A 273,041-nucleotide genomic window follows, 5' to 3' on the forward strand; every position below is an offset into this window, starting at 1 on the left:
TTTTCCATCCATCCATCCATCCATCCATCCATCTTCCAACTAGCTATCCACTACAGGTTTGCCGATTCTATGCCTTTCATTAACAGGGCCTGCTTATCTAAAGATGATGCTTTAGAGTGGGAAATGGAAAGCAGCTTTGATTCCCTGCTTATTTGGTTTTTAGAAAAAAAAATCACTGCTGATTATGCAATCACTTGTACACACAAAAATTAAATAACTACATTTAGCTGGGCCAGGTAACCGGACTCCCAATTTTTGTTTTGTTTAATACATTGATGCTGGCATCCACTGTTTGACTAAGCAGTTAACCAACTGTACAGCTGTCTCAGAACATTTACTGTACTAACCAGTTGCCTAAGTGAACTGCAGAAATTTGTAAACGTATAATGCCCATTTCCTGACATTATAAATAGCCTCTTAAAATAAAAAGTGACCATTTTTTCTACCTAAAAGTCCAAATGGACACATTCCCTGAATAGGCAGCCCGGTTTCAGCAAAGGTGCAGCTTAGCCATCTCAAAATAGAGCAAGAAGCCACTCTACAAAAAAAAAAAAAAATGTTCGATTCTTTTTTACAACACTGCCTTTATTTTGACAAGGCCGGGAGAAATGGGTATTTATATCTATGGCTGTGCGCTGCGGTCTGTCCCCAATTACAGACTGTGGTTCCTGAGGAGTTTGGGGAGGGAGGGGTGCCACGAGACTCAGGAAGGGATTCAGGAGGCCCGTTTTAACATCCGAAGATCAGGCGTCCTACAGCAGCTCGCCATAACCCAGGCTTTTATTTTTAAATGAGCAACAATACTGGACAAGGCAGCGTCCCTGAGAAAAACAGCGAGAAAACAGCCAAGGTGCACGACTCTGCCTTGAAATTGAATAACGAATAAAATGCCCTGTGCTGTCAGCCATGCTCTCAGTCAGTTGCGCCTCCACCTCCTGTAAAACCCCAAGAAACCTGCCAGCCGCAGTGCTTAGGGATCACGTTTGTGTGAGCTACTCCTGTATGGTTTAAGCTTGTGGCTCCATCGCTGCCATACACGCTGCCTTGGGCGAAATCCCCGAATCCCCACAACAAAGCAGTGTCTTGTTTGCCTTGCATACGGAGCTCTGACAGATGGAGCTGCAACAATCGTAATTACTTAGTAGTCTCCGCTCTTCCAAGCTCATGTGAAATTAGCCTGTGAATTTGAACAGCACATAACAGCAAAACGGCAACAGAAGAATATGTTTTGTTGTGCACTGTACCTTCATATGCCTCCATACTGAACTGTGACAATGTGTCACTACACAAACATGTCCGTACACAACAGAAAGAGCAAGGACCTTATTATATTTTCGTGTAAGCATCATTTCACCTTGTACTTGCTCACCTAAAACTTTCTATTATAAACATAAAATTAACATATTTTTAAAAGTGACACATAATTCTGTTTTGCTGCCTGTGCAAAAAGAAAGTCTGTGTTTTGTTTGTGTTGTTAGTAACTTAGGTTACCACACTATGTAGTGAAATGATGGAAAATATTCACATGCACCTACAATGTGCTAAAACAGGTACTTTCTGTACCAAAATACCTGTGAGCAGGAGTTTGTATAATCATTGGATAATGCATTCTGCGAATGATCCTGCAGTCTATGGATCAGCATAATCTTCTGGGCTCCGTTTGAAGTTGAGTGGTTTTACAGCAGATGGATATGAGGGTGATGTTTTCCTTAGAATCTGGCTCCTCTACTGCGAGGTCTTGTTTGCTTCTGAAGTGTAATTATACCCTTGTAGCTCTGTGTAAACTGAAAACTTTGAAGTCTTCTCTCTCTCTTCTTTCTCACTAAATTCATCTAAAGATGCTGCTTTAGACTGGGAAATGGATGCTTTTGGTATTAGTTGCTTTGGTAGCCAACCCCTCGAATGAGCAGTTATATTTTATATTCATATTTGTTAAAAAAAAAAATCTGTTTAAAAGCTGAAAGTTCATCACATTCTAATTATCATTGTAAACCTGTACCTTGGGCAGCAGGATAGCCCACAAATTCTGTTCTAAACAGTTGATTTGCTGGTGGAGACTAAGGCCGACCATTCATGGGAAGGAAAGGAAACATTGAATCGTCTGCGTGAGACAGGGATCTGTCAGGAGGGGAGCAGTGCTGGAATTATAACTGAGAATTTCTCCAACCATCAGCCACCCCCCCCCAAAAGGGGGTGCCCAGGAAGACCATCTGTGGAGAACACACCTTTTTTCTATCTTCATTACATACATTAAATAATTGATCATGACAATTGAAAGACATAAAACTGCCCCTGGGCACATCCCTTGAAACAAAGCATTTTTTATCTGTGTTTCAGTCACTTATTCTTCTGGAATACTATATGTTTCAAAGCACAGTAATTAATGACTGATCTAGCTAGCAACAGTCCTCAATGGTGCTCTGTTGTAAAGCACTTTGTGATCTTGTCCATGAAAGGTGCTATATGAATAAATTTTTGCTTTGCTTTTAATGTTACTTTCGGGGGAGGGGGGGGGGCAGTAAAGAGGACAGAGGATGGTTGCCCTTACAGGATGGTCAACATGGATTGGAGGCATTCAGCCAATCAGCACGTAGCTTTCACTTGACAATGTTATGCTGATGTGTGAAAATGAGTAATGGCAACATGAGAACAGCTTAGCCATGGTCATTGTTGTTCAGGCGTGTATTTTCATGAGACAGTCGTGACTTTCTAAAATGTATCAGAATTGGAAACAGATCACAAATGTATATGCTTTTTTTCTGGCAGTTGATGTCCTTGGAAACATCTGTGTTGAGATATAACGTTGTGTTTCTGGTTTACTAAGAATAGTCAAATTCATTTTGACATGTTCATTGAACCATTGGGCCACACATGTTAATATGTAGCTGAATCACAGAAATAACTTGTATGTGGTATGCTTGGCTGTGACACAGTAATCTCAATCTCAGAGCCTTGAATCATGTTTTTAAACAATCTAGATACCTGTGCTAAGGTAATAACCCAAGGTAGAGTGGGGGAGGGCCGATTCATTCCGGAGCCGATCGTCATGTCCTTTGTGTCTTCTGCAACGTTCCTTTCTGGTTCCCGGTTCCATTCCCAGCAGCCTGTCTGTCGCCAGTGCTGTGCTCCACCTAAGTTCTGTTACGGCAGCGGTGGAGGCTGTCTGGGGCTGCCAGGAGAGTGGCGTGCAAAGCAACAAGAAATACAAGCCGGCCTCGTTTACAGGCACAGTGTGTGATGCAATGCTGCATGCGCTGGGAGGACTGGCGGCGCAGGAGAAAAGCCTTTTAACCGTCTCATTGCCACGGCTCTAGTGGGTCATTCTGCCCATTCCATTCGCACAGGCTGCCCTGAGGAGCTTTGACTGGCCCCTTAGTATTGGGGATGGATCTCTACGTCAAACAGTATGTCATCAGTGCTGTTCCCTCATGTGGATTTGGGCTGATGTTAATTCTGCTTTTAAGAAGCATTAGTGTACTTTTCAGAGGAAAGAGGAAACATTTATATGTTGGGATCAGATGAATAGCTCATTTACAGTTTTTCTCTGTTTAAGTACAAAAGGCTTGCTTTTAATATTTACATTAATGTGGAACGACAAAGACCATTATAAGACTTGTAAGGCAGAAATATTCCTGGGCAGTTATGTAGGGCTGAGTATGAACTTCAAGATCTGTTCCTCAACACATCTGGCACTAGTTCTGTTTCCACTCCTCCATCATGCTCATGGTCTTCATTCTATAAGGTGTATAAACCAAATAAACCAGCAAAAGCACCGCGACCAACTACTAGCATCCATAGTATCCAGAATATGTTCAATGATTGGCCTTCACGCTCGTTTGTTATTTAAAATACTTCCCAAGAGAACAGCTTTCATGCTAAGAATTCAGACCAGATACAAACTTCTTTTAGTGCAGCTCCTATCACTACCACTGCATCTCTAGCCCTCCTTTACAGCAGTTCTGTCATCACCAGTCCTCCCACGGCTGAGCCTGCCAATGTTAGCAGACACAAAGTCGCCATAGTATGAGAACAAACCGTACAATCGAATTTGCTAGTATAGCTTATTCCTGGTAAAGGTAGCACAGATTATACAGTACATGGATCTGGTAAGACATAAATTTCACATTAATTTCTGTTCCGAATACCAACAATAAATGCTCGCTTCATACTTCGGGACAGGGTTCCAGCTCAGGGAACTTCCTGTTCCGTAGCATTCTATCTGAGCCGTTCATCCAGCATCAAAAACAAAAACAACGCTGCGTATTTGTCTGTGAGTCATAAGCGTAAACATGTGGCTTAAGGATTATAGTCGATTTCTTCATGAGTATGTGACAGAGTGACCATAAGCCATAGTTCAGTCAAAGGGTATTTCTCCTGGAAGCTTCAGAGCATATGGAGACACACTGAGGAACCTGGGCCGTGTGTTTTTTTGTTTTTTTTTCCCAGGGTGCCATAAAGACAACATGCACTGGGTGTTGCTTACAAAACCTCCCATCTCTTGCCTTACTTTGGCGCCGATCGTCTGTCTCCCTCTTTCCTCTCCTTCTCTCTGCACTTGATGCAGATCAAATACCTGCTGTCCCTGTCACCTGCCGCAGGAATTCACCAGTGCCCTGATCCGTCAGCAAAGCCCCTCGACACAAGAACGAGAGGAGCTCAGTGCCGCCCAGCCCTGAAGGCAGCCAGATGATTGATAGGTGGCATTTTTGCTTGCCGGTAAAGGTGTGTGTTTGGAGGGTGGATGGGATAGAGGGGGCAGGAGCTGGGGCAGCAGAAAGAGGGCGGAACCAGAGGATCAAACAAGTCTCAGTTTGCTCTGTTGGTTTCCTGACGTCTGCGGTTTAGACAGGGTGTTTCACAGTGTTTACCAGAATAAAAAAGAAATAGAAGGATTTGGCATGTTTCAACTTGCCGACTTGCAGGTAACCTGGGAGATCTGTCTCGAAGGCACATCCTGACTCCTACCAATAAAGCAGGCAGGCCTTCCAGCGAAGCTGCAGAGATGTATGGGTGTAGGCCGGGCCCACTGTGGTATCAGTCATCAGCCATATTATTTGAACTTTTTTCATAAAGCAAATCCAAGCTGACGTGTTTATTAAATATAGTTCCAAATAAGAACTAACTAAGAATTTATTATTAAGTATCTCAGTAATAGTTACATCCAGTGCAGCTGCCAGACCTGTGGGGTTTTCTGTGGAAGTCTACCAAGATAAAACAATCAAAAATCAGGAAGATTAGTGAAAGACAATATAAAGGAATCTATGCGTGTCTACAGTACATGTTATATATTAACCACTGTAGAGAAGGTTAGAACTACTGTAAAGAAAATAAACCATAAAACAAGTGGTCTCAAGTTTTTATATAATCCAGTATTTGAACTGGTTTCCAACCACGTTACTGTTAATTATGCCATACACTAACCATATTATTTAACAAAGAGAAACTCCAAACAGGGATCTCCATTATTTCTGGAGATACTGCATAGTCATGCAAAGAAAAACCACAAGCTATTATGTGTCAATTTCATTCAATTATTGTACGGTTCACTTATCGTTAAAGCCATTATCTTTTCAACAAGACATAAGTGCGGGATTCAATATGTAAACAATTTAAGAAAACTAACAACCTGCTCAAAACATTTGGAACATTTGAAAACTGAACATTAAATACGTTGCCATAATGATCATTAAAACCCACGGCGGGTACTCTGGATGTTTTCATCGCGACCAGAGGATCGCACCCCTTTTATCATACTTCCGTTCAAAGTTTTGGGTTTAATGGTGTTTCCATCTGAGTCGAAGGAGGGAGCGAGGGCGCCACTTTGAACTGGCTGCAGATTGACGCGTGAGGGGAATGCTCTGGGCTAGCTGTCAGGAAGCCTGGGGGTTAAACATGAAAGGGACGCCTGCCCAAGACGTGCTAAGAGGTGAGGGACTCTTCCCTCATTCCCGTGCCGCGGCTCGACCTCCCGTCCATGACACGTCTATCCAGTGTGGAGATTCAAACACACAATGAAAGACAGAATAATTAAAAAGGGAAATGGAATGAGAGGGGAGAAGAATAACGATTATTAGTTTGAGGATATAGGCTGTGCTTGTCGGCTGTGTCATTCGCCTCACAAAAGCAGCAATTATGAACCTCGCATTGTAATTGTCTGCCTGCAATATGTCAGTAATTTACATTAGTGTTGCGCCCTGCGTACCTGGCTGTAAGTGAACCATTAATTAAGGTAAAGCCTAACCTAGGCGATCAGATAATCCTGCCGTGAATCCTGGTAAGACTGTTGATTTAATAAGGCAGTGACATCGAGGACCCTGACGACTATGTGAGACGGGGTTATCGCTATCAGTGACACTGCAATTGTACTTAACACCTACTAGTGCTAAAACAGAGCATTTCTTATTTAGAACTCACAACCTCCAGTCGGTCCTTCAGCCCACAGCCCTGAAAAACTTGGATCTGGCAAATGCTGCTTATTTAATAAGATTGAAATGGGGCTTAGGGGAGTTCATAGGGCTCGGGGGACCGCTGGCCAGGGTCTTCCACATGGCTAGGTTATATTGGGTTCCTAATGCACACCTGCTGGGTAGTGATGGTATATTGTGTCAGACACAAGGATGTGCAAGGATAGCTAGCTAACAATGCCCCCCCCCCCCACACACACACACACACACATACACACAGTTGTGTAATCATATCTTTTTGGAGACCGCTCATTCATTTCTATGGGAAAAATGCTAACGCTAACCATGACAACCTTAACCCCTACCCTGCCCTAACCATAACCATAAATAACCGAACAAAATACAAGAGTTTTTGCATTTTTAGTTTTTTCATTGCAGTCACAGATTTTTATTAAATAGAGTTTTCCCATATGGGGACCAGGAACCTGGTTCCCATAAGGTAAAAAAAACAGGCATTCATCACGTTGTGGGGATATTTGGTCCCCACAAGGTAAGGTATACCTGGACCACACACACACAACACCAAGCACATGATGCTTTATGTCCAGACTGAGGGACAGTGCACTTATGCATCCTTTAGGATCAACTCGACTGGAGCACTTTCTTCATTGATGTCACTGCTTACTGATGCCATGTAGACTTTTCATACTGTAACAACATGGCATCAGTTATCACTTAAACCCAAGAACCCAGTCATCCTCATTTCAAAGTACTTAATTAGGAATTTCTTTGGAGTGAAGCATTTGCAAACAAACGGACCACAGATGCTCTCTGGGTTTGATTCCTGTGTGGATATTCCGAAGGACTCATACTAAGCGAGCTGAAGAATGTTCTTGGGCGGAAGCTGATGCACGCCGGAGATGGGGATCTTAAGACTGAGGTCCCCCACTTGCTGAATGATCCGAAAGCACTTTTGATAAATTAATGTATATGTTTGGCTACCAAGGTTATGTGTTGAAGTATGGTAAACGAAAGCAAGGTCCTTAATCTGACCTGCCCTTACAGAAATACCCAGCTGTGCACATGTGTGAAGCATAAAAGCATGACTCTTGAATAAACGCCAATCAATCATAAAGAACTACAATATCCAATTACTGCAGCATACATTAGGTAAGGGGCCTCAAACCATCATCCCCACCTAACCCCAGGAGGCTCTTTAAACTGACCTCTACTCAGTTTATTGGGGCGTTCCTGCTGCTGTAAGGTTTTTTGAAAGCATAGGTTTGACCCATTTTGTCAGAATCCTATTCCAGTGGTACTGGGGTATCCTACTGGTGATTCATCTAGTTTGAGCATTGGGACCAACATAAAGGCAGCATTGCAGGCCGGTACTCTGTGACATAAAACCCCCACATCCATAACGCTGGAGGGTAAGGAACTGCATGCAGTACTGAAACATATGCGTGTGGGCCCAGGTTTTAGGGCCGTAACCAGTTCGGCGCAAGGAATAATAAGAAGAAATCAAGTCTCTGTTTTTTGACAGGCCTGTTTCTGGAGGTTTGAGTTTTAGTAGTTATTTTTGGATACCACACTCCAGCTGTTTTTGCCACCCTGTGCCGCTGAGCTCCTGATTTTGTATTTATAACCTTCTGAAGACTCTTCTTACTCCAAAGTCTCCGTACTTCCTGACCACCCTCAACCGTGAAAACAGTCCGAAAATACTTGGGAATTCGGAAGGCTCTACTAACGCAATCTGACTGCATTTTCCCGGACGGCTCTGCTTTCCATGGTGTCTTTGCTCCACATTGTCTCCTCCCATGCAATGAGGTGCGTTAGCCTACGTTTCGGATCAGCTGGCAAAGGCGGCATCTTAACAGAAGGGCACACATCAGAAGAATCTTCTATGAACAAACCTGAGCCACACCTAAATGCCCTTTGCATTATTCATTAAACCCGCGCTTGCTTGCACGCCCGCCTGTCAGGGGAGCGGAAAGCTGATGCCCTGGGCATTCCATGCCAGTGCAGGGTTTCTTGAATAACGACACACAATGTGCGCAGGGCCAGGCGGCTAAGGTTGCCATCTTGATGCACAATGCATTGTGGGTCGGTAGCTGGCGGAGAGAGAAAGACCGGCGTCCTTGTGTATGTGCCTGACAAAGGACCACCGGAGGGTGGGACAGAGAAGGAGGGTGGGCCAGGTGCCTTGTAGGCTCTACCCCTTGAATGACAAGAGGGAGAGGGAAGCAGTTAAGAGGAACAAAAGAAGAGGGTGAAAGCAAGGAGCAGGCAAGGGGTTATAGAGAGCTACACTGAGAGGGAGTGTCACCACAATTTGCATTTCTATTGACAGATCATTTCTGGCAAATGTAAGAATGGGATTTCGAAGTGAGATGGGGAGGGGGAAAAAACAGGAAGCCAGAGCTTTTATATTATTTTACCATTGTAGTTCTCTTTTGTAATTTTCTGACAGGACCTGTTGCAGGAAGGTAGTTCTTCTGGGTATCAAGTGGCAGGTGAAATGCTGCTGTTTCACTCCTTTCTGCCAGCGAGTTCCACCTTGGTCAACAGTTCACCCCGCTTCCCTGGCACTGCGCTGACAGCGTGTTTTATGTCATGCCAGCTCTGCAGCTTTGAAATTTAAATTAAAAAAGGGAGAAGAGAGGAGGATGTGTCATGGAGAGATGATGGGTGCAGGCACGACGTATCGATGAAGATTGGGTTTCCCGCCATCAGGGCGGTGTGGGTGTCCGCCCAGGTTTCTGTTGCACATTTGAAAGAAATCCAACACCCCACTCGCATGCAGCACGCAGCCGGAGGAAAGCAGCTGCGTCTGCTCCGGCTGCACAGTTGGATGAAACTTGTGCCTCAATTATTAAGCCTGTCTACAATAGTTGGGTTTCTCCTCGATGATCGACTGCTATGTTGGCTCCCGTCTCTTCAACCACTAATTACACCCCTGTCGTACGTCCTATCCCACTTATGAAAGTCCATAATGGCTTTGTAACTATTACGATAATAGGGTAAAACCATGCACTAAGTAATCGCTTCAGCTTCGTTTGAACATAAATGTTTTGCTCAAATAAACATGAGGTCATACTTTGAAAGAATCCTTTACAAACAAGTTTGCCTAGTTTAACTGGATTTCAGGTTCTGAATGCCATGCATATACGATGAAGAAAGTATAAGCATGTTTTTAACTAAACATCAAAGGGCAAAAATAAAGATAACTTGCTAAAACATCCCTCAATGAGAAAGAATTAATACTACAGTAACAAATGGCACTAACCATATAGATTTTTTTTTCAAGAGAATGAGTAAAATCTTACCCAAAGTTTTCTATAGTCTATACTTAGTCTATAGACTATATGCTACTACGATCTTGATAATGACTATGGAGATTCCCTGTAATTTCATTGTCTTTCATGTAGATCTGATGGGATTTGGGAGGTGGATGTCATCTTCAACAATTTCATATTGTTACAGCGCCAGCTTGCTCAGAACATGGAATTTCAGTGATGAAGCATCAGAGATCTCGCTTCTAGAAGGTGGAGGTTCCTGCTGGTCTGGTCAGTGCAGACTTTAGCAGGGAGGCGTGAGAGCTGCAGCTGACCATCAGAACCACAGCAACACATCAACTGCTGGGGTCAGAGCCTCCTCTGTCTGATTTATTTAAAAGACTTATGTTACTGGCGTCTTTAAAGCAGGAATACAAAACCCACTCCTCCTTTAATTAATTAGAAGCCTGGCATGAACACCAGCATGCCCTGCAGCCAGAGAGAGCGGAGGTGTGACAATCCTGTGTAATTTGCCGGAGGAGCTCGTACCCTGCTGGTATGGCTGCCGTGTTTCATGTTTAACGGCGGGATTTCTGGACAGACCTGGTGCCCGGCTCTTGCTGCGTGAAGCAATTAATACACCAAGGATGCGGAAATGGCTAGCGTGTTTTCCCCTCTTAATATTTTAATTAACAATCCGGCAGGCTGTTTAGCCTTTCAGATTGTTGTAAAACGCAGTCGCGGTGTGGCGTCAGTACCACAGACTGTGCCTCAGTGATGAATGGGGTAATTCTCTGCCTCCCACTTTGAATACGATACGAAAATTTGGTACATATTCCAATAGTTATATCAATAAAAGCAGTGCTTGAAAGATGGGTGGGTGGATGGATGGATGGATGGATGTTAATGAAAGCCTTCGAATTTTCCATAGGCTTCGATACGGATTTTCCTCATTCTCCTGCACTGATGACGTCTGCCGTCCGGTGCTGGTGTCTTGGGAACGTCAATGAGCCACAGTGCAGAACCAAACAGCACCCAACATGCTATCAAACCCCTGCGTCTCTCTTTCTCAATGTCACCAAGCTGAACAGTTATTGTTCTTATATTTCAGACCCACCCCCCCGCCATCAGCACCATTGCCTGCATTTCAAACACCTCCCACCACCAACATAACCAAGAGCCTTCTCCAGATACCGGGTCAGCTGGTTACAGATGTTAACGCTCATTCCTCCTAGAATTTATCCAGTCCATTAAACACCCCTTTGTAGCGCTGTGTGCCCCCTTGTTTGGGAGGACATTGCTATTGAAACTCAATAAAAAATAATAGGTGGTTAGTCATTTTGGGGCAGGACCATCACCTCACTGCATGGGTGGGCAAACCCTTGCCCCCAGCCCCCAGCCCCCAGCCCCCAGCCCAAACCTCTGTACTCAGGTGGAATGGACCAACATTTGGTTTCAGACACATTCAGTTGCTCAAACTTCTGCTTGAATGTGAAAAAATCTGAAATTGTATGACTACCTGAAAATACAATAATACTCTAAGTATAGTTGGTATACTGATGAATAAACAATTAAGATTTTTGGTATGCCACCAACCATGAGCCTGCCCAGGAAGTTGTGTGAATATGACATGAGACTGCATATTAATTTAAATATATAAACTCCTAAAAACAACACAATTGCAGATACTGACATTTGAATTTCTCTCATTGCAGCTGTTATTACTGGTCACCTTGCTATAGAATTCATAGTATATTTAACCATCTTGATCTCCTAGTTAGCAGCACCACACAAACGTAATACTCACCTCAAACTCATCCTCGAGCAGGAAAACTCCCTGGATAGTCTCTAGAAGCAACTCTAACTATTTACATGCACGTTCAATGTGAGGGATCGAATTGCATGAGTGATTGAGTTAAATGCAGTATTCCTCAAATTTTCCTTAATATCTTATTTTTAAAAAGCACATTTTGCAATAAACTCTGAATCTGTGGATTGGGTACAAGGAAATTTTGATTTTCCGCACTCAGGAAAAATGATCTGAAATACATCACAGTGAAAGATCTATAATAGTCTAAAATGATCTGGCAGAAGGAAACAAATGGTTTCTGAAATGGTTTTCAAGAGGGCAAAATGGAAAATCCAACCCGGAGAATTTCCCTTGCAGTGAGATCACCCACATCTACATTTTCACTCGTTCCACTAGGCCACAAATCCGTTTACAGGTCTTTTTTTGCAACATCACTAGATGTCACTGTTAAGCCAGTGTAGCCTTAAAGCCAAGATTACTGCACAAAAATGTTTCCAGTCCCCATGTACTGTAAATCCATCCACTGGTCTGACATAACTGCTTATACTGCAGGGGTGTCAGAGGGAAAAAGAGGACACCCTGGATGGGATGCCAGCCCTCTGCAGGACACACTCACGCTACGAGACGCCTGTTCACATAACTGAATCTTTTTGGACTGGCCAGGGAACCCGGAGTTCCCTCACCGAATGGGGAGAACATGGGGACTTCACACACACAGAGCTGGAGGTAGGAATCAGACGCCCAGCCTCAGAGGTGCGAGTGTGCGATGCCACACACCCGAAAGCCACCAAGTAACCTCAGTTTCCTAAATGCAGACGCCTCGTTGCTTTGATGTTATTCTCCTCTGAAATAACTTCATTCTATTAGGCAAAAGAACTTGAATATTGTAAACTATGGTTTTATTATTTTACTTTGTCCCACTACTAATAGACCACACTATAGTGTTGACTTTCTGTACGAATTTTTAATTACTTTCCTATAATAATGCTACAATACACTATTTTATTGCATGCACACACATGCACACATTTGTCGGAATTTCATTGTGGGAATTCCACTGTAACACTTTATCGATTCCACCTATGTACCTTGAAAAACATAAACATTAACTATTAGACACCTTCAGCAAAAAAAAAAAAAAGCTAAAAATGTTTTTAAAAATTTCCACCTTGTTACACATGAGCAAATGGACTATATTTTAAATGCTTAAAGTTCCTGTGGAGATGTTTTAATCAATAATGTTAGGAAAATATGTTCAACGTCATACAAAAAAAACAAACAAAATCAAATCATTGAGCACAGTGCATATCCTCCACCAGCAGGTCCTCAGGCGTAAACTGGAGCACGGTATTCCTGCTGCCTGACTTCCTGGCTCAGTGCCTGCTTTGTTCTTGCCAGCTGACCAGTAAACACAGGCTGTACTGTCCTGGATGTTGTAGCCAGAGGAGTCACCTGTCACCAGCCCCTGATTCAGACCATATCTCCACTCCATCCGTGGTGGAGCTTCTCATGAGCGACGTTTTGGAGAGGGGTTAGAACTTCTAGGCCTAATCTTGCCCTAAATCTCCTGTGTTGAAGGCTGATGTCATCATTCTGTCAAGCACGGATGACACATATCTCACTCTTGCCTAACGTTTGTATTCTAGAACGGCCAGTGAAATCCACCCCATGTAAATGGCAGCCATACTTATTTTATTTATTTTTCTATTCATGAAGAGTAATGCCTTTATTTGCTTTCATTGCAGTATAATTATAGAACAATATAAAGCTGTCTTAAGATTAGTCACTGCACACTTTCTGAAATCTGTTTGAATTGTACATGCTGTCTTTGGTCCAGAAACACAACACAAGAATCGTGGCACCTGAGCTGTACAGGTCTGCTAACCACAGCTCTCCTTAGTGACAATATTTGCACTAATCGTGTAAAAAATACCCAAGGGTAAACTTTATGTGTACTCGGGCTACAAGCACTCTCACCAAAGTTATGTCTAAGTCTAATATTTATGTGAATCACTGCCATATTTTCAATCTGGCATTTTCATAAATCACCCTTTTAAATCATCATTAAAGCAGCAGGTATAAGAGAGGCATCAGGCAATTCCAATATGCATGATTCAGAATTAAATCATTTGTCTAAAAAGCTATTGTGTGTCACTTATTTAAAGGAAACTGTATTAAACATACCACAAGCAGGGAACTGCGAGATCTGCTATTGAGAGACATTTTTTTCCTGATATTTAGGGGATCATCAGTATTTTGCAATTCCATAAATTATCAAAACAAGTGACTCTGGTTATATTTATGCTATAGCAGAGGTTCTGGCCTGGTAGATGATGGTAAAATTCTGTTTAAAACCTGCCGTTTACTGGGCCAGAGACACCAGAGACAAAAGGAACACAGGAAAATGCTCATTTTCTTGAGAAAAAAATTGTTAATTGGGGTAAATTCCATGGACAGTAACATGACAAAGCATCCCTCTTGCTGCTGCTTATCCGGTACAGGCCCATGGGGACTGGCAAACAGCACGTGGGGTCATTTACAGTAGGATTATATTTTATCGTGGTCCTGACCAGCTGACTCCCAGTCCTCTGTGGCTACTGAGCCCTCAGTGCTCATTCCCCTGCTTCAAGTGGCCTCTTTGTTCCACCTGCAATACCGGGGGTCAGAGGTCACCTTCACCTGAGGCCAGTTGCTAGAACAAAGCCTCCGACTCACATTTTATTGCATTTTATTTATTGGCAAGAGTTGGGGGTGTCTGGGGGGGTGGGGGGGTGGGGGACAGGGTAACAATGTGTTGACACATCAAGTGGCCTTGTGCTCTGATCAGACCCTTCTCATCTCAGAAGAAGGAGCCACTTGTGAGCGTCTCCCATCACTAGGACCTTATCTGGGGCGGCCATGCATGAGTGACCGGCTAACAACGGACGGTGCTGTAATTCCCTCTGTTTCTGGAACCAGTTAGCAAGGATACGCAAAGAATTCTCCAGAAGTATATGATTTGAAGCAGGCTAAGGCCTCCTGATTTGCAATCCAGTTTTGCGACTGGACTGCATTCCCATTCCTGTGCACAATACCATCTGAAGTACTACTCGCAGTCATTTTGCATAACACTTGCCATCATTGTGTCTGTACATGCGTTATATACATAGCATTTCTGTATGTACAAGAAAAGTCTCAAAAAATATAATTCATCTTAAAACTATAGTTCATCTTACATAACTGTGCAAGAAAAATAAAAAATCACCCTTCATTTGTCTTCTCCCCCCACACCTACTGTCCCAGCTTAAGATTTATTGAGTTTAACACCCTGGGAGCTGTAATGTAGGTGAGGCCTTTTTAGTTCGACAGTCAGGTGTTTGTGTCAACTGTCTGCAAAAATTCATCCTTGAGTTGTCATGTATAGCCCAGCTCTGCTTAAAGGGGATTCTGCAGGCAGCCAGAGCGGGTTTTCAGCTCAGACTGCGGTGTTTGAAGCACGCTCACAGGACCTTGCATGTTCTTTATCATTCAGCAGCTCGTGGAAAAAGTGCATCCTGTTGGGAAACAGTCACCCTATAGCTGACGCGCTGGGAAAATGATCGATTTATCCCTTTGCTGAAATGAATACAGTGACTCAGGGATTATTTTTGGCTGAGGGGGGGCAGCTAGTGTTTTTTTTTTTTGAATATGGAGAGGTATGGGGAGGATATCTGAAAAAACACAGCGACCTGGTTCATTAGATATAGCTGTTTATTAATGTGAAAAGCCGGGTCCTTCAAACGGCAAATCATGTGGCAGCAGCTGAATATAAACATCACACAGAGAGGGTCAAGAAGATCTGTTACTGTTTAGCTAAGCATTAAAACAAGTATGATTCCTCATCCGAGTGATTTTGAATGTGCTGTGATTGTTGGTGCCAGACGTAGGGGTCCTAGTGTCTCAGAAGCAGTTACCACCCAGGATTCTCACATACATCCAATCAGCAGCAGTCAATGGGCTAAAATCCAGAGGAGAACAGCCAGAATGATTGAGGTGGACAAGAAGACCCAAGTGCAAAAATAGCAACTCAGTACAACAGTGGTGTAGAGAAAGACCCCCGAACACGTGCCTCGTCTACCCTTCTGGGAGCAAAAGTGGGTCGTATCAGAAGAACACAATAGAGTCTGACACAGCTTCTATCCTTTTCTGCTTCCTTCCATATTAGCATTTTCCCTCTAATTTTAGTAGTCATTTGGTAACACTTTACTTGTCGGGGCACAAATGATACAGTATTATACTATTACTTATGTATTAATTAACCACAAACTGTCTTAGTTACATACTGATCTCATGTTCATTCATCATTAATGAATTATGATGCATCTTTCATTCCAAGCAGGTACTATATTTGTTACTATGTCTGTTAATTCTGTAAACCTTTGTGAACTGCTGAAGGAACTACTGAAGGAACAGGTCATGAATAACACAAGTTAAATACTGATCTCATGTTTGTTCATCATTAATGAATCACGATGCATCTTTTAGCTCAAGTAGCAAATATATTTGTTCAGGATTTGTTCATGATTTGTACTTCAGTAGTAGCAGAGTTCATTATTTAAACTAAGTATTTGTGCCCGATCAAGTAAAGCATTACCATCATTCTTATGATTATTACACACCCATTCACGTATAATTGCATGTGTATCCTGCAGTGGTCGGGCTCACCGTCCAGCGTTCCCCTCCTGGTGCTCTTTACTTCCTGGCATCGTCGCCCAACTCATCAAATCTCTGTAATGGCTACGCAATATTGAAAGATGTGGCGTACGCATTTACAGAGCTTACTCCAAAGCAAAATAAAGTTATTGGAGTGACTCTGGTTATGTTCACTATGCTGCTAAGCAAACCATAAGATCACCAAGTTAGGGGGCAGTTTGAAGAAAACAGACGTGGGGTCAGTGATCCCATACATACAGCCCATGCTGTACATACAGCCCATGCATACAGCCCATACATACAGCCCATACATACAGCCCATGCTGTACATACAGCCCATACATACAGCCCATGCATACAGCCCATACATACAGCCCATACATACAGCCCATGCATACAGCCCATACATACAGCCCATGCATACAGCCCATACATACAGCCCATACATACAGCCCATGCTGTACATACAGCCCATACATACAGCCCATGCATACAGCCCATACATACAGCCCATGCATACAGCCCATGCATACAGCCCATACATACAGCCCATGCATACAGCCCATACATACAGCCCATACATACAGCCCATGCATACAGCCCATACATACAGCCCATGCATACAGCCCATACATACAGCCCATACATACAGCCCATGCATACAGCCCATGCATACAGCCCATACATACAGCCCATGCATACAGCCCATACATACAATCCATACATACAGCCCATGCATACAGCCCATACATACAGCCCATACAAACAGTCCATACATACAGCCCATACATACAGTCCATACATACAGCCCACGCATACAGCCCATACATACAGCCCATACATACAGCCCATACATACAGTCCATACATACGGCCCATGCATAGCAGCACTGACTTACACTAGTGGCCAAAACTGTGGCAACTGCCACAGCATTTTTAGCATTATGCTTTAAAAATTATTACACAAATAGTGGTGGTTATGTTTATTAACGTCAGTGAACATCATACAAATATCATACATTGGGAAATTTTGAATTTCGAAAGTTGAATGAAGTTCTGCAATTACGAAAAATTGGAAGTTTTTTGCAATTTTGCCCACTAGTGTACATCCCTTGGCCATTTGATTGACTCGCTGTTGTTTTGTAGAGAGCCCTTTACATACATTCCGGTTGCCTAGGTCCCCTTCCCACCTCTCCCCTGATTAACAGCTTCTACTCTTTAATAGATTGCCCCTGGATCTGAGATTGTCTCCAGCATTGAACATACTAGGTTATATTGTGCTCAGTATAACCTTTTTCGTCTTTTTCCTTTTGTTGGTAAGTATGGAGCTGTTCTTTGGACGGAATTTGTTCTTTGAAGGTGTGACGTTATCCTGACTAAATCCCTTACGGTCACTGAGCAGTAATTACAGATCTGCTTAAGAACAAGTCTGATTCTGCATTATGAAAGGGCTAACTCGCCGTAGGAACTGGCCCTGACCGCTCTCCGCGCGGCGCCACGTCGTCAGCCCAGGCATACAGCGGGGGGCCGGCTGGCCTGGCATGGAGCGGCATCCTCTCCGGAGGTGCCGTGGCGTAATGGAAGCCAGGTGAGGAGCAAAGGTGTTACGCAAGCTTGGAAAAGGTGTTAAAAGTTACGCCGAGTGAGGCGGCAGATTTATGGGCTTGCGCTCTTGGCGGGGACTCGAGTCCCTCCAAGGTGGAGCTTTCCCTCTCGCCAGCTCATGCTGGTTGCCAGTTCTTCCTGGCACCTGGTCAAGCCCCGGCAGATGGCATCCTTTGTGCAGGCTGTCTCTGCAGGTGACATACCGTTCGGCTGACGGAAGGTGCTGCTTTTACTCACAACCTGGCCAGCTGGGTACGGTTGGGCTTACCTTTCCATCCCCCCATGAAACCCCCCCCCCCCCACACACACACACACAATCACCCTCCACACACAATCAGCCAACAGACACTTACTTGTCCAGGCACGAGCTGAACGAGTGAGGTCTGTCCCACTGGCTCAGCTGGGAATGTGACCGGCTCCCCGGCTGCCCCCCCCCCAATCACCACCCCTACACCTGTTACACAATAACCTCGAATCTGCTCTGTGCTGTGGCACTAGCATGGCTCCCCCCCCCCCCCCCGCCCCATCCATGCCCGAGACAGCTATTTGCAGCCCTTTCAATTTGCCCCCTCCTGTTGTTTCAGTGCCAGCCGGTTACCTGCCCTCTCAGGGGACACAGACCATGCTCTATTCCACCCCCCAGCCAAGCTTAAACCCAGGTGGGGCTGTAGCTTCACTACGGGGGCTGGCTGGGGTCCAGTTGCTGGGTTGGGGGAGGTGTAAGGGGTGAGACTTGAGTCTAATTAAAACAGAACTTCTGCTCTGGCAACCAGCACTTCTCACTGGAAATTTCCGTCTCTCAAAACTGCCAGGGTCTTTACCTCCCAGACCACGAGAAATTTCACTGTGACGTTGTGATTTACCGGATTTGAGTTTCAGCATGTCAAGCTTTTGGACCTGTGTTTATTTATACTGCTAAATTAACCGGAATGATGCTGCATCCCAAAGCGTGGACCCATTTTTCTGAGCGTTTCTTTCCTTATGTTGAAAAACTCTTGACATATTTCATTTATTAAAATACATATAGAGCCATCATATATACACTGCACTCTGTACATAATCTTTGATATAGTAAAAGTACTGTGCATTGAATAGGAAAGAAGAAATAGTAGCAATTATTGCGCGTGGCTTTCCTCTGTAGGAAAGGGTGCAAGATTTCTGTTCTAATGCCACTTGCTTATTTATTGACTTGGCAGTTTTGATTGATCATAGTGCTTGGAAGTTGCTGCTCAGCTGACCTCAGAACAGTCGCTCCCTCTGGTTGTGCCAAGGACAAGAGACGCCGACTTGCTTGCGCAGGGTGGCACCCAGCCTATAGCTGAGGTCGGTGACCAGCAAGTGCCACCATACACAGGGGGTGGTGACCACAAAGAAACAGTCTGTGCCCGGAGCCATTCCTACGAAAAGGCAGGGAAAAAACTGGCCACTGGCCACAGAAATATGGACTTTGGTGGCTAGTTAGAGCAGAAATGATCCTGTACAAATTACAGCTTACTATATTAGCAACTCACCAGCTACTAACTGTAGTTAACTGATGCGCAGCACTGTCTGACTGTGTCATACTCGTTTCTTTAAGGGAAGAATAAGCTTAGAGTTGTGCAATCGTGGAATCCTTTCAGCTACAACGAAAAGATGCAGTGTGCATATGTGTGGAAAGCAGATAGAGAAATATGCCATGCTGGGCATATACAGAACGTTACATCATAAGGGGGGGGGGGGGGGCGCGGGGGGGTTACAAATCACGGGCAGAAGGACAGAAGGAGAAATGGTCTGAAGATCTGAAAAGCAGTCAGTTAGACACTTATGAAATATCCTTCATGTGAAGCATGAGACGGAAATCCGCAGTTTCAGGTCTGATAAGGTACGATAAACAAACATACAGAAACAACCTAGTTGCCGCAAGGGTTCTGAGTGAAAGCCTTAAAGTATCTGTTTGATTTGTGTTTTGATTTCCCCTGTGTGCCTCAGTGTTTGCATGCAAGTTATGCATGTTGGCCCAGCGGCTACAAAAAAAAAACAAGCTACAGGCAATTAACAAAAGGCCCACTGATGTAGGTTATGTCTACAGCTACCACACAGCAGAGGGACCGGGAACTCTGGTCTGACTGCAGCCTCCTCAAAACATTTTATGACTGTTCACCCCCCCCCACTGCCAACACCAAACTCACAGTGGGGGTTTGAGGTGTTCAGAATCTGGGGCCCAGCGGCCTCCAATCAGAGGCCGGTCTCCTTGTGCCTGCGGCGTGAGTCAGCGTCACATGATGTTTCCACATAGAGGCCATTAATGTGCTGACTCACCCCTGTCAACAGCGTGTTTCTGCTGACAGGTGTCAAGGCATAGAATCACGCACAGTTAGAAGGAGGGCTCTGGGGGGATGGGCTGCCATCTTTGGGTTTCAGTGTGACACGTGTTAGTTATTTTCACCTCCGAACAATCCCTGAAAAGCAGGGACAGACATTTTAAACTTCCCAGACATTAAAAGCATTACAAAGGGTTACAATTTAAAAGTGATGTATCTGATTTTACATAAACCTCTGCCATCATCTGCAGTAAGGATGCAAAAACCTTTGACTTTAATATTGTATGTTTTTTTATTTTAAATCTATACATTTATTTGTAAATTATATATTATGTGGTATTGTATTATTTACGATAATATTAAATTGTAATTAACAGAAGTAGCGCATGAATGATTTATTTTAACTAGATTTGGTAGTTTAAGAAATTGTGACACCATGAAGAAGAGTTAATTTAAAGGTCTGTCTATATAAATTGCTTTTCAAATTATTTGTTTGTTTATTTGTATATTGTTTTCAATATTTGTGTATTATTTCAATACCAAGGGAAAAAAGATGCCGCCCCCCCCCAACCTACTTCAGTCTCCGCTGTGGTTTTGGTTCTTAGCCAGCAGGTGTCAGTCATGTCAGAAAAGAAGGTCGGAATTTATTTCCCGATTCCGCATTACAGGCTAGTGTCGTTTGAACACAAATCGTCGCGTGTGTTCTTAAGTATTACAGTTGGTGGTATTTGTAATTTTGGCCAGACAGCTCCTGTATTAAACTCTGAAAACTACAAAAAGGAAAGAAAGGTGCTGGAAAATTGCATATTAGATGAAACAAAGGACTTGCTAGAAAGTTAGCAACTACCGACACAATTTCGTTATTGTGATTTATACGAATGCCCGACTAGTGTCTACTCTATGGGCTGAAACTTCCCTCCTTAAATAGGCACTAACATAAATATTTAATATTCCCCTCAAGATTTTTGATTCATGGACAAATCACATGGACTGACTGGGGTCATCACCAGTTAGGCAACAAAAAAAACCAACGGCGAAGAAGCTGATCTCTACCTGCGTCTGACGCTGTACCTCGGATGAACATGGGCGCCTTTACAGGACTCGATCGGGCAGGTAGCGCTCAGGCCCCCGGTACTTGGACCCAGATGGAACTCAAAGAGACTAAGCACTTGTGCAAAGGCAGTTGTGAGCTATTTTAATGTTATCGCCTTGTGTCTTATGCATATACACAAGTCTCAATCTTCTGTTGTGGTCTTGTGTGTTATAATCATTCTTCAAGTTGGCACATTCTAAATAATGAATTATATGATGATTTTATGATATCTAATTCTTTTTATATATTTATTTATCGTGATAGATTTGTTAAATATACATATTGTCTTCCCTGTCTAAACCATTTTTAACCTGTCTTTTCCGTTTACTGTAGCAGTATATAATTACTACATTTAGCTAGGTTTCTACATGAGCTGCGTGAGAGGACATATTCTCTTTCAGCGAACACGCCATCGCATTTTTCTGAGCAGTTAGTAGCCCGCGATAATGATGCAAGAAAAACGGAGCGATGACAATGGAACGGTATCCTCCAGCGGAATCTCATTGCCTTTCATAATCTCCCATAATCTCCTTCCGTTGTCAAGCGGCTTGCCAGACCTTGCTGGATGCTCCTTGGTTTTGTGTGCTGCACTTGGGCTCGGTCTCTAACAGAATTCTCTCTTGGGTGATATTTGTATGAATACCATTAATGGTGTGAGGCGTGAGCAGTGTTGGTGCGGCATTTATTTAGAAACAATCTTGAATTTAGTTCTGGTCTATCATTGCAAGGTCAGCCTAGCAGCAATGTACCTAAATTAGCTCCATGACTTATGTACTATCTACCTCAATACATGCGTATATAAATAATTACATACATGTATACACACATACATGCAGTACTGTGCAAAAGCCTGAGGCAGTCAGAAAATGTCTCAAGCTATTTACCTGGGTTGTAAGTGTATATTTGCTCAGGGGAAAAAAACAATTTGACATTATAACATATGCAAATGAAGAGTAACATAATACAAACTAACAAGAAATTCTTCTGTTCTCCAAAAAGTCACTGATATCTAGTTGGATGGCTAGATGAACAGCGCTTCAGTTCCCAGACCTCTCCTCTGAGGCACCTCAGCCGTTCCATGATTTTGTTCAATTTCACCAGCGGATCATTTAATTATTTAATTGAGTTTGTTTTAAAAAGTCCGCGAGGTATTGATTAGCCATATGAGGTGAGGTAGTGGTCAAGTCAGAAAATACATGGCCTTACAGATGGTGGCTGCCAGGGGCTTCATTAGCTCTATTTTAGCTGGGCTTTGGCCCCCCCCAAATAAACGTGTATTTATTGGCTTAAGTCATGAATAGTTTGCCATCAGCCCCCCTAGTAAAGACTCAGCCCCCCCCCCCCCCATCCATTCATCTTTAACTACTCCCCAGGTTGCTGCAATTAATGGGACACTTTGACAAGTACAATATCATAGTTTTATACCAGGATGAAGATCATTTAGGCATCATTTTCTCCTTAGACTTTTGCACAGTACTGTACATGCATGTGTAAATGCATGCATACATACCTGTACATGCATGTATGAATGCATACATACAGACATACCTGCAGACGACATTTCTGCATGGCAACTTTCCCAGTTGCAGTTTTAATATATCACTGGGTCAGCATGAGAAATGAAATGGGAATTTTTTGGGAGTTTTGCAAAAGCCGCAGATGACACGTGAAGGCCAGCAGATGACACACAAGAAGGTTAGTAACTCATAAATGCGTAAAATATATGTACAGTACTGGTCTGGAGGACGCCAAGCGCGGCAACATCTCATGTGATGTCAGGCAGTGATCTCTCAGTGATCTTTGTATCTCACGTTTCTTGTATCTTTTCGCTTCACTCCACTCGCATGCTTGCTTTGCTTGCCAAGGGGCCCAGAAAATTTTACGCAGGTTTTCCAGATCGCAGGGGCCCTGCACCTCTAACCCCTGTGATGTAGGAGGGTCAATTGTACACACACACACACACATACTGTATTTAGGTGTAATTTTTTGGGGCCGGGAACCAATTAATTGGTTTTCCATTATTTGTTATGGGGAAAATTCGATCAGATCTCGAACTGTATTAGGATTCGATCCGAAGTTCTGGACGGATTAAGTTCGAGTTCCGAGGTACCACTGTATTATAATGTTACATTGTTTTTTTCTTGAGCAAATACACACTTACTAGCCAGATAAATAGCTTTAAACATTTTCCTTGACTGCATAAGACTTTTGCACAGTACTGTACATACATGCATACATACATACATTGCTTTGCATAAGAGCATCTGGCAAATAAGTAAATGTAAGTGATCGCTGTGCAGGGACCCACAGAGTCCCTGAGACTGTCACAGAGGAAGAACCTGTAGCTTATTATGTTATTGGGAGTTACTCTGCCATTTCAGGCATAAACAGTAAATGTACCTGCGCAGGACAAATTCAGGGAATGACATCACATGACCCTGACATGCTGCTACCCGGGTCCCCCCCCCCCCCAACACAAAAGGCCACAGAGCCAGGGGGCTGTGGGTGACGGTGCCTGGGGGGTGGGTTGCCTTATGTAGGCAAAAGGTGAATTCTACAAGACTATTACTTCAGTTATGATTTTGCAGAGGAATTTACTTGTAATTCACTTGCAGAAGCTTGTACAATGATCTTTACCACTGTCTGTCTCTATTCCCCAGTGTCGCTGCTCAGAGTGACACGCAATCCGTGGTTCGCCATGTGTGTTCCACGGAGATGTGCTCTTCCAGTGACCGCACCACGCTGTTTACTTATCTTATCACCTCCCGACATCTATTAAGTTGGAGGAGCTCGAACCCGCCTAGACTGGCCTCCCGGATCCCCTTCGCCACCCTGCCACAGTGCCATAGTTCACGTACAGTGTGCAGGAAGTTATTAACTGTAAGAGATCAAAGGCAGCGGACAGGATAAACATTGCTTCCTGGGACTGGCTCCTCCAGGCATCGACCCACTTCCTTTTTGTGCAGACTTCCACCAGTGCACACATTGTCACCACATGACCCAGGACAGGGCTGTTTGTGGAGACAGAGGCAGAGGTGGGGGGGATTTCTGGGCTGGCGGTGGGGCAGGGGGTGCTAGTTCACCCCAAGGGGTACACTACATCACATCATAGACAGCTAATCCATTCACCTTTATCAATCCATATTCTATGTTCTTGGAAACTGCTGCTGTCACTGAGGAAGTAGTAGGAAGCCAAATCTGAGGATATTTTCATGTAGGGATTTTAAAGAGATCAGAAAACGGCAAGAACAGGGCTTATGGAAAATGCTACAGAAAATTCCGTACATATGAAGGCTAGAAGATAAAATTATTGAAATTCATTTGGCATGTTTCATGTGTCAGACTCCATTTGTGTGTCATTTCGCTGTCTGATTTCATAGTACATAAGGGAATAAAGGCGTCTTAATTGTTGATCTTTAACAATGCCCTTTAGAAATCTCTTCCAAAATGCAGAAAGATCTGCCGAAAAATGTTTAGCACAATCCCCTGAAAAAACATTCTGAATCTTTTACTTTAAATGCTGTTCGTGTATCAGATGTTTAAACAAAATGTTAAGTTTACTAGTAAAAGACGTATACTGGGTCCAGGGGTATGTCACTGATTTGAGCCATTTTAATAAGTGACATCATGGCAGGGAAATTGGGTAGAAGAGGTGGGAGGAACAGAAATACAGCTGGGGTACGGGGTGGGGGGCAGTACCCCAGCCTGTATGTGTGCTCCACCCCATCCTGGCTCTCTCTCCCGCTCAGAGCAGCCCCTGTGATTAACTGGAGTCGTAAGTGCCGGGCCTGATCAAATAATGAAAGAGCATGTAGCATGCTAATTTCACACATGGCGCTCCTATTGCGATGCAGCTGGACGGTTAAGTCGGCACCATTAGGAGTTTATTATGTGGCCAGCTGCGGCTCCTTTTGCGGGGAGGAAGTGCGGGGAGGGCACCCTCGACATGCGGATGATGTCAAACAGATTGGATGTAAATGGCGTGGCCGGCCTTTCCCACATAATGCAGTGGTGCAGGTGTGCGCGTGTGTGAGAATGCGTGGCAGTGTTCGTGGCACTGCGCAGGAGGTTATCGCTGACTCCCACCCGGGCAGGAGAGCTCCTGGGGGCTCCAGGGAGCATGGGGGAACAAGGTCAAAGCCAGGGAGAAACTGCAGGTGTTTGGGGGGGGGGGGCAGATGACTGTGTCTGTAACTGCAGCAGCCGCAGGGGGATATTTGTGGGGTGTCCCTGTCCTTGCTCCCCACACACCCACTTGGGGAACCGACAACTGGGAGTAATCTCAAAGTGAGCAATGCAGACCCCTCGACCTCAGCATCCGCTCCATCGCTCGACTGCACTGGAGCCACACGGGAACCTGACAAAGGGGTCGACAAGCGTAGTTGGTTTGTTACCCAGAAGCCCCTCATCCTGCCAATGACAACAGAGGCTGTGGTCATTTTATATTGCTACTGTAGCTGAAGAGAGGCGCACAACAGGGCAGGCGTTCAGGCCCTGAGCAGCTGGTTACGCATTAAAATACAGATTAAGTAGGAGACACAGAAATTATTGTAGCATTATTTTTATTGCTTTCACCGTCTCCTACAGTTACTTAAGCACCTTCTTATTAAATCCCCATTAAACCTGTAAATCCCCCCCCCCCCCCCCAACAAGGAGAAGACCTCCGTGTGACGACATCATCATCCTCCTGGTTTCCCAGCGCTGCCACCCCTCAAACCCCCTATGAAAAGCTCCACCTAAGCATTTGGTTACAGTGTTTTCAGAGAAGAGGCTCGATATGCGCCCCCCCCCCCCCCCCCGATTCTCTTACATTTCTTCTGGGGAGCAGAGGTGATATAAACATTAATTTGCAACAGAACAGGCAGGCGATTAGATCTAACCCTTTAACCTCTTAGAGAGCTCTCATTGCTGTCCAGGGATATCCAGCACCATACCTGCAGTGAAACAATTGACCTTTTGTTCCCTGAAATGTTTCACCAGCTACTGTACAAAGGTTTCAGATTTTAATTCCTTTCCATTTAACCGTAGAGACTGGGAAACAGGCAGTAGAGCATATAGCATCGATCTGAGATCTGTTTCAACTGACCTGTACATGTAACTGTAACTATTCTATCACTCTTAGTATCACTGCAATTCGAAAATACATAAAAACAATATGTAGGGAATCCTGTGGTTAAATTGTGGTTAAAGTATAGCTCATACTAGCTCAAGATGTGGCAAATGCATCAGTAATAATGCATAAAAGCATAAAACAAGGTGCAAAGATGCCACTCTAGGTGTTGGTGTTTGACAAAACTAGAATGACGCTTGACAGTACAGGCTTTGTAGTATTACTAAAGACAGCCTGCTAAGTTAAAGACTGCAGTGCTTTAAACTGGGCACATCAGATCAAAGTGCGGTTTGATTTTTTTTTTCTCCTCTTTGTTTTTGTTAATTAAACTGTAGCAGAAGAGAAAAAAAACCCCCTTGGAACAAAGACTCAGTGGATGGGAGATCACACAGGTCCAAGCCCTGAAAGAGACAATTACCCACAATTGGAGCCTGTCGGGATGAACAAACGTTTAATAAGCAGGATGAGGCTCCAGTTGCCCCGGAGAGGCATGGCTCTTGTCCGTGAGCAAGGGGTGCGGTTGAGTGACGAGGTCAGCCCTTGGCTGGGACGCTGATGCCCCCCGATAATGGAGACAGGGCTGGGTGATCACAGCAGGAGGTTGGCGGGACCAGGTAAGAAAAGACCCCACCTAGCCCCCCCCCCTGCCCTCCACTTTTTAATTAAAGGCCATCAAACAGTGCCTGGCCCTTCTGCAGTGCCACAGTATGCTGTAAGAACAGCGCTTGACCTTGTCTGCACTTTAAAGATTCATTGAGACCCCCTGGTGCTTCTTGCACGGTGATGGGTTCAAGTGACTCTGTCGGGTGTTTATATCTGAGAGTGAGTTTGCCGTCAATGCCTGCCACCTTTCTGTTCGTATGTTGGATTACCAGTGAATGATTTACAGATAATGCATGCTTTTTAGATCAAAGTACAAATATCCTTTTATAGTGTTGTGGGTGCCATGCTAGTAGTGAAAATGGAAGCAAGGTGTGCATGTGTTCCCGGTAAATAATGTCGGAAGTTAAAATAAAGGCTCCCTGTTTTGGCAATTTAAGATTTGCCGTCTGTGTATTATCTCCTGTAATCTAGAGGTTTTTTAATTGAGCTGCACATGATTCTTTGCGTGTAATTCGAACATTTTCGTGAAACTGGCTGATTTATGGTTTGCCCAACTGTAAGCCACTCAGGATGATCTTTTTCATAAATATGATCCTTTTATTAAAACAATTTTAGCACGATTTCTGTTTCAATTTCCCTTTTTCAGTTTCTCAGCTATATTTATAATTTAATGTAAAATGCTGTCTTAGTGTCCCCAAGGGGTGTCGTGAGCTACTGGAATACCTTTATTGACTGATTAATAAAACATTAATAAGTACTGTCCTATAAACGGCAGCAAGTCGCAGAGCTGCTGTATGAAGGATGGTGAGAGTTATTAAGTTCAGCTAGAAGTGCAGCTGAGGAATGTTCTCACACTGCACATGAGTCAGGGTTGACATTGAGGTTGTGGTACAAATTCTGGAGGGACGTGACTGTCCCTCTGGGGTGACTGAGCACCTTGAGTCACCAAAAATGACTTGAAGAAAATAACAGAGGGTGGAGTACTGTGACACGAGATACTGGCCAAGGAGCGGCCCGCCCATTTGGGGTTCAGATAAGACGTGTGAGCATCAGTGATGTGCGAGAGCAAGAGAAGATGCAGTCAATCATCTTTAAAGTCTCATCAACACAAAAGGCGATGAGTATATCTGAGGATAAGAGCTGTTCTGGAAACAGTCCATCTATTTCTCAGCGCACCGTCCTAGCATTGCAAGAGATATACCGTTAGTGAGCAATTTTCCAGGTAACATCTAGAAACAAGCAGTCAGGCCTGCTGGCCCTTAACTGTACATGGGCTGCAACGCAACATCACACACATGGATCCCTGGTAGAAAAAGAAGAAGAGTTCCTTTAACAACATAATAACAACTGTGTCCTCCCCATAAAAAAGTTGTAGGTCTGTATATAATATACTCAGCCCATTTTGCAGTGATTAATAACAGGCCTCTGTAATGGTTATATTACTACATGTATAAACACAGTAACAGGGACACACACACACTGCTAAAATGCCTTCAGATGTATCAATGTGTAAGACAATATATAAATCAATTGGAGAAGATTAGTTTGAAAATTAATTGCTTGAAATAAAATTGTATAGTTTTAGCAAATAGTACATAACTCAAGCATGTAACAGATATACAGGGGTGTAGGAACCGGGGGGGGGGGGGGGAATTCGCATGTGTCCCCAACCCCCATTATTTAATTTGGCTTCATTCTTCCTGCTCAATAAAAAGATCTTTGCACTTAAATTAAGTCGCGCCCCCTCCCCCCATATCAAACGGTCTCCTATGGTTTTGTGTGTGTATAAGAAGTACGCTGTCTTTGTGGGGACTCTCCATTCATTTCTAAGGGGAAACGCCCAGCGTGGCGACCTTACCCCCCACCCAGCCCTCAACTTAACCTTAAGTAACCAAATGAAATACGAGACTTTTGGCATTTTTAGTTTTTTTATTGCATTCACAGATCTTTGTGGGAACCTGAAAAATGAAATAACAGATTTTGATCACATTTTGGGAGACATTTGGTCCCCACAATCATGGGTGTAAATTACGGGGGGGTAGCCCCCCCCAATAAATCAAAACCAGCTAATACAACCCCCCCCCTCCAATAATCATGTTTCCCCCGTAATGGGTGGAGACCTCAACCCCCCCCCCCCCCCCCAATGTTCCAGCCAAAGTTACGCCTTTGCCCACAATGTAATATAAACACAATCCACATACTGTGTGTGTGTGTGTGTGTGTGTGTGTGTGTGTGTGCGTGTGCGTGTGTGTGTGTGTGTGTGAAACCTGGTATGGGTATATTGTAGCACATAGCAGTATATTACATGATGGGGTGCTGAGTTCTGTAGCTATGCCAGTTTTTGTTAGAGATGATATCTGCAACCCCACAGCAGATTCAATATTCATCAATCCATTAACAGGAAAGGGAACAACAATGCATTATATCAATAAGTAAAGAGGCTTAAAATACATCAGAACACCAGCAAAATAATTTGCATGACCTGAATTGCTAATAGTCATCAAAATAAAAATCCTTCATTGCCTCAGTCTGCATATCCTGCATATGTTTGTATGCCCATAATTTAATTATGTCCCATAATTTAAACCCCGTCCTTCCCAAAACTAATGCAGAAACTCCAACTTATTAATTAACAAGTTATTTAATATTGTGAGTGGGTGAGTGGGTGGATGGATGGATGGAAGGATGGATGAATGGATGGATAATAAGCCAGGTTCTATATCTTTCATAATTTCATAAGAAATTATTTTGTACTGTTATACGTTCACGTGGAAAATTATGGGAACATAGCTCACTCAGGAAGACCCCTCATCCAGTTCAACCTGCAACAATTCTATCATGACTTTTCTATCTGCTGCTTAAGACACTTTTTATTATAACAGATAGACTTGTCCATCTTTGAAACAGAGGGAAGGCACCCATTCATTCATTCATTCATTCATCATTAATTCATGCATTTAGTGTTAAATTCAACAGCATTTAACAGTTGGAATCCAACATTTTGTAATCTGCAGGTAAACTTCCTTGTACAGCTGTTTACATTTCCTTTATGGCTTAGTAATGTTTGTACTGTGTCTTTGTCGCACTTCATCTGAACACAGTTTGTTATCCCAGGAAGGCAGAAGAGGTGGATGAACCCAGAGAAATGTATTGATATGGCCATGCTTTGTAATGTGGAGTGTTTGGTGCAACAAACAACAGTGCTTCCACGTGGACGTCTGCTGGAGCTGAACAGTTCCATTCACAGACTGGTTACAAATTAGACTCATTTGGAATGATTATCAGAGAAATCCACATATGGTTTCCAGCAAGGTCCAGAGTTACTTTCCCTGCATGCCATTAAAAAACATTTAATCTGATAGAATCATTTGTCTTTGTGTCTGAGTCCAGCAAAGTCAAGGGCAGATCCCAGCTCTCTGATTGGCTGAGAACTATACTGACATCATCAGGGGTGAGAGGTCAGGCCAGGGCAGCCCTTGCAGGTTCCATAGTGGATGCCAAGTTTTGTCTTGAGAGTTGCCAGGTGTGAAAGGGTCTCCTTGTTGTTCTTGGGCTTGTTTGAGACTGAACATCTGCACTGGACGATTAGCCAGCTCCCTGGAATGGATTCAAGCTGAATCTGGTTCTAAATTCCTTTTAAACAAGAGAGTAATTTTGTGAGCAAATGAAAACAAGGGCCCAGAATTCTAGTCTTAAATCTATTAGTCAAATAGTAACTTTAGCATAGAGTCACATTGTCTAGAAACTGTGACTAACTTAAACTTGCTGTTTTTGAAGGGAGAATCTCAAATCTGTCAATCTTACACCTGTGCCTATTTTTTTTTTGCATACAATAGTAAATTTGGCCATAAATGTATTGGTTTTCATCCATCCATCCATCCATCCATCAATTCATCCATCCATCCATCCATCCATCCATCTTCCAACCACTTATCTAGTTCAGGGTCAATGGAGATTTATTTTTCTTTTCTTGGTTATTTTATGTAGAATTTACATAATGATTATAATACACTTTACCATATAAAACAGATGTTTAATCTTGTTGTTGAAAATCACATTTTTGAGCTGATAATTGTATGTACTGCTCCTTATGTGACAATAAGGTCCCCAGCAAAATAATCTTCATTAAGTTCTGATCGAGACATCATTAAAGGACAATAAAAGTTCTTCTGTGTTGATTGGATCTTTCCAGGTGCTGTGGGGGGTGGGGGGCGGAGGTGCTGGATGCAGGTGGCCCCATGCTTGTAGCACTGTGACCCTGTGCCCCCTGACCCCTGCTTAAATGGGGGGCAGCTTCCTTTGGGGCTATTGCAGAGGATGGAGCCAACCACTATTTTTAGGGTGGCAGCCATCGGGGACACCCCAGAGAGCTGTGGCCAAGGTCAGAGGTCATGCTCCAAAAATGACAGCCCCCATGACCACCCCTTAATTGGACATTTATTTTTAGTCTAAACAAGGCAACTTGAGCTATTTAAGGAAACATGAAGAGGTTGTCTGCTAATTACAGTGAAGCAGACTGACCCCCCCCCCCCACCAATTGCAGCCATATGCTCACAAACAAGGGGGCTGCTCCATCACCTTGTGCAACTAGTGTCCCTCGCACAAGTATCCTGCTCATCTACTTGTGCATGCGTGTTTGTTGTAGTCAGCCCCATCAGTGACCAAGTATCAACACAGCTTGATACATAGTCCACACTCCATGCTTCACTACCTGTGTGTCAGCTTGTTCCAGTGACATTCAGTGTTCTCGACCACACGAGTGTTTCCTCACGGATGACAGGAGCTCCTGTTCGTCTCCATGTGTGTGTGGCCAGAGACAAAGATCTCACTGGAGATACCCCAGCCATGTACATGTATGATCTGCTTCAGGACGTCACGCATCATTTACGCCAGGCCTCAGGCGGTGAAACTAACTCTCCAGATGTCATCACGAGAGGGTTTCTTTTCTTCTCTTATAACGTTCAGCAGGCCATGCTCAAGTCACCTCTGCGACAGACATGTCAGGTACAGGAGGGTCTTGAAATATTAATCAAAACACCAAAAGCAGGCGGCGTGGTGGTCAGTGAGTAACTCTGAGGCCTGGCATATCTTGTGTTCGGGGTTTGATTTCCAGTTTGAGTTTGCATGTCTTCTTCCCTTCCAGGGTCTCCGTTTCTCCTTGGGTTCGGCTTATGGCTCTCTGCACCCCTGACCAAGTGATTATGAAAGATGGATCATTAATAAATTTCATTCACTGAATATTATGTATTATACACCAGTGGCCAAAATTGTGGAAACACCAAGCATTTTTGGAATTATGCTTTAAAAATTATTACACAAATTTTGACGGTAATGATTATAAACAATCAAACATCGTTTCAAATATCATACATTGGACGATTAAATAAGTAACTGGAACAACAGTTGAATAGACTTCTGTAATCTCTAAAAATTGGAAGTGTCTCCACAATTTTGGCCACTTACCTTGTTTCTTTTTTCCCGTTGCCAGCAACCACTAGTTGAAGTCTAGATAACTTGAACATGCTAAGACATTGATAAGGGTATAGGTTTGGTTTCAACATCGGTATGGATCGAATCAGCTCTGAACCCAAACACACACGGTACTCCCAGAGTCTTGGTGGAGACATGTCCTTACCATCCATACCCAAATCTACACCCTTGATAACAGAACATGAATGGTACAGTTTTTAAATGGAGGCATGTCCTGGAAAGAGCTTCCCTGGTATTAATATGGCTGTAGTTAAAAGGCCACCCAACAGAAACGTGCTTTTTCAGGATGGCTCTCTGGTCCTGTGGGAGAGGTCAGCCTGGCCATCTCTCCTGATCAGCTCAGGAAGCCCCGGGGCCTGCTGAAGCACCTCACTGGAGATGAGACTCAAGTCACCAAAGAAACAGTGTTTTATAGGTAAGTATTTGCACTCGGTGCATTATTTCTCTCCTGAGTGTCCTCTGAAGCCACTTTAAATGCTTCTCGGGAACCCATGTACATCAAGGGTTGTAATTAATTTATTGAGCTCCACCCAGACCCAAAAAGAGCAAAAAAAAAAAAAAAAACCCAAATCACTGGAACCACCTCTGGGGAATTTCACAGAACTGGGTTAAAACGTTTAGGAATCGGTAAGTAATTGGGCTGATTTGGGCTTGTTTGTGGTCAGAGGCGAAGGCAGCTTGAGATAAAGCAGCACTTTGGGTATGTTTGTGCAGTTTACAGGTTTTTGATTGCTGCAGGAAGCAGGCCTGGGATTAATGGACGGGGGCTGCATCACGTCGCTCTGTTTACTGCCACGGTTGGGCTTTTGTGGCCACCTGACCACACCGTCTGAGGAGCTGCACTTGTTGCCCTGGACGTGCTCCATGGGTTCTGTGTTTCCCAAATGGTTTTGTTTATGAGTAATAAGTAATTGCACACGATCCATGCTGCAGGAGAGCGTTTAATGCTGAGGGGGCACTAAAACATTTTAATAGAGGGATGAATGAATCCAAATTAAATATTGGGGGGGAGCACAATCCAAAATGGACTTGCCAGTCTTTGTGCAGCATCTCGTGTCGTGGGACCCTGCCATGTCACCCCCCCGTGGGACCCTGCCCCCATCCCCTATGCCATGTCACCCCCCCCCCTCCCCTATGCCATGTCACCCCCCCATCCCCTATGCCATGTCACCCCCCCATCCCATTGCCATGTCACCCCCCCCATCCCCTATGCCATGTCACCCCCCCCCATCCCCTATGCCATGTCACCCCCCCCTCCCCTATGCCATGTCACCCCCCATCCCCTATGCCCCTGTATACAATCACACAGCTTTGCAGGTGCCACTGGTTTAAGTTCGCTATGCACACATACGCGTGGTGTGTGTGTGTGTCTGTGTGTGTGTGTGTCTGTGTGTGTACAGTGTGTTATGCTGAGTGAGCTTCAGCATTCACTCAGCATCCCAGTCTCGATAACTCCCTCTTCATATTGTAGGTCCTGCTGGAAACTGATCCATTAGGCAGTGAAAGGCCATGTGTGTTGGGCCTGTGACCCACCTCCCCTCAGTACTCCAAGCGGCTCTGGCTATTGTCAGCCCCGCTGCCCAGAGGGTCCCCCGGCCCACCCTCCTCGCACCGGCCTCATGAATTACGTTTCCCTCTCTTCCCTTCCATAACTGAGGAGAAATGCTGGCCCCTTCTCCACGAACTTCCGTAACAGGCGCCCCGTTTCTGTCACGCTTCTCAAAATGGCGCCCTGAGCCGATTACAGTCCAATCTACTATTAGACCTGCATTTTTATTTAAGGCCAGAGACGGCAACCGGGTGGCATGTACCTCCTTTCTAGTGTTCTTAAAATGATTACTTGTCGTTTTGTCGTAATTAAATGGGCTTGTTCCCGCTGCGTGCAGCACAGCTTGCACCCAACGACACAGACAGCCTGCAGTGCGGCATGTGAAGGCAACTTCACCTTACATCACAGCACAAGACGCTCACAGTCTGTGTAACGGTATACAGGTGCAGCTTTCCACCCGCTGAAAGGAGATACGGGAGGGTGCAGGGTGTTAACGCCCCTGGCTTTTCAAGACCTCAAACAAACACTGAATAATGCAGAGCTGTAGTTTTTCCGGTGTGGCGGCCATTAATAATTGAAAATATTTCAGTTCTGGGGATTGATATGATCGCAGCACCCAAAAAGCGCTCAGGAATTCATGGCGAGGCACAAGTCGGCGCGGAACCCCGGGCGTTCGAGCAGACGAGGTGAGGTGGGGACGGCTTGTGCATGTCAAACAGCATCAGGGCTCCGTTACTAGCTTCCTGCTTACTGTAACAGAGAGGCCATATCAAGCCGCTCTGACAGGCCTGGAGCCACACTCAGTGCCGCTGTTTTGATCACTCCTTCTTGATTTTAAAGAGTGTGCTCTGCAGAGGGAGAGAATGAAAGCCAGTGGGAAAGACACTAATGATAGTCATCCATGAGGTAAACAGCTCTGGAGGAAGAGCAGGGAGCCCACGACCAGCCCCTTCTCCGCTGCCATTTTTCCTGCTCAGCCTCCCTCTGTCTGTCCCTCTTTCTCTCTCCCACACTCACAGAAACACTTTATGATCTCTCCAAGCTGAGTTCATTCATTAACCCCTCTCCTGACAGCTTAATAAAGGTGCTTTGAGATGCCCCCCTTTGATTTGGGGGCTGAAGGCCTGTTATTACCTTGTCGCAGGCTGCACTACCATCCAACTGTCAGTCAGAGTGAGAGAACACAGATCCCCCCCCCCCGCCACCCACCCATGCACCCCGACCAATCACATGTGACCCCTTCCAACCTTCTATGACCAAGTGCGCCCCATCTGGGCACAGACCCCAAGCTGTGGGCCCCCAGAAGTCCGTGGTTTGGAGGACATGCTATATTTATCTGGGCTGAGACTGGATCAGAATCATCTGTAATTAAACACACTTCCTTTAAGTAATTCTCAAGCATCGCCCATCATTGCCCATCATGAACATCTTCTGCACTCTGCTAGTCTAAGGCCATGACTTTCACCTCCAACATAGACAATCTGTCGTACCCTTAGAGGACCATGGGCGAAGTGAAAAAGGCAAGGCAGAGGCCCAGCCACTCCACGGGAATAATCGTCGAGAAGGCAGCCAAAAGCACTGCTTGGATCTGTTTACAGTATAAACAAATCTCTGATAAATAAATCCAGGGATTATACCTACCAAGCCTTTAAATGTGTGTGGCTTACATCCTGATCGAGGAGATTTTCAGAACCACCAAGCCTTGCACGTCTGCGGACAGTGAGGTGTTGCATCGGGACTGGATCGGTTTCTTCAGCACAGCACATGAACTGTATTGCGCCCCCCTCTGCTGTCTTGCCTTGCCTTTGATTAACATGGCACATGTGTTCAGAAGCCAGTCCAATCCCTTATAATCAAAAACACTGCCTTGGAATCAGCAGGTTGCCTGTCCTATTTCCAAGCTTTGTGCTACTCCATTATGAGACAATAAAAATGTCATCATGTCGTAATTAAAATTCACACTCAGGCACCATTTTCCCTCCTTTGTCTCGGATCCACGAAAGCAACATTTTGTTTTTTTTTTTTTTTTGGCTTGCTTTCCTGCTCTCTTTTTATTGGCTGTCCACTTCCAAGTCACGCTTAAAAAATGTCAGTTCTTTCCATCTTTGTGTTGGTATTGTGCTTGTCTCTGCTCTTAATTTGTATAATCTCACCCCAGATGCTGCATGATGTGTCTTAAAGGGAATTAATGAACACTCTATGCCTGGGATAGGGTCCAACCACCCACCCCCCCCCCTCTTCCTACAGCAACCCTGTACTAGATAAGCAGTTGGAAAATGGATGGATGGGTAGATGCTGAAACAGCTACATTATTTTTAGGATTAACTAAACATTTCCTCTTTTTAATTTTGCCTTCCTACCCATAAATTCCCATTGATGAGATGATGTCTTAGATTGAGTCAGAGGGGAGCACAGCATCAGTTTTCAGCCACGGAGGTGGAGAAAATGAAGACGGTGGAAGGTGGTATAATCAGTGTTTTCGCTTCAGCCCCACATAACTTATTTTGTACCCCGAAAATGTGGGAGTCAGATGGTGAAACGTGATCTGCCCACAGTCAGACTGCCCAGTCTGGCCCGATGTCAGAGAGATCGCAATTTTGCTGCGCCACTGAATGAACCAGCCGATTCACGTCTACTATTGGTACAATTTCAGGATTAGGATTAAATGGTTTCAATCCAAAGTGTGCCAGAACCACTGCCTGAAATCATTTATGAAGCCCTCAGAAAATGGATCTGTTGCAGACCTTAGTGTCAGAAGAGGTTTCTCATTTTTTGCCGGACGTGTGTATGTTGGGGGGTGGGGGTGGGGGGGGGCAGGGGGGGTGGTTTCAGGGCGGGGGGCAGTGGAACGATATGAAATGAAAGTGAGGCAAATAAAAATAATATCCTCTGAGTATTTCTGTATATTGTGGATCAATGTGGATTAACTGCTTGGAGTAATACACGGTGTATACAATTTTGTTATTTTAATTCAGCATAGATAGAAGAAAAAATAAACTGAGATACAGATAACCTCTACCACTAGACCTTGCTATTAAAGCATCTGGTAACACTTCAAAATAATTGCTCTTAAACCTTGACGATCAGAAGTGGAATTCCAAAGGTTTTTTTTCCATCTATGTTTTCTTTTTTCTGGAATTTCTTGCGATTTTCGTTCCTGACACATTATCAGATCACTTCACTTCCTTTGAACATTTATGGAGGGTGGAATGGATGAAAATAGTGAGTTTACATAAGAAGTATGCTGTTGGTTTGAAGAAAATGCACACACACATACACACACACACAGGTTTGTAATTATGTCTTTGTGGGGACTCTCCATCCAGTTCTATGACCTTAACCCCTACCCAGCCATAACCTTAACCATATGTAACCAAACAAAATACAAGACTTTTGGCATTTAAATTTTTTTGATTGCATTCACAGATTAAAAATGGTTCCCACAGCATCAAAATAACAGGTTTTTATTACGTTTGGTCCCCACAATGTAATAGAAATATAATCACACACATACACAGACACACACACACACACACATTGAATTAAATAATTAAATAATTCAGTAAACCTTCAGTCTGACTGTTATAGGTGCTGCAGCCCATCAATGGCCGCCTGTAGTTATGTACCCTGTGATAGAGGACACTGGAAAATCCAGGGCTGCAAGTAAACATCTTTCAAAGATAAGGACTGGTAGCCAATAATGTACTTTTGTATCGGAAAAACAAGCAGATTATTCTCTCTCTAGAAATGAAAAATACTGCAAAACTACTGTAAAATTATTGCTGAATAAGGTAGCAAAAACAAAAGCAATAAGAACAACAGACTGTCAGTTGCCTTGCTGTCCTATTTCTTCAAAATTACATGTTGCACTTCCCACGTAAAAAAAAAACCCTTTGAATGAGCGGTCCTCATTCTGCAGACTGTGTGTAAACTCCCAGAGCGGCGAGGGATGTGAGGGGCTATTATGGCTGAGTCTGTGGACACTAGAAACCTTCGCAAAATAAATAAGTGCACTCATGCAAATAAACAGACAAATATAATAATAAATGTTAATTATTTTACAGTCTTTTGCAAAGTTGCAATTTCAAGCTCGGGAATGTGAAAGAGAATTACTGGTCACGTCCGAAAATCACTTTTAAACCATCAAGATGAAAAGACTATGTTTATTCTAAATAAAGTGTTCTTTTGTTTCTGGTGCATGTGAATCATTAATATGAATAGGTCAATTTCTTGGGCTTTCGACAGCTTCTAATGATGTAAACTGGCCCGAAGCATTATAGGCCCTGCCTCCAATTACTAACAAAGAATTATTTTTTCACCCTTCTTCCTCACACATGTGTAATTTGTCTTTTCCTTCTCCTTCTATTGCAGCTCTGCAGATGAAAGTTCTGAAAGGTTATGAAAGACACTGCCAGATCCAACCGGGCTTTCGCCGTTGTCTTTGGAGCAGCGGCTGCAGTTTCGGGCCGTTTATTTTCCTGTTTGCTTTTGCGGCCGTTCGCCGTCGCAGCCGCTGCTGTTGTTGTCCTCCTCTCCTTTTGTCTCCTTTCGTTGTGCTGCGCTGCCAGTCTGAGTAGTGCGTATTACTCCCATATGCGTCATGCGCGTGTGCTCGCATCATTTCACTCGAGGCCCTGAAGTGCGCTTGCACCATTTTCTGGCAAAAAATTCCCTCCACGCCAGGGCGCTCATGCCCCAGCCACTTTTTCAGTAGCCAGATAAAATATCAAACAGGCACCGAGAAACTGGCAGGGCAGTGAAGCGTATCGAAACCCTCTTTCTGCTTGCCACTTTTGGGAGAACAAAGTACTTCAGTTATATTTGGTCAGTACTTTATATAAATTTGGCTACGCATTCCATGAGGTTGGAGGGAAACTTAAGTATTCCCCAAACCTTTCTAGGCCATTATAGCATTTTGCACGGTAAACAATGTATTAAATATTTAGCGTATTCTTGAAGCACAATGTATGAAAAGAAAATTTAGCAGCAAAGAACTGCATTGGAAATATTGAAGCCGACCACAGCTACAGAATATGAGAGTTTTTTCGTGTATTTATTTGACTGTATGTATAATTTAGCTCAAGACTCATTCCTTTACTTTCTCTTTTGCTTTGTTTCTGAAGAGGTTAAACTGGTCTGCGATAACCATCTTATTTTTCCCAGAATCCTGCGATAAAAACTGTTCCAGCCTATTCCGAAACTATTTGCTTTTCCTCCTAGAGGCAAAAGAAAATGATCTTTTGTTACTGCAGAGATGGGAATTATTAATTGAATTAAACTAATATTTGATACCAAATGCACGTGTGCATGTTCCCCATGAGGGTTGAACTTTGTATTCCAGATCAGTGCAACTGTAATTTGTTTGTCAGAATTAATAAGAATGATGATATGGGCAAAAACACGGAGTAACATCTGTACCGTCACCGGAGTCTCGATTGTTGAACTGAGCAGCGTCCTTGTAGAGTGCATGCTGGCATCATCACGAAGCACCTGGACTGTGGGTGAAGGAGACCGCAGGGGCACCCAGCAGGGGAGACACCCCACAGAGCAGCGGCACCCAGACTCCCACAATGCCGAGCGTCAGCACAGCGCCTAATTAACCACAGCCAGCCTGCTCCTTCTTTCTTACATCTATAATTTCTTAACCCTCACCACTTGCTGGCTCCACACAACAGAAGGAGTCCCGGAGGGGGTGCGCCGGGGCCTCGGACCACCTGGACGCGCGGCACAGCGGGCCCGACCTCAGGGGTAAACAGCGAGCGCGGGTGGGCAGGGGCAGCGAGGCAGGCACAGGAAGGATCACGCGGAGATCTCGCTTCGTTCGCGGGCCGTCGGGAGGAGACGGCACCCGGAGTCAAACGGCCGCACAGTCGGAGCAGTGCGGACCTGGTTACTGGTTACTAAGTCATTCTCCACCATATTTATGGAGAAAAATACTGAAATGACTAAGTAGTTGCTGTAGTCAAGTATAACACATTTAATCCTACATTCAGTTGCATTCCAAGATTATTTTTCATGTACGTACATGTATGACAAAATCCAAGTAAAAGTCCCTAAAACGCTCCGGTGTTAGGCAAAAAAACAAAAACAAAAACAGTTGACTTCTCATCAGTCAGCTAATATTTTATAGCTTTTTATTATTATTATTCTGATTTTAATGATTTACATAAGTATTGTTTCTTCCGCTCACTGTAAATCTCCCATAAAGCTGTCACTGTCCACTCCACCCATTCTATGGACATGACAATTTAATTAGCTGTCTGTTAACGGCAGCTCTTAAATCTCCACTGCATGCCAGCTGACAGGGACATGGCTGGCTGCTCCGTTAGCCTAAAGCTTGGGTCCTGCTCACTGTCTCTCATTGGGTGGGGTGTTTGCGCAGGGGACTCTGTGGTTGAGAAATCTCTTCCGTCTTAACCCACCCCGGAGGTGCCGCCATCCCGAGATGGAGCCGATTACGGGGCAGGGCGGCAAACAATCAAGAAGAAATTGTATTTTTTTTTTTTGCTTTTTCTGCTTCTTTGCATTTTGTTGGCTGCGGGAAATAGAGAAGGGTGGGGAACGGAAATCCAGGCTCCTGCCACGATTGGGAGCCTCAGCACTGTGGATTTGTGCCCTGTTATTTCAGGACAATGCCGGCTTTGTACACAATTGACAGAGTTATTCCCCTAGTCATTAATCGATGCATGACATTTACATTTTCGAATGACACATCAAATGATTAGATGTTCGAATGTTCAAAGGGATTCTGTCACTGGAACATTCTTGGAGCTAATCAGTTGCTTGCAGTACTACAGGTCATGCTTATGGAGAGGTTAGTCCGACTTCTGCACAACTTGACCGTTGTAATCTGCTGCTGTGAATTTCCCGCCTTGCCATACTGTCCGTATGATTGATTGCTTGTTTGCACCGATAAATTCTTTAAATTATCTTTATTATTGCACATTTTTGAGCGACATTATTAAGAAGATGATTTAAAGTGATTCACCAGAGGAATCAGAAGACAAAAAAAAAGTAAAAATTGCTAATTATCCCCTTAATCCCTTGACGAAAGGCAGCAGGATACTCCTGTGTATACAAAAGTACACATGACAGAAAACTGTGAGCATCATACAAAAAATGGTGTGATGCCAGATGACAGCAAATGGAGATGAGTCATCATGATCAGGTGATCAAGCTGCCGGAGGCTGGTGGCAAAGAGGGAGCCAATGACAGCTGCAGCATTACCCTAGAATGTGCCGACATATGGATCCATTCTTTTATGCAACCTGGATGTTTGGATCCAGCTGCTAGTCTCTTAGCCCAAGGCTAAACAGTTACATCATACAGAAGTAGCATTAACCAATAGCTATTTAGTAGTCCTGCGTAGGCCAGGTGAACCCTGAGCAGCATAATAAAGCAATGTTATCATGGCAGCATAATAAAGTGATGTGAGGCAATAATACTGAGGGTGATCTGAGACTGTCAACATCTAGTCGTAGCATGAGTAATGTTACCATGACGACACTGACTGCTTGGCTCCCAGAAGTCTCTGTGATCAGGACCCGTTTAGTTCTTGATGCATTTGACTATAGAACAGACTGTATAGTCAGGTTTCCTATGCTGTGTTATATCAATTGGCTGAGCAAATGCCATGCATACCTGACATCAGCCAAAAATAATCCTAACGGTGACACCAAACTTATCAATAACTGCTTCCACTGTACCTGTGTTACACTCTGACACGTTGGCTACTGTATCCAGGATGGTTGACATAGGATTGGCCATAATTTAGGGATACAAGCATAATGAGAGCAAACAATTGGCCAAAGCTGGTCAGCATCGTACCTAAGTAAAAACATTCCTATACAGCTAAAATGTATTTTACAAATGGCCCCCCAGTTGCTTTTTACCACATTATACAGTAACATTCATTTCTGAATATGCATGCATGCTCTGCCTAAGATATTTGGGTGTTTGTACACAGGACCTGCTTGAAAACGCATTGCATCTAATGATTTGCATCTTGGCGCAGTTTCCTCAGCCTGTGTGTGTTATTGTACATCAGAGAAGCCTTTAAAGTCTGGCTTGGTCAGACCCCACAACAAAGCCCATCCTGGAACAGATACAAGCCCCGTTGTCTGCTGTCTTTGGTGAAACCCGAAGGACCACCCTGTTTGTTTCCAACGTGCACCAGCAGATACCGAACTGATAGTACCACTGTGTCCTCCATGCCTTGGCAAAGCTGATCAGTACTCTGCTTTCTGCAGTTTCTGACGCCTCATTAGATCTACCAATAACAATACTAATAATATACTATACTAATAAGCATGGTATCTTTGTGTGGTAGTGTCTTTGTTATGATTGACATGAAACAGCACTTAAAATATATTTTGTCTGCCATAGCACCAGTGGTCATTCTTCTAAAAGTTTTAACAAACAGTTTGTTGTGTTTGTAAATGTGTATAAGCACAGGGCACAAAGCAGGGGACATGCAATGTGGGTCAATCATGGTAATTTCGCAGTAATTATACAATGGTCTTATTGCAGTAGTGTAACTTCTCTTAGCCAAGAAGTAGGATAAGGTAGAAATTACGTACGATTTTATTAATAGAATTTTTAAGTATCTCTTTTGCACTACATTTCTCATTCTAATTTTTGAAATGTTTTTGAAAATATCTAAAATATAGGCTGAGAAGAATATGTTAGATTCTTATCTTGTTAGATACTGATACTGATCTCCATTGACAGCCCATTTTTTCTTATGAAGAATGATGGAACAATTATGTCCTGGTGTCCAGTTATCTGTTGTAGTAAAGCACTTAATCACGTCCCCAGAAGGTTGCAGTGTTGTCTGCATTGTGCTAAAGTGCAGAGATTCAAGTGGGATTTAAAAAGAGGGGTGAATAATTGACATGGCAGGTAGAGCAGGATCTTCCGCGGCAGGATTCCTGTCTCCTGCTCTGTGTCCGGATAGCAGGAGAAGGCAAGCGGACTTCTGGTCTTTTAAAAACTGGAAAAGTCCATGAGCTAGCTTGACAGTTTGGGCTTTCACATGGGTTTCGTATGAGGATTTCTTGTGTAATCCCAACCAACCGCGGTTATTCATATTATGTGCTGTCAAGTTCATATTGACTCTCCCTCCAGAATGTCCAGTCTCTTGTCTGGGGCTCAGGCTTCCCAAAAGGCATGTTTATTGTTGTGAAGATTAAGTCCATCCACCTTGTTTCTGGTCATTCCTATCCTCTTCTTCCTTCAATTCACCCAAGTATTATTTACAGTGCCCTGGATCTTCCTATGCTCCAGCTGAGAGTGGTTATGTCACATAGTTAAGCAGAAGGCTGACTGAAGCTTTGCATTGCTCCCAGAATCCTCTCTGCTGTTTTGAAATGTGAAATATGAAAACCACACTTACACAAACAATATTTCAATTCCTTATCATTGGAATTGCCTGGTATAGAATAATATAAGTATATGAGCAACTCTACTAATAGAGCCTCTCCAACAATGACAGATTTATATACTGATGTCAAAATCACAGCAACACACTGAATAATAAGAAGCAGATATGAGACTTTGCTGATCCCAGCAGTGCACAGTGTCCTGTGATGAGCTCCTTGATATGGGCTTATGTAAGAATGCAGTCGGAGGGGGTCAAAAACGTGCCTGTTTGCACACTGTCCCCGACAGGCAGGAAAACTCCGCTGCACTACAGCGTCTCACCGCTAAAGGCTGCCCGGCAGACTGTACCAGGTTGCCCTGGGGTCCCGGCCCATATGCCACATGGGAACCAAGCCAGACGCTGTATATCCTCTTGTTTACCCGTCGCCACGACAATGGCAACCCAAAAATGTCTTGCTCAGCAGAGCAGTGCAGCCCCTTTTCACAGCTGAGAGCCAGACAGCAGAAGCCATCTTCCATATCGTTCCTTTTACTCAGCGACTCTCCGCCACATATTCCCTCTGCTAGCTCTTGTCATCAAGAGCTCTAGGTTGAGGGAAATAAGATCTGCTTCTCATACCTGTACTTACTACTTTAGGTCTAAATTACAGCTGTGGATTGCAACATAAAACAGCCCTCATGTGCATCTCTGCTGCTCTTGATAGGGGTTTTCATTTGTTCGAAGACCACAGAACTCATGGTGAGAACTTTGATTGATGGTCTGGCTCCCTGGGGGTTTTTTTTATGTATAAAAGCTTACGCTGCATTTTATTTACCTGGGAAGTCAGAGCTGAGAAGGACGTCACACCCGAGTAAACCGTGTTCCAGTACAACGAGTCGGAACGCCGTTGGGCAATACCAGATCTAGCCACGTTCATTGTTAGCGATTGTTAACAATACCAGTTCATAACAACATATTACACGGTATTTTGCACATACAAACACCGTAGCAACATGTCCACAGATAGCAGTTGGACAGTGCTGTGTGTACGACTGATTTAATGAGACACAAATTAGACCTAAGTGCTATTAAACAGTATATAACTATAGCTGGCACTTCTGTTGATGAAGGGCGCAGCCATCTTGAATTCTGAGGTTGGGGTTGTGTAGATTCGGAATTCCGATTTCAGGGGGCGTTCCAGTATTCCAGAAATCCCAGTTCCAGAATTTCCGACATCTGATTTCAAATGGGACGCACCATTAGGTGCCAGGATTTTCTTTTTTTGATGTCAGCGATGGCTGAATGAGATACAACACCTGGTCTTTAAACAAAGATCTGGCTCTGTGACGTTGAGGGTTTGCCCAGGAAGAGCCAATCCTCCTTTAGCTCTGCTGAGCTGCATTCCCTTCTCATCTGACACCTGGGACATTAACACTCTGCTGAAGCCCATTTCGCTGTAAGAGACTGTATGTTACATACATCGGTAGGTATGTCCTGTGATAACCTGCAACCCCTTGAAACCACAAAAGGGACCACAGGTCTAATTTATGCCCATCAAATTAACACCTAACATCCTGTTTAAATCCACCGACACACAACCATAAGCAATTTCTTCTTTTGTGGTTTAACTGATACATAATTGCTTTATTTATTAATTACAATTTTTGCATTACATTTACATTAATTCAGAAAGTCCATTATGTAAAAGTACAATTTCAAGACACCTTGCAGTTGTGGTTGCAGGTCTGTCATCAAATCACTCTGCTACCTGTTGCTCTGCTGTTACAGTCATCTACTAATCTGATAATGGTACTCCTGAGTCAAGCCATTATGGAGAATAACACTGATGGTATTTCCCAGAGTCAGACCTGGCTTTACTCTACTTCATTCTGGTTTTTTTTAACCTCAGGGGATCTCTAATGCAGTACTTATGAGATATTCTTTACTGGCTGTCCTGATTTTCTTCGTAACTAACAGAACTAATGGAACTGCTGGGTAGTTTCTGGCCTGGGCACCAACTGCGAGTATCACAGCGGTTCACGATCCAGGCTCTTGGTTTGGTTCAGTCTCCAAAGCAGGGTCCTTAATTCTGAACCACTAATCCCTGAAGTGTCAAACTGCATACATGGATGAACTGTAAAATATGTAAGTATGTAAGAAAACATTCACTTAGCTGTTACAGAATACTCCCTCTAATAACAATATCAGTAAGGGTAATTGCTTTGGGCCTGCACACTGGCATAAAAAATGAAACACAACCAAAAAAACTGGCTGAGGTACCAGGGCTGGGATTTTAGGAACAGAAAATTTGCAGTACATTATAAGCATTGACTGGGGCTATTTAACCCCTCTTTCCCTGGGCTGATTGCCATGGGCTTTTGAAAATAAGGGGCCCAAATAACCTTGCTGAATAAAATTTTAAACCCCTCCCTGGTCAACAACTACAACATCCTAGAAAATAGTGGGGGAAGGGGGTCTGACCATGTTAATGTGCCTGTGAGCACTAGGTGATTAGTACTTGGAAACGGACTTACGTCAAACATTCTGTATTTATCAGTAGTTAAAGAAGAACAAGAGCCTGTGCAGACAACTGATTGGCGACAGGGAGCACATGACTAGTGGACATCTTGGCCATTGGTCATTGTACCTCAACTTACTAAAGAGCCAGGATACAACAGGATACTGGAGGATAGATGTGCTCTTTGTGTGTGTCACCATGTTCAGATTAAAGCCTGAAATACACTTCATGTGGAGACAAAGTTCACAGGGTCTGGGTGAAGTTATGCATGACTTCTGTAAACAGAGTTTCCAGACACACTGTGTGTGTGTGTGTGTGTGTGTTACTCAACTAATTAGATTAAGTGTTTTTTGCGTGTTGCTTTTTTATTACAAATACAGTGATGGAAATCATGAAAAGAACAAAGCTACCATTTGGCTGAGATGGATTTTCAGTCTTGTCCTTCTCCTTCCTGCTGCTTGTCAAGGAAAGAAACCACATTCTTAAAGATAAAAGCCAACGAGGGTTTGAATCCTGACAGACTGCAAACCAAACGTGAAATTGCAGCACATCAGGGCTTCCCACTCGTTATGTAAATCACTCACATGGCATTTGCACGCCGTGGTTGTCCCCGTTTTCCTACCTCGGTGGCAACTCTTTGTATGACCAGCAAATTACTTCAGTTTCATTTCATAATGTAATCTCCAGCCTTGAGGTAAACTCCTGTATTCACTGCAAGTGCCCGTTTCTACATGACGCTTTCGCATAAGGCGGCTTGCAACTCATTGGCTGCCGCATCAGTCACACTTGTTATTATGCATGGTGTGTGGGTTGGTGTATGGAATAGAACATAAAATTAAGATGTGTAATCCCAGTCACCACTGTGACACAAAAAAACAAGCATCTCTCAAGTAACAGCCACCCAACTTCAGGGGTCAGAGACTGGTGATGGTGCACACAGCTCACTGCAATGGTATGGTCTAGATCAGGGATGGGGAACCTGATCCATGGAGAGCCGCTGGGGGTGCAGGTTTTTAGAGATGACCTCTCAGTCAGCCAATAATAAAGCAGCGCTTCTCAACTCCAGTCCTGGTAGCTGATTGAGAGGACATCCCAACAATTCGCACCCACAGCTGCTGTCCATGGATCAGCTTCATCACCCCTGGTCTAGACATCACAGATCATTAATTTCCAGCCAGGTGTATGAAAATGCTGTATCTTACGTTTACTAGTAGAAATAACCCATGAATATATTTTAAAATGAATTTTTCAAAATCTAATGCATCTTCCAGCACAAACAAAAGGTTGGTTACTTAAGGAATAATGACTTCTTAGTTTAGAGTGGCAGCATACATCATTGATATACATACATCTGCTTCAAGTTCCCGGGAGGTCCTTGTGTAGCCTTTTGTAGTTTTCAGAATGTCACTTAACATAAATCACTCCTGTATAACATCCAGCTGCAGTCGAATTGTTTCCCTGCATAAAAACCATCAGCCAAGCAACTCTAATCTAAATGTTTATTGCACTGGAGGTTCAATGTTATTTGTGTCTGGGGTGGCGCTGTAGAGCAAAGATGCTCATAAATCTCCATTATGAGGTGTCATATGGACATTGTACTTATGTTGTACTTACAGCATGCAAGGATTTAGACAGGTATATGGAGTTGCTGTTACAAATATGTATTTTATTTTGGTTCACAGCCATCTGGCAATCTTTGTAATCCCATAGTGAAGAATCATCAGCCAGCCTTTCTTCAAAGCCACTCATCATATTTATGTTTGTATGATCAGAGAGTTTAGAAAAGGTGCTTATGCACAATCTTTGGACCGACCTCCCAACTTTCAGCAACTGTTCCCCTGGCTAATGGACTACCAAGGTGCATTGCATCACCAATCGGACCATCCATGTTGTTTCGATTTTCAAGCGGTACACGCCCTAGCACACAGCCCCTAGCACACGTCATCTTTGCACCCAAATTCTGTGATGAAAATTACATCACTATAGCCACACCTGCAATAAGGACAAATTAGCCTTAAGGACATACATCTAGGTTAATTACATTTCATTCATTTATCTGACACTTTTGTCCAAAGTGACTTGCAACAAAGGGAGGGACTACAATTTACAGTAAAACCGCGGATTGCGAGCATAATTCGTTCCGGAAACGTGCTTGTAATCCAAAGCGGTCGTATATCAAAGCGAATTTTCCCATTAGAAATCATGAAAACTAAGATGATTCGTTCCACAACCAAAAAATATTCATAAAAAACGATTAATACAAAACATAAAGTAAAAATACATCAAACAAATTAACCTGCACTTTTCCTTTGAAAAGAATCGTGGATGGTGTGAGAGAGACGAGAGAGAGGAGAAGAGGAGGGTTATTTTGTGGGACGACTTTCACTATAACTAACGGAATCACTGCTATCTGTTGGCTCACTGGAATCTTTTTCTTTTTGTGTGACTTTAACAAGGAACCTATCCAATGACAGCTGCTTCTGCCTCCTTTTTGATTTCGTGGAAATGTGACATTGCATTGTCGTTAAACAGATTCATCGTGTGCACTGCTACGGCCTTATTCAGGTGGTGCTTTTCTACTAAATTTTGACTATACGAATGAGGGACGCTGACTGAGACCGAGCATGGGAGACGATTACCCACAATCCTGCAGCAAGAGAGAGAGGGAGAGAGAGAGAGAGAGAGAAGAACCATCGGCTCAGTTGTGATCACGTGACGCTAGGCAGACAAAGCTTATATGTAATACTCATATTGCAAGACTTTGCTCATTTATCAAGTAAAAATGTACTTTAAAATTCGTCTTGCAAAACACTCGCAAACCAAGTTGCTCACAATATATGCACTCCCTGGGATTTGAATCCTCAACTTTCACATTGGGTGGGGGGGGGGGGGGGGTAACACACTACTTCTTGAGTTAAAGGAGCAGAAGCTCACATCTCTGAACTGCCCTTAGGATGCATGCATATACTCTGTGATGTAATTGCCTGTGAGAATGCACCCCAGTACATTAGCTCAGTAAGCTGGAGTAATATTTATGCAGAATTAACTGTAATCTGTTTGCCAGTTTGTGTTTAAAATGAATCTGTTCATTCTCTAGTGAACCTGACAGCTACATGGGTTTGTGCTAGAGGGCCTCTGGGTGTTCATTCTCTGGCCAATTTGTAATTTCATCCGCTGCTGGAGTCATACCTGGTGCGATCACTAGAGTAACACGGCATTAAGCAGCCAGATGCAGAGGTGATGCCAGGATGCAGTCAACACACATAGTGGTGCTCAGAGTCCAGCGTTCATTACCATTCATGAACATTGAGCGATGTTACCTTAAGCTGTTTCTGCTATACCAGAAAGTCACCTGAAGTATGATCATTTCAGAACCTCACACTCATGTTTGGTTCCAAACAGCAGATACGTTTTGCGAGCCGGTGCTGAGAAGGAACAGAAGAACATGGTCATTTAATGTCTCGGTAATTCTGCAGTTTATAGACACACAAGTAGTCTTGACCTTGCAATCAACCAAGCTATTCAGGCTTTGTCAAAAGCTGGATAGTTAAACACTATGCTGTTGTGTTGGATTATAGAGAAGATTGTTTTGCATGCCGTTGTGTATAAATCCATTTTCAGATCACTAGTTTTCTATAAATTTCGTAAAAAGCAAAATGCATTTTCGTGTATACAGGTCAAGGTAATTACCTCTGTTTCAATGAATTCCCCACTGGAATCTACAGCCAGTGATTGACCTCAGCACTCTACAGCTGTTATCCTTTGCCTTGGTAACTATAATATAATATGCAATATAATTATCAAATAAAAAATCCAGGACTTTCCAGCTGGGGATTGCCCAGAGAATGAGACAGACAGGCTACTTTAAACTCAGGTGAAATATAGCTGCAGTCTGCATATTGTCTTTAACTAAGGTTGCTAGTTTACTTCTATTTGCTGTTTTTTATCTGACAGTTTTTCTTTTCAGTCTAGTAGCGTGGGATGAGTTAGCAATGCAGAAATGAATCATTTTAATTAATGACTAAGGTCTTTCTGCATTGTCAGCACCTGTTGGTCAATGTCCCAGTCGAGGCTCCTGGTTGCAATAGAAAAACAACTAAATCCAACCCAGTCCGTCCTCATACAGCCTCATTCTTGTTTGGCATGATGGTTCATCCAAACACCACCCGAGGCACTAGATACTTTAAATGACTACAGTAGGCCACCTGCGCATAGCTAAATTGGAGTGACCTTCTGTGGTGTGACAGTGACTCAGACAGGAGGCCCTGAAACCATGTCCCATTCATGGGTGGTTTAAGGCGTCTTTCCTCTGTCCCCAGGGTAGGCAGCCATCTGTGTGCTGTTGGGCCTGTATTGTTTCGCCCCACCCTGAAGAAGAGATTGACGGCTGATGAGAGCCGCAGACCCTCCTCGGTTGGTCACCCACCTGCTCCTTCTCCACCCGGCTGCTTGGGGCTTTTCCGAGAATCCTGAAATACGTGCAACCTGATTTTGCAAAGTCAACGGACTGTGGTGGTCCTCTTCAGGACAAAAAAAAAATATTCTGATTGCAGTTCACAGCCCTGAGGAATACAAGGGAACATGGAGCTGAATCTGAATATATAGGCAGATGCTGCAGAGCTAATTGGTATCTCACTTTGATGTTTTCTCCTATCTCTGGGGAATCACTCATTATTCACACATGATAAAGGAATATCAAATGCCAGTTTGCACTGAAAGGTGGAGGAGAGCTCTGAGCATGTAAAGTCATAAACTTGTTATTTTTAAAATCATGTTATGGTTGTTTTTTTATCATATGGCCTTTTAAGCCCATAGTTTCAGCATGTGGATGCATGGAGAGGTCACTATTGGTTAAACCCTGACAATGTCCGAGTTAATTAAATATGTAGAATCACATCAATAAGAAAACTTAAGTCTTTAATAAACCAATTGTGCTGAGACATAATGAGACATACCAGAAGGTGGCTGGATTGTGTTCATCTGTGGCGCCTTTGGTTGGCTAGCAGTTATTCATCATTTCATCATACACCCTGTGGCAGTACAGTATTTACCTGTCCTGACTGTTTCTGCTTGGTTGGAAAAGAAAACAAAGCTCTCCCTTATACACACCATGCCTCCCGTTTAAGGGTATAATCCTCCTGAGAACTTCGGGAATCCAAATGCCCTGAGGCTGGAAAAAAGGTCACCAATCACCTATATGTCTGAGCCTAAGTAAGGTTAGGCAATGGGGGTTAAGAGGATAGGCTGCAAGGGGGAGAGAGTCAGATGGAGGAGGGCAGGACCATTGTCTATGGGAAGGTGGGAGCTGGGCTGGGCCTGACCTGGCCCAGGTTGCTGTGTTGGTTGCCATTGTCAACCCAAGCAATACTGACTCCCCCCCACTGCCTCCCCAGAGGCAAAGGGGTATTGTATGAGAGGTGGGGCAGGTCGGACACAGGGTGAAGAAAGCAGTTGGGGGATTTACAGACCGGTGAGGACAATGGCAGTTAACCTGCTGAGCTTCACACCTCCAGGGCCTGAAGCCAAGTATGATGGTGGCAGTGATCAGGGGACCAGCATACCAAGTCCTAGTTACAGGCCATGGGAATGAAAAAACTCTCAGGTTAAAAGACATGCAGTTAAATTACTGTCATTGTTTTTTTGTGAAACCTGGTGCATATTTTCAGCGATGATATTGTCATTTGCAACATAATCTTTAACATTTGAACATGGCCCACCTGCTGAAAGAAGAGTGAAGAAGGTTTACAGCCTCAGCTGGCGGGTGAGATGCAGTGAGCCCAAGCTGACACTCAGTAGATCTGTCCGCCATCAGTGACTACACTTACACACAAATGAAAACTGTAAATGAAATGAAATGCAGTTACTACTTATCCAAACATGCGAAATCTTTCCTGGGGAAAAGGCCGGGCTTAATCATACTTAAACATACTCTCACATATATGTTCATCTGTAAAACACCTGCTTGTATTACAGGGCAGGTCTGGAATAACATGAACAAGAGAACGACAGACAGAAAACTGAACCTCTAGAACTCTGAGGGAGCAATTCTGCCTGTCATAGTCCCCCCCCCCCTCCGGACATCATTGGGCCAGCAGGGCAACCCACGTGCTGGATAAGTGTCTGGATAAATACTCCCCCCTGGTTCATTAGGACGACTTGCTTGTTCATACAAATATATAATCAAGCATGTGGCAGCAACTTAAGGAGTAAAATCATGCAAACAATGGTCAGGAGCTTCAATTAATCAGGTCAGACAATAGCATTGGGAATCATGTGATCTGCGTGATTGTGACTATGAGCATTGGCAGACTAGCTGATCTTCTGAGATTTTCACTCACAGGAATCTCTATAGTTTATACAGAAAGGGTGTGTAAAATAACATCCACTAAGTGGCAATTCTGTGGGCTAAAATAGAGCAGAATGGCTAGACTGACAGGAATGATACAGTAACTCAAATTACCACTATTTACAACATTGGTGAGCAGAAAGCATTTCAGAATGCGCAACATGTCAAACCTCGAGGCAGATGTGCTATAGCAACAGAAAACCACAGAGAGCTCCTTATATGCCGCATGCCATCAGAGGATTGTTGCTGGCCATGTGCATCCCTTTATAGCCACCATTTCTAAAGCATTGTTTCCCAATCCGGTCCTCAGGGACCCACAGTAGGTTCCTGTTTTTGCTCCCTCTGAGCTCCATACCAGATAGGCTACGTTTTTGCTCCCTCCAAGCAAAAACGCGGACTGTCTGAGGGTCATCGAAGGCCAGGTTGGGAAACATTGTTCTAAAGGCTATATCACAAAGCACAAGTCATCTCAAACTAGTTTCATGAGCATGACAATGAGTTTAGTGTTCTTCAATGGCCTTCCCAGTTAGTGGATTGGAATTCAACACAACACCTTTGGGGTGTGTGGATGAGGAGATTCAGGGCATGAATGTGCAGCAGAGTAATCTGCAGGAAATTATGTGACACAACCATAAGAACATGGACCAGAATCTCTAACAATACTCATTGAGTTCATGCTGCAAAGAATTCGTGATGTTCTGAGAACAAAGGGGGTCCTCCCCAGTATTATAATGGTGTTTCCATTGGGCAGTGGGCAGTCAGTGGAGACACATATTCAAAAGCAGGTCAAAATTGATTAAACTAAGACTGAGCAGAGTCAATGAAGAAATTGCCCATCACCCATGATTTGTATAAAATGGTTCCACTTAGATGTGCTTGTCTTCCAAATGCACACTTCACAATATCATTATGTTCTGGCAAGATTTCTAATACCAAATAGTACAGTGTCATCGCAAGTAATGTCATTTTAGCTAAGTGCATGCATAATTGCATGTAGTTGACTTTAAATAAGCCTCTTCAGTTATATAAAAAATCTGAGCAAATAAATCACTTAAACAAACATAATCATAAAAAACACCATCATTATGTGAACCACTAAGAGCTTTTGAGGGAATGTTTAGTTAAGACTACAAATTAATCGTGAGGCCAAAATCTATGTGAAGCCTGCATTACAAGTATTGTTTGTTTAAGCTTACAGTATTTGTGTGTGGGAATGACAGCAATGTGTCAAACATTCCATGTGAATTGTTTGTTTTCACCTGCTTTTACACCAGCTACCTGAGACCCATCCTAACTCCAGTTTTCACTGTGCTTCTAACGCCGCTTAATTAAAATGCCTTTTTCTGCAATCCTAAAAGCCTCTTTCTTTGTATCTGATTTTTTTTGTTCAAGGACCAGTTGAGAGCTTATAAGCTCAGAAGCTACACCTGAGCTGAGCATCACCTGAGGAGATAAGGTCACCTGGCCGGCCAGTGTAGAATACCATGGAGTATATGACTGTAGCCATGTGGTCAACATTGTGGGGGGACCAAGGCCTTAATTATAATATATATTTGGGGTGGGCATTGTGAACACATCTGAATATTAAAAACATGGCCTCACCTCTAAGCATCTCTCCATTGAGATGAAATGATTCACAAAGTGTGTCTCCTGAGTCCTGCTGTCAGTGAATACCAATGTGTGTGTGGTTTACTACTGCTGGAAGCATATGATTGCAGAACAAGGTCTTAAAAGAGATTATGGCATTCATTTTTCCTCCTCCCTGGACATGAATTTATTGAAAGCGTAAATGGTAAATTACATTAAGACAGATGCAATGATTTATATTAGTCTATTCTATTGCTGCTTTTCTTCAGTTCTTGAATTACTCATATGCTTCTTCAGGTTAAGGATAATGAACCTGTTTCATGGTCTTATGTGGCATCAGAGGGTCTGGAAAAGGCCTCAGTAGACTGAACTCTACATTTGCTAATAGTTAAAAGGGCAATGCAGTGTCATTATGTACCATCAAAAGATTTAGATTTGATGAATGTCAGATTTCACGCCATAGCTGATGTGTAGTGTAAACTCCTTGAGGATTGGGGGGGGGGGGTAAAATGGCAGTCAGAAATATTATGCGATTATCTAATGCATGGAGATAGCACATTCACGAAGGAGAATACAGAAGTGAAGATCTGGAGAAAGATTTCATTTCTAGCTTTAGCATAGAAATAACAAGCATGTGAAACTGCTTTGTGTTCCAGGTGAGTTAAACTTTGACTCAGCCAGTATTTCAATAAAATGTCTGTTACTCATAGGCTTTTCCTTGACTAGCACAAATTCCATTTCCCACCTTTTGAAGCTTGAAATTAATTCAATGAAGTTTTAACAAGGCTTATTAGTTGAGAACTCTTCTGGGACAAAGAGTTTAAACAAACTGTTAAGTTATTATGTATTCGCATACACTCAGATCAGATTTTTGGATCAAGCTATTAGGTGTGATTTTATACAAGCACATAGCTAAAATAAACCATTAATTATAACCTGCAATGACAATTTTAAAGGGGTTGATCCAAGGGTACACAGCAGAAAGATCACATTCAAACGTCAAACTCAAGATCTTCTGTCTTCTCATACACATTGGCAAAGAGGTTCCTGCTTGGTTCTGGATCTGTGAGCATTGATATTAAAATATTAAAAGCAAATCCACATTCCTCATGCTTTTAAAAATCACATCCATGCTATAAGTAGGACAGCAAGCTCTCCATAGCAACAGAAAGCTGTGACTATATCGTTCCAAAGCCTTTTCGCTTTAGGCCTGGGATCAGCTCTGTTTTTCTTTTTCATGTTGATTTGAGGTTGATTGCTTTAATCCATGGCATGTATTTCCCTGGAGCTTCTGCCAGTACAAGATGGATGTGCTTAATGCGCTAGTCACTACATGGGCCCGTGCTGGTGGAACATGCCAGGGACAAAAGCGGAATCAGTCAGCTTGCCAGTGTTATCAGCCCCGGCCCGTCACGGCTGCCAGATCTCAGCCGCATTCCTCCGCCTTGATCTCTATCACGCCGAGAGCAGCTACAGGAGACAAGGCCCTCAAGCTGCAGGCATGGGTAGCTGTGAGCTGTACTCTGGGTATGAGTCAGATCAGTGAATGTTATCAATACTTGGAGTTCAGCTGCATCAGCCTCTTTAGTTTGTTGGCTTGGGAACAGTAGATCATACAGGACCTCTGTGTTGATCATCCCTGACAGATGAATGACAGAATTTTAATTAACACTGGGGAATTTTTTAATTATTTTTTTTTAACAAATGCTTTGTAGCAAACAAATATTTCAGTCAAGATATTTGTGGCATGTAAAGGGCAAATGATCAAATATTCTTTTATTAATAAAGAGATTAATTAAGCATAGGTCCCAAAGCACCCAAAGGCTGAGTGACATTGCTTTGTACGTTTGCTGGCTTACACTACGGCTTAGGTGCCTGCTAACGTGGATGATTGTCCATCCCCGCTGCCAGGAGATCCACATGGCCTCCAACCAGACACCTGGTAAGGATTTGGTGTTAGCCCCCCACCCCGCCTAGACTGTTCCCTCATTGTCACCTTTCACAATTGCACTGGTGGGGGCTGGGACTTAGACATGCCAGACTGGTGCAATACTACTGCATGCAGAAAGAGCGGCCTTTGGATGCCTTAGTCAGCCTGATTCCTGGAGGGATGCATTCTGGCACTTTCTTGGGTTGTCTTTGTATCATAAACAGGCTCGTAATTGCCATGTTTGAAAGGTTATCTGAAGCCAAGTCCCTCAGTTTTTCTTCGACAGATTGACAGAAGGAACACAATATCGAACATAAATCTGAGATGTTACTCTTTGAACTGTTGTGTAAATAAAATAGTAAATTGTTTTCTTTGATAGAGAATGGGAGACAATAAATCACATGTAAACTGTGGACTCAAAATAGTAGTGGAGTGGTATAATACTTTAATCACTTGTAATTATAAAGCTCAGCTCAGCACTGCACAGCAGAAATGAATGAATGTGAATATGCTTATTCAAAGGAGAAAAAAGACTGTTTTACTTGCCTTTTTAATCCTGGACAAATTGAGATACTGAGGTTGATAGCAGACACTGCTGGAATTCAACTTACCATCAGTAAGATATTTTACCAGAGGATTTAAAAATGGCTTGAGTCTTAGAATAAAAATAAACCTATTTTGATCAGATAAGATTTTTCTCTCTTTTTTGCCTGTGGTGGAGCATGCAGAACTTTTCTCAGAGCAATTTGCAGTTGCTAGACCCCTTGTTTGAAGTCTGACTCTGGGGAGCAGATTATGACTAATGGAGAATGCTAACGTGACCGGGAGGAGCAGCTGCCTGGGCTGACGAGCCTCACGGGCGGGTCAGCAGTTTATCGTGCCATCGCCCATGAGCCAGACTGGAGGACGGGCCCACAGGAAGCACATCATAACTGACCCCAGTTGCGTTTGCCTTTGATGGGTGCCAACATATAAGGGATGGATTAAACAGGGCAACATCACCACCAAAGCGGTTCACAAATGTCTTTATTGACAATACCATTAATGGTGCACAGCAAGACAAACTATCTATAGTATAGATTTTCCACAAAAAATGATTTATTTTTATATCCCTTATAATTGGGGCTGTCTGCCCGGATTTTTAAAGTAAACTCAGAGTCCCCTGGGTGTCTCTCAGCATTATCTTGTTTGTTCTGTTCCATATTTGTCCTTAAAGCATACATAAACTCTGTGTGTGTGTGTGTGGATTATGTCTATATTACATTGTGGGGACTGAATGTCCCCCACGATGTGATAAAAACCTGTTATTTTGATGTTGTGGAAACTATTTTTCAGGTCCCCACAAAGAACTGTGAATGTATTCAAAAAAACTAAAAATGCCAAAAGTTTTGTTTGGTTACTTATAGTTAAGGTTAGGGCTGGGTAGGGGATAAGGTTCTCATGTTAGGATTAGAGTTTTCCCCATAGAAACTAATGGAGAGACCCCACAAAGATATAATTACAAACGTGTGTGTGTGTGTTTTGTGTGTGTGTGTGTGTTTTATTGTGTGTCAAATTAGGCACTGGTTGACAACAGCCAGAGCAGTAATTCAATATTTAAACGGGTTAAACCTGTAGGGACAGTTTAAAAAGGCAGCATGCTGCTTGAAGGGAAGATGGTAGGAGGGGAAAAGCATAAGCAGTAGACAGATACACAGAGGAGAAGCGACCATGTCAGTTTTACTGAGGAGTCCAGGGTTACGGGGGGGGGGGGAACATGGTATGGCACTGATGTATTGCAGTACATGAGAGACTTTCTCAATTCTTAGAATTCTTTCGTTTAAATATTGCATCCTTCCATGTATCCATCCAATGTCAAACTCCATATCATAGGCAGGGTCACAGGATTGAAATGGATACTTCAAATATAGCAACTTCACTGTCTGTATTCATTAAAGTTTGCCAGTTCTTGCCAATTAGTAGAAGGACTTATCACCTGTCCTCAGGGCCAATGTTGCCCTGTTATTTGCCAACAGGGTGTTTTAATGTTCCATGTTCCGTGTCATGGCAGCACTGCATTCTTTATGCACCTGTCACACAGAGTCGGCAGTTAAGGGGCCTTTATTAATATGGCAGAAAATCTAATGTAGGTTTTGCTCTGTTAAATACTGTACCTGTATGCACCACACATTGAACTGACTCTTCCTGTTGTTAGGAAAAAGTAGAACATGTGCTCTGACTTGTTTGGAGAATGACAGAAAACAGGGGATTGTTTTTATCATTGGTAGGATGGCTACAAGTGGAAGAAGGACTTATCACCTGTCCTCTTGCTGTATGTATTTTGTCAACATGTACATATTTCCTCAACTTGTTTTGGATGGATCAGTACGGCACAGGAATTTCTTCACATTGTGCAAACTGTGCAGAACTGAAAAATGGCTACCAGGCTGACTGGTTGGCTGAGTGATAAAAATAAGGGCTGTCTTCGTCATCATTTATGAGAGCTACATCAGTCATTGCAGTTATAAATAGTCCTGAGGGCTGTAAGAACCATTCCTTCCATTGAAGCACTAGTGCATGAACTACACAGTTGTACAACACACTGGGCACACATTCAAACTACTTGTTTTGGTTGCTGTGCTGTTGACACTGGGTCTTGTTCCTGCATTAACTTTTGGTGATTTTCAGAAAGATGTGCTTTTCACACTGATGCTGGCTACTAATCAGCCATGGCCTGCTGGGCAAAAGTGGTACGATCAGGTGGAGTAGGCGCTTGGGATCTGTGGGGACAGCTGTTGTTGGCAAATAAAAAAAATATATTTGGCCCTTGGAGAAAACAATTACATTTCTCCCCAAAGACAGTGGAAATTGCAAGCTGTGGTTTTGTTGCATGATGCTATTCTTTCACTAATGACCATAACATTGGTGTGGGGTGTAAGTGCTAAAGGGAAATCAGGATCAGGAAATCAGGATATCTAAAGAAAAGTGCCAAGATCTTTAGATTTACAGTGGATGTTCTGCTATCCTACTGACCAATTTGGGTAGTTTTTACATATAAATCTCAGTATTTTAATGAAATTCTGATACTCTTGCTTAAACTGATGAAATGACAAAATGAAACACTGAAATTAAATGATGAAATGAAACACTGAAACAAAATGATGAAATGCAATCATGAAATGAAACACTGAAATAAAATGATGAAATGAAATACTGAAATGAAATGATGAAATGAAATACTGAAATGAAATGATGAAATGAAATCATGTCATGTAAATTTGTAGTTATATAATAACAAGTCAACCCACAATGAGAAGGAGAGTACAGCAGTCAGTAGGGGAGCCTGACAACAAAAGGTGTTTTGAAAACAGAATTAAGCAGGTTTTGTGTTTTTCTCCAGTTTGCAGTCAGCTTGGTAGACCACAAACCGGTGGAGATTTATGGTTCTACGCATCCCAGACCCAATGAGGTTTGAAACAATTAGAACACAACTTGTCCTGACTTTGCAATGAAGTTATGACCTCCTCTGAGACAGAATGAACCCGTCCTCATATGAAAACTCTTCATGTCCTTCATTTGAATACAACAGGTTGTCACCATGATGGGCCCGTTGTGAATGGAAGCCACTATTGATCAAAGCCTTACGCTTATGAGAATGTCTTGAGAGACCTCTGAGTCATACTGTAAGTATGCGCTTGGTGTTTGTTTTTGCGCAGTTCAGAACTAGTGTCTCACCACAACTTCCTTCACTAGATGCCTCACAATTTGAAGCCATTTATGGTGGGATCCAATGTAAACAAGGGTGATCCTACAGATTTCTCAAATAATATTGTGGTGGAGATTTCATGGCAGTAGGATTCGTTTGGGTAATGAAAAAATTCTAATGCGTCAAACCTGCATCCCCCACCCAACAATGCTCTATGCATAAAATACACTTTCATACTTCCTCAGCACTGGGAAGGGATCTTGTCATTCCCCCAGTAATTCAATTGGGATGACTGAATGTTATCACCACTGTGGGAATGCAAGACTATTATATTCTGATGCAAAATGCACATGACTGAAAAAGTGAAATGGCTGTAGATGTGGTGTATAGTAACTCATTACTGTGTTATATGGAAGATGTAGAGGACAGAAAGAACAATGGAAATTTGTTTATAAAAATAAAAGGACAGAGTCACAATGGATTCTTTGGATACCATAACAAATATATAGACAAATGCCTTCAAAACTATTCACAGTGAGAAAAAATGTATATAAACTTTAGCTAATCCAGCCATCCGTCTTCCTTAACTTCTTAATGAATACAGGGTTGCTGTGAATTGCATAGATTAATAAAATGTATATTCTGAAGTTCTTTCCTACACATTAAAAATAACAAACGTTTTATTTAATTACTTGCGGAACTTGTGTAGCCCTAAAAACTTTCTAACACTGTCTACATCACACTCTGCGTTATACCTCTGGACAGCCCTGACAGTTCATTAGCAGCTGGGGTGAATGTGGACTCCCAAACAGTTTGAAACAAGTCATAGACATAAACAAGTCAACAGGATGAATGAAACAGGACATTGAGGCCCAGGTGAAGAGCAGCCCCATCAGCCAGGACCCCCTCTACTCCCCGCCAACAGCAGCTCTGTTTATTCCCAGCACCCTAGCTGGTAATTTTTGCTTCAGTAAAGCAGGGAGGCTATGTTTCCCCAGCTAAGAAAGCTCAGATGAATTGTTGATGCGCGTCTCCTGAGATGGAGTCCTGCAGCCTGCTGTCTTTGTTTTCCCTTCTCTTCCTGGCCTTGTGTGTCTAACGGCCCTTGTTAATGTGTCAGCAGGCTCCTCTCTGTAATTAGGCCTACTGTGCGCAGCCATGTCCCAATCTTTGTCTCATTGTTTCTTCTCTGCTCTGACAGGGATTTCTTAGGGTGATTTCTGTGAATCCTCCCATTGGGTGAGTAATTAAGACCCATTAAAACGCAGGGAAGCGGGCATAACTTTTCTCGCTCTCGAGCTTCATTGTTCTTGCTCCACTGGGTTGGCCTGGTGCTATCAGTCGATGTCATTTTACCCTGCTGTAGATGTTCTACACAGATTTCACAAGTTGTGTTTTTTTTTCCCCCGCAGTCTTTTTTTTCTATCATAAAAGGTGACTTTTGTACAGCCGTGTCTTTGTTGCCATCATTTGCCATTGGCTGGGGCCACGAAACTCCACCAAGAGGAAGTTATTTGTTGAAAGTCACAAAAGCAAAATGATTAGAAACTGGTACTTAGCCAATATTCAGTGTGAAATGCATGAGGCTCCTGGGTCATCACGACAGGGATTGTAAGGTTCTTCACATTTGTTTCATTTGTATCACAGACCCAAGCAGTTTACATGTAGAAATTGTGTAGTTTGCCTTATGATGAGTTGGATGACATCCAGAGGTTAATTTTACACCGACCCCCTCCCACCCAAATGCAAAAACCCCAAAAGACTGAGTGCTCCCTGCTAATTACTATCCCAAGCTACCTCCCACATCTATCATAGAATGTTGTTCACAAACAAAAACAGAACACAGTACCCAGACGCCAAGATCATCTAATAACACGCTCAGGCCCACAACCCCAAGATAATTTAGTTACACATCTCGTCAGCAGAGAACACAATGGGCCATTCTGGGGTCCCATGGAGACCTACGCAGGTGTTGGAATGATCTGGGCAGGTCCCAGGTTACAGTGTCTCCATTCTCAGCCACCGGAATAGCTGGCGCTTGGCTCCAGAGGTGGTTGAGCCAGGCGATTATTGTTTCAGAACACAGTGGCTGCACAGGTGTCAACCCAGAGCCGACATGGGAGAAGTACGTTAAGAGGCAGCAATCCCACAGGGGAGGCCTTTATCACACAGACCTCGCCTGTTGTTTTCTCAATGTCGATTTTCTCATGAACTACTTTCCTCCTTGAAGAGCACTTTCTCCCCTTGGATTTACCGAAGCGCCCGTGACCTCAGATGTGTTTGCCACATCCCCCCGCTCGAAGTACCTAACCTCTCAGAATGCAGATGATTGCTATCACAATTGGCCCATCCTCAGTCCATACATTTATTGGAATTGGCTTTAGTGGGATGGTTTATGTGTTTTTTCATGCCAGTGAGTGTTTTTTTTCTCACATGCTTGCGGAGGTATTATGTAATGTTTTTCTGGACAGATCTAAGCCGTCATTTACAAAAGACGTGTCCAGATTTGTCCTTCTAAGGGCTTTCATTTCATGAGCCCCCATGGGAGGTTCCCAGGCCTTACAAATCAACGGGGACAACCGATGTCCTTAAGAGAAGCCTTCTGACCCCCCTCCATGCCCCACAGTGTCCAGGTGTACTGCAAGTCCTTATGGCAAACAGGCTTCTCTCTCACCTCGGGCCTTCAAAGGATCCACGCTCTGGGGAGGGGCCGGTGCTGGGTGGGGGGGGGGGGGGGGCATACACCCTGTGAGCTCTCTTTCCCAGGCTCTGCTGGGTGTCATGGAAGATTGAACCTAAGATGAATAGCCCCTACCCCCACCCAGCCCTTGGGACAAGTCTGAGACCATTGGTCACAAGCTAGACAGGAGACAGGTTGGTGTCTACACTGTACTGATTAGATGACAAGGACAGACAGGCTGGTGCCGGTTCTGGACTGAGACACTCTCACCCCTGAGCTGATCTGAGGACTGCCATCGTCGGCACTGATTTCCAGAGGGTAGCTCAGCAAGATACATCTTGCATACTTTGTTCTCTGTATATACTCATAAACATCCCAGTGGGCTTTATGGCTATGAAATGAATCATGGGAAGGGATACACTACCCTCCAGCCAAATCTCTCTCATTCTCAGAACTGGAGGTTTCAAATTCCTTACCCCTTTCACAAAATTAGCAGAGGCATCCAAAACACGTTCATCTGAATTAGTGGACATTGATGGGGTACGATGTGAACGGAGAGGTGTAAAATGTGCCAGCGTTTTGGCAGGTGAGTGCCAGTGTGAAAAAGCACAGAGCTCTGCAGTGCATCACAGTGCCCACGCAGTGACCGGGCCAGCTGCATGCTCCCAGCCCTGCTTCTCTTCTCCCGCAAGGTTGTCAGGGGCAGCTGTTGTTATGTTGTTCTCGCTAACCAGTGAATCCAGCTCAGCTGAAATGTAAGCTCATGGGAGGAGACAGCTGCGCATCTATATACAAACTTCTGTACCGATGTGAATATGCGCCTGCCTGAATATTTAACCTGCATCCACCTCCCACACAGAGCAGGTCTGCAGCACCTAAGTGTAGAGTTACTCTATAATAACCTCACTTAGGGGTTAGGGTTACTGAAGTCCTATGCTCATTGGTCGTGGGACAATGCGCTGCAATGCAGCATAACTGCGTAAGTGGGTCGGTGTGACTGCATCTGCACGACGTAGCCTGCGCAGCTGTAGCACTCGCCGACAAATTAAAAAGATCAATTTGCAAAATGCCCTCATTGGTTTGACAGTCATTTTGCACCTCGGAAATGTTCCTAAAAGTGATCGTAATAGTACGGTAAAGTACTGCGTATTTGTTGCGTGATTTCTGTTTCCGTTTGCGCTCTTACCTGCGCCCCCTTGGCCCCCGGATTCCCCTGATCATACCGCGGTCACTGCTCTGCTCTGGTGGCACTGACTGTTATTGACAGCACACAATAGCCCCATTAAGCAGATTCCCGTGGCCCTTCAGAGGGTCCAGGGCTGTCGCCGGAGTGGTGGCTCCAGGAGGGGGGGGGGTGGGGGGGCGTGAACAGGAGCATCCACTCCCTGGGTTTATGAAGTCTCCATGACTGCAGACATCCCTCATCACTCCGTTCAGAGTGCAGCCAGCAGGAAAAACACAAGATAACATCACTGATAATTATATATAGGTGTGTGTGTGTGTGTGTGTGTCTGGATTAGGTCTATATTACATTGTGGGGACCGAATGCTTGCCACAGTGTAATAAAAACCTGTCTCTTTGATGTTGTGGGGACCATTTTTCGGGTCCTCACAAAGATCTGTGAATGCAATCAAAAAAGTAAAAATAGCTATTATTTTGTTTGGTTACTTATGATTAAGGTTAGATCTGGGTAGGGGTTAAGGTCATCATTTTCGGAATTGCGAGTTTTCCCCATATAAATGAAATCCCCACAAATATATAATTACAAACCAGTGTGTGTGTGTGTGTGTGCGCATTACTATGAGTGTGTATGCATTTTTGCATGTGTGTGGGTGTCTGTGATTGTGTGTGTGCATCTCTGCTTTTGTGTGTGTGTGTGTGTGTGTGTGTATTTCTGCAAGTGTGTGTGGGTGTCTTTGTGAGTGTGTGTGTGTGTGTTTATATGCATGCAATTTTGCTGAGACTATTTTTTATCCAGCCCTGTAAGGAGAAAGTGTGTGATCCTTAACAATTCAAGCCTGCTTTTCAGTATTCGAGTGAGATGCACTTGTGAGCCACAACGAGTCAGCCTATGTTTGTGACTGTTAAGTGCGCATGCATGATTTTTTCCATTATCTATTTTAAACCAGGACAACATGCAAATGCATGCATGTGGACTTCTTTACGACACCTAAAAAAAAATCAAGCAAAGCCAAATGTTATACAAATCAGGTCATTAATTCTGTGTGTGTGTGTGTGTGTGTGTGTGTGTGTATACTTGTATATGCAGAAATACACAGGACTCTTGCTAGCATTGCTTGAGTCAGACAAGGCGTGTTCCGCAGCTCCATGCCAATGGAAACCATGTTATTCCCCAGATTGGCGTCAGAGTGACGGCCATCTATCACGTTTAGTGGAATACCTGAGCTCTGCACATGCTACAAAGCACTCCTTTGAACTGCTGCCCCGCCCAGAGCCTCTTGTCTCCCAGCACCCAGCGACGCCTCGCTAATCCATTGTAAGACCAGCTAGGAGTCTCTTCCAGCTAATCAAAGCGGCAGCACTTTGCGCTGGGAAACTCAAAACTGGGGTCCCGGGCCACCTTTGAAACACCCACTTGCCCTCAGGGACAGTGGGCTGGTATTTAGGATGAGTCAAAATAGTCCGTGCCACAGCAGAATGCAAAAACACCAATCCCAGCCCTGCCCCAGCCCCGCCCCTTCCTCTCCTCCCTCGGGCTGTTAGTGTTATGACATACATCTTTTCTTCTCTAGCCTTAACATGCAGAGTGAGCAAATGTATGACTCTCCATGCCTCCTGATTTGAGGAACACTTACTGGGTTTTCTGAGAGCACTCAAGTAAGCCGGCTTGAATCAAAATGCAAATATTCGTTGCACATATTTTGCTCTCAATCAGTATTCCTGCGAGTCTGTACAGCAGCTATTAGGAATTGAATTCTTTTCCACTCTGGATTGTTGCGCCTCTTGTGATTAACCTCTGAATGTTGTAGTGGAGGTGTTATTTGTTTATTTGCTGATTGGCTCCATCGTAATCCTTTGTTTGTCCTCAAGTGCTCAAGGAGAATCACCAAGGGAACCCAAAAGGCAATTGCTCCACTTAAGCAATGCTGCGGAGAGGAAAGTGAGGTTAAGTGACCTGTTACAGGAGACGATCACTCGGAGACGTCTGCGAACACTTCTTATCTTCACAGTCGTCCCGGCTCTGGGGCTGCCATGCTTTCGGGCCAGTCGCTAAGGCTGTGCATGGACGCCTGCAGACCCATGTGACGTAGGCATCCAGTATCTCGGGTTTCCGTGCCTCATGCACATTCCCTACTTACAGCGCATTCCTTCTGTTTCCTCTTCCTGTACCCTTGTCTATAAAGAACGGTCAGTGACAAGCACTAAAAGCACACATGCTAAAGTTAGTGCTACACTTTGTTGAAAGTGCACCCCCCCCCCATCCACCCACCAGCTGCTTCAGCCAAACAGTCAGATGTGTTCACTAACCCCCCCCCCCCCTCCAAACAGTCAGGTGTGTTCACTAACCCCCCCCCCCCCCAAGTCAGTTTATTGGGTTGTTTCTCATTGTATGTCGAATTTTCTTTGTCACTCACGTCCACAAGTCCTGTTCAACAGCGTTTCTCCCATCTCTGATATCCCCCCCTGCCCGTGCACCATTTCTGTTTTGACACTCGTGCTTAATCTCACACGCACGTGATTGATTGCCAAGATTTAGCAGACTGAATAGGTGGTGCTCATTCTCCTGTCAGATGGGTTTGGGGTCCGATCTCAGCAAGAGTGAAGGGGGAAAACGGATACCTGCTCAGTCTGCAGATTAGGTTCTCAGCACCTGCAAATTAGGGTACAGCCCCCCCCCCCCCATTCGTGTCCCTCTGAGGCCATGCAGCACAGGTGTAAGGAAGGATCCACATCCCTTTGTGTGCACTAATCCCACCTCATTGTACACCCAGGACTCGCCGCCTCCATTCCTACATGGCTTCTTTGTCACGTGAAGCAGGTGGCTATTGCTGAGCAAACTCGTCTATTTTCAAATTGTGATTTTGCTAATTGAGCCTGGAGTGGAGATCTGCAGTGAATTCTTCCACCAGATTTTCTATTGACAGCATTTTTTAGATTTCGCTTGGACTCCAAGCAGTGCTGCAGATTTCAGCACTCTGCCAGAGTTATACGTGTTCACGGTTTCATATTACAGGGCTGAAGTTAAATAAATTGGAAAATCCTCTTTTTCTCATGTACTGCTTCCAGTTCCTTAGGAAGGTAACATCTGTTTATGTTCTGGTCAGTTCTGTAAACCGCTCATTGAAATTCCAATGAGCCCACTTTGCCCTGACCACAAAAGCTAAGAGAGTCATGAAGAATGATTTTTAAAAAGTGCTATTAAACAAACCATTTCTCTTAGACACCCAGGAAGTACAAATGAGCACATTCACTGGAAGTGTCTCTATTAGGAGTCACATGATCATATATTTATTGACGGGGTTTGAGAAGTGTTTTTATTTTCTAGTTTATGTTGATGTTTCAGTTCACAGATTGAACATCTTGTGATAGAAGTAAAAGACAATCCAGAACAAGTATTACAAAGTTTGAAACAGAAGCTAGAAAGGTTAGGAAATAGCTTTCATTTATTTGATCTCCTAGATGGAGCGGAGGAACATCTGGGGATCTCCTAAGCAGGGTCTGGCTTGGCTATGGGGACAATCTCTCAGCTCTTCCTCCTTGGGGCTAAGACAGATTTAACCCCAATCTTCTCCATCTGCACTGCACACATGGTCACCACAGCTGCAGCTCCTACTCTATTGATCTGTGGGGCAACAGGGAGATAAATTGGAGGGGAAATGATTTAAATGACTTGACTCTCACTGCTGGAATGTAAATGGCAGTTGAAACTCCAAACATGCCGACTCCATTTTGCCGTTGTTGTCGTCGTCGTCGAAGTTGTCGGTGTTGTTTTTATAGGAACGAACAAACTTAACGGGGCAGTTTTGCATCTGGGTGTCCACTTGAATTCCAGGCGAGAAAATAAACTGTATAGATGGAGCAACAAACTTGTTTTTTGTTGTTGTTTTTTTTTTTTATCACATTGGCGTGTCTTTGACCATAAGGCATTTTATCATTTCACCCCAAATTCACTACTATGATTATTTCTATGATTTTGAACTTTTTTTTTTTTTTTTTGCAGTACCGCTTTATACCACATGGGAAACATCTGCGTTCAGAGCTGAACTGGGAGGAGTGAACATGGAGAAAGAGAGAGAGAGAGAGAGAGAGAGCATAACCGTACCAGTAGAGGTCAGCTAACACCAATGGGGTCAGCCAGGTAAACAGGCAGAGGCTGCGCCGCGGTGAGGTGTTCGCAGATGAAAGGGGTAACGCTGGGAAAGAAACACACCCACCCTAACAGGCTTTGATCTTCTCCTCGGGTAGCTGGCCTGCACCTATCGGTCATAAGGGAGACTTTTAAGTGCCCTAATCCAAGGCCGGGCCCGGGTTCGGCTCTGGAATGGCAGCGTCTGCCCTCCTCCAGGGGACCGGGGCGCTCGCACAGCCCGGCCAAGCCAAATAAAGAAAGGTGGCCGTGAGATACCTCACTGTTTGTTACACTCTCTCCCACCCCCCCACCCCCCCACGCTTCAAGTGATTAATTACCCCTTTAACCATGCAATTTAAGTCCAGTGACTTAAAAATAACAATAATAAAAAGAGACATAATTGCCCCCATTAATCATTCTTTTGGTGTCAAGGTTCATTTTTGCTACAAGCAAATACGTTGTTTTACATGAGTCTTCAGTTTTCATTCTCCTTTAACCTGTACCAGTGTACATTTACACTGTAACCAGATGCCCGCCCCCCGTAGATGCTTGCAGGCCATTCTGATGAAAAGTGTCCCGTCTGTTCTCACATTTTCCCCCCCCCCTTTCTTTTCAAAAGCCTGGCAGATGTGTGAGACTTACCTCATGGCATCATCGACTACGCTCGGCCAGCGTTTAACGGACAGCGTGCCAAGCGGAGAGGCGCTCGTGCTCATTTGATAAACGAGTGTCTGTCTTTCATGGCTGGGAAGAAGAGGTTTCTCACTGCACATCTCAGCTTGTGATACATAAACATGAAGCCCTACACTGACACCTTATTGACGCATATCAATGACACACCTTGCTATTGTACCAAAGCTGCAGATAAACATGATACAGTCTTCATCACGCATGGTATACTGTGGTATCACACGGGTGCAAAGATACAGCCTCTGTGCAGAAATATCATGAGCAGGCCTGCAGGAGCACATTCCCAGATCCAAAATGGGAAGGGAGGGGGGGCAGGCAGTTGGGTTTGGTCGGCTGGGGACGCATCGGTGAGGTTCAAAGATGAGCTGCACAAAAATCGCCGCCTTTGAAGTCGGAGGCAGGAGCAGACAACCTGTCGCTCTAGAGAGCCGCCCTGCCGATCCCACTTCCTCCCTGGAGCTGCTTTCAGCTTCAGGCCGCTGCCCACTCTGGCCCTCGAGAAACTCTGCCATGCGGCATGTTTAAACACCTACAAGAGTAATCCTTTATTGGCCAGTGCACAAGTACGTTTGGAATTCCTCCCTTTGCCTACCCCATCTTGCTCTTCATAGCTTGAGGGTGGTAGCTCAGGGTCAACCATCCTGCGGCACCCCTGGAGTGGGGGTTAAGGGCCTTGCTAAAGGGCCAATGGACATGTGACTGCTCTGTCAAGGCTGGTGAACAAACCGGCAACCTTCTGATCACGGGCACAGAGACTTAGTCCAATGAGCCACTCAACACCGTGGAAAACTGATAAATAAATAAATAGACAAACAAACAAACAAAGCAGTCAATCAGGGGATATTGCGAACACAGTACCCTGCCACCAGAAATGATGCATTTGAGATTCCCACATCTGGGCAATTTGCAGGGGTCAGCAGAGCCGCAGTGGAATGGCTGGGCCTCACCCTCGGTGAGCAGGCTAGGTGATCATGGTATCTCCCATGCTCTAGGTCGGGGGGAGGGGGGCACCAGTCATGGGTGTTTACTGCATCGATTTACTGCACGCTTATCCAAAACCTCAACACCTCTGCATGGCTGCTCTGAAAAATACCATCAGCACCTCTTGTAGATTCATTTGGGATTCATGTGCCATAAGTCACTATAGGTACCATTAACATTAACAGCTGACAGAACTGAATATAAATTGGATCTATGAAAGTAATAATATAGATGTGCCCTACTCCAGCGTGACACCAGAGAAGCTGCATACTGTGTATAGTAAAATTCAATGGCCATTATTTATATTTTCATGCATCAAATGTCAAAAATGCTACTATATATATATATATATATATATATGTGTGTGTGTGTGTGTGTGTGTGTGTGTGTGTGTATGTGTATGTGTGTGAACATAAGAAATTTACAAACGAGAGGAGGCCATTCAGCCCATCAAGCTCGTTTGGGGTGAACTTAACTAATAGCTTATAGGTGTTAAAATCTTATCTAGCTCTGATTTAAAGGAACCCAGGGTTTTAGTTTCCACTACACTAACAGGAAGACTATTCCATACTCTAACTACACGCTGTGTAAAGAAGTGCTTCCTCAAATTCAGTTTAAAATGTTCTCCCGCTAATTTCCACTTATGGCCACGAGTTCTAGTATTTAAACTAATACTGAAATAGCCATTTGGCTGAACAGCATGTGTGTGTGTGTGTGTGTGTGTATATATACGTTTGTCTGTATGTATGTCTATAGAAAGGGCAGTAGGAAATATGACTCATATGCAATGACTGGATGAATTGCATTCGAGGAATACTATTAGTCACTGCTTTAAAACGTTTTCCTTTTTCCTTCTGACCTCTCCCATTAATTTATCAAAAGACAATTAATCAGAGTCTCTAACAAATTAAATTGAGCAACTTCATAAAAGTGTGGGAAAAGTCCTAATTTCCTTCTAAGATGTGTGCAACCTTCCTGCAAATGTCCAGAAACGTCCTCAGAGTGGACCGTCCTCGCCGGCCTGTCGCTCCTTTGATCTAAAATAACAAATCAGCGGGGCCTCTAGTTTCACACCTAGGGTGTGAGCTGTGCATTGTGCCGGGGTGCCAGATGACAGCAACCTGACATCCTTCTCTGTCCTCAGTCAGACAGATCTCAGGTTATTCAATAGGCAATCAGGACAGGCTGGGCCCTGTGGGGTCCATTGTGTTGTACCGTGGGTCACAAAGGAACTAAACACTTTACAGAGACTGGGCGTACAGTCAGGAACTGAACTCGATCTACTGCGATTGTTCCTCTTAAAGCTCCTGTTCCTGTTAAAAAAGATTTCCTTCCCTCCGGATGGGGGTGGAGGTGGTCCCGCTATGGATAGGTAGTTCCATATCGGTGGGGGAGGAAAATAAAGTAGTTGAGATAGACCTGTTTAATAAAACTTCTAATCTATGAAACATTATTGTTTCTAAATCTATCGACGGTGAAACACGGTTGCCAGATGTTCATGCAGATTTTAGGGGATTCCCTCTTTACTGAGATCCACCTCAGATTAGAGACTTTTTAGGACTAATTGGACGTACCTCACGAACACAAATGTCCTATATAGACCACAGACCGCAAACAGGCACAGTCTTTCCAGAAGGACAAGTAACTCTAGATGGATAATCCCCGGATTCAGTAAACCGGTCCTTACAGGGCCCGTGTCTCCCCGGTAACTACACGCTGTGACTCATCGTCGCCGGCTTGTGTGCCCTGTGTGTGTGTGCGTGGGCTCCGGCGCCCTCCCATTCTGAGGGGTTAACTGCTCTCCTGTTGGAATATTTGCATCTCCTCCACCGGGAGGCATCTGGGCCCAAACAGGTTGAGCCGGAAAGAAAAGGAGGCGCCTGACAAACCTCCCATCAGTGTTGGAGACCTGCGAGGGAGTCCTTCCATGCCCTGCTTCTCCATCGGGTGTCAAATTCGCAGGCCATTCTTGGGGACATTGAGAACGTTGTCAAGGAGTCATAACGATGGACTTAAACAAATCTTAACAAAATTGTTCCAAGAAGTACTGTAACTACATGTTATATTGTTAATATTTCTTCTTCTTAAGTGCCTTCTGCCTTTACCTCATATACCACCCTATTGATAACAATTGTGTCATTCTGTAGCTATATTAGCAATTCCGCGGTAGGACCTCGAGGCCCTGCTTCGCTGTTTCGTCAGGTGCAGTGATGTCATCTGTGTTGTGTCAGAGAAATGTCCTCCTGGCCCGTCTTCTTTTGCGGGGGTGCATTGCCGCGGGGGAACAACTGTACAAGCTGATCATGGCCTTAGCAGCCCTGGCCCAGGCAATATCAAAGAGCCGATTCATGAGTGTGCAGGAGGGCTGTGAGCAGGAGTGCCGAACATCTGAAACTACTTTTACAGGAAATAGCAAAGGATATACCACCCTTGCCACACTCCCTCCTCTTCTTCTAACTGTTCTGATCATCCCCCCCACCCCGCTGTTTTTTTGGAAGACTAGTTTAATCACTGGAAGGAGAGGGGAAGCTTTTTTTTAACCAGTGATTCTCAAACCAGCCCTCGGGGACCCCATCAGTCCACATATTTGCTCCCTCCTCAGCTTTCTCTCACCGCCGCTGCAAGATCATTTTAGGAATCATTTTTGGCTATTTGTACCCTGGGTGCAAAATCGGACAGCAACGGTCTCAGTCTGCTCGGAGCGGCGGCTTTGTTCTGTGCCGTTGATCCGGCTCCATTTATTGTGCTCCGTCGGGAAAGTTAAATTGCCAGATGATCCAGCCAGGAGCCGACATCCCAGGTGCAGATACTCATGACCGTGTGGAGGTTCCACGGTTCCAGACACACCGCCCCCCGTCCCCCCGATCCCATCATCCCAAGCCACACTATAGTAACCACATGAAAACTCTCAGCCTCAGTCATCCAGTCCAGGGCAGTCTAGGTCACCGCAACACCCAGCCCCCAGCCCACTGCCATCCTCATCACCTACAGCTCTTGCCAGACTCCTACTGTTTATGATTTTTGGCACCATCTCGCATTTGCAGTGGAAAAAATCCCTAGACTTTTTTTTTCTCCCTCTCCCTTGTCTTCGTCTTGTTTCTGGAATTTATTTTGCACACTAAATGTCCCAGGGTGTGAGAATACAAGGCAGGCCTGTAAACGGAGGCCTTCCCCATTGCTCTGTTCAAATTCATTCCACATGGCGGGCGGCTGCAGCGACTGGGACGGTACCCCGCACAGCCGTGCTCCTCACTCTCCCTGTCCTGGCCCTTGGGGAACCGGGCAGAGATTCTGGGTCCATCTCCAGCTCATACAAATTCGAGGCCTGCAGCGGCTGAAATGCATACACCGGAGATGCCCGCTCATCTCTGCGTGAGATGAGCAGTACATTTTACCAGCTCAGAATAAATGACGCTGGGTCCCTGGATGATGCGGTTAGTTCATCTTTGGCATCTGAATTCAGGGGCATTGCTGCCACGCTTCCTTACCCAAAGGGCGGTAAATTAGCAGCAGGCTTGTGTCCCGGCATTCCGGCTGGCGGACCTGCAATGTTGCTCTTGTGACGGTCACTTCTGGAGAAACCCAGAGAAAATTCCTGAAATGCAGCACAGGGAATCCCATATGAATGGGTGGCTTCCTTTAACCAGTCACAAAAGGTCAAATTAAATCTCACTACAGAGCACAGCCTTTTTCCAGATATAAAAGTCCAATGAATCAGCACCTTAGCATCACAGCAGGCCGTTCAAATTCTCAATCCTTTGAAGACACCTCTATTTATAAATGGATTTTGATTCCTTAACCTTTAAATAGACTGGTGACAGCCACCTCTGCTATCAATAATTACCAGCAGTATTAACATGAAGTTACATGTTTTCATATTAAAGAGAATAGTATCTTGTCTTTCAATTATATCTTTCAGTTCCCAAATTTGAACTGTTTGAAGCCGTTCGGGGGCACCAAGCCATACAAGGGTTAGGGTTAAAAATACATCAATAGATGTGCCTTTAAATGAAACAGATTAACGTAGTCAGCAGGTAAGATGCCACGTTGCACACTGGAGGAGAACTGCACAGAGTAGGTAATTAAAGGCACCTGAGTTCTATGGTGCTCAATTACTGTATGTATTACCAAGATGCTGCCTAATAGCTTCAGCTAAATTAAGCCATTTTAAACAGTTTATGTGCCTGCTGAATTTGGGAGGAGTGGAAGTGCGTGAATCTGTGTGCCCTTCATTGAAACTGACTGTGCTGACTGCACTATGGACTTAAATGGGACTGTGGAAGCCTGATCTTAATCAGGGATGCTATGTGTTTCAGCGTGGCTGTTTGGCAGCATGAGGTATAGACTGTGAGGTCACTGTCCTGTTTAAGCAGGCTGTCCTCTCACACCCCAAATGACTGATTTTTTCTCCCACACACACAGAATTTTCACTTCAGTCTCATTCACTTCTTTTTTTTTGCATTTATAATGTTCAATAAAGGAGTTCAGTTCCACTGGAACAGCTAAGCTATACCGCCAGTTGGATTATCATATGGCTTGCTTGTGTTTTTATAAATCCCACTAAGATGTGGATTCACATCAGACATGAGTATTATAAAAGTTATTCATGTTCAACAGAATTACGGAAGAAGGTAGGCAATTGTAGAATACGGGAATCCGAAATATATGAAACCTTAAGCAGATAAACCTGCTGTCTGTACTTCAAGTTGCTTGCGTTAGTCTTTATTTAACGAAAGCAAATAAATAAACAAACCAAAAAAGTATGTATCTGAAAAGAGCAGAAAGAAATGAACCCACGCAAAACTCAAAAACCGTCGAAAAACAGTCGAAGAGACGTCTATCTTCCGTGGACATTCCCAGCATTTAACTCTGTGCGTGATTTTTTCCATTTTGCCGTGTAAAATTCATTCTGTACCTAACGGATACATCTAATTGAATGATGCCGCCTATTCGTTTTACTTAATTCTTTTAAGTATAGTTATTTTGCTATAAATGTTGTTTGGGGCTTTAAAAAAACTGCTTTAACCTTAAGCAGGCAGAAATATAAATAACTTTGTCCAATAAGCTATTTAAGATACTTACTTAAGATGCAAACTACAGTAGTCATTCTTCAGTGATTTTATTTAATTTTATTTTTTGTGTTTCCATAAATTCCAATTCACCATATTTATTGTGAATTATGACTGATAAAATAATATTTAACTAATTAATCTAAATTTCTTCCTGTTTTATGTAATTTGTGCTATATATTACAATGTATAATATATTCCAGCCGGACTTAAGCTTAAAACTGACGCCAAGCGTCCTGTGAATTTCCCATATTTTGCCGTCTACTTTTTATTTTACATGAACAACATTTGGTATAAAATGGTCGATAACATGCAGCATTGTTATGAACGTTTATAAAGGACCACGATTGATAAAATGTCTCTAAATACTAACAGCAGTTTAACTGCTGCTTTTACACCAGTCCACGCATAAAAATAAATCATTTTCAGTGCTTTAACAATCATAACCATCTATAATAATCTATATTAGTGAGCAGATCGGTATTGAACTGTTATTATTTATTAAATAATTATAAGTGGGCCTGCACTCGTAAGGTATAATACCGTGGCCTCGTGCACTTACAGATCTGTTTACACAACCACATGTGTGTGCTCGGGTACTGCTACAGGACTAGCGGTCGTTAACTGGAACGGCCAAGTGTGAGGTCTACAGTAATAAGCTCCAGTTAGGATTTTTAGTGCCTGGATTTACTAACGTTAGCCCTAGTCAGTCATGTATAGCCTATACATTTGCGGGCAAATCATAATGTTCTAGGAAGTGCAGACCTATTTAAAATATTTTCATTAATTTAATAAATTACGGGGACTATACTTTTTAATCACAAATGGGCTTTACCTATGTTTAGTAAATACACGTATCCTAACAATAATTTTTAAATGGTACAGGAAACGTTTGCTCCTAAATTTGCCTGGTATAATTAAAATTCAATTTAACATGCAATATTTCTTAAATATTATACTACCTCGCCGATGCAAAAAAATAGACGCATTGCATTAATTCTTAAAAAGATTATACCAAGTAGTCCAGTTCACATGACCTGTAACTAATCTAGAGAACATTTTCAACTGACTTGACCTTATTTAATAGGGATATTAGGCCTATTATATATCTAATATTAGCTTTATATAATATTTACGAAACCCAGTTACACTGAATGTTGTACACCTTAACAATTCTCATCACTATTTATCTCGTAGCAATCTTTAAGTTGAAAACCCGGAAATACATTGTCATTTACTGTATCTGAATTAGAGGTTTGCTCATTATCCATTTGTCAGCTAAGAAAAAATATATATGAAGGAATGTCAAAATTCAGTTTTGTTTGTTTGCTTTTTTGTTTGCAAGCCATTTGAAATATTAGTTAACTGACAAGATTGAGCAATTCAATAGGTAATTCCATTCAAACAACACCGATTCCCACTAAATCTGTATGAAATCGTAAAAATGTATCAATGTTTTCTTCATATTTCATGTTATACATCCCATTTGTTTTTTTGTTTGTTTTTTGTTTTTTGTCGCTTTGGATTGTTTTCTCAAATGCTAGGACGCAGTTCTAAATTATACGTTTTGCTAGTTTCATGCGGCCCAAATAGATTCCATATGCATATTAAAGAAATAGAATTGTCGCTATTTGTGTATTGTTCGTGTCTTGGTTGATCAACAGGCCTAGTGTCTATGGCTTGGTGTTAAAATATGTAATGAAAAGTTTTTTTTAGATTTTTTTTTTAATTAAATGAAAATACTTGCCATTGTGACAATTCATAAATGAACTCTACATGATAGGTATATGGTGTGTTTTACGGAGAACGACAGCAACAACAACACTAATATTAATAATAATATTATTAATGATAATTATTATTATTATTATTTATTAAATGTAGTTGGTAATGCAGTGTACAAAATACAGCTCTTAATTCATCATAAAATGAGCGCATTATGGTGAATTCCACACAAAGATATAATTCGGTTTAGAAAAGGAAACGAATCTTAAAGCGATCAAAGTTATGTTTACCGCTTTCAAAATGGCCCGTTATTTTGTTTCGTATTCCGCAATTAATCTAACCGAGATACTTTTTGTTAAAAGATTAAATGCGAGAATACTTCTGCAATCTTTTTGGCATGGAATATTTTTGAACATTTACATTTTCCAAAAAGAAATTTAAATGAATGCATTATGTTTTATAACGTAGCCTATTATATACATTTTTATTTGAAATGATTTTACTTACAGCGACAACAGAATTTTCCCGCTGCATTTCGTATGTATTGCACAATTCATGGTATCGTACCAAGATACCACAAAAACTAAATAAAATTGGATTTGACACTGCGGTCGGCAATAACTCAGAATTTTTGCTAGTGGACCGGTAACACAGTCGTTAATTGTCGTCGTCTTTAGCTCCAATCTCGTTATAATTACACCTGTAATGGGACCTCTCTGGCACACCTCAGCTGCAAGTGAGTGAAATATTGATGTTTTGCGGTAGCCATAGGCAAAGCAAAGTACAGTAACAAAACAGCCTTTCCGCGGGGCCGCTAACGGGGCAGCAGGTGTTCAGCAATTCCGTTTCCCGTGAACCGTGTTATGAATTAATTAAGCTACTCTGATGTTTCAGTAATAAGCAGCCGATCAATTAAACAGTGAGTCCACCCTCTGTGAGAATTGAGTTAAATTAAACACTGCGCCCTGGAAACAATTATTCCTATAAAGAATTCGGCGCTCCAGCCAACATATTACATTAATATTCCCCTGTAACTCAAACGGAGGAAAAGGTATTACGACGTTCTTGTAATGGGCCAGTTCCCTTCTCCAGACCTCTCATTATGCCAGCGGATTGTATGCTGCAGGTGTTGGGCTCACCGGTAACCTAATTTTTAAAACAGTGCAAAATAATCAGTTAATCGGCGATAAAAGACGTGTCTGGGAACACGGAGCAGTCATTTCTAAGTCTTCAAAAATTAATATTCCTACAAAATTCTTTCGTAACGTTATAGCCAATATTCTTAATGTGGCGTAAAATCACAGGCAGTAGCTGATTCTTCCCATCTGAATGGGATAAGGGGAAGGGAGAGGGAGGGTAAATTACTTAATTTGTAATCCCATGCACATCGATTTCTCCTCAGTGTCCAGGGAGGAGAGTATGGAGAGTATGGAGAGTATGCCCTTAACCCTTCATAAAGTCTCATTGAGCCACAGGCAGTCAGTGTGTGTAAAAACGCCCCATAGACAGGGAGGGGGAAGAGAATTTCAGCAGACTTACATTACCTGGCATTGCTTCTCACCCCTTCTGTGTTTGTTACTAGGAAACTTGCCCTCGGCGAGTTATGGGAAAGAAAAGACAGAGACAGAAGCAGAAATCAGTCACAGCGTGAGTTAGATGGCCGTGGGACAGAATAGCGCAGTTTATTTACCAAGGAATGGGGAAGAACGTGAATTTGTCAATGAGCATGATTTTTCTCTTGACCATTCAGCCTCTGAAATTAATAGAATGGTGACTATTATTAATATAATAAATGCTGGCACAGGAAATGAATCCTGAGTAATGCTGGGGTGGGGGTTGGGGTTGGGGTTGGGGTGGGGGGTGGGGGGTTAGGCGCCTATCCCAGGTGCTCAGTGCACCAGCCTAGGGTACACCCTGGGTGGCAAGCCAATGACTTGAAAATAAATTGGAAATATAAAAACACATGATATCTTTTTCCAAACATCAACACTTTCCACCGGGGTACGGTACAGGAAAGAGATTATTTGTGTAATATTAGCAGGGTTATTGTGGTGTACATCTAGCCCACAATCAGGTCTAATTTACCATGCAAACAAACTGGAAGACAATGAGTGCAGCAGTGGAAGGTCCTAGCTATGGAGTTGCTGTTTTATGCTTTGGCTCACAGGGTCACACAGACTGAGAGTTGAAGGCAAGATCTACTCCAAGCAGCCAAAAAACATACAGGTGCTACACAGCTATAGTTTCGGCTCATAGTCTCTAAACCAGTGATGTGACAATGTCATGCTAGCGCTGAGGGAATGCAGTGTGTCTGCCAGGGGGATGGGGTGGGGTTCAGCCGATCGTGTCTGAGGACAGGAACGCTGCAAGCCTGCGTCAACGCGACGTGATGGACGGAGCAGCGAAGGCGCACGCGTAGGCAGCCTCGCACACACGCAAACATGCTCACAGCGTGTGGGAGTGCAGACGCCAGCGAGTCTGGGCCCAGTTCAGAAGTATTGTTATTAACATTTTCCCCGGCGTGTATTAAAGCCGCGGTGAGGACACATCCCAGCGCTATGACTTGAGGGCTCGGCTTTGTTCTCCTCCGTAATGCAGACATAATTACAGCCTTAAAGAGAGCCTACCTTTCCTTTTCTCCATCTCACATCTGCCCTCCTCACCAGCGCTCTTATGACAGGATTTTCTGAAGCTTTCAGTAAGACGGCACATCTCACACTGGATCTAAACTTCTTGTTCCCCTGACGCTTTGAGACTCTTTACCTCACCCGTCAGGCAGCCAGCCTTTTGATGTCAGCCTACTTCACATCTATGCAGTTTCTATTCGTAGACACACGTAGCTATAGACGGCTATGCCCATGTGTGTCCTGTATGATTGACCATTGCCTCTTGTTTGACCAGTATTTCTCATTATAAACATTACATTATAATGGTATATGAGTATATCCTCCTGAGACCCAAGGAAAAAAAGTGTCCTTCGATTGTAGGTTATTTGTCTTTGGAGGAAATAAGACATCTTACAATTTAGATTTTTTCAAATTTCTTCTTATTTTAATTTCACAGCATGTCCTCTTTAGTGCACAACAAGAATAAATACGTTTCCCAACATCAGTGAAAAAATAAATGCAAAAATACAATGTCCACTACAATGGACATAAATGAATAGGTCGGGTCTGAGGTGGATATAATGGTATAGCAATGGCATATAAGTTTAAAAATATTTTGTGGTTGCATGCTGAAATTTTGGCAAACTATTGGACAAATCAAATCTTGTCTGTATCCTTACACACAAGCTCACTCAAACTAGCCCTGTTTTTTTGTGCCTTTAATGTTGCTAAAAGTTGCTTATTTTTATTCAAGAGATGGAAATGCTAAAATGAAACTGGTGAATTTCAGCAGTCTTAGATGAATGACATTTATCTGCATTTGAAACAATAGCAATGTGTCTCTGGGTTCACTGGTTCATTGATTACGGCGTTTTTTTTCTTCACTGAGGCTCAGGACGCTATTGTATCTGAACACAATGCACTCACACCTGGTATCCTCTGTGAATTTAAACATAAGGTAAAACACTGCTGGCTTGTCAATAAGCTTCAAATGGAAGGACGACCTCCAAGGATGGTGCAGGTTTTATTGTCCAAAGCGATCAAATATTAGAAGTAGAAAATTCAAAAATATGAAATATAAAGTGAAAAGAATATCTTAAACCTTGCCAAAGTACAGACAGCATGTGAGCAGGGAAGCTTTAATGCAGTTAATGCTGTTGGGCCACAAAGGCTTCCCCTGCCATTCAAATCCTGCTCATCATGCATCCCAGCTGCACCTTTTTATGGAAACAAATTAGTCAGGACTAGCTGGCCATTATCGGGACCTTTAAAATGGCTGGACTTGTTGTAACTGGAAAATCTAACATTGTACCGTTAATAACATTGTTAAATTGGTGCTTTGGATCATCTCTATTGTTTTTATTGTCTCTTTTGCAGATTCTGATGCCAACTGATCATTTTATGCCTCCGTGATCCTCACATGTATTACAACTAAGCAGTTTTGTCCACCTGAAACTGCTTTGTGCTCAGCATTTCATTTGCTTCTCCTTCCTGCTTATTTGATTGCTTGGTTGCCTATTTGTTTGCTGTTTTATAAGTTATTATGTAGTTGGACTAAAACTGCACCTCTATTTCTTTTATTTTTTCCAAAGACACAAGATACAGTAATTTGTTAATAAAGGCAAATGATACCGATTGGTGCGTGATGTGCTCCGCGCAGACGCTGCAGACGCTGCAGACGCTGCAGTCTCTCATATTTTGTAAATCTCACAGTAAATGTATAAGATTACAGCTTGTGTCAGTCAGCTGACCATTCTGACAGATTATCATTTTTATAAATTTATATTATAATATATATATATATACTTTTTAATATATACTTCAGACAAAAAAAAAACAACAATTGCTAACTTTTTGGCTTTAAATTGACACGAGTTAAAATAGACATTAGTTAAAATAAGTTACCGTTTAGACTTAAAAAAAATCATTGGTTTTGTCTCAGGGTCTGGGTGGTAACTTTAGACCCCTGGACCTCTGTTGGACTCAGTTTAACACCACACAGAGGGGGCAAACAATACCATTTTGTCTATTGTCAAAAGCTTTGTCATAGCTTTGTCATAGTTCTGTGTCACCATTCCATACATGTCATGTGCTGGGGAAGTGTAAAATGCATGTCTTCCCTTACATGGTCTTTATTCTAGCTTTTACATGAGCACAATAACTTTATTTGCCTGTCAGGAGAGACAGCCTTTAACAGAGGTTCTTGATGCAGGCTCCTGTGATAGCTCCCTCCGGCTGAAAAATGGACAGCACCATGACAAAAAAGGAGGTGTTCCAAGATTTTAAATAATTTAATAAAAATGTCTGAATGGCTGCAAGACCTTCTGCTCCTTGTGTTTGCTAATTGAGCATTGCCCAGTCAGCCTACTGGGGTCACACTGATAGTGCTGAATAATTCACAGATGACCTTACACCCTGCACTGAGTGAGGGAAGGGAGTATTGCGGCAGAAAACTGCCGGGCCCGACGCTGAATGAAGGCGTGCAGCACGGTTATGGGCTAAATATGAGATCTTAAGAATGTTGGCAGGAGATAAAAGCAGAAGTGAGCTGTAATTCAGGACATGTCAATTCTTTGGCCTTATAACACAGGTCCTCCAGCAGTCATACAAGTCTGTACTTTGTCTTTGAAATGATCGTGTCAATACATTCTATTTCTTGGCACGGAAAACAGTGCTATGCTTAGGGTAGAAATTTCTCAATGGAATATGTTAAGACAACTCAGAGTTCCGATATTAAAGAAATTAAATGAATTCTGACAGTGTTTAAAATATTCTTGGCCTCAGTCCCAACGTTGCCATAAAAATTCATTTTCTTGCGTTGCGTGGGTTTGTTTCTTCTCCTTGTCTTTTTTCCCTCCCCCTGTGCTGTTAACAACTGTGTTTCAAGCAACGCTGGATACGACACTTAAAACGAATCCAATGGCAGTTACTTTACCGGTAATTCGTTTTAAATTTTCCTTTCCGGTGCGGTATTGTCTGCAGTCTGCAATTTACTGAGCTGTGTGTGTGTGTATGTGTGTGTAAAAATCGTAATACTGATATGGCATTTATTTGTAGCCACAGTCCCAGTGAACATGTCAACTATTATGTAAACAAATCATTAAAAACGTAAGACAATGCACATCAAATTAAATGTTATTACCATCTTTATTATAAATATCAGAGACGTGTCCACCGTCATTAACGCATTACGTTATTAATATTTACTTCTTGCAGCAACAGAAGCCGTTATATGAATATTTCGATTATGATCAGAAAGATATTTTAATTGCCTTGCGCCCGTAGCCTCCGGTATAGGTTCCGGACCCTCGCGACCCTGAACAGGACAGAAAATAGATCGATGGATGGAAGATATTTTAATTAAACTACCGGCTGCAGATTGCATGTATTTTTCATTACTAACATCTTGGCGAACACTTTCTGAGTTCTGAGTTGCCACACTTTAATTCACACAAGAAACTGACTTTTCTTTTAAGAGCTGTCAGGTTATAAAGTTACATTTTATCGACTGAAACACACCAGGCAACCAGGCAAATAATCAGAAGATATTGGTGTATTGTTCGTTTTGTGTGTGTTTTTTTTAAATAAGCTTGAAAAGATTCAAGCCGTTGTTACTAGTATTGCAGAAACAAGTATTCCGATGTTATACAAACCAGCGACCTGAGTAACAGGGATGTACTTGTACCACATGCAGTTACCAATAAAAATCTTATACGTAGTAAATAATCTCACAAACAAACAAATAACTAAAGTTCCACTAATTAAGTGTACAGGTTAATTAATCTACACACGTATCATTGTCTTTTTCCTCTAGCATATCATTTATTTTATATTCCCTGTAGATGGGTGCAGATCATCTGAATATTACACAAAAGACAATATAAAAGTATATTTTCGAGTGACGGCGGCAAGAACCTGCATGACGTCAGCTAAACTGATCGAATGCCAAACGGTTAAAATCAATTGGTTTATTAAGTCTCTGACTATTAGTTTCTTTTCTTAAGCTTATAGCAGAGTTACATAGCCTATCTCACGTTTTCAACCGCGCAGTGTGTGATCTGAAGTGTCACTTGTATAATATGAAATTCGCACATAGTCAATTAACGCCACTGGATATCAGAAAAAAAACAAATGTGGCCTAAACAATAAAACAATCTGTACAACTACGTGGACTGATCAGCAAATATTTTTAAAAAACGGTCTCTGAAATAAACGAAAAGGTTTTCATCAAACTTGGTAAGCGCAGGGCACTTTGGTGTGCGACCATATGCCATACAGCGGCGGAATAACTCCCTTGATGAACTGTTCGCGTTTTAACGGGTGGGAAAATAATAACAGTAATTCTGATATAATGATAATAATAGTTCAGGCCCAAAAACATTATGAGGAGGAAACCCGGCCTGAAACCATCGGGGTAAATAGAATATATATTTCAATATCAAATCGCTAGTTTTTTTGTGAGGAGGATACCATGCGGCATGTTTGATTTAAAACCACAATACTGGCAAATATCCCCCCCCCCCCCCCCCCCCCACACACACACACACAAACAGAACTGTGCTCCATAATTTAAGTAATCTAAGTGTTAAAATATTTTACTCATTTATTTTCCATAGGCATCGGCGAAGGCTGTGGTTTTTCGTTAGTTAAACAAAGTGGGACTGGGTGAGTTTAAAATGGGTAAACAAAGCTACATTAGACTCTTACGTCAGATATTCACAATGAAATAAAAATGAGATCAGTTAATGATTCAATGTTCAAAATCCATTCAGCCATTATATTTTCAGCAACCGCCTACCTGGAAACTTCCGATCGTATGTAATAACTCTTTTGCACAACGTTGAAAAAAAAAACATTAATGCAAGGTTTATACAATTAATGTGAAATAACTTTTTAAAAGACGTAGACATTTGTCTGTGAATGATAATACCGTTAAAAAAATAATAAAACATACATATTAAATAACACAGTATAGTATTAAGACGCATTGTGGAATTTCCTCATGGAAAACCATGTTATCACACGTAGGCCCACATAATTGGACACGCAGTTTATGACAAGTGATACCTATCGCAGTTTTATGCGCAGCTGCATATTTGTTAGGTGTATACGATTTATTATTGTAATAATAATTATTTTTATCATTATTAGTAGTAGTAGTAGTAGCAGAAGTAATCGTAGTAAGAAAAATAAAACATTTTAAATTATTGAGTTGTTCCATGTCATAATTTGAATTTTAAAAGATGTTTTCCTCCATTCCAAGTACTTTCATTTTTCATTTATCATCTATCTCTCCCGGCGTTCGGCCCTTACCTTACCTCAATGCTCAGCGGCATTTTAAATTTTGCTCGGTCATATTTCGGCCCACGGGCAATTGTTTCATCCACACACCTTAATTTCTAATTCTTGTTTGTCGCTGTAGTTTTCTGTGAAATGTATACGACGGTCATTGTTGAAATAATGCAAAGACAGAGACAGTTATTCTAAGCAGGTTCATTGGATGTTCTAAAAATCTAGTCCATGTGCTAAGTAGCGAAATGCACGTCTTTCATAAGCACCCTACACTTTACCATGGCAGGCACGTTCGCATTTAGGCATGGAATCCACAGCAAATTTAACAAATGGGTTTTGAAAATCAAAACCAAAATATTGATTTGCTAAAGTTGTCATAGAAATCATTTGGCGTCAGTTTATATCACTGTTCCCTATCACATCATGACATTTCCCCGCAACTGTAAGATTCATCTTGTCTGATGTCTTTATTTTAGTCAATTAAAAAATGTAAGTTCGCTATTATGCAAGCTGAACTGGGTTGTGTTTATGAGACAGTCCGGGGGAGGGCCGCATTGATTTGGCGTGGCTTTGACTTGGGGTCTTACAATTGACAATTGAAATTCCGTGAATTAAGTAGTTCGCAGTGAGCCCTCCAGGGTAACTTATTTAGACATTACATAGTCCAACGTATGGCTATTAAAATAAACACTCTTAAAACGTACCATCCAATATCATGTGTGTAAAAGGTGCTGAATAACATGTAATGCGTATAATGATATCTACGTTTCTGTCCCCTAACGGGTGAATCGACAGCGCAGATTTCAGAAAATTCACTTATTTCACAATTATCCAAAAATCAATACAAACGCATGAGCGATATTAATTACTATTGCCCATAAAACAGCATGGCCGCCGAATTCCAGAATACATAGGGCATTATGGGAATTTAACGTTCAAATTGAATTTTATGCATACAGCAGGTGTGTTCTTTAAAAGTCGCGGGCCATGTCTTTGTTGGTTTCCAAGGACTGAAAAAAACGCCGTTGTCCTTTATCTATGCATCTGAACAAGGCTATAGCAGATGTACATGGATTAGACCTTAATGATGTTTAAGTCGCTTTAATTTAAACCTGAATACTAGCACGACCCATTACAACAAATTAAAGAACAGTTCAGACAAACACATCACGTTATCCAAGACACAGAGAACACCGCGTATTTGCCGTAGGCTACGTGCTAGCTTATTCGCGTCTGCAAGCACCCATATAAGTCCCTTAAACGCACATGTCCACCTCCCTCCACGCGCCCTCATATTTTGTTTACAAACATTCAGGTGAACTGAAAGCAAAATAACAAACGAGTGAAGACTGCTTGGTTAAAATTATAGTGTTTAGTTATCCAATTACATCAAACCACATGGTTTAAATTACCGTTAGTAGCAAAATTTTAGCCTTCATGACAAGACACAGTCTAAACCAAGTCTGAAGTGTATTTGTTTATTTGTGGAATTGTTTGCATGTATTTGGATTGTATCCACTTAATTGCCGGTTTATTTTTTTTATATCATTTAGCTACTCCTCGCTGCTCTCGTGCCCTACTCTCGTCGGTAAACTTTGTGATGTAGACTACAAAATGATATCGTGAAAGGAATATTACTATAGTAATACAGCGTTTTACGCATATGCTGAGTGTCCAAGTAACAGAATGTAAGAATGCATTCATTCGAATAATTCGACAGTCCAATTTAATATTAATCAGAACTGCAACCCCTCCTATTTTGTACGTGTGATAAATATGCCAGTAAAAATAATGGGGTCATTTTAATATTAAATACAGGAACAGTTTATGGACGTATTATGAAGAAATACAACTTAAGAAGTTTTATGAACGCAGGATTCCATCTGCTGTATACCGATTGTTAATGCTATATTCTAAATATAATGATGCATCTTTTACAGTATTGCGATACACATACGTGGTTCAGTGTATGTTTTTTATCATAGTTCTTGAGCAAAATACTATTTACAATTCGATATTTATTGTGACATAAAGGGATGAAAGGCAGTGTTCTTTAACATAGGTTAATAAATTTAATTGGGCTTGCCCCTGGGGTCGGATGACATAGTACGTCCTCGTAACCAATCAGAATCCGAGCTGGTGAAAGGCAAGTGGGGTTGTGACACATCGGATCCATATGTATGAAGTGGCTAGAGAAATTGTGAAGTTTTCCCATGATTTCAGCGAGATTCCCAGTAAACTCTTTTTAACTTGCTACGGTGAAACTTCAAAGGATCTGGAAATATATTGTAAAATAGTGGAATATTTTTTCGTTTCCAGTTTTTATTAGTTTTATTGATTTTGAGATGGATCGAGTCCAAGTTTCCTCTCGCTAGTGGCAATTACTTTATGCAGCCTTTCCAGCGCGTCGTTTTTATGGACTCCTCGATCGATGATGACTATGAGTTCAATGCCTGATAGTCTGATTGCTTCAGACCCGTCCAAATCAGCCTTTTTAGAGTTTGGACACGGAATCCCCGCACACCAGCAGCACTCCCCCGGACTGTCTCATAACCACTACCCAGTTCATGGCTTGCACGCCGGCGGACACGCGCAGCACGAAAGTCCCTTCTCTTCGACGGCGTCCTCCTACGGTCGGTCGCTGGGGTACCCCTACCCGAGCACGGTAAGCACTCACCACCCGAGTGCTTACCTGTCTTACCAGCACAATAGCCACAGCAGCACTTTGGGGCACACGCGGATAGAAGATACAGGTATGTACTTAAGTATCAGTTTGTGTATAAGTAATGTTTTATAGTTACTGTGACGGTTAATGTGTCAGGGTCGTTTCAAAATAAAGTGACTGCATTACAGTGGAGTTATACAATAATTGTAAAAAATCCTGTGTCGCCCGCGTTATTTATTATTATTATTATTATACAATTATTATTAACAGTTATTATTAATAGGCCTATTACTGACGCGGCACAATACCTTACATCCACACTTAAACACATTAAAAGAAATAAATGTGAAAAAAATTCCGTGCTCACGCCCGTTTTTGCTGCATACGGAGTGTATTTTAAGATAAATAATGATAAAATAGAACTGACGTAAAGCATCTAACACTAAGTGAAATAACCAGTTGTACCGTTTAAGTTGCATATTTAGTTAAATTTTGCCGAGTTCTACCCAGATATTGTTCATTTTTTTAAGTCTTTCCCAAGAGCAGTTAGGAAATCAGATGTTAAATCCTACGTACAATCCAATAGAGTATAAGCTTATTAATTGTAACAATTTCATTGATGTCCGCAATTGATGATATTGCTGTGTGATAGCTACGTGAAATGTTACTACTTTTTAGATTAATGTGGATTTGGGATTCCGCGTGTATTAAGACTGTATAAGATATTCAGTATCCAGAAATAGCCAAAGTTACAGCACTACCCCATTACAATAGCGAAAGTTTATGGTATAATACATTATAGGTAGCTTTGTACGGTTTACCGTAAATGCTGGTTTAATATTAATATTTCAAATTTAATTTTAAACTTCATTAAATGAACCGTTAAATGCGTTCAATCATGCACTTGCTAAAAGAGAATTCGTAGTGAAGTTAACAGGCCTTATAAAAAAAATAACAAACCACTGTGTAGTGCTTTGTTTGGGACTTTATTATTATTATTATTATTATTATTGGTGTTAAGGTTGGTTGTAAATCGCCTGAACCTAACACGACTTTCTAGCCCTTTCGCCAGAAGTACCCTCATCGTCTTTAACTCTCTGGAAAACTTAGAACATTGATCCCCTGCCTCGAGAAGAATGCTTTCATTGTACGACTTTTGCCCAGTTCCTGATGAACAATAGATGTTTGTTGGAGAATCGTATGTTCTGCTTTGATAAACATGTGCAATTGGGTGTTGCAAATACCAGGCTCAAAAAATGATAACACCTTAAGTGGAAATTAATATATAAATAAAACACACCATTTATTGCAGGTAATGAACATGAAAGTGAAAATGAACAATAGTATTATACCTGTAAGTCGACTTTTCACCGAGTAAGGCAACGCATTCAAGTTAAAGTTAAAAAAAAATCTCTTGGTGCTTTTGGTAGACTTGTGAATCGCCTGATCAAAATCAATAGGCCAAAAAGAGCGGGCAGCGGTTATATCATGCTTTAGATTAAGTGCATAACATAATTTGGCCTATACAGGCTAATTTGTGGTTTGCAAGTCCAGCTAAACAAACTATTTTGTTATATAGCCTACGGGGTACTACTAGAAATCGCATGGGAAAATAAATGCTACAAAACCAAAGTAATTCTATCGTGGAAACGGCGAGAGTTGGCTTATTTAAATTCCTTTAACTTTCCATCTCATAATTAATACGAATTTTATCCGGGAGTATTTACAAGCGACACCGGTGCGCGGCCTTGCCCCTTTGTTTTAGTGCAAGACATCCATCCATCCATTTCCACAACTGTCCATATAGGCTATTTCATGACTGCGGCAAGCCAACTCCACTGAGCTTATTTGCAGCAGTGTGACAAAATATTCTTATTGAAGTATCATTATTGTAATAAATATCGTTTATAGTAATTCTTACTTATTTCCTTTTTTTTTTGAAGATCACGAGAAGCCAACCGTCATCGAGAACGGCGAAATTCGACTGAACGGCAAAGGCAAGAAGATCCGCAAGCCCCGAACCATTTACTCCAGTCTACAACTGCAAGCACTGAACCAGCGGTTTCAGCAAACCCAGTACTTGGCCTTGCCCGAGCGCGCAGATTTGGCAGCTAAGCTGGGCCTGACTCAGACACAGGTAAAAAGAAATAATAAATATTTTAAATGTCAGCGGGATGTATCTCTGTTTTGGGAAAAATGCGGTCTTCTCTATGTAGATTCTTGCAAATTAGGAAGGTCAGGAAAAAAATTACCGTAAGTTTTCGTATCGTAAGAGTAACCTATGTTATTGCAGCTGAGTGGTATTGCGTTATAAAATTACTGTTTTTGATATAAATCCAATTTCCCTTGTGTAAAAAGGAAATGTCATTACTCTGATTAGCTATTACTTTTCACTGTTAGATATATCAACGCCAGTATTTGCCTGTAACGCGTAAACTGGATGATATATTTATACTGTAACAACTGTACAGTCATATTTAAACCGTATGCTCTGTTCTAAAAAAAATATTACGAGGGGCGGAGGGATAAAACAAACATGGCTCCTGTTTGGTATATAAATAAACTCTCTACTGATTGGTTATCAAAATGTGAATCTATGTAATCTATTTCCTATCAGATTAGGATATAATAAGTGACGTTGCGTGTGTTCTTTTTCTTTTTTAGGATCCACTGTGAATAGCAGAATAGCTATGTTAAAAGTAAACACTTGTTGTTCTACTTTTATTTTGAATAGTTGTTGTGGTGTTTAAAAATAATATGATTTTTCTTTATTTGTCGTTTATTTATGCGAGGAACACTGCAGGGTAGTGGATATCAGTAGCGTTTCTGGGGAAGCACAGACAGTGTGGTCTCCTGCACATTACCGGATTGTCATGTCCCACTGACCGTGTGATGCAGCTTTATAAATATTTGGTACACGATTCCTCGTGGCCTTGAAGGAGCCCAAGTGCTGCCTATAATACCACATTGCGTTACTGGTTTAGGTGTTCTGTCGAGATTATCCTCTAATTATTTCTTGGTAGCCACTCGCTTTCCTTGCGGATTGTTAAGGTAAACTTGTGAAGTGCTGGCTCTTGTTCCCTAAGCTTTTAAGCTGTATTTCGTTGGAATGTCCTTTTAAATGATTTAACCCCCCTCTTGAAGTGCAGAGAGTGCTCTTTCTCCTGAGTCGTCATCGAGAGTGAGCAGAGAGAACGGGCACAAGGATGCAAACGTGCACTAACGTGCGTTATTTTTTTTTAAAGTTACATTGACCTAACAACTGCGATGGTTACCTGAGCAAAGTATCAACACTAAACAAATACAACGCCTAAGTAATAAGTTAATAAGAAGCACCAGAAACAAACCTTACTATTTACATTGATTTGTTGGATGAGGTACAGTATAAACATTGCAAACAAATGGGATTTGTTTACATGTGGAGATTGCACTGACATCTCAGAGTGAATCATTTGAGAGAGGGAAACCTTGTCTTGGGATGAAAACCGTTTGCAGTCTGTGGGAAGAATGTATTGCAGCTTGAACAATGTTGTGCTGAAGAGATCTCATTCTAAACGTATGTGAAAGCTGTGAAAAGCATGTATAGTTAGTATCACGTGTATCTGGTAGGAATTTGAAGGGAAATCATTTAGCTGAAGTAACTAGAATCTTTGCATAAATTATGTTGCAGGGAAACAAAATCTCTTCTGTAATTCCAGATGCACACAATGCAGAGGAAGTAAGTGAGGATTATAGAAATGTCCTTAAGGATTCTGAGAAGATACTTTGATCAGTCATAGTATAGGTTATCCTGCTAGCTTTCTTGTAGTGACAATACTTACAATTACAGAAGGACATTTAAATGCTCTTTAAAGTAGTTGAGGTTACAGTATTTATGCTCTAGACAGGCTGCTGTTCTGCTCCAAAAAGAACTCATTCTCAGGATCTCAAGCAGTAATGTCAGAAATCAACACAGTTCTAAGAGCTAAATGCATATAAAATGGGCAGCTATTTCTTTAAAGAGTGGGAAGATCTGTGTGAAATGGTCAGGATTTTGTGGCATTACATGTGCTATTACTTTCATGATGTCTTTCATCATGATTGAAGCCTTGGTTTGTGTAAAGGATTTTGTTTTAATTCTCATATAATCGGCCCTGTGCTGAGGGTGAAAGCCACACTCAGGCTGTATTCTGTCCAATGAATCTCAAATGCATGGAAATCTGGTTTTGCGGTTATCCCAGTGCTCGGGCAAATTGGACTTTTAACTTCAGCATTAGAAACCTGGCTAATGATAATCATTTACCACATTTCCATAGTGTGTGCCTGACACTGTCGTTGCCAAATGAGCCACAAAATAGCTTTGACACCTTCCATGCTATAAAGCATTTGACATATGGCAGATGTTTAGAAGATGCTATTGTCTTTTTTTTCTTTCTTTTCATGCAAGATATAAGTTCCGGAATCTGAACTCTTGAGACTACAGTGTAGATGAGACTTTTATAGACACTGATAGCCCTGGTCCCTTTCATTCCGCACCGTGTTAATTTCCAGGCATTGCCTCAGTTCTCTCTGTTGCCAAATGCCACCCCAGTCATCTTAGACGAAAACTAGCCCATGGCAAGGCCTCGTTCCCCTGCTGTCACGCACTTCAGTGGGCACAGAGGGGTTAATGAAGAGGCAGTGGTGAGCAGATGCCCGGTGACACAGGTGACATGTACAGGCATGTGTGGCCCCGGTCACGGCACCGCCGCTGCCGCCGGTCGTTGTGTGAGCATGCGTTCGCCGCCGGCAGGCTGTATGTGTGCTGGGTCCCTGTTTTTGGCTTCAGCCTCCTTCCCTCAGCCTAAACACAACCAGCATAATCCGCCCTGTGGCCGCCTGTGGACCACAGGTCCACTGGAACTGTCATTAATTTGACACTGCTCTGCTTCCTGATAATCCACAGTGCTTTAGTTAAGAATACAGGCTGGTTTAAATTGTTTTAAGTTACTTTTTAAGTGATTGAGTGGGATGATCAAGATTAGGGATTACATGTGGGTATGTAAATATTTTTTATTTCTAACTTGATATAGCACAGCAGTTTATAGGTTATATGTAACATTTGCAGTTATCAGATGTATGTGAAGTGCATAGGGTTTACAAAGGATTTATTACAGATTTCTTGAAAGTTAAATCTTTCCTTGGTTTATGTCCATTTACCAAGATTGTTTCCCCTTTGAATAAAAAATTAACAATATTTTTCTTTTGGTTTCTTACTCAGCTTATTACTTATTGTTCTGGTGATCTTGGAATAATCAAAAGCTGTTTCTTTTATTTTGAGCTTTCTGCTTTTCAATATGGCTTTAAATAGAATGTCATTGTTTTCAATGGAAAAACAACTTCACCTGAGCTCATAACTTTTATGGTAATTTGAATCAGATTTGTCTTTTAATAAGCCGAATACTGTGCTTCTGGTCTTGTACTAAAGTTAACTTGAACCACACGCTGGGTATCTCACCTTGATACCAGCCGACGACTAGCCGATCTGCCACATAATCTAGATGGCTTGCATATCCTTCAAACTTAGTAACCAGGCAACCTTGTTAAAATATAAACAGAAGCAACCCCAGCTGTGTTTGTAAGTATGTAAGTCTTTTGAATTTACATGGATCGAGTTCTCAGGCAACACTCATTTTGTGTTGCATTAGAGAGTCGACGTACAGTGGAACTAATAATACCTGGACCAGGGTGATTTCTTTGTGTTTTATTTTTCACCTGTGGGTGGTTTTCCTGTCCCGAACGCATTGAATATTGAAGCCAAAATGCGTATTCAGAATGTGCGCCATTGGGTTCACAAAGCACTCAGTGTGCCATTTTGGTATCACGGCGTACCCTCCTTTCCAGACACACGCCTGCCGGATCGCACGTACCACCGCGTCTGTTTCGAGGGCGTTTGAGCCGAGCTCCCTTCGCAGCAGAAACGATGGCGTCTACGGCCAGATGCGTCGCGCAGATAGTAATATTTATCCTGGAGACGTGAAGGTGCTGTTTGGCCATCTTTACCTTCTAACCTGCCGCATGGCTTAATGAGCCTCATCCAGTGGGAAGGCAAGGAGATCCCAGCGATAAACAAGCACTGGCCCCCAAATCAGAAATGTGACTGGAGTTCTGTTGTTAATGTAGCCTATGATACCTGGGATAGAATATTTGTAGGCGTGCAGTAATTACACATGCAACACAGCAGCGTCATTGTCAAGACTCTACAGCTGTTCTAGTGAAACTTGGAATGAAATTAATATAACTCAATAACTGAAGAAATTATACATTATTTTTTTTATCTTATATGAGTCTGCTTAGCGATCATAAACCTCTTTGAGCATTGTTTTTTAATTCTTTAATATTATGCTTATGTCAATAAAAACAAGTCGATTAACTCTGTTTAGATGCCAGGAAAAAATGGGACAGAAATAAGCAATATGGCAAGCATTTTCCAGCTATTTGATCTATAAACACGGCTGAAGACGTATAAACAAGTGGCACACTGCAGATGCCTTGGCCTGAAATCTGCCCACACATGTCTCTTCGGCGCAGAAGGCATCCAAGCCACATGAAACCCCATGAGGTCGCCTGCAAATGGCACCGCTGTGACTCCAGTCTGCGCGATGTTCGCTTTCTGGGCTGCGAGCGACGAGCTTCACCTCGACTCCTTTAATGGCGCTCCGAGAGGCAGCTCTGAGCAGAATTTTCTTGACACCCTGTGGCTTTGCTCTGGTGAAAATGCATTGGTGGTTTGGGAATGTCAAAGTGGAATTATGGGTAACTTTGGCTTCGTCTTAAATGAATGTTACATTTTTTTTCCGCAGGAGAGCCATTCACCCACAGCCATTTGATTACAATTACAACTACAGTGCAGATACTTATAAAAAAACATATGGCAAGTGTGATTTTTATTGGAATTATTTGGTGTGCCCAGTTTGAAAAAAGACTAATATAGAAATTTTCTGCTATTTCAGCTGTCCCCATCAATTCACCTAATTAAATATTCAATTAAATGCACCCTAACATCACTCCAGTGGATTGTTAATGTGCTGTATGCTGCGGTTTTTATAAATGACTTGTTAAAATGTTTTTTTGACTCCAGCTATTGTCCAGATTGTGCAGAAAAGAGTCATAAAAGCCAGATCAATCTAGCCTGCTGTCTCGTTTACAGAATGTCTCCTGGCAAAACATTTTGGGTCAATATTTTTACTATCTGCCTACAGTGATCCACGTGTCAGTGACCCCACAACAAAAGTCAGAGAAGTCAATAGACATGTGGGCTGCTAATGAGCATCACAGAAGTGCTAGAAATTTCTGCCTTAGAGGACGTGTCCTTTAAAAAGATAAGAAGGGGCTCTTACTGGCTACAGTGGCTGTGGCAGGTTTGCTGTGACACTCAACCTAACGCTACGTTCTGATAGGCAATAACTGAATTCAGAATGTGTAACTTTGTAATTCATTGAACAATAATGAAAATGAAACATGAAAATGAAATATGGGGCACTTTTATTGTGACTGTGTCTGGCATTGTGGGTAATCGCAGTTGTCCCTTAGCATTTCTGCTTTGTCTCCCTCCGTCTGTTAAAGGTTAAGATATGGTTCCAAAACAAGCGGTCCAAGTACAAGAAGATAATGAAGCACGGCTCGAACGGGCCAGAAGGAGAGCTCCTACACACCACGAACCCCATGTCACCCTGCTCTCCTGGGCTCTGGGACGTGTCCATGGCGAGCAAAGGGGCGCCCACTCACTCCAGCAGCTACATGAACAATTTTGGACACTGGTACCCGACCCACCACCAGGACACAATTCCCAGACCTCAGATGATGTGATGCGTTTATCTGAATTGGCAAAGCTGCACATGAAGAATTCCACCCTTTCATTTCATCACATCTAAATGCGCCCCCACTCCTTTTTACTTAAGAATGGTTTTTAAAAGATATGTATATAAATTTTAATCTTTTTTGTCTTTTATAGTTGGAAGTGTGTCATGCCTTTAAAGGGACATGTTCCTAAGAGACTTCTCTCGTGTTCGAATGCCTGTGTTTTGTTGCTGTTTGTATGAAATGTATAGTCATTTTTTTTGTCCTTAAAATGCCATGCAGAAATTAAATGACGTAATTAGGTAGAAAGACAGGACTTGGAAGCCCTGGTATATGTTTACCTGCGTGGGATGGGATGATTTCGACCCTAGGGGGGGGGCTGATCTTTTTTTCCGTAGATCAGCGGAAAACTGGATCGTCCTTACCATGTGATATTCTAAAAAATAACCATGATAACCAATCTGATAATAAAAGTACATTTATAACTTTAATTGTTTGTGTAATAATTATTTTAAATGATATGAAAATTAACTGAGTCGATCACGCAGAGCAAAATCCAGTTTAAACCTAATTTAAGATATATTTCGCATTATTTATTAAAATGATATTCATTCACATTTTTGTAAATTCTTTTAGTGATTTTAAGTTAAATCACCCTGCTGATTTTTTTTTATTATTTGCCAGCTGTTCCGAATCGCACCGGTCGGTATATTGCCGTCAAGGTACATGTTTGTCTATAGTTCTGCTTAACTGTGATTTAAAGTAAATGCAAATAGGATGAGATTCCACATGCAGAAAAACGCCAAAACCAGGGAACATCGCGTCAGAGAGAGTAAACTGATCAGCACACAGGTGTTTCTCTACAAGACACAATAAACGCCCAACTCCAAATTTACTGAAACTAGTAAATAATTAAATTGGAACATGAATAAAAACACAATTATGGTACATTCACATATTTCTATTCACAAGGGCTGAGAAACTACTGAAATGTTAGTGAGATAGCATCAGACTTGGCTTCTGAGGCGTGAAAAATATGTAGATATATAGTCTCGTTAATCTTATTTGGGTAAACACTTAAAACCGATTATTCCTATATATCTGAAAAACAAAAAAGATATCAATCATGTTGCAAAAAATCCATCTCCACGTATAACTGGAATTATTTAATAATCGGTGTACATAAACTGTGGTTTACTTAACATCGAGGAAGCCGAGAACCCTTAATTAATGTTCTTCAAATATACAAGACGCGCCTGTAAATGCGTCAGGGCTTCTAGGGCTTAAAATAAAACTGAAACCAGCTTACTTTGTGTCAGTTTATGCTCTTAATACTGAAATGACTGATCTCACTTGAAGCGTTTTGCTTGAGTTATAAACGTCAAAGTTTAGGTGCATTTTTTGCGATTTTTAAAAAATATACGATACTATTAGGCCTACTATTAAATACGGTTAATAATTTATTTTTAAATCACATTTAAAATTACATTAGTTTTCATCACAACACAACAACGTGTATAAAAGATGATCATGATTTAGAACAGGCTTTCATTTGCTTTGTTACGACGTTAAAGTGTCTGAGTCATATATTTACGCCATATAGGCTGCAATGAGCCAGCCGCCAATTAAACAGTGGAAAAATACCAAGTCCTAATACATTTATTTACATTACACACATTATGACAGTACAATTCTTTACACATGCATCTATTATTATTAATCAAGGTATAATTATAGACAACAATGATAATAATGTTCCACATAATAATTATTATGTCCTAAAATAAGTGCTACACTATCTTACACTTAATTGACCAGTGAACTAATGCACAAGTGTAATGTCACATCATAAATCTGATATGAATATTCTCATTATGTGATCAGGAAAAAATGATTGCCACAAAGTGACGATTAGAGAACGGAGATGAAAACGATGGACTTGCAGTTGAACTCGCGCGCTTTCACGTCAGGTGCAGGGTAATGGGGGAGGGGAGGTCAAAGCTTTTAGCTGCGAAACATCTGGACACGCCGAAAGGATGCTATTTTAAGAATCTTCAATGTTTTATGAAATGGGTTCACCAATTAAGGTAATTTAGGACACAGCTTGTTCCTCTTGTTAAATACGGCTTTCATTCCAACAGTGTAATTACAAGTAATTTACAGCCAACAAAATGTATTTCTTAATGCTGTTTTGTTTCGAATGCAGACATGTCAAAGAGAATCCATTGCTTGATACCTGGGTTTGCCGGTAGAAGTGATTCTGTTGTATCAAATTACTAACAGTTTAATGCAAATAACGGCGAACGAGATCAAACTCGCGAAAATGTTGCGCGAACGTAAAGTTGCCACGTGTCACATTGCCGGTTATTGTTCATTAAAGCGTGTATAGCGCTTGGGGTTTAAGTGCTAAAGTCTGATGTAACAGTACAAACATGTGGCTAACAAACTACATTTCGTATATGATTTTAGCGTACTTAAAAAAAGATAAAAAAGCACGGCTTGTCAATATGGTCTGTTAATAGGAAAACGGAAATTCTTGTAACGGAAGGCGGTCCTAGAACTTTTTTCACGTTTATCTGCATGTGAACAGGACGAATGGAAACAACATCAAATCGTTGGCGTTACATTATAACGGTGTTTGTGTTTAATTAATATAAAATAAGTAACAAATAAACAAACAAAAGTATCGGTAAATAAATATGTAGGCCTACGTATAGGCCTACCAGTCGTTTGGATTTTTCATTTTTATAAATGAAATGACAAACTGAAAAGCCGTCACACTGTAGGTTCGTTGTTTACAAAAATAACCTTTAACAAAATGTAAAATTAATTTTACGTTACGTTATATTCAGAATAGGACTAAAATACGAAGGATTTGGTTGAAATTATATTGATGAAATTACTCCTGTTTTGTAAAATTTTGTACAACGACCAAGATAAATGGCTGCTTTTATTCTCAAAGAAACTGGCGTATGAACTGATTTGCGAATTGTACAAATTAAATTGTTGAAAAAGAGAACAAGCTATTTAAATTTGATTACTGTTGATTTATACTCGCAGCCGTTCCAGAAATTTAAATCACCCCAGGAATTAATTACAATTAGATATAACTAACTAATCCCTATCATACCTCTACATACAAATGTACATATACATACTATTCTATATATCAAATATACGTCTACTATACATACTATTTAATGCTATAGGAATGGTTATTATTATTATTATTATTATTATTATTATTATTATTATTATTATGTTGTTGTTGCTGTTGTGTTATTATTGTTAGTGGCGGTGTTAAACTTTTATATTCATTACTGGGTTTTCTTAAGTATTTTGACTCTGAAATATATAGAGCTGCACATTTTTTTCAGGCTTACGTCGAGTCTGGGTTAAAGTATAGCAATATGCAACCCTGGAGCACTAATCTCCCGCGTAAGAATGGTGTATTATGGTGTAACGATGATTATAACAATTATATTATTATTATGTGATTTATTTTGTGACTGCCCTGAACACACGCGTCTAAGAAAGGACTCCATTAATATGTGTCGTCCTCAATATAGAGTGATACAATGTAATGTTTTGTTAGAATTGCGAATTGAAATTTGAATGCCTGGTAGATACAACGATAGATCGATAGATAGATAGATAGATAGATAGATAGATAGATAGATAGATAGATAGATAGATAGATAGATAGATAGATGTACTGATTTCCAAAAAGAGCGTAAATTTAAAGCAGTCGGAATTTTGACGTATTCTTAGGAACAAAGTTGCATCGTAAAACCGTTTGCACGGGTGACTTGCTTTGTTCTTCCTTAGGTTGGCAGTTAATTTCATCGTTAAGCTTTCTGTATTACGGCGAAGACACTGACAGACGTAATTTATTGCAGTGCTATAATATCCTCATTGGTGGCTTTATAAAGTATACAACACTTTTCCTGACAAACATGATATGTGAAAAGTTAAGACAACCCAGGGTGCCCTTGTTTAAAAAGGTAGGCTATCTGATATATATTGAACTGTTTTATTTTATATACGTAATTACGTTTGACGGACTGTGCTGTGTTAAACGTAACATGAGATCTTTATGGAACGACCGGTCTCTGCTGTGCAGACGAGCGAAAAATGCGGCTGTTCATTTGCATTGTGTAGCCTGTAATACAGATGTGCATACCTTTACTGTGTCATTTTGCTATGTATTCACTACACCTGTGATGTCAATGTAACAGAGTGTTTCATATATTGTCAACTTAAACGTGTATTTCCGACTAATATTATAGGTAGGCCTATACTAGAATTAGAAGACAATTATGCGGTTGAATAAAAGGGTTTACAGGTGTGGATCGATCATTAGGAGAAAATTATGCGACTTCCTGAATTTAGGAAATGTTTACTAGAAGTGGAGAGGAGTTATAATGCAAAACCCGTGCCGTCTGCCTGTCCCAGGTTTGTCTGATCTTAACTTTAAAAAAATGAAACCCCGCCTCACGCCTGTACTTTATACCATCGCGATAACTTGACAGACTACTTTAGCAGAATCTGAGGTATACCGCGGCTAAGGAGCTTCCACCCGGGACACCCCCCCCCCAGCCCCGTGCGCTTTCCGCCCCCGTTTCCCGCTCCCTGTGAAACGTGAAGGTTGAGGAAACATCAAAGTCCATATTATCAAAAGCGGAAAGAATTTTCTTTTTATCACGAAGGTTTAAAAATGCGTTTAGACAAACTGAGCAAGGATTTTTAAACAAATGCAGCGTCGCGGGGTCTGGAGCCTATCCAGTGAGCTACGGGCACAAGTTGGTACAGAAAATGGATGGATGATGTTAAAATCCAGTCGAATTTTTTGCAAAGTGGGGTAATGCAGTGTACTGGTGAGCCCACTCGAGTACGAGTGACAAAGGAGAATCTAGAGTTTTCCAAGCGGATCCAAAACCATGCATTTGTTGAGGCATTATAGGCTATGTGTATGTGTGTGCGTGTTCAGTGGGCAACATTCCTCAGGTTGAACTGTCACTCGAGCTTCATGTTTGTCCGGTTTTAGATAGCTACATATTACACAATTTAATCCCGCCCATTAGATTATTTTATCCTCTATAGCGGCGGGTACGTTTTTAAAGCAGCGAAACAATACAGTGTACCTGAATATTTTTCCGCATAATATTGTATTACAACATATTAGCCAACCAATGTAATAAAAACTGTGTCTAGTTATGTGTATTGCATATTCTTTATTTACATTAAATTCACAACTGTGAACAGTTATCCCACGCTGTGGAATAATGTCAGTGACAGTGGAAATGTCAGGTATGAAACAAATGAACTATGAATTCACATCTTACAATAGTTTAGTTCTTCCATGAAAGAAACAGACCAGGTCCACATATCTTCTGAATTCCGTCCCAGATTAAATAACATACCCTCCCTTCCATGTTTCTTAGTCCAGATATCTTCTCCATATCCTCTGTGCATGAATATTTGTATTATGATAACTCTTGACAGATATAACAGGAAGAAAACGTGTAAAATTTCTGGAGTGCTACCTGTAGGCTTGGCCACAAGTGCACAGTGACTTACCTTGGTGGGTGGCTGTCTGGTATATTGCAGTGAAGGAAAGGTGAAGCCTGACACCTCTGTGCATCGGTAAGCCAAGGTTTTGTTGCTGCTGTGTAAATTCCTTGATAAAGGGACGGGGTGTTGATTAATTTGGCTACTCCCAGCCTTCTTTATATACCACCTCCCTTGTTGGGTTTGGAGCATCTACGGGCCTTGTTTACTTGAAGTCCAGGGAAGAGAAAAGAAGTGTTATTGAATGGAGTGGCAAGGCATCACAGTAAATTATAGGCAATTTCACATCTCAAGATTAGAATAATGGGAGCTCAATTAGGACAGGCAGTGCTGGGTCTTCTGAACAGGGCAATTACAGCAAAAAGGGGTTTGGGAAACTCGAGAGAGCGCCGGAGAGACAGAGCAAGATGGAGGTGGGGAGAAGGAACAGAGGGATGATGATGCAGATAAAACAAGCTGCTATTCCCAGTGTCGGGGCTGAGGCTTCTCTACCCGAGGTGTCTGATGAAATTTAATTGCAGGATATCAATGAAGGTTCGATGGGGTGTTATTACACAAAATCCCAGCTGTCTTTTGAGGGCCGAGGAGCAATTGAATTCATTGTGATTAATGTTATTAGCATGAGTGCTCTGGTAACTAATGTAATTGTGAAGCACTTGCCTTTGGTGCATGTGTCTGTGATGACCGGGTTGAGTATGTGGTTCGTTTAACTTGCTGTCACAATGTGCCTATATGTATGATTAGCAGAAAGCCTTGGGTATTAATGCGCTCTTACTGTGACTTCCTGACAGCAGGACAATGGGGGTCAAGGGATTTGGAGGCAACAAAGACGTGGAGGAGATAACAGTGAGGTTGTCTCAAAGGCTGTCTGTTAATAGACAAATCGATCTAAAAATGTGTTGACTGTTACGTGTACTCAATGTCAGTGTCAAAGGCCATTTTGTACTGTGCTTCCCCCCCCAATCCAAGATGGAGTCCGGGGGTGAACCGGAGTTCATTGGCCTACAGCTGTCAGGGATGCCACTTCTTTTTTGTTTTGAATTTTTTTTTCCATCTAAATGATGGTAATGAGTGATCAGCACATGGGGGTGGAATCAAATCTCGCTCTGGCTTTGAACAAGTGCCTGGCAGCTGCTCGCTGTCTTCCCCCCCCCCCAGCCGTCGTATGCTTGACCCTCAGTTAAACCCTATTTCTGCTACCTCCCAAGTTCCACCAGCAACTCTCTCTTTTTTTAGGTCTCCCAATGAGTCACCAAGTCAGGGGCTCCATCTCTTCTTCCAAGGCACATTTTTGTGCAGCTTCAGACGTCCTGCCATTTGGTATCACGTTCAAGTTCAGCAGTTCATTCCCCATGATTTAGCATACTCACTAATGTGCTAAGTGGCTGTTCTGAGTCCACTGTAACCCCACTGGCCCACACACCCATCTGGTCCATAACCAGCAAGTGTTTCAAAGCTGCTTGTCCCTTGACTACAGTTGGGGGGGCCGTGGTGAGGGCCACACACAGTGGCAGGGGGTAAACATGAAACCGTGTGCTCGAACATCCGTCCTGCGTACCCTGAGGTCAATGTGATAACCTGTTCCTCAGTTATTCCGTTGATCTCAGTAGAGCGTGAAGCTCGTCAGTTACGTCATATTGTGATGTTTTCTGAAGTGATGCTTGAAAAAGAAAACGCAAAAACATTGCTGTGCTGAGTCGTTATGACAGCCTTTTTTCACATATGGATTTTTAAATACAATGTCTGGCCCCTCAGATGGTAGTATTTAAAATTAGGAACAACAGCATTTGAAATTCTTGGAAATAGAAGAACGTCAGCCAAGAAAAATTACATTCTTTTTTACACTTGGAAGAGAGTCAGGAAGCCAGTCTAATTAGGGAAATTCAAAACAGAATCACAACATATGCCACATACAGGTAGCTGACAAGTACCAAAAATACGAGTAAAGTGTCACTCCATTGACAACGAAAATGGAACGCAGCACAGACTTAGGAAGGATCTGGAAATGTTCTACAAGAATTTGAGACGAAATGAATATGATTGCCCGGGAGAGCAGTATGCAAAGCCCTACATCATTACACTTACCCTATAACTGAATAAATGAACCCAGGCCATTATGAATGAAATGAGTCTTTGTTTCCAGATGAACAAAAGTTGTGACAAGTGCTCATGTTCGTGCATTGGGCCAGCAGACTGTCAGTCAGCATGTCACAATCCTCCACTCCCCAGAGGTCCTGCTTTCACTCCGCTGCTTTCACTCTGCTTTTTGCTTTAGCGACCAGCGCTAACACTTGTTTTGAGCCATTTGTGCATATTGATATAGATATAGTATTCACCCCCGTCAAGATTGCTTCTCGCTGTTGTTGCTGACACAGGACACTCACAGCCCACAGTGAGTCATGGGTACAGCTTGTCTGCCCTTTCTGTCCTGTCTCAGATCAACCAGGCCATTGCTCATTTTACAGACACACACAGACACACACACACACACAAAGGTTTGTAATTATATTTTTGTGGGGACTCTCTATTCATTTCTAAGGGGAAAACTCTAATCCCAACATGAGAACCCTAACCCCTACCCAGCCCTAACCTTAGCCCCAAGTGACCCGTTTTTTTTGTTTAGATTTTTGATCGTAGTCACATTTTTTTTTTTTTTTTTATAAAATTGAGTTTCCCCTTGTGGTGACTGAAAAAATGGTCACACCACGTTAAAAATAACAGGTCTTTATCACATTGTGGGGACATTTGATCACATTCCTCTATTTTTCCCCCCAAGGGTGACATCACATCACCTTATAAGGCCATGTAAGGAGCTGTCCTGTTTGTAGCACTGTTTACTGAAGCACAAGCCTTTTTCTAAATTCACCACAGATCATTGCCTAGCTTCTTACCTAGGATTTTAACCAAGCAACTATCTACTATATACTATGTTTATTAAATATATGGAAGTGTTCATTTATATGTAGCTATATTTTTATTACATTTTCTACGGTTCTCGTTCTTGTTCCCATGGTGTCTGGGGTGGTATTGGGGGTCAATATAATGAAGCATCTCAATAATTTTAATTAAAAAAGACACTTATGGTCTACATATGTTAAAATGTGCTGGCTGATTGATATCTATACTAATGATGTTTAACCACTCCACCACTCTACACCCACTAAGTGTACATTTTCTCTAATTCAAAACAGTATTTAAGCTTCCTTCACATAGCACCTCTCCTCTTTATCAATGATGAAGTCACAAGATACCTATTTCACTAATCACTGAATAACACTGCAATACATACATATATACATAATACATACATACAGACGTGCATACATACATATATAATACATACATGCATAATACATACATACAGGCCTGCATGCATGCATGCATGCACACATACATACAGCTTCCATCCGCTTATCCGGGACAAGGTTACGGGTGGGTGGAGCCGGAGCACAGGCCCCACTGTGGGGGTGCACTCTGGATACCAGTACATAGTGCTGAGGAAGTTACTCACAAAAGTAACCCATTACAGACAGAGGTAGAAAGTTCAGGTCCAGAAAGTATAAATCCAGACCATGGTTCTGTTTCAACCAACCAGTCGAGTACTCCGTGACCGTAACTGTTATTACTCAACTGGCTGGTTGAAACAAAACCATGGAGACGTGATGGATTGGCATCCTGTCCAGGGTGTCCCCTGCCTTGTGCCCTGTGCTTTTCGTGATAAGTTCCAGAACTCAATACTTTGTAAAAATTTGATACATTGGCAAAAAGAGCCAAAATATACCAAACTGTGTTCCTCTTCATGTGTAATAATTTTGTATTTGTATTGGTATATGTTTTTGCATGCAAGTCTACCTCCATATCCCCCTTGACCCTATAGTGATAAGCAGTTGGAGTCTGACTGAAGGGGTGCATGGATGGGTCTACATCAATCTGTCGGGTGTAACTTGTAAAATTTTATTCTTTAATTTAAATGAAGTTGAAATGCATGCAATAATGATTTTTTTTTTTTCCAAAAGACACTGAGGAATTTCCCTTCAGTGGCCCAAAGGCACGGCAGCGGCTGTCAGGCAAGGCGTCTCAGCTGCTCTCCCGCTTTGCTTTGGTAGCTGAACCACTGGAAAGAACAAGCAGACAAGCCACAGGGACGCTCTATTAGCCACCATCTGCCACTACGTTGATGTTTTTCGGTTCTAAGTCATTTACTAGAAAATACCAAGAATTCTAATTGGACTGTCTTTCAACGTGCATAAAGACCTGAGAGTAGTTGTCATGTTGTCAGTTCTGATTACATGTGCTTAGAAGACAAATCTCACAAAGATCTAATCATAGATAATAATATAATATATAAATCATTTAAGCTTATAAGTGTAGGTTATCTGTGTAATGCTTATCTGTGTAATATCTCTAAACACACCTATTCTGTTAACTGTATGGAAATTGCTAGGTTTACTTTTGGTGGTTTGGGAAAGGAGTCTTTTGGAAGAAACGAATTGTCTTAACTTGTGAGCTTTAATTCTTGGAACCTTTGGATGGACATCGAAAGTCCTGTTGGGCAAACACTGTGGTATTTATGATAGTTCACTGCTTTGAATTGAAAACACAGACGACAAACATTGTTTTCTGTTGAATCGCGAAGGAGATTCTCACCAGGCTTCTGCTCCACTTGCCTTCATAGACCCACGGGAACATCGATGAGCTTAGCTTCCCATACGGCAACGCTGGCCCTCTTCCATAACACGTCTACTCACCACAGCACGGAGCACGGAATGCTTGGGGCATAGAGCACTAATGATCCAGAGAACCACAAGCATGTTAATATGCATGACCAAGTTGTTTTATGTGATATAATAACCAATAGGTTGAAAAAGAGAAAGTACTGAAGAAAATCCGTGAAAATAAAATTAAACATAATCAAATGTGTCAAAAATGTATCATGTTTTTCTACTGCTATGCATCTTTTCTGACCCATAGGTCTGTTCCTGGCTGCACTGGTCATACTGTATTTCCATTCTTTATACTGGAAACCTTAACCTGAACCTGTCACTGAATTATCAGATCAGTAGAATGTTTAGGTTCAGTGTTCAGTGCTGTATCCATCATCCCATATAAATCATCCTCAATTTGTTTTGCGTTGCTGAAAAAAAAATCATATAAGGCTTTTTTTTTTTTTAGATCTGTCATACACCATAATGATAAATACAATACATATGCATAGAAAAAAACTTTATTTAAAGCTATTAAAGGTTTCTAATGGCTGTGCCGCATTGCCTGCATTCTGCCATTACTGATGCACCCACTTTAGAGAACTGTACAGCTACTCAGTGTCAATACTTGCGTTTCACATTTATATCATATATAATTTCTGACTGGCTTGCCATTTCCCATTTCTGTCTTTGCTCAGCAACTTAATTTATATATCCCACGCCTAAATATCCACCTTCTTTGTAACAAAACAATTATTCTCAGTTGATGTCTTGTATAAATCTATTATATATTGTATATTTTTTAATGTATAACCTTAAGAAATCCAGTGACATTCATGTTTGTATTAGTCACTGAATTTACGGTAAAAAGAATATGTTTTTACTCACATAATTTTAGTACCTCCCATGCAGAAGAGAATGCAAAAGTACAAGCAGTTTTTGTCAGTCTTTCCCAGCAATTCTCAGACTGATTTATGGTCTCTCTGCCAATGATCAGCTTGTATACTTTACAGTTCAGGTAAAGGTTCTTTTTCTGAGAATTTCTTAAAATATTGTGTTGGGTTTCACTACTTTTTTCCAGTTCTGTGCGCTACTGCTGTGCGCGCGAAAAGAGCGCTTGACATCTAGTATTTCACGATTGCCTGATTAAATATTTAAATACCTTTCATTGAACTACACTAGCACTAGATTGTGCTGCGCGACAAGATATGTAGTATGAAATGTGGAAACATTTCACAATTCATATTATATTAAAACTTCGTAATGATTGCTTGTAAACTACGCATTTTGGCTTTTTATTAAGAAATGAAGTACATAGTAAATGAAATCTGTCAGTCTCACGAAAATAAAATAACATCTTGAATCAAATTACAAAACATTACCGCAGGTCTTGATAACGCAGAAGTGAATGTGCTAGATTACCGCACAATGATCAGTGACCTGTTGACAGCTGACAGTCATGAAGAAATACTTTTACCTTTTAGTTTACATTCCTCCACTTAACACTATAGTCAGTCAAAAATAAACGAACTTTGGTATGATCATATGTATTCTTAATTAAAGATAAATGGAGTTGTGTATTTGAAGTTATTGCGGTAAGAAGCACCGTTTAGCGCCCTCTGTCGTCATTGTTAAATGCACAATGTTGACGTATTGGAATCGCAGCCGCCAGATCATTTAATTCACGACAGAAATTCCTTCTTCTGGGCTATAATGTATTTTGCTTGTTGTCCCAAAATTCCTTCTCATGTTGTTGTTGTCGCTATTATTATTATTATTATTATTATTATTATTATTATTATTATTATTATTATTAGTGGGGTCATAGGATCAGATTGGGATTGGTTGTAATTATTTACTATTTTCTTTTCTAGTCTTAATTACTAATCGTTGGTGGTCCATCTGCTGATACAAACCTTGTTATTAGCGGTTTGTGTATTAGCGGTTTGCCTGTGACTTAAACGAGACACTTATTACAATATGGCTTCTGCGGTTCATTCCTAATGGCCTTGCTTCCGAACTATATATTTTTAACAGATGAGGAGAAATTGCTTAATAAGAATTAAAACAAAAACTACCGGTATTGAAAAAAATCATAAAATGAGAAACATGGGACCAAGGACAGTTGCGGTTTCCGCGGACTTGCTTGCGGTAATGTCTTTTGATCGTGGTATAAAATAGTTATTGCGAGGGGAAGTCTGAAGAAATTACGTTCACCAAGACAATACAAAAGCATGCATTAATGTGTAACTGTTTAAGTATATTCCTCTATAACGTTGGCGCTATTGCTTCAATAGTCATGGCTGTTGACAGATAGTAATTACTTCAAAATATGCTGTAATTGTCTCAGACCTCATAGATGGCTATCTCGGCAAATACAAATGATATGCCTAGTAATCTGTGATCGTAATCGTACGACACTTTGCTAAGTCAAGTCAACATTCGATGCCAATAATTTCTATTTTTTTGCTGTGGTGCCTTAGCTAAACACAGCTCGTGTGAGAAAACATTTTGAAGTATGTGGATTAAAAAACACACACACACACACACACACACACACACACACACACACAAAACATGTACTTGCCTATACGTTATAAATTTAAACGATAGGCTTATATAGTTTCATGACTGTTTTATTTGATCAACACAGCGTAGTTATAAAGAGGGACTGGCGTTAGGATTCAACAGGAATGAATTATATTAATTTGATAAAGAACATCGCAACATTGCTTTGCGGAAAAAAAACACTGTTCCACGAATAATGAAGCTACTGAACATAATGCGAAATCACGGGAAGGGCGGCCCTCTGTTTAATCAATACGAACTATCGGGAAGGGAAATATAAAGCGTTGCTGAATGTTTGCTGAAAACGATATTACGATTTATACCCCGCGATGCTGACCAGGATGACCGTTTAGATGATGGATGGATTGATGCATACATGTATAGGTCATAGGTCAATTTTAGTAAGTAATACTGAAAACCTCAGATAGGAACCTAAATAGGAATATGTCTTTTTATGTTTTTGCGGTTATTAGACCGGTTCTTGTTGCTCTGGGGTATATGAATGTTTGCAGTATCTAGGAAATGTGATGATATGTAACGCAGAAAACGTGACCAATGCTATTTACCAAACACACAGTAATGTATATTAGTTATATCAAAAGTAATATTGTCACCGTTAAGAATTTGCATGAACATGAGCACCATTGCTAGTCTCACTTAATATCAGCTATTAAAACATCTTTGCTGCTGTTAATTGAAATACATCATATGTTTTCCCACACTGCCGTTTTTTGTCTGTTTTTCGAATACATAATACATACACAAGTTTTCAACTGCAAGGCATGTGAGATATGTATAAAGTAAAAAAATAGAATGATGCACGAATAGTAGAACTGAAGCTGTGTTTATTTATTATGAATATTTATATGAATGGTGAATTGGTGATATTATGCTTGCGAAGTGTCCGTAAACGTAAACTTGTTTATACAAAATGATCCTAACCGTGCGTGTAAATTGTAAATTATGTGGGAGATGGGGGTTGTAACTCCCCCCCAGTAATGAAAACCAGCCAATATAACCCCCTGGACCACCTTAAATTGGTGGAGACCTCAACCCCCATTGCGCAACCCAAAGTCATGCCCTTGATATTCCCAGCACCTGCTCGCGCCGGTACACTTAAGTGTTTAGGCTAATTAACATTTCGACCGTCGGAGCCTGAGTCCTATTCAGAACGATCGAGCCCGACTTCGACGCTGACTCTCCGCCCTGGCTTTTATTTATTGCCGCTTAGATTGTTTGAAAAAATCTAGATTTTAATATATTATTTCATCTAAATTTGACAGAATAGCTGTTTGCCGTTCATGTGTGATTATTCAATTATACTGAATACGTGGGAAATGATCAGCTTCATGAGAGCAGGGACATCGGATGCGGCCGCTTGCTGGGCCCCGTGTGCTCACAGCATTTTCCAGTAGCAGTCAGATGTAATGCTAAAAAGCCGCAACTTTTGAACGCAACTGAGCATCCAAACTTGTCTCGAGATGCGGGTCTAATCACAGTACGCCCAGCAAAAACAAGAGACAACTTTAAATGAAAACTCACGATCGGAGGCGTACTCTATTGAACAAGATAGGCTAAGCTAAGAGCTGTGACCACAGAGAGGTCTGAAGCAGGATGTGCCAATTAACTGCTTTTTTTTGTTTTTGTAAATGCTCGATACTTCATATACATTTATCCATTATGTTTTTGCTGTTTCACAAGTCAGCATCCCAAAAAAATATTCAGTTGAAATACTGCAAGATGTTACGGAAATAACATTTGTATTGCCTAAGATGTCGGAAAAGAAGGAAGAGTTTTAAGTAACTTAAGGATTGTTTAAGAACTATTGGTGAGGGATCCTTTACACTCTGGAAGGAGGGGGGATTGTACGAATAGCAGGAAAATCATACTTTTAATACTGAAACTAGTCAAGGTTACTGAGAAACTTTGTTTCCCAGCCCATGCAGGCTGTCTCATTTGCTTTGATTGCAGGTGACGTTAAAAAAATCCCAAGATGTCTTAGGGAACGTATGTTCATCCGTATACATGTAAAGTAATTGCCTTTGGTTGTGTTGACCAGTGGCAGACATATGCTGCACTGTTGTTCTTCTATAGGGGTCAATGAAGCATGCCTGACAATTGGTAACACAGGCTTTACGGGACTGAATTAGCTAGGCTTGTCATTCTCACTAAAAGGGGTATACAGTACACACACGTCTATTCATGCTGGAAATAAATTGTGGAAAGTATTTATGTTTCAAAGACAGACAATGTGACAAAAGGCAATTCACTGGTTATATTCCCGTTCACCGGTCCTGTTCTCAGTGTTCAATTTCCATTGTACTGACACGGCTCACATATAAAGACCCCACCTCCCCAGAGGGCAATCCAGAATCCGAACAGGTTCGGCACAGAAATGGTTAAATGACTTGACTGTCAGCTTGAGAATTGCACCATTTTCTCTTGCCCCTAACCCCTGCAGTCTTCGTGCTCTTGTTTTGGTATGTGTACTTGCAGCATGCACGTGTCCCGGGGCTAAAGAACTACTCAAGCAGTCTTTTCTCTCCTCTCAGTCTGTTCGTCTCTACCCCGCTCCCTCTCCCTCTCTTTTTCTCTCTGCTGTATTCTTTCTTTTTATCTGGCAACAGAATACTAATAAAATCCGGTGACTCCAGCATGTCTGCTTGCCTGTCGCCTCCTACAGCTTCTTTGCACGCAGCCCTAAAACCATACTGGGTTTGGTTCTTACTGCTCAGGCGGGCTGAGAGGACTACAGGCAAGCGTCTTGCCCACACTTAACTCTTTCATTACACCACGCAGAGTTAAAGCCAGCTCTTGGATCTAGGCATTATTTGTAGTTGTCTTAAATACATATTACAAGTTGCATTATTCGGCACAGCTTGTCCCGCTCTTTGGGACCCAAATTTCGTTGATTAATTAAAGGAAAACAGAGCAATTGTGCACCCAGAAGATGCTGGAAACAATTGCGATGGAATAAATATGTTAAAGTGCTCGTGTACTCCTAATGTGTGCGTTAGTGCAAGCAAAGTTGATTATCTGAGCCGCATATAACTTAAAATATCTCAAGCTTTATATTGTAAGTACTTAAAAATAAAAGCGGTGATGTTACTGAGTGTCAGTGGTGAAACGGGGAAACAGCTTCTGTACGGTGGTCCAAATGATTTGAAAAACAAGCAAATTTTGAATATGTTTAAATATGCATAGGGTTAAATTCTAAATCATTTTATTTAATCTCATAGAATAACAATAACAATAACAATAGTTACATGTAATAATTAAATGACTTTTTAAAAATTTCGGCACCACAGTGCGGTCTTGTATTTCAAACTGAATTATGGTTTAGTGGTTCTATTTTTATATATGTATATAAACAAAGACCTATGTACAGTTTTAGACATTTTATTGTACAAAATATATAAATAACAACCTGAGTCTTTAAAGCATGTCATGAATCTAATGCACATTTACGGCTTAAATGTAGGTCAAATTTATTGTTTGGGTTTTAAACAAAATGCGCCTTCTTTAGAAGGAAAAAATAAACAGCGAAACATAAAACATCATTAATAATTTAAAACCCACTCCATACCTTTTTAAAATGTTACAAGTGAGAAAGTGAATTGAATATACGCATGTTATGTGCTCTTGAATACAGATTGATGTTTAGATTGTTAAATAATACAGTGATGGGTTTCCCTGACATTTGATTTTCAAGCGTTCAATTAAAAGCAAGGGCACATAATAATAATAATAATAATAATAATAATAATAATAATAATAATAATAAACTCTTGCACTATGGGTACCCCCCCGGTGTCAGCTTATTTTTGGACTACGTGTATTGATAAACTCAGTTGCATTTAAAAGTCTTTCGCTTTTCAGAGAACACACCAGTCCATATTAATACACCGCACCAACGCTCTGCGGCGGTGGCGTATGATGAACAGAACCCGGGTGCTGTAAATGCGATCCTTGCTGATACCAATGATTGCTGTAATCTTCCATATAAGAGGGCGATGAGCTGAGCGGAGGCTGCGCAAGCGGTCCCCTGCTGGTAGGGTTGGTGTGAGAGTTACTGTCCCAAACGGCCGGCGATGGTGGCGAGTTACAGGCCATAGAGTCACTGGCATTGGGGCTGTGCTCAAGCGGAACCTCTCCGTTTTTGTAAAGCTTCTTGAACTTGGACCGCCGATTTTGAAACCAGATTTTGACCTGTCAATGAAAAGAAGAAACAAAATACATATCGTTGACTTATAAATCCATGCTTATGTTTAGTACTGAAATTGTTATACATGTTCACGAATTTCAGCTTAGTCGGCTATTTAATTTAACCTAGATCACGTCATTCGAATTTGTATTCAATACCGTAAAACGCTTCTGCATCATACCCAGAGGGATGAAACCAAGCCTCTGAAGCATAAACCATTACGATTAGTATAAAACAGCAATTACCAGTTACTTCACATTAATAAGGCGATGTGACAGATTGTTGACAGTGTTGCTTAAATCAATGCACAGTGCCGATTGTGGTCTTGTTTTAAACAGCTGTTACTCTAAAGCTTGTCGTCTTCCTTCGATTTACATGTTTATCTTAATTTTAGTAATTGAGGAGAGACACAGACGCGTTTATTTTTAATAAATTGTATAGCCTAATGTAAGAATGGTTTATATTTTGCTCTTTTGCATGTGTTAGTGGGCCTATAGAAAAAAGGCATTCCACACACTTACATGTATAAATATCATTTTAAGTATTAAGTATAATTTAAAATGAAATTAATTAATTAATTAATGTAATTATTTTTGTTAGACTACAATAAACTACGGGTTTGTTACAGTATACAGATAGCCTAGGTGAAATTGCTTCAAGTTCAAGTAGACGTATTCTGGAAAGAGTTTTGTTGGTTAAAACCGCCAACTAGAAAACTGCAATGGCATTAAATAAAAATTAAACACACCTTTTCCTTATAATTCATTAAATAAATGCACAAGACACATATTTGGCGTGCATTCGTTGAACCCCTCAAATCGCATTTCTGTGAATTTCCGTGAGATTACTTGCGGAGTTTAAGTGGTTTGAATGGCATTTTTTATTAAACTGTAGCATTTTGCAGCGTCACGTAGGCCTGCTAACGTCTGAGTTTACCTGCGTCTGCGTCAGTCCCAGCTGAGCCGCGAGCTCCGCTCTCTCGGGTAGCGCGAGGTATTGCGCCTTTTGAAACCTTCGCTGGAGAGCCGCAAGTTGGTAGCTGGAGTAAATGGTGCGAGGCTTGCGGATCTTCTTCGGTTTTCCGTTGACCATTCGGACCTCGGGCTCAGGTTCTTCTTTGACTGAAAAAGTATCTGACATTAGAGTGCTTAAATATATACGCATGTTCCGTATTTTATGTGCCTAAGCAGGTACACATGCATATATTTAACGTTAACATTTATCGGACATTTATCTAGTACTGAATTGATTTGTAAAGTACCTTTTGAAGATTGTTCTATGTATACTATTGTTGTTGTTGTTGTCGTCGCCGATGCAGTTTTATTTTTAGTTTTCGGTTGTGTTTATGAAAATCAAATTGGCGTCGTGCATTTTTGCTTTGAAGATAAGCTTAAAAAACTAAAATGCACGAGGGACATTCGGCGATTGCGTTCATTTTTACGTATCGGTGATTCGTTAACGTATTGTAACTGCAATGAGCATGAATGCTTCGGGGTGCAGGCGCAATCGATCATTTTTGGCCTGTTTTTAGCATAATAATTAGAAGAGGCTTTAGCAAAACCACATGACACCGAAAGCATAATAATTAAATAATGATTTTTCTTACAGTACGTATCAGAACATACTATAAAATTTACCGCAGATGAAACCTGAGATCGGTGCAAAGTTTATACCTGATTCCACGTAACCGCAAATAGAACAGCATGCAGAGTGCGATCACGCTCAGTGTATTACTCTGGGTGTTTGCGATTTCATAGTAGTAGAATATAAAATCTCATTCTTAAAAATTGAGATGGACAGCTTAATTTTATGCATACCTGAACGAGAAGCCTTATTTATTGCCATTTAAACAACTACGGCTGCAGCTTTATAGACGTTTTTCGGATAATTGCGCAGCAGTCAGCAACTGGAATAAATAACAGTATCAAATAGTCTCATATAATCAAGATATCTCTGAGATTGTTCGTTTGTGGTTGGCATTTATTTCTTTCAAAAGCAAACAAATGAAATAAATGTAACTGCATTTCAGGGTTATTCCGACGCAAATATTATAAATAGATGTTAAAATGAGAAGATCCACCGCAAGTTTTAAAATAATATTTATCTTCGGTGATGCCCCCGGTGCCTTACGGTACTTGTATGTCTGAATCCTTTATAGAAGCTGTATTTTCCTTAGCAGAAGGCTTAACAGAAAGTATGTCCTTAGCCACAGTAAATAATGTAAAGGAACTTAAGTAATATGCATTTCTTACAATGTTTTAAGTTGACTAACTGTAAAAAGGCGTCGAAATCAATTTAATACATGCTGTTGGTGAAAGAGTCACGCATACTCGTTTTATATTTGGTCATTATATTACAAATGTTGAAATGTTTTAAGTAGCTACTGCAGTATTGCAAACAGGTAGATCGTCAGCCCGCACTGGATACGCGGTTATAGAAAATGGATGGTTAAAATATAACAAGAAGCGGATTCATTGATCGCTCTGCAGAAATAAGTATATATTCCAGAATGAATGGAGTAGAACTAATAAATTTCAGAGAAGTCCGTACGGCTACGGCGTCCGAGGCTTTGTATCTTACCTATATCCTGTGGCGGCGTCTGCAGCTCCCTGTTATAGTGTCCGTATTGCCGGTAGGAATTCGAGTAAGGGTATTCGGATTTGGTGGGGTACGCTCCTGCACCCCCCATTCCGTTTAGATTGAATTGGTGATAGTATGGGTTCATAGGCTGCGAATACGACTGAGTCTGGTAATACTCGTGTTGGCTGTGTGTTGTCTGTCCATTGTAGTAACCCATGTCTGTCGCCGAGGACTCGGGCAGCGTTGGAGAATCTTTGGATGCTGGATGGCAGCTCATAGAACCTGGAAGATCTGTTAAAATGCTGGTGATCTTCTTCTCAAAAGTTGGTCCGCTCATTATGCGTCACCTCCCCTGGAAGCAGAACGTCCAAGTCGCCGTGGATATCGTGTGAAAGATAAATAAAAGTATATGCAGGCGGAGTGTAGTACAAATCCTTAGAGAATCTCTTCTCGTCGAATTCTCTCGGCAGTACTGCACACACTATCGCAGCACCCAACCCAGTTAAACTCTTAATTATAGAGCAATGGGGTGGATTCTCTGTTCCTATTGGCTCAAGAGAACCTTTTTTTTCGAATTTGCCCCAAAGGCAAAACAGAACTCTCCTCGTCTCTCCTCCCCTCCTCAGAGCGTCCACACACCGACATTTCTTGAGCAAAACTTAGTGGAAATATGAAATGTTCGCGTTTACCACTTACCTGTATATTTGACGGCTCGTTTGAACAATTTCCACAGTAGATATTCTGCCGAGGTTTGCATTCGGTCAGTAATTTTAACCTAGGCAAAAAAAATTTAAGAAATTATTTTTTTATATCAGGAATAAACTCAAACAGTTCGTACCATCACTTATCGCTAGCGGAAATCAAGTGGAAACTTGCACGTAAATATTTGTAAAGCATTTCATTTAACCGAACCTAAAATGATCACGTAATATTACAAATAGGCTACATACAGTTATAATTACCGAGCATCAGGTAAAATACAACGAATGTTTGTTTTCAGTTCCAAAGTAAACAGAGATTTAGGTCAAAAGCTTAGGTCAAAATCTATATTGATCCAGCTACCATGGATTTTGAAGGGCCACCCATTACCGCACGTGTATTTTGATGCAGAATCCATTTGGGTAGTGGGTGAAAGAGATTGATTTGATAAAATCATTTCAAACATCGCCTTCGGGGATTCTTTTGTGTCTTGTCTTCACAGTGACTGCTAGGCGTGGTGGTTTTTTTAACCGAAGTCATTGACTGTAAGCAAAGAGTCGACATTAAAATGATCATTTGAGTTTTATTTTTTTCAAAGATTACGATTACAGCCAAAAACGTATTCATTGGTTTAAAATCGACTGCACAGTAATCATTGTATTAATTGGGCATCAACGTTCATTATTTTTCATACGTTCAAATAAATACCTCTAGATGGTATTGCCTGAACATACTTTTTTATATATATAAATTGGCACATATTTTCTCTTCTTAAGCTTACTTACAATCGTAAAGTACTTCATATTGCATTGCATTTATCAGTTAAGCGCGAAAAAGTGTAAGTAAATGGTCCATAAAACCGGCGGTCATACACGCCTTGGCGTAGATTGATAACGCGTATATAGCTGAGTACTTTTTGCATAGAAATTACATAATCACGGCACATTTCTCTCAAAAGCAGTTAAGGAGCTTAATAAGTTAATGATTCTTCAGCGGTCACTCACAGATCCTCTGCGGTTTTGTGACGTAAAGTAAAGGAAGACTAGCGCACACGTTAATACCGTATTATGATGAGTTGGTGTATGGGTTATTTGCTATTGGAAACATGAATAAAAAAGATATACTTCACTGCCGACTAAAAGCAAATATATATGTATACATACAGTAAAACACAATTCGGAAAGCGAACATAAGCATTACATAAGCCATGGTTTAACAGCGACCCCATGTGTCTCAGAGAGAAAGATCGAAGAACGGGTCTAACCCATGTTCTTTATTCGTATATCCAAAGTTATCAGGAAAATGATTGATTATTATCATTGGCATAGGCCTACAGTAATTTTAAGCATCACTCAGTGTAAGTTCCAAACTATTAACGTATACAGCCGGAGAAAAGTAAAAGAAAAAGTATTTGCGATTTTGCAGTGTGATGTTTTGCTGCCACCATGTGGTAGAGGCGACTCAGCTACATTTCTGTCCCTTTTTAAGAAGTTTACTTCTAAACTTGCAAGGGCGACAAAACATTTTTGTTTTCCGTTAATTTAAGGGAAAAACAGCGTCACATAGAAAAGCTAGTAATAATTTTAAAACCAACAGCATCAATAGAATTAAAATAACTTTAAGAGAAATGCATTGATTAAACCAAACCAAACTGTTGACCAGTATATTTTGCTTAGTATTTTGTTCATTTTGAATTCTGAGAATATGTCATTATGGATAAATGGGAATCATTTTAGAGCAATAACATCAGAAATAATTAATCTGTTCATCAATAAGGCTTGAATTCAATTATTTTAATCTATTTTGAATATGTAACACGCACACTTATTTTTCATATTTGCACATATCAACATACCTATACAAACACATCATACCTGGTCATACTGGAATGTCTTTTTGCTATTTTGCATGCTATTTTGTATATCTGTATATAACTCTTTTTATTACCTGTGTCTTGTCACTGACATTCTGTTGCACTGTAGAGTTCTGTCACTAACAAATTCCTCGTATGTGTTAACATACCTGGCAATAAAGCTTATTCTGATTCTGATTCTGATTCTTCTAAATTTATTTTTAGAGAATTAATTTTTTACAACAAAACTGAAACATGCTGCCTGGCATCACACCACCTGCTCTGCTTGTCACAACCCATCAGACAGGTGATGGAGAAGTATATACAAGAGTCTCTTTTTGTTGGCCTAATCCATCCATCTTTCTTTTGCCTTTGTTGGGAAAAAGTATGGGTTTCTCCAGCCCTGAATAGATTACCTGGGCCTGAATTAAATAGTCTTCAAAAACCGATACCCTTTGCCTCTGATGCTCTCTGCCTTTGAGTTGTTCCAGGAACCTTGGTTCTTCATCAAGTTGGACCATCACAATTCTTATCACCTGGTCCTAATCCAAGGGGGCAACGAGTGGAGAGCCACCTTCAACTCACACTCCAGCCATTACAATTGTCTTTTGATGTCTTTTCTGCTCACAAATGTCCCCGCTCTCCAGACCCTTGTGAAGGACATCCTTCATCTCCTTGAGAATTGCTTTTTTTTGTCAGAGCTGAAACGTATGAGTTTCATGAGTCTACACTGTTCAAAGGTTCAAAGATTCCCTCTGCCAGAATGGGGACGGACACGGAAAAGAAGAATGGCCTGTTCCCACAACCAGTTGGGATCTCCAATGATTCCTCAGAATCGCAAACTTCTATCACCGCTTTTTACATAACTACAGTATAGTCCCAGCACCTCTCACCACACCTACCTCAGCAAAGCTACCTTTTCAGTGGAACCAGGCCAAGGACCGAGCCTTTATCCACCTGAAAGCAAGGCTCACCTTGGCCCTGACAGCCCCTGATCACATGCAACAGATAGTCATTGAGGTGGATGCTTCAAAGACTGTCCCGGCACTCATTCAAGGAGGGGCAGGTTCACTCTGTGCCTTCTTTCTTCGTCTCAGCCCCACCAAACAAAATTACAAGATCAGTAACCGAGAATTTCTAGTGGTCAAGCTTGCACTGGAAGAGTACTATTAACAGTACGGAGCTCAGACACCTTTCCTATTTTTGAGCGCTGGAAGTGCATTGCCTGAGATCATCCTGCCAGCCACAGTGATGATCGCCTCCCTGGCATAGGACCTTGAGGAGCTGATCAAGAAGACCAATAAGGGCAACCCCACCTGTTCTCCCTACCCTGATAACTGTCTGTTTGTCCTTGACAGACTTTTGTCTACAGTCCTGCAGAGGGGACAAGACTCCCACCTGGCCTGCCACTAAGCACAGACTGACCATTGGGAAGTTCAGGACCTTTTCCAGTGGGCCAGTCCCGAGAGGACCATTGTTTCCAACATGGTCTGCCACTAAGCACAGGCTGACCATTGGGAAGTTCAGGAACCAACTTTCTTGCACAACCACAGCATTATGTAGCCTATATGCCAGGGGTTCCCAACCCACCGGTTGATCTTGGTGTGTTACCTGATTGATTGATTGATTAACCAGTTCATTGTGATTGGCAAAATATACCAAGGGGTCAAGGGTACATTCCCTCGGATACGTTTTGTTGCCAGTCTGCCCCTGTGGTTCATGAAAACAACCTCCCTAATCTTGCAGCAGTTTGGGTGGCCCACCAAGGAAGATATCCAGGAATATGTGGCAGTCTGTGTTCTGTTTAGTACTGCAACCCTTATGATCCAATATTGCAAGTTACAGTGGAGTACCAAATGAAGGAACAGGCACCAATTTTTTATATATGGCAGCTACTCAGTATCAGCATACTGGGTTTGCAAGACAGAGTCAGTGTGGGGAGCAGTTCAGCGATTTGTCTTCTGGAGGAACCAAACCAATAGGGGGTACACCAACCGGGGGAGTGAAGGGACTGGGAGGGAACAAAGGCAGAACAGACAGACGGGGAGCAAACACAGGGGGCACACAGACAGGGAAAATGAAACCAGGGGGCAAAGATGCAAAAGACGGGGGGAGCCAGGGAGTCGAAGGTCATTCCCCATGACCATGAGGCAGGATCAGTAGGAACCCCACATGACTACGCGGTAGGAGCCGGAGGGACCGTCAGAGGAGGTGAGGAGGGATTGCCGGAGGGGGCGAGAGGGAGCAGGAGGGACTGCCGGAGGAGGTGAGGAGGGAGCTGGAGCTGCAGCAAGCGACTGTGCAGCAATAACCAGCGAAGGTGCTGGTGAGCGACAAGCCATCACAGGAGAGACCGCAGGCGAGTGACGAGCCATCGCAGGAGGGACCACAGGTGAGTGACAAGTGGGAGCAAGGGGGCCCGCAGGCAACTGACAAGCGGGAGTAAGGGGACCCACAGGTGACCGTGGGGGCAGGTTGGGTGGGACCCGACCCCAGCGTAAGTGGCCTCTCCCTCTGTGGGATACTGAGAGATGGGGACCTGGCCGGGATCTGAGACGGCGTGGACGTCGAGGTGTTGCTCTGAGAGTGGTCCTTGGGGCTGGTGTTAGGGTGGTCCCCAAGGGATCCCACTCAAGGTCCTCCTCTTCCTCGGGGTCTGGAGTGGGAACAGGAGCAGGAGTCACGGGAACAGGGATTGGGGGGTGCGCCTGCACCATGGGTGCAGCCGGGGGTTGCGCCTCGAGTGCAGGCGAAGCAGTGGGGAGATGAGCCTCAGGCACAGGAGTGGAAGGTTTGGGCAGACCAACGGTAGAAGAGGGAATCCACAGTCCACAAAAAATCCACAAAAATTACTCACCACAGACAGAAGACAGCATATGAACTGCTCCTATGGTTCTGCCAGCTATGGAAGAGATAACATTACTCATAAAATCATCCGGCCCCAGCAGAACTCCAACTAGTCTTAATTAAAATGGGCTTACCAGGAGAATAAACTCCTTATAACTACGTGTCACCCAAAAAATCAGACCCGATGCAAAATGCTCGATTCTACTAAAGCAGTATGTAAACCACAAATTAACCATGCAGCACCGCTGCCCAACTTCGGCTGGCTGCCAAAATTCCCAACAATTCAGATGTCATTCCTTCCTAGGTACTCACTTTATAGACAGCCAAGCACCGCCCCCTCGAACTGCTATAGAGCAAAAGGGCGTGAGAAAAACCTAACTGCTCACGCCACTATATTCCATCCCCCACCTTTTGCATCATTACCCAGACAATGGACACAATTAGCTACCAAGTGACCTAACTCCATGGCCGAAATAACCTCACTACAGAATCTGAGGTAGGTGCCGACTAGCCAACCGCATCACTTACTGGGTGCCTCACAGGTTGGGGCAAATGATGAATATTAGAATTTTGCCTAGCCATGGCCCGAGTGGTCCTCCATGCCACCACCTCATCAGGACATGACTCAGTAGCAGTACCAAACTGCATGGAGGGGCCGACTCTGTATACTCCTGATGAACTAGTAGTTACGGTAGAAGACCCCGCTACAACCTCTTGTACTGACTCCAGAGTAGCTAAGTAGGGCTTGACCACCCACACACACTACACTACCACACCCCTTCCCCCAGTTCCTCTTCTGGGGGAGGTGGTGTCAGTTCCTCCAGAGGGGCCTCACCTGGGATACCTGTCATAGGTTGTGTGGGTACCCAAGCCTTCAAAAGGCTCCGATGGACCTACTCCATTCTATGGTAGGATGCTCCACTGGGGCTATTATATATATTGTGCCCCCTTCATTAGGGACCCTCAGCATCTTATACAGCTTCGAACTCCACACGTCCTGAATCTTGTGCCTGCCCCTCCTGCTACAATCATGTAGATCCACTAACAGTATCCTCCAGATACAACAACAGTGACTGGCATTGGTGATCCTCAAACAATTGCTCCATTAAGCGCTGAAAGGTTTTTGTTGCGTTACACAGACCAAAAGGCATCTGGTTCTACTCAAATAGACCAAATAGAATGCAGAACATGGTCTTTGCCCTGTCACCCTCTGCCACTGGCACCTGATTGTAGCCACCGGCTAGATCTAAGCTGGAAAACTGCCGGGATCCCATCAAGGCATCCAAAGATTCCTCAATCTGAGGAAGAGGAAAAGCATCCTTACACATATTTGCGTTAAGGAGGTGGTAATCAACACACAATTGCAGACTACCATCCATCTTTTTAACCAGCACAATCAGGGAGGCATACGGGCTATTATTCTCCCGTATAACCTCTGCATCCAACGGCTGATGAATGTCTTAACAGCCTCATAATCGGAAGGTGAGATGCGACAATACCACTGCCTTATAGGGACCTCATCCACCAAATGGATGCTGTGTGTAACTAAATTAGTGCACCCCAAGTCCCCATCATGCATGGCAAAAACAGACTCATAATGACACAACCAGACCCTGCTCTTCCTCTGAAAACCCTGGCAACTCCAACAGGTCAATACGAACAGGCACAGACACAGAAGCAGTCTACATAACAACTGCTGCCACTTCACCGGTCACCTCCGTGATACCTGGGGGCAGATTAGCCATATGCACCAAGCTCACACTGCCAAGATAAGTCCGGGGAAAAAGCAGAACATCCGCACTCCCTACATGTACAACAAGGACATATGTGCTCCTAGAAACCTGCACTAAAGAAACAGAAGCCAACAACCCAGTCGGTTAACTGGCATGGGGGGTTCATAAAGCACCAATCAATCAGCAAACTGGGCCGAGCACACTGCAACGACCAACTTCACGGCGCCTCCAGGAACATGACAGGCACCTTTTCCCTCCTACCCGTACCTTACCTGACTGAGGATGGACAGACTGAGTGGATGCCTCATGGCACTGCCGCAGTGTCTGCACCACCTGACTATGGGACCCTGATACTGCTCGCTGACTAAACAAATCAGGCCCACAATCCCCAAACAGTTCCTGGTAGCTCTGACTAATTCTATTCGTCCCCAACACACCAAGGACCTGGGGGGATGAATCATCTAGGGGGTCCTTCATGGCTAACATCCTACAACGGGGGATGACCTCACCATATAGCTCGACATCCAGCTCCAGGTAACCCACATACGGAATAATCAGCCACATGAAGCTGCAACTAATGGTAGGATTGGCATGAGACCTCCCTCTGTGTTGGTAGTCCCTGAGCCCTCACACACTCCTACTGCACTGTGGCTTGGCTGTACAGCAGGCAGTCATTGTATGGTAGCCTAGCAGCCCTTGATATAGCTTCCCTAGCCATGGGGGCAGTATCAAGGGGAACTCTTTCCCCTTCAAACTCCCTTGCATAGTGGCCAGACTGCTGACACTTACAGCAAATAACTGAGCTCGTCCAAGATGCATGACCACCTTGACCCTGCAAGGCAGCCAAACCCACAGTCAACTGCTTGATCTGTTCTTGTTGCTGCTTCAGTAGCTCTCTAAGCTCCCCTAATTCTGATGTTGGTGGCGTACTGGGGTTACGTATAACTGGCCCACTGCACACCCCATACTGAATTCCATTAACAGATGGAAACGAGTAACTTCACCCTCTCATCACACCAGGCATACCCTTTCCCTCCCATCTGATAGCCTCAGTCTGCATAGGGTCTAACAGGATAGCTGTCGGCTGGTGTCGTCTGAATAATTTTTAACTCTCAACGCAGTGCACCGTCCCTCACATGCTCCATAGACTGATCATGTAGCAAAATTTCAGCATTAGGCACAATGCCTGGTGCCACTTGAATGGCCTTCTCCATAAGACCCAGGAGAGCTAAGGAAAACTCTTGCAAGCCCTCCCCCTCCTGCTGTTGCCTAGAGAAGAATGCCCCTTGCAGAGGCACGAAGGACTTTGAGTACCCATACAACTTCTGCAGATTAGCGATAATTCTTTCCAGGTTCTCCCTATCCCCAGCCGGTTGGTATCTGATCGCCTCCCTAGCATCTCTTTCTAAATGATCCATCATGAAAAGGGCTTGGTCCATACAGGCCAAATTATGGGCCCAGATGTAGGCTTGCAACTCTTCCACCCATTCCTGAATACTTAACCCGGACTGACCACTAAACACGTGGTCCTTCATGTAGGCCGACTATGTACTATGGGCACCAAACTGCTCAGGGGCCATATTTGACCTATCCATGGCCCACTCACGCAGCAACACCTCATTCTCAGCCTCAAGCCGCGCTACCAGCTCTCACAGTCGCTGTACCTACCCCTCAATATCAGAAGGAGGTAAATTACCCCCAGAACCACTCCCAGTCTTATATCCTGTACTGTGGAAGGAAAACAAGGGCATGCCCTCACCCAGAAGAGACCAATGCCTCTGAGCTTACTAATTTCTAACATGCTGCTGTTTTGTCTCTCCCATACACACACCTATAAAAGTTTTCTGCACAAACAAAAACAAAAATTCCCAAAACCACGACTCTGCCCTCGGTTCAGTAATCATGCCGACTATGCCAGATTGTGGTGGAGTCGTCCACCAAGACCCAGAATACGACCCACTGCTGACTACACCAACCAGGCCTTACACCTGGGGATATATTCACATTAACACGATAGTGCACAAGCACACAGGTTTGATTAATTGAGACTTTATTGAATTCCAGACAGAATCGTTATACCTCAGAAATAATTCATTCAAACGAAGGGCCCAAAGCATTACATCCACCAATCATGAGACAGGAGAGACTCCCCCAGACTGGATCTCTGAGTGGCCAATTGGCCTCATGCTCACATACGCTCACCCACAGTGTACCTACGCCAGGTGATCTTACACCATGCACACAACACAAAGTGAAGACCACCACCACCAGCAAAAGAAGACTCAACTAAGGTGGCTCTAGGCCACTATACCTGAAATATAAATTCAACAAAGGATTAAGATCACATTCACCCTTCATCACCGTCTGAGGCACATACAAATAAATTTAAACCCCAAAAAACAATGAAACACAGCAACAGAAAATTACACATCAAAGACCCTGGTCTCAGGGCAAATCATGTAAAGAAAAACAATTGACAAAGTGAAATTACATACAAAACAACATGAAACAGAATAACTCAGAAAAACAAGGAAACAGTTATCCAACTAAAGCATTAATTACAAAGCAAATTAATACAAAACATCCAAAAGAAACTTTGGCCGGTAACATGCTACTCGATCAAAAGAAGACAAATCCCAAGTGATCCCATGGTCTAAAACAGTCCAAATACCGCTCGTCCATGCTGGACTGCTCCCCACACTGACTCTGATCAGCGCTGAACAAGCCAAAGCATGCCGAAGATCCCCAGGGTATGTCGTCGTTAAATCCATGACAAAAACAATAAAAACAAAACAGCAGCAATGTCCTGCTCCCAGGGACAACCCTGGAACATATTACCACAGTCAGACATCACACTAAACATTACATAAAACTCACAAAAAAATATAAAAATTACCCACCACAGACAGCATAGAAAACAGCACGGGAACTACTCCTACAGTTCCACCGGCTATGGAAAAGAAAACATTACTCATAAAATTGTCAGGCCACAACAGAACTCCAACTTGTCTTAATTAAAACGGGCATACCTGGAGAACAAACTCCTTGTAACTACAACCAGAACCACCAAACTCAACGCAAAACACTCAATTCTGCTAAAGCAGTAGGGAAAGCGCAAATTAACCATGTAGCCCCGCTGCCCAACTATGGCTGGCTGCCAAAATACCTGACAATTCAGACACTCACTTTATACACAGCCAAGAACCACCCCCCAGAACTGCAATAGAGCAATAGGGAGCGAGAAAAACCCAAATGCTCACACCGCTACATATACACCTATATTGTGTCCATTGTGTGTAGTCTGTAAAAGGAGATTTAACTGTATGGTTACCATATGTCCGGGTGTGAATTTTCATTTTACAGGGTGGTTAGGGAAAATTCATTAATATTCATGAGAGAATCACTACCTCATTGGTCAGTGAACATGAAGACTCATTAATATTCTGATCCCCGGACACGTCCTCTTTTTCATCTCACCGAATTTGGTAACCCTGTCCATAGGTAACACTGGTACTTACTATTGTTGACGACTTCTCTAAATCGGCTTACTTCTTTTCTTTGACTAAGTTACCTGATGCCAGAACAAAGGCTAAGGTACAGGCTCAGCAGTGGCCTGTACTACGATTCAGGGTTACTGTCTTATCGGGGTAACTTGTCGGATTTAAGGTACCACATCCTAAATGGACTTCATATTCGTTCACTTACATTTTGGCCAGACTACCTTAAATCCGACAAGTTACCCCGATAAGCCAGTAACCCCACTTCGTAGTACAGGCCACAGGTCTGCTTGCATGGGTTAGCACGTAGCATGGTGTTAGACCAGGGGTGGGCAATCATATCCACAAAGGGCAAGTGTGTAGGTTTCTGGGATAACCTTTAGGTCAGCTGTTCAAACCAAGCTGTGAGGACTCTTCAGCCAATCAGTCCTCAAATTAGTAATCTAATTAGAGAGTTGCAGGGAAAACCCACATACACACCAGCAAACAGGACTGGAAAAAACAAATAAACAGGTGGCCCCTGGCCAGCCTCAAACCCACGAACAGAGAATTAATGTTTTCTGAGCCACACACTCACCCGAGTACATTATGGGGGACAGTCTGGGAAACAGGGAAAACACACTAGGGCTAAGGGACTAAAAGAGGGAAGAGGATAGCCAGTCACCTCCTCATCAAAACAGAACACATAGGACAGGGTCGGATGGGCTCCTGAGGTCTTGGTTTGCCCTCTCTGCTAGGCATGGAACCCACTAGAAAGGGACACCTTAATACCCATGATCCTTGCAAAATAAGTGCCAGGACCAGGAGACGAATTACGGACCACAGTCTAACACAGGGGTGGCCAGTCTTATCTGCAGAGGGCCGGTGTGTATGCAGGTTTTCGCTGCAACCCCCTAATTAGATTACTAATTAGAGGACTGATTGGCTGAAGAGTCATCACACCTGGGTTTGAACAGTTGACCTACAGGTTATCCCAAAAACCTGCATACACACCGGTCCTTTGCGGATAAGATTGGCCACCCCTGCTCTAGAGCAATGCCAGGTAGTGTTCCTAGGATGGCGGGGGATACTCTCAAAGCCAGTGTATAGCAGACTCCATTTCCCAGAATCTCTTGCATCCACTTTCTGTTCCCCATATAAAATGATACAGGAGAGATGTTGCCCCTCAGCCAGGATTTCACATATGCATGTACAATGTTAGCAGTATTTGCATTTACAAATTTAGTGTAGTCCTTAGACCCCAATTAGGGGTTAAATGGGTTAAACAAACTTCCCATTAATGTGCACCATACTGGTATAACCTTCTGTGCCACATTCCACTCTGCAGTAAGCGGGGCTTTGAGATAGTGCAGTTTCCAGTTACCTATTAAATGGCTTCACTAGTTCGTCGCCTATTAAAATACATTTAACATAGGTTGTAAAGAGAAATTTGTGAACGGCATTTTTCGTGACCCAGATGGGACTTGAACCCACAATCCCCAGCTCCGGAGGCTGATGCCTTATCCATTAGGCCACTGAGTCACTGTTGTAGGGTGTCCTATCACCTTGCAAATGGCATCTGTGAGAGTATGCTACGTGTGCACTTTAGTATTTAACTAATGGGGCCTCTGTCATTAGATAGCAAATGAATTTGTAAAAGAAAATTGACATTGAGATTGTCTTTCATCCTGAAATCAGTAAGGTATCTAAAGTAACAACTAGCTATAGGACACAAATCCATAGCCAGCTGCTTAATAAATAAATACATGCCAGACAAACCATCCATTCATCCATAACCCACTGTGCCACACTCTGCATAGAGCTGGGATTTGAGACAGCAAATGTATTTGTAAAAGAAAATTGACATTTACATTGTCTTTCATCCTTACATTATTATCTAAAGAAATGTAACTAGCTATAGAACACAAACCCATACCGATCTGTTTAATAAATAAAGGGCAGACAAACATCCATCCAACAATCAATCCATCCATCCATTTTCTAACATTTATCTGGGGCTGGTCCTTGAGGGTCTGAGCAGGGTTGCCCAGACCTGGGTCTGGCCTGAAGTCTCCTCTGTTCAAATGTCTGAAGGTTAGCTTGCCACAGGAAATTGCAGTAAATAGAAAAAGGATGTAATAAAACTAGGTTTGCATCCTGGAGGCAATCAAGATAGATACCTGAGCCACCCTGGGTGGCTCCTTAAGATGCAGAGGAGCAGAGGCTCGACTTTGAGCTCCTCCCAAATGCTGCAGCTTCTCACCCTGTATCTAAGGCTGAACCCAGACACTCTGCGAAGGAAACATTTTTGCCGCTTATATCCGCAATACCAGCCTTTCAGTCACTACCCAAATAGCTTTGCCTTCCGGCTCAGCTCTGTCTTTATCATTACAGAAGAGTACAATGTCTGCATGACTGCTGACGCAGCACCGATCTGCTTGTTGATCTCTCACTCCATTCTTCCATCACTTATGAATATGACCCCAAGATACTTAAACTCCTCCACTTCAGACAGTAACTCAACTTACAGTATGTCACTCATTTTCAGGAGACATTTATCTCAAATGCATTTAAACTCTTATTCTTTTAATTTTAATAAATTAAGCCTCACTCTACTTTAGTACATAGCCTAATATTACCAAGCATTGCATATTGACAGCAGTTACATGGAGAATGATAATACATTTTATTAAATTCATAAACGGTGTATCCAACCCCAGTTTGTTGTGCTATGAAGGGTGTTTTGTGACAATATTCAATAAAAAATATATAATTTAAATGATTGTTTAAATTATAAAGTGTCCTTTAAATTATTATTTATAAACATGTCATTCAAATGATAGAACAAACAAAAAAATGCTATTGGCACTACAGTGGACTTCCTGTCTGTCAGTGGATGTGCCTCACAGTGGATCTAGAGTGATGTCATTTCTGGGCCCACAGTGGACTTCCTGTCTGTCAGTGGATCTAGAGTGATGTAATTTCTGGGCCAAAGTGGACTTCCTGTCTGTCAGTGGATGTACCTCACAGTGGATCTAGAGTGATGTCATTTCTGGGCCCACAGTAAACTTCCTGTCTGTCAGTGGATGTGCCTCACAGTGGATCTAGAGTGATGTCATTTCTGGGCCCACAGTGAACTTCCTGTCTGTCAGTGGATGTGCCGCACAGTGGATCTGCAGCTAGACTCCATTGAACCAAAGTCACAGCAGATCAATCTCTCCTAGTCGATTGAATTCCAATTTATAACCACATTTTGTCTGATCCTTCATGGGGCTGTGTACATCCTAACTTTCCAAAATCCTAAATAAGCTTTCCTAACTTAATCTGTATGGCTATTCTTTTATTGGTTTTACACAACCAATGAAACATATGGAGACATAACAAGAAAAATTATGTATATTGTGAGCCCATTATATAGTATATCATGGGAATGAATTATATTAGCTCCCCCTGGATCTGTGGTAGCCATTTAATTTCCTCCAATGAACAATAAATGGACAGAAAGTAATTTAGTAATAAATAATTATGTATGTAAATACATAATCTGAAGACCGAAGAAGTGTACATTGTCTGTCACAGTTCACTGGATTTTCAGGTTATCTTTGTCTGTAACAGTTATTAATTACTATATTGTATCCATTTAATACACAATGGGGAAATACATGAATGGATTAATAACTTTTAAACTAAGCAAGGTATGTGTATCCAGTAAAGTGTGCATTCATCAGTGGACTCTGGGGGACACTGCACATCCCTTGGATTTTCAGGTTATCTTTGCCTGTAATAGTTATTAATTATTATATTATATCCGTATAATATGCGATGGGCCAATACATAAATTGGTTAATATTTCTATAACCTAATGAGACAGACATGTTCAATGAAGTGTGCTTCGATCAGTGGACTCTGGGGGCAATGCACACCCAGTGGATTTTTGGTTTATCAATGTCTGTCATAGTTATTAGTTATTATACTGTATCATTATAATAAGCTTGTCTGATCCTCCCGTGTGCCACGCCCCCCTCATTTATCTCGTGTGGAATCCCGGTGTTTCCAGCTGTGTCTAGTTGCTGTTAATTAGTCCTGTATATCTAAGTCCACGTTCGAGTATGTTTCCTTGTCCGGTCATTAACGTTGTGTTGTAGTTCTATGGTCCTGAGTGCTTTACCCTTATTAAATCCCATGTTAACCCGACTCCCTGGTTCCTGTGCTGCTTGCCCGCTCCATGCCCGAGTGAACATAACAATGGGTCAATACGCATAAATGGGATAATAGCTCATAAACCAAATGAGACAGACATCTGCTATGATACCATTAGTCCGCTCATGACATAACAATAAAAATTATGTGTATTGTGGCCACGTTACAGTATATAGTAGAAATGAATTATAGTAGTGCCCCTGGATTCGTGGGATCAGTTATCCAAGGTTTACCTTGGTTGGAAAAAAAAAAAATTAAATGTGTAATTGTGTTTCTTCATAGTTTCCTCATCCTTTGATGGGTAAGTAAAGTTAGGAGAGTTTATTTAAGATTTCGGACGACGCTGAAGTTTCTTATTCGTAAAATCTATTCCAGCTTAGATAGTCAAAATGAATGTTCTGCCATATCGACAGTAATTTATCTTGTCAATGTCAAAACGTCTCTTTGAAAACTAATACTGTACCATGAGTCACTATACAGGCTTACTATATCCTGAATTTGAAGGTATTTTACTATAGAGTTTTTTTTAATATTGCTCCATGAAATTGGTATTCTGTCCCATTAAGACCCATTGAAAAACAATGTGTGATCGGCCATATTCACAATTTATCTGGTCAATGTCAAAACATCGGTTTAAAAGCTAAATACCATCTGATGCACTAACTGTTACACTTTCTATATCCAGGGTATTTTACTATAGAATTTTGTAAAATAATGCCCTCTGAAATTGGGGCAAGAGCCAAGAGTCCTGATGGGACCAGAAGTGAACAGAAGATACAAACTCTATACACAGATTATGCTATGAACAGGATGCCTGAAGTTCAAAGAATATCGAGGATAATTTTGGTGTTTTAAGGCAAGTAGCAAATAAGGTTCAGTAGAAAGCATTTATAGATGGATTTATATGGTGTTTTGTTATTGCAAATGACTATAATTGATTCAGTTGTTATATGCTGTCATGGTGGCTGCTTATCCTCTCATGTTCCTGTTTGATGAGTTCCTGTCTCCTGGCCGTCCCACTTAATCTCCTCTGGCTTCTGGCCATTCACGCCTGTCTCTCTTCCTGTGCCTGTTATTCTTGTATATTATAACCTGCCTGTGTGATGTTCCTTAGTCCAGTCATTGTCAATGTGAGCCCTTGTATGGTAGAGTAAGTGTTGGTGTTACTCTGTTCCCCTTTGGTAGTTAGTGTGTCCTTTACGTAGTTTCCCTGAACCTCATCCCAGTGTTAAAGTAGGCCTTGACCCTCTTTACTGCTATGTCTGCCTCCTGTTTTGACCCCTCGTTTTCCTTTTGTTTCTGTGTGGTTGTGTCTTGCCGCTTAAATGAACCCCTTCAGTTTACCCCGAAGGCTGCATCTGGGGTGTCCCTCTGTTTTGTCATATGTGTCTATTTCTGAATACACTGAATAAAAACACAAATATAAGAAATAAAATAAAATAAATCCTATTTCTCAGAAAAGTAAAACAATAGAGAATTTTGAGGTGATAAATAGCTAAAGAATGTTCAAGAAAATCCTTAAGCCAGCACTTTTGCTAGTGTTTGAAGCACGTTGCATCTGATATGTTCAAGCAAATTCTGGCAGATGAACATTGGATAGAGATCAGTGAGCAAAGATGCAAGACTAATTATGGACAGGGTACTTTGCTGTGGTCTGCAACAGAAATCATCCAACTGACACAATAGGCATAAAGCTTCAGGGGATATTGACTACCATCCAATATAGACCGCAGCATGTGGCTCAGTGGGCTAAGCTGTGTGATTATAATCACAAGGTCGCCGGCTCAAGCCCAGCCTCAGCACGTCTGTGGGTCCTTGAGCAAGGCCCTTAACCCCCAGCTCATTGGGCGCTGCTACAGGTGGCTGCCCTTCACAGACAGCAAGGAAAAGCATATGCATGGTGTTGGGCTTATCTTAGTCATGGCTTCATTATCTGTTAAAAACACCATTCCTGTTGATATCAAAGTGGAAAAAGAAAGACAAGAATGTTAACAGTCAAATGGCAAATGACCCAGGAGGCTAAAATTCAGAAACAAAATCAGAGATACAACTTCTTAAGAACGAAAGATAATTCCATAGTTTTATTTCCTGCCAAATGTGGTATAAACCTGTATGAAGGAGACGGGAGAAAGAGAAAAAGGATTTGGTGGAGAGATGGGAGGAATAAAATATAGATTAATTACACATCGGATGTACGGCATTTCTCCTTCTCACCCTCATGAGCCCTTTAGTATATGTCATAGGAGATGTTTATGCCTCCAGCAAAAATGACCAGCAGGTACAGATAGATGACTTGCTTCAAAAGCAGAAACCGAGCCTTTGGATTAGTTAGACTTAGGTATACAAAAGTTTTATTGGAATATTCTGGCCCAATATAAATATACATGATTTACAAAATGCATTCCCTCTACATCTGCATGCAATATTATTGTAGCCTCAAATGGAAGAATATTTCCACATTAATGACCAGACACTGCCATTCTGAGGAATATTTTCAGTGTTTCTGTAGTATAAATATAATACAAAGCCAAATCATCTAACAGGGAACATTTTCCTCAAGGCCAAGAACCAACTCAGCACGTTAGCGCGGCCCTGCGGTCACCGATTCGGGCAGCACGTTAGCGCGACCCTGCGGTCACCGATACGGGCAGCACGTTAGCGCGGCCCTGCGGTCACCAATTCGGGCAGCACGTTAGCGCGGCCCTGCGGTCACCGATACGGGCAGCACGTTAGCGCGGCCCTGCGGTCACCGATTCGGGCAGCACGTTAGCGCCGCCCTGCGGTCACCGATTCGGGCAGCACGTTAGCGCCGCCCTGCGGTCACCGATTCGGGCAGCACGTTAGCGCGGCCCTGCGGTCACCGATTCGGGCAGCACGTTAGTGCGGCCCTGCGGTCACCGATACGGGCAGCACGTTAGTGCGGCCCTGCGGTCACCGATACGGGCAGCACGTTAGCGCGGCCCTGCGGTCACCGATACGGGCAGCACGTTAGCGCCGCCCTGCGCTCACCGATACGGGCAGCACGTTAGCGCGGCCCTGCGCTCACCGATACGGGCAGCACGTTAGCGCCGCCCTGCGGTCACCGATACGGGCAGCACGTTAGCGCCGCCCTGCGGTCACCGATACGGGCAGCACGTTAGCGCGGCCCTGCGGTCACCGATTCGGGCAGCACGTTAGCGCGGCCCTGCGGTCACCGATACGGGCAGCACGTTAGCGCCGCCCTGCGGTCACCGATACGAGCAGCACGTTAGCGCGGCCCTGCGGTCACCGATTCGGGCAGCACGTTAGCGCGGCCCTGCGGTCACCGATTCGGGCAGCACGTTAGCGCCGCCCTGCGGTCACCGATACGGGCAGCACGTTAGCGCGACCCTGCGGTCACCGATACGGGCAGCACGTTAGCGCGGCCCTGCGGTCACCGATTCGGGCAGCACGTTAGCGCCGCCCTGCGGTCACCGATACGGGCAGCAGGTTAGCGCGGCCCTGCGGTCACCGATTCGGGCAGCACGTTAGCGCCGCCCTGCGGTCACCGATACGGGCAGCACGTTAGCGCGGCCCTGCGGTCACCGATTCGGGCAGCACGTTAGCGCCGCCCTGCGGTCACCGATACGGGCAGCACGTTAGCGCCGCCCTGCGGTCACCGATACGGGCAGCACGTTAGCGCGGCCCTGCGCTCACCGATACGGGCAGCACGTTAGCGCGGCCCTGCGGTCACCGATACGGGCAGCACGTTAGCGCCGCCCTGCGGTCACCGATACGGGCAGCACGTTAGCGCGGCCCTGCGGTCACCGATACGGGCAGCACGTTAGCGCCGCCCTGCGATCACTGATTTGGGCAACTGGTAGAAGGGCAGTGTGGCATCTGCCATTTCTATCAAGTGGTGGGCAAGTTTTTCTGCAGAGATATAATACTTGTAATTGCTCCCTGCCTGTAAAACAAAGTCGGCTGAGGTCATTTTGCGGGGGTTAGACAGTAACAATTCGTTTGTGATTTTTCAGCCGTGGCCAGTCCCTTCACTGATCTCAATGGATGGCGCTCTGCCAGGCAGCATTCCTGGCTGTTAAGGCTACACTGTTTACAGGATCATCAGCATGTTGGCAAAGCAGATCTAATCTGTCAGCTGGGTGGTCCTTACCTTCCACTACTGCTTCCTGCTTCAACCTCAACTCTGACCAGACCCCCCCCCCCCCACCACCACCTTCAGTAGCTACACTGCATGAAGGACACCAGGGCTTAGATCACTCATTGGTATCTGTTTTTGCCTCAGTTTTATTTCTGGGTGGTCTGCGAGTTGGGGAAGGACCTAATCTGCATTGACTTCCTGTCCCAGGAAGGCGGCGGTGTTTTTTGGTGGGTGAGGCTCTCCCCAGTCTGGAGGGGGAGCTGGGAAAGGAGAGTGTTGTTGCCTCGGAAACAGGGCTGGATTGTAAGCATTTACTTCACCTGCTCCTTTTCTTGGTGGACAATAAATTGTTGATACCAGCCCTCATAGCTAGCTTAATTCCTATGACTGTTGCCCAATGCAGTTGAATTTTAGGGGAGAAATATTCTGTCAACGTAAAGAGTTCAAAGTGTTTCCCAAAATTTTTCTGATGTTGTTGGTATTGTTAGGTTGTTAGGTATGTTGCAGTCTTGTATTTACTTTTACTAAATTAATAAAGCTATTAATTCAATGACTAATTTTCTCCAAACCTTAACATGTTTAGTTTAAGAGCATATAGATACACTAGAAACAGTAGAGTTAAGGCATAAACACATGAACATTCACAGTAAAGAGAATTTCAGCAGGGGGCAACCACAACAAAATCCAGAGAAAATAACATTCAAACAAAAGAACTATGTGGATGAAGGAGGGGTGTGTGGAAGGGGGGGGCGCTGCTTATTTTTGGTCCCATATAAGTATATCATATTGGGCCCCCAATCAAGACCAATCCAATTAAGTTCAAAATATTTTAGGGCCCCTTTGTCTCCGGGCCCCTTGGAATCATCCTAACTCCACCCCCCGACCCCCACCCTCTCTTTATGGGGCCGCTGGGGGTGTTATGACAGGGTTTATGTATACGGCTGAGCAAGGTTTGTCATAGCATCAGCATAATTGCACAATATGATGCCTTAAGAAGGTCTATGCTGCTTCTTGCAGGGTTGAAGGGACTCTAAAGTTCTGACTGAGAAAGGAGGTGTGAGGAGACACCACAGGTTTTGATTAATTTGTATTGCTTCCCTGACACAAACAGCAATGTTTCCTATGTACAGCAGTGGGAACTTGCATTACTCACCCAGTGCACTGTTAGGTAAAATAACTCTTTTCTTAAATTAGTGTCCATTGTATCTGGAGCATCTTCCCTGTTCAATACGGCCACTTCTACGACAGGTGTTCAACTACTTGAAAATTACTTCTCTAAATGGTTAAACTTTGTTTTTATTGTGATTCCATGTTGATGTTTGTAATATTTTAGAAGACAAATCGTGAACTGTCACCAGCCCCATCACAAACAGTAGGGGGAAGTATTTTTCTCTGGAAAAATGTGCTGTGTTAGCAACATACCACTAGAGGGCACTGTGACCCTCATTTTAAAAACATATACTGTAATAAAGATACAATTAAAATGTAAGCCAGTGTCCCTGCTCAGGACCCCCCACGACCCTGAATAGGATAAGGGGCTACAGAAAATGGATGGATAGAAGGATGGATGGACAAACAGACAGACGTGGATGTCACCCCAAATTTAAATCAGAATCACACTATACCAATACAGCACTGCAATGCCTGCTACAGTATTGTCGTATATTTTGGGAAATTGCTATTTGTCATTGGCCCACAATCAGATGCAAAATATTGACACACATCACAAAAACATAAACAACAGCAATCTCAGATATTCATAGCCAAAGATGTTAATCAGCTTAGGGCAACTATTGAGATTTAAAACTATTTACTGAGTTTTAAAAATACGTGGCTGTAAAATGGAGCGACCGCACCAGTCGAGAAAAAACAGACAGGTTTCGGCAGCTGTGCATCCCTGAGTGCAGTGACACCTGTATCACACTAGGTGGCAGATTTGCGTACATTTTTGATTATTACACCCTCAGGCTATTTCCCGAATGTGCGTCTGCGTTTCAGATATGCATATCCTCAGAACATAGTTGTCACTTGAGTACTATTTTATTTAGAGAAACACCAATCCAATGATAAATAAATGAATATATTTACATCGACAAAGTGCTGCAGTTTCTAGATATGTAGCATTTTATAAAAAAGAAACTGTACTTGAAGAGAGCTATTTTGTACAAAATTGATCTTGAAGCCATGTGTTCTGAGCTCAGGTCTGTTTTGTTGAAGGGGAAGTCAAAGGGGAAGTCTTTCAGCTACAGCAGCCATATTTAGGAACACGTGGTTTCACGCCACATGAGGTTGTTGAAACAGTAGTGTTTGCGATTAAAAAAAAATTGTATCTCTTAAAGCAAGCAATGTACTGAATAGGTACGGCCTGGGATATCAGTAAAGGTACTTTTTTTCCTCTGGGGTAAATGAGTGATTGAACGAACCAGTCATGAATGTAAATAAATGACTCAGCCTACAGTTCAGTCATTCATTTACTGCCATAATGTGCTCATCTGCTGCTCTCCACGCAAAACACTGCTTTGCATGATTATCAATTCCATGGCCTCTCCAGAGGACAATAATATTATGCAGTGAATTCTGCTGTTTTATGGTGAATGAAAGAGGTATTGCTTTTGCTGCTTTAATGGCTTCGGAGGAAAACATCACAGATTCCTGTTATGAGATGGTGATTAAGTGATGGCGGAACAGGAAGTAGCAGCTGAAGCCACCAGCCAGCACAGCTGATTCTCACGGAGTGAATTTTATACTGTCTTTATTGGCCCTGGTAACACTGAGGTGAAGTTATACTTTAATTGGTAGTTTTAGCCCTAGACACATATCCGACACGCTCTTTGTTTTCATTCTTCCATACTTTTAGATCTCCTTCTTATCTCTGTGAGAATTCACACTGCACTCACTGGGAAACACTGGGGTGGCTTTTATACCCTGGATTCATTAAATGTACTGCATAAGTGAGGTGTCTCGCACAATTATGTGAATTTAAAGCCATTTGTGCTAAAGCACCAAAGCTCATAAGTGTTGTACTTTAGTGGATTAATGTGTAAGTGGGGATGAGACAGACCAAAGTTATTGTGTCAAATGTTATAATGGCAAGAAACCATCAGGATAAAGACTGTGTATATGACAGTGAGAGTTCAGTGATTCACCAGAGACCTGTCATTAGTCCAATGTGTCACCTGGGATGTGCTCATTCGTTTCTGTGGGCACAGCCAATAGAGTCATTCATGGTCATGGGTCCTTCTGTGTCTCCCTACACCTTGTAAAAAATAAGCTGTATCATCACCATGTTAGTGCAGGAGTGGGAGCAGCATGCTTGCCTCAGCTTGCGCTGTTTGAGGCTAAAACCGATCCACTGAAAGACAAAGACTGAAGAGGAACTCACTTTGTTCCAGATTTTTTATTTTTTTTAATTTTAATAGTGGGTAGTGTTTACAGTATCAATAACAAGAATGCTCTTGAAATAAATATTATACATGAAAGCCTAGGGGGATGGAAAAAGTCCTGTTTCTTTGGGAAAGTTGCACGCACAAGAGTTTTTATCCGGTTCAGCCCTTGTCCTTTATGTATACATGTAGGTCAGCAGGCAGTTAATGATTAAGCAACTGCAGAAATAAAAGGCTGAGGGAAAGGAAGAGAGAAACTGCAATCTCTATTGGGGCATGTAGATGAACTACTTGAAAAGAAAATACCTATCTGTCTGAACATGAACTTAAAAGTGGTGTGTTTTGCCTTTACCTTCTAATGCTTCAAAGGAGCTCCAGAAACAGACAGCATCATTGTTTTCTTACCGCAGTATTGATATCCCAGGAAACAGGGGGCCCCCTACTGGGGATGCGAATCCATCACAAGGCACACACTTTAGGGACATTCACGGACAAAAGATTACTGAAACCAGATATTTTTGGATCACAGGAACAATCCACTAGAAAACATACAAATTCCACATGCACACAGAGCTGAGGACAAGAACCAAACCCACAACCATGGATATATGAAACCACGGATATATTGTGCTTCCTGCTGTGCCCCTATGTCACCTCGCAGCTGCCATTTTATAAACATACAACAAGCTCAATTTATTTCTGCAATCCTTGAATTCTAATCTTGGTTCCATTGATCTGAATCTGCTCGCTAATTGCATTTCCCTGCAATATTTAAAAAAAAAAAAAACATTTTAAGGAATTTTTTATCCAGCGTGAATTAATTGCTTTCACTGATAGCGTTTTACTGATGCGTGTTTTTCTTTAGTTGTTTTGTTCGGTTGTATCGTAGATAGATTGTACTACATCTGAATCCATTACTGAAAACCTCAAACTCATTAGCGTTACTGTACATCACTCATCATTTTTATTATGGCTTTCAATGAGGCAGGAAGGATAATTATAGCCTGGAACACAGAAACAGGGTCAGTAAACAGACTGGATTTAGATTATAAAGGATTTCGATTACTGTCCATACACTAAATAAAAAAGTTATCACCTGGTTGTTGAATCTTATAAATTGTTTCACTTTTAGTATTTCAAACTAACCCATTCTTTTAGTCAATAACTACAGCCTACTGTGGTAAAAAATTATATGAATTAACTTATTTGTTGCACTAATTAATAAGTATATTGATATTTTAATGAGCAAGTGCACTAAATTATCTACATCCCTCAGCAGATATTATATTACTCAGAACTATACCTGGATAATCCAGCCATCTTCCATAACCTCTTACCCAGTATAAGGTCATGGTGAACGTGGAGTCTACGCCAGGACACACAGGGTGCCCAGTAACCTGGAATTCTAGGCCAACTATCTGTCTGTTTTTTTCACTTTGGGAAAGGATCAGTGTCACCTACCTGGGGGAAACCCTTTCGGCGCAGAGGGGAAATACAAACTGTACACATAGAGGGCCATGCCGGGTCCAACCGCCCCGCCCTGCCAGCGTGAGGCAGTGCTGCTCACAAAGCAAGCCTGCCACACTTACCCATGAATTTACAAATGTATAAGTAGAATGATCAGAATTCTTTCAAGCACCCTCAGCTTACATCGCAACAAAAGCCTTTTTCACGGCAACATTTAGTTGTTTGCTGTTCCCGCATCAAGTCTAAATTAAAATGAAATCTGTTGTTATATCTAATTATGAATAGATAATAAAATGTAAATTGAGTATGACATCTTTGGGGAACCACAGGAAAATCTGCTAAACTGGTGTCTCTGTCAGTGACTGTGGATCCATCAGCTGTGTTTTACTTCTTCTTTGACAACCTCACGGCAAAACAGGCAGCGGCATTGATCTGGTGGTCCTCGGAAATGCCAAGCCCCCAAATGATGCACGCGATTGTCAGCTTTGATGGATTTTGACTGGACGAGGTAAATATGGGGAGTAAAAAACACTTCATTTTGGCAGTGTGTCCAGTGTGCTTAAGTCCTCTTATTTAGCTCAATTTTCTTGTCATCTTGTCTGTCTCTTCTCTAAGGGGTTATCAAAAGGTTATTATCAAGCTCAGACCGAGTTCACAAGGCCAATGCTAGTTGTTCTGTTTTGTCTTGAGGTTAAAGTTAAATCCTCTCAATAGATTTTGGCTGATATGCTATTGTCTTACCAAAAAATGTAAAGGAAAATGGAAAAAAAAACCTTTCAACAAAGTAATAAACACTGGTCCATTTTCTGTAACTGCTTGCCCTATTCAGGGTCATGGGGGGTCTGGAACCTATGGGCACAAGGCAGGGAACAACCCAGGATGGGGCACCAACCCATCACAGGGCACACTCACACACTATTCAGTCACACCTATGGGCACAAGGCAGGGAACAACCCAGGATGGGGCACCAACCCATCACAGGGCACACTCACACACTATTCACTCACACCTATGGGCAACTTGGTAACTCCAGTTAGCATCAGCATGTTTTTTGGACCATAGAGTACCCGGAGGAAACCCCAAGAAGAGAACATGCAAACTCCACACACATGGAATCCTGACAGAGACTTGAACGGAGGTCCCTGAGGTGTGTGGCAACAGTGCTAACCACTGCCCCCCCGCCCCGCCCCCCCCAAGGCAATAAACTGTTTAGCTGCCTTTCAGATTTGCTACATACCAGAGTTTGTCACACACACGGTGTGAGAACACGTTCACACACACGCACAGCTCACACACACACAGTGTGAGAACATGTTCACACACACACGCACAGCTCACACACATGCACACAGATATGTACAGCTGACACACACATGCTCACACACACACTCACCCTTTTCCTGTTTGTCTATGCCACATCTCTCCAGAGAGGCCGCTTAGAATACAATTGCCTATAAAGAGAGTTAAGCCGCCCCCCTTTTGTTGAATCGGTGTAATTTCCTCTCAAGTACTTCAGGGCCAGTTCTGCCTCAGAAAACAAAGTGAACCACCTTCTCTGTATCTGTCTCTCCCTGATCACTGGGGCATGAAGCTTGCAGGGCAGAAAGGCGCAGGTGAGGATGAAACTCTGTCATGGTCTCGCACTCACGGTGATGGGTTACCCCCTGGTCCCGCCTCAACTCGTCCTTTTCATTCTGTTTGATTTATTCAGCTTCTGTTGTCCCAAACACACACACAGACACGTATCCATGTCCTCATATCTTTGCGTGGACACATTCATTTGTATGGGCATAACCATAATCCTAACAATGGCAACCTTAACCCCTACCCAGCCCTAACCTTGATCATAAGTAACCAAACAAAATGTAAGAGTTAAAGCATTTTTCATTTTTTTTATTCCATTCACAGATTTTCATGAAATTGAGGTTATCATTGTGGGGACTGAAAAAATGTCCTCACAAAATAAAAACTTACCGGCTTTTATCACATTGTGGGTAAATCTGGTCCCTCCACTCTAATAATTACAAACACACACACACACACACACACACACTGACACACATACACAGGACTGCATAACAATGGAAATATTGCATGGGCAGGTCAAAAAAAGCATGGGCTGTAATTATAAGGCTATTATAGGCCAGCAGGATGGCTGCAGCAAGCCAAAAATATTTTGTGTGTGTGTGTGTGTGGGGGGGGGGGTGTATCTGTCTAATGTGTGAGTTCAAGACAGGACAGAGTAGGGAAGAAAAGCCTCATTCAGTTAGTGTCTGTGACTACAGACCGTCAAAATCTCTCCAGTGATCACAGATCGCCGACTGAAAAGCAGCCTTCCTGTGTGCTGATGTGGGTGGGTGTCGCTCGCGGGAGCCAAGAGGGCTCGTTAACCATATGTAGTCAGGCGGGAAAGTGGTCCTGGCTCCCATCAGCGGGGGCTGGCCTGTAAGTCAACAAAACAGCACCAGGGAGGTAAAGGCTGTTTCATAAATTGACAACTTGTTGTTTACACATTTCTTGGCTTTGCTGTGTCAGGAAACGCGAGTCAGCAGGAATGGTACAGTATGGCGAAACTGTGGCAGGGGTGAGCAGATACACATTAAGCTTTCCTTAAGTTAATTAAAAACAATCTACACCATCAGGATGAAGTTCTAGCTCTGATGACTCACTCAGACCTGTCACCATGCTTCCTCACTCACTCTCACAACCTCGCAACCAAGGAGGGTAATAGCTTCAAACACCAACATCACAACTGTTGTTACAAGTATTTTCTTGTATGACCATGACTGTTTCATCCACAGGGTGCCATCAAACTCTGGTGAATCACTGAAAGTTTTCCCCCAAACTTACCTGATGAGCTTACAGGGTTCAAGAACTGCCTGGTTTCAGGTATGTATGCTACGCCATCTCTACCTTACACCCGAAGAAGGCTACACAGCACATAAAAGGAACTACTTCCTGTTTCCTGTTTCTCCCTTCTGTTGGAGAAATAGGGATTTAAGGACCTTCGTCTCTATGGTCGGCGTTAAAACATGCTTTTGATCACATGACCTCATATCAGGCCCAACACATGGACTGACGGCAGCTGGATTTTTATTTGTCTTTTATTATGTTGTACTGGTGCATGCAGCTGTCTCTCCAGCTTCCCAAGATGTAGCGGAAGAGGCTCTGTGTCAGTAGTGCTTGACAAGGCAACCTCAGGGGAACAGTAACTAGTTCAGTTTTGCTCATTTTATAATCCCCTTTGGGACAGTAAAACTATTGCTTGTTACCCAGGTGCATAAACATATAATCACACAAAGATCATTATTTCTATCCATTGAATAACAACAACAACAATAATGTAGAGGAAGTGATTTTTCATTTCTTGAAGAAGAACAAAAAAGAGACAAGGTCATCAGCAGTTAGAGTTAAGGGTGGAGGGGGAGCTGGAGAGCTGGGGAGATTGTTGAAAGTGAAAAATAGTTTGTTGTCTGGGGTGGTATTGATTGTGTTCTTGCAGTAGGTGGTTTTAGCATAAGTGAAGATAGCAGAAAAATTATAAAAGTTACTGACACTCAACCTGATGCAAAGGGTCCCTGGTTTTCTGCCATTTCCTCTCAGCCATCTCGAGTTTTTCTGTTTCCCACAAATAGTACAGCCAAGATGAGATGGTTGCGAGAATGCGGGTTTGGAGGGGAGGAGACCTGGGGGGTCAGGGCATGAGGGTGGGACAGGGCAGAGTGAACCAGAGGCTCCACTGGTACCTGCTGAACAAAAGCTGTCAGAAGAAGGAAAGGCAGAGGAGACATGCAGAGAGACAAGTAGGGGAAGGGAGACATGGTTACAGCTGAAGGAGGATCAAAGAGGGGAGACAGATGAAGATGTAGGGAGTGACAAGGTGAACTAAATAAAGCCGCGATCAGAAACATGGAAAGGGGCTGTCTGTCATGCAGACAGATTTCAGGGTGAGGTCCAGTGGAGTGCGGAACCTCTCCAGGACAAATGAGGTGGAAGTGGGTGTTCAAGCACCCAAGGATGACGAATGGTGAGCCATCATTGGGAAGGACTTGCAACAGCCTGCACATTTCTTCAAAAAAGTTACCTAGTAATTCTGCCCTGTGATAAATGCCAACAATATGCCGTTTATCAGGGTTAGTAATAGCAATGGTATGGTGTTCAAATGGGGAGTGATCACATGGAACATTTACCGCGCAGACAATGGGTGCGGGTTGTATGATTGTAACTCATATTTACAAATGCAAAAGATTAAAAAATCCAAACCAAATTACAGTAAAAGATCTGGTACCTGGCATTGAAGGGACCAAAGGCCCTGCAGGATAGCTAAATGTTCCGCTTGAAAAAACCTCAATTGTAACACATTTCTTACTTATACTTTAATCTTTTTATACTCACACACTAAAATAAAAAATAAAACAATGGGGTGATGTCAGATGAAGTCCCATTTTTGGTATAACGCAAGAGATCACAAGGTAAACAATGATGGAACAAGGGGAAAGACTACAAAAGTGCGCTGCTCTGTAGGTATCCATAGGAACTGACATACAGCTCTGGAGAAAATTAAGAGACTGTCAGGGTCAGCACTCTTCTGATCCTGCCCTTTGTGTCTCTTCCCTGTTTGGCCAGCAGGTGTCGTTGGTCATCCCATCTTGTCATTCCTTGTCTGATAATCCTTGTGTGTTTTCCCTGCACCCCAGACCTCTGCTTAAGTTGCTGGGTTGAGTGTGTGGCTCTGACATTGATTTCCTTAAGCCATCGGTTTAGTTATTCATATTTGTTAGTTTTCTGTTCCCCAGTGTTTATTTTCTGTTTTAACCTCTGTACTTGGATCGACATCCATGTGTTCTGTTCTGGTTTTGTTTTGTACCTTTTGATCTTATAATTAATTAGCTTTGCTTTGTATTCCCAGTATCAGAGTAATGTCTATTAAGCCTCCTAGTTCTGTATTCATCTTGGTTAAGCAGTTCCACTTTTTGCTTGTTACCCTGTGTTCTTCTTGATTGGTTGTTGTGGTAAAGTATCACTCCTTCTCCCTCATTAGCCCAGTTTGGTTTGTGTATTTAAGTTCCTGCCTATTTTTCCTCAGTGAGTCATTGTTGTTGTTATTGGATAGTGTGTATCAGATGCTCTATCGATGTTGCCCTGCTTCTGTCTCTTGTGTTGCTTAGTTTTTCCTGTATAAATACTCTGAAGTTCTTTTAGTTTTTTCCCCAGGAAGTTTCTGATCCCTTGTGGTCCTTTTATTTGTGGATGTCAGTGGGTTCTGTTTTTGCTTAATAAACTCCTTTTGTCTCGGAGCCACTATGTGGATCCCCACTTTCTTTTCCCCCCCCTGCACCATGCCCTGCTCCCATAACAGAGACCACAGCAAAAAAAATTTAGAATTAAGCCAGGACCTTCTTTGTCTACTATTTATGATTTTATGACTTGAAATGAAACAAAATAAATGTTCTTCCAGACATTAATCAGCATTGATGGATAGCAGTTGCAAGAAAATTGTAGTCTGGAGTATTTTTTTCTTCCCTATCGAATATTGTGAAGATAAAACCTAATAAAAAAATTAAGTGAACATCAATCACTTTATCTTGATGATTTGAGACTTTGTAGCTTTTTAAAAAGATACTCAAAAACTCTGATATATGCCATGGCCCCTTTATACAGACACACTATTAGATAATCACTTATATTTACATTTAACATTTACATTTAACAACGCGTGAAGCATATGCTTTTGTAAAGAACTACGTACAAGTGAGGCATAGCACCTCACACACATACATGATGTCAAGGATTCAACTAGGCAGCTAGGCTGAGCATCCAATGAATGTCCATCTACAATTGGAAGCAGTATCTGATATTATAGAGGGTCATAGGCACAAAGAGGAGGAACCTCTTGGATAGGATACCAGTCGATCACAGAACACACACAAAGTGAAAGTTGGAGATGCCTTTGGCTAACTGCAAGTTTTGGACTGTGGAAAATGGAGGACATGCACACAGCGCGGCGCTGGAGGTGAGGTTTTCCTGGTCTGGATATCTGAGGCTCGGGGGCAGACTAACTTCTCTGGGGGCCCTAGGCTGACATGGATAGGGGGCCTCATAAAGTAAGCCATTCAAGCTATTGTTTGGAGCTGAAAGAGGGAATGAAAATGATGGAACATGAAAAATATCCTAATCAATGCATGAGGTGCAAGCAGTAAAACTTACCGATCAGTGTGGGGTGGGGGTGCTTTCAGTAAAATCGCCCGTCAGATGAGGGGGTGTATCGTGCCAGTAGATCAATCAGCAAAATTTTATAAGTTTATCCATCGGTTCACAGTTTATCTACCACCCTACTGGGATAGTATCAAAGACACAGGAGATAAGGAGGTAATATTAATGTTAATCTTTACACCGTTTCCTCTTGTGTTAGGCTACTTTGTGTCGGTTTGCTTGGCAGTAAAACAACCACTAGCCTACCGCTAGACTCCAGTGTGAAAAGAAAGTTGTGTAGCGTAAAGTCTCAATGTAGAAATAACTCATTATAACAGAGACAGGGGGCAACTTTTGCAAACTTAATGCCATAATTTAAATGATCATATTATCTTATATCCATAAAAGTAACTTCTGCAAATCCTGACTTCATAAAATATACATATAAATATGATAGAGAAAGAAAAAGACCTTATTGAGCATAAATCCATAGGAAAGACTGAATTTTTCAGGACTTTTGAACCATGCTAATGTTTAGCCAGCTACTGATTCACAGATCTGTTAGGGTCATCAGTTCTTTAAAGGAAATAATGTAAGACGACTATTTACATGAATGTAAGACACAGGAGTTTATTTTCCCTGTATAGTGAAAACAGAATGTACATTTATGTTTATAAAGAAAACAGAAGCATAGCCATGGACACCCTGGCAGATCAGTAGCAACTAGTTTACAAAATGGTCAAAGGGAAGCGCGCTAAGGAAAATACCATGAGGACACATAAATTCAATAAATACCAGTACATTTGTTTTTGCTTTACAAAGTAGCTTTTACTGTCTGCATGTGTGACTGAGAGCATATTGTTGTAAAACCTTGTTATATATAGTAATATAAATAGAACTTAGCTTGAGAACTTTGCTTGAGAAATGTCTTACTCTTAACCACATACTTCTCGTGGTTCTCAGGGTTCAGATAAAACTGCTCATAACGGAAAGACCACAAAGTTTTCATCTGACTTCCTTGGTTTAGGTGGTAGACATCTCAAGTGTCCGCTCCCATGGATCTAGACATTTTTTAAGCCCCTCCTACCCGCCTGAAATACTCACCTGCATGTTTTACAACATGAGCATGACAGCAGAGAGTGTAATATTGTACAATGTTAATTAACCTCAAGTCACGTTACTGACCGGAAGGCACAAGTAAGAATTCCGTTGTACTCACCTACAAAAGACAACAAAAAAAAATCATGAATGATGACTTGTATAACTGATCTTTGCATTTAATTACTTATAAAACGATTTAAATAAATGACACTGAAAATATAAGAATAAGGGATAAACATTATGAGGATAATAAGGGAGTATAGCAGTATAGCTTAATTAGGGATCTGCATGTCTAACAAAAAGTTGACTCAAAACTGAAACAAACTTTCAGTCACTTCAAAACAAATCAGGCAGATGTGTCAGAATAAACCAGCTAGTTTATACCATTCATATTAACAGTGACCCGGGGGGCAGTAGGGTCATGGATACCCTGGCAGATTCAGGATGGCCAGCACTTTACAATAGGGCCCTTGAATACATAGAATTATAAGGGACATTTTGTCAGGAGGCCCAGAATGTCTAGCTATGCCCCTTCCCCTACCTCTTGGGCATAGCCATCAGCAATGTCTCTGACTGCATTGAGAGGTTCACTTACCAAGGCAGCCATATTCATGTCTCTGGTGACTCTTCCTATGAAGTCAGCAGATGGATTGGGAGAGCATGGGGGGTCATGAGGTCGCTGGAAAGGGGTGTGTGGCGCTCCTGATGTCTTTGTATGAGGACGAAGGTCCAGGTCATTAGAGTCCTGGTGCTCCCTGTCTTGCTGTATGGCTGTGAGACATGGACGCTATCCAGTGAGCTGAGACGAAGACTGGACTCCTTCGGGACTGTGTCTTTTCGGAGAATCCTTGGGTACCGCTGGTTTGACTTCGTGTCGAATGAGCGGTTGCTAGAGGAGTCCTGAATGAGGCACATTACCTGCATTGTGAGGGAGCCTCAGTTACGGCACTATGGCCATGTGGCACGTTTCCCTGACGATGATCCAGCTCGCAGGATCCTCATTGCTGAGGACCTGAGCAGCTGGACCAGGCCAAGGGGACGCCTACGTAACACCTGGCTGCGGCAGATAGACAGTCATTTCCGGAGGGTGGGACTGGACTGCGTGTCTGCTTGGGGGGTCGCCAACCAGGAAACCGAGGTATTTAGTAATGGGGTAGGCATGGCAATGCACTGCACCAGTGCATGCTCCCCAACCTGACTTGACACTTTCCAGTGTCACACAACTTGTAGGAAACATTTTTCCTCATGAACGTCAAAAAACTCAGACAAGGGTTCTCTCTCCTTACAGTGATCACCTGAGAGAAGATTCCAAAATCATTCCTGGCTCCTGGAGACTGACTTAGGGTCTTGTTATTGCCTAAATACACTCCTGCATGGCTCTGCATCCAGAATCCTTTTCACAAGGTCCCCTTATTAATGACTGAATGCGTTCAATTATATATGGACAAAAATATTGGCGCTCATACACTTTCAGCAAGTATCACAAAATTTTTCATAAAAATAAGCTGAAATTGATCAAAATATTTGGTTTCCACAATTTCTTACTTTTTTGTAAAATCTGGCAGAAACTTTGATTTTGATTCTGAAATTAGAACATCATCTTAAATCAGAAATTAAACTGAAATTGTATTGAAAATATTATTGACACCCTGTGTCGTACATACGCTATACATGAGTTTCCTGAACATCATTCCGTGCAAATGACACTCTTGTCTGACATTATAGTTATTACACATCCGGCTGCCGCTGTCCGGGACTAATGGGTTATTCCCACATGATCCACTTGGCAAATGGCCACACAACCACCACAGAAAGTTTCAAAAAAGATCTCATAAAACATTCTCTATCAATACTGAAAAGCTTTTGGGAGGACTGTGATACCCAGGGTAAATACCTCTTTGCAGAATGGCTCAACAATACCCAGTATAACAGTTTAGAAATGATAGAGGATGTTGTTATTGGTAACTACTCTCAGAAAAAAGGGTAAAAATTCATACCTTTGCTTGTCACTGGGGCTGTACCCTTGTAATTGTACCTTTTAAGGCAGAGGAATGGTCTCTGAGGAACATCCCAAAGTTACAAAAAGCATTAATGTATCATCAATGGTACAGAAATGTACAATTACCTCCAGCTAAGGGTACTAATGGCGGACCCCTTAGGAAACAGCCCCAGTGACAAACAAAGGTACACATTTTTGTCCTTTTTTCTGAGAGTGTACATAACAAACTTGTGACTAACACGTAGTCCTGATACTGCAAGTGTCCTAATTCCATGGAAAGTTACTCACTTACTGTATGTCCTTGCTGTTCATAGAGGACAGCCTACAAATCCTTGGTACCCACATGGGACTGGTGCCAGCCATTTGCAGCTTTTCATTTATGACTGCTACTTTTAAGGGACTTCCACTAAACCGAGACCATTGATTAACTAAACCGTGTGTAGGAGCCAAGAATGTTTATGAACCTCCAATGAACCACCCTCCATATCTACAAAACCCACGGATGACCTCAGCTTCCTGAAAGCAGTAGGAACCGATTATGATGGAATTTTTCATCTTTTTGGGCCTGTTCTAACCCTACGGGCTGTAATCTGTTACCAGTAAATAAGCAGAACCACTGAAGCCAGGAGGTCAGTTTCAAAATCACATTTGACCAAATAATGTTCTAAATGCTGTGTTTATTCTGAGGGAATGTTCAGCCTCTTGAACGTCGCTGAAAGATATTGCGCAGTCGTGATGCTAATTTGCACAGATGCAAGCTACTGCCATGGCGTGCCTTACATTCTGCAAACTGCTACTGAGTTACATCAAGCTATCGTAGACTTACAGACATTGGACGCCTTACGAGGAAATTACCCAAGATGCTCCAGCTGACTTCTGTTCAGCAAACAGTAAACTGAAGTACATTCCCAAACATGTTACATTGTTCTTGATGAAGAAAATAGAGAGTAGTCTTTGGGTCCATAGTCAACAGATGTTCCATTGGGGTTTATAAAATGTGTTTATTTCTGTCTTGGCTCATGTGGGCTTCTTTTTTCCCCTATTATCCTCAGATAGAAGCCAGCAAGGAGCTGTAAGATTGACCTCCTATCACTGCTGTATACGGTTTCTGTTGTCCTGTCCTCAGTTTCTCACTTTTAGAGTTTCCATATCATCAATGTTCTTTGGTGTTTTTCGCGTCTTTGCTGGCCTGGAAGCCTTTGGTTTAGTCCTGGTTTTGGCTCTGCCCCCCCCCCCCCCCCCCGAAAAGAAAGGGAGCATTTGTTCATGCCTGGTCTCAGCACTGCCCATCCTTCTATCTCCCAACATTCCAGCTGGAATTTTGGTTTGACTGAGATCTCCAGTGTCTCCAGACAGTGTCTCCAAAGAGGAGTGATGCAGAAATGGGAGTGGGGGGGGGGGGGTAACTGGTGTCTCCTTTGGACTTTCCTTGGCAGGGATTCGAAACGGCTATGTTGAAACAGCTGTCATGGGAGCTATCAAAAGAAAGCAGCTTCCCTCTTTTAATAACTGCTCTGCTGCTGCCTGGCTCTGGTGTCCTTCTTATAACATACATGGTTGAACACAATTTTCAATTTGTTCTGGATGGGGTTGTGTTATATACATTCAGCAAGTGCTTCTTAGAAGGAGAGCCTATGCCCTCCTCTCTGGGACAGCGGGTTCTGGTTCTGCTCACTAAGGTGGCCAGCAAGTCACACCTTTAAATATACAGCTTGTTTAGTCTAATATTGAAACCCTCTGGGATGCTGATACCTCTGATGGCTCTTTAAACCCAAAGCTGACATCAGTCACACGGATCATAAACTCACTCATGCATATCGCTTTGTCTGCTACACAGCGAGAAAGTTTTCGCACTGTCTGTGGCAAACTCTCGGAATCAGACTGATGGGACATTGTTATACATTCAGGTGTGACATGAGATAGTTCTGTTTTACCTCCTTTTCTCCTCCATTTTGAAGTAAGCTTCCTTTCTTTAGATCAATGTCTACAGCTGGCAGAATCTCGTTGTACTTGGCTTGTACGTCATTACAAAAGCTGCAGAATGTTCTTACACACCACAGCCTTCTAGTGATCTCTGACTCAGCACTATAATTTTAACATTATTAACACATACATAGGACCTATTATGCTGTTTTATGTTCTCAGTGTATATTTATTCTATGTCAAATAAAATAAAAATGCGTTTGGTAAGTCTTTGAGGTTAATATCTATGCAGTTTAACACAAATTTTGTAAGTGAAACCTCCAGTCAAACTAGCATCTTCATTATTATGCGCATGATAGATAAAGTCATCTGGAACAGAGTAACATTTTGAATCTTGGACACTTTGAGATGCAGCTCTATAGGAATTATTGAAAATCATAATCTTTGTAACAAAGGGTGAATATTAATCGAGGTGTGGTTGGAAAGAACAAGCATCCATGCAAGTCTGGATAATTACAGTAGCTTTTAATTCGCCTATTGAAGTGTGTTTCTGTAGTGAGTAAGGCCAGTCCTCAGGCTAGTCAAGGCAAGACTGGGAAGTGAACTGGCATACTGTCACTGTTATTAACCCTCTGTTACACAGAGAGGGGCTCGGGATATAAAAAGGTGAAAAAAGCCCTGTGGTCGCAGACAGCTATCAGAAAGCAAAAGCGCTGCAAAAAAAATCTTAGCATAGAGATTCTTAGCTAATAAAGTGTTTCCATAAACTTCCCACATCTCTCATCTGCCTATAAACATGTTTGTGATTAATCTGCAGTGTTTGCCGGCTTGCTCAACCTACCTATCTGCCTATCTGCTTGTGTAGCTGTAGTATTTATACAGTGTTACAGACAGCCACGTGCAGAAGGGGAAGCTGGGGGCCCTGAGCACCTGCGAGCACTTGCCCAACAAAAAGTCTCTGCACAGCCCTGGTCACAGACATACAGAAAGTACATTACATGTGAGTGACTCTGCAGATATCTCACAGTGTGTGCTGAGAGTGTTTTACTATGACTTTTACATTTAAGTATGTCTATATAGTCAAATAAAAGTAATCAAGTTCTACTGCACCAAGAACAGGATTTGATTTAAAAATATTTGAAAGTGACCCATTGCAGTTAGAAAGATACCTATTGAAATAACAATACTAACTGTTACTCAGACCCTACTGTAAGAGGTTATAGAAAATTAATGTGGCAACGGTGAGATGTGAATAAAAGGGAAATGGCAGGCTCTCTATGTTTGTCTGTGGGCTGTCTGTAGCCCCCACCTTAATGAATGAACATTGAATAAACCTGAAAAAGCAGTTAGAATGAGTGAGAGTACAAATAAGTCTGCAGTGCTTTACTGCTGTGATGGGAGAGAAGGCTGTTTGTGCAGGTGGGAAGACAGCAGCTCCAGACTTCAGGCCTACCACCCAGGCCTACCCGCTAACACTGCCTCCAGGAAAACAAGCCATTTTCCAATCTCTGTCTAGGGATCTGAGGAAAATGAGAATCCAATCTTGTGTTTTTATAAAGTAGGCCTGATGAGTTCTGATGGGTCATTGTAGAACAATCTCTGCTTATTATGCTGTTTACTTAGGCGCTATGATGGTTCACCGGGGAGCACTGTGACCTCGCATCTCCTGGGTCAAGTTTGAGTCTTCAGAATTGAGATTGTTGTTATTTTATTCCTCCCCGTGGGGAAATTGTATTGATCTTGTTCTCCATGAGACACACACAGACAGGTGAGTTTGGGAGGGTCACAGCATAGTGTCTGACAACTGGGGTTAAGGGCCTTGCTCTAGGAACCAAGGGTGGCATCACTTCGCCATCCTTGGGATTTGAACTGGCAACCTTCTGATAAAGAGCAAAGGCTCTTAACCCCCAGAGCTACACCCCGCCCCCCATCTTCCACCAAATCCCTATAGCAGTGTTTCCTAATCCGGTCCGCAAGGATCCAAAGTCAGTCCATGTTTTTGAAAAAATGTGGACTGTCTGTGGTTCTCAGAGGACTTGATTGGGAAACACTGTCCTTTAGACATTCATAACAAGTTCAAGTATTTGATGTTGGCTTTCAGAGCTGTTAATGAATCATCACCCACCTCCACCGAGTTTCTTATCAAGACCTTTATTTCATTTCACCCTTTTCAGTCAGAAAGTCAACTCATCTTCCACACGTAAACAAACTGTATGGTTCCTTGGTGGTGGAATGAACTGCCCAACCACATCTGTTCAGAAGAATCCCTCAACCCTCAAAAAACATCTCAAGAACCATAATTTCACGCAACACCTGAACTAGCTCTGCCGTACAAAGTCAAAACACCATAACTGGATATTTGATCAGAGTTGAGTTACCACTGAAATACAGTCTCTTAAGCTCCATTTTATCTTGCGATAAAATATCGTAGTTCAGCTATGCTCGGTTTTCAGTAAGTACTCTATCATTTCTCTACCTATTACACATACAGCTGCACAGTCAAAAAATGTTGAAGCCCCTTTTCTCAGTTTGAATGCCAGCCTAGTTTGTTTTGTCTATCTAGGACTGAACTCATCAGACCAGTGATCTTCTCAATCTTTATCAGTTATACCTTTTGGTCTCTAGGCAACATTAGATGCTCTTGCATTTTGCAAATGGTATTGTAGGAACCTAATACTATTTTTTATTACTATGATTATTTTAAATTGCTCTGATGCTACATTTGTTATGTCTACTTCCTGCCTGTGGGTGGCACTGAGCATATACAGAGGACAATCGAGAAAAGGTATAAATGGTAATGTTGTACACATAGTAGGCCGTGAGTTTAATGGATTTAATTACAATACACCACCATGTTTACTAATGTATTGCATAGCTATTCCTCCCATGCTGACTTCCACTTGTTACTGGTCATTCACTGGCAGCTCAGCCTAGCTGCATGCATACCTAAGTTGGCTCCTTGACTTCTGTATGCTTGTGGTGTATTATTTGTCTGTCACTTTAAGAAAGGGTATCTGCTAAATAATGTAAATGCAAGTTTCTCCCTATACATACAGTATGTGCATTTTCTCTCGTAAGTCCAAAGCTCTCTAGATGGGTAGCTGCCTGTGAACTCCCCTTACTGTCTGCCCTGAGAAGGACTAAAATTTTGCTAGCTAGAGGGCCCTGGTTTTGGCCAAATCCTGCCTAAATGGAACTACATTGATATTTTCAAGAAAAGATTCACCAGTGAGCCTAAAAGGCACAGGACACAAGGCAGCATACAAACAGTTAACAGCTATCAGCAATTTAAAGACAAAGGATCATTTTTGTAATAGAAAAATCCTTTTCCAGGATGAGTGAGTGGAAGATGGATCTTAAAAGTACTGAATAGCTGAAACGTTTCATAAGTGATTCATTTATTTTTTTTAATTTAGTTACATGGTATTATCATATTACACCTGCTGCCCTTTTAAAACCTGTGCTTACTACTCTATGTTGCACATAGGCAGAATGAAAGTGGATGGAGTATTCCTGTAACCGAACAGTTCGGCTACAGTCACACATATAAGGGGCTGATGAGATGTGAGGGCGACCCAATGAATCAGCACAACAGATGGGATAGTCAGCATCATGGTTCTAGAATGCTGGCGGTCATATACAGCAAATGGGCGTCTAATTCCACTATTATTTACTTCAGCGTCTAGAAAATCCGATTTGCTGCGTCACAGTTACAATACATCACCCTTACTGTCACTCCAGTCCGCAGTGCTGCGACAAGTGGACTCCGCCTGTCCGTTATGTTTTTGGGGCTTGATAAAAAACCATGAGCTAATGGAACAGACAAGGGGGGCCAGTGTGTGGTTCAGCAGGCTAAGCCTCTGTGCCTGTTGTTGGAAGGTCACCGCTTCAAGGGCAGCCTCTGCAGAATAGTCACGTCTGTGGGCCCTTGAGCGAGGCCCTTAACCCCCAGCTCCATGGGCAGCACTAAGGTTCTCACTAAGGTGTGATTTGAACATAAGGAGGCGGAGCTGGACTCTGGTAAAGTGCGATTTGAACATAAGGCGGCGGAGCTGGACTCTGGTAAAGTGTGATTTGAACATAAGGCGGCGGAGCTGGACTCCGGTAAAGTGCGATTTGAACATAAGGCGGCGGAGCTGGACTCCGGTAAAGTGCGATTTGAACATAAGGCGGCGGAGCTGGACTCCGGTAAAGTGCGATTTGAACATAAGGCGGCGGAGCTGGACTCTGGTAAAGTGCGATTTGAACATAAGGAGGCGGAGCTGGACTCTGGTAAAGTGCGATTTGAACATAAGGAGGCGGAGCTGGACTCCGGTAAAGTGTGATTTGAACATAAGGAGGCGGAGCTGGACTCTGGTAAAGTGCGATTTGAACATAAGGAGGCGGAGCTGGACTCCGGTAAAGTGTGATTTGAACATAAGGAGGCGGAGCTGGACTCCGGTAAAGTGCGATTTGAACATAAGGCGGCGGAGCTGGACTCTGGTAAAGTGTGATTTGAACATAAGGAGGCGGAGCTGGACTCTGGTAAAGTGCGATTTGAACATAAGGCGGCGGAGCTGGACTCTGGTAAAGTGCGATTTGAACATAAGGCGGCGGAGCTGGACTCTGGTAAAGTGTGATTTGGACATAAGGGGGCGGAGCTGGACTCTGGTAAAGTGCGATTTGAACATAAGGCGGCGGAGCTGGACTCTGGTAAAGTGTGATTTGGACATAAGGGGGCAGAGCTGGGCTCCAATAAGGTGCGATTTGGAAACAAGGAGGTGGAATAGCACTCTGGCAAGGTGTAATTTGGTCATCAGATGGAGCTAGGCTCCAGTCAGGTGCAATATGGACATAAGGAGGCAGAACTGGGCTCCTCTGGCATCTGTCTATATTTACACACTGCCTAGGGCCCCTGAAAAGGTAGAGCTAGCTCTGGTTTTACCAATACCCCACCCCATCTCACACAGTTGTAGTCACCATCCTGTACTGCCTGCCCCCCCTCCCAAAGTCTCCACTCTTTGCATGCTCCCAATCTTCCCTGCAGCATGTATGCTGCCTGCCTGTCTTGCCACACCCCTGCCTTGAATTCAGGTACGTGGCATTAGCCAGGCGTGTCGACACTGGCCTGCCGCTGCACACGTGGCCTGCCGCTGCACACGTGGCCTGCCGCTGCACACGTGGCCTGCCGCTGCACACGTGGCCTGCCGCTGCACACGTGGCCTGCAGTTCACTCTGAGTCACATGATCCAGCCCAGTCATGAGACATAATAAACAACTTTATGTCCTCCATGACCAAATGGGTTAGTACACGGAAGACTTGTGTAGGTTACCTGGGAAACTGTCACAGATGTATAAAAACTGAATGATTTCTAATATATTCAGTATAACTTGGCACCTAAGATTTAAAGGAGCATGGAGTATACTTCACCGTGGGGTTTCCATTGTTCTCCTCTTTCATGAATAATATTAATTTCATAATTTATTACAGAAGCTGGAAACTACCACAGAAATGATCTACCACATTTACTTTGTCATATACCTTTTATGGAAGAAACACATGCACTCAATTTACATGTATGCCAGGCAAGATGTCCTTTTATTTTTATTTGTAATTCAAGTAAATAAATATGTGCAGAAGCTTTCTTGTTTAGCTACTCTTGATTGGACTGCCAGAACATATAAGTTCAACCCAAAGTATTAATGCTCCCAGGCAACTCTGCACTGCAAATCTTCAGCATACGGCCTTGTGCAATATCCCTGCCCTTTAACCTCATTAAATCAGTTTCCTTCTGGAAGTGCAGCCTTTGCCAGTATCTGTCGATAACAGAAATAGGAAGTGCAAACGTCATTCCGTCTGTTTGCAGTTCACATGAAAAACAGATTTACGTAACCGCAACAGTCCTGGCATAAGTAATAACAGATATAAAGGGCCTGACAGAAGAGTACCTTATTATTATTCATTTTGCTTAATGAAAAAGTGCAAAGCACATGAAGCATTAAAAAAAACAGTTTATCTTCAGCACTTAATCTCATATGCCAACTCCGACTGTCCAGTCTTCCTGCTGTCCAGTCTTCCTGCTGTCCAGTCTTCCTGCTGTCCAGTCTTCCTGCTGTCCAGTCTTCCTGCTGTCCAGTCTTCCTGCTGTCCAGTCTTCCTGCTGTCCAAAACCACTTACAGCTCACCAGGTAGACTTGTCAGGTCACGTATGTTATCACTCCAAAGAGTGTGAAGTCAGTGAGCTCCTTACATTTCTTTATTGTGCAGCGGCCATCCTTTTTTCTGAAAATGAATCCACGAGGAAACATTTCACTCTGGCCAAACGGTGTTGCCATATCTAATGAAAAATGTATGTGAAATGTAAATAAACCAACTTCCTCTCAGACATTGCAAGCATGATATATTCTGTTTTCTTATTTTTTTACTCCCCTAATCTCCACAGTTTTCATATTGGTATGTTGCCAAAATATTTAGATAAAAATAGCCTGATGTATTGCTTGGCAACATCAGCTCTTTTTGTATTTTGCACGTTGAGTAGCAGGGGCAGCACGGTGGCAGTGGGTTAGCACTGTTGCGTCACTCTCTTTCTTACGCAGGTGTACTTCATTGGGAAACCAAAATGTTCCCAAACTGCTGATTATGGCTGACTGTAACCAGCATTAGCTGTAAAGCCTAATTCACACTTCACTGTTCCATGTGCACTTTTGGCCCCGGGATGGCTGTGCATGCGGAAGCTTGTGTTCATATTACATTTGTCTGTGGATGCAGGTGCTTGTGGTTGGTGCATGCATACAGCAATGATATTCTACCAGAACAGTTGAGGGCAGATGTGTTGCAACAAACACAAATACAAATAAAGTAAATCAAGTATAGTAAAACAAGTAAACGCTTTATGAGCAGTTTAACTAGGCTTGGATGGTATTAAGGTAATATGGCATATCACGGTATACACTCACCTAAAGGATTATTAGGAACACCTGTTCAATTTCTCATTAATGCAATTATCTAATCAACCAATCACATGGCAGTTGCTTCAATGCATTTAGGGGTGTGGTCCTGGTCAAGACAATCTCCTGAACTCCAAATTGAATGTCAGAATGGGAAAGAAAGGTGATTTAAGCAATTTTGAGCGTGGCATGGTTGTTGGTGCCAGACGGGCCGGTCTGAGTATTTCACAATCTGCTCAGTTACTGGGATTTTCATGCACAACCATTTCTAGCGTTTACAAAGAATGGTGTGCAAAGGGAAAAACATCCAGTATGCGGCAGTCCTGTGGGCGAAAATGCCTTGTTGATGCTAGAGGTCAGAGGAGAATGGGCCGACTGATTCAAGCTGATAGAAGAGCAACTTTGACTGAAATAACCACTCGTTACAACCGAGGTATGCAGCAAAGCATTTGTGAAGCCACAACACGCACAACCTTGAGGCGGATGGGCTACAACAGCAGAAGACCCCACCGGGTACCACTCATCTCCACTACAAATAGGAAAAAGAGGCTACAATTTGCACGAGCTCACCAAAATTGGACAGTTGAAGACTGGAAAAATGTTGCCTGGTCTGATGAGTCTCGATTTCTGTTGAGACATTCAAATGGTAGAGTCAGAATTTGGCGTAAACAGAATGAGAACATGGATCCATCATGCCTTGTTACCACTGTGCAGGCTGGTGGTGGTGGTGTAATGGTGTGGGGGATGTTTTCTTGGCACACTTTAGGCCCCTTAGTGCCAATTGGGCATCGTTTAAATGCCACGGCCTACCTGAGCATTGTTTCTGACCATGTCCATCCCTTTATGACCACCATGTACCCATCCTCTGATGGCTACTTCCAACAGGATAATGCACCATGTCACAAAGCTCGAATCATTTCAAATTGGTTTCTTGAACATGACAATGAGTTCACTGTACTACAATGGCCCCCACAGTCACCAGATCTCAACCCAATAGAGCATCTTTGGGATGTGGTGGAACGGGAGCTTCGTGCCCTGGATGTGCATCCCACAAATCTCCATCAACTGCAAGATGCTATCCTATCAATATGGGCCAACATTTCTAAAGAATGCTTTCAGCACCTTGTTGAATCAATGCCACGTAGAATTAAGGCAGTTCTGAAGGCGAAAGGGGGTCAAACACCGTATTAGTATGGTGTTCCTAATAATCCTTTAGGTGAGTGTATTTTAATCCTTGCAGCAAAATTAGCCAGGACTTGACCCCTGCTTGGCACATTTTAACGGGAAGATTTCAAAATGCTGAAATAATGCTGAACATACCATATACCACGGTATAATGTCTGGACAATATGAAAAATGACATGTGCAGGTACATCCATCATCTCCTCATACAGCTGCTCACTATGGGTGTTTAATATGCATACTTCACTGTACTTGTGTTCTTGCATACTCATTGCAGTGCAGTTCCAATACTCAAGAATAGAAATATGGAGTATGGCAAAATTCCTCAGTTGTTGTTCTTGCCCAGCCCCAAACATCAAGGATGCATCATTGCATTCTCGCCAACGAGAACAATCCCATGTTTCATTGTATCCCAAATTCACTCGTGGGAGGAAAGTACAATCTTTGCCTTCTTGGCATTGAGAAACACCCCGTAACTACTACAAGAACACCAGCTATTCTTCCTCTGCTCTTTCTTGATTGACCTCTGATCTGTGAAATTCAGTGCTGCCACCTACTGGAAACACCTAGTCAATTTCCTTGCCCATGCGCAGTCGACGGTCACTGACATGCATGATTTCCGCCAGACAAAAAAAAATCAGGGCTACACGTGCACTGTCCAGTGCACACCCCTGCTGACGAAATTTACGGCACTCACCCTTACACAGAATAATGTTTGTTAATTTAGGTTCCACTAATGTACTAATAAATGTACTCATTTGCTTCATTGTGCATACCAATCCAAAAACTATGTACCAAACTGTACAGGGTGAATATGTGTACCATTGAAGTTATAATATTTAGCCAAAAATAACATGTTCAGATAAAATTTAGCTTCGTATAATCAATGACGAAATGCATGTATTTAATACCTTAATATGATTCATTATCTAGGCGAGTTTCCCATTGGAGAGAAGCACCTAGAGGTCGGGGCCCTATGTAGCCACAAAAGTTGCACCACCCTGACAACGGCTGTATCGAAAACCACCACCCTGACTAAATTTACATAACCTCACTAATTAGCCAACGCCTGTCCTCCGTGAAGCACTTACAAAGGCTCTCTCACACCACTTCACTGCATTTTAGTCATCGGATGGAATCTCACATTAACTTCTGAAGTTTTCTGAAACGATGCTTTTCAAATTTCTGCTTTTCTTGCTCTGACTCATGAATACATAACTACCAAAACTATGCAATATATGAGCATGTTGAAACTGCCCAGATGATGAACCTTCATTTGTGTAGGATTACCGATGGGCTTGCTGTCGTACCCCTCTTGTGGTCTTTCATAAATCAGGATAAGTGCATTTAATAATGGGAATAAGACACATGAATAGTCACTGTAAATCAGATTTTTTTGCCAAAATGTGAAGCCGCTTTTTGGTTTTCATTTTTTTTGTATGTAGTAAGTGGCTTGCATGGCAGTACAAGTTAGCTTTCATTTTCATCTTTTTAATTAAATGGAAGTAAGCCGCTGACTGTAGATGCCAAAATATTTCAGCTGTGTAAATGCATTGTTTGGTCATCTATCTGACAGTGGCAGTTTATAAAGGGCATGAATTATAGTGATCTACAGGCTGATAAATTACTCATAAAAGGAAGCCACAGGGTGGAGAATTGGCACAGTTTGCCCCAGAAAAAAAGGGCATTCAACACTGACTCATAATGACGAGGAGCAGTTCAAAAATGGCTGCTGTGTCCATTTATTGAGAGAATTTGCAAAGGACAGGGCATATAGCAACTGCCAGCTCTATGGCAACAGCACGCTTCCATCATCAAGGTACAGATGACACTTGATTAGGATGTGCTTTGGGAAAAACGGTCCTGAAGGCTTTGACTGATGCTAAATATGTATAACTACACTCTCCTATCAGCTTCTCAGTAGACCCAGTCTTTCTCAGAAAAACAATTTTACACATAGGTGCATTAAACAGGAAACAAAATCATACATTAAAAATTTTTCCAGTGCATTATGAAATCGTGAATGTTTACAACCTGATTTCATAATTATATATTCATTATATTTATAGTGTTCCAGCAATTCAAGCATCCATTATTCATTTTCTGCTACTTATTTTAGGTAAGCCTGAAATCGAATGAAAGATTTGACTCTCTAAAGGTGTTCATTGCCAACAGGGAGCCTGCAGGCTGGGTTCCTCTAAATGCCACGCTGGGTGTTTTAAAAGTAAACAGCGCGCCATAAACCCATTGATGTTTTATCACGGCATCAGATTGAACAATGACCTCGTGAGATGAGCAGCAAAGAACACAGAGTGATAGAAAGGTGGAGGAGGAGCCAGTCCTGAAGGAAGAAAAAGGGTCTATTATGGTGTGTGACTGTGAGCTGAGTGCTCTCTGCCTGAGCTTCACTCTCCACCGCTGCTCCAGCTCTACTTAAGCACTCACAAATAACGCCATTCCTGAGATCACATGTCCAGACTGGGAATTCTGGAGGAATCTCTCCATCTTTTTAAAGCCATAATACTTTAGTGGCTGCTTTATAGTGGCCACATGCAATAGGAATGACAGGATTAGAAGAGTTAAGAGCAAGAGGGGAAAATGGCAAAAGGTGTCCATCGCAAACCAAAGGGTCCATCATTAAATTTCAGTAGAGAGACAGAAGGACAACCCTCTTAAAAGGAAGCTGGAAGAAAGCACGTGGCAAATAATAATTATCGTGTGCTACACAGTTCAGGTCAGGATGTATTAATTCCTTTGTCCTGGGGGAACGGAGGGTGGTGTTGGTTTACAGCAAATCCAGGGAAAAGCCGTTGCCCTGATTGAATGAACTTTGCACCTGTGTTGTAAAAGGAAGGGTGTGTTGTTCTTTGCCCATATTTGCCTTGCAACTGTATGCACCTACAGTACGGTTGGTATTTTTTTTCCTTACTCACAGGAAGTATCTACGGACATGCGTGTACATTAGTACCATGTCTCTAACGACTATGTTTGTGGCTACTAGTGCAGATGTACAAGTAGGCTTTAGAGCCTGTGAATTCTAATGTTAAAGTAGGGTAGGCTGAAAAGTGAAGGAAAACAGTAAAAAAACACATGTAAAACTAGGTTTATCCTCAGATAACCTGGATATTAAAAATAAAATAGCATTTTTCCTGCACCACTTTAATATGGACGTGATAGGTCTTTAGTTTTCCTGCAAATTATGCACACGCATATGTCTCTACATGTACTGAATGTGCTAGCACATTATAGGCATACATAGCTAACTTTTTTTGGGGCTCAGGTTGCATAAGCAGAGTGTATCATGTCCCAGAGACCCGATATTGCCGACGGAGGGAGGATGGTAACAGGCAGGCCTCACAGTTCTTCCCCACCGTGGATCATGTGGCACATGCCGCAGAAGGTGGGTCACCCAGCTGGGCTGGTTCTGTCTGAGCATTCAAAGAAACACAACCGCAGCCACTACTCCATCCTAGAGGTGGAAATTTCAGGTCCAGAAAGTACAAATCCGAACCAATACTTTGTTTCAACCAACCAGCTCAGTATTAAGAGTCACCGTCACAGAGCACTCAAGTGGTTGGCTGAAACAAAACCTTGGTCTGGATTTTTACTTTCTGGCCCTGAAATGTCCACCTGTGTTCCATTCTAAAAACATCCTCATAGGAATATGTATAGTCTGTCAAGTTTGAATGTCTTTTAACAGTGAACCAGAAGATGTTATTTTTTAAACATGTGCATATGTGCATACTGTGTTTGTGTGATGTTGGTGAATATGAAAAGCAGGCTTTAATTCAGCTAATGAGGTGACCTTGCTGGTTCCCCCATAGCTCCTCACTTTTTTAAGCAGCAGCTCTTAATGAATCTTAAGCCTGCAATAGAAAGAATGAGATGGATTATGAGGCTAAATGGAAGCATCCATCAAGCAATTCAAGCACGATCACTTTGACTAACAAAGTCAAAACTTACCCCCTTTGCTAGGACCAATAATTAATATGACAAAAGACTGGAACAAACATAGGTACTGCTTTTTGTGACAACCCCTTGATCATTAGTGAAAGTAAATTAATGGTATTTGTTCCCATTCTTTTTCACGTTGAACGACCCATGGTGGAAATGGCTCTCCACCACAACAATGCTAAGCGGCATGTGACATTTTCAGCATATGAATATTCATGAACGGTCTGAACTGTATTGCTGCGTGAAAGGGGTCAGAAGAATCACTGCCAGAAAGGGCTCAGTATTATACATGCCTAGAATTAAATATTTAATTTAGTCATTTTAGTAAAGTCATGTAGTGACAAGCAGATGACTAACATAGAGCTCACAATGTACTTCCTGTTTCCATTGCCTAAGTTCACTGGGAGTGGGGGGCAAACAGGGGCATGAATGAGCTGATAATACAGACCGGCTGATTCAAGATAAACCCAATGCAGGAATCTCTCTGCTGTTTGGCAAAATGCCGCTTTACCAAACTGTGAATCTTAATCTCTTTGTTACGTTATAGTCACACAATTTCAAGCAATTAATATTAAGGGAAAATACACTGGAATGTTACGAAGGTAACATATACCATACATACTACAAGTAATTAAGTGATCATATTTTATTTTTATATGCTTTTATAAGGAATGTGTCAGAACATTTTATGAGGGGAATTTGTTTAAACCAGGAAGATTATATTTTAGGGCGCTCTTTGTAAACAGCCGAAAATAACACTGTTATCTGGAATATTTCTTTAAATGTGGATTATTTTAAGTCTCCAGTCTCAAAAGAAACATTCTGAGTGACTTTGATTTTTATTGACTTACTTACTTGCAGCAATTGTCTGATGGAATATTTACTTTACTCCTTGGCACAGAGATGTTAAGAAACTAGTAGCTAGGTTTGTTGTATAAAGAAAAATCATTCATGTGTTGTTTCCTCCATCTAGGGTTGACCCGTCCCAAGAGATGATTAGAGACGATAGATCATATTTAGTCATTTTGCAGTTTGCTTCTTTTTGCCCTCCTCTTCCGGAGAAGGCCGTGTAGAGATAGATATGGGTAGGCCTCGTCCTCTTCTTGTTTTCAAAATAAACAGTGAGGTCCTGTGATAAACTACCACATAGCTTCTATTAGAATAGCAGTCACAAAATTGAGAAGACGTATGTGCAGGAGATAAGGAGAAGGGACTTTGAAAAGGAAAAGGGATTCTTTATAAGTCATAGAGATGACATTGAGCCCACTCAGCATCCATAGAGGATCAGTGTTTTAATGGTCTTCTAACAGATGTTTCCCTGAACAACTACACAGAGGTTTCAATTTCCTAGGGACATCCAAGTGATGGCCATTACACAGTGACAGTCCAGGACGGACGAGAAACACCAGCAGAAATTCCCAAAATTTCCAATGGCCTTGCGATTGTAAGGTTGCTGATTCAAATTGCCAGCTTGCAAAGTTCTGTTCCCCAGCTGCTGAATTCTCCACTACATAGGACACATTTTGCATGTGTCAACAATGACAATTAATCACTTTCACTTCATACAATAAACCAGTTTTAAAAATGTATGATTCCTTTGATCATTCCTTTTTATAATGTTTTCTGAATGCATGTCTAACAACCTAAAAGGTAAAAAAAAAATACATTATATAAAAACATCAGTAACACTTTACTTGAAGCTATCATCTATAATGCATTATAGATACCATCAGAAGACATTGTAATGGTTGATATAGAAAATAATAAAACACTGCTGCATCTTCTATTGGCAGTCATAAGGCATTATAGTGTTGATTATAATACCTCATGAGCTCTTATGAAGGTATCTATAGTGTATTATAGATGAGAGCTTCATGGAGCATTCATAAAGCATAATAAACATGGCTATAATGTGTTATGCCTTTTTATAAACATTTAAAACTATCTTTATAATGCTTTATATACAGTATGCATTACGGTGTTTCATTAATGTGCTTATGGATTCGTATAGAAAGGGCATTGATAGAAGGTGTTACCAAAACATCAATATCCTTACTGAAAAAATTTCTGTGAATTTTTTTTTTTATTATTCTGCATATACAAGGTGGCACAGTGACTCAGTGGGTAGCTACGAGTCTGTACTCCTTCAGGGGTGAGGATTCTGTTCCTTGCTCTGACTCTCTGTGAGTTTGCATGTGTATTTTTTCCTTAATCCAAAATATGTGGGTTGGTGTCCCTGAAGTAGCCCATCGTGTGTGATAGTATGTGACCTGAAGTAGCCCATCGTGTGTGACAGTATGTGACCTGAAGTAGCCCATTGTGTGACAGTATGTGACCTGATGTAGCCCATCGTGTGTGACAGTATGTGACCTGAAGTAGCCCATTGTGTGTGACAGTATGTGACCTGATGTAGTCCATCGTGTGTGACAGTATGTGACCTGAAGTAGCCCATCGTGTGTGACAGTATGTGGTCTGAGATGGTACATCCCAGGCGTTATAGGCCCTGTTCATCCTGGGATAATGTCCAGCCTCCCCCATATCCTGTACTGGATAGGTGGTTAGGGATGATGAGTGAGTGAATGGATTGTACACCTCTGGAGAAAATTAAGAAAGCATGTAAAATTTTTTGTTTCACTCATTTCTCAAATTATGGGTATGCACCTGTATAAAATACACATTTTTTGCAAACTCCAGCCTGGCTCTTCCCTGCTATTCATGAAGGGCTTCTTCTTTGCTTTACTGGACTTCAGTCCTGCTTCTATGAGCCTGAAATGAACTGTCCTAGCAGTGCACTTCACACCTGCACTAAATGTTTCACATTCTTTGTGAAAGTGGTTTGATGTCATCCTCCGATTCATGAGAAACTGTCAGATAAGTTAACTGTCATCTCTGGCATTAGAAAATCCCTTCCACCCTTTACCTGGCTGGTTTCTGGTCATTCCCAGTATCTCCTGCTTCACCTTGTTCTTGGGTGCTGCTGTCTTCCAAACTTGGAAGCAGTCTGCCTCACAGTGTAGCCTTCTGCCAGCAGAACCAGAATTAAACCAGGATTTTTAAATGCATATTTTAAAAAAATATATATAGAGTGGATTTTTTTTTCCACCAGATGAACATATGAAGGTGTATGCTTTTCTTTTTTGGACTGGTGAAATCTAAATATTTTTTTATGATAAAAACATCTTCATTATAATGGAGTAATAATACAAAATAATATTTAAATGCATCATCTTTACAGCCACATTTTGCACGTTTTCACCTTGCCAGATTCCGTGCCATTAATCTTACTACATGAAGCATTCGGTACTTTTTAGGTCCTTTGGTCCACTTGGTATATTCTGTATAGAAGTGGGTGTGGAAGACCTGCCGATAGGGAGGGCGGTAACAGCGGGTTCTCAAGTTTGAAGGGACACAGGGAGCCTTTCCGCAACAGGCAGACACCCACCGCAGAGGCGAACATGGCCTCGAAAGGAAAATGCCCGCTCCGCACGGATTTCTACCTCTTGCTGCTGGGCATATTATCTTGTATTCTCACCTGTTTCGGATTTAATCTAGACGTTCGGTTCCCAGTTATAAAAGAAGGAAAGACGAAAGGTAGTTTCTTTGGGTTCTCCGTAGCTCTCCATAACCAGACAGAAGGCTCTCAAAGATATCTGTAAGTACCCTAACAGGTTACATTTCTTCCCGCAGCAAGTGAATATCGTTTCCACTTTTGTAGAAGTAGCAGTCTTGGAGATCGTCCTTCCTTAAATAAATAACATATACAGTATATGTGAATAGAGAGCGTGCAAACTTGCAGTGGTGTTGCTGGTAGTTGCTGATATTAAGAGGCACTGTTATTGCGCTGCGTGTTACGGCTTCGTCGCCTTACCTTAGTCACACCGGCCAAACCGTGGCCACCTGATTATGGTCAAAATTAGAGGGCATCCATTGTGTACAGTGTAATCTAATAAGAAAGGCTCGTTTTAGAACAGTACTACCTGCCACTTGTCTTCGCCTACAGCATAAAATAAACCTTTCATTTGCCAACGACGGCTAAAGTAAATAAAACAAGAAACCCTTGTAATATTTCCGAATTTCATTCCGATTTCATTCATTCAGCAAAATAAATTTTCTTTTCATGTCAAAGTTAAAGTACGGGAATATCCCTAATAATTTGTTCCTTGGACAACCATATCTTTGGTAACCCTATTTAGAAATCACTGTAAACTGGAATAGTGGGTGTAAAAAATTGTTTATTAGTTCCCAGGACTGCAGCAAATAGCCTAGCTGATCTACAGCTGACACTGAAGAAGAATATTTTTCAATTAATGCCTTTGTCAGGAGTGTTACAGATTACGGCATCCCCTGCATCTCTCTTTTGCCTCAAAGTGCATTAAAGCACTTTTAGATTTAAGCACGGACTTACATTTACGGAAGTCATAACGGAAGTTTCTGTTACTGTCTTGTACCCAGTAAACCGCGTCCGTCTGTTCAGCCGTATAATTAGTTAATTATAGACTACCTAGTATTAAACTGAGCCTGTGTGCTTATCAGTGTACAGTATATGTAGCCTATTCTTTCATGTAACGTTTATTCACGGTGCTAAATTAATTATCTTTAAAAGAATAATTTTTCCCGATTAATTATGACTTTATGCATGAGGTATGGCAACACAGAATAAGTAGCCTACAAATAAGGCTGCATGCAGTAAGCTAAGAATGTTTATTAGTTGTTTATTAGCGATCATTTATAATGGACCAATCAGTCCAGCTGAGAACATCATTTACAACCAGGGCCGGCAGTGGATTATGTTTTACTCGGTGTAATGAAACTGCAGGAGACTGTATTCAGAATATGTCTAGAACAACATGCACGTCATAAATGTTACAGCGAACTAGACGAAGCTATATTTTATGCATTTCAGAATTATTTTGTGTGACATTTAATGCTATATGGATCGGAAAGCAAAGTAGGAATACGTTAAAATTAAATAGATCAGAGGGCTTGGCTAACGGTATTTATTTTCACGTAAGTTCTGATGTTCCGACAGAAAGCAGGACATTTCGCCCTCTTCCTCAGTAACGTGGGATCGTATTAGCGGCAAAAAGCATTAGCATTGTTTGGACCTTTGGTATTGTGGCCCCAGATAAAACAGGTGGTCCAGCAGGGCTCTGTAGTGAATGGCAGTAATTGTTTTGGATGGAGGTGCTTAGAAATCCTGCTGCCATCTTGGAAAAACTGCAAAATATAAAGTACAGTTGTACGTAGGTTGAATTGGTGACTTTCTGCACTGCGGTGTTTTATTTTGTTGTTTTGTTAATGTCTTTAGTGGCATATACTGTCCTGTGCTTTTCAAAAGGGGGAGGGGGGGTGGATTACCAGCTGTGGCTGTTTTTTTTCCCCTATCATTTTTAGGGGATCTATCTAAGTAAAGTGCAATAAAGTTGAGGCAGCTGAAATGCCTTCAGGTGGGACTTTGTGAGCAATAACAATGTAAGATGCTGTTTGGACTGAGATTGCAGGAGTAGCCAAGGAGATTCCATGTGTTGGAGCGATACTCTCCTCCTCACTGCGCTTACACTGTTTAATTCCCAAGCATTTGTCCAAATTGAAGATAGTCATGCCTTTGGTTGAGTGCCACAGTAGAACATGCTGATTAATTACACATGTGTGGCATGTCCCCCTAAGTGCAGGTGGTACAGTGGTTAAGAACATAGGCTCATTAACTGAAGAGTATCTTTGCTGTAGTGCCCTTGAGCAAAGTAATTGACTTTATAAATAATAATCGATACTTTTTTATTGATCTCTGTGGGGAAATTCCCTTTATGGCTCCTTCAACTTGCTCTTTTTTGTCGAGTAAGCTGCCCGCAAAGGGCAGCCACCTGTAGAGGTGCCCAGGGAGCTGGCGGTTAAGGGTCTTACTCAAGGAGCCACAGACGTGCTGAGGCTGGGTTTGAACCAGCAACCTCGTGATTACAGGCACACAGGCTTAGCCCACTGAGCTACATACTGCCTCACAAGTATTGCTCTATGAATAGATTTTTTTAAAGATTGTTTTTAAAAAGGTGTTTGTCAGGCAACCGAACATAAACGCAGCTAAACTCACCTTCCAAGCCAGCTTTGATGCCAGCTGCGCATAGTCAGTTCTTATTGTGTGGCAGTATTGCTGAGTAACAGTAGAAGGAATCGGTAATAAAAGCTAATTCTGCTCTGGCCTCCAGTAGCACTGGGCATCAAGCTGCATGGTGCCAGCTCCTAATTGGCCCAGAATCCTGCCTGGCTAGCTTTCTGTGCAGGAAGCACCGGGCAGTGGCTGACTGTGTCTTGGGCTTGTGGGGGCTGTCTGGTGGGGGGAGGGGGAGGGACAGATGGCTGTCGTCCAGCAACTGCAGTCCAAAAGCTGGGGGCGTGGTCCCCGTAATAAGGCTGGATGGTGTGTAAGGAGCTCCTCTGAAGGACCTCATCTCTGAGCCTCGTTGTGTTGTGATGGCCGGGGACAGAGCGGCACACGTTCATCCTTAGTGTTTTAAATTGCTAAATGATTATTTGATATGAAAAACATGTTTTTACCATATTATTGGCTTTTATTGGTTCACATCTAATTTAAAACATCTGTTGCTCCTTGCATTGTTTTTTGAGCATCAAAGGAGATTACGTGTGTCACTGTCAAGCAAAATACTGTTTTTCTTGGTCTCCCTGTATTGTGGTTTATGTTTTATGGGCACCCCAGCTATGTCTACATGATTTCCCCACAATAATGTGTTTTTTTTTCCCCCAGTCAGCTTATTTTCTCTGGATGCCATGCTATGGAGCATTCAAAGAATGCTGAAATGGGGTAGAGAGAGCGCTCTAATCTGCTCAAAACACGAAGGAAATATTTAATTGAAGACATCCTAGAAATATTAGAAACATCTGAGTTCATCTGAGTCCTTTTTCCACAGAAGGAAAAGGACAGTCGGGGCTGGGTTCACTAATTTCATAAGCAATCAAAGATAAGTATGGGGTTTAGAAGCTAGAGCTCAGTGTCTGTTCGTCCACCTGCCTGCCTACACACCTGCAAGTTAAACACAGCAAAGGGAGTGCTGCATACCACAGTGCAGATAAGAGCTACCTACTGAAGTCTGGAATGTTGCAGAACCCTTAGGCAGCTTAAGTGCATTTATTTCACTAGTCCCCTATGTGTTTGCCTCCTTTCCTGTGCCCTCCCCCACAGTCTGGTTCAGGCCATGCCTGAGCTTAGCCCTTCTGCTTATTCCACAGTGATGGCTTATGTCCGCCTTCTGATTGGCCAGTCCGGTCTCACTGACCTTAAGGAATCCCTGGAATGCTTGGCCCTTTGCTGTGTGCATTGCCTGCCGAGTGGCAGGTTGGGACAGGCCTGCTGATGGAGGTAGTGCAGGTAGTGCAGAAGCCAGTGGGCTTGTTTATTAGGTTTTTGGCTCTGTGAAGGACAATCGGTAGCGCTACCCCTACCCAAAACACATTCAGTTACCTGTCTGTTGCCCACTGGTCCTGGTTGTCCATGATTTACAGCTATCAGACTGCAATTATTTCTTTCCAAACTAAGCTTTTCATTAGCATATGGTAATTACCTTCTTAACGGTACAACAGTTTGCACCTCACAATCTACTGCTCTGATTTTTTTGCACTATAGCATTTAAAATACATTTTGTGTTCAAGTTAAATAAACCCTTGAAGCCTGTCATGAACGGGCATCCCATCCTGGGTATCTCCTGCCCTGTGCCCCGTGATGGACTGGCATCCCATCCTGGGTATCCCCTGCCTGGTGCCCTATGATGGACTGGCATCCCATCCTGGGTATCCCCTGCCCTGTGCCCCGTGATGGACTGGCATCCCCTCCAGGGTGTCACACCATTTGTTCACCCTGCTTTGTTGCCTGTGCTGTCTGGGATGTGATCTAGAATAGATCCTCCCTTTGTGACCCTCTGATTCATACAGTATATACATGTACTGTTGGACAGGCTGCATCCATTCTATTTATATTATAGTTAGCAATTTTATGAAAAAGATTATGAACAGAGTGCTGTAGCATATTGTCCATCTTCCCTATATCTCTTTTCGCTAAGCTACTTCTCTGATTTTCACTCTGCTTATTTTATTACTCTTTCCAGTTATTCTCCATTTTCTAAAATTGTCAAATCATCTCTTTTATGTTCCTTCTTGCACTGCTGTTTTGTAGGATGAAATCTGACCAGAGCTTGGTCCTGTCAAGGTGGCTCAGCACAGGAATTACACTGTGGAGACTGCAACAATGACACCATACAGACAGCCAGTAATCGGCCTGTAATCCCTTAGTGTTTTTAGGGGAACAGAAAATGCTTTAAGTGTTGAACTTGGCAATTTCATGTCCCCGTGTGAATGTCCTGCCTAGAGTTGGGGGATATATCAACTTTTTGTGATATATCAGTATATTTTCTAAAGCGGTATACTGTAGGATGAGACAATACTCTTTATATTAATATACTTTTACCATGTGTTAAAATTGAGTCTGTCAATGTTAACGTTAATTTAAAAATCATAACACCTTATTATTTCTTATTGAATGGAGGAATAGCATGAGATATAGGATGATACAATACAGTTTATCGATTTACACTGCCTGGCCAAAAAAAAGTCACCTCTTGAATTTAAATCAGCAGGTTCTTAAAAGTCAAGGATAGGATCTTTATTAAAGCTTAGCAACGTTATGCAGCAATAAGGTGAAGTCAGCTGAATACCTGAATCTTCTGAATGGTCAGGTTGTCTCATCAATGGGTTTTTTCTTACCTAAAGGCATGGACATATTCCTGGATGATAATGCCAAGATTCATACGGCTCCAACTGCTAAAGAGTAGTTTAGGGAGCGCAAGGGATCATTTTCACACGTGAATTTGGCAGCACAGAGGCTTGACCTTAACCCCACTGAAATTCTTTCAGATGTGCTGAAGAAAACTTTACGGAGTAGTTCAACTCACCTATCATGAATAGAAGATCTTGACGAGAACTTAATGCAAATCTGGATGAAAAAAATGTTGAGATGCTGCATAAGCACATGGAAACAATGCATTAACAAATGTGCAACACAATCAGTTAAAGGAGGTTCAACAAAATATTAAACTCTGCGACTTTTTTTTTGGCCAGGCAGTGTACCTTTATTGTGCATTAAAATAGCATGAGCAGAGCTTTCTAAAGATTTTCGATAGTATTCCCTCCTGTGTGCAAACAACCCAAGAGCTTCGGTCATGACGCACAGAATCCCAGGATTTACAGCTCAAATAAAAACATTCCCTTAGCTTTTCATGGGGAATCTCATGGAGGGGAAAGTCGATTGAACATTGTTACTTGGTTCATTTCCTAAAAAAAAAATGACAGATAAAAAAAATCGTAGATCGAAGTCTTATTTTATTGAAGTTAATGTTGAAATGAAGATCTGCATTTTCAGTGGTTGTCAGACTTCTGAATTTGAAGGTGTTTGCCAAATCGGTTTTAGATTTTGATTGACTTGTTTTGAGAGCAATGTCGTAAACCGATAAAAAGGGGACTCTTGGTAGACATAGTGTAGTGGAGTTGCACTTTGATGTCGTAGCTGCTGTATTTGACAGATGCAACACTGATATAGGCAAAATGTATTTTTATCTTTGTTTTCAGACTTAAATAAATTTCTGTACCTAATAGTTGTAGTTATTTGCGAACATGGAAGGAAACCTTGTTTTTGCAATTTGCATTTCATTTTGTTTGTGACATCTCACATGTGTCTTTGACTGACAAGCTCAACATTTCATCCAAATACCGAGATGTACATCATGTATCGCTATTCTGCCTAAGAATGCAGAGATATGGTCCATAACACCCTGCCCTAGTCCCACCCCAGTATCTCAGGTTCTTCCCATTGGCCTAGACTGGCTGATTCCAGTGGGTCAGAGAGACCCTCTCTGAGGTCCCACAGCCGACTGCCCTGTGCTGCCTGATCAGGACAGGCAGTCAGTAGATGGCCGGATAGATAGATGGATGAATGAAAGTTTTCTAATAGCTTTTGATTGTCGTCCACAGATCAGCTTGGGGTTGTAATTGTGGTTGTGCAGCTTGCATTTAACCTTTTTTCTCTGGCATCCTCTCAAAAATGAACGTTGCTGAGAAATCAGAGATGGGAAAATGACATTTGTTCCACATTAAGGCTAAACGTCTGAGAAAACCACCCTGGTCTCCTGTGAATTTTCTAAGTGTTTGTTGTTATGCTTTGAAACTCTGATGCCATGGGGGCAGTCTGGTGATCATACTGGGTTTATATTGCCATCCATTTATATTCTGTAGTGCTTTTCCAGTACAGGGGCACAATGAGCTGGGGGGGGGGGTATTCCAGGAAGCACAAGTCAGATGGCAGTTGTCTGTCAAAAAGGAATATAATAACTGATGAACTAAGAGGCCTCCTGCATAGCCTGCTACATTATGGTATCATGAATGCATTTCAAGCAATGCCATGAATGCCTTATGTTCTTATGTTCTTATGAGATACTTGATCATTGATGTGTTACTACTTTAATGTTATAATTGTATCTGTAGATCAGTAAATTTCGGTCAGTGACATATACTAATTCTTTTTCTCCTTTTGGTTTATTTATGACTCTATGAACTGGAGACGTCTTTGTAAATGCCTGTTGGATTTCCCATCTAGTGCCTTCAGTGTGTGTCAATGCCCTTTGAAGGAATTACTTTTAATTAATTAATTTCTTCTACCAAATTGTTTTTCTGACTCAAATAAGCATGTCCAGGTCTGTCTGCATCTATTATTGTAATATCTGCAATTTTAACCTAATATGAGAACACATGTAAAGGCCCACACTCTACTAACTAAAGAGGCCTTTGCAATGACCTGTCTCATAGTTAGTTCAGTGTCTGTCATATTACAGTAACTTGTTTTTATTTTTTATTTTTTATTGAATAAAGCAGAAGCTCTAAACTTTCCATGGTCTGTGGTATATATCCAAAGTTAATGTTAAATTTGACATCATTTGCCTGTTGATACATGCATACAGTATGAATATTGCCGCCAACTGCACATGCCTGTGATCAAGTTCCTAGTCTTTCTGCACCTGGCATTTTTCAGCTCCACTTATTCTGATCCGTTAGGAAGGCTAAGGGGCCCCCGTACGTCTGCAGTTGTGGCACAGTCATCATGTCATCTCTGATCATGAGGGTGCACGCAGCAAAACGACTGCAGTCATTGCACTCCGGTGCGTGACAGTTCTGTGTATCTTGCTGACCGTTTAGCACATGCTATCGCTGGCCCATCTCTCACTGACGAGCCGCTATAGGCCCTGATGTACGCTTGTGGCTTTTCTATTTTCCACCGACTCCTTCCTGAGAGGTAAGCTTTGACCATAAACAGGGTCCTGTCGTTCATCTCCATGGCGACTGCCGCGCAAGGCAGGTGGCCAGTCACACGGGTGCCGCGTTTCCAGCCATTGTCCTTAACGTTCTCTGAGACCTTCAAAGTCATTTCTCTGCATATTAAACAAATGGTGTGAGACTGAGTCGTTACGTATGCAGAGTGTCTCAGATGTCTGAGCTTAATGATAAAGTGTTTAGCTGCCGCCCGTTTTATGCTATATATTTTTATCATACATGGTATTTGCTTTATTGCACTTTCTAACAAGTGCTTAATTAAGGTAGCTAACGTACAACTAAGTGTTACAAGTTATTTAAAGGTCAGACTCGTGAGCACTTTGTTGCTGCAATCTCACCCTGGACTAACACCAGACCAGAAAGATATGATTGCATTTAAAATCCAGTAAAAACCGCAGTGCACTACCTGCTGTGGTACCGATGAATAAGGCACCCAGCTGGAGTTACATCTAGGAACTAGAAAAGCTATTTGGTGTCTTAATCCAGAGCAGTGTTTAATGCAGTGTACTAGCCTGACACAGTTCATTTCATGCCCTTTGTGTCAGCGTGGGTCTCCATGCTAGTACCTAGCAACATAATTTGGTCCATTATTTTCTTCTTTTTGTGGGCAGCTGCTACAGTTGCAAGTATGCATGATGCACTGACCTCAGGGTTGCTGATTTTTTTTTAACAGTGACTACTTCATATAATGTGAAAATTCATAAATTATACATGGGGCCATTATTAAAAGTGCGAGGAATGTGACTTTCCTTCCACAGACCGCTAACGTGAGTGAGGCTGGAGGTGTATCTGCAGTAGGTTCAGCACGCATACCTTTTGTATACCGCAGTAATTAATGTATTGGGGCAGGATTCTACAGTGTATGAAGTCCTTGGCTTTAGGGTAAATATTACACTTCAGCTTCAGCACAACACAACAATGTTGCAATCATTGATCAGAGACACATTGCATTGCGCTATTTAACTGACAGTTCTGTGTCTATAATGGATAATAATCTGAAGTAGTCCATCTTAAAACCTTCAGATCTCACATTCATGACTTTGACCTCCGTACTGCTTACCTAATGACAAACATGCAGGCCGTCAACCCATTGACGTTTGTGCTGTGCTTTGTTTGCATTGTGCAAGTTAGATCAGGGGGATATTCCACATAGCCGGATTTCTTCATTAGCCAGATAACGTAAGCCAAATGTGGGGATTGTTCAATAGGATTTTCACTTACATGGTTTCCTGTTGGACATTTTGCATATTTGGCTCAAATCATCCAGCTAACTGAGAAATCCAGGTTTGTGGAACCTACCCCTCCCCAGTATCTGAGAGGTTGTAGCAATTCTTCTATCATCAAAGGGCTAAGAGCTACATTCAAGGACACAGCGAACATGCTGGATGGGATGCCAGTCCATCACAGGCCACCTTCACTCACACGATTCATTTAGAGACACAACAATTCACCTAATCACATGTTTTGGAATGCAGGAAAAAATGGATTCCTCAGAGGATTTCCTGGAGGAAACCATTGCATGAACACAACCTCAGAGGGACGAGGCAACAGCGCATACAACTGAGACACTACGATTCAAAATATCATGCAGTAAAATTGTTTAAGAAAAGACAGCTGGTACTGTTTTTTTGAAGATGAACTCTCTTTTGTTAGTCTTCTCTAACTTTCAGAGGCTGTGGGAACACAGTAATCACATGTCACAGTATTCTTAGATACACACATACTCCAATTAAGTAGGTGGTCCTCCTTTTTCTTCAGATGTTTGCCTTTGGCTCTCTTGAGTTGACTCATCTGCCTTCCTCCCCCCCATTCCCACCCCCTCGTTCCCTCCCTCTCAAGCTCTCAACATCTGTGGAATCTCACATACTGCCTTTGACTAAGTGATCCCAACCCCAGCGTCTCTTCCCCCCCGCCCCCCTTTTTTTTTATAGGTAATTGCATTAATCAATAAGAGGACGAGCTACAGCTCACGAGGATGTCTGGTCCTGTTCCTTAGAGAACTGGATTAATTGGTAATGTTGTCCATGAGGTAGCTTCCATGTTGTAATATATCTGATTAGCAGTTCTGAGCGGAAGGTCAGCTCTTTTCTCCTCACTCCTAGGCAGTTATGGCTTTGGTTGGGAAATTTTGAGTAATGGTACTTTATTTCTTTTTGAGTTGACTCCTTTCTCCTCCACATGTAGGCCTCCCATGTGGGCCTGTGGTAAATGCGGTTGGATTTGCTACGGTGTGTCTCCTGTAGATATTGCTGCCTCCTCTGGGCTGCCAGTGCCAACAGGATCCGTGGCACTAAAACCGTCTCTCTCTGCTGTCTAAACACCCCAAGTGCCTGATACAGGCTGTCTCCAAGAATGCAATTTTTCCCCCCAATCCCTTTTCTGCTGAGTATATTTTCCGTAAAAACCTCAGAATTCATTTGCATATATCTTTGCTTTTTTTGTGAGTTGATTGTCCCTGACTGCATTTTGACAGCATCTTGGTAGATATTGAAATTATACACCTTTTGTGAATGTATAAGGTAATAATGGGCATTGCGTATCTCACTCCTGGGGCGGATAACACCTGGTAATAAAGCATATACCTTCAGGCTGCAAAAAAGTGTGTCTTGCTCAGGTGACGTAACCCTGCTTTCAGTATGCATTCTCCTTGCTTCTGGTATTTCACTGCCTCAGGACAGGGAATTGAAACATCGTGTCCACTTAGAACAATAACAGCGCAGAACTCACAGAATCGTCTTTGCTTGTACTATATTTTGTACATTGCCCACCGTGCAGTTGGAGAGATGGCAACATGGACGTTGAATAGGGGCGCGGTTTTGTGCCCTAGAAGAACGAACACACACAGCAGTAAACACACAACGAAGACTTTGCAGCTTTGTGAGACCTGAAAATGGAGTGCTGGAATCTGCAGGCTTTCTGTCTGCTGTCATCAGGTTCAGACATGCAGATGCTCCTTCACCCTTCATCTGACATCCCCGCTACACATTCCTTCCATGCCAAATCTGATTTGTAGTCACATGACTCCCTGAGGAAAGAGCAGGCATGCGGGTATGAGGTGGTGTGTGGGTGAGATGAGGCAGATCTGAAGGCAGTAAATTGTTTCTTTTATCCGTTTTCTACATCTCACCTTACGGAGTGGAGTGTCAGATTTGTTGTCTTTCTTCTTCTCAGTCTTCTTTCTTGCTCTTGGTTTATAACAGCCGGCCATTATTGTCAGCAAAACCCTCTTGTTGTGTTATCAGTTACACACATGTGCAAAACAACAAAGAAAAGTAAATAAACACAAAGACACTCTGTTCTCTGACACCGGTATATGGTGGCCTGCTATGTCATAACTGATCGGCCTTCTGAGCGCAAAATTTGCCAGTGTTCCTTTGTTCCCTTTTCCTGTGTTAGCGATTGATGCAACTTTTTACAAATGTTGCCCTACCACTCAAGTTATGATCTTTGTGTTCATCTTGTCACTGTTTGCCAGGATATTTGAAATATTGCGCCTCCCAAGCTTTGGTCTGTGGTGGGTTTTTACCTTCATTGTGTTAATTGTGACCGAAACAGGCTATGTTCTAATTCTCCAGGCTTCTGACCGGTGCACCGAAGGAGAAAGCCCTACCACAGCTAAAGGTCAATGAGACAGGCGCTGTTTATTCCTGTCCCATCACCACGGAAACCTCTGACTGCACGAGGATGGATCTGGTCAGCTCAGGTAGGCAACCTCTCTCATTTCTTTCCCACATGTCCTCTGTTAGGTAAGAATGTATTAGGAAGCCAAAATGGACCTACTAAAGTATAATCCAAAAGTAATGTATAATCTGCAATTTTCTAAACTTTATTTTTTGATATTATGTAGTTTGGTAGTTCTATAAACTCGAGTTGTAATTGCATACTTTTTCATAAACTTTTACAGCATAAAATAGTAAGTGTCTGTACTGAGGTTTTGTATATTTGCTAATTTGGTTTCAGGAAGCTAAGTAATATATTTAACAATGTAGTAAAGGTGATATAATACATTTACCATTTACCATATACTACAATAGATTTATGACCCTGCTAAACTGGATCAATCTGTATCTGCTAACTTTTGTAATTGTCTTGGCTGTATGAGGTCCATAGCTGTCAAGTCTCCCGTTTTGGCCGGGAAACTACCGTATTTTACCCCACTTTCCCGTAAATCTCCCGTATTATAGTATCATTAAAAAAAATTCCTCTGCCTCTCCAAACTGAACTGTCAGTAGCCTCGCGAGAACTGCCACCTGCAGTAGTCTACAGGTCATTTACAACATTAACCAGGTCATAAATGCGGAGGTTAAAATGGCAATGCTGTGTGCGGACAAACAACGTCACTTTCACCTTCTGTGACGACTTCAACAAGGATACAAAGTCTGCAACAAATAAGTCATTAGTGAATGTCAGAGAGCCACATGAGTGAACATGAGAAATTAAAAGAAAATGTGTAATGAAAATAAAATGTAAATGACAAGTGGTTATTTTAGATTTCTTGTACACCTGTCTTAAAATGTAAGGGATACTGGAGCTTGGTTGGGGTGGTGGGGTGGCTCGCAGTGGGTACCGGAAAATTTCCCTTATTTTCAAATCCAAAACTTGACAGGTATGATGAGGTCAGTGATATGCTGTGCAGTAAGGCTGTGAAAGATGAAGTGGTCATGGGTTGTGAATGCCAGTACGCACTCTACACAGAGACATTATCCTCATAACTAGTCACTGGATCAGGAGCACTACGACACATTTACAGTGCTGTCCTGGAGGGTCTCCACTTCCCAGGCTGTACTCTGCTGCTTCCCGGGTCTTGCACTAATACGTTTTCCTGTTCTAGCTTCTTAAGGACGTCATCAGAAACCCATTTGCTCTGACACCGAGAGCTTACAAGTCAAAGATGCAGAATTGTCACCCTTCTCCATTTTATGAGCTAATATGTGCTCTTTGTATTTGTTTAAAGTCTCTTATATGTCTTATTGATTCTTCCATATTTCTGCTGTTAGCATTATTTCCACAGAAATCAAAGTCACAAGTGTCACTATTTTTCCAAAGCTTTATGATTGAACAAGATGTTATTACTGTTGACCGTCAAAGTGCAACATTGCTGGATGTGCATGGAAACCAATTCCAAACATATGAATAACTTACTTCTAACACAGCATGAGAACAATGTGACTAAGGTTCAACAGGTACAGCATTGCTAGGATGGTAAGGGCAGTTTAAGTTTTTCTGAGTCCATAGTGTTTTGTGTGCAGATGCTCTTATTAAAAACAACCCTCTGGTCACTGCTCATGCAGCCAGGGACTCCAGTGTATACAGCAGTGTAAACATTTTTTCTTCAGAAACATGGTGTCTGGTTTGTTCAAGGAAATCAACCCATCTGGTGAAATGATCAGAAACATCAGAACTCTCTCATAACTGTGATTCACGGAAACGGAAATGAGCTCAAGCCTGGCGCCTCTGCACAGGCTCACGGGTGTCGCTGTTCGCTGAGGGTGTCGCCACAACGGGGTCATTCTGTGGTTCGTCTCTCAGCCCCGTGTCTCTCTCCTTACTCTGATCTGATCAGTAACACCAACATGCCGTCTGGACCTTCTGGTGTCTGACACCATCTTTCAGTAAGTGCTGCTCCTCAGGTGCAGATCAGCAGCCTGCTGATTTCCCTATAAACTCCATCCATTTGGTAACGTAGCTTCACTTTGTGTTGGTGGTGCTGATGCTATCATGATGGATCGACCCCCACTGGCCATGTGAATTTCTCTGTCCTGTACAGTTAGAAGCCATTGCTTTCGATTGTTTTTATGACAGCTATTCATATGTTTGGAATTGGTTTCCATGCACATACAGCAATGTTGCAATTTGACGGCCAACAGTAATAACATCTTGTTCAATCATAAAGATTCACTCACTCTCCCCACCCCGAGCAATATTGGGGGCAGTGGCTCTTGGCTTTGTGTCATTGATATAATTTGGCCCCTGGGGAGCAAATATTGGGGAACCCTGCTTCAGGTTAAGCTGGCATCTGGGAGGCATCATGATGGAGACAGAGGCGACAAACATCACCAGTCATCTGTCAGAGAGACACTTTAAAGGCTCACCATTACATAAACATTAAAAACAATAACATCTGTGCTTTGGAACTGCATGAACAAAGAATCAAAAAATCAATAATGAAAGATTTGAATGTGCAGAAAAATAAGACCGTGGTTCAAATATTCATTGAGCAAAGCAAAGTATCCAGGCTCTTCGAGAGAATTTGTCTTCCTCTGTGTTCATCTGGGTTTGCCCTGGGTACCAGTTTGCTGCTGCGATCTAGAACCATGCAGTTCGGTGAACTAGTAACTAATAAATAATGCTTAGTGTGTGCCCGGTTCTTGTTTAGGCACTTGTGGAACATTGATACACGGCACGTGTGTAAACATTTTGCTTCCTCATTCTGTTTGACTCTTTATAGCTAGCTCCATGGAGATGGTGGAAGGCATGTGGCTCGGCGTGGCCATAGCCAGCCAGAGCGCGGAGGCAGGGGGCCACGTGTTGGTCAGTATCCCTGCTCTCTGCGCGTGCATCCTTAGCCACAGAGCCGCTCCCTCATGCTCCGTCTGCTGACACTTTGTTTGGATAACCTGCCTACAGAGGGTTAACCGTCTTTGTAATACCTTCTTAATACATTGTCATGCGATACTTTACACTGGATTATGAATTCTGACCTATAGTCCATTATAGATGAGAGCTTTTATGCATTTATAATGCGTAATAAACATGATATAATATGATATGCCTTTTATAAATATTTATAGCCATGTTCTTAATGCTTTATGAATGCATTATAATGCATTATGAATATGTTCATACATTCTTTTAGACTTGGCATTCATAAAAATTATAACCAAAATGTCTAATATATGAATGAATGTGCACCTTCAGTTATTATACTGTGTAAAATGACTAAAAGTTACATTGTACTTGCGTTTCCCTGTAATTTCCATCAGATTATTGTAGCACTGATGAAAAGCATCATATGTTTTTATGTGACAGGAAATAACTGGGTAAGCACATGTCTGGTGATGATTTTCGCAGGCCTGTGGTCACCGCTATGTCAGCCTGCTAAAGGGAGCCTCAGACCAGTTCCGTATGATTGGCAAGTGCTACGTGCGGGGAAACGACTTGACCTTTGACCCCAACGACGAGTGGCAGTCCTACAGTTACGAGGGCTGTAACCCCAACTTTTACATGGAGGAGGAGGGCTTGTGCAATATGGGCATCTCAGCCGGCATATCGACGACGGACGTCTTCACAGGGTCTCCAGGCAGCTATTTCTGGCAAGGTGGCGCAGATTGACATGGCGAGTGGTGCTTCATCTCGTGCTGCTTCATGGAGCCCTGGATCCAAATGTTTGTTGTCTTTTTTCTTTCCACCGTCAGGCAACGTCCATGTCACATGGAGGGATCCTACTCCTGGAAACTCCTGGGATTACATTAGCAAAAATATGGACAAAATGGGCAAGCACTACAGCTACATAGGTAGGGTGATACCATCTACTGTATGTTAATGCAGTGTATCACATACGTCATGATTCACGCTTTTTCATAAGGGCTGTGCTGTTGGCTGCAGATCAAGACTCCTTCCTTGGAAGTTTTGCAATTAGTAAATTCTGATAGCAGGAATGAAAGATATTTTTATTAAATTTCTCTTAAGTGTTTGTTCCATGGGGGTGGCTTGGTGGTGCAGTGGTTAGCACTGTTGACTCACACCCCTGGGACTGGGGTTCTCTGCCAGCGTTCTATATGTGTGACCTAAGACCTAACAAAGTATACCACCCACAGAATTATTGTTATTAAAATGGTAGTTGGAGTTCTGCTGTTTTCCAGCTTCTTGGACTAGTACCATAAGAATTGTAGTGTTTTGCTGTGTATTTTGTTGTCTTGAACAGTCACTGTGCATTTATTTGAGTGTTGTACGGTCACAGTGTAATTGTGCTTTTTTTAATCCACTTATAGAGTTTTAACACAATCACACACTGTATTGCTATGTAGTGGAATGCTTTTCCACCTGTCCTCTCAGTTGTGCTGAAAGAAATACCATACAAAGGAAAGCAAAATACACTATATCAACAAAAGTATTGGACCCACCTCTTAATCATTGAATTAAGGTGTTTCATTTAGACCCATTGCCACAGGTGTATAAAATCAAGCACCTAGCCATGTAGTCAGGGTCATTCTGAAGAGCTCAGTGAATTCAAGCATGGTACTGTTATAGGATGCCACCTTTGCAATAAGTCAGTTTGTGAAATTTCTTCCCTGATAGATATTCCATAGTTAACTGTAAATGGTATTATATAAAAGTCACCAATACTCTGCTAACTCAATCGCAGAGTTTCAAGCTTACTCTGACATTAACCCCAACATAAAAACTGTGTACATCACTGCTTCATGGAATGGGCTTCCATGGTTGAGTAGCTGCATGCAAACTTCACATAACCAAGAGCAATGCTCAGTGTCAGATGGAGTGGGATAAAGCACGCCACCACTGGACTCTGGAGCAGTGGAAACGTGTTTTGTGGAGCGAAAGTGTTGTGTGTGTTGTAGTCACATTGTGTTGTGTTGTATTTTTCTTGTTTAGTCAGTGTATGTGGATTTGCATGTGTCATACAGTCACACCAAGTGACATCTATTGCCTGTCACAGGTTATTCTGTGCTGGAGGGGCAGAAGGTGCTCAGCAAGGATAGCTACACAGTGGTGACGGGGGCTCCCCGCTACGAACACAAGGGCTCTGTCTTACTGGTATTGAATGGTAATAATAAGCTCACTGTTAAGCATGTCCTGAATGGAGAGCAGGTGGGCTCCTACTTCGGAAACAGTATCGCCATCGCCGATCTCAATAACGACGAGTAAGTATGTGTCTCTCCTTTATGCACTGGGCCTTGTGCTGTGATATTCCTGAGGGCATCACAAAATCAAAAGAACAACAACATAAAAATTGATCCTGAATGATTTGTGCTGCTGGGGTTGTCCTGCTTCCTGTTTCCTGTGTTGGAGACTCTTCAGGTGTTCATAGTTTGAACTGTGGTGAAGCATATTTTTCTCACCATCAGCTAGATAGCTAAACGAATGCAGAAAACCAATGAAAAGTACATGTCTTATACTGTTCATCTCCAGAGCTCAGCAGGATGACCCAGATTAAACCCAACAAAGTGACCAGCCTGGCTGGATTTATGATGATTTTCTTACCAAATACATCAGTAGGCATTAGGCTTATCAGTTGTCATGGTAATGCAAGAAATCACCCAGACCTAGTGCTGTGCCCCTGCTCTACCTCAAGCCGCTTGAAAAACAAAGCATGCCATTACGTAATAATCTTTTTTCTCTGTTTATTTAAACTAGGGAGTGTCTTTATTTTTTAAAAATAAGTTGTTCTCACCAAATGCACTGTAACAAATCCATTTGCGTTTCAAACCTGGTAGAGACCAAGAGAAATGAGTTGTCTGTTATACTCATAACTAACTAAAAATACTTACAGTACAAAGCTTACAGTTATCTGCCTTGATTCTGGACTGGATGAAAGATGCTTTGCTGCTAATTGCTATCTGTAGCCTTCTGTTAAATGTCACTCCGGGATTTAAGAACAGGTGCACACAGGTGACACACAAACAGACCAGAAATGCATAACAAGCAAAACACGAGTGTCTTTCAGTCACAAACACCTGTGTTTGCTTACGTAAGAATTTGCTTACAGCGGGTTTAAGCATTAATCACTTCAATACTCAAAAATGTGACACAAAATAAAAAATGTATCATGAATGTAATCAATCGTAAAGTACCATCACTGCCACAAATGAACTAAAATAGAAACTCAATGAAACACCGGTGTACCTCTGTCTTTGTGTGTTCTGCAACACAGTTGGAACGATTTGATCGTGGGGGCCCCGTTTTACTTTGACCGCAAGAAGGAGGAGGGCGGGGCGGTCTATGTCTACATGAACGAGAACGGCTCCTTCCAGGAGACGGCTAGCATTGTGCTGTGTGGACCTGCGGGTTCAGGATTCGGCATGGCCGTCGCCGCCATTGGGGACATCAACCAGGACGGCTTCCCAGGTAATGGCACGGCCGACGTCAGAAAAGAACGTAAACAAACCCAGAAACACTGACTTGAGAGATACCAAAGGCTGATTAAATCTGTCAGGATGGTGATAATTGAACAGGCACAAATGCATATGTCTTTGTGTACCCACACTCTGCACTTACAGCTATCATGTGTCTCTACCCATCATGCATACTGCTTTTTCCGTATAAGGTCCTCGTCTTTTGTGTAGTTTTACAATTTTGTTGATCTCATCTGGTTTTATATTGGGAAAGAACATAGCAATAAGAAAGTGACTGATGACATCATTACTTTCTCCCCTCGTTACTACATACTAATCTGTATTAATATCTACATTCTTGATTGTAAAGTTGTATTAATGGACAGGTAGATGGCTCATAATGAGCGGCATCTGGCACCTTTCCCTCCTGCAGCCCTTGTTGTTTCACTGCTAATGAAACTCCCACAAGTCAGGCTGTGGGCTAATTCCATCACTCCCCTGCCTTTTACTGTATCACCAGCACTACTCTTCTGCCACCCAGTGGCACCATGCAGAACCATGCAGTGTATGGACCATGTTTACATTTAATGAGTAGTTTCAAAAGCCTAAGCTTTGTTCAGCTGGTTTCTCAGCTGCGGTATCACATATGGCTTCTCTTTAGAAATCTGCAGCAGCTGAAATTGCATTTGATGGTTCCTTTCAATTCATTTCAATCCACCAACACAAAAATTCAATTGGTCAATTCACTTTACACAAGTGCACAATGAAGGGAAAGGTTTTTACATGTGGTCACGGTGCTGCGTATTACAGCGTGTGACAGTGCAACCTTTTACTGTGCAGAAGTGTACGGGGAGCAGGAGGGGAAAGCATAAGGTGTGACATGATTCAGAAAGAGGGACTTAGAGAGGTATAATGTAAAAGAACAAAAGAGTAAGACAACAGTGCGAGTCAGTGATTGGCTGGGATGGACAAGCTGGAATTCAGGTGTTGAGATACACGAAGGGAAGGTAAGCTGTAGTCCTGTGTGGGTTAGGGGGGTGTTCGAGGGGGAGTGGGCTGTTTGGATATCTGGTGCTCATGCCCTGAATATTTCAGTACGACTTGCCAGACGGCAATGGAACAAGAAGTGTGGCTTTGGTAGGTACCGCCTCTGACAGGGCTGGAAGCTTGTCTCTCACACACTCAATGTAATGTCTTACATCCAAATGATGCGCTGATGGACAGCCAGGTTTCCAAAAAGATAATCAAGTTATGATTTTTAATATTACTAAAACGAGAGTCTACTATGATGGGTTGTTGTGTCTGTCATTGTAAATCCGTTGTTTTGGTGGATGGAGTTTCTTAATGAACAATCATATTTTCCAGAGGGTTTTTGCTGGTTACAGGTCATAATACTGGCAATGTTAAATTTGAAAAAATAAAATTTTATATGATAGGGGGGAAGCGCAGTGGTTAGCGCTGCTGTCTCAGAATCAGAATCGAGTTTATTGCCAAGTACGTTCACACATACAAAGAATTTGCTTTGGTGGTTGATGCCAAACTTCAAGAGATGAGGTGGTTAATATATAAATAGAGTATGTACAGGTACTAATATAAATAGTTAGTGTATGTGGAATATGATACAGCAGTGGAAATATATACATATTTAGGAGTGTGCATGCTTGTGCTAGGATGGGGAAATAGTATTTGAGTGAGTGTTCCTGGCCTTATTGATGAGGAGGCCCATGGTGGGGAAGAAACTGTCCCTATGGCGTGATGTTCTGGTCCCAATGGACTGCAACCTTCTGCCAGAGGGGAGAGTCTGAAGGAGTTTGTGACCAGGGTGAGAGGAATCAGCCATAATCCTTCCTGCTCTTTTCAAAGACCTGGACTCGTACAGGTCCTGTAAAGATGGAAGGTTGCAGTCGATCGTCTTCCCAGCAGAGTGGATGATGCGCTGTAGTCTGCTCGTGTCCTTGGCAGTGGCAGCAGGGTACCAGACGGTGATGGAGGTGGTGAGGATGGACTCAATGATGGCAGTGTAGAAGTGCACCATCATAGTCTTTGGCAGACTGAACTTCTTCAGCTGCCTCAGGAAAAACATTCTCTGTTGAGCTTTTTTGGTGAGAGAACAGATGTTCATCTCCCACTTAAGGTCCTTGCTGATCGTGGTGCCCAGGAAGCGGAAGTACTCCACAGCAGTGACTGGTGAGCCGAGCAGGAAGACGGGTAGAGGTGGGGCAGAGCTTTTCCTGAAGTCCACAGTCATCTCCACTGTCTTCAGGGCGTTGAGCTCAAGGTTATTCCCATTGCACCAGGACACCAGGTGATCAATCTCCTGTCTGTAGGCAGACTCGTCCCCATCAGAGATGAGTCCGATGAGGGTGGTGTCATCTGCAAATTTCAGGAGCTTGACAGACGGGTGGGTGGAGGTGCAGCTGTTTGTGTCGAGGGAGAATAGGAGGGGAGAAAGGACGCAGCCTTGCGGCGATCCGGTGCTGATGGTCTGGGAGATAGAAATATGCTTCCCCCATCTTCACATGTTGCTTCCTGTTGGTCAGGAAGTCTGTGATCCATCTGCAGTTGGAGTCGGGTACATGAAGGTAGGAGAGCTTGTCGTGCAGGAGGGTTGGGATGATGGTGTTGAAGGCGGAGCTAAAATCCACGAAAAGGATTCTTACGTATGTTCTGGGGAGTCGACGTGTTGGAGGATGAAGTGCAGGGCCATGTTGACAGCATTGTCTACAGATCTGTTGGCTCGCAGCAAGAAGGCCCTGGGTTCAGTCCCGGGTCCTTTCTGCTCTCCCCGCTTTCACCAGGGGCTCCGGTTTCCTCCCAAGGGCCAAAATCATGCAGGATAGGCTGATTGGTGAGTCTAAATAGGCCCTGTAGTTGTGTGAGTGTGTGCGCCCTGCGGTATGTTGGCGACTGCCCAGGGTTGGTTCCCTCCTGCTCCCATTGTTCCCGGGATAGGCTCTGGTCCCCACCATGACCCCAGTTGGGATTGAGTTCGTTTCAGAAAATAGATGGATGGATGTTATATAATAGCATGAAAATGCAGTGAGAGTACTTGTGTGAAGGTTCCCAGCTTGATCAGTGCCATTTTAGAGCATGCATGTAAAAGCCTTTGAATGTGGCGTATGGGTGTGAGCGAGGACCCAGTGATGACCCGTACCGCTCCCTTGCAAGACACTGACGCTTGTGTTCTGCTTCACTCAGACTTCGCGGTGGGCGCCCCTTTCTACGATACTGGCAGGGTCTACATCTGGATGGGAAGTAAGCAGCTCATCTCCCAGAAGCCCAGTCAGGTGCCACCACCTACAGTTCTTACAATCGACCTTCTCGGTTCATAACGCTATCTCAAAACGACTTTGAGATACTTTAGCAGACTTTATTCTTTTTATAGAAAAAAGTAATTTAACATATGCCCTGGCTGTTTAACTTTCTGATGTTCATCCATTGGTCTTTCTTAACCATTTATTCAGTACTGGGGCCTAGCGAGCCTGAAGCTAACCCAGGAAGCACAAGGCATGAAACATGGGATGATGGAGCTCATTCATGAAATTCCTGTCATTTCCTGTCAACTTTATAGGTGATCGCTGGAAGTGATCTCACCAATGGTGGTTTCCAGACCTTTGGATACTCCATCAGTGGTGGCATGGACATGGATGAGAACAGCTACCCTGATGTGTTGGTGGGCTCTCTTGACGACCGCGTCGCTTTGCTGAGGTGGGTTTTTTTTAAATTTTTTTTATTTTTTTAAAAAGTAGTTCAGACAGAAAGCCAAGAAATATGACAATAAGTTTGTTGCTATGTAAACCATTTGTGGGAATCCCTTGAGAAAAGTACTGAATGCAACAGCATCTTTCTTGTTCCCATGTTGCTGTTAAAACAACAGATTTCGGTGGATTTAAAAGGGCCCAGCCTCATGATGAAAAAGAGGGATTAAAGGAATAATTACCGTATATGCAAGATGTGGGGGGGCATGGATATTTCGAGGGGAAGGTCTCAGCAGACAGGCATCTCTACTCATATATTATAGACTGTTGAAGTGAGCTGCTTAGCATGAGAATGAGTGCTGGAGCAGTGGTTCAGCTTCTGGGGGATCCCTGCTTGGTACGTTTACACAATAACATGCGCAAAGGAGTGTGGTTCTCCTCCAGTATATCACGGCTGTGATTTGGTATTGTTTGGAAGTATGTTATCGCTTTTATATTACAGTTCATCGAGTAGTATTTACAAGTCAACAGTAATAAGCGACAACAGATAACTATTTTAACAGTTAAGGGTCTCTGCAAAAAAAAATTGTTCCCACCAGCCAACTGTTTACTGCTGCCAAGCAACACAAACATTCCAATGCAACGCAGCTCACTCTCTCCCAACTACTTTGCGGCATTTTAATTTATTAGTACGTTCCCATTAACAGTTTTTAGATGCACCTGTAAAGTGATACATCTGATGTGAAATGTCTGAGTGCAGGCACTCATAGAATGCCTCTTGTCCAATCGGATTTCTTGGTTGGAACTAACTGTTGTATAATTCTGATTATAGATCAAAATGACCATTTATTTTTAATGTTTAATAATATTTAATAATTTAACACATTGTTCCTGATGTAATAAATGTCCATATAGTGTAAAAGCATATTTCCGTTGTCATGTTGCCCATCAATAAAGGGACAGTTATACTGTCAGTCTCTGTTGCTAAAATGTCCTGGATGTATCACTGTACTGTAACCATTCTGCTCCTCTTAGGGCGCGGCCGGTCATTCACCTTGATAAAACATTCACGGTGCAACCCTCCACCATCAACACCACCATGTGCTCCCCTGGTGAGCAACCCTGGTGAGAAAGATCTAACAGTGAATCAGACCCAACATGCAGACAGCCATTAATGAACTGCTCTTAGTCCTAAACCAGAATCAGTAGAATCCGTAGTGAGTAGCCAGTGCATACCAATGCAACTCCTGGATCATTTGGATCTTTGGAGCAATTTGCCTTTAAATTTAGGGTCTTAAATAAGGTAAAGAACAAAACATAATTGCAAAAGAGCAGCACGTCAGTGTAAAGGGGCACATTTACACAGGAATGTGCTATTTTCCTGGGAATCATTTAACCTGACAATGGGAAACATTAACAAGCATTTTTTCAGTCGTCTACATTAGCAACTGACAACGCGATGCTATAGATATTCAAAATGCCAGGTACATACAGTATATTCAGCATTTTAAGGTGCTATTCTTTTGAGATTATTAATGTGATTTTTTTCCCCAGTGTGACTGCACAGGTATGTTTCTCATACACTCTCAGCACTGGCAATGAAGACTTCAAGAGAAACATCAGTGAGTGGCACTTATATGAAGATTTCCGATTTCTGCTGCATTTGCAAATGCTGTTTCAAACTCTGGGCTCCTCCCCAATCTCTGCAGCGGTGAAGTACACAGTGATGGCAGACTGGGGGCGCCGCAGCACCCGTCTCCGCTTCCTGGACAACAAACAGGACAGCTTCACTGGCTATCTCTCCATGCCATCCACCAAGTGCCAGGTCCTGAAACTCAGCCTGGTGGTAAGAATTTATTTCAATGCTGTTTCCCAAAGCCTGTGGAGCTAAACAGGCTAGTAGCCTGACCTGAAAGCTTGTGGGAGTTTTACTTACAAAAATGTTGTGAGGGCAGAACGAAGAATGATTGGTTCAGAAAGATAACCAATCAGATTGTAGAGGAGGTGGGTTCAAACAATGAGAGGAGGCGGGACCAATACATCTGATTGGTTGGTCCCACCTCCTCTGGTTGCTTGGACAGCTTGGATGGCATGATAGTTTATCACAGGGGTCCCTAACACACATACAGAGGCATTGCATATACAATTTAGACATTGATTTCTAAACCACATGTTTTTGGACTGTGAGAGGAACCCTGGAGAAATTCTACTCTGTGTTAACATGCACAGGCAGGAATCGAACCCAAAATCCAGGATGTGTGAGGCCACAGTTATAACCACTGAACCTCCATACTACTCGCAGAATGCAGCTTGGGATCAAACTTTTTCACGATTTTCCTGCTTTAAAGAAATGACTGACATTTTCAGCCCTTTCTTTGGGATGGTCTCCATTGATATTGATGATGGACAAGCTGCTGGTGATAGAGACACTAAGGAAATGACTTTCTCTAATATGAGCCGGGTCCTCTCCTCCTCTCTGCAGGACCACATTCGGGATAAGCTCGCTCCTGTTGTGTTCTTGCTCAACGTGAGCCTTCACGAACCGGTTCCCAGAGTCCGCAAGAGTCTTCAAAACCTTGACGCCTTCCCAGTGTTTAGTGACAAGCAGAGTCTCTTGGGGAAAGCCCAGGTATGTTGAACGACCCTTTCAATGGCTCTTACTTGGACCCCAACATGGAAATATGGCATTTCAGTAACTTAATGACTGACCCAGTACATCTGGAGTGTTTCTGGTTGGATTTAAATTGTATTAAAAAAAACTCTGCCTGCTATTCTTATGCTGTTTCTGTCATTATAGTTTTTCTTTGCTTAAATACCGTCAAGATTCAATCGCATACTTTCACAGATTCTCCTTGGCATGATGACTTCTACTTGCTGAAGTTTTTCATATTGTGTCTGGTTTAGCATTTTCCGTGTCCCCTTCCAGATTAATTTCCAGAAAGCTTGCGGTACAGACGACAAGTGCACAAGCAACCTGCAGCTGATGGCGGAGTTTGCTGATGAGCACCACAAGCCGTATCCCAGGTGAGTCTTCATTTTCTCTGCCAACGTAGGGAAGTATTAAAAAGTGCCTGTAGAGGTGCATGCAGTGGAACTAATGAAGTCACGCTTGACATTTTAATGCCTTGCTGCAGCCAGGGGGGAGTACAGGTGATGCAGTACAACACAACCGTGAAGAAGGTGATCCTAATGGTGAATGTGACCAATAAGCCAGCCCCTGGGAAACTGGCTGAAGACGCCCACCAGGCCATGTTAAACATTACTGTCCCATCATCTCTGCGCTATTCTGCAATCCGCCTCACGGTAGGTGTAGTAGGCTAAAGCTGGTTACAGACCGAACGCGGCATGCGCTGTGCTCGCCGCGAGGCTTCTGCGCAAAGAGTAGGCGTGGTTTTCAAAACTCTCTCCAGTCATTTTGGCTCGCGGTCAGTAGCGACGATGTATATTTCGCATTCAAAAAGAATTCTATGCTTGTGTGATATAGCTCTGGGAACTCAGACACGGACAATATAAGTTTTTCCTCCATTTCGTTTTCTGTGCCAGGTTCGGTGCCTTGTTTCTATTGATCGCGAGACAATGAGTCACAGCGCGTAGTGGTCAAAGTTCTACAAAGTTCATATTTGACCACAGTGCTCGCGCAAGCTCCGTGAGCGGCGCACGGCATGGAATGCAACGTAGTGTACGCCGCATTTGGCTTTAGCCTATTAAGGACCATATAAGCCTGATTAAGGTAGGGTTGGAACAAAAACATTCTATCAGGTGGGTCACCTGGAGTGGGATTGAGAACTACTGATGTGGTTATAACCAGCAAAGAGTGAAAGTTTATGTGCAGAGGCTGAGAAGGTTGAGGTTTAGTATTAGTGACCCAGTGACCTAATGAATAAGGCATCAGCCTCCAGAGCTGGGGGTTTTAGGTTCGAATACCATCTGACCCAGAAATGATCTTGCTCCCCGAGGTTGTTACAATTTAATCTGTCTGTGGCTGACAGAGTGTGTGCATCATTATGGCCCTTAACCCTCGATTGGTCCAGGCACGGTCAAACCCTGTTCTTTCTTTTGGACACCAATTTGGATAAAAGCCTTTGCTAAATAAATAAATACCCTATGATGCTGTGTATGCTGGTTGTGCCATTGAAGAGGACATGAGAGAGTGTGAATAAGTCATTATGTGGTCCAACAGGCTACAGGATTTAACCATGTTGTTGTCTTCGTCCTCCCTGTGAGCGCCCATGTTTAATATATCTATGGGATAGCTATCGACGGACCACTGCGCACAGTGTGGCTATTAAAGAATCTCTAGTGAGACTGGAGAAGTATTTCAAATTTAATTTTAAAAAGTGATTTGACAATTTCATACCACATAGCTCCTGTGTTAAAAATAATGTGTTTTTGCTAGAAATACCTGAAGTTTCTGTACTAATCTCAGATTTCTGGCCTGTCAAATCACGGACACAACAGCTCGTAGCCTTCCCTCAAGGTCCTGTGCTTTATTGAGCTGTGAAGGTCACCATCATTAATGTCTCTTTCTATGAATATATTGAGCATAAAAATGTTTAATATGGTAAAATGTCTTATATATTGAAATATTGAAATGTAAGGCTTATGTATTCCTTTTCATCTATTGCTATTATGATGTGATTAAGTGTTCTGTGTTGAGATGTGCTGTTAATTTTAGTGTATATGTTGTAGTCCCAGGATATACCTCCCTCAGACATCGAGTGCAAGTTTGAAGAGACGCTGCTGTGTGATTTGGGGAACCCTTTCGTTGGTGGCAAGATGGTAATCTTTATCTAAGTGAATTAGCTCACTGTAGTCCTCTAAGGCTTCATTTAGGATTGTTGATCTTTCTGCTGCTAACCCTACAGGTTTCCTTCCTGATCATCTTTGAGACGCTAATCACTCTGTACACACGGGAGGTGGTGTCTCAGCTACAGCTGTCCACGTGAGTCACGCTGATGTGCTGTATTCACTTCCGCATTTGTCTGATACTGCAGCAGTGCGTAAAAAATGAAAATCAATAGAAAATGTGAAAGTTCTAGTGCTATGCTTGTGCTCCAGTACTTTATAAGGTTTGACTTACAACATTATAACTCCAGGAAGTTAAATTATAGTAATAAATGCAAAAATGTTAATAAGTGCAAATGGGACCATTGTAAAAGTTTTCGTTGGGCACAGTGGCCAGTGAAAAGCCAGGAACCCCGGGTTTTATACACATGGTTTGTTTGCTGAAATTAGCATAATAATAAAATATATTATCTTTAGTTGTAATTGTGTAATAAATATCAATATGGTCCTGAATGCTGCATTTGGTAAAATAATCCATGTTCAGTTCTTTAAAGATGCTATATGAAATATTCTTAGTTATTTTACCAGAGTACTGAGTTATTCCTAGCTTGTCTATGCCATGTTTATCCCTGTGATCTGGATGGTTGCTATGTGAAGGCACGCCTGGCCTGAACGTGCCCCTGAATGCTGTTTGCAGGATCAGTGAGCAGAGCGATCTCTCCCCGGTGCCCGTGATCCTGAAGGTGGAGTTCACGATACAGACCACCTTTCTCGTGTAGGTCTGATCTTTCGAACGCTTCTTTTTAACAGTCAGCCTGGCTTTGGGTTTGCAAAGGGACTGTCCCTTTTACGCCTTTCTTCCCCCCCGCCCAGAACCCCTCCACAGGTCCAGACGTACTTCAGCGGGACGGTGATGGGCGAGTCGGCCATGAAATCCACAAGCGATGTAGGAAGTCTTGTGGAGTACAGTTTCTCGGTGAGAGATGCCAAGATTGTTAAAAAAAATGAGCAATAATAATCCCAGGGCACATATGACAGGACTTCATGGTAGCTAAATCACAGGAGGGTCTTCATGCTTGGAGTTGTTGCAGGTGTTTGAAAGCTTCCAGAACTAAAATGTTCACCTTTTGTGGACTTTTTATATTCATTTATTTAATGTACACTATATGGGCAAAAGCATTGGGACACCTGGCCATCACACCTACAAGAACTTTCATGATGTCCCATTCTAAACCCATAGGCATCAGTATGGAGCTAAACCCATAGGCTTCAGCTATAACAGCTGCCTCTCTTCTGGGAAAGCTGTGCGGAAGATTTTGGAGCATGTCTGGGAATTTTTACCCATTCATCCAGAAGAGCACTTGTGAGATCAGACATTGAAGTTTGACGTGAAGGCCTAGCTCACAATTTTCATTCTGGTTCATCTCATAGGTGTTTGATGGGTATGAGGTCCGGGCTTTGTGTGGACCAGGCAAGTTCTTCCACACTGGACCCAACCATTTCTTTTTGGCCCTTGCTGAATGCTGAAGCAAAAAAGGGCCTTCCCCAAACTGTTCCAGCAAACTTGGAAGCATGAATTGTCCAAAATGTCTTGGTATGCTGAAGCATTAAGAGTTCCCTTCACTGTAACTAAGGGGCCAAGCCCATCCTGTGGAAAATACCCCCATATCATTATCCCTCCTCCACCAAACTTTATAGTTGGCACATTCAGACTGCCAGACAGAGAAGCATGATTCCTCACACATTTCCACTGTTCCAGAGTGCTTTACACCACTCCATTCAATGCTTGGCATTACACTTGGTTATGTGAGGCTTGCATGCTCGGCCATGGAAGCCTCTTCCATGAAGCTCCCAGTGCACAGTTTTTGTGCTGGGGTTAATGCCAGAGGAAGTTTGGAACTCTGTTACTTTACATGGTCTGTCACTTCACGGCTGAGTTTCTGTTGTTCCTAAATGCTTCCACTTTGCAATAATACCATTTACAGTTGACCATGGAATATCTATCAGGGCAGAAATTTCACAAGTTGACTTATTGCAAAAGTGACAAGCTATGACAGTATCATGCTTGAATTTACTGAACTCTTCAGAGTGACCCATTCTTTCACAAATGTTTGTAACCCTGACCGCATGGCTAGGTGCTTGACTTTATACACCTGTGGCAATGGATCTGAATGAATCACCTGAATTTGATGATTAAGACGTGTATCCCAATACTTTTTTTCATATAGTTTATAATGGTAAAAATAGTGCTGTCTACACCCAGTTTATTAACCAGTGTGGTGCCTGCCGCTGACTCTGATCTGGCCAGGAGGAAATCAGAGTAGCAGCAGTGGAGAGTGGCTTTGGTGCCACCAAGAATTGCATCTTCTGGTTGTGTATCACACATAGGGGAAGGTGAAGGCCAAAGCATCTCTGAATCAGCCAAAAATCATGTATTTAAAATCTTTCATGGAAACATATTATCTATGCACAATTAATAATTAAAAAAAGAGATTGAACCAGTTCATAATTCTATGTCAATCAAGTCATGTTGCTGGAAATGGGGATGGAACTCGCAGCCTTTTTCTTGCGACGTCATGGACTTGCCCTGTGTTCTCAGGTGACGATGCAGGGCGAAGCTCTGGGCTCGATGGGCACCATCGGGGTGGAGATCGCTTGGCCGTACGAGGTGGCTAATGGCAAGTGGCTGCTGTACATCTCAGAGATCCTCACTACAGGGACTTCAGAGTCACACTGCGTGCCCCCTGGAAACATTGTCAACACGCTGAACCTCATAGTAAGTGCAGAGGGCATCCATAGCCATTTGGGGAAGAAACGTGGCAGTTGCCATTTCTGCTATATTGAAAAATATCAGTTACCTTCATGCAAGTGACAGGCTTGTCAGAGGCCTGCAGAGGCTTCCTCTGATCTCTGACTTTGTACAGAGTCCATCCACACAAAGCAAACATGCTGTGTCAACATGCTGGGCAGAGCTTCTGTGTGTGCAAAGCTCCCCCTGCCGGTGCAGTTTGCAAGATCCAGGCCCTGAGGATGTAATGCATACTATCTGAAGCAATGGTGTGACGTCTGTAAACTGTACGTCACGTCGCATTGGAGGGCAGTGTGTGCCTCCGCCCCTGATTGGATGGTCGCTAGTTTAAGCCCCGCCCTCGGCAGCCCTTCACCCCCAGCACCAAGAGTCAAGATTTATTTGTCACATGTGTAATTATACAGGTACAACTTGCAGTGAAATGCGTAAACTCCGTAGACTGAGAAGCAAAATGACAGTTAAACAAAAAACAAATAAATTACATTAAATGGTTAAAAGTGTGGAGAGATAAAAGATGGGTAATAAAAGTCAAATAAGACTATATAGACTGTATATACAGAAGTAATATTTTAGGGGTGGCAAGATGGATAATAAGAGTTAAAAGTTGCAGTACTGTATATATACTAGAGATGCACCGATCCGATATTCGGATCAGTATCGGCGCCGGTCCAGACCGGGTATCGGCCATGCGTGACTGAACCACGTCCTATACTTGCTTATTTTGTTTTTGGCAATCTCTAAAAAGATAGCTCCTATTTCGTGTAAAATCTATTTGTACAATCAATCACACGATAGCTCTTTCCCATTTTACATGTGTTTTATTGTGGCATTCAAATCGAACGCTATCGCTGCCCCTCAGTCTTTTTTGCTACTCAGTGGGTGTGAGTACAGTGACTTCCGCCTGCTGTGACGTCATGCGCATACCCTTCGCAGTACGAGGAGCGTAAGATAAGACGTGACGATCTGGGAGTATTTTATGCTTTTAACAGAAACCAATAGCACAGCAATTTGCAAAGTTTTGAGAGGTGGGAATAGCGTTTAATGGACAATCCCACTTAACAAAGCGCACACAACTGCGAGACAAAAAAAGCAATGGATGATTTGGGAGTCGCTAACCTGGACTGTCTTGCGAACTCGCTGCAGCTTGTGATACAAGAGGGGCTGCCATCGCAACAAAGTGTAACTGAGCTGACGCCAATAGGAGAAAAATTGTGTTAAAATTTTAAGAATTCGCCACTTGTGTATATTTGCTTTGAAGATATTCATATTGAACTGCAAATGCTTCAAAAATGCTTAAAACAAGACGTACAAACAAGGTGGAACAGTACGTTATGTATGTTTGTATTAGCCTAATTAAATATTTTTTGTCATACATTTTTTCCCATCTGTATTTACTATATAAAAAAAAATAATATGTAAAAAATAACAAAGTAAAAAGAGCTCTTGTATCGGAATTTGTATCGGTATCGACAGTTGTGTATCGGAATCGGATCGGAACTGAGAAAATGTGGATCTGCCCATCCCTAATATATACAGACTTGATGTTTAGGGCATTAATTCCAATACAGTGGTACCTTGGAACATGAACTTAATTTGTTCCAAAAGGCTGGTCAAGTTGTGATTTGATCGAGTAAAATTTCCCCATAAGAAATAATGTAATTGTAAAAGTAAATGAATTTAATCCATCCCAGACCCCCAAATGATGGCCTATTTAAACTTATCTACCTAACTAACTAAAGATAGTTTCCGTTATAAGTTACTCTCACTACTTTCCTTTTACCATGCTGCCATCACTGCTCACTTTCTTAGGGACCATGAATACTGTATCTTTAAATGTACTGTAGATAAACCACAAAAAAATTCACACCAAACACAGGAACACAGCTTTCGCACGTCTAACTCAAGAGGTGCCGCAGGGCTGAGAATGATTCATAGGCATCACCATCCCAGTAGGTCTGTATGTTTTAGCCCATCAGAGAGTATCTGAACAAGTTTTAGCAGATCGGTTTTGTTTTGTCATGTTCCGAGTTTTCGGTCAAGTTGTGATTAGTTTTTTCTTGACCGACCCATTCGAGGTCCAAATTCATTTAACAATAAACTCAGTTTTTCCACATTGTTTTCACCAATTTTCTTTTCCCCTATAGGTATCTGAAAGAAATCCAAGACGGCAGAAGCGAGAGGCATCAACCACAGCACCCATGAAGATTGAACCGCAAGCGGCCATCTCTCAGCAAGCGCATCGCCAGGAGACCATTTGGCTGGTAAGTGATGGGGTGGGCGGGAGCCATGCTACTCGTCTCGCTCCATTTGGCCGTTAAAGACACGTCAGCAGCAAGATTCAGCATTAACGATGATGAAAGTCTGAAGCCAGTGGCTGAAAGCATCACACACGTCATAACAGAATCTATTTCACTGGGTCACTTGTGGTCAAGTGCCTTAACCTAATGTCATACATTTGGGTTTTCTGGCCTAAAACATCACACCAAACTGTAATGGTTAACTTTGCAGATCTCATGACTGTAGTTCTCCTTATTCTAACTTGATTTTGTAAGATCACCAGCAGCATGTTGCACCGGCTAAATGGAAGTTCAGTCGTAGCCTACGTTGGATGTAAATGGTCCTTACGTTTGAGTTTGTCTCTGTCTCCCTGTCTCGGTCTCCCTCTCTCCTTCTCCCGGTCTCCCTGTCTCTCTCTCCCTGTCTCCATGCCTCTCTCTCCCTGTCTCCATGCCTCTCTCTCCCTGTCTCTCTTTCCCTGTCTCCCTGTCTCTCTCTCCCTCTCTCCGTCTCCCTGTCTCTCTGTCTCTCTCTCTCCGTCTCCCTGTCTCTCTCTCCCTCTCTCCGTCTCCCTGTCTCTCTCTCCCTGTCTCTCCCATCTCTTTCCCTGTCTCTCTGTGCAGGATTGCATGCATGGCACAGCACGCTGTATGACCTTCAGCTGCCCCCTCCATAACATGAGCACTTCGGCCAAAGTCATTGTGCGGGCGCGGGTGTGGAACAGCACCATGCTGGAGGTAGGAGGAGTCACGCGGCTCGTGCCATAACTGCCGGCCTCGGCTCTTTGCCACTGCATGCGGAGGCTGCATTTCTGCTTGCTCTTTCCAGGACTATTCCAAAGCATCACGGGTCACGGTGAAAGGCAGGGCATCGCTGAAGCTGATCACCAGCATCCCCACTCTCAAGATGAACTCTGACACCCGGGAGGTCAGTATGTTTGTACATGATACCGCTGCGTCTCGTTTAAAAGGCCCCACAGCATTAACCCACAAATATGACTTAAAACCATGTCTATTAGCTTAGCTCTAAATGTAGGATGTAATTAAGTAATGAAAGTTCAGTGATCGAATAGGCATTATGTCATATTGAATATATGACTTGTGTATTATTTTAGCCCTTAGCTAACCCCTTAGCTCCTTAAATAATTCTAGCAATATATTCATGCATTTTTCATTCATTGCCTGCTTCGGTGAAATTTGCTTACAAAGGAAATGACATCAGTGCCTGTGATGGAGGTCATAGTTTTCACCAGTGATGCTATTTATACGCAGATATACAGACTGAACCACCATTAAACAGTTTCTCAGAGCCCAGCCCCTAAACCGGAGTGAATACCTAAATGAGTTATTTGTAGTAATGTGGCTGCCCGGCCAATTAACAGCATTAACGTTGTTGATGCTGCTGTTGTGTCTCACATGTCTAATTATCTCCATGCACTTGGACACTCAGTTTTCCCTGGACATCGACCCAGTGCTGATGGAGGAGAAGGTGTACACAGCCCCGCTGTGGATCGTCATTCTGGCCGTACTGGCAGGTGTTTTGTTACTGGGCCTGATTGTCCTCATACTCTGGAAGGTAGGTCTCCTCTCCACGCCCTTCACATGCATACCCCTGCTGCTGCTGTACTGCGCAGATCATTTCTCTACCTCAGATGGTCCAGATGATGATGCTCATTCCACAGACATCTTGTCACGGGAGCATAATAACAGTCACCATGCACTTCTTTCCGAAGTCTTTGCAGGACCAGCAGAGTGATGCTGACAGAATTTGTTTTTCTTTCATATAGATCTTGAAGCATTTAATTTGTTTCCTTGATTAAATACATTTGTTTCCATTATTAATGAGTCACATTAGTGACAACATTACTGGTTAGCATTAGTCTGTTAGGGTAAACTAACTTAAAGCTGCAGTTAAACTTTGCAGTGCTGCAAAGTTTAACTACACTGCACTGTTTAGCACTGCAGATTACTGGCCAGCATGTTTGTGAAATGCATAGATGATTGTACAGTACCATACTGCAGTGTGTGTACAATACTCCTCTGCCATGTAACCTGTGATCTCTTAATAACCTCCAAGAGAGCGGCAATCACCCGGAGACTTCCGGTCGGCTTTTGCGTAGCGATATGGCAGCCGCCATATGTTCTTCAAGCACAGTCCACACACTAAGCTAATCTTCGGCGGCCTGGCCGCCACAGTGAGATGTGCATTAGCCTTGTCTGACTGTGCTCCCCGGTCCTCCTCCATCCCCCACCCCCAGTGTGGCTTCTTCAAGCGGGCGAACAGGAGGCAGATGTATGAGGCTAAGGCCCAGAAGGCCGAGATGAAGATCCAGCCCTCTGAGACTGAAAGGCTAACAGATGAATGCTGATAGAGGGGTTCCAGGGGGCCACTGCCTACCATCACTGGGGCTCCTTGGTAATACCCCCCCCCCCTCCCAAGGCTCTCCGCAGTTTTCTCTAAGGATCTTCTCTTTTACAGCCTAACAAACTTTTGCCGTAGTTCTCTCTTACAGATTCCTCTGCTCTTTCGTGCTTTGAAGTTTCCTTCAAAGATAATGCCTCTTTGTCTTCCTGTTGCCTGAAGTGTTGGGAGATGTAACCCCTTTCACCTTATTGACTATTTTCTCTCTTTCTCCCTTTGGTTTCTTGCTTAGCTGCTAAGTTTTTATAGCTTGAAAAATGAGTCTTCACTGGGAGTGCGAGTCGATAATGCTCAATCGTCTGGTTCTTTACCTTGTACTGTACCTAAAATGATGTCTCTGTCTGGCACCTGTCTTTTGTAGAGCTGAGGACACATTTAAATGGATTTCCGCTCGCCTGTAACTGTGCCAAAATCCCTGCACTGGCTGATATTCTTCTTGATTTTCTCCATTCCTCTCTTGGAAACAGCTAGGCTTCTTTAAAAGAGCCAGTTACTACAGGATAATGCCGAAATATCACGGGGTGAAAATTCCCAGAGAGGAGCGATACCGGTCCAGCGACGCATTTCTGAGGGAGGACCTGCCAAAGAGAAGCTGGATCACCAGCTGGACTGAAATGCAGTGGTATTACTGCTGATGGTCACATGCCCAACTCTGTGGCACCTGAGGGTCTTTGAGGACAGAGACCTTTCCGGCCTGGAGCTGGATAGGCACAGTGTGCTTTCTGGTACATTACCATTATCCTGCTTTATTTTTTTAATTTCACTGAATTACTATTATTTTTTTATATAGTGCAATAATGACAGATCTTTGTTTTACACTGAGATTACTTGGCAAAGTACACTGATTCAATTTCTTTTGTCCCTTTTTCTGCAAGAACTTGTGGAGCGATGCCGGTTGCACAGCTTTTTTCCAATGTTTAGTTTGTTTAAGATGTACATTTTTTTTAAATGCTTTTCTGCACATATGCCTTTTATTTAATTTGCATCAGTACTTCTTAGGATTTGCTGAATCAAATGCATATTGCAGTAGTAGGTGATTTAAAATTGTCTGGTGACTGAATTTCAAAGAACTGTGGGAGTTCTTTCGCTACAGTGCCTCCAGGCTGTCATCTGCAGATGTGTGCATGGCCTGCTCTGGGTATCGGTGTCTCTGAATGGCCCACAGGGTGTGAATGTGTGTGTGTGTGTGTGTGTGTGTGTGTGTGTGTGTGTGTGTGTGTGTGTGTGTGTGAGTGTGTGCCCTGAGATGATCTAGTGCCCTGCGGATAGGCTCCAGGCTCACTGAGACCCTGTTCTTCACAAATGACCACCCAAGATGGAAGCATTGATAGATTATGTCGCTCAGCTTTTATCATTTACAATCTGTAGTGTCAGAAATATCATATGGAATCTGACACATGGCCCAACACCACCTGATCTTACCAGGTTACATTTTAGCTGTATTGTGTCTTTTTAGGGGTTGACTTTGACTAATCAATGACCTACAAAAAGAAAGAAATATATAAAAACTGGGTCAAAAATATGTTCATTGTTTTCTCCTGGTGCCTTTCTGTAAGTTTTGTGTCATGTACAGTCATGTAAATTAGATTTATGTCATTGGATACACATTGGCTGCCTCAGGACAGCAACTGGGAATCAGAGTAATTAATGTACAGTCTTATGGCGTTATGAGATTGGCTGGGTTTTGGGGGAAGAGTCACACAGTCATTGGCTGACATGCTTTTGAGCAGGTTTTGATTTGTACACCTGTTCTTTTCTTCCTGTCTGCACTGTGAGAATAATAAGTATATATAAATGCCTTTGTTACTCCTGCTATAAAGGGGATATTTTCATAATATGCAACAAGATAGGTGTCTGACCAGCAGGGCTAAGGATTCATAGGCTCATGGCATGACTGTCTGTAATGCACGGTGTCAGAGGCTGGGTAATTGCACAGGTCCCATTGGTGAATAGGACAGCATCAGTAATGATGCTATTGATGGAATATTTCAGAACAAGCAGACCGATTTTCCTGTGTCATCCGTCGGCCGCAATGATCAAATATACATTGGGAGCAATCGTACACAAACAAGGATGTAGATTTGGGTATGGATAGTGGGGACATGTCCCTACCAATATTGTACACCATCGTACACAAACCAGTGCGTGATCCTCAGGTCATAACAATCACCTCCTGATTGTTGGTGTAGGTAAAACACTGGAGAATCTTACGAGAAAGGGGAAATGTGACAGAATCATGGTTTCATTATTTATTTCACAGAAGTGTACCATTTTTTCTGGTCAGTTTTCTGGTTTGTTGTGCATGAGTAAGGGAACTGCAAGCGGACTCGCTCCCAAGGCTACTCTGTTCTGTGTTGACCCAGATATGTGCTGTGTAGAGCCATAACTCGTTTGACAAAGCCTGGCAGATATGGATGTATGGCCTGTGATCTGGAAATCATCATCAGAGCAGCCAAATTTTAGAACCGATCCCCCCCTTTCATTGAATGTAAGTGACTGATTTACTTTGCATTATGACTGCCGAAGACATTAAATAGGCTCATGCCTGTTTTTATTGTTGATGCAGGTTTGATGCTTGTGATATATTACACATAATATCCGGTCCTGTACCTGTATTATCACCTGTAGGTGGTATGATAACATTTTAAGCATCCAAGAAAATTGTCAAATTGTTGTAACATCAGGTTGAATCCCCAGGACTGGCGTTTTTAAAAGTAATTCTGTGGTATGCTGTCATACAGTATGTTTGTTGTTGAGTTTGATCGCTTGATGTTTGGTTGTAACCTTCAAGCGTAAAAAACCTTCTGAATGACATGCAGATAGATCATCTGTTAGATGGGGGGGCATTGAAACAGGGTTCTGTGAGGGAAAATACTTGATGTTTTTGCAATCTAGGGGGAGGGAAAGGGGTTAAAAGGTGCAGCGTGTACATATGTACACCTGCAGATACCCACATCAAGTTTTATATATAAAAAACAGACTACTTGTTGTTTTCTTTTATAATGTGCTGTTGTAGTATTAATAAAGTATTTTTAAATGAGCTATTAATGGTAGTGGTTTATTTTTTGGAAACCTTTGAAGATGTCATAAGACAGGCGCGCTATATCAAAACAATACTCAGCTGTGTGCAGATTTAAATATAAATGCAAATCTGGAGACAGGATCATTCTCAAATGTGTGCACTGCTCAGCTGAGGATGTTTCTCATAAATGTTGGACAGTGATAAATAGAATGTCTCTGGCAAAGGCACTTAAAGTATTATGCCATGGAAATGTACATCAAGATCTTTCAGGTTTTCCTATAGAGCTGTGGGCACTTATGCAGTGTTACAGACCAGCCGCATCACCAAAGCCCCATATTCATAACTGACACAGAAACATATTTAGGCTTTATATTCTATAAAGGCACGAGATTTTTTTAATAGAATTTTAAAAAATGGTCACAATTTTTTGACTTCACACACAAACATTTGTATTTTAAATCATTCATATGTAACAAATAAATTATAAAACAGCTTATTTGCATAGTCAAAATGTTTTGACCTGAATTTATAAAGAACATTCCACAATTATACATGACATTCAACAATGAAGCAGATGGAACCAAACATTTACAGGGGTTGCTGGGGAACAAGAGGCCTACAGTTGATTGCCTATGTCTGTTGAGTGCAGCTTGTTCACAGAGGCAGATTTCTCTGACTTCCTAGCTGTACTGTACTTGTATCCCAGGAAGATGGTGCAGAGGAGGAGAACCAGCCCCAGGACCAGGAGCACCCACTGCCCTGCCACAGCTGATGCACTTCCCACATCCAAGCCAAGGAAGTCCACCTTCATACTCTTAGCTCCTGTGAACAGACATTGAGGCTGGTTTATAAGGATAGGCGGTGACACGACCCAATTTGGGGTCAACAGGCTGAAAGAAAACATCACTGTCATTCATATTGAGAGCCCAGTTTGCAGAATAAATGAGGAATGCACCATTTTGCAGTATGTCATACATGCTTTACCTTTTATGTGTGATAGCAAATATGTGTTTGTCACAATGAAAAATGCATAAAATCCTGAGTAAAAAATGTTTTCTTTTTCACCGAGAGTGGGGAAGGAATACATTTTGTCATTTCATGTCTAATAATGAATTACACAGGTCTATACATTTTTTTTTCAGGTGCCAAAGCTTTTTGAATGGATTTAGGGTATTTTCAGGGTGCTGAATTCAAAAATCCCATTACCTTTGCTGAATTGGTTCTAGTTTTTGAGATAATGGACATCCATGAAAATAATGCATTCCCCCAATGCGACTTGTGTGTGATAACAAATACAATAGCTTTTGGTCTGTCTTTTGACTCTTTAACAGTGTCTTAGTTAATGAACTATCCCATATAATTATTTTTATTTCAATTCGTAGGCCTGCAATGCTGTAAAACCGTCTTTTTGAAGCCAGAATTCAACTGTGAATTTGCAGAGGAAAGAACTCGGCTACAGTATAAGTTTGTCAACCCAGAAGAATACTGATCAGCCTCCCCCTGGTCGATTTTGCTAACCCAGGGGGCGGGGTTCACACTCATGATTTTACTAGTGGTCTATATGCAATGTAGTCCAGAAGCTACAAATTCAGATCAAGATTTAGTTTCTACCAACCACTTGAGTACCCTGTGGCTGTGACCCTTTATACTCTATTGGTTGATATAAACAAAATCTTGATCTGGATTTGTAGCTTCTGGATGAGAAATGTCCAACACTGTCAATGCACCTGCTCCAAGCTTGGCGCCGGGTTGCCAGTCATAGTCGGGCCAGCCCCGGACTTCTTCGTTGTTGTTGTTTTCCTGCTCCAGCCAATCGATGAGCGGCTGGAAGTACTCGATCAGGGGCAGGGCAGACATGTTCGGCTGCCCGGTGATCAACGTCATCGCCTCGGGCCATGGCTTACTGAAGCCGAGCTTCATGACATCCCTGCAGGACAAGCTCCACGTTACAACTCTTCTCCCATAGCCAATCCACAGTGTGACATCCAGTGAAGCTGTTTTAGTTATTTCCATGAGTTATTTCCAGTATGTAAATGCAGTACTTTGATGAACATTATTTTAACTTCCTAACACTGAATCCTTGTATATATTCTGTGTTAAACTATTCTGCTACATTCTACCTGGACTTTTTGAAACAGTATAGCTCAGGGGTCTCCAACTCCGGTTCTGGAGAGCTACTATCCAGTATGTTTTCTATCCTACCTGGATTCTGATGAGCCACACCTGTTCCTTTTATTTATCTGAGTACAAGTGTGGCTCATCAGAAACCAGGTATGATAGAAAACATACTGGAGAGTAGCTCTCCTGTACCAAAGTTGGAGATCCCTAGTATAGATTATCATGGAATCAAGTGAAATTGCTTCCCTCTAAAATGCACCACAGAAATATTACAGAATGTCATGGGTATGCCATTTAGTGTTCATGTTACGTTTTTGATGGTGCATTGGCATGTGATGACTCAAGATGCTCACCCCAACAGCTTTCCAGCGACCTCGGACTGGTAGATGTCACAGGTGTGGAGGGGGCCTACTTGGTTGGCAGCTTTGCACAAAGCCTGGTGGAACTGGAACTGGATGACGAAGCTCACAAAGTACCTATTTATCATTGCAGAGTAATCATTTCTCCTGCCCATGTCCCAGCCTGGCACTCAAATTCATTACTGCTTTTAAGGAGTGAATAATTCAACCAAAATTTCAAGTCAAAATCACATTGATACGTTTACAAAAAATATGTTTTTTTGTCCATTTCTATGCCTTTATCTGTGGTAAAATTAATAAACCTAACAGACTTTTAAAAATTACTCCCCCCTCCCATTTAATACATGCAATTATGATATCGAGTAACTTTTCTTGTCATGTATTACTCAAGTACTGTAAACCCCTATACCCTAATAGATAGTTTTAGTATAGAGAATGAAACGTGACTCAAAAGTTAATAAGCAATTAAAGAAACAAATAAATAAATAAATAAATTAGATAAATCAATATTTGGCATAAACAAACAAATTGTTGGTAGAAATTAAAAAATCATTGCGTAAATAAATGAATAATTAAATCTGTAGAATAAGTAAAAAATAAATATGGTATATTTATGTCAAAGATTTATTTATTTATTCATAACATGATGTGACGGGGATGGGGTTGGTCAGCAGATGCCAGTACCGGCAGGCTTTGCACCACTTCGTGCGTATCTGTAATGTAATATCTGTAATATGGGTATTCCTGTATGTGTTTAGTAAATAGCACATTTCATAACTTTAATGTTTGCCACAAAGTGCATGTATTTTCTTGCCTCAGTGCCTGTGATTGGAAGGGGTTTCCCTATTAAACCCCTTTGTACAGTAGTTGTGCTGATGAGGTCGCCTACCTCACGCGTCCCGCTGCTTTGACATTTGCGGCCACTAGCAATGTGTCAAAGGAATCTCTTCAATGATTTAGTTTTTAGTTCAAATTTATGAATCGCTAATTCATTAACTTCAAAAAGAACAATAATCTATAGGCTACAAGTTAAAAAAACTAGATAACTGTTGTAACATTGTCACAACTTTAGCCACCAAATACTAAGAATTAAGCAAGAAAATAGTTAGTGTATACTGGAGTTAAAACGTAGCCTAACAAAGCTGTATTGTTCATCCTGTCATTTTTCATTTATAAATGTTGCTTAGGTACAAATACAAAGTAATTCCAGTAGATGGCACTCTGTGCTCCTGTGAGTGAATTGAGATTCAGTTTACTGCTAGAGTACAGCACACCAAATGGACCAAAAGTCCATTCTAGCCAAGTGTTGGCTATCCAAATTTCATTGTTCACTAGTAAAAACTTATATTATAGATATCTATAATTCAATTCTTATTAGTAAGAACTCCGTAAATCTGGAAATGAATAAACAAATCTTTGTCGTAAATAAATCTTTTTATATATATTCATTATTTACGGCAAGGATTTATTTTTGTTTATTTCTACCAACAATTTGTTTGTTTATGCCACTAATTTATTTATTTGGTTGATTTATTTATTTATTTATTTTAAGTCGTGTTTCGTTCTCCTTACTTAGTACTACATAAAAGGAAAGGTCACGGTGATTTGTACAGTTGACTTTCCGATTCAGTCATTTTCAACTGACATATGAATAAAAATTAGCCAGGTTATTAGCTTCCATTTGTGGTTAACTGCCACTGTAAGATGCTGCAGTTTTTGTCAGTTTCTGCTTATGTTTTTTGCATATATCTTATATTAGGGCAGTAACGATGACCTCATACCTGACATAGGGGACATTAGCAGGGATGTGGAATTTTGCTCCAGGGTCAAAGTCCTCTTCAGTGCGGGGTACGGGGGGGCACAGTCCCTGGTACTTCAACCTGGACACAGTGAAGGTCAGAGAGACACAGTGAAGGTCAGCATTCTATCCCCCTGAGTGACTGGCAGTGAGGATGTTTTTGTGAGAGAATGACTTCTCACCTGAGGTTCCACCACTCTTTGTTGTACTCTTTGTCAGAGATCCGTCCATCAAACACCTTCCACCGCCACTGATCCATCAGGTAGCCGAAAGGGAGGAAGGCGATTTTGTCCAGTGCGATGCTCATCAAGTAGTTAATGTCACTCTCTGTTTAACAACCAACCACATGCAATTAAGCTTAACTATAGTTAGTTCACATTTAGCATGAAAATGCTGCACTGATGAAACTGAATTTATGTTTAAATGTGTTTTTAAGACCAGCATTGTGTGCCTTGCTTGCAGTTTAAAACTGAGAGAAAAATGAAGTTAAACCTTAACTAAAGACAGATCTCTCTTGGTGCATTAAGCAATGCCCTTAACCCCCAGAAATTCTCCAGGAGCACGAGACAAATGACCTGATCCTGCATTGGGACCCCAAGCTTTGCTCTCGACTGTATGCACTATATTGGCAAATATATTGGGACACCCCTCCAAGCCACTGAATTCAGGTGTTCCAATCGTTTCCATAGCTACAGGTGTATAAAATCAAGCACCTAGACATGCAGACTGCTTCTACAAACATTTATGAAAGAATGGGTCACTCTCAGGAGCTCAGTGAATTCAAGCATGATACCGTGATAGGATGCCACCAGAGCAATAAGTCCATTCATGAAATTTCCCTGCTATATTCCACAGTCAACTATATTCCACAGTCAACTCAGCCAATCACAGAGCGGGGATAACGCATGCTGAGGTGCACAGCGTGCGGAAGTCACTACAGACCTCCAAACTTCATCTGGCTTTCAGATTAGCTCAAGAACAGCGAGTAGAGAACTTCATGGAATGGGTTTCCATGGCCGAGCAGCTGCATCCAAGCCTTACATCACCAAGTGCAATGCAAAGCGTCAGATGCAGTGATGTAAAGCACACCGCCACTGGACTCTAGAGCAGTGGAGTCGTGTTCTCTGGAGTGACGAATCACACTTCTCTGTCTGACAGTCCGATGGACAAGTGAAGAAACTTACTGGCCTGCACAGAGCCCTGATCTCAACCCGACAGAACACCTTTGGGATGAATTAGAGCAGAGACTGTCCAATATCAGTGCCTGACCTCACAAATGATCTCCTGGAAGAATGGTAAATAATTCCCATAAACACACTCCTAAACCTTGTGGACAGCCTTCCCAGAAGAGTTTTAGCTACAAAGGATGGGCCAACTTCATATTAAAGTGAATGTATTACGAAAGGGATATCATTAAAGTTCATGTGTGTGTAAAGGCAGGTGTCCCAGTACATTTGGCAATATAATGTATATGTGTGTATTTGTCTCAAAGGAGAGCAAGAGGGGACATGTGAAAAAAAGTGTATGAAGGTAACTGTATGCAAACTAAATAAAAATGCCAAATAAAGCATAATTTTATTTCAATTCATATCAGTTTTAAAACATTCCTGTGAGAACGTACCTTGGTTGGTTTCTGCTTTGTCCAGTAGTCCAATGGTTTTCAGGTGCTTTGGAGTGGAGACTGATAAGGCCATCACATCGCCAATAGCCTCATGGAAGCCTGGGTTGGCCCCATCCCTGAAGGAGATTGGCTGGTCTTTGTACTGCAGGAAGTACTGGACGTGGCCCATTTCATGGTGCACTGTGATGAGTTCGTCCATCGTCACCACGGTGCACTGCTTTACCCTACACAAAAAACAAGAAATAACACTGGCTACAAAAGGAAAATGCTTTATTCTTGAAATTGCATAATATATGTTAACAGTTTTACAAAAAAAAAAAAACACTGTTGGGAACCCTGTTTGGGGGTTTGAAAAAATGCAGGGTATTTTTTTGCTACTTAGACCATTAACTTTTACAAATGGTTCCTTCTGGTCCAGTTGCCTGCCATAGCTGAATACTTTAAGGTAGCGTTTCTCAACACGGTCCTCGGGGACCCCCCAGATGGTCTGTGAAACAAAATTGCGGACCAGCAGGGAGCTGGGAGGGAGTGAAAATGTGGCCTATCTGGGAGGGAGCTGGAAGGGAGCAAAAACATGGGCCGTCTGGGGTCCCCGAGGACTGGGTTGAGAAACACGGCTTCAATGTCAGGGACTGCACTTCATCCCCAACCTGAAGTCCTTGCGGTTGTAGAAGTCCCAGGCGGACGCGTGGCACACCACTTTGCGGCCGTCCGTGGGCTTCTCCAGCATGGACTTCTCCCAGAACTCAGGGGGCATGGGCAGCAAGCCCAGGGAGGTGAAGAACTTGTCAGACTCTTCGAACATCCTCTGAGCATTCCATTTCTGGAAAGAAAAAAATCATTAAAAGATTTAATTGAAATATGAATTGAAAACAGACTTGGACATATTGCTATTTTCTAAACTGGCTCACCTGGGCTATCATTGCAGGTGTGGCATCCACCTGAGCCGCAGCAGGGTAAGGAATCACCAGATCCATGATCGCAGACCAAGTCTGGGCCCACATGTTACCTGTTGGAAAAATAAAGGCAGGCTTTGGTTTGCTACAGCATAAGCGATCCGGGACAGACAGTCTGTCTGTAGGCCTAAGAGTTTTTGCATTTCGCTCAGGTATGACATCCTTCCAGCCTGCCGCCCTCGTCCCTGTCACGTCTCTCCTGCCTGCCCTGCTGCTGTATCGCTGTTCATCCTGCCATGAGAAGCAGCACCAGCACCTGCCTGCCATCCCAATCCTGCCCCCTTTATTGAGACTGAAATCTTAAAATTTGGACAATGTAAATTAGAACTTTGCCATCTGATTCATTGGACTTCCTCTGCTGGCCCCTGGAGGATGCCCCCCCCCCCCTCTTTGAGTCTGGTTCCTCCCAAGCGGTCTACCTTCTAGGGAGTTTGTCACTGTCGCCTCTGGCTTGCTCTCTGGGGACTTTGGGCAGGGATAATGTAAAGCGCTTTGAGACAATGTAATGTTGTGAAAATGCACTATGCAAATAAAACTGAACTGGATGATTCCAGCAGGGCACAGACAGCAGGGCTTTTAGTCTCATATGTTTCAATGGTGCAGGTTTGATTCCTGGCAGCAATATGTGTGTGGTCATGTATATATTACATTGTGGGGACCAAAGTGATATTAACCTGTTATTTTGACCTTGGACATTTTTTCGATCCCCGGCAGTGGAAACTCGATTTTATAAAAATATGTGACTGCAATAAAAAAAAAATTGTATTTTGTTTAATTTCTTATGGTTAAATTTAGGGCTGTCCCATAGCCATTGCCCTGTGTTTCCTGGGGCAGGCTCGCCGTGATGTTTCATGTATCATGATCACTATGGAAGACGAATGGATCAGATGTGATTTGGATTAGTTTTCTTACCCAAAAGGTGGGCTGGGATGGGTCCCTTCAAGTTGATCAGGTTGCCTCCATACTTTTTATAGAGGGCTCGGCGGACATAAGCATGTAGGTTGAGGTAGAGGGGCTCCAGTTCCTTCCAGAGGCGCTCAAGGTCTTGTTCAAATGTAGGCGTCTCATACAGGGAGCGCCAGAAGGCCCCATTGTCAGGGTGACCTGTCACACCAAGCGAGCAAAGTGAGCAGCAGCTCTGAAACCACCCATAGAATTCAAATCATGACGGTGACAATGATGAGGATGATGTTTCTTAGTTCTTGAAGAAGAGTTTCTGATATCTGCAAGGTTGAAACCACCCAAAGAACATCTTGATCTACTTCCGCCTATCCGTGCCAGCTCACCTCCACCTTCCAGCCCCCACCCAACTTATGGTACCCTGATTGATGTATTTGTAGCACCTCACCGTTCAGCATGGCAGCCTTATTGGCCAGTTGCACGTATCTCTTGTAGTCGTTGCGGATCAATCGGCCTGAGGCATTACGCCAGCCCTGCCAGGCAAATAGCAGCTCGTCGTAGTCCCTGGACTCTGCCATTATCTTGGTAAGGTCTACAGAAACAGTACAGATATACAAACATGACCATGGGCCACTGAAAATACAATCAGATTTAAGATGCACATTCCGCCGAATTCAAAATTTATCATCAAAGTCTGCTTTTCTTATTCAGGAAGAACTGATAAAGTTTAAGGAAAAGGAATTATTGTAATGTCCAAATTTACAAAAATAAATAAGCACGGAAAAACCACAAACTGCTTTTTAAATGTATGAAACACCAATGATTTTGAATGGCTACACCAACCAGATCACAATGTGAGACAATATTTGGATCAATAGAGTCAGAATTTAACCAAATTTCAGCACCTTTCTCTTTCAGCTGGCTTGGACTGGGTTTGAAATTGTATAACACTGGACATGATACACTGCAAGCAGAGGTGGATAGTTCAGGATCAGAATGTAAAAATGCAGACCAAGATCTTGTTTCAACAACTAGTTTAGTATAAACACAGCAGAGTCCCAGAGTACTCAGCTCAGTTCGGGTAAAACAAAATCTTGGTTTGGATTTTTACTTTCTGAACCTGAACTATCCAACTCATACTGCAAGCAACTTTTTCTCATCACTTAACTGTAAACTCTTTAAATTTACTTCATCTTTTTGTTGTCATAGCACCACAACTGAGCAGTTTGAGAGCAAGAAAAAAGTCCTTAAGGTATCCTTAACCCATCTCTGGGTCTGCCCATCATAGTCTAATGTGTAAAGGCCATATTTTATACTCCTCTGCTATACTGCAGATCAGCCATATAGTTATAAGACTGACCCTCGTTCCACACCTATCCAGCAGAGTAAGTGAGGAACCTGACCAACCCATAGTTTCATTTCAAGGTGTCTCCCATTTGTCTGCCGAACTCACCAGGGTCTAGAGGGAGGCACGTTCCACCCTCCCTGCAGACTTCAGCTACACTGTACTTAGTTTCCATAGTTGCCAGCAAGTTGTTGTACTGGAAAAACAATTAAGGTTTTTAAACGACGCGTAATCAATTCAATTCATATGTACAGGGATGAACATAACTGGTACGCAAGTACGCATTCACCTTTAAAAACTAACAGTGCAAATGCGTTAGAATTTTTTCTTCATTTGCACTGATATGACAAGAATTTAACCTTTATATGCTAATTCGTACTTCATTTGCAGTCTAAAGGTTAAAATGCATGGTAATTTACTGTCATAGCAGCACAAATGCACATAAAATACGTACATATTTGCGCTGTTACAACAAATGATTGTTGCATATATCGCTTTTAAAGGTGAATGTGTCCTTGCATACCAGTTATGTGTATTGCCGCATATGTATAATTATGGTAAGGAAGCTGAGATAATATTTTTATTTCAAATAATATCTTGTTTTGCTTATTTCTTCTAAGGTGCAGGATGCAACACCATCATACACTCACCTCCTTCAGCTCCTCCTCTGGAAGCCCCGCCCTTTCTATGTCACTCAGCTTCTTCAGGATACGCTTCACCGACAGATCCTGGAAGTCTGTGGGGTCATACTTGCGTGCCTCCAGTCCGTAGGTCAATGTGTGGTTGGACATTTCCAAGTTCTTCTGCAGCTGTATTGAAAGTGTCATGAAAAATACACCTTAAAGCACAAAAAACCTACTCCCCAAGGTCTCAAGGCAGGTCAGGTTTCCCATTCATTCCTATTGAGGCCCCTGTGATGCATTCCTCCTTGTCAGTACAATGTGGTACTTTATATTCATAGCAGTATTAAGCTGCACTGCTCAGCAGCAGCTGCCATATTTCAAAATGCATTGGACCATTTTGATTTCAATTACACCTCAATAATCCCTCATAGGAATTCATGGTTAAAGTTTAATGCTTTCTGTGCAAACGTGACTGAACTTCAAGAAAACAAAAGCAGGGATCACATGGGACCCAGTGGAGATGGATGGTTCGGTCATTACCATTGTCTGCTTGTTCTGCTCATTTATGTCGGTGTTGTAGGCCCAAGACGCCTCAGTATAGGCATTCCACACAGTCTCTGCAGTACTGTTGAATTCAGCAAGGAATGTCTTGGCTTGGTTTTCATCTGAAATCTTATCTGAAGGAGCATAAGCATAAAGTACTTACTGAAGGGAAAAGAATGATTTCATTAGTGCTCTGTGGTGAGAAGCCTATTTGCTTTACCATACATCTCTCCATGTTTAATCAGTGAATGTAATTTACCGTTTATGTGATATAAATATCTTATGAACCAAATTAATTCATTCTGAATTTTTCATATCATTCTGAAATTGTCAATCTGATATTGATGCTGACTAAGAACACATTATTCATCAGTTTAAAATCCTGTTATTCAAGCACCTATAAATTGCATTTGTTAAATTGAGAAAAACAATAAACATTATTATTATGAAAATATACTGCAAAAACACTGTGGATATGTTTGTGGTTTTGGAATTTATTATATGAAATGTAAATGAACAGTCTCTAAACTGTTCTATATGACAATTAGTACTTTACTTTGAAAATTAAGTTTATAATTATATAAGCATGTGCAACACGCATACATCCATCCACCCGTTCATGCATCCATCCATCCACCATCCATGCATACATCCATCCACCCGTTCATGCATCCATCCATCCACCATCCATGCATCCATCCATCCACCATCCATGCATACATCCATCCACCCGTTCATGCATCCATCCATCCACCCGTTCATGCATCCATCCATCCACCATCCATGCATCCATCCACCCGTTCATGCATCCATCCATCCACCATCCATGCATCCATCCACCCACCCATCCATGCATCCATCCATCCACCATCCATGCATACATCCATCCATGCATACTGTACATCCACCCACCCATCCATGCATCCATCCACCCACCTATCCATGCATACATTCATCCACCCATCCATGCATGCATTTTCTGTACCCACTTGTCCTATGCAGAGTCGTAGGGGTCCAGAGCTAATCCCAGAAGGTACAGATGCAAGGCAGGGAATAACCCAAGATGTGGTGCCAACCCATCACGGGGTGCTCTCATACACCACTCACACACAAATTTGCACCTACAGACAATATGGCAACTCCAAAATGTTGTGATTTTGCTATTTTGTGATTGGTCATTCAGTAATATGTTTTGAGTTCTGTTTGTTAATAACTAAGAGTGGTTCGAGGTTCATAGCACCACTTTTTGCTTTCTATAACATATTTTTATCTTATTTTCATGAAATTGACTTTGGCTCCTTTTAAAAAAATGAAACAGTGAAGACTTCTCGAATCTTTCTACTAAGCATACTATGAATATAATACGTTTACCAGGAGTTAAAATGGTGTTGGACTCCCATGGGATAAACAGGAGAAAGACATAGATGTCTTTATACAGTACATGTGATGATGGTGCTCAGGAATTCACAGAAATGTCATCAACAAAGCATGGCCTGTGTCAGCAACTCACTGATGTCCCCGGGGTAGCCCTCTGGGATGGGTGGCCTCCAGTCAAAATCAGGCCAGCCCAGTGTTTCATTCTTGTTCTGCTCTTGTAGCCACTTGATCACGGGTTGGAAATACTTCATTAGAGCACTGGCATCCATCTTGTTCGTCCCGATTGCATCCATCAAAATTTCAGGCCATGGCCTGGAAGAACCTGCACTCAAGACCTTCCTGTGTCAAATGAGACAAGAGCGAAGCTGCATCTCCAGAAGCCACAGATTTCTGCTAAATGGTATCTAAATGCTAGATGAATCATTTGCACTGAATTTACTGCAGAAGGGCCCATTCACCCAGACTACACGAAGGCTTTGAAACAATGGAATGAGCGAAACGTAACACAAATTCAACAAACAATGTAGTGGGTTAGGTGGAAACAAAAATTATTTACAATTTACCAATTTTTACAGCTAGTCTTAAGAAGTCAAGTACTTTGGCATCAGGTTATAACAGCATATCGGACCCGACCATGCAGTCTTTAAGATTCATGCTTCAACCTTAATTTTACAAATTAATTTCCTGCAACCTGCGGCCCTGTTAAATTACTAAACAGTCAATGGGGAAGTGTCCATTGGAAATCAGAATAGAAGAGTCAGGAATTGCAATCCCCATCTCGACTTGTGCGTTGCACGTACTGCAGAATGCTCCCCGCCTCTTTGGACTTGTAGATATCACAACGGTGCAGTGGGCCTACATGATGGGCTGCTTGGCAGAGCTTCTCATGGAACTGAAACTGCAGGATAAAGCTGACAAAGTATCTGTGGCGGAAAAAGGAAGGACACGTTAGACAGGTAGAGCACTTTGTTTCACATTTTGCTGGGCTCTGAACCAACATGACAGAGCCCTGACCATTCTGCTCAAGTCAAGCCCAAGCTGGTGTCTGATACTATCTGTCACATGGACAGGCTGATCTCCCTGACCAGACATACCTGATGTACGGTGTGTTCCCAGGTATGTGATATTTCGCTGCTGCATCAAAGTCACTCTCTGTGCGTTTGGCAGGAGGACAGATCCCCTGGTACTTAGTCCTGGGAAAATTTTTTAAAAATGACTGCAGTCAGGACATCAGACAGTCCTTTGAACATCCACACTGAACTTTGAATTTTTCAGAATGACAGGTACTGTACAGTGCTACGGTTTTTTAGGGTGTGATATCTTTGCTGGAGACACTACCTTAAATACCACCAATCTGCATTGTAACGATCAGGGGGGGTCTTTCCACTGAACACCCCCCACCGCCACTGATCAATAAGGTACCCAAAGGGCAGGAAAGCAATCTTCTCTAGAGCCATCTTCAGGAGGTAATTAATGTCGCTCTCTGCAAAGGAAGCCCAGGTGTAAGTCAAATGAACAACAAGCGAAGAGCAACTGCTGAAAGTTAGGGGAGGGGTGGCGGGATAACATGAAAATAAAACACGCTTGTTTTACAGTAAGTAAAAATTAGTCATTAGCGGATCTGTGAGTGAGAGTTAAATGTGATGAGTAACAGTTAAGGATAAACTTTATTAACTGCAGAGGTTATTAGCAGTAAATCAGAGGACAAAGATACAGTCTGAAGTCCAAAATTCAGACACAAATCTGCCATTTCCAGTCAGGGGCTGCTTTCTTAGACATACCTAGTTAGCTAGTACCAGGGAAGACTCGCTTTTGCCTCCAGAACTGCTTCAAGGGATGACAGTTTGTGCATTCAGAGAAGCCATTTGTTGTTGTCCTTAACCCTTTATTTTTGCAGTTCTGTCATACCTGTTAGCTTTAAAACGACTGGCCATTTTCCCATAACCTCTCTCATTAACGCCGTGTTTTTCATCCGGAGAAATGCAATTGATTGGATGTTTTTCCATAGCATTACATTCTCTGTAAGCTCCGCACACCACAGTGTGTTGAAATGCCAGGATGGCAGCTGTTTCCGAGATGCCTCAACCACCATCTATGGCACCATCAAAACCACTACGATTAAAACCACTTCAGGTTCCTTAGCCACTCTAATGCTTTACTGAACAATGAGTGAACCTTTAGACCCTGTCTAGATCAGGCCCACAGTCAGAAATAAATTTTAGAGGGGGTTCAACACCCCTATCAATAAATGTCTCTTAAATTTTGCTGACAAGGGCCTCAAGCAAATTTCAAGGGGGGTTCAAACTTGTAATTTTACTGCCTGGCTAAGTGTCTGATTGGTAATAAAGCTTTTTTTTTTTTTAAGTGCTTAGACACTTAGTTCCTAAATGCATCGTTCATTTGATGTGCTTCCAATAAATCAATAAGAAAGTATATACTGGAAGGTGTATTCTTTCTTTATTTAAGTCTTTAACTTGCACCCAAAGATCCAGCTGAATTGAAGTCAAGCGCATCCTATGCTGCCCCAAAGGTGCAGTAGGAATCGCAGCCTGGAGTATCGCACGTAATTCAGAGAGCCTGTAACGCCAAGCTGCTTATGTGGAACGAGATGACCGCTTCTACACTCACTCACTTACTGTATGGTGTTGGCTACATAGAGCACTCCCTAGGGGATGAGGGCAGACAGCGGCTGATACATTTCAGACACCAGGCAGATGTTACGCTGCTATATAATCATGCACCAGATATTTATCTCTGTCGCATAAAGAAACACCATAACATGGACACCAACGTTGCCATTTTTGTACACATTGTAATTGACAAGTCTTCACAATGTTGAAATAAAAATAACTTTACAACACAAATCTGTGTCCATTTAACTTTTTTTATAACAAATTTGACTGTACTGTATATACCTACACAGGCATGATGGGACTGCAGCTGTAACTATGGTATTTTAAACTAATCTTCAATACTCTGTATAAACTGTGTATTAATGTCACGCATGTAAAGCATTCAAATGCTGTAAAATAACCTTTTGTTTTTAGCTGCAGTAGCCCTGGTGCTGTTGTTACAGCTGACATCCACGTATCTCATAAGCCAGCTTATTAACAACACTTAACAGTTACAGTTCAGCCTGAGCAAAGTCTCTATAACATGGTTCCGACACTCACATGACAGGCCGCAATGCATGATGGTCTAAGTCGACAGATGTAGGGTACGGCTTCTGTGCACTACATTTTGGTGTGCCTCATGCTGATTTGTAGTGCACTATTTAGTGGATGAAATTGACAGTTGAGAATTTGAACAAAACTACAAAATGGCCAGTTCATTATATGGTGGGTAAGTGGACATTCTGGACACCTTAGTCGGAACGCTGCTTTGTCACTGACCTGATCTGCTTGCACCTACAATATTTTCTGGTAAGTTGACCTGAACCCATCTGACCCACAGGTCGACCTGCTCATCACTACCGCCCAGATAACTGATAATGTGGATTTTTCTTTAGCAAGCGTCATGCTAAAATATAAAACATATTTATGATCCACTTCATTTATAATTCCTAATTAAATGTTGTCCCTTTTGTAAGCTTCTATCTGTTTTAATACCCTTATTGTATTCCGTCTGAATATTCAAATAAGGGGGCAGCCCTAATGTTAATTATTACTCAAAGTCAAAGTAAACTTTATTGTCATCTCTGCTATATACATTACAGTATACAGAGAGACGTAAGCACTGATTAGCCACTGCCTGCTCATGGCGCCGCCGAAAACGGAAAAGAATGATGTTGAAATATTGTACTGCTTTTTGTACCTTCATCATTCGTCACACTATCCAGCAGGCCGATAATTTTCAGGTGCTTTGGCGTGGACACTGACAGGGACAGCACATCACCAATGGCCTCGTGGAAACCAGGGTTGGCTCCCTTACGGAAGCTGACGGGCAGGTCTTTGTACTGCAGGTAGTACTGAATGTGGCCCATCTCATGGTGCACCGTGAAGAGCTGCTCCATGGTCACGGTGGTGCATTGTTTGATCCTACAGGGTGAGCACGAGCACCACACGGGTCAAAGAATTTTTACACATTTTCTGCTTCCTCTTGAGCAGCTAGACCTCCACTTGCTGCGGCTCACCTAAAGTCCTTCCGGTTGTAGAAGTCCCAGGCGGAAGCGTGGCACACCACCTCACGCCCATCTGAGGGCTTCTCCAGCATGGAACCGTCCCAGAACTCTCTGGGCATTTCTTTTAGGCCTAATGATGTGAAGAACTCCTCTGAGACATTGAACATGCGGATGGCATCCCAGTTCTGCGGAGACAGAGAGAAGATACCGTCCTACACATTGCTAGCGACAGAAAGACTACTCCACTCTCAAAATGACGGGACATACCCGAGTGCAACCCAGGCATTCATAAATTCTGTTTGGGTTTTACCTAACAACTATCAAAAATGTGGCTGAATGTCAATATAATACAGCACAATCCCAATTTAATAGCACCTTTAAAAATTGTTAAAAATTGCTTGTTATGTAGAAAATATAATAATATCCCTGCTAGCTATTTATTTTAGACTTTAACCCTTATGTAGCTGATCATGCTGTCGAAGCTCTTCTTGTCCTTTGCTCACTTGGCACCGGGGTCTTCCCAGATACACATGCAGGCTCTTAACTATTATGCAGAGCCATATATACACCTACTTGTTCTTCCATAGCTTTAGTCACATCTACATTGGGTTTTCCAGGGAAGGGGATCATCATTTCATAGATGTTGTTCCAAGTCTGTGCCCACATGTTTCCTAAATAAACAAAATGTAGTTCATCACACAGATTCCTCTTTGTACCTTTTTATCGCAGTTTATAGTACAACATTGACGTCAAGTTAAATTCTCGTAATCCTAAATTGGTGCATTGATTGGCATGATCTGTTTCCATCAGGCAGATTACTAGACCTCTCGGCATGGCCCACCTAAGAGGTGGGCTGGAATGGGTCCTCTGAGGTTGATGTACTTTGGGCCATACTGAAGGTAAAGCTTGCGGCGAACATAGGCATGCAGATTCAGGTAGAGCGGCTCCAGCTGCTGGTAAAGGTCCTCAAGGTCCTGTTCAAATGTTGATGTCTCATACCAAGACCGCCAGTAGGCCCCAGTGTCAGCAAAGCCTGACAATAATGGAGTGGAAGAGATACTTGTGTAGACCTTAGATTAAATGCTATGTTATAGGATAAACAGAAGGTATGTTACATGATACAATCACACATGTGTGGTGGTCACATTAACAGTACTTGTTATAATAAAATGTAATTATCTGCAGTTATGTGAATATGAATATTACTGCAAGAGTGATGTTAGCATTATATGTAAAGTAATAGTACTACTACAAGAGTATTGATACTACTATCATGTCTCTCCTAACCAGAGTTGGGTAATTCAGGTTCAGAGAGTAAAAATCCAGACCGAGATTTTGTTTCAACCAACCAGTTGAGTACTCTGTGACTGTGACTCTTTATGCTCAACTGGTTGGTTGAAACAAAATCTCGGTCTGGATTTTTACTCTCTGCACCTGAATTACCCAACTCTGCTCCTAACTGACTAATTTCAAACTCCATCATTTTGTCAACAGTTCACTGTTGTTGTTACTTCATACCCGAGAGAGTGTGAGTGCTTTAAAGTTCTTACCATCCATGCGGGAGGCATTGTTGCTGAGCTCTACAAACACTGGGTATAATTTTTTCTGGGGCACCCCAGAGTTGTTGTGCCAACCCTCCCACGCATACAGCAGCTTCTTGTAGCTCCTCGAGGTTGCCATGACATGGGTCAGCTCTGTGGGAATACGTCATAAAGGACACTCATGGACGCTAAGCACATGTGACCAATGAATGGCTTTTCTTCCCCCTTCATAAATAAGACATCAACACTATTTTTCAACCTGAAGGATGATCCATTTCACTGACACAAAGATGCACACATGATGTATGATGTCATCTTTGGTCATTTAAACACATCCGCTCTAATCTGCCTGCAGGACAATGTCTCATCAGGAAAAGCAGACTCACATCCCAACGTAATGCAGGTGTCACACTACGGCAGAATAAAAAGACTCCTGAACCCATATTTATGCACAAAAGATAACAAAGTGACACATGTACTTACCTGGAGATAATTTAAATGATGTTGACTTTATAACTAGCTTCATAAATCACATCAGGGTATGAAAAAGGCTGAATATGTTAAGTGCAATTATTTTTAAGATTGTTCCTATTTCACGAAAAGGCTAAATGCCAGAACTCCAGACAGCTTCCAGATAGGGCCAAAACTAGATTGGTCACTGTACACACTAAATAAGTTAAGACGATATCAATTTCAACACTGCCAGAATAGCAAAGCAAGGCTATAGGACAGACATCTTAAAATCTAAAAACAGATAATCGGATTTTATTTTTCTTTATGGAGTAGCATGTGGAATTAAAAGCTTTCCTTCCCCCACACACAACGAACAACACAAGGCCTGTTGTAAATATTCAAGGCAAATATTCCCACAACACTGCTGTAATACAGTCTCAACATTTTGCCTGTTAAAAAAAGTCCAGCAATGTGCACCGGATGTGAAAGGCGTATAATGTCAGCACTGTGCACTAGGCAGCCTTGAACTACCCTGCAGTACAATGTACATTGTCAAGGATTGCCAATAGGAAGCAAGACAGAGGCAGAGAAAAAGTCAATTTCTTGGAAAAACCTATTTCCCAGCAGGGACCGTTGTTTGTTATTATTATTGTTTCATGCGCTATGTTGTAGCCGCACCAATGGCTGGTGCTAAGACCCCACGATGGGAGAAGTGAAGCTTTGTTACCCAGCTGGGTGGGAACACTGTGTGTTGTCAGTCATTGACTTTTTTAACCCCAAGGGGTCCAGCAATCTAACCAATGGGAAGCAGCCTTTGACCAGTCAGGGACTGAAAGCACAAGATAATCCCACTGCATTTTCCCAATCACTACAAAGACCCTGGGGGACTCCCTGTTTACTCCCTGTTTACTCTGGCACATTTTCAAAAGAGGAAAAAAACATGTGCAGTTAATTTATATTTGCAATATTCTGTATCTATTTGTTCTAAGTAACTTTAGTTTATAGAGAAACAGACTATCATAACAAATCCTGGCAACGATATTTTTGTTTATTTAGTATGCTATATCCTAATTTTTTGCAAAATCTTGGGACATCATAATTCAATAACATTAAAAATTGTATTAAATATGAAATATTGTTAAAATATTGTACTTAATGTAATTAATGACAGAACGTATCGAAAGAATGACCCTTTGCGGTACCTGATGTTCTTGTTGTGTCCTTTATGCTCTCACTCTACATTTCAAATCCTTTCTCCTGGGAAACCAAAGTAATTTTCTCTTTCCTGTTTTTTTCTTCACTGTAGATTCAACTTTCCTGGTCTGCCTGCATTTAAGGGCTTTAAACCCTAATCATCGCTTCTAATCTACTTCTCCTGCTGTTAGATAGCAGAACCATTCTTCCCCCAGAAGAATCCACTTCACACATATACCCAAAGTAGGTGGATCATTCAACCAGATAGGTGTCTTAATGCATCATTTGAGCAAGCATCAGGTCATAAAATGCCTCATAAATATTATTATTCACAAAATGGCTTTCTCCTTATTCGGTCCTGATGTGCAGCCGAGACCAGCGTAAACTGCTGAAAACGACAATAGCATCTAACTCTATCCTTAGTTTCCGCTCACAAAGATGATTAACACTAAATCTTCTGTTCATTTAAGTTAAAAGCCCAAGATGTGATATAGATGCGACACATGTACAAACCTGGAGATAACAGACAGATAATACATACCTGTACAGAGAAAATATGGTTTGAATGTGTGCTGTAGTTTCAGATATTGGGTTTAGGATTACGTAACCAAAAAGTAACCAACATGTGGACTTATGCGGCAGAAACATTCCATGTTTTTTTCATAATATAACAAGCTGCTGATTTCCTCAGTTTTTTAGCTGCTGCTTGCAGTGAGACGGTTAACCTGCGCTGGGGCAGCTGCAGCAGAAATGCCTGAGCTGCAGAAGGCAGCCTCCTCACCTGGCTCCAGCGACCAGCATTTGGACTCCTCAGGCGGGCAGACTTTGGCTGTGGAGTATGTGTTGTCCATCTTGCTCAGAATGCTATTGTACTGAAAAATATCAGCCGTTAATCTGTATGTTTACATATGCTAAGCATTGTCTTCTGTGCATGTAATCATGCATGTGTCTCAGAAAACAGCACACCCTGAAAACAGATTTAGGTACAGAAAATCTTGAAAAACACAAAATTCTATCACTTCCCCTGGTAATGAATTAGAGAGATGTATGAGCATTTTTGGGAAGAATTTTTGATATATATGGAATTTTGGTATATATGCAGACTAACCTGCTCTCTCTCTGCTGGGGACAGATTAGCAGGTCCCAGAATACGGATCCCCTGGATAATTTTCTTCAGCTGAGGATCCTCAAAAGATGCCATCACAGTGTCATTAAATAGCTCTTTAGCCTCCTTTCCCCAGGCTTCTGTGAAGGCCTGCTCTTCCAAGGACGCTTCAACCTGTGGGAATAGTGCAGGTGGTAATACAAACATACATACCTCACAAGGAGAGCTTTAAAAACACGGATCTGTCGTACTTGTGGCCATAAGTAAGACCAGGGAACGGAATTCAGACTATGAAATCACTGGTCCATAATATTCTGTATATAAAAATCAAATGGGTTTTTCTGTTGTTCCTGAGCCTTGGAACAACCGTATCGTTCATGAAAAATCCCAAAGATATTCAAACAAACCCACCAAATCCATATTTCCTCGTGTAACGACTAACACCGCAAATACTGGGATCATTATCATTATCTGGTGTCAGCACAGGTGCTGAGGTAGACCGGCTGTCAGGCGCAGAGTAAGCAGGACGGAATGAAAAGCCAGGCAGCCCAAGCAGAAATTCCCCTGAAGCAGTGCGGCTCCCTCCCTCCGGGCTGCGTAAGAGAGGTGTGTCTGTGCAGCGGATGGCTGAGAGCACAGCTCAAGGACTCTGGGCTGCGTAAGAGAGGTGTGTCTGTGCAGCGGATGGCTGAGAGCACAGCTCAAAAACTCTGGGCTGCGTAGGAGAGGTGTGTCTGTGCAGTGGATGGCTGAGAGCGCAGCTCAAGGACTCTGGGCTAAGTAAGAGAGGTGTGTCTGTGCAGTGGATGGCTGAGAGCGCAGCTCAAGGACTCTGGGCTGCGTAGGAGAGGTGTGTCTGTGCAGCGGATGGCTGACTCTGGGCCTCAATGCATTTGACTCTTACATCATACTGACTTAACAGGTACAGTAAATGCACCCATTTGCCTTCTAGAAGGGTGAGGTACTGTAATTAGAGGTCTGTGATCCGACAGGCTCAGTGGGCCCCGACAAGGTACTGAGTTTTGGACCAGGTACGGGTCAGTATTTTATGTTCAACTCTAATCTTTGGTTGGTTTTTTCTGCATGTTTTTTTAATTGCGCGAATAGCTCTTTGTGCTTTCTGGGTCCTTTGCTCATTTGCACTTTCCATACCGCCTCCCAGTACCCATCCAAGCCCCCCACCCCTCCCTTTCACTCTCATCTACCAGCTACCTAGCAAGCATCCAACTAGCAATGGATGAAATACAGAAAAATATCACAAATGTCTCCATATATGTGTATCACTAATATTTCCACAGTTTCAGGTTTCAGTTTGGGTTCAGGTTTTAGATTTACTAATATTCAGACCAAGCTGGGTTTAGTTTCAAGATCTTTGATACGGGTTGAGCTCGGGCTTTAATTTCAGGCCCATACAGAACTCTAACTGTAATACAGCAAGTAACTGGAGTAATGACAAGGAACTGGTTTAAACTGATCACTTGTGTCTTTATTCAGCAGCACCCCATTAATAATGAGGTCTCAGGTGGTACAGCTCATCCCTGTGGCCTGGAAACCAAGCCATGGCAATAATTTGGCCTCCCAGGTTTTCCAGCCCCTCCATTTGTCACAGTGTGTGGAGGCTCTTGCCGGGCAGTCATGTGGCTCCTCGGCGTGACCCCATAGGGCGGAGACGGCAGACGGCGTGTGCCTCTGTCAGAGGCACCCCTAATGCATCTCAGGAACTGCCAATCAGAAAACAGCGCCCGGTGCCCCTTTGCCTGGCAGGTGGACACCTTCTGGACCACGATATGTTTGTTCAGACACCTTATCTGCTCGCTTTCCACAGGTCACACAAGGGAAATGGGAAGTTAGTGACGCATTTTCACAGCAACTCTGACCTCTCTAGCAGCAGAGAAGATAAGAAGAGCTACTGTAATGAAAGAGATGTATTATACAGGCTACAAACCCGGATTCTTAAAGTTACCGTCCCGGGGCCACATCTTAACACATTTTGTTTCCACTTCCTGGCTGATTTCACAATCGCATTCATCCAATGCGAACTCATGTTCTAAAGGTGATATAAGACAGTTTTCTTTTCTGGGTTCACATAAATATTTACTTAGAGAATTAACCATGATCTCCTTGGCATTAATCTTCCTTGGCCATGTTTATATAATGTTAAATTCATAATAAGAAAATGCCCTTTCAGGCAGTGGAAGTGTTCATTTGGTGAGTGAGAAAAACACTATGTACAAATGTATAGTATACTGTAGGAGAGTCTCTATAACTAGCTGCATAACAGCTGCTCTATTGTGTCACTTTACAGAGCTCTGTTTGTACACACTGTTAAACATATTGATCATAATGTTGCTTATAATGCTTTTCTAAAAAGATGTCTAGGTTGAGGTGACCCAGTTTATTACTGTCCCCAGATGAGTTGAAGATATACATTTTGTCATACTGATATTTTTTTTCACGAAATCCAAATAATCTGACTACTTAATAGGCAGGCTTATTGTGCAACCTTTCAAAACTGAGTCCTTGTGGGACCTGACACAGAATCACATGATACAGTGGAAAGAAAAATGGACTTTATTTGGGTAATGGACTGTAGACTACTTTAACAAAATAGTGTGAAGGAATGAAAACAACTGACAGCTGTTTCAGCACAAAGGAAAATGTGGCACATTTGAAGCTACAACTAAGTACAGGCTCAGACAGGAGTGTCTAGGTGAGCTCCTATGGCCATGGAGTTTTGTATTGTATTGTGTATTATACGGTTTCTTTTGTGCATTTGTAGGGTGTTTACTGTTGTACAGTTGTTATATGTACAGTTTGCATTTATATAATGTACTACACTGCTGATAGGAACTCGTAACCCACGATTTTCACTCACTAGTTCCCTCGTTCTAGTGATGTGGCAATGAAAGCGATTTGATTTGATTTGAAATCTTACAGGGCTGTCAGTAAGGCCCAGGTGAAGCAGGTGTGGCTCATCACCTGACATCACCTGGGTGTCCCTGCCTTGTGATCTTACACAATTTCTCATTTTTTCTATTTCCGGGCATCATTACTGCTCTGCCCGTTTTACTAGTGAGACACCCAAAGGCTCTCTGAAAGACCCATTTTCAGATCATTAATCCTTTGACCAAAATCATAGTTCCATATCCATTGTTTGGCTGCCGCATGGTAAAATGAGTATCTACGGGCCACAGGCGAAACATAGAATTTGATGGATCTTTTAAAATTTAATAAGCAAGAAAAATAGGCTGAATGCTCCATGCAGAGTTCCAGAGGTACTGTAGGAAGTGAAGCAGCATCTCATTTGGAAGCTCTGCCGTAATGAATGACTATTGCTTGCATAGACTTCCTCATAAATGTAATTAGATACACCTTTGTTCTGTACGGTTTAGTTTGTCTTTCAAAAAGTAGAACTGACACTTTACGTAGGGCCATTGAAATCCAATACCTGAAATGCTTGTGTAGTGATTCAGGAGAAGCGAAAGAGACTGATAGAGCACACGGCATATTGAAGGGCTATGCTTCTTGTGCGACAGCTGTGTGGTTGCTCTGACTTCAGCACTGTTGCCTGTACATTGAACAAACCCAATGCGCAATAGTTCTCTTAAGATAGATCTCACCTCTTACAGAAGACTTTTACTATGTGCTGGTCACATCTGCGAGAAGCGACAACGTAACGCAGCTTCCAGTGTGCATTGAGTATTCTGGTGCCCATTTGTTGTGCTTCTGAAATCTACATTAGCGATCAGTATTTGCGTGTGGTTCAGCCAGCCCAACCAGCTGTGACCTCAAGTCAGGGCAAGTAATCTGCACCTTTCCTGCCAGCTGTGCTGCCTTTTCAGAATCCCAGATTTATTCAGGCACCTACTGGCATCACACATGAGAACCGCAGCGCTGTCTTTATCACACGGTACCGACATCCCCGGCATCCAAATCGTAGATGTTGTGCCACCTGTCCGCTGTCAGTCACCTTTTGTCCAGAGAGTGAGCTTCTGCCGCGCTGCCCACCACCTGCCTAAACAAATGCTACCCGGTGCTTGCACCTCAGCAGCTGAGATACTATCTGGGGAAGGTTTTGATGTGCACAAGCCTCATTACCCTGGTATGACTAGGCTCGGCCGTTTGGAATGTCAGCGCCGGGCTAAAACTGTCACTTCGATGCGTGAACCTCAGCGAGCATGATGGGAAAGCCAGCTGTCTGAATCACTGTTATTGGCAGCTGATCCTCGCCTATCAAGTGAATATAAGCTCATGGAGTAATAGCACAGAGACCTGCTTGTATATATGTTGGCGTGTGTGTGAGGGATCTTCCAGGCTTTGCTCTGGCTAGAGGTCTTAGTGATCCTTACCTGTTTTCTGGAGTTGTAGTCTGTCAGGTTTGTGTTGTAAGTCCAGCTGGCACTAGTGCTGAAGAACAAGACCTCCTCAGCGGTGCTGTTGTAGTCATCTGTAAAATTCTTCGCCCCCTCCTCTGTGCTGAGGTACGTCCCTGGCTTCCATTCCGTGGGCAAAGCAAGTGTCGCTCCAAGGAGGGTTGCTAACACTGCTGGCCAGAGCATGCTGGCCCAAGGCAGTCCCACCAGAAAGGCAAAAAAGTACTAGAAAAACTCAATGAAAAAGAAGGAGTTTGGGGAAGAGTTGTGCAGCTGAATTGCCCTCTGCTGGCTCCTCTGCTTCCTTCCTTTTCCCGTGTCTCAGAAATGCTGATCAGTCACTGCAAGCTTCTTTTTAAGTACCAGTTTAACCCAGCCCACAGTCTCTGCAGCCTTCCCCTCACGAGTTTACAGCATAAGCCATGCACATTGTACAGTATGTTTCTCTCCCTCTCTTTCTCTCTGTCTTGCTCTCTCTCTCACGCCTTACCTGGCCACCACTCCTCTCCTTCCAGGTTTCTCAGCAGTAGAACAAAAGCAGCTTACAAATGCTCACTTCTCCTTTGGCTGGGAGCTGAAACTGTTGCAGAGAAGCTTCACACGCCACCAGTCGCCAAGGGACCAGCGTCTAGTCCGCCTCACACGCCGCAGGGCTGGAGGAGATGAACGAGACGCAACCAGTGTGAAAAAGAAGGATCAGAGGGTGAGGGGAGATTGAGGAAGGGGAGGGAGAGAGAGACGGAGGGAGAGAAAGAGAGAGAGAGAGGTAATTTGTAGGAAAGGGGATTCAGAGGAACAAAAGTAAACGAGCCTGACATCTATCTTTCACCCTTATAATTCTCAGTCCAGAACTCCTTGAATTCTTTATGCTTTTTTAATTAATCAGTGGACATGAAAGATCTTATCAAAATTAATTTAACTGCACTCTGTTCATAAGCATTCTGAAGCCGACTTTGAGAGCAAAATCAATATAACAGGTTTATTGAAATTATACCTTTCTTTTCTGTCTAAAGCAGGCACCCTTAAAGTAGGTACATCATCTCCAAAATTAATTGTTGCCATTAATTAATTATTGTTTAAAGACAGCCACAGCCAAAAATAGTAAAATGATGCTGTAATTGAAAAGGGATCCTGCAGTACCTGGGTTGGACTGTTGGGTCATGTTTACTGAAAACTGCAGTCTCACTCAGCAGGAAATGGACCTTTGGGTATTTGCAGATACAGGGCTCTCGCAGAGTAAAAGCGAGGAGACACATTCACGCCAGCCTCCCGCCGATCCCCTCCACACAGGGTTTGTGTTCTCCACGGAGGCCCTTCCCAGAATCCTTCAGTGTCACGCAGGGGGGAACAAGAGGGCCTACACCAGGCGGTCAAAGGCGCTTGGGGATTCAGTGAAAAGTACGGCGCTCACCTATATATTTTCAGGGCAAGCAGTGGAGGGGGACACTGGTAAGGAGAGAAAGGATTGAGAAAGAGAGAAAGAGAAGAAACATTACAATAATGCTAAAGTTCAACACTCTGGCACAATAGGAGCATTGTGTAGCAGCCAAAAATGTAATAACTATCAAAAATGTAATAACTATCAATAATGTAATAACTATCAATAATGTAATAACTATCAAAAATGTAATAACATGCCAATAAAGTAACAAATTTCTCAGTTCCTAAAATGTACTGAAAGTCGATAATGTAATAATTGGCAAATAATGTAAAAACGTATTACATTATAAGCAAAAACAATACATTATTGGTCCAGAAAATGTATTACATTATTGGCCAGTTATTACATTATCGACTTTTATTACTGTACATGAGCATGGAAAATTTATCACTTTACTATTGGTAGTTATTACATTATTGGCTGTTACGACTGTAATAGTGTTATTAGTGTGCTTGACGATCACAGGTTTCTGATTATTTTTTTCACACAGGCAAACGTGTGTAACTGCTGATGCTGCAGCTGATTTTAATCTTATTCTGCCTTTATGTATTTAAACTTCCATTGAAATCGACCGTCTCATGTGTACTTTGAGCAGTATAATCTGAAACAGAATATCCTCTTTTGAGCCTGGTCTCTATAGAAACATGTTTAAGCGAAGCATTACATGAGGCCCAGTGAAGTCAATACCCAATGCTGAGCGACGATGCCAACATCAGGTTTAATTAGAAACACTTTCCAAAAATGAAATGGGTCACATGTGTGGGGGTTTCTGTATAGCTGAGGTTCACACTCTGAGGTGGTGCGTGGAGAGTCTTTGTGGACTCCAAGTCCAAGAGCTGCTCTATGAATAGCAGAACTCACAGTCCTTTCCAGCAGCTTGAACCAAACCTGAGAGTGACCCCGTCCTGAAGTCTGTAAGCACTGTGGTCCACGCTCTCCCCGTCGTGGGACCCTCACTAGCCTTGTCCCCCATAATCCTCAAAACACAGATGCCATACATTCTCTGAAAGACAACAACAAGCTTGGGTCACAATCAATCCATATGCATCACACTCTTTTTTTTAGCATGACAGGTCATAACATCCACAGGAAGAGGGATTTACAAGCATAATATTTATAATTAATATAAATGTTTACAAATAAATGCTGGTCACAAGATGTGCGGCTCGTCTTGGGCTTGCGGATGATGGATATAAAAGCTGTAAAGTAGCAGAAGAACACAGAGCCGCTGTCTATTGTGGAAATTTCTTCCCGTTTGAATATAACTGCCAATCAACAATTCCCCAAACACCAAAACTGGAAAACATTAAAATGATTTTTAAATGTGACTTATTTTCCGCTTTTTTAAGGAGACCATCCTTTTAAAAAAAAACGTTCTTTTAAAGTAATAACAATAAAACAGATGTCATTTGGGGATAAATGCTGGTTCCGGCATCTCAGAAACAGCCGCTATCTGGGGATTGTCGTATCCTCCTGTGTCTAGAGCAGTGGTTCTCAATCCTGTTCCTGACGCCCCCCCCCCACCAGAATGTATTTATTCCAGCCCACGCTGCATTCAACCTGCCACACTCATTGCTAGCCTATTAAGGACCACATAAGGAACAGGATTGAGTGCCATTGGTCTAGAGAATCTACTTCAGCTTCCAGAACAACTTCAATGTGTTATGCACTTATTAGAGATACCTTTCTGTACACTACTGGCTTTAACGTTACCTTTAATCAGCCTGGCTGTTCTCCTCTGACCTCTCTCGTTTATAAAGTATTTTTTCCGAAAGAATAAACATAAATGCTTTATGGTACAATAAACAAAAACATACAGTCAGCTGCATTCCTGTGGGAGAAAACACCTTTTTAAGGAGAGAGGTGAGAGGAGAAGAGCCAGGCTGTTAAAGGTAACGTTACAGCCAGCAGTGTACAGAAAGGTATCTCTCAATGCATAACACGTTAAGTACTGACGTGACTCTAGTGGATAAAGTGGATCCTACTGGTACTACGTAAGGGTTCCTAATAAAGTGGACACTGAGTATGAAACAGTAGTAGTGAATGTGTAGTGATTGTCCTGAAAGGGAGAGTCAGGTGACTGAGCTTCGCCTGCTTAGTAAGTCCTCCTGTCCCCCTTGGCCTGTGATGGGTATAAATCGGCGTGTTCTGTTTTCCATCCCCTTGTAACCTGGAAGCAGCTGCACCCCTAAACCCAGAAAGCCCCCAGGCCTGACAAGCCCCCCCTTTGTCTGTCTCCACTGGGCCAGCTTGCTTTGCTTTTCAGTTCCCACCGAAAGTGGAGTTCTCTTCCCCTCTTGTGTGCGGTCATTCGCATTCCTACCCCACCCGGTCCCCCTGTGAAAGCTGTTTTCCCTGAATAAGGATCCCGTTCCTCCCCCCCAGCCTGCTGTCACACGGTTCTGCCCCAAACAGACACAGAGGCGTGGAATCAAAAAAAGAGTATGCTTCAAAACTCATCTGTAGCCAAAATAGTAATATATTTTTTTAATCGTCCGTGACGTTGTACTGGATAAACGGCTACAGAAAATGAATGGATGAGCATTTGCAATAAAAAACAAATCTCACATCCATCATAAGGTATTATACAATGATATTGCAAAAGACAATTTAAAGCCACTTTCTAAATGTAAATCTTGTGTCTGTAAATGAGTTAACATAAAGATTTGTGGGTTGTAAACTATTTGTTATGACAATTATGAAGTGAGGTTGAGTTTAGATTGATACGATGGCACAACACACTTGAAATGTAACCAGAAGGTTAATAATTACACTGTTGTCATTCATACTTGCTGAGTACACATGTATGTGACCTGTTTGGTTCAAGAGCTGGCGCTCCCCTTTTATCTACGGTACAAAGGTGCCTAAATAATTACAAAAGATAACTTAATCAATATATTTTACAGCTAGGAGTCATTTTGCCGAAGATTGCAGACTTGCCTGGATGTGGGAGCTTACAGGACCTTATGGGAGGGCGATGTTCTCCAACACTGACACAAAAATTACACGAACCGCTTCTGAGATCATTTTCCTATCTGTCTTTTATAGACCCATGTTGACAACAAGCTTCCATTCTGTCACAGGCTTTAAAATCAACGGTGATAAAGCTGAAAGATCTTTGACAGCAGGAGAAGGTATTCATTTTATAGTCTGCTTAACTTGGTGAAAGGTAGCATGGTGATTTAGTGGTGCCTCACACCTCCAGGCCTGCTGGTTTGAACACTGGCCCTGCTGTGTGTGTGAGAGAGTTTTCATGATATTCTCATGTTATCATGGTCTAAAGGCACCTTTAAATTGACCATATTGTGTCTTGCGATGGAAAAGCATCCAATCCAATCTTATCTGTAGAGAGCTAGCCTGGTGTTGCCTAGCAATGTTTACCTTGACAGAATGCATTTTTTGTGCACGTTTTTCCTTCCTCATACAAATTTCCCCAATGCACCCTTTAGTTCTTAATTAATCCGGAGAGACCATATATAGCATGAACAGGTTGGTATCAAATCTAGAATGTTTGGACTGAAATTTCATACTATGCACCCTTTGTCTCCTTGTACCAGCTGCATAGTGAGTCCTACCTGCGTTTATCAGAATGCTGTCAGACAAACAAGTGAAGCTTTTTGAACCCTTTCTTTCAATGAAGCCCATACGTACTTCATCATACAATTCTGGAATGATTGTCTAAGAAAGTGCTTTCCTGCTTAGGATAACATACAGTACATTGGATTAAGAGCGTGGCTGTACTTTCTAAATCTCTTGTTATCCACAATTGAAACGGGTTTGAAATCACTGCCAGTCATTAGCTAATTCCTGATCTATTGTATTTTGTTTTGCTGGGGTCACGGTCTTCAGCATAAAGTGGCTTATAAAGTTCAAAAAAATAAATGGAATATAAATAAACAAACAAGCAAATAAATAATGTATTTATGCCAAGGATTTATTTATATATATACTGTGTGTATATATATATATATACACAGAACATTTATTTATTTAAGTCATATACACCCTAAACTACACGGAAATTGATTTATGAAGAAAATCTTGATGATTAAAAACCCTGTCTAATTACATCCACTAAATTAAATAAGATTCACCAGAGAGAAGCACTGGCAATTCATGACAGCAGTCTCGTTCTCACCCCTTCTTGTAAAATGGATGCACCAGTAAAGTATCCTGGTTCACCTTCTTTGAACGCGTCCTGCTCCGCACACCGGCACAATGCCCCATCTATGACCAGCTCCTGTGATTTGCTCGATTAAAATTTTAGCTCCCCCCTTGAAAACACATTTGCAAATGCAGTAAGTATTTTGGAGAGGAAAAGTATGAACGATAGATGCCATTTCATCACGAATGCTACTGCCCCCTATAGTATCTGTACTGCAACTGCATGTTGTTTCACATCTTCAGTGCTGGGTGCAGGTCCATGGGATTACTGTACAGTAGCTCTAACACACATAATATCACACATCACTTGCACATGGTATCTGACCAAAGAGCTTTACCAGAATAACACATAATATGAGTCTTACATTGCAGTGAATTTATATTATAATGACAAAATCCAAAAATTTCACAATTTGTGTATGATACTTTGTATGATTTACATAATACTAATATGTTTGTAAAATATGTTTGAAACTGCCATTCCATTATTGCAGGTTGTAGATAAACTAATGTAGACACCAGGCCTATGTGCATCTGTAAAGCACGCAGTCAGTATCTTTTTATAGCAATGCTTTCCGCGAGTATTTATAAGCTTGGCTATAATGGGAACTCTGGGTTTGTTGGATGGCATGTGTTTGTCGGATTCTACCACATCTTGCAGGACTCATGGAAGACCAACAGTGGACCATCTCAGACTGTGACGTAAAACACAAAAGTGGTAGAGGAGGAGTGGACAGTTCAGTCAGGGTTAAGACCAGCCTGTCTCAGTCTGTGAGGAGGATCAATAACAGTGACAGCATCAAAACAACTCCATTCAAAATACTATGACAATGATCTCAATGTTCTCTGTGAGTCTGCAAGACATTCCTCTAGGTTCTCTGATATCATTCGCTCAATCCCAAAACATGATGATCTAACTGACCACTGGTGTCAGTTGTAGTGTTTATCCCTAAGTGGTCAGGATAGATGGAAGCATATAGACAAACTGATGTTGTTATAAGTCATTTGATAGCAATACAGCAAACTAACGATGTCATAGCCTTTTCCTGGGAGACTTCTACATTACTGTGTAAATACTATAACTACTTATAAATCATGATGTCATGCATTTTGTTCTTGTGCAATTTTGGCAAGTCAAAATGATGTGTTACTGATGAACACGTCATTATCAGAGGAACATTTGAGCTTCTCCTGTAAGGACGTCCAACCTGCTCTGCCAGGATCCCACCCCCACTCTTCACAGCAAGGTCCTGCACTGGCGCAACCCAGAGTGTTTAAATTATCTCTGGGCTTAACATGTAACTATGCTGGGGAAAAAACTCGGATCAATGTGAAAAGCAAGCAATGTTTTTCATTTGCAAAATGAGGGCAGTTGTGTAATGTTTTACTTACTCTCAAAAACAAAGTACCATTATTATCCTACTGGAATTACAACCTTCAGTATTTTCATCAGTATTTGATGATTTGTTTGGCAATAAGTATTTTTTCGCCTGGTACAGCATTTTCTTAGTACAGGAAATACTGCTGTGCCGGGCCAGTCAGCTGAATGGCAATTTAGATCAGCCTGGTACAGCATTATCTTAGTACAGGAAACACTGCTGTGCCAGGCCAGTCAGCTGAATGGGAATTTAGATCAGCCTGGTACAGCATTATATTAGTACAGGAAACACTGCTGTGCCAGGCCAGTCACCTGAATGGCAATTTAGATCAGCCTGGTACAGCATTATCTTAGTACAGGAAACACTGCTGTGCCAGGCCAGTCAGCTGAATGGGAATTTAGATCACCCTGCTACAGCATTATATTAGTACAGGAAACACTGCTGTGCCAGGCCAGTTAGCTGAATGGGAATTTAGATCAGCCTGCTACAGCATTATATTAGTACAGGAAACACTGCTGTGCCGGGCCAGTCAGCTGAATGGGAATTTAGATCAGCCTGGTACAGCATTATCTTAGTACAGGAAACACTGCTGTGCCAGGCCAGTTAGCTGAATGGGAATTTAGATCAGCCTGCTACAGCATTATATTAGTACAGGAAACACTGCTGTGCCGGGCCAGTTAGCTGAATGGGAATTTAGATCAGCCTGGTACAGCATTATCTTAGTACAGGAAATACTGCTGTGCCGGGCCAGTCAGCTGAATGGCAATTTAGATCAGCCTGGTACAGCATTATCTTAGTACAGGAAACACTGCTGTGCCAGGCCAGTTAGCTGAATGGGAATTTAGATCACCCTGCTACAGCATTATATTAGTACAGGAAACACTGCTGTGCCAGGCCAGTTAGCTGAATGGGAATTTAGATCAGCCTGCTACAGCATTATATTAGTACAGGAAACACTGCTGTGCCAGGCCAGTCAGCTGAATGGGAATTTAGATCAGCCTGGTACAGCATTATCTTAGTACAGGAAACACTGCTGTGCCAGGCCAGTCAGCTGAATGGGAATTTAGATCAGCCTGGTACAGCATTATCTTAGTACAGGAAACACTGCTGTGCCAGGCCAGTTAGCTGAATGGGAATTTAGATCAGCCTGGTACAGCATTATCTTAGTACAGGAAATACTGCTGTGCCGGGCCAGTCAGCTGAATGGCAATTTAGATCAGCCTGGTACAGCATTATCTTAGTACAGGAAACACTGCTGTGCCAGGCCAGTCAGCTGAATGGCAATTCAGATCAGCCTGGTACAGCATTATCTTAGTACAGGAAACACTGCTGTGCCAGGCCAGTTAGCTGAATGGGAATTTAGATCAGCCTGGTACAGCATTATCTTAGTACAGGAAATACTGCTGTGCCGGGCCAGTCAGCTGAATGGCAATTTAGATCAGCCTGGTACAGCATTATCTTAGTACAGGAAACACTGCTGTGCCAGGCCAGTCAGCTGAATGGGAATTTAGATCACCCTGCTACAGCATTATATTAGTACAGGAAACACTGCTGTGCTGGGCCAGTTAGCTGAATGGGAATTTAGATCAGCCTGGTACAGCATTATCTTAGTACAGGAAACACTGCTGTGCCAGGCCAGTTAGCTGAATGGGAATTTAGAACAGCCTGGTATCCTACTTGGAGGTTAATTCAGCCTGACACAGGTACCATAAATACCCCTCCCAAGTTTGGGCTTGATACCCCATGCTGAAACCAAAAGGTACGTGGGTAAATTTCCAAACTGCAGAACATGTGATGTTCATAGGAAGTATCAAATGTCCCCACAATGTGACAAAAACCTGTTATTTTGACATTATGGGGACCATTTTTTTGGTCCCCACAAGGGGAAACTCAATTTTAAAAAAAAACTGTGACTGCAATCAAAAAAACAAAAAATGCCAAAAGTCTCGTATCTTGTTTGGTTACTTATGGTTAAGGTTAGGGCTGGGTAGGGGTTAAGGTCGTCATTTTTGGGATTAGGGCTACAGCCAGTCACCAAAATGATAGGAATAGATAAACACTGTTGCATCACGGCTGTTTCCTTCGTGGTACGTATAATTTGGTTATTGTTCTCACCTCTCCTGCGTCATGTTTTGTTAGGCTTGTGTTTATTTAAGTGTCTGCCCCTGCTCTGTTCTCCAATCAGTCATTGTTCATGTACTGTGTTCATCCATCTATCTATCTATCTATCTATCTATCTATCTATCTATCTAAAACCTGACTTTTTTGAGGCAGCAGCAGGTTATTTGTGCCACTTGTGATCACTTCACCAGTTGGCACAAAGCGCATATGTGTATTTGTGCGCTACACCAGCTGTGGCAGCTTTCTACTGCACACAGAGCGATATTTCCAATAAAATGCCAGAGACCAGAGGCCAGCTGCAGATGCTGCATGTGGAGGCAGCTTCGCAATATACTGCCAAAAACATCATGTCTCAACACGGAGGCCAGTTGTGTTTCACTTTTCATATCTCTTTGTCTATGTACCATCCTAATAGACTGGTATTTGAACCCCACCGTTTCTAATGCTTTCTGCTACAATTCTTACAATCACAATTTTTGAATTGTGATTTTGCGCATATTTTTCCAAAGGCAATTTGTAACTCACACATGAGGCAAATTATGCGTAGAAATCACCACATGTTACCAAGCCCAAAAGCATATTCTGAATTTTTCAACGGTGTAGCATTGCAGGTAAAAATGTGTACGCCCTTTTTTTTTAAAGAGCCAACAAAGGCCTTCATTGTCTTCCCCAGACAGCCTGACAAATGTCTCACACCTGTATCCTTCTCAGTGGATGTGCTACCCTACACCAAGAGACTATTTTACTGCTGATAATGTAGCCGGGGTCCATGGTAGCAGGCTAACAGCTTAGCTAGATGAGCTATATAAACGTGCAGCGTCGCAAAGGCTTGTGGCGTGCATCTCTGCGGGGGCTGGCGGACAGCACTGCAAGTCTGCTAACACGTGCATCACGTTGGGAACGTGGTTAGCCATTAAAATTCCAGCACTGTGATTTCTGCCTCCAAGCTCAGCGCTAACAACTGGCAGACGGTGCACTTACTGTACTTTGATAAAGGCAGCAGCGTTGATAATATTTCTGCGTGCACATGCTCAAATGGGACAGCTGGAGCTTCGATGCAGACCTGGAGTGATTTCTGCATGTGCGCAGGATTTTCGCAGCATTTCCCTGCACAATGTCTAGCGGACAGTAATATGGCAGAGAGGGGCCTCACCCACAGCCAACCAACACAGCTATTGCTCCAAATCCCAGAAGGAAAAACAAACTTCCTGCCATTAGAAAACCTCTGTGAATACAGCAATTTTCCTGGAAGTTTTCCTCTGAGCGCAAACAGTAAAGTACTGTACTTGTTCTTTCTTCCCCTGATGCTAATCTTTCATTACAAACCTGAATCTCAGCTACCCAGTGAAGTGTGAATTTAACAGCCTCATAAGACCACTCTATATGTGATGGTAAAGCAAATGTAATCTGTTTACCAAACCCAAATGTCTCTAATTTGTCTTTGTGGTTTTAGGAAGCTAATGGCCAAGAACAGGGCTGTCAGCTGGCTGGCATGAGATTGTCAATTCGAGGCAAGTCTGCACACACATTTACATGACAGTATGTAAGAGTTTTATTACCTTGTAAATAGTCTGTAGGGGTTGCAAACTACTCCAATGCTTTTGATGTAGCTAATTTTAGGTTTATAATGAATAATATAGATTTGCTGTAATATTTCTTGCGTGAGCCTGAGTCTGAAAGCCTGAGTGTCACGCCAGATGTGTGGGAGCTGGCAACCCTGACCAAGAAAACCAGTTAGCTCAGTGGCATAGCTATGGAGTGAAATGGCTGAGTGGGCGATGATTGGGCGACCCTGTTAGCCCTCCCGCTCTCTTAGTGATGAGGAGTGTTGGGTCCTTGGGTAGATGGCAGAGGCAGAAGAAAGCAGAAGAAGGAAGAGCTGAAGAGACGTTGAGAGTGGTGGAGAATATGGCTTCAGCTGCCACCAGCCCAGCGTACACATGTGCTCTGCTCCTCATGAGCACCCGGTCTGCTCAGATACCTGTCAGCATGAGATAAAGAGGTGAGAGGTCAGGAGGGCTTTGTTCTTCTCCCATCTCTCTGTGGCACCTCTCCAGTGCAGCATATCACCCACTGCGGGATGTGATGCAGGATGGCCAATCAGCGCTCATGGTCCTCCTGGGAGCTGGGTCTCTCAGCTGGCCGACCCGTGGACTCTGTGAAGCTGCTTTTCTCATTCGCGACATCCAAAACGTTCGTCTCATAGGCTAAAAGTTTCCACTCAGGTCACCCCCCGGGGATGGACAAGCGCCACCCTATGAATTTTTCCCATGAGGCCTCACACTCCTGCTTATGTTTCTGCAATGCAGAGAGAAATTCCTGGAAACCAGGGCACAGCACACTTGCATGCTCATCATCCAGCGGGCTGAAACTATATCCAATATTTGACTTAATATTTCATGATCACTGACATTTTAGCAGTAAACAACCACAAATTAGCTCTGAACATACTAAACAGGCCTATAGGTGCTATGAAATTAATGAATGATCAGGAACCTGATTCTATATGAAGAACTGAGGTATCAGTACTACCCACAAAATGTCAAATGTCACAACTAACAGACGAGACATTAAGATAAGTGCTTCTGTCATGCATCAAAATGAATTTTATGGCTTTTGAAGCGTGATGCCAAAGCACTGAGGATTTATCAGAGGCTGGTCTTTGAATTACCTTGGAAGCAGCAGCGCTAATCACTCCCGGCGCTGATAACGCACAAGGCTCTGATGTACCAATCGCGGCTCGGTTACGGCCCAGCGCGGGGCTCTGATGTACCAATCGTGGCTCAGTTACGGCCCAGCGCGGGGCCGTTCCCTGCAGTGATGGGACTCTCTGGAGCGTGGAGGCCCTCTGATAGACTCCGGTCACCGTCAAGCCCACGCGGCTTCATTATCACAAGGCGGCCGGCTCTGCTGCAGATAGCACCACGCAGGTATGCCTACCTAATCTCTCTGTCTTCTCCTCCTCTGCTGACGAAATTGCCTCAAACCATTTGGTCGCTGACCCTCATGGCTTAACTCCATGGTTGTAAATCAGAGCTGGTGCAAATGATTTTCCTGCTTTTTTTCTCTTTTTAAAGGGGTGCTCTTCCCAATAAGCAGGATTCCATTTTGCATTCACAGGACACTCAAAGTGTCATTTCAACTCAGCAAGTCAAATTACAAAAGCAGAACATTAAAAATGCTGGTGTACACATCTGTCTCTTAAGACTGCTGCTCCTGAAGGCTTTCTGCTGTCACAAGTAGGGCCAACAAACAAAGAACTATAGTCTATTGATTCCAAGGGAAAATCTGGCAAATGCAACCACCTACTCTGGGACTCAAACTCACAACCCCTGCCTTCCAAGGTCAGTGTGTGTATCCATTAGGGTACCAGGGCCATAAGAGTCCAAATGGTGTCAGTAACCTAATATTGCCAGTTTTAAGGTTTCTTTGCTCAGTCACTGGGATTAAATAAAATCTCTGTACCTTTAGTAGCAACTCTGACATAAGTTTTGGTTAGTTATAACTGCCGAGACAAATGATTTCACAGTTATTACTCTAAACACATTCTGGGGATTTAAAATGTTCAGTGTCAAACATGTAAAAACCATTGGAGAAAGCTGATGTTTAACTAATGTTGCTCATATAAGGCTAAAATACTTATATTCTCATGTATTCCATCCGAATAAATCGGAGATGATTAGATTGATGCATCTATTGCACATGACCGACCTGCAACACGGACACAAATGAAAATAATGTTACCTATGCCAAGATACTTCTGAAGCATGAAATTGTAAAACGAAAACAGACATGAAAAAGACAAACTTCTCGCCTGAAGCATGAAATCTTCAGTTTGTGAAATTGAGTTTTTATCAGAAATGGACACTCAGGCCTCAAGGGCAACCAGCTGAGTTTGTCTCCTCGCTTTGCTGTCCAGCTCTCTCTGCTTTCCTGGCTCACAGTGTTTTTTTATTGCAATTCCTTTAGGGTCACTGACTTAAAATGGGCACTGGACACATCCATCCATCCATCTATTCATCTTCCATACTCGTTATCCAGTACAGGCCCGAGTTCTGGCCTCCACGCCTCCATAGGAGGTTTTCTGCAGTTGGTTCTCATTCAGGCCAAAGGTATCACACATAAAAGCTCGTGTCACAACTCGTGACATCTGACTCAGCAGAACGATGGGCACCGGGCATCAGAAAAGATCCGATTAAATATCAGAAATGGTTTGAATCTGTGACTCAGTGTTACCTTATAGTCCAAAAACTGTTTGGTCATCAGATTAGTTTATATACAGCCTGAACTACTGTCTGCAACAATTGTTTTTTATGGTCAGTTTACCACAAAGTAAGGGGTGCAGTAAAAATTCCTAAGAAAGCACAGAGCAGGCCATTCTATGCGAGAATTAATACATAACAGAACATGGAAATCTTAGAGAACTCAGGGTTCCTATTTCTGGTTTTCTATAAGTTAAAATGTGGCAATAGCATAATGGAGAAAAGCAAGAGAGAAGCCAAATGCACTACGTTGCTATTTGGTGTGTTTCCCATTTTGCTGGAGCCAAATGGCCATTTTTCTGTTTTAAGCCCTGTCCACCATCCCATAAAGCCGTGTGTACCCCTGTATCCAAATCAATTTGTTTTGTGTGTTTCTCCCAAACCCCCTGCCTATAAGGGGTGCTACAGAGGTGCGTTGTGGGGGAGGGCAGTGAAATGTCACACTGGAATGAAAGAAGCGATGCACATGTCAGATAAACATAAGCAACTGAACACAGCACAGCAGCAGTTAATGTTCTCCACACGCACTGGAGCACGCACTGGAGCACGCACTGGAGCACACCCTTTCATAATTCATCATAACATATAAATAGCTTGGACTTTGGGTAACATATGTAACTCTTTTGTGAAGAAGTTTGTGTGAGATTTATATGGTTCTACCTACCATATGGTACAAAAAAAATTAGAAGAATCACTGACTAATTTGTTTGGGCTGATGTTGTAAGTAAAACACCACATATATCCATCTAAGATAGAATAATGGTCTCAAAGGGTCTTTAAATGGGTAAAACAGTAATAATCTTTTATGAGTGTGTTGATTTGTGGCTTACCAGCAGTATTTGCTAAAATGTAATTTAACATGGAAGAAGTATTTTTTGTTTGACAATTATACCCTATTTCAAGGCCAAATGGTTGTTCTATTCCAAAACCTGGGCTACATTCTTTAATATTAATAAACTGTTTATCTTTTATAGTAGCATTCTTGTATCTTTGATAACCAAATACAAACACTACATTCACATTTTATCATCATGGTAAGGCTGCATATAGCCAAAACAACAGCGCCCTCTGTTGGATGCCAAAGTAAAGACAAATATAAGATTCAACCGTATTTTACATTTTTTTGTGCAGCATTTTAAGTTTACTTACGTTTCACGTAAATTTACACTTACACTAAATATAATAATAGGGAACATTCTGTTAAAACACATTAAAAAAATGAAATATATTTTTATTGTAATGTATTATAAGGATCATTTCTAACAGTGTTTAGACAAATCAGATCGGGTTGAGTACGGGAGATACTACTACTAGATCCCTGTTTTCGACTGTTAATGTTTTTAAGCCACCGGATGTTTTGCCAGCTCATTTTTATTCCACTTTACAATGTAACATTTTTAGTGATTTCTTTAATTATTAGATCGATAACATCTCTCAGAAACAGTAAATACTGCTCGTTGTTCTTTAAGTCATGTTCCTTGTAAGCCGCCCTTGTATTTATTTTCTTCTTTTAAGCTTCCGTTTCTGAAATTTCTGACTTTATTCAAAAATCAAAATCTTCTACCTGTCAGCTTGAGCCTATCCCTACACACCTGGTAAAGGTGTTAGCTGATATTGTGCTCATCACTTATGTCTGGTGTTTTCCTTCATCTTTGAAAACAGCTGCTATAACCCAGTGGCGTAGGCAGAAATTGTATTTTGGGCGGGCCATTGAAAAAGTGAGCGGGCCTATATTTTTTCCTAGAAAAAATATTACTTAAATAATAATTAAACCTTAGAGAGTAGAAAAAATAATAGACAAACAAACTGCAAAAACACACCTTTATTTTGCAATATTCGGCAAAGGCAATAACAAAACACCGTCTAACCATCATGTTCAACAATAAAAATAAACTAAAAATGTATTTTGATCAAACTTGCCTGGGTGGGCCAGGGAGTAATGTGGGCGGGCCAGTGCCGCCCTGGCCCATTACTGGCTACGCGCCTGCTATAACCGCTGAACAACAACAATTTGGATAATTTTCGACTAATCTCGAATTGACTGTTTTTGTCAAAAATTCTTGAGAAAACAGCTGCTGCACAGTTACATACTCATCTTACAGATAATTTATTTGATTCAGTCTGTGTATCATTCATTTTATAGCACAGAAACAGCTTGGATTAAAATTGCAAATGATTTACTAATGGCCGCTAACTCTGGGCTGCTAACCATATTAGTGCTACTTGAATTGAGTGCAGCCTTTGATACAATCTCTTATAGTATTTTATTTAGTATTAAATAAAATTAATTAAATAATTATTTAGTATTCTAGGGGTGTTCTAGAGGTGTTCTAGAGGTGCTCTAGGGGTGTTCTAGAGGTGTTCTGCAGAGTTCTGTTTTGGGGGCTCTTTTATTTATCATTTACCTTTTACCGCTTGGAAATATTCTTAGGAAATTTGCTATACAGTTTCACTGTTATGCAGGTGGCACCCAGCTCTACTTATCTACTAAGCCTAACTCTGTTATTCCACCCACCTCCCTCTCAGAATGTCTATCAGAGATTAAAACTTGGTTTGCCACAAATTTCCTTCATTTTAATAAGGATAAAACTGAGGTTCTCCTCAGATTATACAAATCTACTCTTGCCAAATTTGATCGTTTTTGTCTGACAATTGATGGCTCTGTAGCATCTCAATCCCTTCAGGTAAAGAATTTGGGTGTCATCCTTGACAGTACCTTGTGTTTCAGATCATACATTCATAATATTACTCAGTCTGCATATTTTCACCACCTTCATCTCTAACACCTTTGAGTACTGCCATTCTTGTATATGCATTAGGCACATCCCGTATTGATTACTGTAATTCCATTTTGTCTGGACTCACTCTCAAGCTCCTCCTTAAGCTTCAGCTGGTTCAGAACGCTGCTGTTCACATTGTCACTAGGACTGCCTCTCAAGCTCCTCCTTAAGCATCAGCTGGTTCAGAACGCTGCTGTTCACATTGTCACTAGGACTGCCTCTCAAGCTCCTCCTTAAGCTTCATCTGGTTCAGAACGCTGCTGTTCACATTGTCACTAGGACTGCCTCTCAAGCTCCTCCTTAAGCTTCAGCTGGTTCAGAACGCTGCTGTTCACATTGTCACTAGGACTGCCTCTCAAGCTCCTCCTTAAGCATCAGCTGGTTCAGAACGCTGCTGTTCACATTGTCACTAGGACTGCCTCTCAAGCTCCTCCTTAAGCATCAGCTGGTTCAGAACGCTGCTGTTCACATTGTCACTAGGACTGCCTCTCAAGCTCCTCCTTAAGCTTCAGCTGGTTCAGAACGCTGCTGTTCACATTGTCACTAGGACTGCCTCTCAAGCTCCTCCTTAAGCTTCAGCTGGTTCAGAACGCTGCTGTTCACATTGTCACTAGGACTGCCTCTCAAGCTCCTCCTTAAGCTTCAGCTGGTTCAGAACGCTGCTGTTCACATTGTCACTAGGACTGCCTCTCAAGCTCCTCCTTAAGCATCAGCTGGTTCAGAACGCTGCTGTTCACATTGTCACTAGGACTGCCTCTCAAGCTCCTCCTTAAGCTTCAGCTGGTTCAGAACGCTGCTGTTCACATTGTCACTAGGACTGCCTCTCAAGCTCCTCCTTAAGCTTCAGCTGGTTCAGAACGCTGCTGTTCACATTGTCACTAGGACTGCCTCTCAAGCTCCTCCTTAAGCTTCAGCTGGTTCAGAACGCTGCTGTTCACATTGTCACTAGGACTGCCTCTCAAGCTCCTCCTTAAGCTTCAGCTGGTTCAGAACGCTGCTGTTCACATTGTCACTAGGACTGCCTCTCAAGCACCTCCTTAAGCATCAGCTGGTTCAGAACGCTGCTGTTCACATTGTCACTAGGACTGATTCTCAAGCTCCTCCTTAAGCTTCAGCTGGTTCAGAACGCTGCTGTTCACATTGTCACTAGGACTGCCTCTCAAGCTCCTCCTTAAGCTTCAGCTGGTTCAGAATGCTGCTGTTCACATTGTCACTAGGACTGCCTCTCAAGCTCTTCATTAAGCATCAGCTGGTTCAGAACGCTGCTGTTCACATTGTCACTAGGACTCCCTCTACTGTACACCGTATTGAGGAGCTTGAGTTTTTATCTACTGTACACCGTACTCCTGTTATTCAGCAACTTCACTGGCTTCCTGTTAGATATTGTATTCATTTAAAGATGTTGCTGTTAACCTCTAAAGTCCTTCATAATATGGCTCCTTTTTACCTCTCTAATGTTGTACATGCTTACACTCCTTCTTGCACTCTTAGATCCTCTCATTTCACCTCCCTTCTTCTGCCCGCTGCTCGCCTGATCACTATAGGATTCAGGGCCTTTAGTCACGCTGCCCCCTGCCTTTGGAACTCATTCCTTCCTGATATTTGTAGTACTGACTGGTTCTCTACATTCAAATCTTCATTCAAAGCTCATCTTTTTAAAATTTTATTTGATTGTAGTATTTTAATGCATTAATACACGTAGAGAAGTATGTTTGTATATTGTGTGGATTTTTTTTGTAAGGTGTCCTTGAGTGCCTTTGAATAAAATGTATTATTATTATTAGTAGTAGTAGTAGTAGTAGTAGTTGTAGTAGTAGTAGTATTTATACTATATCAATATATATATAAATATTTTTACTGATTTTCTACTGAAATAAAATGTTCATAGTCTGTCATACCACTGTTATTTGCCATTTGACTGAACTGCACTTTATGTCACAGTAATTAAAGTATTGTTTAAACCTGACCTCTTGTGGCCCATTGTATGGACACCCAGAAGGAAGAGTTCCTTTAAAATGATTTCATATCACGTTACGGCCTTCAGGGGGGAGGTTCAGCCCTTGACCCGCCTCCATCCTCCAGTGTGTGCTGGCCTTTTTAAGCCAATCACTATTTTTAAAGGATCCATTATTAGATTCAGCCTAAATCATTATTAATTCACAAGTTGTCCTACAAAAAGGATTCCTATTGAGGTCACTGCTGTGTAAAAACCTCCTGTAAGAAACCAAAAACATGACCACTTTCTCTTGTCATCCATCTGCTTCCCCTCCCCCAGGGCTGGGTGCTGAGCCTATCACAGGCAGCACAGGGCACAAGGCTGCCGTACACCAGTCCATCTCAGGGCATGCACACAGTGGGCAAGTTAGAGAGGCCAATTACTGTAACGGCATGCTTTGGGATTGTGGGAAATATCTGGAGGAAACACACACAGCCCAGGGAGAACATGCAAATTCCCCACTCAGAGAGCGGAAGTGGAATTCAACCCCCCATCCATGGAGGTGCAAAGCAGCAGTATCACCCACTGAGCCACTTCCCCAGGCTTCTGACATAAATCAGCCACCCTCTGCCAGTGACTAATCCCCTGCAGGGTAACGCTGATCCCGGAGGCTATCGCAGGGTACGGGGTCCGAGTCTGCGGGAACCGTGGGTGGGATGCCAGTCTATTGCAGGGCTCACGCACGCGTACCGTTAGCAGCTCTCTCAAGCTCCTCCTTAATGTAGGGTGGGCTGTGTGTAGGACTGCGGAAGCTAGGCCAAGTGACAGAGGGAGAACAAACATGTTCCACAACCCCGGAGGCATGAAGTCATAGTGCTAAACCCTGAGTCATTTACTCATTTCAGTTGTACTTGCTTAAGACAAATTCCTTGGTCATCCTCTGTTTGGTGAATAACACATTCTGATTTTGATTATTGAGGGTAAACCGATACAATTGGCGGTGTTGGGCTCAGTGTCTTAGGGCCCTGTGCCAATGGCTGGAAGGTCACCGGTTTATATCCTGGGCTGGCGGAGTGATGCCACCGTTTGACCCCTGAGCAAAGCCCTTAACCCCCAGCTCCAGGGGGGGCCGCATGCTGGCTGACCCTGTGCTGTGACCCCCCTGCTCTCCATGTGTCTGTATATCTCAGATTCAAGATTCAAAGCATTTATTGGTATGTATACAGTAGAACAAGGGAGATCAAGATGAGAATTTTCCCACTAGTATCACTATTCTGTTTATTCAATTAGATCAGTACAAGTTTCATTGGTTATTGTTAAATTCAACTAATTCAAACACTAGTACATTTCATTTCATTGCAGCTGTTCAGTTGATAGTTCCATGGTTTCCGTCTGCGGTCTGTAACCTTGTGAAAAGCTAAACTTGTAACATTTAGGAGTTGCATGTCTGCTGAGAGCTTCCCCTGGCTAAAGCGAAAGGGGAAGCTGACAGCAGCAAAGGGCCTGTGGTTTGAAGTCTGCTGAGAAAGATGAGTCCTTTATTTTCACATCATGTTCAGTGGTGGGATGATGGACTCTCCAGAGGCAGACGGGACACTTCATTAACAAAAGCATGCAGGGTGGGCTGTAAATCGAAGGCAGGGTCTTTGTGGGTGGTGCTTAGTCCTTAGGCGGAGCCTTGTTGTCCAAGAGGGGGTGGGTCCTGCCACTGGCAGCCGTCTTCAGGGGGAGTTTGAGTCAAGGCAGTAAAGCACCGCTCACAGCTCCCTTCCTTCTCCCCCCACTTGTCCCCCTGACCTCCCGCAGCTACAGCCAGGAGACAGGTGGGGGGCTCCGCCCGAAACTGCCAAGCACTGCAGAGGCAGCGCAGAGGCCTGCAAATCGAGCGGTGATATGACTGTGGGGCATAAGTTAGTGCCCTGCTCCAAAATACAGTGGAAGTCTTCATGCTGACTCTTCGACCACAGATAGTCCATTTGTCTCTGCACCACACAAAGTAGAGACCTAAGCAAAGACAGAAGATCCAAAATCCCTAATGGATTGATTCTGCATAGTTATAATTGCACCTTCGACTCTATACTGAATAGGATTGATGGACGGATGGATGGTAACTCTTGGTCGTGTCAGAAGCTGTGTACCCCACACCATAGCCTGATGTCTGTAGTCACATTTCTGGGGAGGGTACAACATAGGGTATGGCGTAGGGTACGGCATAGGGCACGGGTACGGCGTAGGGTACAGTGTAGGGTACAGCATAGGGTACAGTGTAGGGTACGGCGTAGGGTATGGCATAGGGCACGGGTACGGCGTAGGGTACAGTGTAGGGTACAGCATAGGGTACAGTGTAGGGGGTGACTACAACACAAGGTACGGCATAGGGTACAGCATAGGTACATTGTAGAGTACAGTGTAGGGGGCCACTACAACATAGGGTACATGGCTATGCATATACTGACAGCATAGATTCTACACTAAAGTATAAATCAGCCTTTATGGGAAACTTAAAAAAGTGTATTTCATCTCCAATAAAAATGCGGCACCAAAACAACAACATGGAATATATTTCCTCTTCCAGGAATAAAATGGAGACTGAGAGCACCCAGCATCTCTGCTGAGATATTAAAGAGGGTAGCAACATTTCTGTATGTCATGGTATGTAATAGTGAAGGAGAGTTGGAGGTGCTGAGGGAACAGCATATGTGAGGGAACAGTATGGAACATACTGGAGTGTGACTGTGGCAGCTAAACTGGCCCTCTTTCATAGATTTGCATATTTCCCAGTCTGGCCTAGAAGGATACCAATTTATAAGCATGTCTGTGTATTTCATTACTCTAATCTGACCTCTGAAGGACAACAGGTCACTTAACTTCAAAATATGACCAAACTTTGGATGTTATGCAAGAACTATGACAAATATTAAAAAAAAGTTGATCAAACCACAAACAGAAGAGATAAAGCTTTAACTATTCATCTACCCTCTGACCTCTTAGTGTGGTCAGGGTCACAGCACAAGGCTTTGTGGGGACCGTCCATTTGTTTCTATGAGAAAAAGCGTAATCTCAACAATGGCAACCTTAACCTTCACCCAGGCCTAACCCTAATGAGAGGTCGATGAGAATAGCCAGATACGGCAGCGACATTCATCTCTCTGGTGACTCTTCCTGTGATGTCAGTAGATTGGGAGGGCATGGGGGGGTCATGAGGTCACTGGAAAGGGGTGTTTGGTGCTCCTGATATCTTTGTAAGAGGTCCAAGTCTTTGGAGTTCTGGAGCTTCCCGTCTTGCTGTATGGATAACGGGAAGGCCACAAGTGCAACAGTAACAGTGCAGTACAACTGTGGCTTCTGTGTCCTGCGATCCATCTATCTTAAAAGTGGTCCGAGAGGCAAAAGTGAGTCCTACCTGGTACTTAGTAGGTGTACCTAATACGGTGGCCACTTAGTGCACACTGAGCCGAGACCTTGGTCAGGATAAGCGTGGATGCATGAATGAGTGTATATTCATCAGAAAGCCCTGATACCAGTCTTTCAAGGCCTACAGCATTTCTCAGCAGTTGTTACAGCAGCTCAGTAAAAAGTGTGATTTATAGAGGGCGAGATGGCTGGAGAGAGCACCTTGTCTGATTCTTAACTTTTTTTAGCCTGGGAAGCTGGTAGTGGGTCAGTGAGAGAGGGAAGCAGCGGCACTGTCTGCAGGCGCTGAAGGTCAGACAAAAACAAGTTTAAAATAAAGCCTGTCCCATCCATATGTACATCCTTAACTGCTGTCTTTTTTGCTTTGGGTATGAAAAGACTTTTACATTCATTTAAGGATACTAATTATGCTTATTTGATGCTCGTCTATATGTTGCATTTTCTGTGACAACCTCGAAAGACAGAAAGACAAAGAGAACAGGAAACCAGCTTTCCCATTAAAATTAGCTGCAGAGATCTACTGAATTTTACCAGCGAGCAGGTACCTTGGCCCAGTGGCACATTTGCCCGGCGCTGTTGGCCAGGCCCCCAGGTTAGGGGCGTGGCATTAGGTCACATGCTCTCCCTGGCTCCTCGGTCCAAAGCGTGTGTCCCGTCCATCCTGTGCTGGGATCCAGGCCCGCAGGACTTTATACTGAAAAAAACAGGTGGAGGTTGGAGGGTCAGGATCTTCACCAGGGTAAATGAATGGTTGCAACAGAAGTGGGCCGACAAACGCATGGATATTACTGACTAATAATGAAGACAGTAATGGCAATTTCTTTCTAATAGATTGTGAAATTCACAGGGTCCAAAGGCAGAAAAAAATGTAAATTGTATCTCAATTCTACCTCTGGCTCTGAATTGAGGTCTAGTGCATGAGAGTGGTGCGTTTTAGTATTCAGCAGCCATGTGAGCCGGTTTTAAGCCTGAATACTATCCATTATGTGCGGGGTAGTGATAACAGTGTCCTTCATTATTACCCTGCAAAAAATAAAATAAAAAGCATATTGCAACTCAATTGAGGGATACTTACCTCACACTTCCAGGGCTGGGGGGGTGCGGATCCTCGCTCTGTTCTGTGTGCTTATGGAGTTTGCATGTTCCCTCTGTGTCACATGACTATCCCCCCCCCAATCTGAGACACACATGATGTCCATAAATGGCCCATAGTGAATGTGTTTCCTGTGATGCACTGGCTGCCATCCTTCATGTACCCCAGCCTGGTGTCCTGAGCTCCCCAGAATAGGCTGAAGGGCCCTGCAAGCCTGTAACTGCCTGGAAGATGGATGGCAGTGATACAAGCACAAGTTAGGAGGAGGCTGTGGGCGATCCAGGGCAGGGGGCTGTTAGATGACGAGCTCCTTCTCCTACAGTCGGCGGCGGAGCCAGAAATTTTTCAGTGGGGTGGCCAGGTGGGACCAGAGGTCATTTTGGGGAGGCACATAAAATGAAATATGAATATACGGCATCTAGAAAATAAGGGGAAATTTAGGTACCTAAGCGATATAACTCTACACTGTTTATAAATCAGGCAGTGGTGGAATTATCAAATACATATTTATGTCAATTTCCTGCAGTAGAAGATCCCCAAACTTCAGCATTACTACTGTTCTGAGAGCACATGTTTAACTCAGCAGCAGTTTGAGGTTATTCTTTATCAGTATATCGTCAGGGACACAGAGAAACAGTTACATAATAAAAGGAGTTTTTTAATCAAAGTCTGATTTAACCAAAATGCAAATACAATGGGGGTGGCCTGGTTTCAGTCTAGGGTGGCCACGTCCACCCCTTGCCACCCACCAGATCTGCAGGCCAGGTGTTGTGCCATTTGCCCATATTCTATGCCCAGGTTGTGCCCCATGCTGAACCCTTCCCCCCCTTTCTATGTCACGTGTCTCAATTCATGATCCTAACTTCCTCAAGCCATACGACAAAGTATTATACAGCATGTCCCACGCACACCGCAGAACAGCACCACAGCACTGTGTCCCTGTCTAAACACACCCAGGGCAGCTGGGACAGAGGTGGCCTTTCTGGACAAAATACAATGCTTGTTAGCATTACCTACCCACTCGACAAGGTGGAAGTTATCAGCTGATGAGGAGCATCCACAGTGGAGCTCATCCTGCTAGGCAGATAGCCATCAAAGAGGGAGCAGCATCAGTGAAGACTGATTGCCTTGCGGAGGTCAGAGGAGGAGGCGGGAGCAGCATCAGTGAAGACTGAGTGCCGAGCGGAGGTCAGAGGAGGCGGCGGGAGCAGCATCAGTGAAGACTGAGTGCCGAGCGGAGGTCAGAGGAGGAGGCGGGAGCAGCATCAGTGAAGACTGAGTGCCGAGCGGAGGTCAGAGGAGGAGGCGGGAGCAGCATCAGTGAAGACTGAGTGCCGAGCGGAGGTCAGAGGAGGAGGGGGGAGCAGCATCAGTGAAGACTGAGTGCCGAGCGGAGGTCAGAGGAGGAGGCGGGTAAGAAGAGCGGCATGTTTCCCAATCCAGTCCTCAGGGGCCCACAAGGGTAACAAGAGTAACACAGGACAGATGAAAACAATTAACAAGGGCTGGTAAAACAGGCAACAGGTGAATCTTATAAAACTAAATCATGAAACTCAAACTAGGAAACAGCATCTATCACTAGGGAAATAACAGACAGGTAAAATACAACCACGGGCACAAAGCAAAAAACCAAAACCAAATACAAATCACAAAACACAGGAACTAGAAAAACTGATACAAATGAAACACTAGGAAACAAATTCTACAAAATGCAAAGGAGGCAGGTTTTGAACAGATAACAAATGAGTTAGTGACCTCATACTCAGCACACTGAGCCATGCAGCAGTCTTCAGGAGCAGAAGAAACACACTAAAACTTTGACAATGTGGAGGACAGGATGGCCAGTGACACCTGCTGGCCAAACGGGGAGAAGACACGAAAGACTAGGACAGACAGGTGCTGACCCTGACAGGACCGTATGTGGGTCCCTGAGGATCGGGTTGGGAAATACTGGCCTAATTTATTATATATGGCACTGTAGTTGTATTTAGAATATACACAATAACAGAATATGTTCCAAAACTGAAAAAAAAGAACAGGGATTTCATGACACAGGTGCTTTACCAGTATTTTATAGACTGCAGGGCCCCTATTTCAGTATTTTAGTTTTAATGTATATAGAAGCCATTTTTAATTTTTGACTTCTTAAATGTGTTGTTGCGAGACTCACAGCGGGCAGCTGACTTAAAGCGATTTTAAAAATACGACCTATAATGAGGAAGCTGGTACTTCCCTACAAATTCGGAAGTAAAAACTGACATGAAACTTAATATTTCATATATTCCTGAATTTATCTTTAGCAAACAAACCAGACAAGAAATTTCTCTCTTCCTGTCTACGGTCATGAACCGCAAAGCTTTGTCTGCTCTATCTCTTTGTTTGATGTTTAAAACATCCGAGGACGGCCTGCGCATGTCTAAACCATCTAGCATTTAATAATGCCAGGGAGTTGAGAACAAGACTGAAGCTCGGAGGCAAACAGTATCTCGGTCAGCAGAGGGGCGCCGAGCGCCCCCGCCCCTCTCATCTGCGCCGTAGCGCTGCTGCGGTCTCCTTCATCTCGAACAGGAACAGAAGTCGGACTCTCCGAGTTACGCTTCTCTTTATCCGTGCCGGACCGTCTCTCAGCTCCTGCTGGGAGAGAAGCTCACTACGGAGCCCTGAAGGGGACCCCGGGCAAACATGAAGGACCAGAACTGTACCGATGATATAAAGAAGATCCTGCAGGAGGCTCCTGCCGCACGGCAGACTCTCCTTGACAATTATAATAACCTGCACGAGGTCGCGGAATACTGCGAGCGCAACTATCTGGAGGTGAGTGAAACTGTACACTACGGAGCTGTCCCTGCCTAAAGCCAACTAGAATAAAAGGTCTTAAATGGTTTTTCACTTTTTCGGTGATGTCACGTGACTGACTTAATTTTACATATACGTTTCAACATATATATGCCGCATTTGGGTGCGCTATATAAAATACGGTAAGATAATTCTAAACGTCGGTTAAGAAATATTTAAGAATGAGTGAGAAGGCATGTCGACAAATACAAATGTTAACTAAACAGTAAAACGCACACATTCTGTGTGCAACTTGAATAAGGCATGATGTTTCAGTACTCCACACTTAAAAATCTTCATTTTTAAAATGTATGCCTTTACTTAAAATATTTGTGTGCGATGATTCAATAGTGGTGACAAAATGTGCGAAGGGTCTAGGGATGACATTGGCAAAAAAAAAACAAGTTAAACGTGCATAGAGCTGAAATTCACTAAATGTTTAAAGTGACGTTACGCTTTTTGATATTGCGTCTTAATTTCCTTTAATCGCTTCTTACAGTTTTAAGAGAAAAGTGTCGCTTGATTCATTCAACAGGCGTCACTCAACTGAACGCTAAGAGCATATACATATTTAAACCATAAAGGCATTATGTTTTAGATAATTAGTCTTGAAATACCTGACATCTAGTGAGAGAAAAAAGTATAAACGCTTTTAAACTATCTTTCTTGGGGCAAAATTTTCCCTGCCTGTCTGGGCTTGTCTCTTTGCCTGTGTTTCAGAGTTATGCGATTCTTTAAGTTGCTTGAAAACACACATGCTTGGAAAAGCCAGCCATCAAAATCATTTCAGGATAGCTAGAAAGAGACAGCAGAAATAGTGTGTTAAGTGAGAAGCACCTTTGCCCTGTGCTCACAGAGATTGGTCAACCTAAAATATCTTAACATATTTTCCCTAATAGGGCTGGGTTTTCAGACAAAAGAAAGCATTTCTGAAGTTCATTGTAACAGCTTGACTCTCTACTGGTTCATATACGTGATAAAAGCTAGCGAATAAAAAGGATTTGGATTCATAGCAGTTACCAATACCGGTTTGAGTAATTGTGAAAGCAGAACTAAATGAGTGGTTATAAGACTATTTCCATCCATATGTGTGGGAAACTGCACACTTGAACAGAAAATAAACCCTAATTTTAACACAGAAATCAATGCAAAATAGTGAACATTTATTGAAACTACAGAAAGTGCTATTTCTAGTTCACAAGAAGCGAGTGGGAGATGATGTATACAGACAAATTTAGTTATTGGTTTGTTGAACTTTAATTTTACTGACAAACTATGATAGGAATAAATATTACAGAGGCTTGGACAAGTGGTGAGATTCTTGGCAAAAGACAGGTTCAGTCATGTGGTAACGTGATTAGATTAGATTACAGTACAGATGCAGACAGGGCAGAGGAAAACACAGTAAGGGGCTGTGATGGATGCAGCATGAATGAAAACAGCAGGTACATTCATCATGTATTACTTCATATTCCAAAGGATATATTTGTAACAGTAGCAGAGACCTGCTGTTTCATCCACCCTCCCCAAGTAAAAATGTTGCAGAATAATGGAAACACTTTGTTTTGTATGAAAGACTTTTGGAATTCAAGTAGCCTGATCAGCAGGGTTCTACAATCATCCTACAACTGCATTTTACTGCTGTAGCCTTTTTCACTGATTCTCCTTTTTGACCCCCATCCCAGCAATACAGGAAGAGCCATTTTAGAGGTTACTGCAGGTTAAGACAGCATCTGTCTCATGACCTGTTGTTCCTTCTGCTGCGATATCAGGGCAATGACCATAAGAAGGCCTTGGAGGAGACCAGAGCGTACACCACCCAGTCACTGGCCAGCGTGGCCTACCAGATCAGCACACTGGCCAGCAATGTTCTCAAGCTTCTGGACGCCCAGACCACTCAGCTGAGCAAGATGGAATCCTCAGTCAACTTGCTGTCCCAGGTAGAGCCAACCGTGTGTCTCATAATGGCCAGTCATGCGAAGGTCATTTGTTCATTCAAATATTCAGCATGCAGGTTCATACATACTCACTGTTGTTATAAACGATGTTAACTGAATATTAACAAATTCTTGCATCAGTCACTCAGACATGTGTTATGCCTTTTATAAATAGTTATAGCTATGTTTACAATACTTTATGAATGCATTATAATGCATTATGAAGGTATCTATAATGCATTATGATGACTGCTTTAAGTGTTACCAAAATTTAGCCTGTGTGTAGTAATAAGCCCAGTGTAACAGTTTGAATGTGATTTGTCTGTGTGCAGTAATAAGGCCAGTGCATGTAATGGGAATGCCTAGATCAGGCACGTAACCACATAGTAATTTCGCAGATTTGAACCCCCCCCCGTAGAAATTTGCCGGTTCCCCTTGAAATTCATTTCTGCCTGCGGGCCTGGCCTACCCGCGTACACTGCATTAGCACACGCCGATGCTAAGAGTTCGGTGCTCTGACTATGGAGAGATACGCAAAATTTACTAGAAGGTGGTGTGAGTCAGAAATGAAGCTGCCACTTGCACCGCGAGGGATGCAACACGTAATGAATTTCTCTCCCCGCTCATTGTGCGACTCTCAAACAAGCGTCTGCCTTTTCCCACGGAGATGGTGTCTGATTTCACATCCCTGCCAGCTCCCTTTCTGAGGTGCTCTGAGGCAGCCCTCTATTGCCTACAGATTAGTGCGGCCTTCCTCAGAGCGCAAGCACCAGGCAGCATAGAGACGGGGGCGCCCCCCCCAACCCCCACCCCCCCCTTTTACTTCTATGAGTCTGTGATCAGTGTATTAAACTGCCCTCTCCTTCCTTGGACTGCTTCCAGAGTCTATTGTGCGGCTCGTCCGTTTACTAGTGGAGCGGGGGTGGGGGGGAGAGACCTCTAGTCCCATGTCCCAGTAGAGCCCCCCATTCCCAGCACCCAATTCCTGGCAGCCATTCCCCTGGCACGGCATACGTGCACGGCATGCCAAACCAGGTCACCTGTGCTAATGGGGCAGCAATGCGGGACTGACATCACTTTGTGTGCTTCTGAATAAACCGATTAACCGTGATTAACACTCCCGTTGCTCTTTGGGAATTCAGGAAGGATTCTAGGAATAGTTAACTCTTTTTCCCCATTTTAATGAAGGGGAATCCAGCTAAAGCAATCCTTAGAATTCTGGAAAATGCAATCTAATGGGCAACAAAGCAGAACATGATGTTTACATTACATTTATTTAGCACCCACCTGTATCTGAAGTAGACAAGGCGGGGGCGACCAGTTCCTTCAGCAATAGCAGTCACGCACCATGAGATTTGAACTAGTGACCTGGCGATGACAGGTACAGGCACCACGAGGTCCCCCACGACCAAAGCAGGAGAAAACTTGTGATTCTTGTGATTCTGAGAAGAGAGTAATTCAAATGTGCTTCTCTCTCAGACGGTAGATATGCACCGTGAGAAGGTGGCTCGGAGAGAGATCGGTGTGTTCACCACCGTGAAGAAGGTGCCGCGTAGCCAGAAGATCATCTCCCCCGCCCCCCAGGATGCCCAGCCAAAGTACTCACGCACACCCATCACCTACTCTGCCCTGGATTCAGTGGGACATGGCATGAAGGTGAGTTAGGCTGGGTTCTAGGCTCGTCCAAACTCCCCAGCAGTCCCGGTGCACTAGGAACACATGTTACAGACTGAGGTTCCCCCAGATTTAACGGGCGTTGAATCATCATAACATACGTTTTCCTGTTTGTAATACCTTCACGGAACAGTAAAGAATGAAACCATTTGCATGAATACATGGTAGCCAAGCCCTATTAGATCCGGAAAAAAAGCACGTCATACATTTTGTGTTTGGCCACAAGTGTACAGATGCAATAAGTGTTAAGGACCTCTGAAAAAAGTGTCAGATAAGTCGCTCTACTTTTCCTTCATACATGCAATGTGCATCCAACTAGCCGGCCGTAAGTACTGCAGTGTCAGCCATGCCTGGAGGCGCGGATCGGAATAGACTGCTCCAGACAGCACGCTCCGTTTTCATTTTTATTTCTCAGTATTTAGTTCATAACTGCATTTATGAATTGGTAGTAATGACTGTAGCATTTAGCTACTGTAGCTGGCCGGTAACCCGGGTTACGGGTTGAAATCCCGCCTCCGCTCTGTGTTTGTGGAGTCTGTGTGCTCTCCCTGTGTCGAGAAGCGTTCCTCCTGATTCTCCAGTTTCCTCCTGCAGCCCAAAGATGTGCAAATAGACTAATCAGCATGTCTACATTGCCCATAGCTTTATTATGTGAATGTTGGTCATTGGTACAATAGCACCACAAATGCAGCAATTGAATGTATGTTGGACGGAGACCCAGACTGCTCCCAATATGCTTGAGTGCAGTTCAATTATATTACAACAGACGAGATACTGAGTTTAATGTTTATATTTTACATTTATTTCTTTAGCGGACACTTTTGAGGTCAGTAGTACGTTATGTGTTGCTTATGATGTACTATGCTATGTATGGCAGAGTCTGAAATAATGCTTGTTGCTCCACACAGTGACATTTCCTACAAAAACCGAGAAGCTTTGTTATTAGAGCCTGTTTCTCAACTCAGCCAATCGCACTGAGACACTCTTGCACATACTAGCTTCCCACATCCTGTGTGATATGATGCAGTTGCAGTGAGACGACCTCAATTACAGCCTTTTTTTTTTCCACCGAGAGGAACCCCTTCAGAAACGCGCCAGCAGACACCAGACGTGGCCGTGTGCCGAGCCCCATGTGTGCACGCACCCGAGGCTGCCTGTTTTTACATAGTCAGGCTGTGGAAAGATCATGATTGTGAGATTGCAGAGCCCGTTGTCGCAGTGGAGGGACAATGTCGGCTGGCCTGCCTCACTGGGCAGTGTCTCACGCTGCTTCTCTCTGCTTCTGTCTCCTTCTGCCTTGCTCTGCACCATAAATGTGTTTATGTTTGCCTACAAAGGAAATGCTGCATGCATGTGTGAAGCAAATACTACTTTCGGAGGGGCAAAAAAATCATCTGTGAAAAAAGGACAGTGTTTGGTACATTTGGCTGAAGGCCTAAATACCGTGTAGTGTTACTTGACGCACAAAAATAACATATTTGACATCACAGCAAAAACGGTTTTCTCAGAATTGAACTGAACTCGCTTGACTTGGTATCTATGCAAGATAAGGAATTAAAATACCTGTACATAAATTATTTATGAATATATCATTCCAAAGCCTGCCCCCTTGTGGTGAGAATGTATCAATCCATGTGCTAAGTGTATACTGTATATATGATTCATATTCTGTGAGTTTACAAAAAATCAGTAATTTGTAAATAATGGTAAGAAAACAACACAAAATATTTTCTTTTATTGTGAACCTTATTTTCTAATGTAATTAATTTCAGGGAATAATTAACTCCCAGTTAAAAACGGAAATTTCGATTTCCTGATACTCTTGACAAATTTCAGCGTATTCTGTATTACCATGTATTAACCAAACACTGTGATGTTCTTGAAATTCTTATATCAGGGCACTTGTAAGTCCTGATGGGTGCATCTGCTGTGCCTCACACCAAATATGAAGATATTTATGGTTAATTACAAAAGCATAAATTGTGAGCGCTGTTCAGATCTTCTCGGAGTGCTCTTTGCCAGTAGGGGAGTTTTCCTCACAGGAGGCTATGGAGATAACAAAGGCACTTTCTGTTGCTGAGATGCTGGATGGTGAGATCTCACATTTCATTCTCAGGACTCTGGGAAGCAGCTGGGAAAGACAGGCACCATGATCCGCAAACAGAGCAGCCGGGATGCCGGGGGCACTCTGGGGTACGTCAGTGTTTTGTCCTGTTTTTGGAAAATCCTATTTGTATTCTGTGACATCAGATCGCACTACTTCCGGGGAAAATACTGTAGTTGCTGCTGAATTCATAGGCATACAGTAAGTAAACTGCGCCTGCGGAAAAAGGTTAGCAGATACTATCTGCGTATGATTGAGTCATGACCACAGTCATGTGTACAGGTACAGTACGTCACAGTCGGTGTAATAGCGAATCTTAGCTTGGGCAGATACCTTATCTATTTTGTCTCTGTCAGTGTCTGAGAAATGATTCAGCAATCTGCTACTGATTGCTCATCCTGACCAAGGTTAGGAACCCTTATCAATCTGAGACACACCCAAGTTAGGAAGATTACGGGCGTGGCAGAAGACGGATGATCCCTATTAACAGGAATAGGAAACCACAGTCATTGGGTCGAAGGTGAAAAACCTGAACAACCACAGAATGTGACCTGCAGGCGCTCAGGCTGAAGTTATACAGCCTGGCCGATATTTTCACGCATTTTACGATGGTATGATAGCAACGCACATTCAAAAGTCATCAGACTTTGAATTCTGAATTTCTGTCCCTCGGCTGGCGATACACCGCATGATGTTTTCCACTGATGCCAGGTGACGGCAGTGCCCATGCAGCCACACTTCCAGTACTTTCACGATAGGATAAATTTGTATTTGCATTTATTTTATTTTCAATTACTGCTGTCTTCAATCACTCCTATCTACCTTTATATATATTTATATACATATCATATCAAATTCACGTTCAACTTATGACATTTTAAACTTACAATAAGTTCATCAGAACGTAACTCCATCATAAGTCGAGGAGCATCTGTATTAGAAAAATCTAAGTTTATAGTGTGATGCCTGTCATGCCTGTGTTAAAGGAATGTTTTGATTGCAGTGACACTGTTTGCCTTACTGGTGGATGATTTAGGGAAAAAAATGACATTTTTTTTGTTGAATTTTTTTTTCTTGCATACATTATATGAACAAGAGTTTTATGGTGTAATGCAGTGTTACCCAACCAAATCCTCAGGGACCCACAGTCGGTCGACGGTTTTGCTCCCTCTGAACTCCTGGGAGCTGGGCGGGATCAAAAACATGGAGTGTCTGTGGGTCCCCGGGGACCGGACTGGGCAACACTGGTGTAATGGAGGGTCAGAGCCTGAGTTCCACATTAATCTGACCTGAGATGCAGTGAAAGTGCCTGCTTGCTAGTTGACCATAACAGCCGCGTGCCGGGTGCTTCTGCAGCCGGACCAGCCGTGCCCCCGAGCCCGTGCAGTGCCCCGTGGCCCCAGCGATGTCCAGGGGACCATCCCTCTCCTCCCTCAATGAGCGCTCCGTTGGGTAAGCTTGAGGGCGGGTGGGAGTTTCCAGTTACATGGTAGTGATATTCACATTTTAGCAGATGATTTAAGCCAAAGCAATGTACATTTTTTGAGAAAGCAGGATCAGACAATCCCTAATATTATTTTGTAATATCAGCGAAAAATCTGGAAAATCTCCAAATAATTACAGGGAAAGGTGCTGTTAATTAGCATAACCTATGATCAACTTGTACCATTTCTTAGTTCTAGTTTTAGAACCATGGGAGCTGCTTCCTGTTTCAGGCGAGACCTCGGCATGTTCAGCTGTTGTCTGCTGTATCCCTGCTGTGTTTATAGCTTTTGAAGTCTTCCCCCCCGCAGGTCCAGCTTCGGAGTTGCAGTGCCCCCACCTGTGATTCCCAACGTCGCCGCTACTCCCATGGAGGACAATTCACTCCCTCCCCCTTTCCTGGCTGAGCCCAGCGTGCCTTATCCGCCACCTCCTCCATCCTCAAGCAACTCCCTAGATGTGCCTCCCCCACCACCTCCGCCACCCCCTGGACCCTCTATCCCACCTCCCCCGCCTGCCCCCCCACTAGAGACCGGTCAGTACTTTCAGTAAAAAGCTGAATGATACAACAAGGTCTGCATAGCTGGTTCTGTAGCTGGTTCTGTAGCTGGGTTCTGGAGTCAGGAGCGTGAAAACACTTCTATTATAAATGCATTTATTCACAAAAGAGTAACACATCCTGCCTTATTTTTGGAGAGTGGAGTTTCTGTTAAATATGAGGGACCACAAAAATCAAACTGTTCGCCTTCCTTAGAGACAAGTCCCAGTTTATGTCTGTGACATTGCAGCAGGATGTGGTTAAGCAAGCCTGCAAAACAGGCTCTGAGTATAACATTGAACGGAATAACACATATGACCTAAAGCCTAATTTCCGATTCCAGTGGCTGAAGAAAACTCCTTCCCTATGATACCAGACCAGCCTTTGCCCCCCCCTGCTGTTGATGTCCTCGATTTTCCGGGCCCACCTCCTGTACCGAATGATTTCAGCTCAGGTAACAAGTGGCCGGCTGCCACTTTTTCCCCCACTATGGACTTTTGTGGACTCTCACTGTTATGCTGGTTATGCTGGTCCAAACTTGTTCTGCCGGCGTGACCCATATTTAAATTACCTTAAAAAATTCTGCCCGATGCAGATTCACGAGGGGGCGACAGACTGTCATCTCCTACGCACTGCGCTGCCTGCTGCCCCGGCTGGGTTGCCGGCTTCTCTCTTTCTGGGGTTTCGCTGAACTGTGCCTTGATACTTGTGTTTTTGTGTCTTCTTCACCTTCGCTTACTCCGGGCTTCAGTTCCTCGCTCCAAGCGCTCTCGGGGACAGCGCTACCCGCCCAGCTCACGCTCAGGGTCGCTCCGGGGCCGCCTGACCCCCTCCGTGCGCTCGCTGCACACTCTGTCTCTCACTCTCCCCTCTTCTCGCCCACGTAAGCCGGTTTCTACGCCTTTCCACAGCCCAACACCACTATGCCACAGAAAAAAACAATCACCCAGGTACCCAGGAAGTGGCCACATATTCACAATCACTGAAACACACTATAACTGTGATATTTTTGACTATAAATATGCAGCAGTGTTTCGCCATCACTTATGTGCCGTTCGGAACAAATGCCAACTTCAACTTCAAGTTAAATATGAAGGTTATGCAGTTTGTCAAAAAGCTATTTATGGACAGTGTCAGCCTTGTTTCTTTAAACATAACCAGATTTCATCCTTCTGCAGAGACTTTCTGCCACACCTGATTAAAGAATAGAATCGATTATAGACATTGTAGTTACATTGTATTCCTCACCAGTAATACTTTGACTGTGCTTGTCCAATGTCTTGCTTTGGTTTCACCAATGAGCTGTGTGTCTCTCTGTGCTCGCCGCCCAGTCATCATCCCCCCGCCCCCCCCATACCCTCCTCCTCTAGCCCCCCTGGCCTTGTTGAGCCCTTTGTACAGCCTGACCTCTCGCTTACAGCATCTGGGTGAGTGGGCTTTCTTGGGGTAGAGATGGTCGAACATCTGGAGACCCTTAACAGGACCAAGAATATTCACTGAGCAGTGAATTTGATGCTTAAGTGACTAAAACTGACCTCTTTTCCAGTTGCTGTAGGAACATTGATATGCTGAGGGACCCTAACTTCTGAAATCATTTACAATGACATAAAAAACAGTGTCACCTTACGTTGTTCATAGTAGTGACATTCAGGGAGATGTTTTGTTGCACTTTTCACTGGAAACATAGACTTCCTGTCTGGTTATTGAAACCTGTGTTATCAAGCCAAGGAGATCCAAGATGTCTCTTCTCACACATTGTGTTTCTGTTTTCTGTGTTAGACCTAGAGTTCCAGATTCCACCCCCTCCCCCTGATACCACAGAGGAATATGGTGATATACCACCCCTCCCTCCTCCTATTGATTATGACCAGTGTGCACCCGCCAATTACCTGGAGAAAGGTATTCCTGGCCTTTTTTACAGAAATGCAACAGAGTAAAAAAGGTGGATGTGACAATAAATGCTAGCGATTCACCTGGCACAAATGACTGATGATGATGAACTGATTGTTGCCATAAAAAAGCAGGAAAGTGCTCAGATTAGACTTTGTCTTTACTGCAAGCCAAGGGCAGCTAGCTGATCAGGGGATATCGCCTCTGATGTATTTATGGCCGTGGTCGTTCTCTTACTATGTGCCGTCGTTGTGACTCTTGGGTGTTCTGCCTTCACAGTGGTGGCTTTGTACAGCTACAGCTCAGACAAGCTTGGCGACTTGACCTTCCAAGAAGGTGACATCATCTACCTAACGAAGAGGAATGAGGACGGCTGGTGTGAGGGAGTCCTGAACGGTGTGGAGGGCTACTTCCCAGGCAACTATGTGGAGCCCACCAGCTAACAAGCTCTTCCTATACCAGTGTTTGTACTACAGTGGGTCTACTGGGAGAACGAGCTGTTGAACACTGGCTCCATGGGCATTACTTACTGTCCATTTTGATTTATGTTTTTATTGTACTTTCACACTGTTGCTTGAATACAAGTCAAGGCAAAAGCTGATGGGTTGCCCCAAGCATAGCTGTTGTAGGAATTCTGCAGTCAGACTGTTTCTGGGATTATTGAGAGGGTGTCGTAAATCTGTTCAGTTTGTTAGCATAAATAGCTTCTGCAATGGAATTGAACTACAACACACGAAGTCTGCACTCGCAGATTTCTCGCTCAGTTTCCAAAGTCTTGTTTATCCTCATGAATCCTCTCCAGGATTTTCCATTGCTGTGTGCTGAACTGCCGTCAGACTGAAGATTAATATCCTGCATAAAGATTAGTAACTTAGTTTGGGGTTTGGGTGGGAAAAAAAAGTATTTTTTTATCTTTTTGTTATCATTTAAATTATGTGTTCTCAGGTAGTGCAAAATACAAGTGAAAACGAGGCAGCATATTGTACAGGTAACTTTACTCTAACATACTGTATATACAATGTTTAATGAATTAGGTCTAAAATGTTCTTCCTGAGTACATGCATTTAATTTTAAAATTTGCTAAATTTTCTATTTTAATATAATTGTGCCAAATGTCATACTATAAGCATCTAAAAAGCCTAAAATAAAGTAATATATAAATTTACAGAACATTATGTAGAACATTGTGCAATTATTTAAAATGACATATACATGTAGTTTTTATGTTTTCACAAATATAGCATTTTACTAATGTGATCATTAAAAGGAAAAGGGAAATACTGAACATGTGTTAAAAATATTATTTTGACAACAAAATTAAATATAACAATATTTGCTCCATGGCCATTGTGAGATTTATTTTAAAAACAGTGTATTTGCACAATTTTATGGACGCTAAATGGATCCAGAAAGATTGCTTTGATCTCCATTTCAGCCGTGTGGTTTGGGGGCCAGGTGTCATTGTTCATATTTCAGGTAATAATCCATTGATTCAACAAATTAAACACCGGCAATGGACTGGATCCAAAGGTAGTAATGTCATGAGCCAACCAGAATTAAACTTTCCACCCATCCTGAGTATTGCTTGTCCAGTACAGAGCGTCCGTGACCCCGGAATCACAGGGCTAAAGGCAGGGCCCCCCCCTGGGGGAGTCAGTCCACCACACGGCGTACACGCACTAAAGTCTATTTAGGGAAACAAACTGTAGGACCTCTGTGTCCTTATGTTACATCCTCATTCTTTTGTTTAACTGATGGGAAGGAGATCTTTTTCAGGTCAGTTTGGCAAAGTACGCTTCTTACTGCATGACCTTTGGACCCAGTGTCAGCACTTTCTATGCAATGGCTCATGGGAAGGACCTACTAATTACAGGAAGTACCTGACTCTGCAGCCCACTGAAGGAAGTTATCTTGCTGAATATTACTAACGGCTTTCATCTGTGTTCCTTATCAACATACTACTTTTAAAACTCAGGACACTATTCTGGTATGAGTTTTCAGTAAACATTGCACTTGGCCTGGGTGTTATCCCACTTATGTGACTTTATGAGTGCTTAATATTCATCCATCCATCCACCTTCCAGCTGCTTATCCTGCCAAGGTCATGTGGCTCCCTGAAGCCAATCCTGGCCAACACAGGGCACCAGGCTGTGCTTCATATGCCATTTACAGTACCTGAGATGACAACACTTGTGTTGTGAATGTATTTTTTTACTGTTACGCAGCGGTAGATGACGACAGTGTTTATTATGAATGAATTTACGAATTATGGATGAGTGAACTACTTGATGCTGAGGAGTGACACGATAAAGATATTGCTATTATTGTAAAATATATATATTGAACATATTATAAGGGATAGAAACTAATAAGCACAACAAAAAACTGTCATCATGACCAACTGCAGATCAACACATGAACACCTGTTGATTATGCTACATCACCCTTAGTGCGTGATGTTTGTTTTCCCTGCTAAGGATTAACATCCCATCCAGGGTGTCCCTGCCTTGTGATTCGTGAGGCTTGATTTGGGGCCATCCCTCCCACTACAATAATATGTCATTTCTGTTCTGTGTTTGTACTGATAGACCACACATACCTTCTAAGGTTCCTGCTGTACTAGTGTTAAATCTGTATTGGCCTTAAAACGGGACTAGGTTTTGAATTGGATGTGTGTGCAATAAAAAAAAAAGTGCAATAAAAGGCCTTTGAATAGATATTTTGTGTCCATTATAATGTACTGTAGCTTCCATAAAAGGACATGGAGATGTGAGTTTGCGTACTGAGATTTAACTGGAATTCCAAACAAATGAATTTGACCAATGACAGCGGCCGATCTCTCAGTCACAGGAACTTGACTTGTTCCGCTGTGAACTTTGCACTGTGGCGCCTCCTATCTCCTTAACCACTCCGGATGAATTGCAGAAGTCGGATTCCCGCTCTTAGCACTTATGCTGTGCCTCGCGTTGGCGTGCATACTGCATAGGAACAACAGCACACCAAGACATCCACGTTTAGTTCAACTCGCCTGGGATATTTCCCGGGGGCCGTACCGTACCTGCCCAGGGGGACAACTCTAAGGTCCGCCCACTCATCCTCAGCTCTCTTTCGGAAAGGTGAGTTTGAATATTCATATACAATTACAAAGCCTGTGTAAGATCAATTAGCATTCAGTGCACAGCAGACAAATTTAATATTAATTGTCTAATTTACAAAGGTAAGGGTACCATTCACTGGTGAACACTTTATTTGACTTAAAAGACTGTCCACGTGTAATGGATTCGTAATTCTGGACTTGATGGGGAGAAGAACTGATATAAACAGATTAATAATGATGAATACATTGATAAATTGAGGGTTTATCTTATTCACGTTAATTCTGGAATATCTACAAATCTGGAGGTGACTGAGTATTTTTTCATTTTTCTATTGTCCACATGCAAAATGCCAGCCTATGCTACAATATATACTTGGTACTATTGTGGTACTATTAAACGTTATTGGCTAAGGGATCTGCTGGGTAAGTATGGATGGATGAAAGAACACAAAATGGCAGACACATTGTGGCCAACTCAGCAAGAATATGTACTTTCTGCTCTTGATATCGACAGACCGCACACACCACTTATTATGGTGGTAAAGGATCCGAAGTTCCAAGGTTCCTACTGTACTAGTGTTACATCTGAATTGGTCTTAAAGCAGGTCTAGGCTTCAATAGAGCTGGAAGTAGAGGTGTTGAAGGTGCTTCTGTGCCCCCTCTTGTCTGTGTCATCAAAGAAAAACAGTGATATTTTAAGTGTCTCACAATGGCTCAGAGGTGACGTCATGATTCTTTCTACAAAAAGACATATGTTACTGTTGATAGCTACCAATGATACAATAGAACTTCAGTAAAGTCTATTGATTGTTCCAACTTTCAGCATCAAGCTCAAAACATCTTCCCACACCTATGGAAGGTTTTGTTCTGCAAACGGTGCCTTTGAAAAGGGAACTTGGTGAAGTTAGTCAGAGAAAAATATTTAAGAAAGAGAATAAACTATAGCCTTTGAAAATGGAAAATGGAGCGTGACATAAAATAACTTTCCGCAACATAAGCATAAAGATCGTATCATGGTCTGCTCATATGCTGACCCATCTGATGGACGGAGTCAGCATCTCAGGAGCACAGGTATCAAGGTTTCTGAAGGAAAAAATTGAAAACAATCGATACAGGTTATGAAACTGGCTTCATATTTTATTCCACCAAAGAGTCCTCACTATTGATTGAGCAAGTACTCAACCTGAATTTTTGCATTAACAATATTAGCCCGTATAAACTGTAAGACTGTAATGTATGATAATAGGGTCTGCTATGGAATTAAATAATAAAGGGATTAAGTAATAAAGTGCACCCAAAGAAAAACGTATTGGTAATAGATGTCATACTGCAATATGGGATCCATGGCCTTTTAATTTCATTTTACTGTTTTCTATACAATTCACAGCAGATTTTTCACAAAGCCACTTAGACCACCACTCACGGCTATGATTTAAGTAACAAGAAACGAGCCACAGGAATAAAAAGTAAACTTTATGTCGATTATAGTCTCATGAGGGACAGCTTCGGAAAGCTTTAAACAAAGACTGAAATAACAGCAGCACTGGAGGACCGAGTGAGGGACCTGCATCTGTCTCTGTTCCCGTCAGCTATAAAATACTGATCTCCATGTGACATTGATATGAAGTCACGATTTCCTGACAAAGACATCTGTATACAGAATATCAACCATCCATCCTTCTGTTTATTAGCTACTCTTGAGACATGGTGAACCTAGAATCTATCCCAGGGCACAGAGGACACCCAGGGCAGGATGCCAGTCCAACACAGGGCACAGGGCAGGAGACACCCAGGACAGGATGCCAGTCCATCACAGGGCACAGGGCAGGAGACACCCAGAGGAGAATGCCAGTCCATCACAGGGCAGGGAACACGCAGGACAGGATGCCAGTCCATCACAGGGCAGGGAACACCCAGGACAGGATGCATGTCGATTCACTATGGTCAGTTTAGAGATATCTACTAACTTACCTCACATGCTTTTGAACTTTGGGAAGAAACCTCACAAATACAGGGAGAACATGAAAAAGCTCCCCATTCTACCTGGGGCAAGATTCAAAAGATTCAAATTCAAAAAAGTAAAGTAAACCTTTCAGCATCCAAGGGACCAGGCTGCACGGCTCTCTTGGCATGATAACGTAAGCAGGAGGGGCATGAAGAGCTTCTAGTCAGCCTACAGCTAAATCTGCTTCCCAGCTCATTTCCAAGTCTTTCAGATCATATGCAAATGTTCTCAGGTCTTTACATTTCTCATCTAATTACTCTGCAGTCCACATTCCAGAGCTGCTCTTGGATTCCCATGCAGACTAAAGACTGAGGACCACGTTGTATATGGGGCAAAATCCCATGGATCTGCCAGACCTCTACTATCAGATTTAATAATATCTTGCAGCTACATATGTACATACAGTATGTGCAAAACATACTATGAGCTTTTGAACTCATACAGACCTGCTGGAACACTCTGCAACAATCAGATTAACTCACTCACAGCCCAAACATAATTTAGAGACATCAGTCCACCAGAACTCTATGGTTTTGGACGTAGGGATCAAATCTACTTATCTTGAGCTAATCTAAATTAGGGTTCCTAACACTTGGTCAGTATTCCAAAATAAAGCTACTATTTTTTGCTGCCCTTCATATTTAGATTTTGTTAGCATCTGGAGAAATAGAAATGGTTAGAAATAGAAATGTAATCCCACCCCTGCAGTTTTATTGATCCATGAAATTACAAATTTACAAAGAGCTTAAACTGAAAGGTTGCAAACCACCAGTCAGTAACTTCACACAGAAAGAAGCACAGAACCAGGGTGGGAACAATCAGAGTAAAAGAAGTATAACAAACATATCTAAAGAAAACTACTGACTAATGTTTTCAACTTTGAGATTGTTTACTGTAGATGCACCAATTGTACTGGTCAACTATTGCCATCAGCTGATGGTTAAAAATGAGCCGATATTTACCGGCAATAACTCCCTTTAAAATGGTGACTTTGCACACCCTCGTACTAAACAGTTGGAAAAATGGCTGCTACGTGGAATTATTTTAATGTCATTAGAAGTGTATCTTTCAAACATGACTCTGCTAAAATTTCACGAGGAGGATCTAATAATAAACATCACAGCACAACAAATTTGATTGCTCATCTTAAGGCGAGACAGTGAAGAGTTTCTGCAAAACGAATCCGTTCCAGTAAAGAAGACTGCAGCACTGCTGAATAACACTAGTTTGTCAGTAACGAAAGCATTTGATGTCAAAAGAAAATTCAGCGCAAACAGTGCAAAATCAAAAGATATTACTCAGAAAATTATGGAGTTTATCACACTTGATGATCAGCCCTTCTCTGTTGTAATTGTTATAAGATGTATACAGTTATAAAATATAGCGCTCTGGGACTATTGTATGCCAGAGTTGGTGTTTTCTTACCAAAGAATAAATACTTTTCATATTTACCACCATTGTCTGTAACTGCTGTCCTATTCAGGCTTGTGGGGGGTCCAGAGTCTATCCCAGAGGTTATGAGTGCAAGCCAGGGAATAACCCAAAATGAGGGGTCAACCCATCACAGTGCACACTCACACACCATTCACACCTACAGTATGGGCAACTTGGTAACTCCAATTTACCTCAGTATATTTTGGACTATGGTGGGAAAACCAGAGTAGCTGGAGGAGACCCCACAACTGCATGGGTAGAACATGCAAACTCCACACATATGGAGCCCTGGTAGAGACTCAAACCCTGGTCCCACAGGTCAAAGGCAACAGCGCCAACCTTGCCACCCCCAATTTTCATAAATTTAGGGATGTAATGATTTTTTTTTTCATTTGGGTGGCGCGTCCCTTCAAACTTATTTAAGCAGATCTTCCCAAACACTCAGTATCAGTATCAGCTTTCGAAATGATCAGCTATCAATATCGGCCACACATTTCCTTATTGGGGCATCGTTATTTACTCATTTGATACTTAAGTTTTTTTTTTGTAAAATTAATTCATTGACATCTTTTGATTTTATAATATATTATTTGGATGCTTTGACACAATTTTCTTGTTTTCCACAGGGATTTGTATCTCATAAATGGGTCTGGACCTCTCTAATATATGGTAATTTTTATTATTTATTGTATGGCACAGTTTATGGTTGACAAGGAGCACATTGCCCTGCTTGTGTGTGTTCATTAGCAGATGATGGCTTTGCTGTAATTCTCTGGTATCTTAGCTCTCATTCTGCCCACAGGTTCGTGGTGCTGTTTGTAGCCATAGTAATCAGCATCCTCTGCTGCGCCAGGTATTTTAAACACTGCTATGATAGGAATGTGAGGGAACTGAACAGGCGCCCTGAAAGGACCTCAGTCTTCATCATCCCTATGCCATCCATCGAAGAAAACGACCTTTATAGTCCACCTCACTACAACAGGATTGACATTATGGAGCTTCCGCCTCCGTATTCTGAGGTACAGCATTGCATCACGTGACAGTCCATGGACAGCGGAACTGGGGGGGGGGGGGGGGGGGCTCCCAGGTTATCTTTCAGAGCATCATTAAGAATGCACAATTGTGAGCAATCACAAAAAAACAACCTACGCAGAATTTACTGCAAACCTATGAAACTTTATTAATTAAGGCCTGAAATATATCCATGTTTTTAAAACATAAATATGACTTGTGAGGCGCGATATTGGATGCTGGTGTTGCGACTAGATATCTACCAATCAATTCTATTTTTTGACTGTATATTTATTGCTACGCCATTCACAGCGTTAGCGGAATCTCAGCGTCACAATGTGTATCACAATGTGTAAAATGTGTATCACAATGTGTAAAATGTGTATCACAAGGCGAGCAGGCTTCTATAATGTAGAAAAATAATCAGCAGAAGGGTATATGCAAACAGACAAGTGGAAATTAATTTATGCCACCTTTATGACACCTTTGGACAAAGGTGTCGGAAAATGATTTAAACCTAAATGTTAATGAGTCTTTACATTTGGCCCCGATTTACCCCTTTAATTTGGATATTGCTCATTTGGTGTTCACCTCTGTTGTTTATAATATCTCTCCCTCTTTGTGATACACACGCTGCCAACCTGGCACCTGTCTTTACAACAGTGGCAGCATTCAGAATAGGTAGTGCTGACCGGAAGACGTGTGTACACTAAAACTGTGAGGAGTCAGAGAACCTTCATACTCGCTCAAGAATTTGCAGATAATTTTCAGAAGCTCTGTTAGCTCAGACTCTAAATCAAGTGCAAGTAGAGCTTTATTTGCAATAGTTTTTACCAGAACCATATTCACAAAGACCAGTGGTAAGTGCAGCAATGATTAGCTAGTTCTCAATAGGGTTGCAAAGGGATGGAAAATTTCCAGAAACTTTGCAGAATATTTCCATTCCATGGGAAGATAAGCTGGGGAATTTTGGAAATACTACAAATTGGAAACTTTCCATGGGAATATATGGGAATTAACAGGAAAATTTCCAGAATTTTGCAACCTTAGTTCTTTGCAGGTAAAATAAATTATTCTAGCTTCTTTGCACGTCTCTATAAGACAGACCCTTCCAGTCCCCAGCTATGCAACCAGCTCACCAAGTTTCTCTCCTCATGCAGGTGGAGATGAAGCCAGACTTGTTTCCCCTTCCTGAAGAGCTACCTCCCCCGTACATACAATTCTCGGCATCAGATTTTGCACCCTCTCTGTTGCCAGTCTCACCACAGCTGCCTACATTACAAGTCCAATCAAGTGGAATACCGTCTCCTCAGGATCAGACCCCTCCCACTGAAAACGGGGAGGGTTTCCAGTTTGGGGACACAGGGGTCTCAAGACACTTTTGAATAGAGACTGTGTGGTTCCATTCATTTAGTAATAATGTTTTTGTAAATATCTTATCAAGTGTTGCTTTAATAAATTTGACTTTGCATTTATCCAATTTCATGCTAGTTTGTCAACAAGATTAGCACAAAGCATACAATCTAACAGAATTTCATATACAAAACACACTCATATCTAAACTGCTACTCTCTTTCAAGGTATAATGGTATTACCTGACGTTATAGTGTGGTTTGTGCTGTGCGCCAGTAGAGTGCTCATTGTGTGTTCCAACCTTACCCTGCTATTTGCACCCTGAGTACCAAGTACAAGACTCACCCAGCTATATTGGACCATAAAGGAGTCTGAGAGAGATCTCTTCACACGCATTATTGCAGAAATTTATGGCCATTGTTCCTTGTTATTCATTACCTGGTCTCAATAAAATCCTTCCCATACTGCCTGACATACAGCAACTGATGAAAGGATCACAACAACCTCATTACAAAATGGACCAAAGGTTTTAGTTCGTTTTTTCTATTTTTACTGTGCGCAATTTTCCATATACTCAGAAGAGACAGGGAAGGCCTTTTGAATACAACCTGTATTTTTTGATTGTACATATAAAGTACTTTATAACAACTGTATCATTTATAAGAAGTTTTTAAAGTTTTGATTGAAGAAGTCTACACAAAATAATAAATGGCGCCATCTATTGAAAGGGAGCTGGAATCTCTTCAGAACAGTTTCTCCTGCTCAAAATGCAACTGAGGTTTGGTGCAGCCAGAACCCCAGAAAAGCTTGGAAAATCCATTATTCATATGGTTACATTTTCCTAGAACTGTTTCGGGTGTTAAAGGTGACAGCTAAGAAATAGCTGCTGGCATAATACACATGGCATTTGATTTACTGAATTACTATTTAATTCTTATACTGCATTTATTCCCACAAGTATACAGTATGAAGAGGACGTCATGCCCAGTTGATGAATGGTGTTTTTGTCTGAAACCCTTGACTTTGTGCTCTATACTGCCATTGGTGCGATACTTCTGTAATATTTTGATTAGGTCATATTTATTGTATTTCATAGAATTTGATCATAATACTAAGTGTTTCTACAAATGCTTCTTTCTCATTCTGCACTGTCCTGCTGCAATATAACTTGTAGTTGAGGTTGGGGCCCGCCTATCTGAATTCTTGTGCTGTGTTTGCAAGTCATTTTATTGAAAAAGTCTATAAAGAAAATAAGTTATCCAAGATAATCCTCAATTTCAGTTGTCAGTATGGACACCACCAGGTGAAAGAATTACTGGAACCATATGATACTTATGCATACCAGTGAGCAAACTAGGCTTGCTAATTACCAGACTGATTATGCAGTCGATACCCTTTTATGACCAATAGAAGTCAGACTGCTTTCCAACAGAGGCCTAATCAACTTCAGCAGCTGCAAAAGCTAACAAGGCCTGCGCGGAGCTGACCTACTTTAGAGGCCAGGATCTGAATCCTGGTCCCATATCTGCTGGACTTTGGTTGAGCTAATCGCCTAATTAATTGAGCAATATTTAGCTGTGGTTTGATCCAACCCACGGTTTGACCTTATTTGCACTATGTATCAAATGTTTTCAGACATTTTCATGTGTATCAAAATCACATTCACTTTTTTTTTTCTGTAATAATGCTTGACCAGCGCTTCTACGAAGTGCACAAACCGGAAAGGAGAAACTTGTTCACATTTGTGTATTTATTGCCTTTTTTGTTTATATATAATGCATAAGGCCCTGAGAATGTAAGTTACCTCTCACATAATTCACTCCTTCTCTACTTTCCCAGTCTGTGGTCCATGCTGAAGCTTCACGTCTACATTTCCTCTTATGTCTCTCATGTCGTGTTCACCAGCAGTGGAAACACACATCCACCTAGGGAACTAACCAGCACCGCAAGAGACACCATTAGCATATCAAAGTGAAATCGCTTCACCCCGGCAGCAGAGGGGGTTGAACAGTCTGCAGGGACTGAGGCATCCAGGACTGCACATGTGCGCCAACTTCCTGCTCTGCCAGTTACACCAGGTGCTGCTGTTTCCAGTTAGTAGCCCAGAAAGTGATTAAATGATCTGTCACAACCTCACATCCTCACGTAACAGGAAGAGGTTTTCTGAATGTCTGTCTGAGATCTGCTTACTGTATCTCATCTAGTCAAGAGATATGTCATATTTTATGTGATAAAAGAGATACATTTCTGAGCTACATTTTTTAATAGTTTTCAGCTATTCCAACGCCATTATATTGCAAGGCACAACATGAATATTTAACAGTAGTGTGCAAGGTGGAAGACTCAAGATGACCATCTTGACTGATTCTGATATTCATGTTAAAGAATAACAATAAAACAATATTGAAAAATAAAAGCACTGCTAAGGGGTCTGGTGATTGTGATTGATTTCTTGTGTCAAATGCACCATTCTGACACGTCTACAAATAGGTTGGACAACTCCAGAGTAAAGCATCCCAATAATGAAAGTTATATGAGCCAATAAATTTACTTATGCACAATAGGATTCTTTTGAATATAAAACCAGTACAAAATGTAGTTCAAGTTCTAACATCCATCCATCCATCCATCCATCCATCCATTTTCTGTAACCGCTTATCTTATTCAGGGTTGCGGGGGGTCCAGAGGCTATGAGCGCAAGGCAGAGAACAACCCAGGATGGGGCGCCAACCCATGGCAGGGCACACTCACGTAGTTCACTCATACATACACGCTTATGGGTAATTTGGTAACTGCAGTTAACCTCAGCATGTATTTGGACTGTGGGGGGGGGGAACCAAAATACCCGGAGGAAACCCCACGACGACACGGGGAGAACATGGGGAGAACTCCCCACACATGGAGAAGTTCTGATATCTGTTTATTAATATAGAGTATATGATTTTGGGAATCTTCAAATACTACCTGAGTATTAACATTACAGCAGTAAGTAATAAGTAAAGCCTAAAAAAAGATTAAGTAAAAACCCCTAATACCACATTACGCATATATACAGAAGCTGTATGCATTCATATAAAGGTGAAATTTTAAAATTTTTAATTTTTAAAGACTGACGTCATACTCTGTGTATGTCTGTCTGGACCATGGACACATACTTGAAGGCTTTACAATGTTGTATTTATCAAAAGGGTTTCACTAGGCTTTGATCTGCGGATATTACGTTAAAAGGGATACAGCACAGCAAAAGTATGAAGAGAAACATGAGTCTTTTGTGAGAGCGTCAGGATCATTCATTCATTACCCTTTGTGGATGCTTATGCTGTTAATGCATTACGTATGAGGCT

At 42.5% G+C, this 273,041-nt stretch overlaps 5 protein-coding genes, 3 long non-coding RNA genes and 3 other non-coding genes across 15 annotated transcripts; 5 read left to right on the forward strand and 6 right to left on the reverse strand.

Annotated features, from left to right (window-relative positions):
* Window positions 1–20,754: 20,754 nt before the first annotated feature.
* Window positions 20,755–32,769, forward strand: LOC140590991 (uncharacterized). Its single transcript, XR_011991873.1, has 3 exons — window positions 20,755–21,249; window positions 26,603–26,881; window positions 32,646–32,769. It is a non-coding gene; the product is annotated as an uncharacterized lncRNA (long non-coding RNA).
* A 33,904-nt stretch (window positions 32,770–66,673) lies between these two features.
* LOC111848661 (uncharacterized) lies at window positions 66,674–68,244 on the reverse strand. Its single transcript, XR_002839359.2, has 3 exons — window positions 67,970–68,244; window positions 67,301–67,454; window positions 66,674–66,820 (listed from the first exon to the last, which is right to left on the reverse strand). It is a non-coding gene; the product is annotated as an uncharacterized lncRNA (long non-coding RNA).
* A 607-nt stretch (window positions 68,245–68,851) lies between these two features.
* On the reverse strand, window positions 68,852–69,013 carry LOC111848675 (U1 spliceosomal RNA). Its single transcript, XR_002839362.2, has one exon. It is a non-coding gene; the product is annotated as a U1 spliceosomal RNA (small nuclear RNA).
* Window positions 69,014–84,045: 15,032 nt separating this feature from the next.
* Window positions 84,046–94,664, forward strand: dlx4b (distal-less homeobox 4b). The gene is made up of 3 exons (XM_023820863.2): window positions 84,046–86,443; window positions 88,299–88,492; window positions 93,940–94,664. Exons 1-3 carry the CDS (start codon window positions 86,122–86,124, stop codon window positions 94,180–94,182), a joined length of 759 nt encoding a protein of 252 aa, XP_023676631.1. The 5' UTR covers window positions 84,046–86,121; the 3' UTR covers window positions 94,183–94,664.
* Window positions 94,665–110,221: 15,557 nt separating this feature from the next.
* Window positions 110,222–114,291, reverse strand: dlx3b (distal-less homeobox 3b). 2 transcript variants are annotated; one of them, XM_023820781.2, is made up of 3 exons: window positions 113,800–114,291; window positions 112,156–112,340; window positions 110,222–111,224 (listed from the first exon to the last, which is right to left on the reverse strand). In XM_023820781.2, exons 1-3 carry the CDS (start codon window positions 114,134–114,136, stop codon window positions 110,913–110,915), a joined length of 834 nt encoding a protein of 277 aa, XP_023676549.1. In that variant the 5' UTR covers window positions 114,137–114,291; the 3' UTR covers window positions 110,222–110,912. The 2 variants fall into 2 exon arrangements, with proteins under 2 accessions (XP_023676549.1, XP_023676548.1); XM_023820780.2 differs by having other exon boundaries at window positions 112,156–112,352.
* A 9,004-nt stretch (window positions 114,292–123,295) lies between these two features.
* Window positions 123,296–124,070, reverse strand: LOC111848674 (uncharacterized). Its single transcript, XR_002839361.2, has 3 exons — window positions 123,960–124,070; window positions 123,831–123,880; window positions 123,296–123,754 (listed from the first exon to the last, which is right to left on the reverse strand). It is a non-coding gene; the product is annotated as an uncharacterized lncRNA (long non-coding RNA).
* A 1,805-nt stretch (window positions 124,071–125,875) lies between these two features.
* Window positions 125,876–125,948, reverse strand: trnaq-cug (transfer RNA glutamine (anticodon CUG)). The gene has a single exon. It is a non-coding gene; the product is annotated as a tRNA-Arg (tRNA).
* A 38,293-nt stretch (window positions 125,949–164,241) lies between these two features.
* Window positions 164,242–198,905, forward strand: itga3b (integrin, alpha 3b). The gene is made up of 26 exons (XM_023820802.2): window positions 164,242–164,506; window positions 175,812–175,939; window positions 178,685–178,767; window positions 179,308–179,554; window positions 179,652–179,750; window positions 180,914–181,118; window positions 182,129–182,322; window positions 185,508–185,596; window positions 185,881–186,017; window positions 187,043–187,132; window positions 187,562–187,629; window positions 187,717–187,853; window positions 188,490–188,636; window positions 188,934–189,031; window positions 189,142–189,310; window positions 190,697–190,786; window positions 190,873–190,949; window positions 191,490–191,567; window positions 191,666–191,768; window positions 193,392–193,568; window positions 195,746–195,862; window positions 196,502–196,615; window positions 196,707–196,805; window positions 197,328–197,453; window positions 198,136–198,293; window positions 198,767–198,905. Exons 1-25 carry the CDS (start codon window positions 164,310–164,312, stop codon window positions 198,244–198,246), a joined length of 3,180 nt encoding a protein of 1,059 aa, XP_023676570.2. The 5' UTR covers window positions 164,242–164,309; the 3' UTR covers window positions 198,247–198,293; window positions 198,767–198,905.
* A 2,775-nt stretch (window positions 198,906–201,680) lies between these two features.
* On the reverse strand, window positions 201,681–226,998 carry ace (angiotensin I converting enzyme (peptidyl-dipeptidase A) 1). Of its 2 annotated transcripts, XM_023820799.2 has the most exons (26): window positions 226,888–226,998; window positions 225,724–226,400; window positions 221,378–221,548; window positions 221,051–221,141; window positions 218,632–218,775; window positions 217,923–218,114; window positions 217,655–217,752; window positions 217,094–217,266; window positions 216,775–216,998; window positions 214,300–214,444; window positions 214,056–214,154; window positions 213,762–213,884; window positions 213,095–213,300; window positions 211,582–211,718; window positions 211,069–211,227; window positions 210,527–210,614; window positions 209,522–209,665; window positions 209,086–209,277; window positions 208,129–208,226; window positions 207,868–208,040; window positions 207,218–207,441; window positions 205,779–205,923; window positions 205,580–205,678; window positions 203,793–203,915; window positions 203,049–203,248; window positions 201,681–202,143 (listed from the first exon to the last, which is right to left on the reverse strand). In XM_023820799.2, exons 2-26 carry the CDS (start codon window positions 225,931–225,933, stop codon window positions 201,938–201,940), a joined length of 3,864 nt encoding a protein of 1,287 aa, XP_023676567.1. In that variant the 5' UTR covers window positions 225,934–226,400; window positions 226,888–226,998; the 3' UTR covers window positions 201,681–201,937. The 2 variants fall into 2 exon arrangements, with proteins under 2 accessions (XP_023676567.1, XP_023676568.1); XM_023820800.2 differs by lacking the exon at window positions 226,888–226,998 and having other exon boundaries at window positions 225,724–226,430.
* A 23,621-nt stretch (window positions 226,999–250,619) lies between these two features.
* Window positions 250,620–262,140, forward strand: abi3b (ABI family, member 3b). Of its 3 annotated transcripts, XM_072712434.1 has the most exons (11): window positions 250,620–251,151; window positions 252,945–253,112; window positions 254,589–254,765; window positions 256,900–256,976; window positions 258,244–258,339; window positions 258,681–258,904; window positions 259,251–259,361; window positions 259,659–259,790; window positions 260,239–260,334; window positions 260,687–260,806; window positions 261,077–262,140. In XM_072712434.1, the coding sequence occupies exons 1-11, from the start codon at window positions 251,020–251,022 to the stop codon at window positions 261,238–261,240; spliced, it is 1,497 nt and encodes a 498-aa protein (XP_072568535.1). In that variant the 5' UTR covers window positions 250,620–251,019; the 3' UTR covers window positions 261,241–262,140. The 3 variants fall into 3 exon arrangements, with proteins under 3 accessions (XP_072568535.1, XP_072568536.1, XP_072568537.1); XM_072712435.1 differs by lacking the exon at window positions 260,239–260,334 and having other exon boundaries at window positions 250,623–251,151; XM_072712436.1 differs by lacking the exons at window positions 259,659–259,790; window positions 260,239–260,334 and having other exon boundaries at window positions 250,633–251,151.
* Window positions 262,141–263,740: 1,600 nt separating this feature from the next.
* Window positions 263,741–270,215, forward strand: si:dkey-283b1.6 (uncharacterized). Its single transcript, XR_011991777.1, has 4 exons — window positions 263,741–263,913; window positions 267,960–268,002; window positions 268,136–268,352; window positions 269,505–270,215. It is a non-coding gene; the product is annotated as an uncharacterized si:dkey-283b1.6 (transcript).
* The last annotated feature ends 2,826 nt before the right edge of the window (window positions 270,216–273,041 follow it).

The sequence above is a fragment of the Paramormyrops kingsleyae genome, chromosome 5 (assembly GCF_048594095.1).
Source record: "Paramormyrops kingsleyae isolate MSU_618 chromosome 5, PKINGS_0.4, whole genome shotgun sequence".
Taxonomy (NCBI): Eukaryota; Metazoa; Chordata; class Actinopteri; order Osteoglossiformes; family Mormyridae; genus Paramormyrops; species Paramormyrops kingsleyae.

Excerpts from the sequence above, each read along its gene's own strand:
- dlx3b (XM_023820780.2), bottom strand. The coding sequence starts at position 114,136 with ATGAGCGGACCAACTTTTGAGAAGAAGATCACCAGCATTTTAACAGAT. Across the intron at positions 112,353-113,799 it reads GACGCCGCCACAGGATATAG|ATACTTTTTCAGTCAAAGAA; the intron begins GTAAGATACAAA and ends CTCTAATGTCAG. Across the intron at positions 111,225-112,155 it reads TGGGACTGACGCAGACGCAG|GTCAAAATCTGGTTTCAAAA; the intron begins GTAAACTCAGAC and ends TTTCATTGACAG.
- abi3b (XM_072712434.1), top strand. The coding sequence starts at position 251,020 with ATGAAGGACCAGAACTGTACCGATGATATAAAGAAGATCCTGCAGGAG. Across the intron at positions 254,766-256,899 it reads CAGTGGGACATGGCATGAAG|GACTCTGGGAAGCAGCTGGG; the intron begins GTGAGTTAGGCT and ends TTTCATTCTCAG. Across the intron at positions 258,905-259,250 it reads TGCCCCCCCACTAGAGACCG|TGGCTGAAGAAAACTCCTTC; the intron begins GTCAGTACTTTC and ends TTCCGATTCCAG.
- itga3b (XM_023820802.2), top strand. The coding sequence starts at position 164,310 with ATGGCCTCGAAAGGAAAATGCCCGCTCCGCACGGATTTCTACCTCTTG. Across the intron at positions 186,018-187,042 it reads GACCGCGTCGCTTTGCTGAG|GGCGCGGCCGGTCATTCACC; the intron begins GTGGGTTTTTTT and ends TGCTCCTCTTAG. Across the intron at positions 189,032-189,141 it reads CACCACAAGCCGTATCCCAG|CCAGGGGGGAGTACAGGTGA; the intron begins GTGAGTCTTCAT and ends GCCTTGCTGCAG.
- ace (XM_023820799.2), bottom strand. The coding sequence starts at position 225,933 with ATGCTCTGGCCAGCAGTGTTAGCAACCCTCCTTGGAGCGACACTTGCT. Across the intron at positions 221,549-225,723 it reads ACTACAACTCCAGAAAACAG|GTTGAAGCGTCCTTGGAAGA; the intron begins GTAAGGATCACT and ends CTATTCCCACAG. Across the intron at positions 209,278-209,521 it reads TAAGGCTGCCATGCTGAACG|GTCACCCTGACAATGGGGCC; the intron begins GTGAGGTGCTAC and ends TTGGTGTGACAG.
- dlx4b (XM_023820863.2), top strand. The coding sequence starts at position 86,122 with ATGATGACTATGAGTTCAATGCCTGATAGTCTGATTGCTTCAGACCCG. Across the intron at positions 86,444-88,298 it reads CACGCGGATAGAAGATACAG|ATCACGAGAAGCCAACCGTC; the intron begins GTATGTACTTAA and ends TTTTTTTTGAAG. Across the intron at positions 88,493-93,939 it reads TGGGCCTGACTCAGACACAG|GTTAAGATATGGTTCCAAAA; the intron begins GTAAAAAGAAAT and ends CGTCTGTTAAAG.